The sequence below is a fragment of the Toxotes jaculatrix genome, chromosome 4 (assembly GCF_017976425.1).
Source record: "Toxotes jaculatrix isolate fToxJac2 chromosome 4, fToxJac2.pri, whole genome shotgun sequence".
Taxonomy (NCBI): Eukaryota; Metazoa; Chordata; class Actinopteri; family Toxotidae; genus Toxotes; species Toxotes jaculatrix.
Genome location: NC_054397.1, coordinates 10,469,039 through 10,725,939, shown reverse-complemented (window position 1 = coordinate 10,725,939; position 256,901 = coordinate 10,469,039). Strand labels below are relative to the sequence as shown.

Sequence of the window (256,901 nt, the reverse complement as noted above, 5' to 3'; positions counted from 1 at the left end):
CCCCCGCCCCCCCCCCCCCAAAAAAAAAAAACAGGCAGGGTTTAGTCCCCACAGTGCTTCGTGATTATGAAACCAGTGCAGTCATGTGATGTCTTCTCTCATCATCATCATGACAAGTTGGAAGTCTGACCTTCCGCCAGCACACAGTTTGCCATGCAGGGGATTGAAGACTGCAATACAGCAGCAGTGCACTTGAGGCTACACTAGGGGCGGAGTTTGACCTCTCAAGTCTCAAAACATCACTAATCCGCGTCGGACATTCTGGCACAGGCCATCACCAGCCTCGCTTGTACAAAGAAAAAAATTTTCGCCGAAATAACACTGTCCCGACCGGGGTTTGTGTGGCATCAGACACAGACTCGGACTGCCGCCTGTGTGCGTGTCGGAGGGATTGGGAACGCTGCACTATGACAGATAGTGCGTTACATGCGTGTGGACATATCTGCAGTCATTTGTAGCCAGTTTCATTTGCAGGATTCGCCGAGAAGTCGTGGGATTTGCGCGCTGACAGCTGGACCGCCCTGCGCCTTCATTGGAGGCGAGCAGTCCAAGTATCCGCTTCCCTTTAAAGGTGAGTCTGCAAAGCACTTGTTTTCTCAATGCGTGAATTCAAGTTGCGGCATATTTATGCCACTGTAGCTGACCGGGCGCCGTTCCCATATACAGTTCACCGTGAGGCTGGTGGTGGAGCACTGGCAGCATGCCTCCTGCTGTGGGAGCGCGCTCGTCGAAGCTTTTTGGGGCGTTTAAGGCAGGAAAACACAAGATGGTCATCAAATTCCGTTCAGTATAGGATTTATGTCCTCTCCGTGAACCCTACAGCAAAGATGGGTGCTTATGTCAGACCGTATAGGCCTATACAGGAATCACATGGTGTCGGAGAGGTCGGTGCAGAAACACATGTGGGTATTTAAACCAAATGTAGACTTTATATGCGAAATTTAAACATTCAAAAGGTTAGAATGTTTATTTAACGTCATTTTCTCATGAAAAATGGCTGAGATGAAATTAAACAGCTTTAATCATTAATGTATTGAACATATAAAATAAAAGGCACATTAACAAAAAAGCCTGTGACAATATGAAACATAGTATACGCCTGTGAAAGTCTGACATCCTGTTGAACAATTCCAATGTAGTGTCTTTCTCATCTAATCATATACAGTTTTTTCACCACCTGTGTACAAACATTACAAATGTAAACAAATTAGAACACATCAAGAGAAATGTGGCTGCTCTGTATTTTGATTTTTGTTGTTTGGGTTAAATGTTGTAGCTTAAACTTTTGATGCAGTGGAATTTCAAATAAGACAAGCTACTGTTTATGTTGATTCTTAGCCCGATAACTATTTATGAGAAAGGAACATTATCATATCCATACAAAATAAAGTGTGCCAGAGCAAGTTAAACTGCACACTATACTTGCAAATTTGAATTTTGGCAATACAGGACCATTTTAGGTTTTGATTAAAAACGGTATTGATAAAATGATGTCTAAAAATATAATAATTATGTTTGTATAATTGTATTAGATTTTATTTTAATGTTGATCTTTTCATTATTGTCATTCTACTTATATTCTACCTATTCTCCATATAAAAGCAGATCTAAAGGAATCTGAAGACCTATAAGTCTGAAGTTTTAAACGTTAAACAAGATTTGTCTGTTCTCTATAAGTAGGTGCAAAGTATCAAAAACAGTTAAACTGTTGTCACGTTCTTGCATCAGTTGGCGTGGTGGTCACACTGCAGATTGTGGAGGGTTGTGAAGGCTGCAGATCACGGAGGTGGTGCAGGACTCAAATCTCAGGTCTTATCTCTGTGGTTCTGACCAAAGATACGGGAATTGCAGTTTATAGCTTGAGAATGAACGTCATGTTGATTTTGCTTTTATCTGCTGAATTTAATTTAATGAAGAAAAGCTTTGCATTGATCTTGTGTTTGTACACATTTTTGTATGCCCCTCCCAGATTTTGTCCAGTTGCCATTCAATGTCCAGTAGCACATGGCTGAGGCTGCCCTGTGGCTGATCCTGACAATGCTTTCAACTAACCGCTCTGGAGGTGCGTGGGGATGAAATGGATGGAGCCCATGGCCAGACCAACGCACCAGCTCCCACCTCCCAGCATGTCCAGCTGCAGCAAGTCTCCCCCCAGCTCTGGAGAAGGTAGGTGACATGATTCATCTGTCATCTGACCAAATCAGTCATTTGGATTAGTGATGTAATGAAAACTGTGTCCAAGATGAACTGAATTTTAACCTGGGGCTGCTTATTATACCTCCATAGTGTCATGCAGTAATCATCATATTTTGAACCATCAGTGTAGCAGCTCTTTAAGAGGCACAAAGACACAGACAAGCACATTCTATATGAAATACTAAACAGAAGGTATTAAAATCTGAGATCTTTTTCCATCAGTTGCAGGCTCTAACTCTATGGCATGGGTGAAGATGTTCAAGAAACCCGGGGGAGGCTTGAAGAAATCCTACCAGCCTGGGAGCATGCTGTCTCTTGCGCTCACCAAAGGCCTGCTGAATGAGCCCGGACAGAATAGCTGCTTCCTAAACAGCGCTGTTCAGGTAAGAGCCATTTTCTACCTAAATTAAATTTTAAATACTTGAATTAAGTTAGAAAACTATCTCAATGCTCAAAAAAACAAAACAAAAACAAAATAAAACATTCTTAATTGAAAGTTTTCCGCACTCTTGTCTTGCAAACTTAGTTTGAAACACTGAACTGAAAAGCAGCATAAAGCAATTTTTGACCTCTAGAGGGCAGAAGTAGACTCCAAAACTGACTCAGCAAGTTTTAAAACTACCGCACATAAATAAACATCTCGTTCATTTGTTAAACATTTGAGGACATTATCCTAACGTCACTTAGTGAAAAACAGCGAAATGAGTAGAATCCTACTAATGTTCGCTTGTATTTCATTCATATTGTCAACTCCTGAATAAAATATGTCTCCAGCTTGTTAGCCAGCTTTTTTATTTACTATTTTCACTGGCAATGTGTAAGTGACTTGCATGAGCTAGTTTTGTATGTGTGGGTTAGTTAGAGATGCTGGGACAGAGCCACGTGGACCATCAAACCAAAAGAATGAGCAGAAAATGATTAAAAGCTGTGAAAAGCTGCAGAGTCCAGTGTTAATGTTCAGTTGGTTCAGTTACCTTGAAGGCATTTAATTCAGTGTTAATGTCAAAAATACTTCGAAGTGTCTCCATTGAGACTTTGAAACCCTTGAATAAAATATCTTGCTTTCAGCTGCTGTTGTTAATTCTTCACAGGTTCTTTGGCAGCTGGACATTTTCAGGAGAAGTTTGAGGCAGCTCTCAGGTCACTTTTGTCTGGGTGACGCCTGTATTTTCTGTGCTTTGAAGGTTCGTAGGTTCGGTTTTTGCATTCAAAGCAAAATCAGTCATTGTTTTTATTAGCATTGTTGATTATGTCAAATTTCCCTTTGATCATACGGATAATTAAAATGTCCAGTAATAATGTTTGTCAGGAATACCTTTAACTATTGTCACAAACTAACTAATCATTGATTTTTTTTTATTCAGAGTATATTCAGCCAGTTTCAGCAGAGTAGAGAGCGTGTGCTCCCCTCCGACAGCCTGCGTAACGCTCTAGCTGAAACTTTTAAGGATGAGCAACGCTTTCAGCTTGGTCTGATGGATGATGCTGCTGAGTGCTTTGTACGTTGACACTCAAAAGTAAAAAAACACCTTTCCACAGTAACTGTGTGTTAAATAATGTTATGCAGCTTCCTCCTCTGTGACACTGAAGATAAAAGGAAGCAGAGGCCACTGATAAAATGCCTTTGCTCTGTGTAAGATTTATCTACTGTATGTAAAGGTGCATTAGATTTCTGTCTGAATGGTGCCTAGGACATCCAAGAGTGCTTTATTTGTGCAGTTGTTTGTGTTGATGGAAAAAAGGTGGAGACCTCAGTGGTTAAGTTTGACTTCACATTACAAGCTATGAGTGCAGAATTTTAAAGCAATGGACTCCATTTTAATATCTACAACCACTCTAAAGCCGTATAAATTTTGTTAGTTGCTGCAGGATTAAACCATTAAGATGTGGCTATTTTAAGTTTCACGTTGTTTCACACACGTATGAGTGGGTATGACTTACTGGTTTACAGTTTGTGAGGAAAAAGAATTGTTAAGGTTTAGAGTGACATGATTTTTGTGTTTCTATCTGTGCTGTAGTTCTGTGTAGCATGTTTGCATGTATCCAATACTGACAGTGTATCTGCTCTTATTTCATATGTTAGGAGAACATTCTGGAGCGAATTCATTTACACATAGTTTCAGACACTGCAACTGATGCTTGTTCATCCAAATCCTGCATCACTCATCAGAAGTTTGCAATGATGCTTTATGAGCAGGTGAGTGATATTTTCAGAATTTGCCATTTTATTTGCCGAATGATATGGAAAACTGTACAGTATTATACTAAGATATCTATTAATGTGAAGTTCATGGAGACAATATGACGAATGACTCCTACAGCTGCTGTAACTAAATGTTAGAGTTAGTGTTAATGGTATTTTAATGCACAATGTCATTTACTAAAATGTAAACATAAAGTGTAATTTGTAAAATAACATTTCCTTTTCTTTTTCAGTTTGTGTGTCGCTGTTGCGGAGCATCTTCAGACCCGCACCCATTCACAGAATTTGTACATTATGTCTCAACCACTGCTTTATGGTGAGTGCATAATACTGAATCCTTATTTGATTGTAGTTTCAAGCTTTTGAGATCAGTTTCTTTTTCAGACTAAGAGCTGTAGTTTGAGTCTCTTAATATATGTGTATACTGGAGTGTTTTTACTGTTACTGTTTTGGCACATTCATAATCCTGAACCTGACCTTTAGAAGCTTAATGTATCTTTGTGGCACCTGATTGATAGAATAGCACCCAAACACTCATCACTGACATTTGTATTGTGTTGAAATGTCCTGTAACACATTCCACCATTGATCACTTGTGCGCCCTGAAATTTCCTCTATGCTGACAATGCCAAATAATTATATTTACACAATTTTAAGTTAAAAAATTAGTCTGTTTTTCTCTTTTGTGCAACATGTGCACAAAAAAAATATATGCTTGAGTTCTGCATGCAGCAAAAAGTAACTGTGCATTGATTAGTATCAAAGCTTATTAGGAATAAGTGAGTGTTAAAATATCTATATTTTAAACTGCAAAACAAATTAAACTGAATATTACAGATAATGTAAAATATTAAATGTATTGTATTGTATGTTTATATGTTTTCTGGTGATCATTTATGGATTCTAAAATAGCACCACAGGATTTTATATGTTCACTCAGTGCATGAACAAAGGTCATACACATAAAGGCTGTGGTGACCACTCTTGTTTTTATGCATTTGATGCACAGCCAACAGGTCGATCGTATGTTGGGGAAGAACGAGCGGCTCAGGTCAGACATGTTTGGAGAATTGCTGCAGGCAGCAAACAACACAGGTGACCTCCGCAGCTGCCCGGTATGTGATCTTTTGTTGTTGTTCATTTTAATGTGATGTTTTTCTTGACGAATTAACAAATCTTTTCAAAGTGGTGTCTCAGTACCTTTCCCTGTTCTGCTGTGTTGTCAAAACATCTGTCTGATTTCAACCATTAAATGCTGTTTCAATTCAGGCAGCTATTAATGAATAATTTAGCCGTTCAGCTACATGTAACATTTTGCACGTTACTGTAAAATGGACATAAAAATGATTCTTGCAACTATGCAGAGTACACTATGTGCTTTCTGCTGTGACACTGCACTTGAAGCGGCCGGAAGGAGACGGTGCCAGACTAGTGTTAGGATATAAATAGCAGTAAGGGCTTATCCACTGTTTTTCTCTCATCTGTATTTGCTGCCACTGTCTTCCTCTTCAGTGTGCATCAGTGTGGTGAAGCTGAATGCTCTGTTCCCAGAAATGTCTGGAAGAATGGAACTGCAGTACTGACTTAACAATGCTGATGTGCAGATAATACTGGATCTTTTCCATCTTTGCAATAGTCCTGATTAGTGTTTTTTGAAATGATGAGTCACATGAGTTTTATTTTAGTTTTTTTTATTATTATTTTTTTTTAGTTTTTGACATTGAGGGAAATTTGCTCATTTATTTCTTGCTCAGACTTGAAATAAAACATCAATTCACTTCTATCTCAGTGTCCAGTAGTGAGTTTGGATCCAGCGCATGCTTAGGCTACCTTTAGCACAAAAACTGGAAGCAGGGGAACAGCTAACTTCAGCCAAGCCGGAAGTAAAACAGCCGTGTTATTTACACACTGACATCTTATGTTTTATACGCTGCACAAATTTTTGTCTTGTGCCTGTTCGTCTGGTTTGACTTTATTCCAGCATCTTGTAAACATAATATTATTTAGTTAAGAAATTCACCAATTTTGACTTAATGACCTGGGCCAAGTTGTTGTTTGTCAAGAAACAAACACAGAAACAGAAAGGCTTAAAATAGCTGCAGTTTTGTACATAAAACTGACTTAGAATTGTTCTAACATTGCTTAGTGTTTCCTTCTACTTCCAGTCCTTGGGCTAAGAAACATGCAGGCTAAAGTCAGTGATCTACCTCCTCTGTGTCTTGAATGCACATTGAAATTGATACTGAAATGCTCATTTTGTTTTCCAAAATGTATATAAAGTACATTTTTAAAAACTGCTTTGAGAAAGTTATTAAATTGCAAAATATAATTATTGTTGTCATTTAAATCCATGATAAAGAACTATGCTTTTTGCAATATCATTATGGACCTCCATATGTTTTCCTTCATATTTTGCAGAGTGACTGTGGTCAGAGTATCAAGATCCGTCGTGTGCTCATGAACTGTCCAGAGATCGTGACGATAGGATTTGTATGGGATGCTGAGCAGTCTGATCTTACAGACGATGTCATTCGCTCACTCGGCCCACGTTTGAACCTGTGTGGGGTAAGGGCTGAACAGGCTGAGGGGCCTTAAGACCTCATGTGCTGCTTGTAAGCACCAGATGACAAAGAGGAATGTGTCATCTTCATCATCTGAAAGGACACTTTGCACAACAATTTACTTGTTATAGTGTTAAAAGATTGACCTAAAAACTGGACTTTCACAAAATTACACCAATCTCAGTTCTTTTTTCTCACTTTTGGTGATAATATACAGGAAATTAAGGTCAGCTTGGCGTTATCTTAAAAAAGTCTATCAAAACCACACACTTCAATTTCATTCTCATAGGATTTAGCATCTGGCAGAGAAAAATGTGCAGAGATCAAACTTCACTTTGCTCTCTTTCAGCTTTTCAACCGTGTCACTGATGAAAATGCCAAACGGAGCGAACTACATCTGGTGGGGATGATCTGTTTTTCGAGTAAACATTACTCAGCTTTTGCCTATCACACCAAATCTTCAAAATGGATGTTTTTTGATGATGCTACTGTAAAAGAGGTTAGGAGCTCTGCCATTAATCTGCTTTATCCCTGTTCAGAAGTCTGCTACCTGTTACTGTCGGTTACATGGTCTTATATCACACGTTTTGTTTTCCCAGATTGGATCCAAATGGAAAGATGTCGCCTCTAAATGCATCAGGGGTCATTTCCAGCCGCTTCTTTTATTTTACACTAATCCTGAGGGAAGTCCAGTATCAAATGAAGATGCACCAAGACAAACTACAATGTGTCCCCGGTACAAAGCCCAAGTAAATGGTGACGTGACAGGTAAGACAGTCCTCCTCTTATCAGCACATCTAACTCTAGAACTTCTCATGGACGTTCAGCATGTAAATGCAGCTGTTCTTTTTGTTACTAACTTTGAAAATGTACAGCAGATATTTTAGTTTTGTTTTTTTTTGTGTTAAGCAACAAGTAACCACAACAGCATAACTCAGCGTAAGTTAAAATGACTATAAACAAACTAGTGGGAGATTTAAACATCTTTTTTTTGTCTTTTGAAAAGTGGCAATGGTTAAAGTGTAATAATCTATTTAAAATCCATTCTGCCTCTAGTTCATTCATTATTTTCTTTCATCAGGATGCTGTGTCATTTGTTACTGCTCATTAAACACAGACCTTGTCATGGATCATCCTACTTTGACCACAGCCATACATGAATAAGTCTCTCACTTACATTTGTAGGAAGTTTTGGACTGTATGTATGTTAGCAGCCCGCTGTGTTTAAGGTAATAAATTAATTAATTTGGAATTTTAGTTGAATCAAGATATGCGTAATCCATCATAAGCTGGCACAGTCATGTAAAAAATCTCTATTATTTTTTTACATTATTTTTTCAAGTGCAGGTGTCAGAGTGGATTAACTTGTTTATCCCATGGCTATTGGTCTGAAATTAAAAGAGGCACATACACACAAAGTCTTATGCCCCTTTGGAATAGATATTACTTCAGTACTCCACCAAGCAGTAAACCTGCAGTCAGTTAAACAACTGAAAGCTGTTGCCTTCCAGATGTGCATATTCATTTAGAAAATAAATTAAATAGCTGAAGTTACCATGAGCAACAATTTCTAATAACAGATATTAGTTACTGACAGAAAACGATCATGCATGCTAAGGTTAACACACCACAACATAGTGGTACTAATAATAATTAACAGGAGCACGAAAAGGATTATAAAACTGATCAGTTTTAATTTGTCTAATAATTTATTTCCAAAAATCCATATCCGTTATAACATCTGAACAATTTTTCTGAGAGTATCATTCAGTGAAATTAAATGTGAAACAATGCCAGTACCTAGGACAATAATGATGTCGCTCTGCAAAATTACAGTTATGGTTTGCATTGGGATTGAAAGAGTGCTGTTAAACCACAGGCAGAAAGATTGTCCTGCCCTGTGTGCTGGCTTGAACTTGACATGAGGATGATGCCTCTGTTGCACGCAGATTACCACCCACGCCTCCCTCCCTAATCCCTGCTCCTGTGGCCAAGCTCACTCATGCTCCTGCTCAGCAGTTCTCACTCCTCCCCTAGACATTTCCGATGTTTTGCCTCCATTAATTTATCTGCTTGGTTTTTTGGCAATGGCGCCTTGCCCGTTTAGATGGATTGTTCTGCTTTAGTGTGTTGGCCAGACACTTTGACTAGCATGGGACGGGATTCATGTTTTTATGAAAATAAGTGTAAGTAACTGATTTTTTTGTGTGTGTGTTTCAGAGTCAAACATGGCTTAGAAACCTTATATGTATTCTGTGCATTATTTAGTATTACCTCATTTGTTACATTATTTTAAATTGATGTTTAAAGATGTACTGTTTATTTGACCTGCAGTACATAGTGGTAGGAGTTTTCATTTCCTACAATTTTAAATTATCCACTCTTACAACTACAAGTAACCAAGACATCTGCCCTGCAGTATTATACTATGCTTGCATTACTAAGCTTGAGAGTCTCTGTATACCTTCAGGCGGCATGATGAAGTGTGTATAAGTTAATTACGTGGCAGTTGTGTAAGGTGTACTCCATCTAAATCTAGTACCTTTTTCAGTGGAACTACTTAAATGCCAGCATTAGGCTACAGGAATAAATCTGGAAATCCACAATACTACAGCTTACTCACTGCCGTTACTCACTGCTGCTCTAACATCCAGCAGCCATGTGCATGCACACAGCTTCAAAGGGCATTTCCTTCACCAGTTTTCTATTTATTATTCTGTCTTGTTATTATTATTTTTTTTTATTGTAGATCTTCACAACAATATGAATCATTGTCTTGAAGTGCAGTACTGATTGCATAAAAACACAAAAATAAATACGGAGATAATGCTGCAGAAAATGGTCCAGCTAACACGCAGAAAGGAGGAGTTGAGATATGAAACTGAAAGACAGTGGCAGCTGTTAGGTAAATGTGCTGATTTGGAGGCAGATGTTTGCAGTTCACTGCAGCTCTGTTTCTCACTGTGACCTGCTTGCTACAGAGGGGCAGAGACTCACCACATGGTTTGCAAATGTGTAAGCGGTAGTGTATTTTAACATGCATGATGCACTGGCATCTGTTCTCTGGTGGAAAGAAGAAATTAAAATTTGTTATGTCTCTTGCCACATTTGCAGCAAAGATCCAAGGTGAAAGGGCCGCTTTGCCAAAACATCTATTATAGCTGGAATTTGTAATGAGTGAAAGAGGAAGAGTCAGAAGCAACTTGACTGATGAGCCTTGGTCAGAGAGTGGAAAATAAAATGTAGCTTTCTCAAGCTCGATACCCTCGGTGCACAACACACTGTAGATTTGTTTGAACCCAGAACAATCTGCAGGGTTGTCAAATTGCTAAAACAACCCTAACCCTAGTACACCTCATGTGGAGGACAGCACTGACTGTTTCTTCAAGTTCCAGGAGGTTTTATGCAGGTTAAGGGAGTTAAGGGCCAAATAACAATTGTTTACTATGTGGTTCACTAATATCAGAAGGTTTCAGAAATCTGCAAAAAAAATTGCAATTCTGAAAAGTGCAATCTTCTGCATCGAATGCAAGCACTCATCTGCTATTTCTTTTTTTTTCCCCTCAGTGAAACGTCCCCTTGGTAGTCCTAACAAATTCCAGGAACCTTTCATGGAGAATTTGCCGAGACCAGGTGAAACATCAAAAAAAGACAGAGGGCACAGGAGACCAGACCCGTCACAACATAAAGGTAGAACGTTGTGTCAGCATCATAGGTATAGGCGTAAAACTGATATTTCAGAGGCAAAAACAAAGACATATAGGGGCAATTGCTGTACATCAGAACATGTTTGAATTAGTAATTCTACAAATGATCTTTGTCCACTTTGTTTAGAGATGGCACATGCAAGATCTTCATCTCCTCCAGAGAATGGACTGAGACCTCCTGTGGACCAAAAATTAAAAAGCTCTCAACGCGCTGAGAAGTCATCAAACCATTCAGCCAGGGGATCTCAGGAGCCACATGGGCAGTCCTTGGGTACACAGGGTGGTGGGCATAGCCGGAGAATCAACATCTCTCCAAGTCACTATGATCAGGATAGCTGCCAGGAGCAATGGGAAAAAGGTGGAAGCCGCAATAAATCTAAGTCCACGTGGAGACCCATTCGGGAGGTGTTAAATGTGGACACAGTACTGAACGAACTGGAGCAGCGACGTCAACAGCAACATGACAGCCCACGGCGCAGTAAACCGTCATCCCAGGAAAGGGTTAATGCTGAACCAAGTCGAGACCGTGAGAAGGAATATGTACGAACCAGAGAAGATCGAAAGCAGAAGTGTTTAATGACAATTTATGAGGATGAGCAGAGGCATGAGACTGAGAGCCACAGCTCTGTAGAGTCAGAGAGCAGGGCCAACCAACAGAGGGGCAGCAGGCTTAAGGGTGGCCCCAAGACGCTGCTACGTAGTGACACCTGGACCATACAGAGGACAGAGTCTGGCTACGAGAGCAGTGATAGACTCAGCAGTGGCTCCACCAATCCTGATTCACCTGGGGTTGATGGCTTTGCTGTTAAAGACCAGAGATCAACACCAGAGGCACAGTTGCAGAGGTAAGAAAAAATTCTGTAATTGGTAAATCTGTACAAAGATGTTATATGTGTTAGCAGTATCAGACATGAGATTGAAAGGGTTTTCAACATATGACTTCGGCACATTGGCTTTTAAAGCAACAGTACAGCAAAAGACAGAAATCCGTACAAAATCCAAATGTTCAGTATTGTAATGTTTAATGTTTAGGATTTATGTTAAGCATAAGAAATCTCATTTTGGGATGTTAGAATCCCGTTAGCCTGGGCAGATAGTGAATATGGAAATGTCTTTGTTTCAGTCGTTCTGTCAGTGCTTTTCATGGATTTCTGTGCATTATTTGCCCTTTTTTGTTTGTTTGTGACTGTGCTGCCCGGTTTCGCAATACACTACTTGAAAAATTAGCTTGAAATCCTGCTAGGAATAATTTTGGTGTTTTATTTTCAGCCAGCTGCATCAAAAGGGAGGTGATGCAAAATCAAGTATAATGTCCTCACCTTCACACAACGGTAAGTTCCAATATATAAAGAGCTTTGTTAGGTTTTCCTTTGTATAGTTAAAATCTTAGCTGGTATTAAATGCAGCGAGTGGAACAACCACAACCAGTTACCTAGTTTTAACATGCAATAAGTAATATTCTTTAGTTTTTTGGTTTGTAATAAGTTTAGTAAATTTATTTTACATTATATTGTAGCCTGGCACTGTGTATGGCAAAATGTGACGTGAATAAAAATCTGTTACGAGTTCACATTAAGTCAACTAAAAAAAACCAAATCCGGTGGTTAAAAATAACAAAGATGGGCCATAAAAGAAGGAAGAGGATAGACTGAGACACCAACAGCAAAAATAAGATGAAAATTAAAACAGGATTTAGAGAATAAAAGAACATGTCATTGTTTACGCTCAGTTACATCTCACATCTAATCTGCACAACCTCCAGGAAAAGATTTACAGGGAAAAGAATTAAGTCTTCGTAGATCCAGTATGTCATTACAAGAAACACACAATGGGTTGAGTATTTATGCAGGACTCTCATGTCCTACACAATTGAGTCTAAGAAAAGTTACAACTTTTTGGATTATGTAAGTAGGTGCCTGCCACAAGAGAACAGTTTCCAAAAGAGGAGTTTTCCCTATTTTTCTTTGTTTTCTTCTTTCTGTATATTTATGTTAGTATGTGTGTTCTTTTAGTCTTTACAATTGATTTGATTGAACTGAATTGAAGATTGACAAAGGTCTGAGTTGATTTCTGAGCTCAGATGGCTTATTTAACCTCTTCACCCAGTCAGCTCTGCACAGGCATTAAACTGATAATAATCCCACAAATCTCATTCAGATAGCACAGCTGGACGTGGCTACTGGCATTGTCATAAATGTCTTTCCTTTTCATGCAGTACTTCGAGTCTGCTGCGCTTGATACTTTATCGAGGCTATGCGCATCCAGCGCCAGTGTTTCCAACCAACAGCTAAAGCTTTTATCCTTCCATGGACCTCTCCAGGGCAACAGCAAAGAAAAAAATAACACATCTATTTTTAAAGGGAAGGAATTCAGCACCACACTGCCTCTCGCTGCGCTGACTGGTTCATCCCAGCTGTAAGAAAGTCTAGTGAGATTAATACTGTGCTGCTGCCACCTTGTGTCCTAAGAGGGCAACAGCTTCTTAGTCAGATGTATAGGTCCCTTGTCTTTACCTAGTTTCTACCTTTAATTAATTATGTATGTGTGTATGTGTATGATGCCTAGTTCATAATTAGGGAAGAAGATTAGGGCAAAGTGACAAAAGTATTTGAGCTCAGATATTAATCTCAGAATTCAGAGAAAAACAAATCTGAATTATGAGATTAAAGTCGAAAATCTGCGATTCAGCAGAATTATGACTTTATTTTCAGAATTTTGAATTAAATCATGCAAACCTAAAAAAAACAAACAAATTAATCAGAAATTGAATCTGTTTTTTACTCTACTCCTCTTCCTCAGAGTTAGTTTTTTTTTTAGGGCAGATGCCTTTCCATTTGTTAATATTATATATTATTAATTGATTTTAGAAGATTTCTACCTTGTAATCAGTTGATTTTCTTGTAATCTATTGTCCTGTAGGGCACATTTTTTTTGCCCCATAGGGCAGAGCGAGTAAATTTAGTAGAGTAAATGTGCATTTACTCTACCAGTCAAACATTTTAGAACACCACAATTTTTCCAGTTTTTAATTAAGCAGTTCAGGCCCTAAATGCTACAAAGGTAGCCAGTAAACTGCCCCAGGTAGAAATGTACAGCTTTCCTGCAGCAAAGGAAACATAAACAAATTAATCCTTTGCAAACAGTTTCAAACAGTTCCTCCAGGTGCCCCTGGAAAAACTGAGGTGTTCTAAAACCTCTGATCAATCATTTATATTCTAATTTTTTATACTGTCACTTTTTCTCTCACTATGGTTTGATCACCTTTATTTCATATTTTATAGGTAAACATCAACCCAAACCTCAGGGAAAGAACCATGACCAAGTTTCACATTCACATCTAAAGTGCAGTCCAAGTTCAAGGTAGTGTGCTTTATTCTAAACTATAAACAAATTGTTCCAATATGTACAATTAAGAATATATAAAATACAGTATATTATATTCAGGTATTTCCATAATATTTGGATACTCACTTCCAGCATTCTCTGGTATAAACACTTGTCTTTTTTGTAGACGAAAATCAAAGTACACTTCTAGCACTTCCAGGAAAGCAGTGTCTTCAGAGAGGGACTCCACCGGTCCTGATAACAGGCAGAGTGATCCGCAGGAGCTGACAAACTGTAGAGAAAGTACAGCCCTGAGGCACATTACAAAAACCAGCAGCTCAGAATGGAACAGCTCTGATGATCTTGCTCTCTCGGAGCCCGAGGAAAGAGAAAGTAGTTACCGCTCCAGCAACAGCGAGGCCGTCTCTTCTGATTCCCAGTGTCCTCATATAACCCTGCCGTACCACCCTCCCTGCAATGTGACTGCAGAACCTCTTCAACTGAACAATCAGCGTCAGCTCAGCACGACAGGGTCGCCTCACCTTCGGCCCACCCAGCGGATTACTCCTCATCAGGGTGAAACAAGCCACGCCGTGTTTCGTCCGAGGATGCTTCAAGAACCTTTTCCATTGAGTCCTCATCTTTCATCCACATCCTACGTTAGTCCTCACAGGAAGCCTGACATGTCAGGCCTACGAACCTTCTCAGATGCAAGCTCCAAGTCGGGCTCTGACCCAGAGAGGAGTACGCCATCGTCATGTGAAAGTGAGGAAAGACTAACCGGATGCAGAGTGGAACAGGCAGTGCCTGCTCAAGAGGTTTCTCTGACAACATACTTCAATGTGGATAACTGTATGACAGAAACATATCGTCTCAAGTACCACAACCAGAGGCCTCTTGTCCTCTCTGCCACGGTGCCACGGACAGTGGTTGCGACTGAGCGCAGAGATACCAGCCACACACTCCCCACTGACACACACTCACAAGACGTGCCAAAAGCCAGACCTGAAACAAGTAAGCCTTCTTCAATATGTTTGTAAACCTGAATGTAGTGTAGGGCTGTCTAGGGTGATAAAATATTTACTGTGAGATGATATAAATTCAACCATCAGAGATTTTGCTATACTGTTTATATTGTAGCAGCTATTTCTTTAACGTGTCTGGTTATTTTAGGCCATCTGGAGCAATGGTGCACATCAATTAGCAGGATTAATGTTGATTTTGTTTTTCTTCTTTTTTTTTCTTTACAGGCCATAATAGCAATAAACCCACTGCAAAATGGAACCCAGTGACAGCCAAAGGACTAGATGAACGTGGTTTTTTATGAGTGTTACTTGGTAAGTTTTGTTTACAAAGATGGACATTGGTCAGTAGAGTACTAATTGGATGCCAAAGAGTTTAGAGAATGGAAAGATGTTCTGAAGCCCGACATCTCCAAATTGAGTGGAATTTATTTATGCAAGCTTGTCATAAGTAAAACCTATTTCTAAATGCTGTTACGTATTGTTTGAAAGATTATCAACTATAATATAGACTGTCTTCCATTGTCCTGCCGTGTTGCTGCAGGAGGATTTTGTTTTAACCAAAAAAATCTGGACTGTTTTCAGTTTGCACAGAGGGTTTTTGAGTCTTTGAATCACCTTATGTCAAGTTTAAGCTGTTTATTTATTTCTTTTTTTTTCACTGTACAGTAGCTCTGCACTGAAGTGCTACAGAATTGAAGATACACCAATCTACAGTACGTAAAGTCAGGCATGAGAGATTATGGTGAGCCACCATGAAAGTGGTTATACTGTGGTTTGTGCAGTTATTACACAAAGATCAAAGAAGGAAGCGTGATAATAAATCACTGCATGATGGCATTAAAAGGTATATTCAAGATACTTTATCAGAATACGATGTCATTCTACAAACAAAATAAAACCTACAGGCCAGTGGTTTCAATCTTTAGCAGTAGGTTTAAGTTAGTTCATGTAATCACATCAAAGGAGAGTGAATTAAGATTGGAAATGCTTTTTGTTTATGTCTGGGCAGCTTACTGACTTTATGCACATTGAGGGGTTTAGGTCACCAAGGAACAGACATTGCAACATTTACTTATATTCAGTTACTGATTTGTTTCAGCTGTTATCATTTATCAGTTCTTTTACAACATTTATGTGTTAATGAATGACTGAGTGCTGCCCCGTAACAGTCTCCTTGGCTGTAAAAAAAAAAAAAAAAATCTGTTGAGGTAATTCACTGTTCATTCATGATTTGTTCATTTTTGGGCAGAATTCATGATATCATTCATAACAATTGTGGAGATCTTTGAGAGAAACAGTTTCTCAGCTGCAGTGGCAAGACTGCATTCAGTTTCTGTCAGTTCCAAAGCCCTGACACACATTTGTTGACTGTGACGTTCTGTGTTTGGGGCAGCGCTCAGGTTATTCAGCAGGTCACTGTATACCGTCATGTAACCTTGTGTATTCTACCTACGATTGTGCTGGCTCTTGTAATCCTTTTTTGTAATCCACAGTGATGTCAAATTGTATTTTTTCAGTCTTCCTCTTAAAGTAGAAAGATTTAAATACATCTGTATTTGCAGATATTTTCATAAAGATGCCAATATAACTAATATGCCTATCTGATATTATTATTGACCATACAACACAACACACAAGTATTCTTGTTAATAAGATAAATGTTCTAAAACCTGCATGTGGCCTTTACAAAGTCTTACTAGCTCCGTGTACATCATAAGCATGAGCATGAAAATATTGGACTGTGAGTCCAACAAACATAAATTCTATGGGATTTTACTTAATTGTAATAAAATAAATTCATTAAATAGCATTTTGTAACTACAGTTGATTTGGAAACTTTTAAACACTGGATCTATTTTCTTGATCATACAAGAACACATACTTTTGTTTATGCATCCATCGTAAATATAAACGTATAACGCAAACGACACGCTGGAAAACAACAACTGTCCGAGACATACTATGCATTCACTGAAAAATACTTTAAAGTTACTTTCAAAGCAGATTTTGACGTTTTTAAAGCTTAGTATTCTTTATAGCAGACATTCCTGAGAAGAGAGAAGCCAGTGTTGCTCAGTTTTCAAATATTAATATCAATTTACTTTTTTGTTCACTAAATTGCCAAGTCTTTTTCTAAACATCCTGCCATTTTTACATGCACGTAATTTTTTCACTTGCTTTGTATTTTTGTTCCTCCTCAATAACCTTTGTCAACATATTGCTCAACTGTCGTCACTGCACATAGTGAGTCACTGCACTTGCTGTTTGTGTGTGTTGTGTTTGAGATGCCTGACGTCAGAGATTTACGTATGTCTGTGTAATCACACCTAAATTTATAATGTGAGCATATATTTGCATTTTTCACAGTTTATTTGTTCACACTTTAAATTCAAGAAAAAGAAGGCATAAAATGTAACTGAGCTATTGTGAAGTTTTTTTCATAATAGCTTCTAACCTTTCAATTATATGCAGTGACACATGCCTTTAAACAAGTTGATTGTGCTGTAGCAATTATAATTCTTTTTTTTTTTTTACTGTTATTTGAAGATATCTAATATATAAACTAGATAAAGAAGTCAAAATTGCTAAATTACTTACTGGATTAGATGAAGCTGATTTGAGTATATTAACCAGGTTATTTCATTGTTGTCTCACCTGCAAAGTGTTTTTGTGGTTTGTTATGTGACTAATGTTATATCATTTATCTGCAATATTTTTCCTGTTTTTATGTAAATGTAAAAAACAAACATGGTATTCTTTTGTTTTCACACAGAGTGCCTTGACATTTTCAGTGGAACATTTTGTTTCATTTCTTTTTTGGGTGTTTGTGTGAGTGAAATCACACTTACAGAATGAGGGAGATGAATGAAAGGGATGGAGGATGTCATGCAAAACTTTTGAATATGCAATGCTAATAGTGACATATCTGATGACACTCCTCTGTGTGCACCATTGTACTGTATTTGTGTGTGTGGGAGTGGTAAAGGCATGGATTTGTGCCAGGTCTAATCTTCCTAAAAGCCCTTTCAGACTTGGAAGCTACAACCCCAGTGGCAAGTGGCAACCTCCGTGGTTCGCGCTTCATCCAGCTGCAGTTGGCAAATTTGACATGTTCAAATGTCATCAGCAGAAAGTGGGACAATCGGTGCGTGTAAGTGGCAAGTGCATCCCACCTCCTTGGTGGCAAAGCTTGGTGCTTCTAAGTTTGAAGGAGCCTTAATGTATAAAAACTAGATTTCCAGTGTTTATCTTGGGTTATTGTATGTATATGCACATCTGTGCACTTGGAAAAGGAAGATGATTGGTTATCCTTTTGCATCCATGATCCATAGACTTCAGTTAAAGGTTTTATATTCTCTGAAGGCCCGTTTGGTTAAAGGTCTTTTTGTCCTGTGTCACATAACGTCACAGTTGGCATTGCATCAATCCATATCTTTTATCTTGTGCTAAATATACAGGGACAGAACCTAATTAATTTACACTGTATTGCATCAACACTCAAGAACAAAAGAAAGAACTATGCCACTGATTTTATCTGATAAGTGACCGGCTGATGTGGCCTGATGTGAAGGATCTGTATGCCTCACTGAATCCTGTTGTCATACCTCTGTGTGTGCTTAGGATTCGGCATGACATTACTGCTGAACTGAGTTGTCGGTGCTTCAGTGAATGACTTCATGACTTGCGTAAATACAGACCAATTTAAAGATACATGTAAAATCTGTCTACACTTTATATTTTTGTAGATAATATATATTTATTTTTATTCATTGTTGAATAAAGTTTAAATTATTGTATCAATCTAAAATGAGTCCTTTTAATGTGTCTTTAAATTTACCTAAACATCCACTGATTCTCAGCAAAACTGATTATTTTGACAAACAAAGCACAGAAAACAGGCAGTTACAGTATGGCTTTATTACTGCAAGTATCAAAAGCTGGTGCAATTCAAAACTATTTCATATACAGTATAGGCATCTCAAGTAGTGCACTTTTTACAGGTTATGTTGACATAAGTAGTTGATAATTCAACACAATACTGTATGTAATCCTGAGGTCGAACATCTATGGTCTAACCCCTCTTGAAAATCCTCTTTGCATCCACACCGTCATAGTTGTAGCTCTGTTGGAGAAAGATGAGGTTATATAATTTCATAGCTCTGTATTTGACTGATAATCAAGATGGTTTCACGACATTTGAGGTCCTTATCCGTAACCTATATTCTGTAAATCAGCAAAAGATGCCAAAATCAGCTGATTGGTGTATGAGTTACAAACAGAGTGACAACTGGAATATCGAATAAAGCAATAAAGAACAGCCTTTATCCCAGCTAAACCTAATCTATGCACTACACGACTTTCTAAATAAATTTAGATAAAAATGGGGGTTTTTGCTGCCCTAATTTGCATAGATTTAAATTCATCCTACCTGTATGAGTTCATCTCCTTGGATGATTCTGGTTGTTGTCAGTTGCTTTCCATTGTCCTTTCTGAGGAAAACACCCTTCATCATGTCTCCCTCAATGTTCCATGAGCCCTAGGCGATGAAACATGGAAATTAGTCATGACATGCATGCTAGGTGGAACGGCAGAGCATGCTGTTTGACAGTTTTATGGCTGTGACTGTTTGTGGTAGTGGGCTGAAATCAACTGGAGTTATTACACTAAAAGTCAAACTTTGATGTATGAACTGTTTGCAAATGAACTCTTTGCAAATGAACTCTTTGCTGCAGCTCAAAGGTTCAAAGTCTTGAGTGAGTGAAATAAGAAGTAAGAGAATCCTCCTACAAAGCAACAACAGTCTGATAACTGGAAACGGACTTGACCCATGAAACGGTCAGTTTCTTAGTAATTAAGAGTGTAATGATGGATAGAGGTGGCCCTCTAGATGCCAGTTTTGCTTACTGATAGTTCAGTTCCATCGGCAAGGCTGTACTCAAAGGTGACCCCCAGGGTGAAGTCTATTTCCAGGGTGCGGAAATTGCTGCTCTCCTTCACATGAAACTTGTCTCCACTCTGTTCGATGATTATCTTGAGGTTGTCGTGCGCAGCCAACTTCCTCTTCACCATGTTAATTCCTATCAACAGGCACAGAGAATATGTTCAATAGACTCTGGACAATCAGAGGAAGTTTGTCAGAATTTAATCACTTTTCATGCACATGCATTACAAAAGATAGTTCCTTGGTTTGTGTATTTGTCAAGGGTAAGTAGGTACAAAGGCCATGTCACAAACATGAACAGTAGGTCATCGTGCTATCAAGTGTTTTCATTTGAGACCTTAGCTCCAGTGTTTGGCTCAGGTTTCTATTTAAGTGTTAAGACTTGGGATACCATATTAATTTATATCCTAAATACCAAATATGATACCAAAATAACAAATTTAAACAGGCTTCTAAATTTGTAAAAATGAAAAAGAATGCATGATTATACATGATTGCTATTTGACATTCTGACATAGAAACAGCTATCTTTATAAAAATGGGTTTAACTGCACTTTATCAGTGCTCTATCAATTGCCTTATCAGGTCTTATGGTATTGTGGTCATCTTTTTACTCTAGGAATAGACACTAATGAAGCACACTGTAGTATTATCAGCAATGCATCAAATGACAGCTATTTAATAAACATCTTTAACAATCTAAAGCAGATTATCAGCATTGTTCAGTTATCAGTTTGACATCACTCACCCATTTGTTCCATGAATTTCTCATAGTTTTCATTGCGATCAATTTTCCAGGTGCCGTTGAAGGTCATGGTGGCTGTGAGGGTGAACTGGACGACTCTGCAGCAAAGAGTGTCTTACTCAGAGTCTGCCGCTCCTTTTAAACCTCACACCCTCTTATCTCACCATCTATCCGAATGCTGATGTGGCCGTTTAAAGCTCATGTTTTCTCAAGGCAACATCCCCAACTGCAGCTGATTGGGCAATGCCATGGTACTGAATAGGAAGAATTATGGCATATCCAACAAACCATGCCATATGATACTGTATATTTTGTGAATAACACATTGGTTGACATCCTGTTATACCTGTATCTCTGTTTACAAAGGGTGTTGGTTCTTGCTCATACACATTAACAGTATTCAGTGCAGAACTGCAGTATTTAAGCAGACAACATTTTATGTAATGATAAATATAATTTAAATATATTTTTATATGAAACTCAACATCTATTTTTCCCCTGTGCCTCAACCTGAGACAAACACAAAATAAACTAAACAGACCAGATGAAGCATATGTGAATACAATGTTTGCACAACTTCAGGTACGACTCCTTTCTAATGTAATCCCGCTAAACCTCTTGTCACTCAGCCAAGAATGCATCTGATGTAATTACTTTGTACAACTGCAACTCAACTGTTTAGTTGATAAAGTATCTCCATTGAAAATTAAACCTTTGACCTTAATCTGGCCATTGTTGATAAACGAGACCTTTGATATTTTAAGTTAATATTAAACAAATACTGACAGTCATCATTTGCCACAACTGAATTTGATATCATCTGTGGTATTTCTGGGCAAATCACAAACCTTATGTAATGTTTTTGTAGCGTGTCTCTTTGTAGGATGTTTTTGAGCGTGGGTGTTGGGTATATAACGTGTATTTGGGACAACAGAATGATGTAGACATTAATTTACTTATGCCAAACCAACAGAAGTGGCAAAAATGTCAAAAAAGTATTTATCTTAAGCTGAAAAAACAAAGCAAAAAGTAAAAGTACATGTTAAAAATCCTTGTCACGTCTGACAAAGGGATGAATAAAACATGCACATTATGTCAGTTCTCTCTTATCTTAACTTCTCATCTTATTATGTGGCATGAGAGACCTTTGCCTGACCTTTACTTCCACCTCAATCTGGCAGAATCTGCCTCTTATCACACAAAGACCTTTCTACTATGACTGCAGTGATTAAATTGAACAGGTGAGGTTAAGACATACTTGATGAAGCCCTGCTGAAGCTAATGTTTGACACAATTGTATCACACAAGGGTTGATCCTAGTTGTAGTATCAGCCGTAACACTACATGCAAAACAACAACATGGCATATTAAAGGAGTAACTAAAACTCTGTTTTAGTTCATGCTACATGTCTAAGAAAGCTGTCATACATACAAAAACATTATCTACCTCCTGTGGAGATCCTCAGTGACCATTAGCTCAAACTGTGGCTGAACTGAACACGAGTTACTCTGCCTTTAGCATAACTTCACAAGTTACCCCTTGTTTTAGGATTAAGATTTTACTGTCTTTTGAGGACTGATTTTAAGATTACCTCGAGTACTTTGAAGGCACTTTGTGGCCAAGCCTCCAGGTTATATTTCAGATTCATATCTACAGCCATAAAGGCCTTTTTTTTTTACTGCTATCATTCGAACTTATTTTGACATATGGTAGGAAATACATAGGTATAATTGAAAACGTTAATAATGTCTCAATTCCATTCAGGCCTCTCAGTAAATCACCAGCACCTTATCGCTGTACCTGAGTTGCAAAAAGCCTGTTGTGAAAAAGGCCTGTTCTAAATAAAGTTGTTCTAACTTGCCCATCCAGCCCACAAAGCACCTGGACTTTTAAATATGCTCTTTGAGCTCTGATTTGATCTCTACCAAGCCCTGAAACATCTTAGTGTTGAGCTCGTCCAATGCAGCTTTTTTCACCAGAAACTTTAGGGAGTTTTCCTCTTACCAACTGCAACTAAACCAACATTAGCACTCATTTTGATTCATGTCTGGCCATTTGATAAAGTCCACTCTGGTTGTCTCTGTAGAGAGATAATATCTCCCACCTTCCGTGTATGTATGTATGTATGTATGTATGTATGTATGTATTTAACCTTTTAGAGAAACTGACAATGAGCGACAAACGACAAATGGGCTACTTTTTCTTTAACTGGGCGGTTTCCACCTATGGAAAGTTCATCTGTGTTCCAGGGGTTTCCAAACTCTCAGGAGGGAGAGAAGAAGACACTGCGTAGGGTAAAGGGGGCAACAGGTGAACGCAGGTGTTCTGAAAACCCCCCGGAAGTTAGTTATTATGGTTTGGCCGCTTACCATCGTGCTCCACAGTTGCAGCACCGACAGGTAAGGTCGCCTAACTTCATGTTTTTAAAACTCCCGATTGCCGCGATTTGACTCATACCTCAGTCAAATTTGAACACAAACATATGATACACATATTTATATCATTCAATATCAATATCATTCGATCGATGTCCAGTGCAACTGTGTCCAGCAATTAAAGAAAAAAGACGCTCCTTGTAGCTCCAGAACTTGCCTGGGAATCATCACGTTTTTAAGTTTTCTTCAGTATCAAAGTAATTTGATGACAGTTGTCTGTGCATCTAATAGTCATTAACAAACGGGAACTACTAATAGTGAATTCGGCGTGCTTAATTTTCCAAAAATGTTAACAGATATAGACAAAAAAACCTGTGACTCCTGTGGTAGCCCACTGATTAATGAATCAGCCCCTCTAAGAGCGAGAAGCGTTTAGTGAGATTTTCAGACGTTATACATGAAACGCATGTAAAAACGCAAAAACGTTTATCCGTAAACTATGAAATGAAAGAGACTTAACAAAAGAGTTTGGGTGATGTGTTTCATATGATGTTTGATTTAATGTGTATTTGTGCTGAACACGCCCCCCGCCCAAAAATAGCGTTGAACTCAGTGGGTAAGAGTCATTAGGATCCACTTAATAACCAAACACTGTAAGAAACAAAACCTCATGCAAAAAAAGGTGCATGTACAGTGCTGTGCCAAAGTTTTAGACATTAACTTAAAGTAAAGTGAGGATGTTTTTAGAAATGATCTGTCTGTACTGGGTAAAGACAGACAGGGTCAATCATTGCAGGCCTAACAAGTGTAAAACATTTTGTGCTTTAACATAACTAATGCAATTTTGAAAACACTATGTGGCAGCTCTACTGTATATTTTGATTAAGCAATATTTTATACTTAAAAGAGTAAAATTCAACTTTAGCAATCATAACAACAGCAGGCGTCTCAGATATGCACAGTGACATGATCTAACTCATGGATGTTTTGTCCCAGGATTGTAATCCTCTGACTGGCCTCTAGAGGGAGCACTTAACAAAAGAATCTCGATTGTCAGTTATCTATACTCTGGATCTAGTAACGCTGATAGTCTTCACTGTATTACAGCACTGCCTTCATTGATAGGCATGACTATTACTTTTTTCTGTTCAACTGTAAAGTTTAGTCTTTATTAGAGCAGCAATGTACTGGTTGACAGCAAAGTTTGTACTGTACAAAGGAAAACATCAAGTAACCAACATTTCTCAAGACTATTTTTATTAGTTCACCTCCCAACAGAAACATTATTAAAATAATAACCACAGAAATGCACTCGTACAGTACAGGAGGCAACTGTTTGTTTCTTGCACAAGAAGCTGGATTTGTTGGAGAGGATTCCTTGCACAGGACTTCATGTGAGGTGTGATAGTAATAATGACTTTGAAAAAAAAATGTGGTGGACAAAGTACAGTATATACATATACGCATGTGAAATTAATCAAACACATAGAGCACAAAGTTTTACTTTAATTATAAATATGATGGAGGCACATACAGTAGTTTCATCCATAATAAAATGTACTATATCTTTTCTTTTCTAAAGGTGATCTATTCATTTCAACTAAAGCCTTCTAATGAAATAAAAGAATAAATACAAAGTAACATAATGTTAACAATAAATAAGCAGATCTTTAAGATCATCTCAACAACATAAAGTAGAATTGAAAATAGTACTCAATATTATTTTCATAGAAGTAGACAAAAAAGTGAATGTGTGATAAGTGGAAAGGTGCAATAAATATATTAAATAGTGTAGTGTATAGTGCACATTTTTATTTATAGAACTATTTTATGATTCAGTGATAGATTCATGATGATACAAATTTACTAATGGCTCTACACTATCATTTGTGACTTAAAAAAAAAACATGAAACACGTCTTTGAATTTCGACATATGAAATATAAGAATAGTGGCTTTTCTGCCAAACAACTAATGAACACTGTGGTGTAAATCCATATAAATACAACAATTCTAATATCTAATTTTTCTTTTAATAGTTTTGATGCCAGTGTAACATATTCAGTGTAGAATCTTGTATCACATCCAGTGAACAAAGATGGGTCCCTCCAATAGTGACAGCAATGTCATGGCACTAAGTTTTTTTTAAATTGTATTATCATTAAGCGTCTGTATAACACTTTTAAGTCAAATCTTTCACTTTAAATCAAGAATTTCTCATTGTCATTCCAAAAGTAAAAATGACAATAATTAAAAAAACTACTGTATTTCATTAACGTGAAATGAGTTATTTTGGCAAAGTCTATAGACTCTCAGGATATTTGGAGGGCTTCAGAACAAATACAGTAAAACACTAATATCTGACAAAATTAGCAACTAAAAACATTTAAGATAGATGTAATATGGTTCGCTTATCAAAACCTTCATACAACAACGTGAGTGTATTTTGTCCAAAAATATGTCAAACTTGAATGCGCCATATACTGTTTCACTAACCTTTTCATGAAACACGGCAATATTGTGTGTAAGCTAAAAAAATATAGTGACGTCATGACATATCAAGGTCAAGCAGAAAAGCAGGGGGAGTAATGAAACAGGTTCATATTCACTTTGAAAAAAACACTGTGTTTCATCATATTAAAAATATTTGCATGTCTGTGGATAAATTATCACTCTTTATACATCTGATCCATCTCATCCCTGCCTCAAAATTTCCCATGACCGTACCGAACTGAAGCTTTCATTAGATGACGCCCGGGATGTTTTAGTGTTGAACAGTTAAGCTTTAACTGCGGTGCACTCCGTGTCAGTGGGCTTCCTGGACAGAAACCACACCTTCATAGGCTCTTTCTTTCCTTTCATGGTGACGGGGCCCCGATACTCCAGATGAAACTGAGGGTCGGCGTTCTCAGCAGACTGCAAACACCTGGAATACAACGTCAGCACCATCGCAAATCACTCACGCTGTGGGGTCCTGGGTGATTTCTTATCTTACTGGCGCTAAATTTAAGATTTTATGACAACAAAGAACATTAAGTATAAATATCTTTCTGTTTCTGTTTCAAATCAATTCCAATATGGATTCTTCATATCCAATACTACCAATTCCCAACTACTACTACTTTTAATACTATTTAACCAACTCATAAAACTCTGTCAAACCCACCTAGTTTTTCAACAGTCCACACTTAACTTCCCATGAATGAAAAAATAAAAAATAAAAGGTGATAATATGCCACTGGTATGAAACAAGGAGCTACCTATACTCACCGATAAGTATATTCGGAGACATTTATTTTTCCCTTTTCACCAGTAGTTTCGGTACGACTTGTGAGGTTGACTGTATTTCCAAAAAGACAATATCTTGGCATTCTCTGGCCAATCACCCCCGTCACCACTTCTCCTGTGTGGATCCCAATAGTAATCTGGAAAGACAGGAGAGTAAAAAAGATGACTTTTCATACAATCCATTGTTATAGATCTGTATGTTGGTTATAATTTAACCAAAGCAAACAAATATTCCAAAGATGTCCCTGCTACTTGTCAAATACAGGCAAAATGAAGCTTAAATATTTATTTTAAGATTTCTGCATTAGTAAATGTATTGCTTACAGCAGCACATCTATTTATATAACTACAACTAAAAAAAATCACAGTTTGTAAACCATCCTAGCATTCAGACCTTTGCAAATGTTAAATCAAGGACTAGTTGAATCATTTGTGCACCACAGAGAGAGAAAGATAAAAAAAATAAATAAAAATACAAAGCTATCCAGCTGAATGCTACTCTTAGTCTGTTGGCACAAAATCTTAAAGCTATCAACTGAAAAGGTGCAACGTTTGGTGGGTGGATATACGGTTATCTTTGCCAGAAATCACTCCATGCACAAAATTAGATTTTTTTTAGGTTTTAGGTTTGCAATAAACCAGCAATTCCAAAAGTAGCCTTAGACAATCTACAGACTAATATTTACACTTGAACTTGTAGGCACTTCAGAGCTTATTGTCTTCAGAGCATGAACACGCCGTGAGTGTCTGGGACAAATGAGTATCTATTTTTAGCCACAGGATCGTGAGATGATTTGAGTCTGTTTCTGCTACTAAACCGGTCTCTTCAGCCAGTGCCATGTCCCAAAATAAACAGCCTTTTGTTAAGCAGACATGATTTTCCAAAGTTAGGTCTCAACAGTCATTGATACAATAACAATCTCTAACAGTCAGTTAAACAAAAGTCTGCTGTTTTTTCTCCAACTTTTCAGTGCTTATTACTTCACTGTGGAAATATGTCCAGATGCACAGGTACAATTAAAATCTAAAATCAATCCAGAAAAAAAAAACCCCAAGGCTAAAGACTTGATCATATTAGGCTGAAGAAATATTTATCAGCTCCAGAAGAGGTGTGACACTCAGCACTCCAATGTTTGGAATTTCAAAGCAATATTAGACATTAACAGTGCTACAAACAGCCCAAATTATCTTTGCCAAAAGAACAGATGCACTGCTTAAAAAAACAGCAAAATAATTAAATATGTGATAGAAAACAGTCTGAAAATGATGATAGTGTGCCAAACACAACCACACAGCATCACCAAAGAGAAACTATCCAACAAGGACATAAAAGCCACTTAAAGTACACAGAGGGATTATCCAAAAATACTGCTAATTAGCATTCATATACAGTGGGAAAAAAATTAAATGTGAGGTTTTTGAGAGGAAAATTATGTCAATCTATAATATTATGTGACGAGTTTATAAAATAAAAACTGCTAAAGCTTAAACTTGCTAATATCATTTGAGAAAAAAAAACATTTACTGTGGATTTATATTTAAAAAGATTCTCACACTTTTCTATCAGCATTTAAATTTATCCAGTGTATTTTTGCAGATTCCTGTTCTTCTCCAATTTTTCAAATTTCTTCCAATTTGCCAAATTCCCATGTGCTACCTCCATAATCAGCTTCACCGGGAGGAGGTAACGCACAGGAAGCTCAAACCAGAAGTGCTGCAGCATCGTCAGCGCCTTCATTAAAACCAAGACATAAACATACTTTGATTCGCTGAATTAATTTAATAAGGGGCAAAAGGTCTGTTTCTCCACTTCTCCAGTGTTTTCCTTGCAGCTACTCTCATTCTGAAAAGTGTCAAGTGTAAGATGGGCTCACCCTTACATTTAGTGGATATAACCAAAATATAAATGAAAAACTTTTATATACCATATATAAAACTACTCTGGGCTCAAGGTAGCTTAGCTGATGTAGCTGACCTACAAAATGGCATTATGTAGTATTTAACAGCCTGATTTAAGCTTTGTTCTACAAAATTTTAAAGCTTATATTGCCACAAAATACAGAAAACATTTTCTTAAGCCTGATATTCATATCTCACCTGTACTGGTTCATCATCCACTTTGACTTGTCCAGCAATTTCCATCATATCAAGCGCGAGGTGGCAGATTGACTTGGCGTGGTGCGTGCACGGCTCTGGCAGGCCGCTCACTGTCATGTATTTATCACCCACTGTTTCCACCTGCGTGAAGAAAAACATGTTGTCGTTCTTTACATGAATGATGTCATGTCAACATGTTTTATTTTTTCTTTACTTCAATTTCATGTAAAATAACCTGATCCCACTGTGCTACAAAGGGAGTCGTCTTGAATGCACTGTGCCACTAGAAATAAACTGAAACACCCTGAGATAAACACTTAAACACTTACATCAGCTTGAAGACATTCAGGGCCTCTTTGAGCCCTGCTAAAACCCGAGGACCACCAAGCCATTCAGCTTGTAGAGTAAATATTACTTCTTTTGGTGACCCAGTGCCTGAAGCCGATCCCATGGAAGTGCCGAGGTCTGTTTGACTTCTTAAAGTGCATTCTTGTCTGAAAGCCTGGAGTGTAAATCTGCTGCACGAGGCCTATAAAATGGTGCAGTCCCTCTGTAAAACTACACTGTGTTTATAAGTTGGTATTACTCTTCTTATGGTGAAAAACTCAAGTCAATTGATATAAATACTCTCTTACTGACTTGTATGTGTATAATTGCATAACATTATTCACAAGAGAGTCAGGGGGCTTCACTCGTGCATTTAAGCTGGAGAACCAGCCAAGAACATGGTAGTTAAAAGCACTCGATTTCTCAATTTCTGACAATAGAATTTGAGTCTTTTGTACGCTTTGATCATTATCACTCTGCTGAATAATTCCAGTCCCTTTTAGCCCTTTAGTGAAAGAAATTTACAAATATATGTGATGAACTGTCATGATACGATTCTTGCTTCCAACCTTGTATACATAAGGGTTCTTGCGAGAGTCTGTCAAGATGTCGAAACGTGTGTAAACATCATTGAGCAGGTTGACTATCTTGATGGCTCCCTCGGCTGAGGCGTGCTTGCTGCAGAAGGCATTAAATCCTACAATGCCACTAAAGAGGATGGTCACGTTGTCGTAGCGTTTTGCCGGGACAGGCCGCTTGTGTCGCAGTTCGTTGGCAACAGATGGCGGCAGAACGGAATAGAGCAATCTAAAAGGAAGAAGAGAAATGAACATTTTGAAAGCGAAAGCATAGTTATGGCGTACTCGAGCAGCAGAGTAATGGGCTGGGGCTGTCAGACTGAAGTCCATCCTTTGGATCAGCATTTTATTTGCTCACCCACCACCTTTTGGTCATTTCGCTAGGCAAGCTGCTCTCAGATGGGAGGGTGGTGTTTCTATGGTAACTGGTTAGATCATGGCTGCCTGTTAAAAGCAAAATACCTTCCATGATGCATCATAATTTGAGGACACATGATACATACCGATAGCAGTCACCACACAGAAATCTGTATGTGCATACAGAGTATCTTTACCCAGGAGACGAGACAATAATTATATATCTGTAACATCTTCAGCGATTCGAATGCAAGGACGTAAATAGTATTTTCTCTTATGATGTAAACCACAGCCAAAGCAGCATAAATGTATGTTTTCATGATCAGAAAACAACAGTGTGGTAAACTTCTGAAAACACAACTAACAGAACTAACAGTTCTTTTAAATATTTTAGAGGAGCCATGAATTCTAATCAATGTTTGGAGCCCGAGGCACTCTGAGGCCGGAGAATGGCGAGAATAATAATATAGGGATCCAACAGGAAAACGAAAGTCTTTTTCCATGAGAAGATAGGGCTGCTACAACAGTCTTAATAAAGACTATGCTCCACCTCCATGCTCCTCTCCAGCTGTCACCCACTGCTGTGCCAAATTACTATGACAAGCCCTTTTCGGAAAGCCAGAGTCAAAACTAACGGACTGTCTTCACCATAACAGGGGTTGAAGAGTAGCTTAGGCAAATATCAACTTGTGTATAACAATAGATTCTGACCCTAGGTGGTCCTACTGTCATGTACCCTTGACATAACTATGGGACTGAGACTTGTTAGTGTCTTGCTGCATCCTCAGTGTTCCTTGTCTATAGCTCATCCATAAAAGGGAATACTTGAGGAATCTTCTTTTATCTTCCTGAAAGACGGACTCATGAACTATCTTTGCCGTTTATTTTTCCAATGAGGGAAGATCAAACAAGAATAACACCAGTGAGTTTGAGGTTGATTCACAGCCTACAGATAATTACAGGGTTGTGGCGTGTAATTATATATAATTATGACTGTAATCCGCAATTTTTCTCAGTAATGTATTAGAAGATAAAGTTTGTAAACACTGATAAATTTGAGTCTGAATGAAAAAGCTGGGTTATTGCTTAGAGATTGGTTCCCAACCTGAGGGCCAGGATCCCTCCAAGAGAAATCTGAGCTTGAACTGTTCTCAGGTCATACAAATATGTAAATGTTTACGAGGGTTCGCAAGTTGAATTGTTTTTAAGGATCACAAGCCAAACACGGTGGGAAAGACTGGCTCAGAAGGCTCACTTTTGAAAATCCCTACACATCAGCAGTTCTGTGAACGCCATGATTCGAGTGGGTCAGAAGTTTATCTTAATGTTCATTTACATTTCTTACATTGCTGAGGTTGGGTCAAATAAATATCTGGCAGGTTTGAGGATCATTTCTTAAGCTATTTATATAATACAGTGATGTGTGTTTATAATAACTCTACAGTCATTTACTAAAAGCTGGAGCTACAGTGTGTTTATAGGCTAAATTAAAAACTAAAAAGAAGAAAAACCAATAAAAACAGTCTGACCTGTCGGTCTTTTTCTTCTCGTCCTCCAGGGCCCGGAGTGTGTGCTGCAGACGATCTGTCAAGATTTCCAGCTCCTGGGTCAGCTTGTACTCCTCACGAAACTGCTCACCCAGCAGCACCAGGTCACGCGTGGCGTCATGTAGTGGGATGTCGCTCAGGTATAGCCCCCTTCGTGTGAGATCATCCAGGTTCATTACGCTAACCAGAAAAATAGAGAACACGTAAACAAAAAAAACAGTGAAACACTTTTTCATTATGGGTAGTATTACAGTTGTTTTCACAGAGAAACTGCTGGAAGTGTCTGATTTGTGTCTGTGGTAGCAGGAAAACTTGCTTCTTGTTCTTGCTCATATCAAGAATGAGCATAAATTAGCAGAGCATAAAGTATGAACCGCCAGCTGTTAGATCACCATCTTCCTTTCTGGGTTTAGCCAACTGTCTCCAGATAAATGCTCCTCTTGTAGGGTGAGGTCAGACACTGTGTTGTAAGACTTGAGACTTCTCTGGCAAGGTGAATGAGCTTCACTGCTTCAGCCCCTGTTATTTTCTGTCAGGCAGAAACCTTTTGTGAAAACACTGATCTTGTCCTCTGCAGTGTTTTCGATCTGTGAGGACAAGATCTCTTGAACCCTGCTCTCTTGCATCCAGTATTTCACTAGAAATGTCTGATTGGTTATATTAGGGCCAGAAAGGCTAATGGAGGTCACAACAGAGGATCCAAGGTAATTACCAGCTCACAGGTTACTTTGTGGGGTTGTTTTCACTTGCCATGTACCTACACATATATTTGTTTATGAAAGCATAAAAGCTAAATATATTTTTAGCTTAACTGAATGCAATAAATAATCTCATTACCCTTACTGACATTATGAACACAGAAGCAAAAAAGAAAAAGGATTTTTGTTGACATTTTTCCTACAGTTGCAGTATTTTCTGTACATGAGCATAATATAATGAATGTTTTTAAACGCTGATATGCATAGCAGAAAGATATTGTTTCTATTTCCCTTAAAAGATAAGATGTTCTGTTGCACATGAGCACTGTAGTTTATTTTAAGTTAATCCCACATAAACCAGCCTGCTGCCGTAAATACTTGCTTGAACATTACAGCCTGTATCTGAATTTTCTCCTGTTCGGGTAAAATTTGCTCCAAAATGAAAACACAACTCCTCTCCAGTACACCATGCTTCATTCACCAAAGGTTTTGGACTACCTTGATTTTATCAGGGAGTTGTCTGAGGCCATTTCAGCTTTCCCTATATGCAAAACATTGATCACTGATTGCTGTGATCAATATGTCACCACAGATACTGTGTGTCTGTGCGTGAAATGAGTTACGGTTTTTCGTAATGTTAAGTGACGGAGATGATTAGACCGTGTGTTTAGAAAAGAGTGTGAATAATTAAATTTAAATAACATCTTTTTATCCAGTGATGGGTTAATATGAGAAAGTATATGTTAGTGAATATTGTGAAATGTTGAGTGTAATGTCAAACTCTGTATTTGTTGTTGCAAAACATTTTTCTTAAGGTTTTTGCCTAAATTAGGGGCAGTAATATTTTGTAAATAGTATTTTTGAAGAAAAGAATGATTGTAATGTTTTGTCTATGTGGGGTCTATGGTGACACATCAAAGCTTGCCCTGTGCCTCACTGTATATGCGTTCTCAAAATAAGAAAGTGTAGTGTTTGCTTAAATTTATTATTATCAATATAGTAGTAATGAGAGAACAATGAACAAACGGCAACAATTTTGAGGCATTTGAGCAAGTGTAGCACAGTGTAACAGCTTTTCAGATTTACTTATATTGTACTTATACTTGAACTCTTATCTTTGCCAGAAATTTTGAGTGTTCCCATTGAGTAGGTAAAAAAAGAACCCGTGTTTTGGTGTGTATATTCAGTCTGTGCTTCTGTCAGGACAGACTGCACTGTGGGTTTACCTGGGTGAGCAAAGAAAAAGGATGTTCTCCGCCTCTGGCAAGTAAATCATCTGTCCTTTCAATCTCAGACAGCTGATCTCCACCCCCGTCAGCTCATCCTCGTTCTCTACAGTCTCCACATTCAGCAGGCCCTCCTGTCAGGATTACATCACACTTATGAATATTTCATGATATGTTTTTTTTTCTGTAAATCTGGGCACCAGTTTAGCTCACTCTTTATTTTTACATCTATTTTTGTTTTAACTGCTATATACATCATTTACCATTAGTTCAGATTTTATGTGTAACTCTATTTTTTTTTTTTTTCTTAGCATGGCTTCTGTAGCATCCCAAGAGTGGTAGCGCTCTGAGACAAGTCTCCTCACAATGAGTACAATCTACATCTTCAAGGCACTGCAGCTGTTCTTAGTATTTACTGTCCCATGAGTACATGTAAGTACACAAATTCAACTGTTTTTCTATTCTTACTGTATAAGTTTCTATCTAATATCTCAGAGAAACCTGTGCCTCTGAAGAGTTGTGAAATTTGATCTGCCTGTCTACTCTGCACTTTCTGAGTTTCCTGGTTCAATATTTAGACCCTTGTGCTCTTTGCTGCAAACATAAGCATCAATATAAAATTCTACATATTAATTTCTTTGATTAATCATTCTCATGCTCAATAATCTCAATCTGCAAACAGTTTCATCTTCATTAACAGTGTTGATGAAACCCACAGAGTCAAAATATTATGCAGCTTCTAATAATATCAGTGAGCTCATCAATATTAATATATCAGACTATAAACACATTCTGTCTTGTACAATAAAACCATGTTTTGATCATTTAGACTTGGGCCTGTTTTGGTCCTTTTTTCCTCGTGACAAAACTATTCTGGTATAACAAAGGCAGTGATGTGATCAGCCAACAACACAGTGGTTAAAAACAATAGTTCATGTCATATGTACCTTGCTTCGCAGAACAAAGACAGTGTTGATGTGGGAAAGGATGCCATGAAAGCTGAAGTCAATGTGAGGGCGGACCAAAGAAAAAACTGAAGGGAGGATACAGGTTCCAGGCTGGAGCTGAGGAATAAAACAAAAATATGCATATTTCAGTCAAATGATATTAGAAATAATTGTAATATTTGTTATCTGTGTAATAAATTACTGCAACTTTCTGGGCAGCCAAAAAATGTAATCCACTACTCAGTCTGAGACGAATACAAGTCCTGACTTTATAAACTAATGTTTTCGTGTATGAACTCACGTTACGTGCTGCATGTGAAACAGACTTAAACTATAATTGGATGTCAGCATGCACCTGTGGCAGGACTCGATAAATGGCGTTCCCACACTGTGTGAGCATCAGGTCCTTGTCAAACATGAGGTGGAAAGGGAAGGCCTTGCAAAACGTATACGGACTGATGCGGGTCTCCTGCGTGCCGTTCTCCTCGAAGCCGTCCAGATCCTCGTAGAACGCCTCCTCCTCTGAATCCTTCTCCTCAATGAGGAACTTGATGTGGTCGCACTCCTCACTTTTAGGTTGGATCATCTGTATGAGATGAAGTTAAATAAATGTACAAATAATGACTTTATTGTTATAATGCGGATATTATTAAGTTAAAATTCATTTAAACTTGCCTATACTGTGGCACATGGTTGCAGCAATAAGATGTTTTTAATTAAATATTTCACCTTTGCAATATTAGTCTCATTAATATTTTCCATTCCATATTATTATTATTATTAATCTTAAGTCTATTATTCTAAAATTAGGACAGTATAAAATGACATTATTCTGTGGGTTTATGGGCATAAGGCATGCTGACGTCAAGCAGCTGTCTCTGCACCCTGTTGCCACAGCAACAGTGGCTAATATTTCCAGAAATTGGGTGTCACATTTGGAGCGTCTGCCATTTTCTGTTCTTTCATTACACACACAATTGCTGAAAAATATTATCCTGTCTGTACAATATGATTAGGTTTGGGAGAAAATGTCGCTGTCTTATGAAACAAAGAGAAAACTCCAAAGTACCGTAGATGTCTGAGGAGAATAACATACTGCAGTTATTGATATAGATTACAGACTATGATTTGTGGGCTGAACATTAACATTCAAATAAAAATACTAATGACAGTTTATGATATCTTGCTGTTGCAATTTGTGCCACTAGTTTGGACAAAATTAGATCATGTGATGCGATGTGGTCGAGTACATGAGCCAAGGTGGGGAAAAAAACCCCAAAACTAATTAACTGTCTAATAAACACGCAATTGATGGCCAATTTAAATTCAACAAGAGTTAAAGGTTAAAACAAAACCATGGAAGAAACTAGTCTCCGAAAGACTCCCGACATCTCCAAGCTAGAGACTATAACTTAGATCTAAAAATATCCTCTGACTCACAGACATTAGCCAAAAACTCACTGCTGAACTGCTGTTGTCACGGCGCAGCTCTGTTCCCGTTTCAGATATTTTGGAACTTTCTGTTGTTTAATCTCCACATTATAACCTCTTCAATTATATTCCGAGACACAAATTTACACATTCTGACACAAAGCATTACAGAGACTAAAAGGCTTCATTGAATGTTGTACCATAAATTAGAGAGGAACTGGGGGAAAAAAAAACCCTAAAGTCATCTTCATTCATCACTAGCAGTGGGGAGAGCCATTAGAGCTGTGAGTTCACTGTGCACATAAAGGGAACAAAAACAGCAAAGCAGACCTTCATCTCTATCTCTGTTCCGTGGATTTGTTGAGCGACAGTTTTAATGATGCCGATCACAATGTCTTGCAGGCCTTCTCTCTCTGAGTAGTAGTGAAGAATCAGATTGTTTCCCTTCTCGGCATCAGTGCAGCGAAATGAGGGAGCCCTCATACCGGGATAAATAGTACCCAGGTGGTCATGCAGGGCATCCAAATTCTGAAAATTCAGATTAAAGATAACATTCAATCAACATTCAATCCCAGCACACTGAATTAAAACCTGGCTGAGGTGTAGTAGGTTAGATGATGATACTGTAGAAAATACAGTAAACATAAGTTATTCAGGCTTGCGCTTCCATAACAATGGGGAACTTGTGAGAGGCAGATTAAAGAAAATGAATGTTCAAAATTGAAGCAGTGGAAGGTGAGACATCCTGACTTTTAGTTGCTAGTGTGGGTCAATCTCCAAAAACACTGGATCCTACAATTCCCACAATCCAAATTCGCCACAGTTCCAGTTTGTACCCCAGTCTGTAGCCCAAGCTGTGATGATCCTAATCACGTGACTGTAACATCATCCCAGGTTATTTTGTCAGGTTTGGCGAAGCTCATCTAGAGCCACAAAGACATCTCTGTAGCCCACTCCTCATCTGTACCTGAGGGTTCATGGCTACATTAGCACAACCCACCCAACTGTTATCACTTCACTTGCATTGTGGGTACTGTAAGCGCCAGGTTTAAACAAAGAGGTATAATGTATGGAATATAAAGGATGATATCTCTCTTTCTGATCTTCCAATTTTGATACTTTTTTCTAAATTGTCCGTTGTGCGTCCCACAGTGTTATAGGAATGCAATGATAAACCAGTAGAGTCCTCATGAATAGTATAATTTTATATATGATTATAGTCACTATTACCATCAGCTCTGCCACAGGCAAAGACGAGGGAGCCTACCTGCAGGAATTCACGAACATTTGATCCTAACACTCGCAGGATGGTGTCATATCCTGATTCTTGGCAAAATTCAAAAAACATCTTCCCAAACATCTGCAAGATGTCTCCTGCATCGATCTCTGAAATACAGAGCAGAGTTTCTTCATATCTCTGGGTGCATTTGCATCATGAAGCTCCATTTGTGACATATAACACATGTATAATATTTTTATTTGCAGTAATATTAAAAATGCAGTCACTTACTGAGAACTTTACTTGCAGCCGCAACTAGATCGTACGTTTTGGCATCGTCATATATGATTCTAACAAGGAACTGACCTTCAATATCAAGCTGAGCCTCCCTCCTGAAAACAGAGTGAAGCTGTTACTTATGAGCCACATCAAAGGTTACAGCAGAAGTAAACGGTCATTGTAGGCAACTTCTTGAGACAACCAATGGCTCTGCCTTTTAGGAATTGCTTTTCTGTTGTTGCTTAATTCGCAGAGGGACTTCTGTTTACAGGAACAAGTCAGTAACAACTGTTGAGTCTTATCTGTGGCCAGTCAGTGTGAGCCGTGCTGATTTATATTTACAGTAACATCCATATTGCTTTGAAGTGGTTGTGTGGTTTCAAAACTACACCGTGAAACAAGCACAGATAATCAGGTTTAGCTCTGTTGAAGATCTTTTGGTAAGCACCCCAAGCACAAGAGTGCATTTTGCTATTTATACATTTGACAATCCAAGTTTGTCAAAAATTTGTCAGAAATTTTAATGAGAGTCTGATTACTACTGTTTAACTGAGAAAACAGAAATGATTTACAGGCCTAACCAGCAAGCACCATTTTATCAGAATGTGTAACAGCTGGAAAAACATACCAAGCTTTGAAAGGTTTTAGAAAGAAAATAAGAGTTCATTTATAAATCATTCAGCTCATCAAGTCTGAAAACAGACCACACATGATAAATTTTGCATTAAATAACACAATAATGCATTAATAAAGAAGTTATATCTGGAGATGCTGCACAGCAGTATAGTTTTTTTTTTGTGGTGGCTGGAGAATGACCACTTTGAAAACATTTACGTAAGGCAGCTGCTGCTGTTTTTCTCCTCTTTCTTTTTTTAAGCAGGGCCAGGTCCAGGACAGTTAAGACTACAGATGAAAAATAAACTTAGATTGAGCCAAATATTTTAACATGCTGAAAAAAATGACATGTTAACATTACAATCAAGAATGGAATAACATTCATCCTATAAGTTGTAACTGACCAAAATCTTTTTTTAATTACAAAGAATAAAACACATTTTAAGTGGGATCTGCTCCATGAAGGTTTTTTTTTTTTAAACTATTTATTGGACTGTGGTGTGCAGCCTTCTCCCTCTAAATGATACATGGCATCGTTATCCTGGGAAAACCACAATGTCTCTAAACTTTTCACAAGCTAAGAAAAATAGTCCTGTTTTCGGCTTTATGTCACTGCATTTTTAGATAATAAAAAGGATTACATTTAGATAAAATTGTTCATTTAACTTAAGAAACAGAATAATTTTGTCAACCCACCACATTATCCTTCAGTGTATGAGTAAAATTAAAAATCACCAAACAAGGACATATGTGCTTTTCACTGGACAGCGGCGCTCATCTGCATTGGCTTGCACTAACATACAGCCTTACAATGGTAGAATGCAACTTTATACATTTACTCAAGTACTCAACTCTGAGGTACTTTACTTGAGTACTTCAGTACTTTTAATATTTTTTTTACTATTTTGTACTTCACTGGATTTCAGAAGGAAATGTTCTTTTTCATTCCACATTAATCTGACAACAGTCAAATTTTTAAAATAAAAAAACAATAGAAATTAGTTCGACCAGCAACAACATTAAAATGTTAGTTATACATTAATGCTTTGGTATCAGTAATCAAATGATATAATACTCACAGGGCCCATATTCAGCATAATGAGTGCTTTTACTTTGGATGTTTTTAAACTAATTTCCCTGATCATTTTTTGTTTGCTTTGTTTTTTAGCATTGCTACATTACATCACTGCCTTTAGTTAAATGAAGGATCTGAATAACTGGAGTGACTGAATGGGAGAGAATTGTAAAAAGGCATATATTTTATTTTAACCAACTTAACGTGAGTTTCAGTGTGAGCCTGCAGAAAATGAAGGTTAATCATTACAGTACAAGCAAACGTTTATCCCTGCTGGCAGCAGCACACTGACAAAGTGTGAGCTGAAGGTGAGCTAGCTGTACAGAAGGCCTGCCTTGTATCCTGTGTTGTGGTCTGGCTGGCCACAGTGCAACCTATGATACCGACCAACACGGCCGAATAGTAAACACATGATCCACAAACTCACTTGATGTCTTCCCACACTTCCGGGCCATAATTCCTTAAAACGAGGAGCTCCAAGGCGTGATTCACGAAACCATACTGTGAATTTATGGAAAACACGAGCAACGTTAATATTATTTTATGCACACGTACAGTTTTTTCTTAAACAATACATTAGTGCTGTTTTTTTCACACGTCATATCACATGATCAAACCACACTATATGCTTCAAATGAATCCGCATGTATAATTTAGTTCACCTGTAAATGTACAGCACACTAAACTGTAAATAAATTATTGTGTTAAGCGCTATATAGTGGTCTCCTAACAAGAAATGCCAAATGCATCGCGTCGCCACACAAACAGCCTATTTTACCAGCTTTGAAACATAAGACAAACTCCGTAATTACATACCATGATTGACGGCTGCTCTTCTTTTTCCTAATTTTTAAGCAAAAACCGTTGAATCAGACACAACCTTCATCGTTTAGTACAGATGCTGAGTGTTTCTGCGTCCATTTCCACCCCTTTTTTTCCTCATCCAGTGACTGCCAGCGAGTCTGGCCAATAGCAAATCAGAGACGGTCTTACGTAAGACATTCTTGACCAATGAGAACGAAGCCTCCTTTGTCCAACTACTGCTGGTGAAGCTAAAAACCTCTGCAGGCAGAGACATAGTTTCTGGTATTTCACAGCATGTGTTATTCTATGAACTTTAAAGCTCAAATTATCTGCGAACTGTGACGCTAAATGAGCATAAAATAGCTTCAGAGACGAACAGTCATTTCTCTAAAAAGTTACCGGCATGTCAAATAGGCTATTCTTTCAAAAATGTCATATCTTGCCATAATTTGGAAGACTTATTCTGGTCCTTTAGTCAAGTAACAGCAGCAATTCCACAATGTACAACAAACTTCCCCCCTTTCTTTTAAGCAAAAGTACAAAAGTATTATCAGCAAAATACTTACTCAAATACTACTTTAAGTAACATAGTACAAGTACTTGCCAGCAAATGTTAAAATATATAGGCCTATTTTATTATTATTGTTCTCAATATGGATTTAACTTCTAAATAGAAATGCAGTGTTGTACCAGGTCAAAAGGGGGCTAATTTTAACAACTGTATATGCTTGTTTAACCATTACCAATACATTGTAGCCCATTTATTAAAATTATAATTACACATATAAGTACATAACATAAAAATACTTCCACTATTGCAGAATAGTTTGTCAGTACCCTAATTCAACACTGCACATCTTTTATATTGTAGAATACTGTGTACATTGCAGAGCCAGTCACTTATCTCTGTTAATGTCAATATTTATTGCGGTTTGATTACATTACAATAATGGTTAAAGCACATCATTATGAGTGATAACAGAACATTCATTGTATTCTTGTTGTGTCATATTCCCTCTGTATGGGAAAGGAGTGCTATGAAACTCATGTAATAAATATAGTATAAACGTGTACAGTGAAAAAGTTACTTATATTTGGAAAATTGAATCTTGGAATGCTTCATGTCTAATAAATGGAAGTTTAAGTTACATATTATTACAAATATATACTGAGTCAGAACCACAAACGTCTGGAAGAAACTTATTGACATTTAAGTTCATATTGAACCATATCTAAAGAAAGAAAAAGCTGGTGAAAGTAACCAAAAATAACCTGTTTTACACTCTAACATCTGCAATCCTGCCTGTATAATTCCCATAAGGCACCTGAAGCTACTGTGCATCACTTCATTTGATCATAAATCTTTAAATAATGTTAATATTTGCTTCAGCTTTTCTGTGCTATTTGTCATACAATTCTGTTCACTGAAACATATAAAGTCAGGTCAGTTTTAATCTTGCTTTTTTCTGCCATCCCAAGGCCAAGGTGCTTTAGCGGGTACCAAAGCTGGACAGATGTGAATGGAACAGTCAGAAATTTACAGAAAACATCCTTGACAAGAGGAACCACTCTGTTTAACAACATCACATTGAGAATCAACATCCAGAATGTATTTCTGAGTCGTATCTACATTATGAAAGATGATATATTTAAATGATATAGATGTGCCATTCAAAGACAGCTACATGTTTTAAATACTGTATGCCATTTTTGGCCTCATTTTCTGTAAGTTTCATATATTTTATACGTCTTAAATGACATAAAATCTGTCTCAAAATCTGTCATTGACAGTCTGCAGTGTGAGCTTGGAAAACAATTTGGAGAGATGACTCATTCTGGAAGAAAAATTAAGGAAGTGAGTGTTTCTTTCCACTACAATTGTACAAACAGATAATTATATAGAGACAAGACACATGTTTGACAGCAAACTGACATCTCTGTAATTAAGCAGCTGCAAGAGTCTGACTGATGGACAATATCATCAATGTCTAAACAACCCAAAACAAAATATACATGGTGTTTGCACTGTATTATTCACTACATACGCTTATATTTCTTTATATCTAGCAATTCTGGGTTGTGCAGCAGCTTGACTTCATTTGAGAGTCAGTTTTGAAGGACGCCTCCAAAAAGTAACAAACACCAGGGATGTCTTCTGGGAAGTTGGCCGGAAGCTCCTGTCTGCTCCTGGGAACAAAGACAAACTCTGGCCGATCCTTCAGCAATCTGGGACAAAGAGCACGCAAATAAAACATGAATCTAAAAACAATGTGGCAAATTATTTGACACAAGAAGAAACACAGTGTTATTCTAAAAGTTACGTTTCCTGACTTGGAGCACTTTGAGCACTTTTTCTCTGCAACAACCACAAATTACACCAGTACAGTACTGGCTCATTAAAATCAATCAACTGTTTACATAAGGTAGTTTATACTTAGTTGTTTCTGAGCCTTTCCGTCAAATATTATGTTTTGAGAGAGTAGAAAAGAGTTATTACTAAGGAATAATAATATTTGCAGAGTTACTTCACCTGTGGGTTGTAGGGCTGATATTGATTTTTCTAGGTTGGCTGCAGGACTCAAACTTGTTTGCCAGTGTGACATTGTTCCCAAAAAGGCAGTAGCGTGGCATCTTCACCCCAACTACACCAGCCAGAACTGAACCAGTGTGGAGGCCAATGCGCATCTGTAACAAACATTCAACACTTGGTATCAGTATAGCTCCTAAGTAACCCTAATCCCTAATCCTAATCAATTTTTTTGTTTCACACAATAAAAACAATACTTTTAAAGGATAATGCTGATGTTATATATTTTTATTATTGTCCACAAATCCCATGAGAAATCCAAATTTGACTATAAACTGATTCTTCAAACAACATGAACAACACAAACACTGTCCTGCTGCTGTAAATACTCACCAGCACACCAAATCTGCAGCTGAAAATAGTTCATAGCAACACATACATAATTTACTCCTGTTTAAAGGCATCCTGTGGAGTTTTTGACCACTAGTGGAATTCTGTAGTAATGTTTTTTATGAGTGGGTCCCCATTTGTATTGGGTATGTGCATTGGGACACACATAAACATGCTCAAGTTTGCCGGCAGTGTAACACACATTCCGGCCTTCCGGATTTCATGCTACTATGCTCAGCAACAGTTGCTAGCAGTCAAGTGTGAACAAACGTAGGAATGTGCCAAAGAACAGAGTGAAGAAGACAGTAAACAATGCAAGATTTAAAATACTTTGAAAATTCAACTTTGCAAATGTTTGATGGGAAGACATTCCATCTCATTTGTTAGACCTCAAGGACACACAGTTGCGTTTGTCTAATACTGAATGTAAACAGTTTTCTTTGTTTTTAAGAAAACTCCACAGGGTGCCTTTAAGTATCATTAAATACTACAGAGCCAAGCTGTTTTATGAAATTATTCATCTATTATTAAAAATGAAAGTCTGGACTTGAGAATGGGAGCCTCTGACAGGGCAAATAGGTCAGACAGTATTAAAATATGGGCTAACACATTGGTTTTGGTCTTTTCATGGGATTTTTTTTTGTCAATAACAAAACAGAATATCATCAGCCTCATCCTTTAACATCTTAAACTTAAGTGTCCACAAGCTGAATTTCCCTGGTTTAAATGTAATTAAACAAAGGTGAGCACAACCACTCTTAACTATAGCAAACAAATTTCCCTCTAATTTGCCATTTTTATTATGGTATCTCAGATCCTTTCTGATAAAATGACACTGGGCAAGAAAACTCACATATCTAAATACTAATAAAGTATTCAAATGTGATAGCTCAAGGGATACGTTTAGCTAACATTCACTTGATCGTTTTTAAGAGTCTCTACAGATAAAAAAGACAATTTGAAAACCTGAAAAAAATGTTGAAATTAATCGATTAATATTTGAAATTTAGTAATACCATCGATCAAACGCATATCTACTTTAAAGGCAAAGGTCTGAGGATGTCTTACAACTTTAATAATAAATTATAAACTTTTTTTCAGTGCATTCAGTCTGTTAGAGAAGGCATCATGCCCTTTCAAATAGGAAACATAGCTTTTTTAATAAAAAAAAGCCTTCACATGAAAACTCTCTTGGGTTGGTGAAGTTGCATAATCATGTTGAATAAGAAGTATTACAGTATGCAGTATTTAAGCCTCACCTGTATTGGGTCTCCAGTTGGCGTCATGACTTCGTCTGAAAGCTCCATCATCTTTAAGGCCATGAGTGCAATCTGGACAGCGTGAGTCTCACTCTCCTTGTGTAAGCCACCAGCTACGCAGTACGCATCACCAATGGTCTCCACCTGAACACAGTGGATCGTTAAAATGATTTCTAACCTGGCAACTTCCACGGAATAAAGAAGCTGTTTGTGCCCCCTTCCAACCAAAGTCAAGGGCTGTCTTATGTGAATCTAAGCTCATATTGTGCTTATGTTAGTTTAACCTGAAAGTTAAAACTGTGCTAAATTTGTGAAGGGCCATGAAGACAATGAAACTTGAACGGAATGACAAATGTGAAGTGGATATTCATCAGAACTTTGATTAAGAATCTGACTTGCACTTCATCTTGCGGTACAACACAGAGGGCAAGAAATAAGGAGTAATAAAACCTAAACTGTAATAGTACTTGATCCTTGGCCATATTAAAAAGTCCAGAAGTGTTTTTTCTTCCTCTTCTTCGTCTTTGTACGTGTAAATCTGGACCACAGAGCACTCAGCAGCTATGTAGCAGAGACAAAGTGAAACTATTTTTAGGATCATACATGTGGAGTGGAAACAGGGTCCTGAAGGAACCTCTGACTTCCTAGCGTTTTACGAGATATTTGTCAAACATGCTGCTCTGTGTGTTATGCTTTCATGACACTTTGATTACATTATCCAACCTCCCTGGAGATTAACAGCCTCTGGCAGACACTAGGGTAGTTGGTTGAGTTACAGTCTGTCCTTTCAAATTTATAAAGCGAAATTGCTCGTTTGTTGATTAAATTTCAAATCTGTGAAGGCCTTTGATGATGATAATAATTTTACCTAACATACCTTACGCTAGCACATAACATGCTAAATTATTTTTTGTCAAAAAAAAAGTTCAGCTGTTTTTGACTCTGTCAGCCACTGTAGTTAATATGTTTTTACATTTACAACAATCTATTCAAAAGCAGATTTTATTTAGTGAGCTATAGACAGGGCCATAAATACAATTGAGGACACTGAGGTCATGTCCTCAGTAAGATTTCTAGGGATTTAGGAGGTTTAAGGACATGAAGAGGAGTGTACACATGCTAGTTCTGATATATTTAGGCCAAATATCTTAAAATGTGACTGTTTGTAGACAATGAAAAGACCTAAATAATTTAAAATAAAAGGGATTTAGTGTTATTTGTGTAGTGATGACAAACATTTTGGGAGATACAATGAACTATATAACTGAACCATTAAATAGATAAATAAATGCTGAAATATTGCAATTTTAAATACCCTGGCTGCAGGGTTCTTAAAGATCTTACGAAGAACTGGATATCAGTATATTTGTCAAAACTAAGCAGAAGATGTTTAAAAAATCAGAAGATTTTTAATCTGGTAAAATGCCAAGAAATACTGTGACTTCCTCTTAAATTGTTGTTTAAAAAATGCAGGAATATTAAACTCTTGCTTGTTGCTTTGTTAATTGACATTGGTTTGTTTACATTACACTCTAAGAGTCTAACTGACTAGTGTCTGCTCTCTCTCTCATGAAAGTATGTCCCTTTAATACTTTTACAAAAAGTATTAAAGGGAGCTTTACTGACTTCAGGGCAGTATGCTCTTAAAGTATGTTCCATTAACCTACCTTGTAAACATCAAGTTCTCCACACTGGTGGTCAAACCTGGTGTACAACTCATTGAGCATGGTGATGACTTGCATTGGGGTACAGAGGGAGCATACAGCCGTGAAGCCCACGATGTCAGAGAAGAGCATTGTAACCCTGTCAAACTTCTTGGCTTGGACTGTCTGTCCCTGCCACAGCTGCTGTGCCACAGTGCCGGGGAAGATGGAGAACAGGAGGTCTACTGTCTTCTTCTTTTCCTCCTCCAGTGCTTGGTGGGCCTGTTCCAAAGCTGCCTTGGCCTTCCCCAGACGCTTCTTTAAACCGTCCTGAGCTTTGGCCTGTTCGCCAACCAGAACTACATCACGCAGTGCGTTATGGATAGGGATGTCTGACAGATAGAGGCCACGACCAGTTAGCTCCTCCAGCTTGTCCACACACGGTGAGCCCAGGAACAAGATGGCATTGGACTCTGAAACGTAGATCATCTGACCTTTAAGGTCCATGAGCTGAAAGGAAAAATCATATGATGAGAAAAGGTCATTTGGTGGAATTTGCTGAAGCTAGTTTGAATTAATTTTGTCCTCGCCGCTCAATACTTTGTTTTTTGAAAGAGCACTGATTAGGATTAATATGTAGACAGCATCCTGTAGCAAGAGACCAATATTTTCTTAAAGTATAAATTTCCCATTTCTCTGTGTGGCATGTGTGCATTTTTAAATAAGCAACACATACATAAACTCCCTTAAGGAATTAAGAAATTTAAACATTAGAGAAAAGAAAAGCAAACTTGCCACTTGTGTGGTTTTTATGAAACTGCAGCTGTGTGCAGCTGTCTGTCAGCCACAAAAGTAAACAAAGCCGAAATGTTTATTTATGTTGCAGTGGAACACAAATTCAAAAAACACAAAAATCCCATCTAACTCAAGCACGTTTTATTTGTCATGGTGGCAGCACTAGCTCTAGGGATCGCAATGTCAGTCGGTAGGTCAAGTCCACAACTTTCAGTCCAGACTGAAATATCTCAACAACGATTTCAATGGATTACCATGACATTTTATCGAAATGTTTGTGGTCCCCATTGGATGACTCTTGGAGACTTTTGTGATTCTCTGACTTTTCATCTAGCACCAACATCAGGTTAACATTTGTGGTTCAGTGTGAAACATCTCAAGAACTGTTGGATGGGTTGCCATTAAAGTTGATACAGATATTTGTAGTTTTTGTGGGTGAACCCTTGACTTCATCTTGTGCCATCATCAGGTCAAAAAAGGCCTTCAAAACTATTCTTATCATCCACAGATGTCCAAAAAATAACTAAGATTATCAAAAGAATGTGAAAAAAATAACCCTTTTCAGCTTGTGTCAAAGGTGCCTACATATTGCGTTGCAGAGATGTCCACTGAAGTTATCATGCTAACCAGATAGCCCCAGCCCATCACAGCTCGTACTACCACTTAGGTAGGTAAGTCAAGAGGAGACAGTGAGTCAATGTAGCGTCCTTTCGCCCCTCAGTCCAACATGAGAGGATGAAGAAGTATTAACTGTGAGTGGGCTATACACCTAAGTTGCAGTCGTCCTCTCTCAGCAACATTCCTCTACGCTTTCCTCAGGCTCAACTATTGCTGCTGCTGCTGCTCTAGCTTCTTTCCGTCTCCCTTGCGTTTCTCGACCTCTCATGGCTCGTCCTCTACTCCTGCCACCATTACATCTTCCCTGTCTCTCTGACTGAGCAGACTGAGTGTGAAATCATTGTTGACAGTCTAACAATAACCAAAGAAAACAACCTACCAGTTACATAATCAGAGCATAAGGTAAACCTGTGTGGAAAACATTATTCATTATTGTATTGTATCATTCATTCATTTACCTATTTATTTCGCTCTGACTAACACCACGCTCTGGCCAATTAATACATTTACTCAAAAAAGCTCATTTCAAGCTAACAAAAATCAATTTAAGATCTGAGGCTGTGGCTGTAAACCCTTAGTCATCTGAACTGTTATAACAACAGTAGCTGTAGGGAAATACATAGCTAACATAATTAAAATTGAATGTGCCACCTTTGTTGACATTTCAGTCTGGCTGGTGCATAGTGGACTTGTCAACTGTGTAATACATCATCAACCCCAGATGTAGGGGACGGAGACACTGATTTTTACCTGGACTCTGTAGCCACTAAAGCTACAGGTAAAATTACCACCGGAGGACTAATTGTTATAGTAAGTGAAAGCATCTCTGACTGAATGTCATTAGTCATTACACCACTGTCATGTTTACTCACTGATACTTTTTTTCTTGTCATGGCGATCAATTGCTGAGCACCCTCACATAAATAGCACAAGCACGGCTGTGCCTTTGATGGATAAAATGGTTTGACATTTGCTTCTGATCTCTGCTGGGGGTATAATGTTGATCTCTGCCTCAGGCCAAGTATACCACTAATAAGCCCAATTGCTTATGTACAGCCTGTTTTTTCTCCATCTTACTTTAAAATTAAGACGATGATCAGAAGATCTTTTCTGCCTCGTTAGTCACCGACATCATTTCAAGTCATATCTCACTGAGATTTCGACATACCTTCCCCGTGTTATCTGTGGTGGAGACTCCATGTTTGATCCGAATAATAAATTGTGTGTTTAGCATGGTCAGAATACCTTGAAAGGTACATTTGATCTGGGGAGAGACAATAGAGAAGTGTTCTTGGAAAGTTGTAGACCGCCTCAGTCCATCCTTTCTGGTCAGTCTCTTCCTGAGCCCATGTCCTATTTGTACCAGAACCAAGTCCTGGTCCAGGATCAGATGGAAAGGGAAAATGGTGGAGAACAGGGAGGTAGGAAGAGTCCCAGCTGAGGTAGCCCGCAGTGGACTGGGGCTCAGATTTTTAGCATCCTTAACAACAACTGTGTACAGAAGACTGGGCTGCGGGCTGGACTGCAAGATGCTGTCTTTAGCACTGGGGGGGTCCATCAACACATCCACAGTGGTGTGATACAGCAGGCGGGCAGCAGCTTTGATGACTCCAGGGAAAAAGAGCTGAGTGGTCGGGCGGGGGTTGAAGAAATAGACAGTAAGCAGACCCGGATCCTTGTCTAAGCACAGCACCGAGGGTTCGTTTACACAATCCTCTCTGTCCGGGTTGGGCGGCGTGCTGCTCTGTTTCAACAAGACATTGAAGCTGTTGAGGAAGTCATGGAGAGCTCCCCCCACCACCCTCAAAATGTGTCCGTCCTCCTCATAACACATGTTGAAGAGCTCCTCGCCAAGAGAAACTTTCAAAGCTTCCATCGGGATTGCTGTCAGATACGTGAAGGGAAACAGGTGAAGACAGGAAGCCTACAATACCCCGAATTTTAAAATGAAAATTACATGTTTTGTACAATGAGTTTCAGATTTGACATTTACCTGTTTTGGTTGAGTAAATGTTTATCATCGCCACTAAATGCTCTGCTTCATCACTGCAACTCTGATTGCCTGTGCAGCAAATTGTTGGACTGAAGAGACAATAAATATCAAAGTCAGACACATAAACCAGTGCTCGGTGGACCATACCTTAACTGTTCAGTTGCTGGAAAACAGACCATAGCTGCAGCTACCTCTTATTTTCATGATCTATCCTATTTCACGAGTCAGATATTTTCTCAATTAATTGATTAAGAGTTTTGTTAGAAAAAAAAAGTATAAAATGCTTGTAGTTATTTCCTAGCTTAGGCTGACATCCTCAGATGTCTTGTTTTGTCTGGCCAGCTGTCCTAAAACAAAATTATGCAGTTTACTGTCACATGATTTTTTTTTAAAAAAATTGTCACATTTGAGAAGCTGCACCCAACAAAACTGTGGCATCTGCTTGCTGTTTGCTATAGTAATGTGTTTTCAGCAGATTGGTAAGGGATTTCTCTCTGTCTCCAGGTATCCATAGCAGCCTGAGTCTCCATCACGGATTACTGTTGTTATCATCATTAGTATCAGCTTAGTAGTGAGAGTAGAGAGGGTCAAATGAGGCTGTAACACCTTAGCATTATTATTGTTATTATAGGAATACATGCTGTGGTAGTAGTGGTATTATAGGCCTATAATTTACAGCAGCGGTGTTAGTAATTGTGGCAGTCTGGGTAGTTGTTATTTATGTCTTAGTGGTACCTGCATTAATAAAAGAAAAAAACAAAAACAAACACACGTTACCTTTCAGAGTCCCCGGTGTGATCTGATAGTCTCATCATTCGATGGAGGGCAGCATGCAGTCTTTGAAACTGTATGACAAAGTGTTCACCAAGTTAAAGGTCACCGTCTGTCAAGACTTAAAAGCAGCTTCAATTACAGAGGCACGATTAAAAATAAAGACAGCAGGACAACTATGTCTGTATCTCAAGTCAATAAACAGGCAGGTTGTGTGTGTTAAGCCAGAAATGCGACAAACCCAATTGCAGAGTCAAATTAATGTCATTTGGGGTATAATCTATGTAAAGCATGGTAGTTGCATGAACTGAATATTAATAAATGTATTTTCTTTTACTCACCTCGGGACATGCCAATTTGCGGATGCTCTCTCCAAGTGTATGCAGGTTAACTTTGGCTCTGCTGGTCTTCTGTCGAGGTAGATCCTCACCTATTTTTCCATGCACGTCCTTAGAAACAGGCAATAAATCCGCGGCGTCAGTTGAGCGCTCCTCAAAGTCTCCGAGCTCATTATTTTTGGCGCTGCTGGAGAATGGACACTCTCCGGATATCTTCAGTTCTTTCAGCTTCGCGCAGAACATCTTCCCCGCTGTAATCTCCTGGCTCTTCTCTCTTATCTAATTTCGGAGGGAGACAGACCTGGTCGAGCAGCTGCGGTCTCTGGGAGAAATTCCATCATCTGGTGTGCTCAACCAGGATACCTTTCCTCCTTTCCTCTCCGCTGATTCAAATGATCAGGCACCAAAGCCAGAGACCACATACAATATTCATTGAAAACTGCATGGGCAAATGATGGCAGGGAACTATCATTACCAAAAGCCAATGAGAAACTGGAGAAAAAAGAGCACCAGGCCAATCCATGCGCAAGTGGGGCTGGTGCAGCTGCAACAACCTATCAGCAATGAGAAATTATTTCCAGGCGACTCCTCGCATGCAATGGACTTTTTTTTTTTTATTTAGATCAGCCTTTGGACTGAGTCCCATTATATGAAACTGGTCCCCATAAACGAATACTCATATTTCTATTATAGTCACATAAGGACTTCAAGTGTACGTGCCTGTATTGCACAATGTGTGTTTGTAGTCCTCATGGTGTAGTTTATTTTACCACCGTATTCCCACAGAATACTAATGGTTAGTGTTTTCATTTCACATTAATTCATTTTTTTAATGTTACAAATATTTTAAACAACAATTTCTCTCTCTCTCTCTCTCTCTCTCTCTCTCTCTCTCACACACACACACACACACACACACACACAGGAGTGCGATGCTTGATCGGAGAAGTACTCCTTTAAATGAGTAATCGATTATCAGAATGGTGACCAATAATTTTTCTGTCTATTGACTACTCATTTTAACTCTTTCATTTTGAAAACTTGCTGCTAACATGTCCCAGGTCGTTTCCCTACAGTTGCCAGATGTTCTCCTTTGCATGGCCTGAGTATTTATGGACATATTTTATAGTATTTTATCAGCAATATGATATTGTTACTTATAGTTACGTCTCATAACTCTATGCTGCATGTGTTTAGTGTGTCATTACTACCATTAACTTTTAAACTACATCTGCTAATATTTTATTTAGATTAATGTTATGGTTGTTTAAAGTATATATTATATTCAGTTACTTCTTGCTGCTCTGCATGGCTAATGAGTATAAAATGTGGTTATACTGAACATTATGGCTCATTTGTGCTTTGCTTCTTCATATTGCTTTGCATGGTTACAAATACTGACTATTGGCTGTTTTATTATATTATTCCATCAGTGTTTTACTGCTTCCTGTTGCTTTTCAAAGCTTGTGCACCATCTTAAGAATGCTGATTTTGTTGCGATAATTGTCCTTTTAGCATTTTGCTCTCTGTGTGTATTTCTTCACGTCACTTCATTGGTTTTAGAACATCTTGCCAGTAAACTCCAGTTGAAAAATAGCTGGCCTCTAACCCAGTACCATTTACAGAAACATTGATTGATGTGCTTTATCCTTAATAACAATAAATAAATGTAATTCAATTCAATTTACTCCATGTTTTCCACACTTATGTGGTTGCAAACTGTGTGAGTTCAAGTGCAACGTGAAGTGAATCAGATTTGTTCAATTTAAGGCTGTTCAGGAAATGGTTCAGTGGTGATTAGACATATTGAGCGCTCATTTATAAAATTCATGTCAAAAATAGCTTTTATTGGCCATGATGAGGCTTCAGCTCTGCTTGTTTGCCTTGTTTGGTCTGAAAGAGCAATTTCATTGTCTAACATAATAAATCCATTTCAGAGCTTAAATAATGAACAGCTTTATCCCTTGGGAGTTGGAGTCATTTCTCGCAGGATAGCTCTGGACCAGCAGGCTGCTTTTGTTGGCTGTCTTTCAACAACAAGCATGCTGCTACCACATAAAAACAAAAAGTTCATAGGTTAGAGATTAAAGGGGGAATCTTGTCATTTGGCTCCAGGTGTGGCCTGGACCATCATTGTGTTATTCGTGAGGGTTTGGGTTGCTGAATTTATTCAAAATTTCATCACAGCATCATAAAAATATCTTTTAGAAACCATATATGTTCTGACCTGAGCAGAAACTTCTGAATATGAATTACAATTACAGAGCAAGGAGTAAGGACTGAAACTGCGTAGCATCACAAGATCATAAAGTATTTTAACCTGTTTTGATCTCAATGTCCCGAGCAGGAAATGAGGCGGCTGGTTTTATTGTATCCAAATGTAAGTTAAACAAATCTGCTCTGCCAGCTCACTGAGCTGATTTTTTTTTCTTAGCAATGATTAAAAGGGACGTGCTCTTTTTACAAGCATATTTACTTAAAACCCCATGTTGATGTAAACAAAAAAAAAGAGTCAGTTTTACTGACATAGAGTAAAGACCACAAATCACAAATTTGCCTCAAGGGGCTTTACAATTTGTACAGTATAAAATATCCTCTATACTTAGATCCTCAAATCGGATAAGGGAGATCTTGCAGGCCATCCTCAGGCCTTAGTGACCCACCTGCTACCACAGAGGTGACAGCTGTTGCTGGTGCCTCTCACCAGGACCCAGAGGAGATAGCACCAGCTGCACTGGCATGAACAAACCTCTTTCCCAGGATTATCTACAATATGGACTTCCTGGTCTGTGCCAAGGTAAGACAGAAAAGTGTTACAGCAGTAGCCTTGGCTTTGTGTTGTTTTGTGTCTTATCATTGTATTCTTTCAGAGGTGAAGACCAGAGGAGGAGGAGGAGGAGAAGATGCAAGAAAACCCAGCTGCTTCTCTGTTCTGTTGAGTCAGGTAGTGGTGTAAGGCATATTCAAATGTTTTACTAAAGTATAACTAGCACAACTACAATCTAAAAATGCTCTGTTGCAATTACCAATCATTTAAAGTAAAAACACTCATTATGTAGAATAATTGTACCTCCCAGTGTTATCATATATTAAATTACTGGATTATTATTAGTGATGCATTAGTTTGTAATCAGCATTTTGTTTTCCAGTAGCTTGAGCTGTGCAGAGATGTTGCAGAGTAGAAGCATGAAGTGAAGTACAAGGACAAGTACAAAGGTACAATTGTGCTTAAGCGCAGTACTTGAGTAAAATTACTTGGTATCAAGTACAAAGTTGAACTGTTTTTTTGTTTCTATTTGTCTCTCAGAAGTTGTCCCTGGGTGAACCCATTAGCAAAGGGGAATGACCGGGGATCAGGATCCAGAGCTCATGCCTCAGGAGGAGATCAGTGATGTGAAGCTGAGGTCATTTGATATCCAGAGGCAAAAGATGTAGCTGTTACATAGAGATATTTCCATGGGCCGCCCAGTTCCACTTTTTACAGTTAATTACCCCTCAACTTCCCTGCTGTTTGTGAAGAACATCTCATCTTAGTTTTTTTATTTTTGTTTTTTAATAAAAAGGAAAAAAATTATGAATTTAAACATCAAGGGCAGGCATGTCGTATAAAGTACAAGTAGCATTGTCATTATTGTTAAATCTCACTTTTTCTTTTTTTTTTTTCTGTCTCTCTTGTCCTTAGACACATAACACACACCCTCACACATACACACATACATTTGCTTGCATGCCCAGTACAATAAGAAAATCTAAATGTATCCTTTCAATTTTACTCCAGTGCCTCCTGCAAACAACTTAAGCGTATCTGTGGTTATTATTTTTCTCTTTTGTTGTTATTGTTGTTATCTTTCTTTCCCTGTCCTCTCTCATATGTGTCTTCTGGTTAACCACTTGTGTTGCACTATTTAAGTAGAATGGCTGTTGAATGATTGCTATATATCTCTAAAAAAGCTACTTTCAAGTTTGGAAAAATCTGACTGTAGACATTTTTGTTGAAGGGACAGTACAGCTGACATTATCTGATGGGCTCTGAAAGGTTTTTAGACACAACCTTTCATAACTTAACCTTTACCCATGCAGGGACAGACTAGGTTTTCACTTGATGTCAATGTAATGTTTAAGCTTACATTGCCTCTAGATTTACATGTACTACGTTCCTATTTTACATGCGAAAGACCTGCACACATACAGAAAGAGACCAACAGCAGCTCCCTTTATCAGTGTAGCCTCTGAGCACATGCATGACCCCAAGTGTTGACATCAATGTTAAGGTGAGCTAGACTGAAAGTAAAATAAAACAGCAATCTCATCTTTCCTCTTGGCATTACCTGAGAAAGTCAGGTAGGAAGGATAGGTTCACTACTTTTCAGTTTCTTAAAACAGTTACTGTCATTTGCCCATAAGAACATATTGAAACAGGATTTGCTTGATGTAATCAGTCCTGTTAAAGTGGCCATTAAACTCTTCCTTTCTAATGTGCTCCCAAAGTAAATAATGGGAGACAAAATCTACAGTCCTCTTTTTGTGCAAAAATGTATTCAGACATTTATCTGAGAGTTAGACAAATCAAGGGAATGTCTTACAAACCAGCAGTCTTTTTTAGAATAACATTCACTCTTTGTATTTCCCTGGACACTTTGACCTTTTGAGCTGCAATGGAGGGTTAGTAACAAAACAAGGGAGGTTTGTACTAAAAGGCTGAAACGTTTGAAGATACCCTCTTGATTTGTCTATCTCGGATGGCTGAAACCTCACATTACCTTCAGATAAACTTTGAAATAACATTTTTCACAGATGAAGGACTCTTCCATCACTCCCATTCAAAGTGCATTAAGAAAAAATCTTTTAATGGTCAGTTTGAACCAGAGGAATGATTACAGCAAGAAAAGCCTGTTTCAGTGTTCAAGATGCTTTTACTGAGTGTTGGTGACTATCAAAGTGTAAACAAAAATAGGTGAACCACCACAGCAAAATACATTCAATTTGTAGTAAGCGTTCCCAAATAACTGTCCACTTCCACTACCTGGCCATCACACTTGCTCAAATATTATTTGTATATATTCATACTACTCTCATCTGCATTGTTACATCCTGCCATCAATCACTGTGTCACAATCAAATGAATCCAAATGTAAATACTGCCTATGTCCACATGATGAATGTGCATTTCTAATGTGAGTTTCCATACTGTCTGCCATTTATTCAGTCCCTGCACACAAGCTTCCAAACATCCTAACACTCTGTTTATGATACACAGAGAGATAGCTAATCTCATCACAAATCAAGGCCGGCACACTAAGTCCACTTAACAACCATGACCTCAGACAGTTACAATGTATATGCACTCAGTTTAACAAGAGGAAACTTTTTCTTAGACAGACTGCAACATTCAAGCACATGAAGCTCTTGAATAGATACTTAAACTGAATCTTCTTTGGTAATGTTGCATTTAATAAGTAACAAAACTGTTCCACAGAACGAATTAGCACATCAGACGAACTCATGTTTCTCAAAATAAGCGTTATTTCCATTAATGTTTTTCAATGAGGCGGTGGGGGTTTTTGGCATGGGCGAACCGGACAGCCGCCCAGGGCAGCATCACATGGGGGCGGCACAACCATGTGAAAAGAAAATCATCTGCACCGCTAAGCGGTTTTCTATTATCTATCATATTATATCAGGGTGGTGGCTGGCTTTATGGGGAATGTGGGAACCATCCCCATCTCCCAGCATGCCCCAACAGCATATGCATGTAAAGACAGCACCCTGACTCAGGTAATTTCTTCTCAGGTGTAATTTCTTTTCCCACTAATCCTAACTAAAAATGTGGTGATTTTTTTCCAGGAGCAATGTTGGAACAAAACATCACTGGCATAAAACCGGCCTTATTTTCAACCTTGCTTCCCATTTGCTTATTTTAACTTTGCCAGAAAGACAAAGAATAGTTAGTAAGTTAATAAGCACATCAAGATGTAAAAGGTCTGTAATGTGAATCCTATTAGTAGTCATTTCATCTGCAGATGTTTGTCTTTCTTAGAGCAAAAACAGGTAAATACATACTGTTTTCATATGTATTTTGTATCCATTTTTATCAGCCTGCTGAGTGAAACGAGTTTTGGTGGTGATGTTTGCTAGAAGCGATGATTAGAAAGCATCCACTTCTTCATGCATAATAATTATATACAGTACAGTATTTCTAATCCTGAGTCCACTCATCCTCCCTGGCCTAGCATGCATGGCTGCCATGTAATAGCCTGAGGCAAACAGGCAATGCACCAAGAAACAGGTCTCACTATTTTGCTTTGTATTAATTGTGACTATTTGAACTTCTCTGAACTTATTTATCCTTGTAAAGAACCAAAAAAATAAATTAAAAAATCTAAATCTAAAAATAAATAGCTGAATAAAAAGATAAAAATACAAGAACATTGACGCATGTTTTCAAGTGTTGCATAAGGCGGGTGTCATGGGCACTGATGCTGGAATAATTAGATATAGTGTGCCTCACTAAAGCCGAACAATCTGAGTACTGTACAAACAGCACCACCTCAGCTGTTTAAATTTTTGATACTATACTGCCCACAGTAGGTTTTCTAATTGTTATTGTGCCCCAGATGTAGTCCTAACCTTTTCCCACTTTCAGGTATTTTATATTCTGGCATTTTCTTTCCATTTTCTATACCACTTAATCTGTCAGGGTCACGGGGAGCTGAAGCCTATCCCAGCTCACTATGGGCGAGAGGCGGGGTACACCCTGGACTGGTCGCCAGTCAGTCGCAGTGCTGACACACAAAGACAGACAACCACACACGCACACACTCGCACCTACCTGCAATTAACCTAATGTGCATGTTTTTTTGGGATTGTGGGAGGACCCTGGAGTACCCGGGGAAAACCCACATAGGCACAAGTCAGAACATGCAAACTTCGCACAATAGAGCCCAGACCGGGGTTCGAACCTGGAACAGTGCTAACCACTGCACCACCGCCCTTTTTTTTTCTTTCTTTCCTTGAGTTAAGAATCAAATCGCAGCAGCAATCTATCACAATGGTATATTTATATCTCAGTTAATATCAAAAGCCAGTTTGTTTTTATGTGCAATTTTGACAACTTTAAATGAAGCATTACTGTTGAATGACCAATTTGTCACACAGTTTCTAGTATTATGTGATACGTTTACAAATGCTTGTAATGTAGATTGTTTCTCAAGCAATTCCTTTTGAAATATGATCAATTTACTATGGTGTTTAATGACTTTTTAAAAAAACTGAAGCAAATAACCGTTCAGCAGAATCGTAAAAAATTAATAACTTACATGTTATTTTTGGATTTTGGATTTGGATTTTTATTTTTTTAATCCATAAGTTACATTATGCTGCTTCTGTGCTGCAACACACTGGGCACTGAGCACCTTTTGGACACTAATTTACCTTAATTCTGCAAATAAAACATAATACCAGTAAAGCCTTATTTTGCTGTCAGTAAAACTTTCTTGTGCAGGGGACTCAAGTAAGAGGACTTTCCACCTTTGCCTCATGCCCTTGGTGTAAAGCGGACCTGAAAACTGTAACGTTCAATATACTCATTGGGCTTTTGAAATCTAATTGTGAAAGCTTCACACAGTAATTACAGTTTTAGTCAGTAAGTAACGTTGAGAAACACTGCTGTAAATATTTTTGTAATCCAGCTAAAAGAATCGAAAAGAACGAGTTACCCTGAATGCAACATCAGTGGGTGGGGTCAGTGTGGTCCAATAGGATGCAGCAACCAGAGACACGTTGGACGTTTCCTACAACAGACATGTCAGCCTCCAGTTCATAGAGAGTGATTTTACTTGACAGAATTGAACTCCACGATGGTAAGTTTACTAATAAATTAGCTAGTTTAGATATTATAGCTTAATGTTGCTGTTAACTTGCTGTTAGTTGTTGAAAGTAAATACCTACCAGCTGCCTGCGGCTCCTCAGTTCTTCTTGCCAATAAGACCACAAAATAATGCAGGTAAATGTTATTAAGTCTGTCAGTTGGCTCTCTCTCAGGCTACTAACCTGTCTGTTGTTACTTTAGGTTTTTGTTAACTCACAACCCTCCAGCACGGGCACCATCCTTCGTGTCAGAGGGCCGCTGGAGCTCAAATGTCAGCTGGACAGCACAGACGGTACTGCATGTTTATAGACTTTTAACCACAATATACTGTATTCAAACGAGGGTTTCTCATGTTTTTATTTTAAGAGTTCTATTCCCATCTGCTATATTCTTGTCGGATGCTTTAACAAAGCAGTTACTGCACGGGAGGAACATTAACAGCGGTGAAAGGAGTATTCATATTCTTTATAAATGTTAAATAATCAATATTAAAATCTTAAAATACTCCAGTATAAGTGGAAGTCCTGCATGAAGAATTCTATTTGGGTGTAAGTACGGAAGTATAACCAGCAAAGTATACTTAAAGTATCACAGTAAAAGTATTTGTTTTGTCCCTGTGACTGATATCTGATTCTGTCTGACCGCTGTGACTGTCAAACGTCTCATTTCAAAACCCTGGCCCTTAATATGCTGCACGTTACTCAGGTTCATCCACATCGCATGCAGAAAACCATCATGGTTCATGGTTTTGTGCACAAGGACACTGTCATATTGAAACAAGAAACATGCCAATTCAAACTGTTAGAAGCACAAACTATTGTCCAGGTATCACTGTATGTTGTAACATTAACATTTCCCTTAGATTAACAAAGGTCTTGCCCAAACCATGAAAAACGGCCTCAAACCTCAAGTACACAAAAGTATGTGGACAGTGAGGTTTTGCCTTATATTTGATCACATCATCCTCTATTTAAATGGTGAAATGACTAATGTTCTCTGTTTCTCTCTCTTCTGTCAGTGTCGCTGATGCACAAGGTGATCTCAGGAACATTTGAGACTCTTCGCTCCCAGGTGAAATCTGAATCTTGTATTTTCACGGTCTGTGACAGTCCTGTTATTATTTGGCCAAACAAAGGTGTCAGTGCAATACCTGGAGAAATAACTCCAAACACACTGTGTGAAGAAATACATCAGTGGGTGCAGTAAGTCATTTATTCATTCATTCATTCTTTTATTTATTTATTTATTTATTTATTTTTGGCTAGCTGAATAGTAATTAATATTTTTAATTCTTTCAGGACAGATGAACAGGAAAGCTTTGGGAAGAAATCTGGAAAAAAGAAAAACAAAAAAAGTTCAACAGTGGTAAGTCTTTAATTTGGAGAAAGACAGAAACTGTAATTTTTCAATGTCTGTCCCAGTTTGGGATCACAGATGTGCCTGGAAAATACTTACTTTTTTTGTTTCTCATCATGTGCACCAAGTGGTATCCACTATCCAAAGCAATCTAGTAGTTTTCCACTCTGCAGCTACAACATAACTATATTTAACAATGCCGTATCATCTTTATGTTGTATGTTTACAACACCATTCTTGTACTTGTCATTTAGAGTGTCATAAACCTTCACCTGATGATGGAGCTGACAAAGCCAGGCCCTCTCTCAGCTCCCATCCTCAGCAGAACAGTCAAGAAATCTCATTTCCTCTCTACGGCTCTTCCCATAGACTGTGTCATCCATACCAGCTGCAACGAAACAATCAAAGAGTATGTCTTATCTTTAAAAAATCTAAATTTAAACTGCTGATCAAACTGTGAACTCTGCCTATTTTGTCATGTACTCACAACCAGACAAAGTATTCCTCCATGAAGCTGGTCTCTAACTATCAATCTGTGATTTTCGTTTTGGTGTTGCAGTGTCTGTGAGCGCCTGCTGGAGACGCTAACTCATCAGCTGCATGAGATGGAGAAAGTGACCTTGCAACATATGAAAGGGACATCACTTCTCGTCCCTGAGGTGTTCCACTTTCTTCTTCCGGAGCCTAAAGGACTAGTGACTGTAGTTTACCCAGCAGGAGTGCCTGACAGCCAACTAGAGACGCAACGTAAGGTAAAAAAATGAACTGCGAAACAACATGTAAATCTCTTGATATTAAATTTTGTTAGCATCTTTATCGCTCAAACAACATACATAAAAAAAAAGATGTTTGCTTGACACTTGACGTACATGGTTTCTTACATTTTTTTCCAATTAATTTTCGCAAAAAATCTCTGTCTGTAGGAATTGCATCAACAGTTTGAGCTATCAGAGGACAGGCCTTATTTTAGAAGAGTCAACGCGTACCACTTTCCCAATGAACCCTACAGAGATGGTTATCTCCGAAACCCTCATCTGGTCCTCACACATCCTACCCTGGATGATGGAAAGGTATGGCTAATGACCATATTAAAGTCTGTTGCACTCAGTCGCCTCTTTTGACAATAATTACTGAGATGTACTCAAGAAACGTGCAACCTTGATTTTGTCTGTCTGTTTTCAAGGTGTACTTGGTCCAGGGGATCTATAGCTATCACCACTACATGCAGGACCGTATGGATGACAATGGCTGGGGCTGTGCTTATCGCTCCCTGCAGACCATCTGCTCCTGGTTCCAGCAGCAAGGCTACGTAGAGCGGTCTGTGCCCACTCACAAAGACATCCAACAGGTAGTACTTCTGTCAATATGATAATAATAGAAAATGTGTCTGTATTTTTAATTTTCATATCAGTAATGTCCAAGATGCCTTCTTATATTTGAGTCACTGTTTTCCAGGCCTTAGTGAATGTTGGAGACAAGCAGGCATCCTTTGTAGGATCACGCCAGTGGATTGGGTCCATTGAAGTTCAGGCTGTTCTGAACCATCTGCTCGGGGTCACTTCCAAGATCATGTTTGTGAGGTGTGATTGCCTAATTACACCTTGTGTATGATAATGTTTATGTGGACGATTTGGATTTAACTGACTGCTAATCTGTGTACTTTTCAGTCAGGGGTCTGAGCTGCCATCCAAAGGCAGAGAACTGGCCAACCACTTCCTCACCGAAGGGACTCCTGTCATGATTGGTGAGCTGAGACTAATATTACAAGCATTTGGGTTTTAATTAAACATTATCAACTTGTACAAACTTTAAAATGTACATATATTCAACCATAGCAATACTGGCATATATATCTATATGTAAAACTGTAATCACACTTACAGTTTACAACATGTAAATGATATTAAATACATGATCTGTGATCCAGACGTATACCAAGCCACTCTGAAAATTCAAAACACAAATCTGAACCCTGCTATCGTTCCCAAACTGACCGAAAGTTTTTTTTTTTAAACACAGAGTAGACAACAACCTAATCTATCTAATCACCACAAGGCCCATTTAGTAGCTGTATTGGAGTTTGCGATCATATCACATCACCCCTTAAATGCAAATTCTATATTGCTGACTTAGCAAAAGAGGGGTTCAGCGTTTTCAAAATCCCATATCCGTTATGGCTAACAAAGGAGCATACAAACCTGAATCTCCAGTCAGGATTACAAGTTTATCACAAACTAGTCCTGCTTTGCAGGAGGGGGAGTTTTAGCTCACACTATTCTGGGTGTGGCATGGAGTGAAACCACGGGGCAGATCCGCTATCTCATCCTAGACCCACATTACACAGGAGCAGAGGACCTACAGGCCATCACAGACAAGGTAACTATAACGAACATCCACACTGGCTGCACTTCTCTCAGTAAAGTACAACTTTTCACATACAGTGTTGACAGTGGTGTATATTTTATCTTTCTCAGGGCTGGTGTGGCTGGAAAGGACCAGAGTTTTGGGATCAAACTGCGTATTATAATCTCTGTCTGCCTCAGAAGCCAAAGATCATCTGAGGCCTCACATCCTTTCAGATTTATTGTTTGGCATTGGTAAAGCAAATGAAAAACTTAGGAGTGACACTATAATCCCTTTGTTTTATAGGTGTCTATGTGTCCAGTTTTGCAAATTTAAGTAACTTCTGTAATGATGTTAAATTCTTGTAATATACCCTTTCGGTTTTGGTGAAGCCTTACGTAAATTTTTGTTTTTGTATCAAAAGTTTTATGTTACCGAACGAACCCATCACGACTGAAACAAAACATGGCCTTGATTCCCATCGCAAGTAAGCTCCCATATGCATCTGTTTGATGTGAACACCACCACCTTCTCAACTACATTATATGGCTGATTTTACAAATGATTAAATTGTACAGTGTATTTTATCATGCCCTCAATTATGTTCACAATTGTTCTTTTAAGTTTGTTCTAAGTTAGAGACTGGAGCTAAAACAATTAGTTGATTATTAGATTAGTCAGTTCAACACAAAATGAGCCTGCAAAAATAAGAAATCTATGCTTTGGGAAATTATAATGGACCTTTTTCACTGTTTTCTGACATTAAATAGACAATAAAATAATTCTTAATTGTAGCCCTAGTACAGAAAACCAAATAACACAGATCCTAAACACCCACTGGACATCTGTCAGTTGTTTTTTTTCTGAATACCCACATTTAAGTATTATTGCTTTGTATTGAGTTGTAAACTAAAAAATAATTTGGATATTTGCTAATGAATAAATTACAGTGAAGTTACAGTAATTCTCATTTTGCTCACCCATTGGATACATTTAAATGACCCTGGACGCTGGACTCCCTTGGTCCCACTCTTACTCACTCCCTCTAATTGACTTTTCACAACCAGTAAGTTGTCAGATTCAGATGGATATATTTCTTTTCCCACCAGCGAACATAAAGAAATTTTGAGAAATTAATTTTATGAAAAAAAAATCTTTCAATTTTATACTTTTGTCACTCTGAGATTTCTTATCCATGAGTTGATTATGTAAACATGGGACTGTTACAGAAATACCCCCATTCAATCCCCCTATCTACCCATCATGCATTGGAATGTAAATTCGATGACAGTGACCAGACACAAGTTTATACGATAGAGTCCCTCAAGTGCCATTGTCCTAGGACATCGGCATTTCACTAGTGGGTGTCACTTCTAGGTCTAACTATGTTATTAGGAGAAAACCCGTGACAAATTGTAATTTCAGGGGACGCTCCTCCAGATAATCCCTTTTCTTGTTAATGGAGATGCACTAGGGGGAGCAGTTACTTTGGCATAATAGATCCACAAGGAAAAACTAAATGACCTCCCCTCTGTTCCCCAACAGCTTCTGTCCCCTGATGTGTAAATAGTTCTATTGGTTCTTTTGACTGCAAGGACAAATCACTGCAGCCTGAAGTTTCTTTTAGTTTCTTTATAAAATAGCTACTTAGCAGATTGTGTTTATATGCTAACATGTCACTTGAGAGTCACTCAAAATATAAGTAAATGTATAAATACAATAAAGTAACAGAAGATGTACACATAAATTATTCACCAGATTAACTCATATTGTAATGTATGCAGGTCCTTTTGCTAGTCTGATATTCGATCAACCAAGAAACCATTTGGGGTTTTGTCTGTGTATTTTTTATTATTGATGATTCTTGGGAGATTTTATTCAGTTATTATGAAACAATTATAATTTAGCTAACACGTTACTCGCAATCTTTAAAATATCTAATAAATTAAATAATAATCTTTACATTTTTTTTATACGGTCCATGCTTGCAATGCTGCTGCAGAGCAACCGTTGGTTGGTACGCGAAGAAGAAGAAGAGGAGGAGCAACCGTTCCCAGGAAGTGACGTTGCGTAGTTACTAGGCACCATGTAACGCTCACCGCAGGCAGCTGTTGTTTCACGCTAACGAAAACTGTGTTTTTAATGCAGGTTTGCGGTTTGTTTATTCGTCTTCCCGGCGGAGTACATCTTGTCTAACGGAGTAAATTCAAGTGTAACGTGAAACACCGTTTGTCGCGCTTCCCTGCGTTCGGTAAGATATCGTTGACAATACAGCTAAAGCTAGCTAGCTTAAACGTATGGTTGGAGTTAGTTAGGCTAGCCAGCTATCAGTATGTAGTTTGTGTTGTAGGTTTTAAGCACGCTTTGTCCTCGTGGTGCTTTTAAAGGCTTAACTGTTATGTATTACGCTAAGAAAAAGTGTGTGTATTGGCCGCAATTCATCATTACCATGGCTGATTTGTCCAAATCAAGGGGGAAGTTGTAGGTTTCAGCAGTGAAGATCACTTCCGCGTTCAAAAAGCTGCAGTTCCTCGGCGGCCGCTGGGGGCTGGCTCCAGAAGTGAGCAATTCTCTTTTGACCCCCATGTTAAAATAGCCAACTTTACAGCCTAAAAAAAACATATTTACAGCCTGGTACATTTTTTGTTTTGGTCTCAATTGATAGTTTCCACCTCCGTGAACACTGTGGGGAGGGGGCGGGGGGGGGTGATTTTTTTGGTACCACAACCTTTTAGTGTTATTTAGGCTTAAAATTCTTACATAAATTAGGACGTGGTTAAGTTGTTAAAGCATCGGCTGGGCTAGGCGGCTACCTCCAGCGGTTGACAGGGGCTGCAGTGTCCATGTTTGTTTGCCAATGTTCGGATAGGTTTTTGTGATAATATGACTTGTTGTAGTGTAGACTGTACTAACCGACCGTCGAAGGAGTCTGTGTTGCAGTTTTTTCGGTAAGTAAATTCCTCACTGTTTTACCTGGATGTTTGCACTAATTAGCATGTATTAGCATATTTTGCCGGTGGCAAATGACTTTGAATTGAATTGCCGATTTATGGTCGCTGCTAATACAGATAGAGGACCGGAGCAGCTAATGTTAGGAACGCTGTTGCGGTGTGTTCCGTGCTCTCAGAGTCCGTTTATTGTGGGAATACTAGGCTACAATTTTATTTCGTCTCATTTTTCGGTTTAAAAAGTCCGAAATAGCATGGACAGAGCAGCTCCGTCAGTAAGCGGCTGCTGTGGCTTAATTGCGACCATAAATCGGCAATTAAGTCATAAGCCAGCAGCAAAATATGTCGGTACATGCTAATTAGTGCAAACATCCAGGTAAAATAGTGAGAAATTTACTTACCGAAAACTGCAACACAGACTCCTTAGACGGTCGGTTAGTACAGTCTACACTACAACAAGCCATACTGTCACAAAAACCTATCCGAACATTGGCAAACAAACACGGACACTGCAGTCCCTGTCAACCAGCTGATGCTTTAGCAAAGAGCTAACTGCCTGTGCCTGTCTATGGGCTGTCACTCAACGTAACCACGCCCTAATTTATTAAGCCTAAATAACACTAAAACGGTTGTGGTACAAAAAAAATTCACCCCTCCACAGTGTTCACGGAGGTGGAAACTATCAATAGAGACCAAAAACAAAAAATGTACCAGGCTGTAAATGTTTTTTTAGGCTGTAAAGTTGGCTATTTTAACATGGGGGTCAATGGAGAATTGCTCACTTCTGGAGCCAGCCCCCAGCGGCAGCCGAGGAACTGCAGCTTTTTGAACGCGGAAGTGATCCTCGCTACTGAAACCTACAACATCCCCCTTGGTTGCTCTGAGCTAAGTGGCCGGGTTCTCGGCCCGCTGACCCCGACTGACCCATAGAGTAACCGCCTTTTCGCCAAATATGGAAAGTACACTCCCACTAAAATCCAAGATGGCGCAGCTCAAATGCCCATGGTTTGGTCACAAATCCGACTCCCCGAAACCAATGGGTGATGTCATGGGAGTTACGTCCATGTTTTATACATTTATAGTTATATATTTGTATTGTTATAGCCATATACATTGTCTTGATATGCAACTGAACATGTTTTATTCATTTGTTGTAACTGTTATTTATATCTATTAGACATACCTTAAAGGTATGGCTCTGATAAAAATCATGGGCGGTGTGCTTTGTATTTTTACTCACCACTTTCAAATGCATTTAGAGTTTAATATTATGATGTGTATTCCCTACAGCTATTGGTTTTCATTTATGTCTTTATAGTTTGCAAATCTTTAAACATGCTCGAGATGAACAATAGGGCTGCAGCTAATGATTTTCATTATTGATTATTCATATTGTCATATGAAAATTGCAAAAATATCTTAGTATTTAAATGTATTGTTTTGTTCAGTCAATAGTCCAAACCCCAAAGACAAATGCTCATATTTAAGGAGCTGGACCAGCGAATTCTTGCCATTTCTGTTTGAAAAGTAAATCAAACAATCATCATATTGTCAAAACAAAGACCCACAAACCTAGTGGCACAACATAAGACAGAAAAACAAAACAAAAAAACCATAGCAAAACATACAACAACTTGAGTTTACTCCACCTATAACATGAACAAGTTCCTTCTCCTTATCCTTTAACCTTTAATTTATCTCAGCCTTACACTTCCCACAGGTACAGTGTGTTTGGGCAGACTGTCATGTTCAACCCCAGTGAACTAGAAGGCGAAGTGGATCATTCATTTTTCGATAGTGACTGCGATGATGGTGGCATCAGCAGAGATGGAGGCAAAAAGACTGAGAACCCACCAGAACATGAGAAACTTCATGCAAAAAAGACTGAAAAAACAAAAGATGGCTTGTTGCCAAGGACTAATAGGACAAAAAAACACCTGAAGCAAGTTAACAGCAACAGAGGCAGGACACCAAGGAAAGGGAACAGCTTTCAATCAAGGGAAGAAGAGAAGAGCAGTGCATCCGATGTATCCTCTGTTGCCTCTAGGTCAGATAAAATCATCAATAATAGCAGTGATAGTGAGGAAGATCATTTGCATTCTAAAAGGCCCAGTGGTACATTTATGGCTTTGTTGGCTGAGGCCACAGAGGTACGAGATAAGGGTGTGTACAGCCAGAGTCCTAACGAGACTGATGAAGAAGCATTATCGTCCAGTGCCAAACACTTAAGCTCGAAAAGTAGAAGTAAACAATCTCCTAAAAAACTGATACGAAATTGGCGCACCCGAAGTCCATCCCCCACTTCAACAGAGGCCAGTGTAGAAGCAGACTCTGAAAGCTCTTCTAGCAGTTGCGGAGGGAGAAGCAGTTTAGGTTCCCCCACCCTTCCCAAACCCAAGAAGTCTTCTTTATCCAATGGAGAGAAAAGGGCCAGAGTGGGCTCAGCAGGATCTCGAGATTTGCCTAACAGCCATACAGGAGAATCAGATGATACAGTGACAGATGTGAGCCCTCTCTCCTCTCCTGACATCAGCCCTCTGCAGTCGTTGGACCTGAACCATGCAGAGGCTGAAGAGGGAAGCCCTAAAGCACAGCAGCAGCAGGAGAGTGTGCCCTCGTGTGGCCTCAGCGATATACATCAAGATGAGGACTCAGATGAGGGCGTGGATGAGTGTAAGTAAAGCTGTGCCATGAGAATGGCATGTTTTCTATTCTTTTTGTTCAATTGATTCTCAGACTTTTTGGCTTGTGGCAGATTTCAGGTGTTCAGTATTTTAAGTGAAACAATACAAAAAAAATAGAAGTCAGAAAAAAGAAACCTGTTGAGGGGGGATAAGAGAACCCCAAGACTGGGAACCAGTGATCTATACTGTGACTGGTTGATCAGATTTGAGTTTAGTTGTTCATGTTATTTATTGTGCTATGCACATACAAGTGTCCAGCACACATTGACTTATAAGACACCAGAGATACAGTGGCAGTGTTTAAAGTTTTTAAGACATGAAAATAACATCTTACTTATAACACCATTACATTCCAAATAAAGAACTCTTCTTTCTGTAACAAACAACAAATAAAACATGCCACCTAAAATATGGCTCGTTTTTTATAATCACCCATCCAGAAGAACTTAAAAGATATAATGGACACTCTACTAAAAATATAGCGCTTAAATCGTGATCTAATCTGTAAACAAACAAACACTTGATTCACTCTTTAGACAGAAGACCATTAAAACATGGCATAAAACACAATAACTCTGCTTTTTAAGGCAGGTGAAGATGTTGCAACGGTTGTCCTTTTCACCAATCAGGCTCACTCAGTTCAGAGAGTCATCTTGGAGGTAAACTGGTCTTCCACTGTCCTGGAAGAAGAAACAGGAAGAACTACTCGTTCACCAATGACGAGGTCCGGCGCATCGATCGAGAGAACCAGCGACTTCTTCGGGAGCTGTCACGCCTTTCTCCAGGGCCCCGACCGGGAAGTAGAGTGGGCAAGAAAACCAAAATGGCCGTTAGCTCGCCTCTCATTCGCCTCTCTCACAGTGCACTCAACAGGCAGCGGGAACAGCAACGCATTGAGAGGGAGAACCTGGTGAGTTTGGTTGCTTGGGTTGATACTGGCCTCAAATCTGAATGTGACACAAATTGTATGCTTTTGAGAGTTTAGGTGGTCCATGGGGTCAAAGTAAACTTTTTAGATTGGGCTTTTGACCTGTTTCATGTATTTCTGTCTCACTCTAAACTGACCCATTTCATGCTCATCACTATGAAAAAGGAGGCTGCTCCTCACAAAATTTGTCTTTTTGCTGTTGCTGGATATTTTTCTTTTTCTCTGCTGTACTTAGGTCTCTCTTGCAAAAGTGATCAGGATCTCAATGAGATTACCTCATTAAAGAAAAGTTATAGTAGTAATATAATTAAACAATGGCGAAGTGCCCAAAAATGGTGGTGAGTTTTTATACGTTTTTATACGAGTTTTTATGTTGCTGTGTCTCTGGAGAATCCACTTTTTAACTGTCTGTTTTTCATTTCTCTAACACAGTGCTTTAATCTTTATTATTGCATCTTTACATATTCATATTTTTTTTAAATATCAACCACTGCAGCGATCCTCTGAAGAATCACCTTATCGCATTTATTTATTTACCACATTTTCAGAAAGAAGTCTCAGTGATGCATTTAGTTGATTTGATCCACTGGACTATGTTACTGCCTCAGCAATTTTGTCCAAAACGTGTCTGCATGTCAGTGTATCACCTGCTGAAGTAGTTTTTTGAAATGTCCCTGTAATTGGTTTTAATTAACTTTGAGAAACTGCAGTTCATATAACAAATACACATATTTTTGTATCTTTAGTCTGTGTTCATTACTTGATAATTTTGTGCCTTTATATTACTTTTTATTTTAATTGATACATACGTTTAAGGATACTAGCTAGATATCTACTAGTTGGTTGGGTCTACTTAGTGTCAGTCTGAGAGTGTCACCCCTGAAAGCAGACACGGATGGATTTGGACAGATGGCAGCAGGTGGCAGGCTAGCAGCAGTGCCACAGAGTGATATTAGAAGACAGTTCAGCCTCTGCAGCTTCAGCCTCTCTACACATATATTTGCTGTGCTTGACCACTTAGTGATAAAAACACAGGTTCAGACAAGCAGCAGTGTTTGAAATGATTCAGAAAATTACAATTGTATTAACCATTTTCAGACAGCAGGTTGTTACGAAGTGGAAACAGAAAACTTGTATTACTTTCTTTTACTGTCACTGATGTTTCTTATTATTACCAGTCAGGCCACTTTCATTAATCCTTATTGATAATGTCATCAGGGAATTTGTTCCAGTAATTTTCAGGACAGACTGTTCTCCCTCTTGATTCTATCTCTCTGTGTTGTCAGGGGTACTTTTTGGCCTTCTCTATTCTTAGAGTGAAGTAATTGAATCTGCTGTGTGATCAGTGTATCCACCCCACACATCACACGTGTAAGACACCTCATTTTTCCTGCACAAGTGGAACTAGTTATACTATGTATTTCAAGATTGGTCATTTGCACAATATGCTGAATTTTCTATCCAAGAAGTGATATTAGTGTAGAGGGAAGAGATTTTAAATAATTCACACACTGGAAAAGCAGTAGGTGAACAGTCTGTCTGCACTTAATGTAGAAATCAGCAGTGTCTTTTTGTGACCTTTGGAGAATTTGTCAACTTTAGTAGAACAAACTCTTGACTGTTAAGCTTTTCACTATTTGCATTGCTTCAAATTGAGCTTTTGCTTACTGGTAGATTTTTGCACAGCATGCATGTGGGAGTGTGACTGCATGTATGACATTCAGCCACTTGCCTACACCGTTTTAGCTTCATGCTGTTTGCTGTGAAGTACCAGATATTATTCTATTTTCATAATTGGGATATGTACAGTGGAGACTATTTTGTGCTTCATTTTTGAGTCGAATGCTAGTTTATTTTACAGATAATATAGTTACAGTTTACAGTTTCATAGTTTAACAGTTTTTAAATGTCATTATAAGTGTTGTATATTATGGAATAATGTGACACTGCAAACAGTAATTTACTCAATAAATCAAATGCAAGAAAAACTTCATCATTCACATAATCCTCCAGCTTGTGAGCCTTTCTGCCTGTTGAGTCTTTATGGCTTAAGTCAGGCACAACATACATGCAAAGCCACTGAAGACTTTTGTTATGAGCATATAAAGTACTGTGCAAAGGCTTCAGGCACTAACTAAAAGTACAGCAAGGGTGGTTTCAAAAATTTTGCCATGAATGATTTTTAGCTATCAGTGAACAAGGTGCAATAAACAGAAAAAACTAAATCAAATTAATATTTGGTGCGACAACCCTTTTGGCTTTAAAACAGTACCAGTTCTCCTTGATACACTTGCACAGTTTTTCAAGGTACTTGGCAGGTAGGTTGTTGCAAGCATCTTGGAGACCTTTCCACAGTTCCTCTGTGGATTTAGGCTGCCTCAGTATCCCAGACTGACTCCATGTTGTTGAGATCAGGGCTCCCTGGGGGCCATACCATCTGCCACAGGACTACTAGTTCTTCTTGTCTCTAAAGATAGTTATTTATGACTCTGGCTGTATGTTTGGGGTCACTGTCATGCTGTGTCCAAAACCTTTGCACGGTACGGTACATTGAAGCACTTATGTTCCAAATTAAAAGTATGATGGATAGCTTTACAAAGAAAGCTGCTGAACTAACCTCTTTTATATGCCTACATCTTTCCGAGCTCAATATGACTGATACCCTGAAAGTCTCAACTTAAACATGATGTCCCTCACAGTGTGTCAAAACTGACAGTTCCAGGATATTTGCTTAGGTAGTTTAACTCGTGATTTTCATAACTTACATTGTTTTTCTTTATTTTTTTGTAAAGCTGTTTTGAGTGGGGAAAATACGATTACATTACAACAGTACAAGAAAATATGTCCATTCTCAAAATGTGAGAAATCTGTGTGTTTCTTACAGGCTTTCCTGAAGAGACTGGAGTCTGTCAAGCCTACACCTGGCCTGATGCGCTCAGAGCAACTGGCAGACTACCAGCGCCAAGTTGGATACCTGGGAGGTCCTTCATACCCCATTTATGGGTCCACTTTGAAGAAAGAGAGGTCTACCAGCAGGATAAACTCAGGTAGGTGATTTATTTCTAGATCTGACAATTTTTATAATGTTAAAAAACACTTATGTGTTTTTTTAACAGTTTATATACCTTAAACAGAATGACAGCACTGTGATTGAATACCTACTCATACAAGATCTTCAGCCACACATTATGTGAGACAGTTTAAAGAACAAGCACGTGCCTTCTTCTCCATCTCTCTACCCATTCACATATTTCATATGTACAACTAAACCACGGGGGCCAGGACATGTGGATTATTACTTTAAGACAAACCCACTTGTGAGGGAGCTGCACAGCATAAAAGCACTTGTGCACCCAACCCTCGCTGAAAGTTTTGATTGCACAAGAGCAGGTTGTGTGTGCAGTCATTTTGTAGCAACCTGGTGGTATTTGAATGTGATGATTTAATCAGGGTAAACAAAGAAGATCAGCATGTAGCACTGTGCTGCACAGCGCTGCTCAAATTGGAAGCATATTTATCACACATATGACCTGCTGGCTTCAGATGACTGCAGGTTTAATTAACTGGAGAAAACTTTCAGGCAGCCTAAAGCATCTGTGGATGACTGATACCGGTAAGAAGCACCCACTGATTCATAGATCTTTAACGACTGCTTCACTGATGTTCCTTCTCTTATCACATTAAACCTTTTTATTGTTGATTAAAATAACTACACTGCCTGTAATTGTTCCATTACTGTGTAAAACTGTAAAATTAATGTCCTTGTTGGGTTCAAGAGTCAAACTTTTGCCAAGAGTAGAATCCAGGGTGCTAAATGACAATAAGATGCTTTACTAACTTGGATAAAACATGATGGTGCTTGTGTGTGTTTACTTGCTCTGTTCCTGTGTATTATGGCTGAAATGTTTCAATATTACATATAGAATGTAAAATAAAAAAACGTTTGTTATCTACTTTTAATATGTGATGGCAAGTCTGTAATCAGGAAATCTCTCTCCGTTGTCCACATCAGCAGGTTCCAGGTCAGCCATTTCCGCCCACCACAGCTCCAGAGCAGTTTCCACCAGACCAGTTTCACCTGACTCCAGCAGCACACCTGTACCCAGGGCAAAAAAACTGAGCGCAGCCCGACCAGCCTGGTGCTAAGGAAACTGCTGTTTTCAGACATCCAAACTACTAAGAAGTAAATTGCTGGTTCCCTTTTGGCACCCATTCATCACAAAAGGTACAAAGTTCAAAGGATCTTTTTTTCAGCATACCTTTAAATATCTTTATCAGCTAGTCAGTGAGTCTGTTTTCGACTTTTACATTACAAAGAAGACAGACTTTTTTGCTGCTTCTTGATGCTGAAATATAGCAAATGATACTCTGGGCTCACAGCTTTCGCAATGCACTTGAATAGTTCAACTGTTGCTTCTGAATACTGCAGTAAGTCTACAATTATCTTGCTCTACTTTTGTAGAAAATATTGCCTTCACTTCAACAGCCGTGCTGAAATTATAAAAATAACAAAATTCACTGTGTATTATTTCAGTAAGTGACATTTCAATTAAATATGCTATTTTTGTTTGCCTCCACCTCTCACATTTGTACAGTTTATGATTCCTAAAGACTTTTTTTGTTTTTAAACAATTAAAAAAGTTATTAGAAAGTTAATTTTTGTTCATATGTATATTTTGTTCCCTATAAAATACAGCCTCTAGTTTCACTAGTTAGCAGTGTGCCATTTACAACTTTAAATAGTGGAATAGTGGACAGTAAATTACAGTCTAAACTCTCTTCTAATAAAACACACTTGTGATCAGTTGTACCAATTGGACACATGCCACACACAAAAGAAGGATGATTCTTTAATAGTTTTTTGGTTAGGAGAGTAGTTGTACAATAAACTACTCAGTGCATTTCTGTGGTACTCAAAACCACAGAAATGCAAAACCAAAATTACTGTGGTACAATCATTTCTGCTACTTTGTGCGTGATATCTTCAGTTTAAGTGTCAAAGCAAAATTGGTATAACTGGTAAATAATCAAATGAACGATGGCTGAATTCCATTTAGCTTCTTCACTTTCAGGGTCCTGGTAATGTGCATGCTGGTTCACTGAGACACTTGAATAGAACTGAGCCATCATTAATGTTATCAGACAAGTCTGCACCTGTCACACATTGATATGTTGCCATGACAACAGAACGTGTATCAAAAAGACTGGACTATTAGACTAATAAATCTTTATTCTTAATAAAATAAGGTATGAGATGGGATACATGGGTCAGAGTGGTCACAACATAACAACACATGGGCCTCAGCAACTGCTTCACAAACTGACTCTAACATTGAGGAGTATATGGCGGGGGGGGACGTCATCCTTTGCAACATCACAACAACTCCACCGGCTTGACTTTGTCACACTGAAAGTTTGTTTGTACCTTTTGGCACGTTGTAGATGGGATATATACAGATTTCTGAGGAGGCATGTTAACCCAGGTCAAGTAAACCTTTCTTCCCCGGGCTGTTGCAGAAGAGCACATGCCCTTATTGTAATTCACCACTAGCTGTTATCACTCTATCACATGAATTAAGACTTAAACAAAGCGAAGGGTTTCCTTTGGGACAGGGAGATTAGAAAGTTTAGTATGTGAACTTCTTGATCTCGTCGTACAGCACCAACACGAAAGCACCACCCATGCCTCTGATCACGTTGGACCAGGCACCCTTGAAGAAGGCTTTTGATCCCTCGTCCTTAAGGATCTTCCTCCAGCAGTCGATTGTGCCCTTGTACATGATATCAGCTGTGGAAATAGAGACATAGATGATGCGTAATTCCCATGGACACATGCGTAAAATGCGCAATTGCGCCAAACCAATCAAGTTCATCACTAAAAGGACATGACTAACGCTCACCTCCTTTGCGTCCAGACTGCATCATCATACGACGTCTGACGGTGTCGAAGGGGTATGAGACAAGGCCAGCTGCAGCGGTGACAGTCTGGGCGATCATCCAGCTGACGACGATGTGCGTGTTCTTGGGATCCGGCAGCATGCCTGTGTGAAGGAGGAGGAGTTAAGTCACGCACTCGTCATGAGAAAATACATGTATACAATGTTTAAAACATGTCAAAGGTCAGGTCGAACAGATGTGCACACCTTTAGCTGTGTCGAAGCATCCGAAGTAGGCCGCTCTGTAGATGATAATACCCTGAACAGACACGTTGAATCCGAGGTAAAGGCCCTTGAGGCCATCGGTTTTGAAGATTTTGGCGATGCAGTTTCCAAGACCGGTGAACTCTCTCTCAGCTGGGCCCTTACCGATGTCGGCAGCGAGTCTTGTTCTGGCGAAGTCAAGAGGATAGACGAAGCAGAGCGAAGTCGCACCAGCGGCACCGCCAGATGCCAAGTTACCGGCGAAGTAACGCCAGAACTGTGTTTTTTGATCCACTCCACCGAGGAAGATCTTCTTGTACTTGTCTTTGAAGGCGAAGTTGAGGGCTTGGGTGGGGAAGTAACGGATCACATTGGCCAAGTTGCCTCTCCAGAAGGAAAGAAAGCCTTGCTCCTTTGGGATCCTAACCACACAGTCAATGATGCCCTTGTACTGTGTCTCTGCGGTGATCTGTTTGCTGGCATGCTGGACCTATGAGCAAAGACAGTAAAAGTTCGTGAGAAAAAGACTTTTATATATATATATATATATATATATATATATATATATATATATATATATATATATATATATATATATATATATATATATATATATATATTTATTGGGGGTTGGCATTATGTACTGTAGTTGTAGCACCAGCCGACAGGCGCTCCCCTGTCACTTGAGAATCGGCTGTGTATTGGATTACATTCTTCAAGTTAAATTTAGCAGTTCACTTTCACAAAATATTACTGCGGTCATCTGTTATAGTGGAGTAATAATTAACTTAATGGACGTATAGATAGCATCATAAACGATTATTATGGCTATTTTATTTGAACATGTTAAGGGACCCTTGCCATCAGCCCCATCATAGCACTAACATTGTGAAGTCCAGTGCGTAAAACCATCTCCACATTGACGCAGGACCTCTCACGTGCCCCTTGACATTATGCACCAAACCATATGAACCTACTTCGTGCACATTTAGACTTTTCTTGCATTAAAACGAATTCTAGTTTTACATTTTGGTCTTTGGTTTATCAGTAATCCAACATTTACGCACACTTTACGCACAAAACATTGAACATGCGGCCATGCTGCGGGCAACACTAGGATCAATTATTTTACCTGCAGCAACAGCTTGACTCTCTCAATAGGAGCGACAGCTGTTTTGGAGATGGCAGCGGCAATGCCACCAGCCAAAAAGTCCTTCATGAAACTAACCACCGCGTCCGACATGGTTGGATGTTTCTTGTGCAAATTTGAGACCCCTGACTGTTCCAAACCTCACCAAGGTCCTCAAGGAAACCCAACGCCCCTCCAAGTGGACGAGGCTCCTCCATCTGTCCTAATATATCAGCACCATTTATCGCGAGAATTTTGAGTGATGGATTTGCATTTTGTCAAACAGATAAACGAGGTTGAATAAATATCCGAGGTTGAAGGTCAAGACGTGCGCCATGTTCATGTCCAATGCCATATCCAAGCCGGGGACGTTTAAAGGACACAATCTCTGTAATTTGATTACTATTAAAACAAAGATTTATTTGTAATCTAATCTAATTCTTATCATAGATATTTTTTCATCTTAAATCCAGCTGATGATCAGCCTTCTCGTCCACAATTCACACATATACACTTGCAGAGACAACTGAGTTTCCAAAATACTTAAAATGAAATAAGGAATTAAGGAAGTGCAGCTAAAAAGGGGACTGAACTAAGGTTTTTCCATTTTTACAATCATCCTACAGAATATAGACCCTTTAAAATTTCACAGCGTGTGTGATATGACAAATACACCGAGGCTCACAGTGATTTCCCTTATCTCATTGTTTTCAGACATTAAAATGTTTTTAGGCTACTAAAGGCAATGAATTCAAAAGTAAAGCCCATTTTATTAAACTGCCCTGGGTTTTAGGGCAGTTTAATAGGTTGATTCTGGGTCAGAGGTCAGGTGGATGGGAAACTTTTTATTCAGAATAAAAGGAAAACAAGTAGAAAGCATTCATCTAAATCACCATCCACAACGTGCTCTTTTTTACTATTTTGTTACATTTTATTTTAGGCTGCCCTTTCCCTTTCAGCACATTGTCAGCTTTGCTGCACATTCAGTTTTGGCACCTGTTGGAAGCCTGTGTCAAGTCAGCAGAAGATTAGACAGCGTATGAACGGGAAGGATCCTTTTTTTCTTTCAAATTAAGCCTTCCACCTGAAAGTATGCCAAATTCTTATGGTCAATTTTGTTGTGAAATAGCGCACCGGAAATCTGATTCTGGCCGACTTGACGCGTGCGAAATCACAAGATCTGATATGAAAACGCAATATGATCCAAACTGGTAAACCGGCCAACTTGGCTTCGTTTTGTTCCACTGCAGAGACGTTGGACATAACGTACTACGGCCTCCCGTCCGCCAGTGTGGCTGGATTCCAAGACTGCTTCATTCATGTAATTACAAAACTTAGGTCCTTCAGTTGGCTATCAAAATGTTTACAATGGCAAGTACTTAAAAAAATGCATGTCTTTGTAAAGAAATTAGCCAATAACAATACGTGTCACTTAACTATAGCGGTTAAATATGCATTTTTTTAAAATGAAGAGGAAGTTTAACAATAGAAATCAGAAACTTCATAAATTAAACTAAAATGAAAATACAATCAAATAAGCGAAGCTGTCGTGGTTTTGAGCTTTCATCCTCTGGCTCTTCCCTTCAGGACTTTAACTACCTCCTTATGGCCACTTGGTGGAGCCCTTTGACTGTGTAGTTTTACAGGCAAACTTAAAAACTTGCAAGATCTTTCCTAACAGGTAAATATCAAACTACTAACTCTTTTCTAATAAAACTCAATTATTATATATATATAATATATTCAACAATTATAACATTAGTTATATCAATATTAATATAACTAATGTTATAACTGTTAATCATGATATACAAAAACTAGTATATGAAATCAGCAAATCAAAGTTACATTGTGTTCCCCTGATGTTGACGTCGACTGCAGTTGATGCTATTTTATTTCGATTTTTTTAAAGTTATTTTCACCCTTTAAGTACTTTCTGTAACTGGTTGCTAACAAGATAAGAACAACATTGAGACCTTTTCTCATAATCTGAATAAATGTGGACTGAATTTGGGCAGTTGTGTCTAGTATATGCTGTAGTTCTAGTTTGTAGATCTTCCCACCTCCATGCTGTTGTGTTGTGTTGTCTAGACTGGCCAGTGGGTGGCACTAGAGAGCTGGGTTACATTCAACAGCATCACTAACCGCCTCAAAGAGCAAATGTGGTACCCAGAGAAACAGGTGCTTTTTCCTCGTTTACTCGACACTCCTCACACAACAATGCAAATAATGCACCACTTTACTTGTTCACCACAGGGAAACACTCTTAAGTAGCCCCCAGCCCCCAGCCAGGTCAGAGGTCAGGCTCAGCTGCAGGGCTGCAACCTGAGCTGGTTAGGAATTCAGAGTTTGTTCATCTTATTCCCTTCAGGAAAGCAGGTGTTTTACTGACACGGGGTCTTGCACCTGTTTTTCGACAAGCAAAAGTCACCGTTTTTTGCAGTCTCACAGCCCATAGACTTATCCAGCTCTTGGCTAAGACGGCTTTCCCAATTCACATCTTTCTCCCCTAAAACATTTCCATTTTAAGTTGTCATAGGCCGCCTGATTTTTTTTTGTTTAGGTTTACAGTTATTCATTTTAAACTACTTCTTAAATTCTCTAGATTGTCCTCACAGTTTCTATGATTATAATTTTGTCAAATAACCAACCATTTTGTTGTTATTGGTGTTGGAGAGAGAGGGAGTTTTATATCTGCATATTTGGCTCTCATATTATTTCAAAGAAGAATTTATGTATTATGTTCATGTGTAATTATAATCTAAAAATATCTAAAACAATATGTATGGTCAGAGGAGACTTTGCAGAGTATGGTGGTCTACAAATCATCTGGATCAGAAAATTGGCTTTTCATTTTTATTTCCAGAAAAAGCCTTAATTCCGTTGTTTAGTGCTGTTGAAACTCTTTTTGTACTGTTATTTAAATTCGATCTAGATTTTCGAAAGTCGTTGCTCAGTAACCTTGGATCTTGGAGGTTGAGGGAGGGGTCATGGAGGGGGTGTGGGCTTGGATTTGCATTTTGAGTATGAAGAGCTGCAGGTGTCAGACAGTTAGACCCCCCCGCCACACACATAAACATGCACACACACATACACAAAGCCGTAACGCACTGCTCTTACACCAATACAGTCACTGATTTTATATGTTAAGACGCAACTGTGAAAAGCATCTTTTTCTTCCTCTGATCCCCTACTGTCTATCTCAGGCCAGTAGAGACTCGAAGATAATGGAGATTATGAATGTCAGACAGGGTTAAAACCACAGATATTAGGGTCAAAACTCACCAGCATGGGACCACTGGTTGCTTCTGACACTAAAACCTGCCACTTTGTTATGACTGAGAAAAATAAGACCCCCTTAGAAATGATAATAGAGTTGAAACACAGAAATTATGTTAACAATTTAGCTTTGCTTTGATGCAGGACAACTCTGCATTGTAGCATGTAATGCATACAAACTGCATCAAACCATACAATTATATATGTATAATACACTGTATATTGTACGTTTTGCTGCTGCATCACAGTAGCCTTTCTTCAAGGGCACATTTTTATGATGCCCACAATGTTCGGTTTTTGTTGTCACTCAAATAAATGTTTTTCCAGTCATGGTCACAAATATGTAGTTTCATGTATGTAGTTTTTTTTAAAGGCTCACTAAGCAAAAAACTGCTGGGCACTATAGCTTTTTGCAAACAGAAACAGAGCAAACAGAAGTCAATAGTGCACTAGTTGATAAATATCTATTTCCCGCTGTGAATTAATACACATTTGTTGCATGTCACCATGCCAGTGATCAGTGTAATGAAGTAACACATCACCCAGTGCATCAGTGTGGCTCAATGATAATAGTTAATGAAGCAGTCAAAAAAGAGCTCTATGGCACAGAGAAATAAACTAAATCTGGCTTTCGCTGTACAGACAACGTGATTTGTTGACAATAAGAAAAGTGTAGAATATCACTGGACTTATATTTGGAAAGTCATGTAGAATTTACAGGGTGTTTTAATATTGTACATACAAATAAACTCTGTACTATATCATGAGTTCCTGATATAAATGATAATACCAGCAGAATTATCCTAGAGGTTTTACACAGGGATCTGCCTAAAGAAAAGCTCAGCTACTTCCTAAGAGAAGATCATGTTGGCTGTTTATTCCCCCACAATGCTCGATCCCATGAAGTCACTCTTGTACAATCCTCTTGCCTCAAATCCAACAGGCTGGGATGCACACCGAGCAGACAGAGAGACTGAGCTCTACAGGACTCAGGGGGAAGGAGATTATTTAAGTGTTTCCCCTCTCTTCTCTTTGGTGCCATTATTGGCTGTTGGCCTGTTTTCATTAATGTTAAAGAGGCTGAGTGAGGACAATATGAGTCAAAGGCACATGTGTGCCTGTGTGGTTAAAAAAAAAAAAAAAAAGAAGAAAGAAAGACAGCATCATGCAGCTGACGTTTCTCACCCGCAGTCAGGGCAGTGCCCATGGCAGAGCAGCTAGAGTGGACAAACACACACTGCTGTGGAGAAGGAGGAGAAATCCCCATGACCAATCAGGAAGACCTGGAGACACACTGTCAGTGGGAGACGAAGGGATGGACATGGTGGGAGTGGGGGTGGAGGGTGAGAGACACTGGGCCGAGGGAGACAGGCAGACAGAAAAGAGGTTCATGAGAAACAGGGGTGGGGTGAAAATTAAAATTGGGAGTGAGGGAATATGTGAGCAGATTTGCGGCTGAGGAAAGAGAGATAGAGAAGACGAGTGTTAAAAGCAGGAAGTCTGAGGTTGGAGGGTGGGAATCACAAATGTGAACTCATTGTGTATTGCTATTTGGCTGTGACAATTGTTCATGTGTGGCTAGCATTCAATGTGAGATATGTGTATGAAAAGAGTATATATAGTAAAATAATATATACATTTGTTCAGACTTTTTATGGTTAAAATGTGTGGAGCGTCCAGGGTCCAAGAGTGTCGCACTGTTTATACTTCAGCTCTGAAAATGGGACTTAGCAACAGGCAGAAGCTTCAAAGGTTAAGTTCCCTAAATTGGATAAATTAGACAAAGTAAACTTTGCTTACACTTCATTTTCAGGGTTTAGGGAGGCTGTGGGATCAGAATACTTGAGGTTAGTCCAAATAGAAGAGAGAGACATTTTGTGTGTGTGTGTGTGTGTGTGTGTGTGTGTGTGCGCGTGTGTGCGTGTGTGCGTGTGTGTGTGTGTGAGAGAGAGAGAGAGAGAGAGAGAGAGAGAGAGAGAGAGAGAGAGAGAGAGAGAGAGAGATAAATGCAGCCATGGTGTTATCTCTTTAATTCTGGGCTTCCCTGTTAACCAATCAAATGAAATAGCCAGTTGAGGAGAAATTAATAGATAAGGAGTATTGAACCCCCCCAAAAAAGTTGTTCCATCATACATCTTTGTTTTGTCATTTTGTTCATTTCTTTTAGCTTGTATTCAGAAATCCCTGTAGTACACACTCCAATTTTTTAAAATACAGGTAGAATCCTTGAAATCATTGATCCCGTGTCAGTACATGCAAGATCAAGTATTAGGTTTGGTGTGTTATCAAAATATCATTCACTTCCACCAATTTATTATGTAAATCTTGTGTATCCTAAATATAAACACCATGGGCCCAAATGTAAATGCAGCCATGGGATTTTGCAGCAACCCCCAAAACATAACATGAAGCCAGAACAAAAACTCTCATTTCTTTGCGGTGACGTTTGAGTTTCTTTTACCTTGTTTCCTTTTCACCAAAGTGTAGACATTTTGAAATAGAAGCACTCGTCTCTCGCTCGCAATAAAAGAATTCCACTTGGACAAGAAAACCTAATCAATTCAGAGGAGTAATATACTTGTAGCACCCTCAAGATGATGGTTCCTCGCTCACAAGTGTGTGAACTTCATTCATCCATTCTTCAGTCTTCTCAGAAAGACAACAACCTCTTCAAACCTCAAGGCCATTTAAGACAGATTCTGAACCCTTGTAACGGCCCTTAAACCCAAATTAGTGTCGTCATTTTAGCTGTGGAATAATCTCATCTGGAATTAGAGTTTGTAATGAGGAGCTCTTTGTCACACAGTTTGTCAAGAGTTTAACCTGTAGTGGCTCTATTGTGCGGTAGTGCTGGTATGTATGGAAGTGTATTGGTTTTCTCATGGGCATTATGTTATAGAGAGGTTCTGCAAATTTTTCCTTGTGGAGAGAACTTCTTTTATGTTCATCTTGTATTCAGAGAGAAAACTTTCAAAGAAGGAGCAAAAAGGGGTGACTTTACCCATTTATAAACAGGAAGACTTCAGAAAATATAAATCCCTTGTTGCTGCATCTTCTTATCTTTACTGTGCACAAATTATTTTATGTCCACTTAACTGATTTTTGCATTGTTTATTTTAATTGTGTTCCTACAACTTCATGTAAAACACTTTATTACTTTGGTTTTGAGAAATCCTTGAAATATTAACTTTATTATTATTGACATTGACATAAATCATAAATTCTGTAATAGTTATAAAGAAATTTAAGAAGTTCCTTCTGAAAGTAACTTAAGCACCACCCTGTGTGCCCTAAATATAATTAAATAATTCATGGATGGTTCAGATAACTATTCCCCAAACCGAGTACATAAAAAGGTTTGCAATATTTACAGCCTCTATAATCAGTTACTAAAATAAACATATTATTGTGATTCTGTTTTTCAGATATTTGTACTACACCTGAGGTGAGTGAAAACTTTGGTGATGCGTTTCTGTTTGTTCCCATTGATGTATCATGTCAATGCAGAAACACCCTTTAAACATCACAAAAGTTCAGCCAAATCTAATGTCTTTATACTCTTCGTGTCATTGTTGAAGCATGGTTTAAGATTATCTGAAAACCTTAAAAGTAGATTAGTCTTAAAAGGCCTTAACACCTTTGATAAATCAATTTGTTTTGATTTGAGTTCCTGTGTCAGTGTGTGTGTGTGTGTGTGTGTGTGTGTGTGTGTGTATGTGTGTGTGTGTGCATGGGTGTGTGATGTGCTTGCGCGTTAGTGCTACTGACAATGCACCACTGACCCTTTGATTGGGGGATAAGTCGCTGCTTGTGCGTCCATCTTGATTTGATGGCCGGAGAGAGGGCTGATTGACCCCGTGACCTTTCTGTGTGGGGGCAACACTCCTCGGTGTCCGGAGCTCCTGTCGGCGGGTTAATGAGCGACGGCTGCTCGGGGCACACTGGTCCTTGGCTAAGTGACCTGGCCGGATGACCACCCTCTGCTCTGACCCTTATGCCTCTCTACGGCCATCAGTTAAAACACCCCCTCCATCTTCGCCACCACCTTCACCCAAAACCCGTCTTTCTCCCCTCTTGTCCGTCCTCCCCCTCCCAGAGTGAAGCCAGGACTCTTACTTAAGCTCAGGTTTGTACAGCTGCTTCTCAAGCTTTCACTGGTCAGTGACGGAAATGTTCAATATTCATTCGTAATGGCAGTTCAGGATGTAGCAATACTATTATTTGAATAAAAATGTGATATGACAGAATATATAAATATTGACAGAATATTAAGAGATATTTATGCATACAATAGAATCACTGGAAACAGACTTTTTAAAAAGCTAATGCTAGTCACTATTACTGTCTGTGCATTTGTAGTACAAGAAAGTAAGTATTGAATTTTGGTGTAAGCTTTAATGTTAACACTCTTTTTTTACAAGCAACATATAAACTCATAATTCATGAGTTATAGCACACTACAATGTAGTTGTAAGCAGATGTTATTGGGTGTTTATTGTCTATGTATTGATCAGCCATTAGAATTCATCTTATGAAGCACCTTAACGAACAGATGTAATGTATGAACAGTTAATGAATACTTGATCACACTGTGTAACATAGTTGTAATCATATGTGATGGTGTGTGATTGCCCATGAAGTTTTACTTTATATAGTAATATATGTGTAGAGAACTCATGCAGAGACCACTTTCCAAGAATGGAAAGTTATACCATAACAAGGAATATAAACACAGATACACAGAAACAAACAAAAGGTTGTTTGTAGGGTCATCAGGAAGTTCAGTTTGTCATTTACTAAGTTTTCTGCACCTTATACAAATTCAGATTTTGCTCTTTTACTTTTATGTTTAAACTTTTCTTGCTTGTGTGAATTTCTCCTACAAGGTCAGCAGATTTGGCCCGCGATGCAACAGTCTTGTCTCTCGGTGCACGTGAAAGCCTCGGGCCTCACCACAGCGGGCCAAAAGCACAGCTGAAAGCAGCCCATCCCAGTGTGGACGTTTGTTAAAGTGAACAGGGTAATGAATTTTAAACTGCTATAGTAACAGCTCTCAGACATGTGGTTTTAGTGTGTGAGCATGGGTGAGTGGGTGGGCGTGTGTGTGTGTGTGGTTGGGATTTGCAGTTGTGTCTGTGTCTATGTATCTGTATGAATGTAGGGGGATATGTGCATAAATGGGGGTGGGGGCTGGGAGTCAGCCTCTGTGTACGTGTGAGTGTATGTGCTGAGGATAAAGACCTAGCAAACCAGCCTGGCTTAGTTGACAGGTGACAAGGGTTGTTTTGAATGGGGATTTTGTAATACCAACAGTGAGGAAAAAGCCGGGGTACCAAGGGACTTCTGAAAAGAGAGAAAGAGGACTTTTCTTCTGGCAGTGAAGGAAGAGAGAAAAGGCCATGAAGGCTTCGAGGGACTTAGGGATCCCACTAATCAAACTGCTCCACCGTCTAGCGCACTCATTTTTATTCAAAACGTAGAAATGCTAAATCATTCCAATCGGATTGATCCCTGTGTCAGTGCCTGTGTGGTATTTTCATTCTCGTCTTTCCGCCGTGTCCTCAACTTTGACATATCAGTCAAGCAAGGACAGAGCTGTTACAAAGAGGACTGATCCAGAGGCAGCCTAATGGTTAAGAAGTGGCATTTTAAATGATGTTTGTAAATTTGCATAAATTAACTGGGCCCTCTTGAAACAAGCCGCGTCAAGGCGCTTCGTCTTTAGAACGTTTTCCCCCAAAATTTGACAGAAAAGAAGCCTGAAGTTTCAAACACAGACACAGTAAAGCAGTTTGACTTTGCCTTAATAGTGTGTGATATTTTGCCTGTATTGTTTGTCAAACAATAGGGCTGTTCATGTACACTGTGCATGATATTATTAAAAAGATTACAGATTGTGTGTGGGAGTGTGTAACGACACACAATGTAAATTCATTCATTATCCAACAAAACAAACACAACTAAGTCCTGCCAGGATTTTTGTTTTTCAATGAACACAAAATAATCCAAGAAAAGAAATAAATAAATGACGAAACTGTAGTTTAGTATATCACTCTGAGATACGGTTCATATATTTCAAATTCAAACCCTGCATTTTAAAGTGTTAAATTACAATTTATGCAAAACATGGTTGTCTGCCTGTCTGTGTGGTAACTGGTAGGCATAATATCTGAGCTACAAATCTCAGTGAGCGGCACTCACATGTTGTGATTTCTGCCACTTGTTTGCAAATAACTGTCTGACACATTTGCAAAGTTTGATTTTACTAATGTGAAAGTCTTCTTTTTCTTCAGCTCCGTCTCAGGTTCAGCCTGTGTGAGAAGGAGAACTCTGCCATCTTTGGGTCCATAGGTCAGTGTGCTAGTTATGAAGAGTCCTACGCAGCCTCTGAAAACAGTTGCATGTCTTGTGTGGCTCTGGAGGAGCTATGTTAACTGTGATAATGTGAGTCAGAGTCAGGAGTTGTCTTGGTCTCTATTAAAATCTGGGAGACAGGGAGGGTCTAAAAAAAACATGCTATTTGTTTGGGAAATGTACGACCCTGCATTTTTGTATCTTCACTAAAGATCCAAAAATGTATCTTTTTTTTTTTCACACTGTCTCCTGTAACACCCCAAACTTTATGAAGTGTAATATTAAATTGCTAAACTACTCCTTTAAGGACAGCCATTCATTTTCTAACCTGAAAGGTCTATTCAGGAGTTCCTCATTATGTTGTACCATATCTATCAGTTAGGCATATAGTTACCTTTTAACCCTGCCTAGTACTTTTTTTAATACTCAACAGACAACCCCATACTAACATTATACCTGATTAATTACTTAATAAATGAGTTAGCTCTATGATGGACAGGTGACGTAAGGTCAGGGTATGCTGAGATGTTTTCTACACCTCCTTTGTTGTTAATTGAAACAATTAGGTGAAGACAGCAGATTAATGAACAGCTTAATGAATGAACTGCATAGAAAATGTATAAAACACATATAGTACACTGAAGTTTGAAGTACCAACCGTAAGTACCAGAAACTAATGCATAATTACGCCGTGCATGATAGCAGCATCCCACACACCCCACTGCTGTATGTGTGAAAATGACATTACGGCAAAATTCACCATTCCCTCTAATTCCTTTCAAGTAGTTTTCCTCTTCCCCTGACCTTATTAAAACTCAGTATGTATGGTACCCTTTCCATTTACCATAAATTGGGCTTCTTATGTCATATGGGCTCTGCGTGAAAATATATGTATTATTTTTCTTTACCAGAAAATCATGCTACAGATAAAGGAATACATTATATGCAATCTTACTCTGCGATGTTCCTGTATTTCAAGTCTGTCTGTTTCTCCTTTTACAAACAAATTGTTACAAAACTGCAGTAACATAAATCTAGACAGTTAAAGACAACCCAGGGTCTCCAAGGACCCAAAAGACTTTTTAGGTTAAGCGAGTAGCTCCCTGAATGTTTGGATAATTATTGTATCATGAGATGCTACATATACTGTAATCTATTAATCTAGGAACATATTACATGTTGCTTTCAGAGGTAAATTGAATCCATGTACTTATTAATTTGATGCACATCATTGCTTTACACTTGTTATTATATTGCTTGCACTTTCAACATTACACACAATCATTACACTCTGGGCTCCCCTGAGTGTGGTCATCTCCGTAGCATCAGAGTGGATTAGTGGCAGGAGTGAACACAGAAATTGGTAATTGTATTTAAAAGAGACAAGTTTTTAGGGTTAAACACCCCTGCTGTGACCCAGCCTGTCCAACGGAGAGCATTTACCCAGGCAAACAGTGGCCTCTCCTCCACCCCCAACCCTCACCCCCCGCCCCCTCCACCACCTCCACCCCGCCACACCCACTATAGTGGCTCGTACCACCCCAGGAATAAAAAGAGGAGCACTGACTCAACTCTCATCCTCTCCACCACCGTCAGAGATTAAATCATGAAATCATTTAGTGTTTGTGTGGTCCTGCCTGACTATGAGGAGAAAGGATGGACTGGGTAGCGAGAGAGAGAGAGGAGCTCGAGTCAGTGTGTGGGAACCACATAGGGAGAAATCCCTGGCTGATCCTGGCCAAGGCACTTTGTTTTTCTTCCCTCCTCTCCCACCCCTTCCCTCCCTCTCTTTCTCTCTATCCATTTTTGGGTTTTCATTTTTATTCATAGGGTGATTGGGGTGGAGGGAAGGGTGTCAAAAAAGCAGGGGGCAGTTTGTGTGTGTGTGTGTGTGTGTGTGTTTGCAGCAGGAAGGGATTGTTAGTCGGCTGATGCCAGTGGATGTAGGTGCAGGCCTGCCAACAATAGCCACAGTGTTGTTTGGGTAGTTGCGTCCAGGACTCTTGGACATTCTTCCCATGTCAGTATAATCACTACTGGGAGGTAGCTCCATTACGGATTACCATATCATTAATAGTATCCATGACTTTTGTTCAAAGGCTACTTGTGTAATGTTGCCTTGTGGATGACGGCTAATCCGCTGAGCTGCAGCTGTAGGAAAGAAGAGGGGTAGATCCCACCATCAGTTTCTCTCTCTGCCTCACACACACATATAGACACACACACACACACATGCAAACACATATAGAGGCATCTCTCTGTCCAGGCCCACGGGGATCAGGCCACTGAAAGACAGATACAAACAACAGTCAAATACAAAGTTCCCCCCATAGAGAAAAAGAAACATCCATTCTACACTTCCCAACTGATCCCCTCCTTAAAGCCAAGGACCAACCCCCCCGCCTCCCCCCTTTCTCTCCCCTATCCCTGAGTTGGCTCTCGTCCTCCCATTAAAGCCCCTCGCTCTTTAGCGCAGCCCTCCTCTCAGATGGTGGGCCAGATTAGGAGGGGAACAATAACAGTTTTCAATGTAAAATGTGCATCTTGTTAGTCCTTTTTCTCTCCTCTCCTATCTTATGATGGGGAGAGAAAAGGAGAAGCGTAAGCGGCCATTCAGAAAGTTATCTGTGGGTGTCTTCTCCCCACAAACAGTCGCTTGTTCTGTGGCTGCTTCTAATCCTCCCATTTCTCTCTCTACCGCTGGATTTTAGAGGAGAATGCACAGTTGAAAATAAGACAGGAAACTTTTTTGTCTGGTTTTTCTCAGCCAGTGTTTCCATAGGCGTTGACTTCAGTAGATACGAAGTTTCAAATGGTTGTATCTTTATTCATTTTATTCCTCATCATCTCCTTCAACACATTACTTTTGCACTTGCACTCTCATAATTTGAGTTTGCTCTGACTTTGTGATGATTTTATATTAAAACATTGAAAAAAAGAAAAATTATTAATTCATAATAAAGTCCCTTTGAAACCCATTCCTTATTACATACATTTCTTTAAAAAGGCTTTACTTTATTAACTTCATGTCCACCAATAAGAGCAGGAGATATGAAATCAAGGATGTGTTATTATCATTTATACTCGAATACTTGAAATGCATTCAAAATGAATGGGGAAAAGACAGCAAGCAGAGGAGTGGCAGATGGGGTATGGTCTTTACAACAAGTACATTACAACAGTAATGTGCACTTACAGTATTCTGAATGGACAAATATAAAGTGAGGTTGAAGACTCACTTCATATAGATTAATGTCTGATATCAAACAAGGTCATATTTAATCTTTCTGTTCAGAGAATCCGCCTTGGGAAGCCTGAGAGTCACCCCCGATGTTGGCATGTTGGCAGGGAGAGCTGCCAACTCTGAATGATGCACTCTCAAGCCCTTATTTGTTTTCCTAATAGGCATTAATGTTGGGCATAAAAAAACACTCCTTTGTGTGTGTGTGTGTGTGTGTGTGTGTGTGTGTGTGTGTGTGTGTGTGTGTGTGTGTGCATATGTGTGTGTGTGCATATGTGTGTGTTCACCTCATATTGACAGAAGCTTTATATTCAAGTTTAATTTTGTAAAATTCCCTTACTTGAGGCAGTGAGATGCAGTCAAAAGCACTGCACAAAGCTAGTTTTTCTATCTGGTTTGTCAAAATGTTGCCCCAAACGTCAGGAATGAACCTTCATGCTCAAATATGAAAAACTTTACTTACGTTACCATCTTATCTTCACAGGCCTGCCAGCAAATATTTTTAGGAGATCTGTGGGAACAAAATGCACAGTAAGTATCTCTCTTACATTTGCGCCCTGTGCGCAGTTAAAATAAATTTTGCACATGAACAACACAAACAGTATAAAGTAACTTCTACAAATTATTTTCTGTCTGTTCATTTCCAGTCCAAATGGACATTCATAACAGCTGGGTCATTAGTGAAGTTTAATGAAGGTGTAAGGTTAAAAAGCTTGTTTAACTTGGTAAACTCCACCAAGACACTTTAACTCATTATTTATTGTGTATTTATTGTGTCCTTTATGCACCAACAAGTTGTTGTGAGGTCCACATACTGCATGCAGGGGTTAAAAAACTGTAGTGTGTGGATCAGGATCAGACTACAAAAATCTCCTTCTATCAAAGCTTAGAATCGTGAGTGCACCCTGGTGGCCTCGGAGTTTAAGACAATGTCCCCAGCTTGAGCCCAGCTGGAGACATTTGTTGCATGTTATCCTCCTTCTCTTTCTCTCTCTCATTTTCTGTCATCTCTCTGTTGCATGCTATCTTCATAACAACAAAAACGCACCTTAAAAAAACTTAAAAATCTGGATCATGGAAAATTTTGGAGCAATTAAGTGATTCTCACTTGTTTTTTCAAACCATGTTTATTTTTGCTGATTAGTGCCTTTAGCAAACACATATACACACCTTTAAACATGCACAAACCTGTAGGGAAATATGTTCTTGCCGTGTGCTGGAGCTGCAAATATATTTAAAATGTTACTAAAACCATCACTCTCTGTGCAAATATATCAAAGAGATTGTTTTCTGGCAGGTCAGTCTGTCTCACTGGATGAATGACATTTTTTATTTCAAACAGATTGCCTGATGGTGGTTTTTTGTTTCCATAGTCTGTGTTGTGTTGCTTCGTGTTCTTGGTGTCGGACATGGGTGCCCTGCTGTGAAGGTCACAGTGAGGTCAGTGAGGGTATGACCACTTCGCCCACCACCACGATGACCACAACCACACGACCGATCTGACTGTGGTAAACGTTGTAAAAACTAAAGGGAACATTCTATAAATTTTCAATATTGTTTTTTTGGTTTTGAATGTTTCTTTCATTCTCTCCTCTTAGTGTGTGAATGTCTTTCATTGGTTCTGCTTCATCGCCTTTTATACCAAAGCTGCCTCTCACCAAAAAGCTCTTTCAGTGAAAAATAAAAGCATTCACTCACGCTATCAACATTCACATGAGAAAATTTATTGGCTGGATCTCATTCAGTTTGACTGCATGCAGTCACTTGAGATGAAGTCTTCGACCCTCACTGGCTGCCAATCTCATTTCTGCTTTATTTCTTTCTCTGGATTGGTTACTCAGATCGTGACCTCAGAGGGCGACCTGTGGAGCCCCGGGGTCCCCCCTCGCTGGCCCCTACGCTGGCCCCCGGTCGCAGCTAAACACAGAGGAGCGGCCGTCATCTCGCCGGACAAAAGGCTGAACATACCATGCTCGCCCCTCATGAGTCCAGCCAAGCGCACAGGGAGCACATTAGGACCTCTGGGTTTTATTTACCCTTTCTTTTTGGCCCTGCAAAGAGTCGACCAGGGCATCAAGTTTGTCAGGTGCCTCAGCTGTGACTGCCTGACCACATCACACACACAGGCTTTTTAGATTCCCAAAAAGCTTCATGTTGCATTCTCCTGATTCACCTTGTCAGTTTTCATAGTCTCCACTCGCCACTGAAGCGTTAGGTTTGAGAAAGATTTCTGGCAGAACAAACCATCCCTGGTTAGAACTTAAAGGCTTTCTTAAAGAAACCTTCACACGTGAATGCAGCCTCACAAGCACGAGAGTGACTGAAGCTGAAAGGATGGCTCTCAGTCTTCATTGAATCCCAAGATGGAAATTCCAGTGCTGTTGGAGATCTTGAGCTCTACTTGTATAACAGAGGAGAAAGGGATGTGTTAACTGTGGAGCAGGAAAATAGAAAGTGAGAGCAGGTTACGACTCAGCAGGATAACTGAACTGAACTTTTTCAAATACTTCTAGTAAAAACTCGCAGAATTTTGCTAATTGAGTAGGGAAGGAGAAACAGTTTTTATGAACACGTTAAAAAATCGAATCATGTCCATTTTCTCTTAAATACTCATGTTGATAGATTTGGTTTTATCTTCTCAGGTTTTGCAGTGATAAAATCACTGCTACTTTTATTTAAGTAAAACTACCAACATCATAATGTCAAAATGCTCCATTACCAGCTTAGAAGTACTGTCAGTATAGAATTGTAATTATTATTTTAATTTTACACATAATGGGCACTTTTAGAGTGTTATTTTACGTATTATGTATTTAATTAATGGACATTTTTTTAGAACAATGGATCATTTATTAGTCAATATTAAGGGACTTGGAATTATTTTATTTATTTATTTTAGATTATCCATGAACATTACGAGATTGAAAACATCGTAGTATTATATATATACACACACATATATATACATATATATACATATATATATATACAGAATGTTTTGTATTCACAGGTATTTATATTTCTCGTATGATTCATATTATCTTTGAGTAAACACTTTTTAAAAGATCAATGTAAAAAAAAAATTATACTGTGGTGTAGTTTATCTATGATGATCTGTAAGTCACATGACTCACAATTAACAATCTGAGACACCACCCTGGCTTGTGCCACTTGTTTAGACACCCTCTCAAAGTTATAAATTAAAGAAATTAAGGAGTTTAGTTAAAATATAAAGCGTCAGAACCTTGACATTCCAACAAAAGCAAAATGCTGCAAGAAAAATTGAGAAATATTTCTGCTTTCAATTATTCTAAAGGAATGCAAATATCAGGCAAATATCTTTATTAGGGGGTTCTTTCATTTAACATATTCTTTCAAATATGAATAATTTATTGATGTAGTCAAACTTAATGCTATTAGTCTTTAACAAAAAGGCCTTAAAACATAAATTATGCCACTCTATGGGAGACGTCTTGTGAAATTACTCACATGGTGTTATATTTGCCTCCTCTTTTACTCATACTCCCTTTTAAAATGCTCACAGGAACTGGAATGTATGGCGCTCTTTGTCTAACCACCATGCAAAATTACCTGATTTATCTCGAGCACTTTCTGATGTCACACTGTCTGTGCTCGTGACAAAAGTGTCCCTTGTTGTGGCACACCAGATAACCAAACCCACCCTCGTGAAACTCACAGCACCCGATCTAAAACACGCTTTCTCAACCTTTTGTCCCCCAAAAAACAAAGAACTGCACTTTCTCTTGGCAAATGATGCCTTAATTGTGCAAGTTAACAAGCTTGCTCTTTTTTTCCCATGAATAACAAAGAGTTTGGTCCAATTTTGTTTCTTTTTGTTTGTTTTTTTTTCTTTAAGTCAGAGCTCTCTTCTATAGTGTGTTGTTACATGCTTGTTGGGCTGTTCCCATGCTTCTCTCTGCCTCCATATTTCTCAGATCATCTGTGGCGGCGGCTGAGCTGTACAAGAGAAAAACCAGCATAACAACAGGAAAAAACAAGGAGCAAGAAAAGTGAGGGCGTGACAGAAATGACGGTCCACAGTGGGATATTTTGTACAGTATTCATTATGTTTTCATTTATATCGGAGATGTCTTTGACCCTTCCCTGCTCTCTCTCCTTTAAAACACTGCCTCTTTTATCACTCTATTCATTTTTGGCTCAAATATCTCAGTTCTAAATGGAGGTAGTGTTGAATAGGACATCTCCATGGATTTGCATAATCTGATGGCATTGCTGGTGAGCACATAGAGGGTTGTGCCAAGTGCAAAAAGGTGAAGCCCTCATCCCTTAGCAGGGGGCAGAGACAACTATGGAGAGTTCTCCTACATACATTCAGCTTGACTTTTGTTTTTTTTTTGTTTTTTTTTTAGTTTGGATGAGCAAAATACCAACAGGCTGTCTGGAAAACTGCAATTAATGTTTATTTTCTGACTTACTCTTCAGAAACAGCTATCTTTCTCTATGAAAAATACCCACCATTAGATCAAATATTGCCACTTAAACCCCACGTCAGTTCAGTGATGTGCTCGCAGACAATCAAAAGGCATTGATATCTGTTTTTTTTTTCTGCTAACAGACTCCATTCATGTCTGTTCTCTTCTTACAGTGGCCGTCATTCTTCAGACATCGCTGGTGCCAAGGCAGTAGGATGGCTGCCTCTCTCTGATGGGAAACTGTTGCTCATTTGCTGGGTTGGCTGCCAAGTTTTGGCATTATGGCTGAAGGGAAGAGGGGGAGGAGGAGGAGAGAAGTGGGAGGGGGGAGGTGTACAGAAAGGGGGCCCTTTAAACCCTGTGAGATAGTGCTATCTGTTGTGGGAATGATCTTCATCCCTTTACCCGCTTTTCTTAGCACTCTCACTGTTTCTGTTTCTCTCACCCTCTTCTTCTTTCCCTCTGTCTCACCCCCGTCCTCCATCCCCCCCGCTCTCTGTCTCCGTCTTTTCATGCTGTAGATCAGACGACCATCCTGAGGTGAGCCGGCAGCGATCCGATGCCACTGGAGCACTTTGATTACCCACCAGACTGGCTGACTGTTGGATTTCTCACAGCTTGTGTACTTCTTTGGCTTCGCTCCCAAAGCATGGCTGTAACCCTCCTTCACACAGACACAAACACACACACAGACACAAACACACACACAGACACACACAACACTATGGTAAAGGAAAGAAGATTTGCTGTTGTACTCTCAGAAGCTTAGCTAACTGCCTAAGCCTGACTTTAGAGCTTGTACAGGTGCAAAGATCAAATCAGTACTTTTTGGTCCCTCTTTAGGCTACAGCAGTGGTTTCCAGTAGTTTTGACTTGTGACCCCTTAAAGGAATAATCCAACATTTTTTGAAATATTCTTGTTTGCTTTCTTGCAGAGAGCTAGATGAGAACATTGATTCCGTTGTCTCTTCTATCCATCAAATATTAAGGTACACAGCTTAGCTTAGCTTAGCTTAGCTCAGACATTGGAAACAGGGAGAACAGTAAGAATGACTCTATGCAAAGGTAACAAAATCCACCTATAATAATAAGGAAGGCTGCTGCGCTAGACTGAAGACAAATGAAATGTGATGTTAGAAAATACTTGATCTGCATGAGAAAAAATAGAAACGTTAAGAAATGTTTGAAGAACATGAGATTAAGAAGCTAAAATAACTTAAATAAAAAGAAGATTACTGCAGTGATGTGATGCCTGACTTATATCCTGGGAATCCTTGGGGTTTCTGACCTCCAGTTTGAGAACCAATAAGCTACAGTATGTGCATGTGTTCCTGTTAGTACATGTAGACACAGACTGTCCACATGTACTAGCAAACACACATATGCTCATGTACATGCTATATGTACAGAAACACACAGAACATATTGGAAACCACAGCAGACAGAAAAATGTTAAGTAATATTGCTAGTAATGTGGGCCAGTCTCATAAGGGCCAGTCGTTCTTTTCCCAACCTTTCCAAACAGTGACGGTAAAGAAGCAAAGTGTGTTTTACTGTTTAACTATTGATTTTTTTTCTGTCTTCAGAAGATGGGTATGTATAGATCTGACAAGTGTGAAAAGATTGTTCATGTGTGGGTGTGTTTGTGACCTAAACCAGGGCGACCAAAGGGACAGTGGGAGTTCATCGTCCATGATGAGTAACCAACCAGCTACCTGAACCACATGCCAGGGAGATCTGGGCGCACCTTTCAGGTATCTTTTCTGGCCTTTTAATCCCTCACCATTCATGGTAAGATCTCAGACACATTAAACTCAAACATTTTACATTCTACTAGGAAATCACAAACAAAACCTATTGTGGATATAGCGTGCTTTGTGCGATATAGTGTGAAAATAATATACTATAAGTGTTGTTTTGTAAATATAGCATTCTTTATGTGAATTTAGTTTGCTGTAAAAATAGAGCGATCTGTGGGGATAGGTAGTGGGAAAATATATGTGCACACAAAAAGGGGGCGGAAAACCTCGGAAATTAGTTTCATTGTTTCACATAATAGCCTAACACAAAAAATACAAATTAACAGATTTTTTTGTTGTTTTTTTTAAAATAAATGATTCTTTAAGCTGGTTTGTGGCTTAAAATACAGTTATTGTGCTTGTAGCAGCAAAGATAAAGTGTGTAAAAGAGTAAAACAAACAGAGGAACTGTTTATTGTTCAAAAAGATGTTCTTGCAAAAGGATGCTTAGATGGCTTTGGTCTATTGACACAATTGTAATACAGTTATATTAGACTTTTTTCCAGGGATGAAATCTTGACAAAGTCTTGAACTTATTCCCATCATTGTGCCTGTTTGGACAGGAGGAGGGAACTTTGTTTTCTCTATATAAATTTGCCTGATTTCATGCTCATCAAAGGATGAGATCTGAGTGCGACTGCGGTTTTCTTTATCGTTCCAGTGATGAATAATTTTTCAAAAGATCAGATTGTTAATGTTCAGCATGTGATATTAATGCGAAAGATAAACATTCTCCAACTAAAGCTTTACCACTGCGGCTCAGTTTACATGACAATAAATGGTGTGGAGTCCGGTTTTTTATCCCTGCTCAATTTATTATTATTCATGTGATGTGCTGTGGCTAAATCTTTTTCATATGGCTGCACGAGTTTTTTTTTCCTGTTTAGAGTCAGGACTTAAACCAATATTGAGGCTGTGGGGATCCAAGTGTTCCTTCAAAGCCTTTTCTCTTTTATCGTATTGTCTCTTTTCCATCTGCATGGCCACTGTTTCTCATTTCTTTCATTTGCCCTCTTGTTGCTTGTCCTTTTGGTGAGGGGCTGGTTAATGTGGGTTTATCCAGCCATCCAGGCGATTAATGTGGGCTTATCCATGCATCCTTCATCTACCCGTCCATCCAGAAACGATTCTTGCCTCCATCCTATCTGTCCGTACATGTAAGGACACATGTGAGGATACCCACAACACACCTTACTTTGTGTCTTTTAGTACCATGCCCAGGCACGGGAGCCTAAAATGACACAGGACAGAGATACGTGCAATGATTTCAGTTTTGCTTCTAAAGGAAAACTGGGAGAAAAAGGTGTTTTCTTGTACTCCCGTCAAAGAGAAACTTTGATTTCATGGTGTTGATTATTTTTCTTCGCAGTCACTCAAGGATGAAGCACAAGGACGCAGAGATTGTTCCCCTTTCAGATGCACCACAATGGGGCTCCTTGGTTTAGACAAAAAAAAAAGAAACAAGGAGTTTCCCACTTTCTCTTACTCTTTTTTTTTTTTTTTTTTACAATCCAACACTACACAACTTACTTAAAGAAAGACAGAAGGGGCCTGGAAGCAGTTTAATGCATTTTTTGAGATGCTGTGGTCACATATCGCAGACACAAGCTTGCCAAAAACAGTTCTCTTTTGATCAGAGTAATTCCTTATTCTGTGGGATGCAAAGAGCCTCTAACTGGTCCTAATGTGGCTTCTCCTTCACAAAGTGAGGAAAAAAGTTTCAAAGGCTTTAAGAGCACTTTTTTTTCTCACTGAGTTCTTATGGTTGGTGGCCATGCAATGTTGCTCTCTAGGTTCTCTGTTTGTTTGAAGAAAAATCTAACTTTACTTGTCAATAAATGGAAGCATTTAACCAGGGTGGTTCTCTCCTCCCTGCATAACATCCCTTCTTAATCCTAATGAATAGTTAACCTCATTTGCCTAAATATATGGAAATAGTAAAACCTGGCTAAAGTTCAGGACGGACAACTTTTATCCTCTTGTGAAACTTTCTTCTCTAACTCTTTGAGATCCTGTAAATTCAACTCTTTATTCAAAACATATCACGATTACTTTCCTTCAGTATCAAATGATGTAGATTCTATAGTGTGTGTGTGTGTGTGTGTGTGTGTGCGTGTGCGTGTGTGTGTGTGTGTGTATTTACTTATTTATTTAACCTCATCAGAAACAAAAGCGTCGCGTTTTTGAATGAAATTATCAGATTTTAAGGAAGGAGGAGTGTTGGATTAATCAATGATTTAGTTAAGTGCACGTTTGTTTAAGTGAAGAGAGGGTGTCCCGATGGGAATGGGACTAATGTCTGCGCCCTGGAACCCGCTGTGTCACCCATCAAACCCACAGATAAGTCCTTAAACAGGTCTGTAGACCACTCTGAGAAAAAGATATTTTTGAGCAAACAGTACACCACAAATACTACGCCTTTTTGGAAATTAATTCCAAACAGTCATAATTTATGGAGCACCTTTTGTCTCATTTATGTTACAAAAATATTTACATAAGCTCTTATATAGCTGGTAGCTTGTTTTCTGTGTGTTTCGACTCACCAGGAAAAAAACATAAATAATTCACTGAAGATTGAGTGTGAGCTGCCCTTTTTATATTTTTTTCCAAGCACTGTATTCTTACAGAGAAGTAACAGGATTTTAATTGCTTGAAATTTTGGCGATCTTTAAGCACTGCGACTGTTACTTAACCACCAAAAAAATGCGTAAATGATGACAAACAAGCTGAGTTTTAGTCAGAAATATTTATTCACAACATGTACACGGACCTATTTCCAACATTCACAAGTGTATAAATAGAACAAAACAAAGCAAAAGTATTTACATGGCGTGTTGCGCACTGTGCAAACTAAACGTGTTTGCGTGCGTGTGACCGATGAAATTGAAATAGTGGTGATCGAGTCCCTGCACCGGTGACAAGTATCCACCGTGCTGTTGTGTGTGCGCAGAGAGCGGCACCGTCGGGTACGAGATGCCCGGGCTGCGGGCCGAGCTGTGCCAGGAGAAGTGTCCCGGTGGACTCTGCTGATAGACTGAGTCAGATGGACTGTGGCTTTGGTGCTCCGGAGATGAGTGTAGCTGGCCTAGGTAGTCAGACGGTTCTGGCATCGAGCCGACAGAGCCGAACACAGGCTCGGTGACCACACGAGACTTGGACTGTAAGAAGGCGAGGATCCGTGCGTACTTGATGTCTTTGGTTTCAGCTCTGTCCTCTGTGGTCAGGTAGTGCACCAGGTTCTTCATACACTCGTGGTATCCGTAGTGAAAGTAGTTTGCAAACTCAGCAAGAAGTTCACCTGAAATTAATCAAAGTAAACGCCGATTACAATCCGGCCAAATGAAATGATAAACAAGTCTGACACAAAGTGTTTTTATGGGCTGATCCCGGTGCGTAAAAGTGGACTAAAAGTTAACTGACAAAAATCCCAAAACTAAAAGATGAGTTGAAGTGACACAACAATTACACAATAGTACTGATAACCTCTATTCATTTGCAACCAACATGTTGAAAATGAATTAGATTTTACAGACACATCATTTGTGACGGGATGCGTAAAGTAAAAGAGCTGCGTGGAAAATTTACTGACCTTTTTCTCTCCCACGGGGAAAATCCGCAGAGTGGAGCGCTCGTAGGTACTGAACCGTCATTTCTAAGATTTCAGCCTTTTCCAGTTTTCCAGAGTTCTGCCGACACATAAATCAATATCATAAAACGTCTTCACTCCAAATATTAACCATAACTAGAATCGCTAATAAACATACACTGATCTATCTATATTTATATTTTGTTAAATATCAATAATGTCTAATAAGTAAAAAATCACGTATAGATATATTACACATTTTACAATACCTGTTTTGCCAGTGCCATCGGTACTGTTTTTCCTAGCTCGTTGAGGCAGCGGTTAATGCGGTCCCGTCTTCGTTTCTCAATGACTTTGTGAGAGATGGGAGTTCTCTGTAAAAAGAGGGAGATATACAACATGAGTTCACGGAATCGCTGTAGTACACCTCATCTCTTTTACAGTTATTTTATCAACCCAAAACGTGCAAAAATGAAGTGAAATTACATATAGTGGATCACCGAAATAATCTGGAAACAGTTTACACGCTAACTTCTGGCGCCTTTTGCGCGCCGCGCGCTGTATTGCTCCAGAGCGCACAGCGTGCATCTGCGCTCTGGACAGACTGTCTAACTTTGAGGCTTTATTGGACATAGTTAACAAATCACTTAGCAAATACAACGCATTGTGAGTATTTGTAACTACATTACTGTCAGTAAATATTGCCTAAATGTCAGATGGGCTCTTGTACATCAACAGAGCGCCTAGTCCTGTAATGCGTGCCACAAGCTGGTGCACAGTAGATATCTATTCCATCAGCGTAAAAAAATCTCCAAATAGTAGTTCGGCAATAATTCTTGTAGATAATGAAGTACAAATTTCCAAATTGTAACTCGAAAGTGTTGAAAGAGTCATGTTGCCAAAATATCTCAGTCCTCAAAATGCAGAGCGCACAAGGAGCGCGTACCTTCCTGTCTTTCATCTTAGATGCCATCGACGAATTTCTGACAAACGTCTTAAAAATGAGTTCAGCTGGAATTGCAGAGATGTGTTGCTCTGGCAGGAGATGAAGCAGACTGAGGTTTGAGGGGAAAGCTGGCCCTTATAAAGGGATCATCCAAGGGACTCTGGCATTCATGGTGTAAATTATTCCGTGGGATTAGAGCCATGCTTTGGGTAAATGTGTGCATTTAGGATCAGTTAAAGAAATAGTAAAAATCTAAAGCCATGGGCTAGCAGGGGGGCAAACCTGCTTTGTTAATCCACGTGGCTGTTCAAAAGACACGTGATTACTTTTGGAATATTATTTGCATAGTAACAACCCAGGCGGGAAATAAGAACTGAGCGTTGGGATCGCCTGATCCGGCGGGGCGCACTGTGCGCACTGAAAACAAAGCCGGCGAAAAAAGAAACCCTCTTTCTTCCAACTCGCGTTTCTCACACGATCGCCTGTTTACAAATCCCAGCAAGCGATCTTAACTCTCATCCAAGCCCGGTCCGAGTTTTAAGGCCTGTCCAGTGTCATTAGAGTAATTAAGTAAGCCTTTAATAGGCTGTTCCGCCAAGTTCAGGGGAGATCTTTTGGAGACGGAGTCCCCCCGTTTGTTCTCGGCGTTTCTCACACGACTTGGTGACACGTCCATCTTTTATGAGAGATGGCAAGCTTTTTGTTTACATTCTTTATTTTGTTGGACTCCTCGGCAGGTGTGTGATTAGCCCTGGCACACGAGCGTCGTCTGCGTCAAGGCCAGCGTCTCCAGCAGCCTCTGGCACACGAGGGTTACCCACCACTGGAGACTCTTTGGAGAGGCTCAATTTGTATCCTATTATCCTATAAGAAAATGTCTATTCAGTCGAATGAATAGTTTCATTGGCCTAAATTTTAATAATGCTGTGAAAGAAAGGGAGAAATAAAGAAGAATGCAGCTGGTGTGAACGCGCATTATTCCCCGTCACCTGCAAGATGGGTAGCCTGGAGACCCCTATTCATTTGCCTAATTTCGGTCAACTTAACAAACTTTGGGAGAAATTATACTGCCATTGTTATGAAGGGTGAAGCTTTCTGATCGAATTAACAGCATGTTTTGATCCGGTAAATGTCATTAGAAAGAAAGAAACAATCGCGTTTAAAGGGGCCTGGGTAATGCGCCAAGTGGAGACGCCAAAGCGCAAACTGCACAAAGGGTGCTAGTAAATGCCACAGGGGACTTTTGTACCCTCACATTGCTCAAGTTTTTCCCCCCAAACAAAGGGCATTATTTTATACTTGAATACATTTCATACAACAATTGGCTGTTTTCTTCAAACATATTTTCACAGCAAGGTTAACAACAGGTTTATTGTGTGCGCTCCTTCTCACAGATTCAAACTGCTCTCATGCGCCAAAACAGTTTGCTCTGATTCTTTTTTTTTTTTTCCTCACTGAGAACGTTTTAATCTCGAAACTTTCGCCGTGCTTGGATATATTTGATCCTGTGAGCGATGTCGAAGAATAAAAAGCAGCGGAGATTGAGAAAGAAAAGCTCACAAGACATCTGAAGCGTTTGGAGAGTTTTTAGAGCACCATGGAGAGAAAAGCGCGAGCGAGCGGGACGGGGGCATAAAATCCAATTACTTGACTGTGCAGTTTTTAACACTTTTTTTTATGTGTTTGTCCTTTGAAATATGGAGGGACTTGTGTGCTGTTGCTTTTTTTAAGTAACTGAATTAAATACTGGAAGTTTTTGCTGACCGAATTTGTAGCGCCAAGTGTTGCGTCAGAACGAATCCACACGATGCGTCAGGATTTTTCATTATTACAGTTACAGTTACGCTACTTTGATGTGAAATGTGCGTTTCCGTGTTTGTTAAATGCTCCCATAGCTATCTGATTTATTGAATGAGCAGTTATTATATTTCTATTTATGGGTTCTTCTGTGGAAAATATTTGCCAAATCACTGCGCTTCGGCCTTTTTACCACAATATATTTTATACATTTTTGGCAACTTAAGTAACTTGGTGCCATTATCTCTGAGAAAAAAAATCTAACTTCTTCAGCTTTAAGAGCAGAATTATTTTAAAAATCTTTCAAATAAAAAGCTCATTTTAAATGTTGGAATTTGTCTGAATTAGCCAGAGTGGCTGTAATCTCTGCGCAAACATAGTCGTTGTAAGACAACGTCTCGATTGTATTTATCACAGTGGTTCCTCTAGACACTAATGTGCAATACAAGAGAATATGTAAGGGCATGGTGGGTCACTGTTGGGCACTTTGCCTGATGAGAAAAGGCTCTTACTGCGGGAAACAAACGAAATAGTTTTGGACAGAATAAAGAAACATCAACACCAAAAAACAAACAAACAAAAAAACACTCACTGTAGATATATTGTACTGATTCTATTGTAGATTAAACTAGAATGAAGGACTGTAGGACCACACGTATACTCGAGTTCATGTGAATACTGTAGGACTAAGGAGATGTTTTTCCTGCTGTCCACAGCGCCTGTTTGAACATAACCAAGACAAAAAAGCATTTTTACTTCCAATTCTGGCATTTTAACGCACTATTTAATCTCTGTTACAAATTGCTACATATTCATCTAAATCGTCTCTGTGTTATTAATGCATAATGTTACTTAGGCCCCCAGTTTAAAACAAAGTCCGTCTGCAACAAGATATAGCAGCAAACATTATGCTAAATCAATGTTTACTTTATTTTGAATACGAGCCTGTAATAAGAAAATGCGCACGTCAAAACGATTGGGATTCGTTAACTCATTTGTAGTAATGAAATGAAATCAATCAATCAGGCGGCAGCAGTGAGTTTCTTACCAACGTGAAACCACTGCTGCTGCACACAACAGACCGTTAGATTGCCCCTAAGAATGTGATATTAGTATGAATATAGTTCACTGTTTCTGTGAGGAATTACATAATATGTATGTTTATATTGCTACAGTTTGTTTTAACCTAATTTTGCACCGTTGGTTTGATACAGAAGCTTTTAGTTGTGCGTGGGGAAAACATGTTTTTTGTTATTGCACGCACAAAGTCACAAGCGTCACTCCCTAAATTAAGGTGGAAAAAGCTATATTCTTGTTAGAATATGTCAGTATGTTGACTGACTAATGTGTCTGCTCACTGAACTCGTGGGGTGCAATAGTATGCTGTTCGCTTTTTGATCTCCAGTGTTGTCAGTAGAACATCTGTACACCAGCCCGTTACAGGAAAACACAAACAAGCCTCCAGCCATGAAGCCTAATTAGTGACAGCAGCTCTGTGTGCAGCAGCAACAGCAGCAGCTCTCCACTGTGTTGTCAGGCGCTGCGCTCTGACCCGTGGTGACCTTTGAGGGTCCCCGACACAATCCTTTGGCTTGGTGCGCCACCCTCAGCCTGAACTGCAGCAGTTCACACGGTCCCCATTGAGCCCGCGGAAATGATCTAAGCTGAGTTCAGACTCCATGGTTCAGCAGCTACAGGCCCCTTTGAGAAACAAACAGCAGCCATTTAAGCAATGGGTTTTTTTTAACTGACTAAAGCGTGTAAACATGCAAACAAATGTTTTATGTTCATCTCGCGACAGACATCTTTTAGACATCTGAAAGATTTTTTTAATGTCACAGTTTTGCCACTGACCCGTCGTAAACTTATGTTTGACGGGGTTTTTACCTTTACCATCCCTTTTTGAAAAGAATTTAGATTCTTAAAAAACAAATTTGTAAATAAAGTTCTCAACCTAAAAGGCTCATTTCCCTTTTAGGCGCAAACTGCCCCTTCTTGTGGTACATTTTGGAAACTGCAGTGGCCTGCATGATCCCTGAGGGAGAGAGAGAGATGAGAAAACATATATATATATATATATATATATATATATATATATATATATATATATATATATATATATATATATATATATATATATAATATGAACAGACTTAAACAAATTGTTTCTCTCTAAGGACAGCATAGTGGAAAAAAATCTATAATTTCTACAACAGCAATATTAATGCAGATATTATGAAGCATGATCGTGAATTGACAGCCAAATATTGTGTCATAGACTGAAAATGATATAGTCACTGTAAATTCATGATTAAGTATCAGGAGCACTCTCAAGATTGTAATTTTTGAGAAGTTACAAAAATATGGGTCCTGTTTTGTATCACAGACACATTTTAGGACATTTTGTGAAAGTATAATTTTTGGGTTGTAGCCTGCATTTTGTAGGCCACAGTAAGTTTTGTCTACATTCATATGAGCTTCTGCTTGATGTAGACCTACAGATCGCTGATGTGTGGTATTTTACAGATTAGCTCCCTGCTTTGTGACATTAAACTTGAAATGTTTAGTTTCTCGTAAGAATTAAAAAAATGTTTTGAAGTCAGCTTTGCATGATGCTGTTGCAACTTTGGGTCAATGGTAATAACTCAGATCCTTTACTTAAGTAAAAGTAGTATTACTCCAGTGTTTCTCTGTGTGTTTTGTTTAATACTCTCAGTGTTTCTATACCTCTGTTCTGTGGTCAGTATAATGTAAATGTATCATATAAAGTGCATAAATATAAATAAGTAGTACCTCAAAAGAAGTTCATTATAATAGTACTTCAGTACTGTTACAGGTAATGTACAGTTACAGTACAGTTAATGTTCTTCATTATTCTACACCACTAGTTTGGTTTTAAGTAAAGATACAGGCAACTTTGACTATCATTAGACTCATCAAATTGTCCCCAGTGGTGGCTTTATCTACGTTTCTATTTTCCATTTATTCTAACTCTGTATGCTCACCAGTGGCTGTAAAGATGTAGGGCAGGAAATAGGGCACCTAAAGTCATGACCTCTCTGTGCTGCCCATTTTGTATTATTATTAATTCTCTAATAATTGAGGTTATCCTCCAGGCAATCTTCAGGCTCTCTTATTTTTTTGTTGCTGATGATTTGATGCTGGTCCTTCTTTTCTTAAAACAAGTGAAAGCATCCATTGTTTCCTAGTTCTCCTGAAATATGCAGTGGAAGTGGCATCGATGGTAATACTAAAAGTACATTTACTCAGGTTACATTTACTCAAGTGCTGCACTTGAGATCAACACTTGAGTAAATGTACTTCATTGCTTTCCACCACTGAGTGTGTGTAAAGTAACTTTCAGTTTGTCCGTACAGGATGTAGCCACTTGCGCCTGTTACATACAGTACAACGTATGCGATGTATGCACATCCGGCTTTGTCACGACAATTATCGACCAATGACAGCGGGTCTCTCAAACGTCAGGCAAAGCAACGCCGCCTCTGATTGGCTGAGATCTGCACCAGCTGAAAGGAATGTAGACCGCCGCTTCTGCTGTTGCTGCTGCCGCTGCTGTTGCTTCTTCAAGAATCTGGCTAAAGTCTCCGGATCTGTCTCCGCGCACAGGTCAGTGGAAACATTTGGCGCTTAAAAAAAAAGCCCCACACATCGAGCTGCAGATCAGTGTAGGCTGCTGCGTGTTTGCACAGGTTTGTTAGAGACAGGATGCTCAGAAACAGGCTGATTTTCGCGTTTTTTGTGTTGCCCTTAAAATAGACCTGAGCCAAGCCACGGTCTACATCACTTCTCCACAGCGTATCTTGATTTTACGCTTATCACATCATGTTCGCATCGACAGTATGTTCAGTCTCTGTCATGACTTTAATCATGGTTGTGTGTTCATCACTCTTTGTCCGTCGGTATCGCTGAGAAACCCGTGTGTCTATGTGAATAAGCTGTTCCCTGGAATAAAAACAGATATGCAGACGTAGCATCGGAGCTGATTAGACACCGCGTGTGAAACAATACTTTGTTTTGAAACTTTGTCTTTTGGTCTAATCTCCGCTTTACCTACTTTCTATCAAACTCCCCTGCACACTGACGCCATTGTTAGTTAATAAGATGCGATTATAACGAGCGGAAAAGAGGAACAGTGAAACCATTATCAAGCGCCTGTCGTGGCATCCCCGCCATATCAATTATAGCTGTGTGTGTGTGTGTGTGTGACTTGCCAACCCTAAAGCAGTTTTCCTTAGCGCACATCCACGAGGAAGTCAGAGTTGCTGGTGGGTTTTCATGTTTTGTTTTTGTTGTTGTTGTTTTTTAACCCGGTCCACACATTAATTCCCATGCAATATGAAAATCTAACAGCAAAATCTTGAAACTTGTTTGAGTTGCATTTAATATAACTTCTGGATTAATTTCTTACATTGTCCTTGTGAGCTGTGGTAGTCTGATAATAGTATTGGCAGATGTTGTTTATTTTTGTTTTTACATGGGCACATAACCAGAGGTGCAGCCAGAAAACTCGTGCCCTGTGGGTATGCCTTTCCAGTTGGCCCCTTTCACGTCTTCATGCGTCAGTTCTTGCACCTGTGCAAATGACTGAATAACAACTAAACGCATTTATCTTTAGCGGTGATCAGTAAAGACCTTTTACCTTAAAAAATCAGGTGATACTTTTACCATGCGGTTTTCTTAGAGAGAGAGAGTTTTACAGAACAGCATGGTTGTTTAGGTCCTTGTTGTGTCCTAAAGGAGGTTTAAAAAAAAAAAAAGGACATCAGTCTCTACACTTAGCAAGGATTACTGTATTCCATAACAAACAGCTCGCTGTAATGTTTTACAGTGCTAGCAGCTGATGTGCATTGCAAGAACTCAAATGTGTTTCTGCTAAATGATTTTCAGACCACACAGACATAAGTTAAGCGGAGTTAGCTTGCAGACACACGGGTATGGTCCTTTAAACTTTGCTGCAAACATTAGAGAAACGGCCGTTACTCAGATCAAAGTTTGGACTATTTTTGTTGTTTCCACTCAGAACAGAGGCAGACAGTAGAAACTCTCAAACTGGAAGTGGCTGACAGATGGTGGTCTGAAACTTCTATGATGAAAACGTCTGGGAGTCCCGTACTTCTCTATAATGTGTGGGGGTGGAATTCAGGGGTGTGCTTGACACTGAAGGCATTTTATGATAAACTTCCTTGAACAGGAAGCTGTGGAATGTAGCTTGAGTGTTGTGTTTGTCATTTTCCTCCCTTTTAAGCAACATTTTTTAAAAACTAGGTAATGCTCTTTTGGCCATGTGTGGGGAAGTCACATGAGCAGTTACACGACAGAAATGGGATGACAGCAAAGCGACCGTGCAGGCCCAGTCATGTGTTTGTGCCTTTGAGTACAGGAGTAGCTTTCATTGGAGCAAACAGAGGGACACTTTGTGGTCATGTGATTTGGGAGCAGATCGCCACCCTGTCGTCCCTCTGCTTTGGTCAACTGAGAATACCATACCATCAACCTGTCTGTCTGTTTTGGGTTTGATAGCAGGCAGACAAACGAGAAGGGTGATATTTACACAACAATCATGAGCGGCTCTGATGTGGGGCTTTAAAAGCAGGAATTTCAGCTCAGGATTCAGAAAATCCGTCCCAGCCAACTCGATGTTACTGTCTAAACTGAATTTAAAAGAATCATGTGAAAGTAGCAAACTGCAGATCTGGCTCAACAAACCAGCCTCAAATGATCATACTTTTTGGTTAAAAAGGCTGTTGAGGTCTAGAGTACAGCCGTGGAAAGGTGGCCTCATATCTTGAACCAGATTCGGTGTTTGAACTTGGTCAGTTGACAGTGTAGCCCAATGCCTTTTCATTTTTTGATGGTTTCCTGGGATAATACCAGTGCTTAGGAAACCACCTTTTAATCTAGCAGTGGTGTTTAAAAACTATATATTGTGTGACATGAGTGACAAGTTCGCTGTGCGGACTGTTGCTTGAACAAAATAAACAATAATGAATGATTTTTTTTTTAACTATTTACTGACGATTTATAGACTAAAAGTTTAAATGACTGATCAATAAATTGTTAGATTCATCAATAATGAATGTAATTTTGCCTAATCTTTACCTTACAGACGTTAGAAGATGATTTAGAATGGTAATCCTCTCTCACAAGAAAGTGAATATTTATATTTCCCCAGACGTCAAACCTTATTCCCTTAATAAAAGTGGAAAAATAGTAAGTGAGATGGTGTGCTCGAGTTTTCCACTTCTATTTAAAGTATAATGTGGCTTAAAATCACTGTGTGACTTCAGTGTCATTTGCTCCCCCATATTTTACTGAGAATTTCAAAATTACAACTATGTTTTGTTTGACCTGCAGTATAGAGGTCATGTGCCCCGATGCTGTGTTGGAAGCAGTTGACGGGTGCGTGACCTTTGTTCCACTTCACAAATCCCATCCTCCACCCTCACTCGCCCCTTACATTTCTCCACTGTGTGACCATGTGACCGACAGTGTGCGATTTCACCGGGAAGGGGGGTGGGGGGTGTCAGGACCTGCAGTCTTCAGCGTGGTTGTCTTGTGCAAGGTCAGCCTCTGCGTCCTAAAGCCAGGTTTAAATGTGACCAGAGGAGGATGGACTCGAGTCAGGCAGAGGGTTGAAAGACTGAAGCCACATGAGCTTCAGCAGCCATCCAGCAGCCGTGCAGTAACAAACAACCTCTCCACTCCCTTCACTTGTTGCTGCACAGCAGCCCATGTCTCTTCCTGTTCACCTTTTCACAGCTTGCCTTTAGACTGCTTCTCATCCACCATCCTAATGAAGAAAAGTTACCTTGAAGCATCCTCTCACTATACCCCTGTGAACCTATATGTAATAGTTTTACAAAGGAACATATTGACTCATCCTCCTATTTAGATTTCTTCCCTTGGGGCATCCTGTACTATTTGTAAAACTGCTGAATTATCAATGAGGTTCGGGCAGCTGGATCCAATAAGTCAATAACACATGAATTTCACATGTCAACATTTTACATTTTTAGAACTGAATCAATAGCGAACCTCCGTATGTGCTTCAGTTTGTCTGCAAATCAGGAAGTTTTAGATGTGTTGGAAGAATTTAAAAGTTTAGACTGCACTGGCATTGCATGTAACAACTTAACTGTTTCCCCCCCTCCCCCCCTCTCATGAAGACGTTAGATGCTAGCACTGTCTGATCATGTTTGGTTTCAGCTTGACAAAAAAAAAAAAATTACTTCCTCACTTCTTCTGTAGTGATCTATATGAAGCAGAAAATCTGTAACAGTTTTCTACACCTCGAGCAGACGTTATCTTATTGACTAGATAGCTACGGTTGATAAAATCTGCCAGGCGGTTGTCATTTAATTTGGCAGAATCAGTGGTTTCTGACTGGAGTTGAGAACTTTCTTTTGTGCATCTCTGATTGAAATCAAGAACCAACTGTTTCAAAAATTGCCAAGAATTTTTAAGTGGCAAATTAGTTGTTATCGTAAACTGCATCAGTGAGGACAAACTTTCCCTTTATTACAAAAAATCGTACACAAAACAGATGCATTTTTGTTCCGAAACAACACACATTTTTTGTTTTAAAGTAATTTTGTGTGTTGTTAAATACTTTGAAAACACTGTAGCCTACACACTAAAAAATTGAGGGACAGGAATGGACCTAAAAAGGTACAAATGCTTTGTCGCTCCAGCTGTACCCTACAAGAGTACAGCATTGTACCCTTGACAACAGGTAGCTTTTTGTACCTTCTTGTCTGTACCTATAAAAGAACATTTCTGTACCTATGGAGACAAAAATGTACCTTCATGCCCTAGTCCAAAACTGTACCAATTCAAAAGGTACAAATGGGTACCTAATGGGGTACCGCTGGAGCAACATGCCAATTGGTACCTTCATGACTCACAAACATGCCTGTAAATTTAGACAAAAATCTTTATTGATCAAAATTTAACAATTTACATTAACAATAAAAATAATTGTGCACATTTTCAATTTTCAGTGTATTTGATGAATGTATTGTTACGTTTCCTAAATGCCAGCACAATACAAAAAAACATCACATGAAGCCTAACTGCATGCATCAGGAAGCAATTTACTACATTACTGAAACAAAAAATTCATTTCATAACATGCTACAATACAAAGAAAGTAGTTTTCTTAGGCTTACACACAAAATGTTGGATGCAAAAACTAGTAGAGAACTTCAACAAAACAGGATATTTTGTGTGAAGATAACATTAAAACCCAACTTGTAGATGTGTTTTCAAATCCTTAAGAGCTTAAACTAAAAACTGAAGGCATCAGGCCCAATGAGCCGTTCATTTATCAGTCTTAAAGGCAAAACACTCAAGCAGTTCAAAACACATCCACCTATCCTGACGCTTATTACTGACTTGTTCTCATATTTAGTTGTGTCCCTTTTTACATGTACCATTAATGGCCATATCTAAGCATCAGCATGTCAATTAGCATTTTGGACATATTTGTATTTGACTTCAGTAATATTTGAATACAAAGCACTCAATTTATACACAGTGTCTCAAACCAACATGATTAATTTCTGAATGGGTTGCCATACAGTAACGACAAATTCGACCTGAATGGAAACACATGCGAAAGCCGGCAATCATGTGAGCTGACAGATTGTCACCTGAGAACGTTGCTAAAGCAGCATAAACTCTGTGTTCTGTTCCACAAACACTTACAATGAAGCCCTCTGTTGAAAGCTGTTTTAGGTCATCAATCAGTGGTTTTAATATGACATCCATACCAAATTGTTTTCACATGTGAATAGCGAACTAGCAAAGCTAAGTGAATGTGCTTAAGCTGAGATCGATACTTCCCAGCCAAATTTCCAACAGTGTAGTAAAATGCACACAGTTTATACTTAGTTCTCTTGGAACCTAAAGGGTTAACGATTTCAAATTCATCTTCATATAAATGAAGCCTTAAAGCATTTGGATGCTCTTTGAAAAATAAATGCTCCTTAAAATAAAGGGCATCTCTATAGTCTGTCAGAATATCTTCATCTTGGACTTTGTCATTTTCAGATAGTATTTGATCCCAGACATCTTCATGAGAACAGTATTTCTTTAAAACCTCAGAGATGGGAACATAGGAATAGGTTCCTATTTTGTTACCAGAAGAGTCTTTCAGTGCATAGTGTACAGGTTCTGTATAGTCCATTTTGGCCTTGCAGTGTTCTTTAATCATGTGTGGGGAACGAACCACTTCACAAACTTTATCAAAGAAATCAGGCGAGTGTAAAACCTGCTGAAGTTCAGGGCACTTTGAAATATCAAAACCACTCTTTTCAAGATGATGAGAGATAAACAAATCATAGTTTTCTTTGAAAAAGCAAAAGAGAAATTTGACATCATCTGTAATCTCTTGTTGAACTGACAAATGTAAAAGATTTTTCTCTCTGCATTTAAGAATGAATCCAAACAGATTATCTCTGAAGTCCCCCAGTAGTTTATCTAAATTTGGTTCAACTGTTTGTGGATCAGAAGCACACAGATCAGTCTCAGAATCTTGTTCATCCAGGTACAATGGCTGTTGCCCTACTGTGGACTCATCACTCGGACCATCATTGTTAGACTCAGAAGACCGGAAGACACAGCATCTGTGCTTCCTGTACACATGTTTTCTAAAAGAATGGAACTGGGAAAAAGCTGACTGGCAATCACCTACACCACAGGTGATGCTAAAATTTGGTTCATGTGCATGAACAAGGCCAACATGCTGAATTAACTTCACTAGAGTAAATGTCCTTCGAGTGCACTTTGGGCACTGGTGCAGTTGAGGCATTATGATCTAGCACAAAAGGTTAATCATTCTCAGTACAGTTATTGGCAGGGGCTTGTCTCCATTTTCCACAATACTGACAATGCGTCGCTGAAGAAAAGTCAGAGTGTTTTTCAAGTGTGTTGGGTATGCGATGTTGAAAACAAAATACATACTGAAAGCTGTTGCGAAGGCTTCATCAAGGTGTACGCACTGACACACTTCGACTCCATCAACTTTCACCACACATGATCCTGTACCAGTAATTGCCATTTTCCAGTCACGATCCTTCACTTGAATGGTTGGATAGGGTGTAGCAGGGTCTCCCTACATAAAAAACACAGATGAGAAAACCTCTTATAACAGAACAACAAAACTAGTTGCTTTGTGAAGAACTAACAAGAATTACAAGATTTAAGTATATTTCTGTGTAATCCTTAATTGTCGTAAACTTTTGGGCCTACCTCTCCTAAAGTGATGTAGTGTTCAGTCTTTTCTCGGAAGACGGACGGCAACAGGATGAGCCCAGCCCTCAGGTCTATTCCTTGAATGAACAGAAATATTTATGATCATTTTATCGCAATGTCCAACATATCTGCAGTACATATAGTTTCACATTTATTAGCATTACCTGGTAGATCTTCAGCCAGGGAATCCTGTCTTGCATCAGTGTACTGCTTTGCCAGTGAAGATCTTCCCTGTGCAATCTTAAGCACATTTGGCAAAACACTGGCAAAGCCCTCCTTGAAGCGATGATAGAAGCCATTTGTTGAAGGGTGAATTCTGTCAACTTCATCAAAAAACTGAAGAACACACATGAGAACATTGTTACTTAAATTAAACTATTGCTGAAAGCAAACATACGACAACTCTATTTTTAAAATATAGTTTTAAAAAATTCTCATCTCCAATAATGTTAAAATCAAGTGATTGATAACACTTCCCAGTAAATCATTCAGGTGTTTTAAGATTAACTCTATTTATTCAGATACAGAAATCTTTGACTGTACTTACTCCAGGCGGTGTCCTTAAAAAAGGGTATTTGTTGATTACATCCTCCACTGGCATTCCTTCCACAATTTCACGTCGTCTCCGACAGAATGTCCGTGCCATGCGATCTTTGACTGTGGACATGTCTGGATGCATCTTCCGATACTCACTTTGTAGCACGCTCACATGGGCCTCAACAGTTGTTGAATCTTCACCAGCATAAATTTCCTTTGGCTTAAGGGTAGAGAAAGATAATGCTCAGATAGTGTGAGAGACAGAAAAATGCTGTTAGCCTACACACTCATTGCATCCAAGGTGTTCTGACTAAAAGTATCCACTGAAACAACAATGTGAAACTAAATGTACAGCCATTGGAAGACAATGTAATACAGATATTACAGACATTTAAATCTTTTTGTATTCCACTCTCCCTTGAAGATAAATTATGTATATGGAAATGTACTTACAAATGTCAGATTAGCTGGCTTACGACACACACTTGCTGATGCATTGGTAGCTTTAAACTGATTTTTGTGGCCAAACTTCTCCTTCAGCTTTCTGACTTCACTGTCACTAACAAGTGGTGCACGTTCTGCTTTAAATTTTCGCTTTAGAGACATGTGCCAAGTGTGCTGGTAAAAAGTAAACATTTTTTTTATTAGGCATATTCAGGAAATGTGTAAAAGTCTAAGTAACCGTATCTATGCATATATTGAGTTTATGTGTGATAATATATTAAATAATACACAAAAAGAGGAAAAAATGCAACTTACATAGCCATTCCCCTCCATATCTCTCAGGAAAGGGTATTTAAGGATCAAAGCCTTGGCAACTTGAATGTACTCTGCATTGGTTGGATACCTAGGCACAAAGGCAGAACAAACTCTAAACATACTTCTGCATTTTGATTAAAGACAATTTCACAATCTATGCAGACCACAAACTGCACAGATGCAATATAGAGATGGTGAAGAACAATTACTTACAGGGTGTGTTCTGCCATCATTTCGTACAACACTCTGATAATTTTGTTGCGTAGTTTTGGAACTTTGTGACATGGTTCTTTAGCATCCAGTTTAATTTGGACATCTTTTGGAAAGGTTGGAATGACAGTCACAAGAGGTATTTTCTTGCGAGTTGCTTCTCCACTGCAATGCAATAAGATTACATTAGTGTGACCGCAACTTGAATGTCACCATATCTTTATACTATTTTTTTTAAACCAGAACCATAAAAATATTACAAAAATTATATAAATTTTAAATACGAAAATTTCCTTAAAAAACACAGCAGCAGCAATAGCTAACTCATCCAGGCAGTAGTGAGATTGAACCACGACGGCCTGTTAAGCCTAAAGGGATATACACTTACCTTGGATCAATGGAAGGCAGAGGCTGGGGCTGTGCTGTAGACTGACAGTAGACTTCCACCGGTACTGGTTCTAGTGTAACAACGACCTCACCTTCCTTGTACTGTCGCACAAACTGTTGAAATTTAAGTTGCTTTTTGAACGAACCATCGAAGAGGTATCCAACCATGGCTTCTGTCAGGCCACAATCCACCGTCTCTCCATCCACATCGTTGTCTAAGATACGACACACATGCACACGAACGCACAGAGAGAGACAGACAGACAGACACACACACAGAGCTTCGATCACATTGTGCATGCGAAAAACGTATGCAAGACACAGGATAAGAAACGCTATATCCAACCGTAAATGGCAGAAGTCCGCCTAATTTGATGAATGCTTGTTTGATAAACTTAACCTAATATCCGTAACAAATTACAAACACAGTACGTTGAAGTTACTGTAAGAGAACACGGTAAAAAACATAAATCACTTACATGGTCAGCCGTTTGATCAACTTGAGCCCCGTAAAGACTGGACACTAAATCGAAATCTGAACAAGACAAATACCTAGCTCCGCTCTAGTTCAAGTGAAGTTTCTAGGGTGATGTCGCAACCAACCGTTAGGAAAACGGGTTGTGCTAATGACGTCTACAGGGGCTTAATGGGCGCGTCAGTACACCGCGAAGAGAGCCCCTCATTAGAAAAACTACTGAACATTGAAACTATGAAAATGACCGTGATATTTCACTAAAACACTAATACTCAAAAACTGCTGACAAGCGGCTGCCTATCCACCAAAAGAATATGAGAGGCTAGGTGGCATTAGCGAACCATTTTAAATTAATGTACTCCTAGCTATAGGCCAGTCAGAGTTTGCTAGCTAGCAAAAATGTCATGAACAGAAATAATAGGTTTGGTTACTTACCCCTAAATCTTCTCGCTTCTTCTTCGTTAATTTGAATTCCAGCTTCAGTTATTTTTTTTATTAGTTCATCAGTAGTGAGGCTCGACAAAACTGGAAAACTATCCGCCATGTTCTATTTTCAAGGCCCTTTTCAGTCTGGGCAAAAGGCGGGACTACTGACCCCTACTGGTACCTTTGTTTATTAAAAGTACAATTATGTACCATTTCCTGTCAGCTTTGACTTTGTACCTCTAAAATTAAATAAAGGTCCACAATAATCACCTTAAGGACAATTTCTGTACTTTGCAGGGAACTTTAATGGCAGAAGTACCTTTTAGGTACAGAAATGATACCCCCATTTCTCTGTGTGTAGCTCATCAAGGAATGTTGAAATTGACTTAATATGATTTTATTAACTTCATGACGAAGGTATCATTCATCCATTATCTGCAGCACTCCTGTGCAGGCTACCTACAGATTTGCAGTTCTTTGTTCTTTGTTTTTTGTGTTTTTTGATCACAAAAAACAAAGAAAAGCAGCAAATCGTTACTGACCATTCACTTAGTGCTTCCCTCCTGTCAAGGTTTTTGTTCTCGTACAACAACAGCAGGAAAGATTCTTCTTCTTGAGATTCTTAGTTACATGGAGAACAAGTAATGATAAAGCCACATAAGTAGCACGGTCCTTGTATTTCATTGTAGAGCTAGTTCGTCCTAGAGGTGTGATAACAAAAAAAAAAAAAAAACATTAGACTGTTATGTTACTCTAACATGATGTACTTCTTGGCTGTGGAAGAAACCAGTATTTGGCTTTTCTTGATAGATGACTTTAACAATTACTCAATAATCAAAATACTTCCCACAAAGTTGGGTTCAAAGTTCAGTTCAAAATCAGCTCATTGATTAATCTGCAAATTTTTTCAGCTGTGCAATTTTTTCATATATAAAACATTACGTGGATTCATGTAGCAGCTGAGAGAAAGCTACTTCTGAGATTTGAAAGCGTCCGTCTTGTCAAGATGGGATTACATTTTGTGTTTTTGAAGGCTCTATGTGCTAATCCTCTGGTGGTAAGGCTGTAATAATGAGCTTAAATCATCTGACTTGACGCTCAACACCCTAACTGATTATCAGCTCAGTGTCACACTGCTTTTGGTTGTCAGAGGAAGAGGAACATGAATATTTCAGAGAAATTCAAGTATGACTGACCAAACGTGTGTTTTGTGTAACTTCCTGGCTGTGGTCTGGGGTGATTCTTTTTCAAAACTACTATGTGTTGGCTGCTCTAGAGCTGCAGCCTGCTGCCAACTAATCTAGATGTTCTGCTATGTGTCAAATGAACCAGCTGCCCTCTCTACCTCTTTTTTCCAGTGTCTTGTGTGTGCTGGGGTGTGGGGTGACTGGAGAGCTGGCTCTGCTATTGGCTTGTAACTCTCCGAGGCCAAGTATGGAGAGTGGAGGTGGTGGAGGGGTTGTTGGACTACCTTTTGCCTCAAACAACTCTCAGCTGAGCCTGACACCAATGGCATGCGCCTGCTGCTGGCCATCTGACTGACAGACCCACACACATAGTAAAGCTGCAACTAACACATATTTCCATTTTCAATGACTGATTGTTAAAATGGGAGAGAGAAAAAAACATCACAGCAGATGCCAAAAACAAAAGTTTTAGGGGCAAAAAAAAAGTCTTAAAATGCCCAAATCTAGAAAACAGTCAACTAAACACCTAATAATACATAATACAGAAACAAATACATTCCAACATTTCTAAAGCCAATGTGTAATTTGATAAATGACAATGATTAAGTAAAAAGTTTCACTGTTTACATTTATGTTGCTTAACGACCATAAGATGATATAAATTTGTCAACCATCAGAGGTTTTGCCATGCAGTTAATATCATGGTATCTGTTTGTCCACTGTGAGCAATGTTACACACTGATGAGGAACACGGCTACTGTAAGTTAATATTGGGTTTTTGCATCGACGTGATAAAGTACCTCGATTTGTCTGGTTTTTAATTTACTGCATTATCCAGACACTGACATTACTGTTTGTTTTGGTTGCACCAGCTGATTACATATACTTTGATATGATGACATAAAATGACGTGACATAAGATTACATATACCATGGTGAGATTTAGAATAGGATTTAATCCATACCACTATGTTTCAACATTTTCACACACGTTTCTGTTTCACACCACAGAGACCCTCGTGTATTTGTCTTTCTGCATTCACAGCTGGTTACACTTAGTTCATTCTCAGGCTTGCTACCTTTTCACTCTGTTGTACCTGAGAACTTAAATAGGTAAATCCATATATAATATGTGTCCGGATATTTCCCACATTTTCACTTGCTTCCTCAGTTGAATAAGTTGGGAACATAAGTCGTTGATTGTCTCAGCTTTAGTCAATTAACTGGAAATTATAACCTATTATCCATCTGAGACTCCGAGGAATCTGCACATATATGTTCTGCTTTTGTGTGTATCACACATGTTCACATCCTCTGGGATATCAGTATAAAACAGGGGGATTTGTAAACATATCTATCATGTAGAATACACAGAGGTTCTTGTAATTACTGTTTAATTCTTTATTTGAATAGCTTCAAAAGTTTGAATGCCCAGCAACACAAGAATTGCACAAACTGTGTCCAGATAATGTATGATAAGGTGTCCGTCATTCACTCTTGAATAAACATAACTGAAAAATGCATGAAGCACTCAGATCAGCAAACATTTCCTTCTGAACTGATCTTTCTGAATTGCATTTCCAGTATCATCATTTTTTAAACTACACACACACACACACACACACGCACACAAATTTGAACAGATATCTGATTGTAGCCAACTTCTGTATTTGTTGTGTTTTCCTTAGGACAAAGTGCTCGTAACAGGAGATTTGTTGTAAAAGAAAAAAAAGAAATCACATCAGCCTGCTACTTGAATTGCACTCTGAGTGGCTGGTGGTGTCACATGCGTCTGTGTTTCTGTTTGAAAGGGGCGTGTTTCTGCTATTCATAGTTGCGAGAAGCTCTGAGATCTATTAGAGGTCAGTGTGAGTCCGTCTAATAGCAAGTGTTGCAGCACAGGGGCCTTTCAGATAAACTACACCTCTCCACCTTTGGACACAATCTCTGCCTTTTCCTCATATAAACACTGTTGGACTGTGAGTATAGATATTTAAATCATCTTAGTTCTGCATTAATTTTGTTAACAAATTTAACTGCTTTTAAGACTGCTGGAGAGGACTTACTAGTTTTCTGATCATCATTGTCTTTTGTGAGGTTTATTGTGGAGTTTTTGATTGTTTATATATATCTCTATAATTTTTTTTATTCCGTAGAGGACAAATGGAACCAAAACAACCTTGATTAATCCTGCTGGTGTTTTTCTTTTGGATGTCTGAATATAAAAACTAAGCGGATTTACAATGATCCCCATTTGAGCACAATTTATAGTGTTAAAGTTGTAATAATAAGCCTATGAAATATAAATGGCTTTTTGGCAGCTTTTCTACAATACTTTGTCCCAGTTGGCACCAGTCCCATATGTCATGGGGTCGATGTTGATAATAGAAGTAGGTGAGAAGTCAATTGTTACCTCTGTTGTGATTGTTCACTTGTTCATTTACCTACAGCGCTGTTACCTTCCAATCTAGAGGTCAAATGAGTTGAACATGATATACAGAAAGCCGCCCAGTCTGATAACAAATGAGAGTCGAAAAGAGAAAAAGAGGCATTCAATGTGTTATTAATTAATGTATTTCCCCATTTGGATGTAATAATTTAAAAATAGATACATTAGTCCATGAGTTTTATGTCCTGTCACAGACTCATGTAATTTGCATTTTGCAGAGAGAGTTGGTTTAATTCTGGCCATCATTTGACTATTGTATAATTTTAGTAGAACTGAGGCCTATATCCAGAACTTTGAAGACTCTGACGTTTCAGCCCAGTGAGCTCATCTCGTTAACATCCAGACCAGAAAGCTTCAGTTCCCTTCAGACACAAGTATTGTGGAGTGTAGTGTACATGGCCGTGTCCTTATATCTCCTCGGAGGCTTGTGATGTGAAAATGGAGTCATATTTCCTTCCTGTGTCTTTGTTTCCAAGTGTACAGCTGTTGATTAGGATAGCACACCTATCTTTTGTATACAACATTTGTGGAAGAGTTGAACAATGGCAAACATATACGTGCAGCAGCAGCGTATTTCTCAATGGTTTGAATTTACGTTAGAGATGTGCTTTTGTGTTTTGGAAAAAGTCTGCATCTGTTGGTTTTATGGATTTTAAACTTTAAGCTTATTCAAAATCTTTTAAAATAGAGGGAACGATCAGTAAAAATATTCTTTTCTAATTCAAGAACCTAATTTTTTTTTGCTGTTTGTTTAAACAAAACATTTCTAGGATTTAATTTTATGCTTTATACTATTCACATAATGACATAATTTGTGATATCTGGGAGCCGGATCTTGAAGTTGCACAGGCCAAATAAACCAATACAGTGAATATGAAGTGGTGGATCATCACTGGATCACAGGACTGAAAACTGCTGCTGTATCACCCTGCCCTGAATGATTCACTGTGGGTCTGTCCGTGAAGCTTTATTTTGGTTTTATACTATGTTCCGTGTTGTTATGTCACTGCCCCATTACTAACTCTTTGCTTACTGTCAGTTGCTTGACAGTCACAGGAAGAAATGAAAGATAAGAAATAAGACAATAAACCAATTTAACTTTTGTTCACTCTGAGGCACATGGTCCAAATTTGGGGACAGTATTCATTGCTGGGGCAGCTGTTGATTGTTGAACTTTTTTTTTTTTTTTTTTTTTTGCTGGCTTGAAACAGTTCAAACTGGGGTGTCCCGAAATTTTGACATTTCAAGAAATCTGTTCTTTTGTCCAACCTAAGTTCAAAATAAGTTCATGTAAAAAAAAAACAAAAACAAAAACTTGTCTGTAACTCTGAATGGGACCAGCATGCTTTGTCTTCAGTATAAGTAGGATCTCATGTTGACATGTAATGGTCTGAAAAAAGAGGCCCATTGATAAAATGATAAAATACTTCATCCTGCTGGATGACCACATGCTTAAGGAACTCTATAGGAACACCATTAACTAGAAACACCACCTTACATGAACGACAGTTTCTTCTGAAATTATTGGAAACATTTAGAAAACACAAACTGCATTTTTTTTCTGGTTACATTAAATTAAAAAAGTCTGGATTATTTAAATAAAATTGTTATTTTCTGGTAAACATATCCCTGAACTTAGTTGGAACAGAGACAAACATGCAGAAGAAGTTGTTTAGAACTAAGACTGAAAGTTTCCAAATTTAATGTTCCCCTCTCTGGTTCCCTGCAGGGTCAGTGAAGAACAGCCATGCAGGCTCAGGAAGTCCTGAGACAGCTGCGCATTCCCGAGCTGGATGACGTTCGGCAGTACGTGCGCGGCTTGCCCACCAACGCGCTCATGGGTATGGGTGCTTTCGCTGCCATCACCACCTACTGGTTGGCCACCCGGCCAAAAGCCCTCAAACCACCATGTGACCTCGGCCTGCAGTCAGTGGAAATACCAGTAGGTGATCTCTCTTCTTTTATACTCTTTTGTGATATCAAATGTCCTAAATACAACACAGGAAAGCAAGATCTCTGTCCATACACTGTCTTGTACTGCTGTGTGTTAGAGGAATAACTGAAGCATGAACTTTATTACAGCTGATATTGGTGCAGTTATTCAAATTACATGCTTTGATGTCCTCATTCCTTGAAGGAGCTAAAACGTTTATCTTAGAGGTAAATCGGGCTTTGCTGGTAAAGTCAGCTTCATCAATATTTGTTTTTTTTTTTCCATTAGTATTGTACCACTTTCTAAAAAGCCTGACTTATTCACAGCAGACCCAGCAGAGCAGTGTAGGTCCAGGGTAGCTATGATGTGTAGAGGCATCTAGGCCTACAACTAATAACTATTTTCATTATTGATTAATCTTCTGATTATTTTTTTCCCATTAATCCTTTGTTCTATAAAATGTAAAGAGATAGAGAAAAAAAAGGCCAATCACAACTCTGCAGAATCCAAGGTGACGTTTGGTTTGACCAAAATCCATAGGTATTCATATTATTCATATTCTAACCCTAACCCTATTCATAATATTATTAAACAACATTTTCACTTGTGTCATACAACTGATGAGACAGAACTTACAGTACCTGTGTTGGGAACTAAATGTATCACATAAAGATGAACGAAATGACTAACATAGGCCTCTCTCATTGTTTTTTCTTGTAGGGTGGAGATCGTATAAGAAGATCGGTACTGAACGATAATAACGAATGCATGACGCACTACTACAACGATTCACGCACAATGTACGAGAATTTCCAGCGAGGGCTCAGAGTTTCGAGTGAGTGCTGCGCTTATATCCGTTAAAGATGGGAGTTCCTGAAGATATAAGATCACTGTTTTCCCTGTGAATGTAGATAAATGTGAGCTTTCTTCACTGTCACAGATAACGGACCTTGTCTTGGATCCAGAAAACCGAACCAGCCGTACGAGTGGCAGTCTTATAGAGAGGTGAGACGCAGACTGCGGACATGTACACCTACGATCGTCCTCTTTCACAATACCCACTACACTTTGTGGTTTGTTTTGCGCAGGTGGCCGACAGAGCAGAGTACATCGGTTCTGCTCTCCTTCACAGAGGACACTCTCATACAGGAGACAAGTACATTGGTATTTTCTCACAGAACAGGCCAGAGGTAAAAAAAAAAAAATACATACCGGTACTTGACCTTTTATTTTTCTTTTGGGCGGAAAGTAAAAATTGTTTTTGATACATCTCGCTGGCATTGACTCTTACTGTAGTCACATCAGTATTTGATGATAGCCACCTTTTGGTAGATGTTCATATAGTCCTGAAATTTAAATTTATCACTTACAAAGTTATTGCTGGATCATTTAGTAGATTTTGTTAGTAATATTTGTATGTTTTTTTTTTGTCTCTCTCAGTGGACCATTTCAGAACTGGCCTGTTACACATACTCCATGGTGGCAGTCCCGCTGTACGACACACTCGGCACAGAGGCCATCGCCTACATTCTCGACAAAGGTACACTGAAGGGCACCTTCACACATCATTAACCACACGCCACCTGCGGGGCTATCACAGATCTGTAGCCTTAGATCAAGGACACTGATGCAAACTAAGGGGTTCATTTGGTGGCATCTGTTTTTCAGCTGTCATCTCAACAGTGATCTGCGATGTTCCCGAAAAGGCTCGGATGATTCTGGACTGTGTCAGTGGGAAAGGGCGAACAGTGAAGACGATTGTGCTCATGGAGGCGTTTGACAGCGACCTGGTGACCCGCGGACAAGAGTGTGGCATTGAGATCCTGAGTTTGAAGGACTTTGAGGTGAAAACAGCGGCCTAATCTTCACATCTTATTTATGTCAGATACTCAAAAAAAAGCTTGATTATCTGTTCTGTGCTGTATTACAACTTGTATCTGAGCATACTTGCAACTGGCTGAGCCTCTTGTTGTTGTTGTATGAGTCACTCTGTCATTCACGCATGTTCTGGTTAGAACCAAATTGAAATTAGGCCCTAGGGTGCTGTGTGTTTGATTGTTATCAGTACTTCCTGCAGACACGATATAACTCACTGTATGTTTTGTATATTTTCCAGGCCTTGGGTAAAGCCAACCTCCAGAAACCAGTGGTGAGTAGGAACAGTACACTTTATTTGACCTGTCAATTGCAATAAAAAAAAAACAAAAAACGTTATATTTATTTAAGCGAGAATCAGCTTTTACCTACTGCATTTGTAACCACCAGGAGACTGTATGAGAGGAAAAATGGGTTTTGCGCCTCTCAGAAATTTAACATCATGTTCACTTCTAGCGCAGTAGCAGTTTGTGTCCATTAGTGTAGATATGTTCTCTGATTACAGCCCCCTAAACCAGAGGACCTCGCACTTATCTGCTTTACGTCTGGAACCACAGGTAAGTGCACACCTTGTTGCAATATTTTAGATTATTTTATTTTTTTATTTACCTTGTGTATAATCATAATCTTTAATGGCTTTTCAGGAAACCCAAAAGGTGCAATGCTTACTCATGGAAATGTAATCTCCAACACAGCAGCTTTCATTAGAGTAACACAGGTAAACAAACACAGTACTTACCCTCAAGATCCAATAAATTACATTTTCGAATAATGCGTAACTGATTCCAGTCCTCTTTTTACAAGGTGGAAGCTTCTGTTTCTCTTCCCTCATAAATGTTCCTTTACATTTTTTCATTTTTTCATTAATGCAAGGGTGTAGTTTCCATTGGCGGCGCACACACACCCACACTTTTCAAGCTGTCCCCCTGCCTGACAGTTTGATTCACTCAACAAAAGCTCTTTAAACAGTGTTGCTATAATTCAGATGAGAGACGAGTTGATTAAAATTTTCATAGACATCTGAGTCACCTTCAGTTATTACTGCATGCTCACAGTAATAAGCTTTACAAGAGTCAGAGTAATTTATAGACTTTTTTTTTTTTCCCCCACCAAACCTTGCCTCTCAGGCAACATATAAGCCCCTATTTTGGTGGAGGCTGTTGGGGCCATATACAACCTGCAGGCAAGACTCAGGGCTGAAAGACTACTAAACTACTTCCACCTCTTCCGCATGTTTTTGTAATAAAAAAAAAAACATCAATGGACAGTGTTTGTTCTAGTTAAGATGCAAATAATAATATATTAATAATGCCACTACCATTTTTACAGTAAACAAAAAAATACAATTTCATCATCATCATCATCATCATCACCATCATCATCATTATTATTATTACTATCAATACATCCAACCAAATTTTTTTTTTTTTTTTTTTGACCTTTGACCAAATTGTTCCTGCCCAACTTCTGAAACCAAATCTACACCCTTGCATTCATAAGGTCTGGATCAATTAAAATATGGGCCTTGCTTAACCTCTAAAATCTTGTCTGACTCAGATTGACCCCCGCTGACCCCTTTATATTTTCCTGTCCTCTGTCCCCCTCTTCATCCCCCTTGTGTATGGTGCCGTCCAGGGCTCACTGAGGCCCAGTGCTAAAGATGTGCTCATCTCCTTCCTCCCATTGGCCCATATGTTTGAGAGGGTGGTGGAGGTACAGTACGCCATGCTTTGACGTGCATGTGTTTTGTTTTGTGTGTCTTCCGCAGGTACACTGCATGCTGAACCTCCACGACATTCATGTATCCTATCTCCCCTTAGCTCACATGTTTGAGAGGGTTGTACAGGTATGTGTGGACTTGTTTATTTATTTTTTGCATAATGAAATCAAAAGTGGAGATTAAAGAATCGTAGAACTGTTTTGAAACAAGCAGCATAAGGCTCAAGGCTTTTGGATCTTTGGTCCCTTAAATTGTGTTTTGAAAGCAGCTGTAAGTGTAAGTGTGAAAGCAATAAGTAGATTTTATTTATAACTTGGAGAAATTAAATGTCTGGGCTTTGGGAATATTGATGAAATGTGACTGTTATCAGCCCCAGTGTCAAAACATTTTGAACAATACCCAACATAGTGTGGCTTGTGTGGACGTGTGAAGCTGTGTGTGGTACTATGACAGGAAAAATGCAGCACACTCACGGGTCAACTTTGTGTGCTTTTCTGTTTTGATGAATTGGTTTTTCATGAATGTCCGAGGAGCCTTTGACTTTCAAGATTAGAGCTTCTGAGTGAGAAAAAGTCAGCAGTTGGTTTAAATAACTAACAGTGGAAGTGTAGTGTTTAAGTGCAACAACAACGCCCCCTTGTGGCTGAAACAGGAAGAATAAGCAGCTCTTTCTTCATTAGGGTGTCATCCTCATCCACGGAGCCAGAATCGGCTACTTCCAAGGGGACATTCGACTTTTGATGGATGATTTGAAAACGCTGCAACCAACGGTGTTCCCTGTAGTCCCACGTCTCCTCAACCGCATGTTTGATAAGGTCAGACAAAGTATCACTTCTGCAATTTATCCAATGCTGCACATGAAAATTCAGAGCCAGCTGATCCACTACTTTTTTGTCACGTTTTCAAAAACATTCTTCTCTGTGACTGACTATAACTGAAGTTATAAACTACTCGCTCACTTTTCTAGTCCTATTTCTCTGCTCTACTATTTTGTTCAATTTTTAATATGAAACGTCAATTCCCAGTGGCGGGGCTCTTAAAAATGAACTTTTCTCACTTCTCTAAAGGTATTTGGTCAGGCCAATACTCCGCTGAAGAGATGGCTGCTCGATTTTGCTTTCAGGAGGAAGGAGGCCGAGCTGAAAAATGGCGTGGTCAGAACGGACAGCATGTGGGACAAACTCATCTTCAAAAAAGTACAGGTAAATGTGACACGTTCTATAAAAGCATCTTGTGTTTTTGTTCAAGTCTACAACATTACACAGCACAGCATGTTTAGCTTTGAATGAGGTTTGGTTCTGTTAGGAGGCACATAGGCTGATAAACATTTTAAGCATATTATATATTATAGACTAGAGTTGGGCGGTATCCAAATTTTCATACCGTCAAACCTCCTCCACATTTTACCCCCGTATACCCTAACACCATAACCTGGGTTTCCGTTAAAATCTGCTGGTATTTTATAACCCCGCCGGTCAAAATGTCAGGCGAAAATATTCCCTACAAATACAATTTGAATTTAGAATCAAAGACATTACAAGTGAGGACAAGTCGGCTGCAGCTAGAGCCCCGCTCATAGATGCCACAAGTGCGCAAGAAGACGCCATCGCTTCTCCGTGATTGTGGAGCCTTGAACCTCTCAACAGCGAATTTCTCATTAGAGATTTCAGCGAAATCTACCCTGAGTGGGCTAAACTGACCAAGATAGCTTGAGAGGTTTCTCTCTGCAGAACCGCATCAAAACAGCGCCTATGGGATAATGCGCATTGCAAGTTGCGGAGAGACACTGCACACTTTTGATTTTAATTCAGCTGCTGTAGCCTACAATTCACTGCAGCAAAAATGCATAAAAAAAAGCCTGAAACATGTCAAGGGATCTTTTTCAGTTTGTTAATATAGTTTTTATTGCATATATAGGCTATTTGAAAACGCATATAGCGAACGGACCTTTTTATTTCAACTTGGCAGCAAGCCGCGTTATTAAAATGGTATGAGTCGGTCCAGATGGGTTTTTTGTTTGCAAATTGTTTTATATGAGAATACTTTCTTTATATTCATGTTAAAAGAGCGCAGCTTTGTGCAATATTTAAGTTACGCATGGGAGTCAATTGACGGCACTTATTTGATACAGCCTATACTTTTCAATAAATAGATTCTAAATTGACATGCTTTGATATCATTCTTATATATCCTGCATGTCATTTATCATTTTAAGCTCAATAAATTCAGATAATACAAACATTAAATAAAAACATTTGTCCCGTAAATTGAAAACCTGCCGGTCACGTTGTCCGGTGCCAAGTTTTCTAGTGGAAACCCTGAATTAAAAATTATGAACATAAGGCTCAGACAGCGTCACCAAACCGTTGGCTTGTGCCTACACCATCCAGAAACTGAATACCAGTATTAGTGTTTCAGTCTTCTGAAACACTAATACTTTTCCGCCCCATAAACTTTATCAAACGTCTCCAGAAGAAAAACATTTTATACTACTGAAGTAAAACTGAAAATTCAACCACAGAAAGCATATTATAAGTGCATTGCATTTTTTTTTACTGACGGTATTGAAACTGATATCGTTGCTATTTTTAAGACCCCACGTATCCTACCTTATCACCGCCCAACCCTATTCTAGACTTTATATTTGTACATTTTCTTTAATAGTATTGTTTTGTTTTTCTTTTCTAAGGTTAGATAAACACATTCTCAATCCGATATGATGACTAAATGACGGCCAGTGTTTCAGTTTGACATTTCAGTCTTGCTGTTTTGTTACTTTGCAGGCGAGTCTGGGCGGTCGTGTGAGACTTATGATTACAGGAGCAGCACCTGTGTCCCCGACCATCCTGACGTTCCTGCGAGCTGCTCTGGGTTGTCAGGTGAGCCACGTCGACCTGCCCATCTTACCAACTGTTAGGCAAACTTTTGTTTCCATGAATGTCACCCATAAGTTTTTTTTTTTTTTCTACAGTTTTATGAAGGCTACGGTCAAACTGAATGTACAGCTGGGTGCACCATGTCAATGCCTGGAGACTGGACAGCAGGTAAAAACTGTTACCGTTGTCTACCTTGTTGTATTATAGCCTGTGTGTAAAATTTAAAAAAATATTTTCCGTATTTCTTTTAACTGTGTAGGTGAACTGTAACTATTCTGTGTCCTCAGGTCACGTCGGGCCTCCTCTGCCCTGCAACATTGTCAAACTGGTGGATGTGGCAGAAATGAATTACCTGGCAGCCAATGGAGAAGGAGAGGTGAGGAGTTTTTCTCCAAAATCATTCAACAACACACAGTGGATGCCAAAAAAAATATTTATTTTTTTTTAGACTTTATACAACAACAAAGTTTTACTATTAGGACAATGCAGGTGTTATTTCAGTGTGTTGAAATTAACATAAACAACAACAGAACTTTGTTCATTCCAACGGTTAAAAGCATATAAAGGAGCCGCAGTGTTTGTATTTGGGTGACGTAATCCTTCATTACCCTGAACATGGCCAGCGTATTTTATTCTGAAACAACAGGTTGACAGATTTAGAGCTATCCATTAAACAACATTCTTCTCACGTTGTCTAACAGCAACTGAAAACCTCTTACCTACAACTTGGTATGTGAAGCCGACACAAGTAACGGAAATGGGACAGAAGCATGCAAATGTTTTGCATTAAACTCTCTTACAATAATGCAGGGAAAACAAAAAAAAGGCAGGGTAAATCATGATAACCAATAATAATAAAATGAGAAAATAAAAATAAAAGATAAAACCACTCTTCTTTTTTTTTTTAACTGGTTATCTCTGTCGTTCTAGGTGTGCGTCAAAGGACCAAATGTATTCCAGGGATACCTGAAAGACCCCGAGAAAACAGCCGAGGCAATCGACAAGGACGGTTGGCTGCACACAGGAGACATTGGGAAATGGCTTCCTGTAAGCGAAACATTCTGAAAGGCAATGTTGACCTAAAAATCTGAGTCGAGCGGCACAGAATCAGGTGTCACTTTCATTTCAAGTCACGTTTCTCTTCTGGTTTATGGCAGAACGGCACTCTGAAGATCATTGACAGAAAGAAGCACATTTTCAAGCTCGCACAAGGAGAATACATCGCGCCCGAGAAAATAGAAACCGTCTATAATCGCAGTGATCCTGTGGCCCAGATATTTGTCCATGGTGACAGCTTACAGGTAAGTAATTAATTAACCTTGCTTTAACTTGTTTTGAAGAAACTAAACCACTGTTTTGTTTTGTTTTGTTTTGTTTTTGTTTTTTTGTTCTACACTAATACTTGTTTGATAGTTGACTGTCACGTTACCTGTGTTGTATTTTTAAAGGCCTGCCTGGTGGGGATAGTGGTGACCGATCCAGACTTTTTACCTATATGGGCCAAGAAGAAAGGGTTTGAAGGATCCTACTCTGAACTGTGCAAGAGCAAGGTCAGACTTATTACCGTCAGCAGTCCAAACAAACAGCAACCTCTCTACGGATGCCTAATATGTTTCTGACTGTCTTTAGGAGGTGAAGAACGCCATTCTGGAGGACATCCTGAGGTTGGGCAAAGAAGCAGGACTTAAGTCTTTTGAACAGGTGACTGCTGCCATGTTTGACTTGATCAAAATACCACCAAGTTCTGCTTTTTTCATTCCTGATTTTGGTCTGGGAACAGCAGTGTCTTTAAAAGCACCTATGTATTTGATACAATAATTCTTTATTTCTCATCTTCAAATTACAGAAATGATCAGTTGATCAAGCAGTCTGTCCAAATAAACTGCCAACTTATTTGATGATTAATTAGTTGTTAAAGGTATTTTCTAGCAGACATGTCATAGTTACATCTTATTAATTTGATAACAAACTGGAAATCATTGGGTTCTTGAGAGCTAGTTCGCCACTTTGTAAAGAATTCACTGATGATGAAAAAATAATCATTAGTTGCAGCACTATTTTAATATATGCATTTTCACTTTTTGTTTTTCATCCTTCTTTCGGTCTGTTTTTCCTCTGCAGGTGAGAGATATTGCGTTACACACTGAGATGTTTTCTGTCCAGAACGGCCTCCTTACACCCACCCTGAAGGCCAAGAGGGCTGAGCTTCGGAGCTGCTTCAGAGAGCAGATTGATGAACTTTATGCCAAAATTAAGATGTAAACTGGGATCAAGGAGTAATGTAGGGAGGTGACAATCATTTGGAGCACACAGCCATAACCAAATAGTCCAGTGATGGGGAGTTCCCTTGATTTTTCTGTCAGTGACAATTTTTGCAGAGGACTGCTTTTAAACAAACTGGATAATGAATCTCACTTTGATGTTCAGTTAGTGACTTTACGACTGAATTTTCCCCGGTATCACTGGCTAATTAGTTCGAATTATCCCAGAACATGTCACTGTGTTACTGGTTTAATTTATAAAAGAGTAAAGGTTGAAAAAGACAAAGCGGAAATGTGACTTTCTCATGCCTTAACTACCAAGTCTGAGTACTCCATGGTCAGAAAAGTCCAACCTCTGCAAACATTTCAGTCAGGTTTAATTCTTGGGAGTCTGAAAAAATAAAATCCTATAAATATACTTTTACAACGGTGACAAATATTGACTATTTATATACCAGACTATTTAATGTTTTGGTTATCTATTTAAGCTGATATTTAATGTAATCATTAAACCTGTAAATAGTGTATTTGCTGAAAATTTGTAAGCAGAGTATTATGCCTGACACTCCGTATTGTTAATTCCCTGCATTCCCATGTTTCTCAGTGCTTCAGGCTAAAGGACTGATTAACCTGTTCTAGTGCACAATTTAGCTAATAGCCTACTGGGAATCATGCTGCTTGATGGATCTTTTTTGCTTATTTTTTTGGTTGTTTTTGTTTTCTTTTAACACTGCATGGAAAATACTGAATGTTATAATACTGTACATGCAGTTCCTTTTCTCAGATGTCCTTTCAAATTTCAGTGCCACGAGCTGCAGGATAAAAGGTGCATTCTATAAACTGTACGATACACAAAGTATTGAGGGGAAAGATTAGGTAACACTGGTATCATGTTTCATTTAACAAAGCCAGTTTTTCAAAATTAATTACAGGTCCTTGTCAGCATTTCACCTTAACTTTTTACTGATGGTCCGCGAAACCATCAGTCTTGTGGGAAACAGAACAGCATTTCAGTTATTTAACAAAAAGCATTGTTGTGAACTCGGATGTTTTTGCTGAATTGTGATCATTATTATGCACATCTAATCGTGTCAGTGACTCCTTGACAGTTCAAGCCATATTGTTATTGTTTTTGTTAGAGACTCCTGTGATACGAAAAGGGCAACAGTGCAGTTATGTGCTGGAGTTACAAGTACAGTATCTATATTTGTCAACTGTACCAAATAAATACTTTCTTCCAAAACTGTAGCGTATAGTTTGTTTTTTTTATAATGCAAAATATATTTTTGATAGATCCCTAAAAGTGCAATGTTTTGGTAGCTAGAAACCTATATTTGTTATTATTGTCAATAAAGTGCATTATTATATATAAATGTTGGTATTTACCCCAATTTGTCATCTAAAAACAGTGTATAAACATTTAATAAATGCTTTATAACTCACTGTAATTTAGTTCTAAGTGGCTACAAGGACATTTTAAGTGTTTACGAATGTGCACTAATGTGCAGTATTTGTCAACAAAACTTCTCCTATGAAGACACATTTTATATTTTTACAACTGTGTTTTACTATATTGTTTGTTATCTATCTGTTAATACAGCAGCCTTCACTTATGGGTGCCTACAGGACGAGTAACAGTGGTTGAGAAATACATAAACATTTATATCTGCTTAAAAATACATAGTGCTAAAAACCTGCTGCTTATAAACGCTTAAAAGGAGGAAAAGCATATTTGATTATGTACAGCCAGTGCAAGATAATATTACCTTCTACTGCGAATCAAACTCTGACACACAACTGAGCAGAAGCTGATCAGAGATCTCCCCACTGGTTTGTTCGAAGTCATCCAGGCTCTGTAAATAGTCCTGATCATCGTCCTGTCCGTCTTCCCAGACACCAACAGATTCTTCTTTTGGAGACACTGTGCTCTGTGGGGCCTGGTTTGGGGCCTGGTTTGGTGCCTGGCTGGGTTCAATGTTGCCAGCATCGTCCATTAAGTAAGCCTGGTCCTCCTCATCCTGTCAGAGCACACAAGACACGATGACAAGTTGCTGCTACATATTGTGAAAAACACCATGTCTTCAGCAGGCACGATTTTCTGGCAAAATTTAGCTTAGTAACTCATGATGCAAGTTAAAGTAATGCAAACAAACCAGTGTCATGATGTAGCTGACGCAGATCTCCTGTGGCAGTGGGTAGCCTGTAACAGGAGGAAAGTTCATCTCATACAGGTTGAATTACTGCAATTATGCAATTCATGACCTCAAAGACAGCTCATGTCCCTTTGAGTTATTTCAAATAGAAAAAGTCTATAGCAGCTAGGGATGGGGCCGATCCGATCCAGTATTGGTATGGGGTTCCGATACCAACATAATTCAGGCAACGGAAATTTCCGTTCCAACCTGCGAAGATTTCCGATCCATGAACCATGTCTGTACTTTAATGTTGTCTGCTGAAATTACTCCACAAGTGATTCCCTGTCACCTCCTCAATGCCAAAAGTCATACTTTAGTATGGCCTCAAAATGTGATAAAAATGGTCATAATATAGTAACGCTTCAAAATCGGCCAAAAAAAGTTATACTTTAATACGGCCTAAAAATATGCCAAAAAACATCATAGTATAGTAAGGCGTTTTTTTTCGGCCAAAAAAAGTCAAAAATTTTTTGACCTCAAAATGTCATAAAAAACGTCATAGTATAGTAAGGCGTTTTTTTCGGCCAAAAAAAGTCAAAAAATTTTTTTGACCTCAAAATGTCATAAAAAACGTCATAGTATAGTAAGGCGTCAAAATCGGCCAAAAAAAGTCAAAATTTTTTTGGACCTCAAAATGTCATAAAATGTCATAAAAAACATCATAGTATAGTAAGGCGTCAAAATCGGCCAAAAAAAGTCACAATTTTTTTTTACCTCAAAATGTCATAAAAAACGTCATAGTATAGTAAGGCGTCAAAATCGGCTAAAAAAAGTAAATAATTTTTTTGACCTCAAAATGTCATAAAAAACGTCATAGTATAGTAAGGCGTCAAAATCGGCCAAAAAAAGTCAAAATTTTTTTTGACCTCAAAATGTCATAAAAAACGTCATAGTATAGTAAGGCGTCAAAATCGGCCAAAAAAAGTCAAAATTTTTTTGACCTCAAAATGTCACAAAAAACGTCATAGTATAGTAGGGCGTCAAAATTGGCCAAAATTTTTTTGGACCTCAAAATGTCATAAAATGTCATAAAAAACATCATAGTATAGTAAGGCGTCAAAATCGGCTAAAAAAAAAGTCAACATTTTTTTTGACCTCAAAATGTCATAAAAAACGTCATAGTATAGTAAGGCGTTTTTTTCGGCCAAAAAAAGTCAAAAATTTTTTTGACCTCAAAATGTCATAAAAAACGTCATAGTATAGTAAGGCGTCAAAATCGGCTAAAAAAAGTCAAAAAAATTTTTGACCTCAAAATGTCATAAAAAACGTCATAGTATAGTAAGGCGTTTTTTTCGGCCAAAAAAAATCAAAATTTTTTTTCACCTCAAAATGTCATAAAAAACGTCATAGTATAGTAAGGCGTCAAAATTGGCTAAAAAAAAGTAAATAATTTTTTTGGACCTCAAAATGTCATAAAATGTCATAAAAAACGTCATAGTATAGTAAGGCGTCAAAATCGGCCAAAAAAAGTCAAAAATTTTTTTGACCTCAAAATGTCATAAAAAACGTCATAGTATAGTAAGGCGTTTTTTTTCGGCCAAAAAAAAGTCAAAAATTTTTTTGACCTCAAAATGTCATAAAAAATGTCATAGTATAGTAAGGCGTCAAAATCGGCCAAAAAATGTCAAACATTTTTTTGACCTCAAAATGTCATAAAAAACGTCATAGTATAGTAAGGCGTTTTTTTCGGCCAAAAAAAGTCAAAAATTTTTGACCTCAAAATGTCATAAAAAACGTCATAGTATAGTAAGGCGTTTTTTTCGGCCAAAAAAGTCAAAAAATTTTTTGACCTCAAAATGTCATAAAAAACGTCATAGTATAGTAAGGCGTCAAAATCGGCTAAAAAAAAGTCAAAATTTTTTTTGACCTCAAAATGTCATAAAAAACGTCATAGTATAGTAAGGCGTCAAAATCGGCCAAAAAAAGTCAAAATTTTTTTGACCTCAAAATGTCATAAAAAACGTCATATTATAGTAAGGCGTCAAAATTGGCTAAAAAAAAGTAAATAATTTTTATTGACCTCAAAATGTCATAAAAACCGTCATAGTATAGTAAGGCGTTTTTTTCGGCCAAAAAAAGTCAAAAATTTTTTTGACCTCAAAATGTCATAAAAAACGTCATAGTATAGTAAGGCGTCAAAATCGGCCAAAAAAAGTCAAAAATTTTTTTGACCTCAAAATGTCATAAAAAACGTCATAGTATAGTAAGGCGTTTTTTTCGGCCAAAAAAAGTCAAAATTTTTTTTGACCTCAAAATGTCATAAAAAACGTCATAGTATAGTAAGGCGTTTTTTTCGGCCAAAAAAAGTCAAAATTTTTTTGACCTCAAAATGTCATAAAAAACGTCATAGTATAGTAAGGCGTCAAAATTGGCTAAAAAAAAGTAAATAATTTTTTTTGACCTCAAAATGTCATAAAAAACGTCATAGTATAGTAAGGCGTTTTTTTCGGCCAAAAAAAGTAAAAAATTTTTTGACCTCAAAATGTCATAAAAAACGTCATAGTATAGTAAGGCGTCAAAATCGGCTAAAAAAAAGTCAAAATTTTTTTGACCTCAAAATGTCATAAAAAACGTCATAGTATAGTAAGGCGTCAAAATTGGCTAAAAAAAAGTAAATAATTTTTTTTGACCTCAAAATGTCATAAAAAACGTCATAGTATAGTAAGGCGTTTTTTTCGGCCAAAAAAAGTAAAAAATTTTTTGACCTCAAAATGTCATAAAAAACGTCATAGTATAGTAAGGCGTCAAAATCGGCTAAAAAAAAGTCAAAATTTTTTTTGACCTCAAAATGTCATAAAAAACGTCATAGTATAGTAAGGTGTCAAAATCGGCCAAAAAAAGTCATAAAAATTTTTGACCTCAAAATGTCATAAAAAACGTCATAGTATAGTAAGGTGTCAAAATCGGCCAAAAAAAGTCAAAAATTTTTTTGACCTCAAAATGTCATAAAAAACGTCATAGTATAGTAAGGCGTCAAAATCGGCCAAAAAAAGTCAAAAAATTTTTTGACCTCAAAATGTCATAAAAACGTCATAGTATAGTAAGGCGTTTTTTTCAGCCAAAAAAAGTCAAAAATTTTTTTGACCTCAAAATGTCATAAAAAACGTCATAGTATAGTAAGGCGTTTTTTTCGGCCAAAAAAAGTCCAAATTTTTTTTGACCTCAAAATGTCATAAAAAACGTCAAAGTATAGTAAGGCGTGAAAATCGGCCAAAAAAAGTCAAAAAATTTTTTGACCTCAAAATGTCATAAAAAACGTCATAGTATAGTAAGGCGTTTTTTTCGGCCAAAAAAAGTCAAAAATTTTTTTGACCTCAAAATGTCATAAAAAACGTCATAGTATAGTAAGGCGTCAAAATCGGCCAAAAAAAGTCAAAAAATTTTTTGACCTCAAAATGTCATAAAAAACGTCATAGTATAGTAAGGCGTCAAAATCGGCCAAAAAAAGTCAAAAAATTTTTTGACCTCAAAATGTCATAAAAAACGTCATAGTATAGTAAGGCGTCAAAATCGGCCAAAAAAAGTCAAAATTTTTTTGACCTCAAAATGTCATAAAAAACGTCATATTATAGTAAGGCGTCAAAATTGGCTAAAAAAAAGTAAATAATTTTTATTGACCTCAAAATGTCATAAAAACCGTCATAGTATAGTAAGGCGTTTTTTTCGGCCAAAAAAAGTCAAAAATTTTTTTGACCTCAAAATGTCATAAAAAACGTCATAGTATAGTAAGGCGTCAAAATCGGCCAAAAAAAGTCAAAAATTTTTTTGACCTCAAAATGTCATAAAAAACGTCATAGTATAGTAAGGCGTTTTTTTCGGCCAAAAAAAGTCAAAATTTTTTTTGACCTCAAAATGTCATAAAAAACGTCATAGTATAGTAAGGCGTTTTTTTCGGCCAAAAAAAGTCAAAATTTTTTTGACCTCAAAATGTCATAAAAAACGTCATAGTATAGTAAGGCGTCAAAATCGGCTAAAAAAAAGTAAATAATTTTTTTTGACCTCAAAATGTCATAAAAAACGTCATAGTATAGTAAGGCGTTTTTTTCGGCCAAAAAAAGTCAAAAATTTTTTTGACCTCAAAATGTCATAAAAAACGTCATAGTATAGTAAGGTGTAAAAATCGGCCAAAAAAAGTCATAAAAATTTTTGACCTCAAAATGTCATAAAAAACGTCATAGTATAGTAAGGCGTCAAAATCGGCCAAAAAAAGTCAAAATTTTTTTGACCTCAAAATGTCATAAAAAACGTCATATTATAGTAAGGCGTCAAAATTGGCTAAAAAAAAGTAAATAATTTTTATTGACCTCAAAATGTCATAAAAACCGTCATAGTATAGTAAGGCGTTTTTTTCGGCCAAAAAAAGTCAAAAATTTTTTTGACCTCAAAATGTCATAAAAAACGTCATAGTATAGTAAGGCGTCAAAATTGGCTAAAAAAAAGTAAATAATTTTTTTTGACCTCAAAATGTCATAAAAAACGTCATAGTATAGTAAGGCGTTTTTTTCGGCCAAAAAAAGTCAAAAATTTTTTTGACCTCAAAATGTCATAAAAAACGTCATAGTATAGTAAGGTGTAAAAATCGGCCAAAAAAAGTCATAAAAATTTTTGACCTCAAAATGTCATAAAAAACCTCATAGTATAGTAAGGCGTCAAAATCGGCCAAAAAAAGTCAAAATTTTTTTGACCTCAAAATGTCATAAAAAACGTCATATTATAGTAAGGCGTCAAAATTGGCTAAAAAAAAGTAAATAATTTTTATTGACCTCAAAATGTCATAAAAACCGTCATAGTATAGTAAGGCGTTTTTTTCGGCCAAAAAAAGTAAAAAATTTTTTTGACCTCAAAATGTCATAAAAAACGTCATAGTATAGTAAGGCGTCAAAATCGGCCAAAAAAAGTCAAAAATTTTTTTGACCTCAAAATGTCATAAAAAACGTCATAGTATAGTAAGGCGTTTTTTTCGGCCAAAAAAAGTCAAAAATTTTTTTGACCTCAAAATGTCATAAAAAACGTCATAGTATAGTAAGGTGTCAAAATCGGCCAAAAAAAGTCAAAAATTTTTTTGACCTCAAAATGTCATAAAAAACGTCATAGTATAGTAAGGCGTGAAAATCGGCCAAAAAATGTCAAAAAATTTTTTGACCTCAAAATGTCATAAAAACGTCATAGTATAGTAAGGCGTTTTTTTCGGCCAAAAAAAGTCAAAATTTTTTTTGACCTCAAAATGTCATAAAAAACGTCATAGTATAGTAAGGCGTCAAAATCGGCCAAAAAATGTCAAAAATTTTTTTGACCTCAAAATGTCATAAAAAACGTCATAGTATAGTAAGGCCTTTTTTTCGGCCAAAAAAAGTCAAAAATTTTTTTGACCTCAAAATGTCATAAAAAACGTCATAGTATAGTAAGGCGTTTTTTTCGGCCAAAAAAAGTCATAAAAATTTTTGACCTCAAAATGTCATAAAAAACGTCATAGTATAGTAAGGCGTCAAAATCGGCCAACAAAAGTCAAAAATTTTTTTGACCTCAAAATGTCATAAAAAACGTCATAGTATAGTAAGGCGTTTTTTTCGGCCAAAAAAAATCAAAAATTTTTTTGACCTCAAAATGTCATAAAAAACGTCATAGTATAGTAAGGCGTCAAAATCGGCCAAAAAAAGTCAAAATTTTTTTGAACCTCAAAATGTCATAAAAAACGTCATAGTATAGTAAGGCGTCAAAATCGGCTAAAAAAAAGTCACAATTTTTTTTTACCTCAAAATGTCATAAAAAACGTCATAGTATAGTAAGGTGTCAAAATCGGCCAAAAAAAGTCATAAAATTTTTTGACCTCAAAATGTCATAAAAAACGTCATAGTATAGTAAGGTGTCAAAATCGGCCAAAAAAAGTCAAAAATTTTTTTGACCTCAAAATGTCATAAAAAACGTCATAGTATAGTAAGGCGTGAAAATCGGCCAAAAAATGTCAAAAAATTTTTTGACCTCAAAATGTCATAAAAACGTCATAGTATAGTAAGGCGTTTTTTTCGGCCAAAAAAAGTCAAAATTTTTTTTGACCTCAAAATGTCATAAAAAACGTCATAGTATAGTAAGGCGTCAAAATCGGCCAAAAAATGTCAAAAATTTTTTTGACCTCAAAATGTCATAAAAAACGTCATAGTATAGTAAGGCCTTTTTTTCGGCCAAAAAAAGTCAAAAATTTTTTTGACCTCAAAATGTCATAAAAAACGTCATAGTATAGTAAGGCGTTTTTTTCGGCCAAAAAAAGTCATAAAAATTTTTGACCTCAAAATGTCATAAAAAACGTCATAGTATAGTAAGGCGTTTTTTTGGGCCAAAAAAGTCAAAAAATTTTTTGACCTCAAAATGTCATAAAAAACGTCATAGTATAGTAAGGCGTCAAAATCGGCCAACAAAAGTCAAAAATTTTTTTGACCTCAAAATGTCATAAAAAACGTCATAGTATAGTAAGGCGTTTTTTTCGGCCAAAAAAAATCAAAAATTTTTTTGACCTCAAAATGTCATAAAAAACGTCATAGTATAGTAAGGCGTCAAAATCGGCCAAAAAAAGTCAAAATTTTTTTGAACCTCAAAATGTCATAAAAAACGTCATAGTATAGTAAGGCGTTTTTTTCGGCCAAAAAAAATCAAAATTTTTTTTGACCTCAAAATGTCTTATAAAATGTCATAGTATAGTAAGGCGTCAAAATCGGCCAAAAAAAGTCACAATTTTTTTGGACCTCAAAATGTCATAAAAAACGTCATAGTATAGTAAGGCGTCAAAATCGGCCAAAAAAAGTCAAAAAATTTTTTGACCTCAAAATGTCATAAAAAACCTCATAGTATAGTAAGGCGTCAAAATCGGCCAAAAAAAGTCAAAATTTTTTTGGACCTCAAAATGTCATAAAAAACGTCATAGTATAGTAAGGCGTTTTTTTCGGCCAAAAAAAGTCAAAATTTTTTTGGACCTCAAAATGTCATAAAAAACGTCATAGTATAGTAAGGCGTCAAAATCGGCCAAAAAAAGTCAAAAAATTTTTTGACCTCAAAATGTCATAAAAAACGTCATAGTATAGTAAGGCGTCAAAATCGGCCAAAAAAAGTCATAAAAATTTTTGACCTCAAAATGTCATAAAAAACGTCATAGTATAGTAAGGCGTTTTTTTCGGCCAAAAAAAGTCACAAATTTTTATGACCTCAAAATGTCATAAAAAACGTCATAGTATAGTAAGGCGTCAAAATCGGCCAAAAAAAGTCAAAATTTTTTTGACCTCAAAATGTCATAAAAAACGTCATAGTATAGTAAGGCGTCAAAATCGGCCAAAAAAAGTCAAAAATTTTTTTGACCTCAAAATGTCATAAAAAACGTCATAGTATAGTAAGGCGTCAAAATCGGCCAAAAAAAGTCATAAAAATTTTTGACCTCAAAATGTCATAAAAAACGTCATAGTATAGTAAGGCCTCAAAATCGGCTAAAAAAAAGTCAAAATTTTTTTTGACCTCAAAATGTCATAAAAAACGTCATAGTATAGTAAGGCGTCAAAATCGGCCAAAAAAAGTCAAAAATTTTTTGACCTCAAAATGTCATAAAAAACATAGTATAGTAAGGCGTCAAAATCGGCCAAAAAAAGTCATAAAAATTTTTGACCTCAAAATGTCATAAAAAACATCATAGTATAGTAAGGCGTCAAAATCGGCTAAAAAAAACTAAATAATTTTTATTGACCTCAAAATGTCATAAAAACCGTCATAGTATAGTAAGGCGTTTTTTTCGGCCAAAAAAAGTAAAAAATTTTTTTGACCTCAAAATGTCATAAAAAACGTCATAGTATAGTAAGGCGTTTTTTTCGGCCAAAAAAAGTCAAAAAATTTTTTGACCTCAAAATGTCATAAAAAACGTCATAGTATAGTAAGGCGTCAAAATCGGCCAAAAAAAGTCAAAAAATTTTTTGACCTCAAAATGTCATAAAAAACGTCATAGTATAGTAAGGCGTTTTTTTCGGCCAAAAAAAGTCAAAAATTTTTTTGACCTCAAAATGTCATAAAAAACGTCATTGTATAGTAAGGCGTCAAAATTGGCTAAAAAAAAGTAAATAATTTTTTTTGACCTCAAAATGTCATAAAAACCGTCATAGTATAGTAAGGAGTTTTTTTCGGCCAAAAAAAGTCAAAAATTTTTTTGACCTCAAAATGTCATAAAAAACGTCATAGTATAGTAAGGCGTTTTTTTCGGCCAAAAAAAATCAAAATTTTTTTTGACCTCAAAATGTCATAAAAAACGTCATCGTATAGTAAGGCGTCAAAATCGGCCAAAAAAAAGTCAAAATTTTTTTGGACCTCAAAATGTCATAAAAAACGTCATAGTATAGTAAGGCGTTTTTTTCGGCCAAAAAAAGTCAAAAAATTTTTTGACCTCAAAATGTCATAAAAAACGTCATAGTATAGTAAGGCGTCAAAATCGGCCAAAAAAAGTCAAAAAATTTTTTGACCTCAAAATGTCATAAAAAACGTCAAAGTATAGTAAGGCGTTTTTTTCGGCCAAAAAAAGTCAAAAATTGTTTTGACCTCAAAATGTCATAAAAAACGTCATAGTATAGTAAGGCGTTTTTTTCGGCCAAAAAAAGTCATAAAAATTTTTGACCTCAAAATGTCATAAAAAACGTCATAGTATAGTAAGGCGTTTTTTTCGGCCAAAAAAGTCAAAAATTTTTTTGACCTCAAAATGTCATAAAAAACGTCATAGTATAGTAAGGCGTCAAAATCGGCTAAAAAAAAGTCACAATTTTTTTTTACCTCAAAATGTCATAAAAAACGTCATAGTATAGTAAGGTGTCAAAATCGGCCAAAAAAAGTCATAAAATTTTTTGACCTCAAAATGTCATAAAAAACGTCATAGTATAGTAAGGTGTCAAAATCGGCCAAAAAAAGTCAAAAATTTTTTTGACCTCAAAATGTCATAAAAAATGTCATAGTATAGTAAGGCGTCAAAATCGGCCAAAAAAAGTCAAAAAATTTTTTGACCTCAAAATGTCATAAAAAACGTCATAGTATAGTAAGGCGTTTTTTTCAGCCAAAAAAAGTCAAAAATTTTTTTGACCTCAAAATGTCATAAAAAACGTCATAGTATAGTAAGGCGTCAAAATCGGCCAAAAAAAGTCAAAATTTTTTTTGACCTCAAAATGTCATAAAAAACGTCATAGTATAGTAAGGCGTGAAAATCGGCCAAAAAATGTCAAAAAGATTTTTTGACCTCAAAATGTCATAAAAACGTCATAGTATAGTAAGGCGTTTTTTCGGCCAAAAAAAGTCAAAATTTTTTTTGACCTCAAAATGTCATAAAAAATGTCATAGTATAGTAAGGCGTCAAAATCGGCTAAAAAAAAGTCAAAATTTTTTTTGACCTCAAAATGTCATAAAAAACGTCATAGTATAGTAAGGTGTCAAAATCGGCCAAAAAAAGTCATAAAAATTTTTGACCTCAAAATGTCATAAAAAACGTCATAGTATAGTAAGGTGTCAAAATCGGCCAAAAAAAGTCAAAAAATTTTTTGACCTCAAAATGTCATAAAAAACGTCATAGTATAGTAAGGCGTCAAAATCGGCCAAAAAAAGTCAAAAAATGTTTTGACCTCAAAATGTCATAAAAACGTCATAGTATAGTAAGGCGTTTTTTTCAGCCAAAAAAAGTCAAAAAATTTTTTGACCTCAAAATGTCATAAAAAACGTCATAGTATAGTAAGGCGTTTTTTTCGGCCAAAAAAAGTCAAAATTTTTTTTGACCTCAAAATGTCATAAAAAACGTCAAAGTATAGTAAGGTGTCAAAATCGGCCAAAAAAAGTCAAAAATTTTTTTGACCTCAAAATGTCATAAAAAACGTCATAGTATAGTAAGGCGTTTTTTTCGGCCAAAAAAAGTCAAAATTTTTTTTGACCTCAAAATGTCATAAAAAACGTCATAGTATAGTAAGGCGTCAAAATCGGCCAAAAAAAGTCAAAAAATTTTTTGACCTCAAAATGTCATAAAAAACGTCATAGTATAGTAAGGCGTCAAAATCGGCCAAAAAAAGTCAAAATTTTTTTTGACCTCAAAATGTCATAAAAAACGTCATAGTATAGTAAGGCGTCAAAATCGGCCAACAAAAGTCAAAAATTTTTTTGACCTCAAAATGTCAAAAAACGTCATAGTATAGTAAGGCGTTTTTTTCGGCCAAAAAAAATCAAAAATTTTTTTGACCTCAAAATGTCATAAAAAACGTCATAGTATAGTAAGGCGTCAAAATCGGCCAAAAAAAGTCAAAATTTTTTTGGACCTCAAAATGTCATAAAAAACGTCATAGTATAGTAAGGCGTTTTTTTCGGCCAAAAAAAATCAAAATTTTTTTTGACCTCAAAATGTCTTATAAAATGTCATAGTATAGTAAGGCCTCAAAATCGGCCAAAAAAAGTCAAAATTTTTTTGGACCTCAAAATGTCATAAAAAACGTCATAGTATAGTAAGGCGTCAAAATCGGCCAAAAAAAGTCAAAAATTTTTTTGACCTCAAAATGTCATAAAAAACCTCATAGTATAGTAAGGCGTCAAAATCGGCCAAAAAAAGTCAAAATTTTTTTGGACCTCAAAATGTCATAAAAAACGTCATAGTATAGTAAGGCGTTTTTTTCGGCCAAAAAAAGTCACAAATTTTTATGACCTCAAAATGTCATTAAAAAACGTCATAGTATAGTAAGGCGTCAAAATCGGCCAAAAAAAGTCAAAAATTTTTTTGACCTCAAAATGTCATAAAAAACGTCATAGTATAGTAAGGCGTCAAAATCGGCCAAAAAAAGTCATAAAAATTTTTGACCTCAAAATGTCATAAAAAACGTCATAGTATAGTAAGGCCTCAAAATCGGCTAAAAAAAAGTCAAAATTTTTTTTGACCTCAAAATGTCATAAAAAACGTCATAGTATAGTAAGGCGTCAAAATCGGCCAAAAAAAGTCAAAAAATTTTTGACCTCAAAATGTCATAAAAAACATCATAGTATAGTAAGGCGTCAAAATCGGCCAAAAAAAGTCATAAAAATTTTTGACCTCAAAATGTCATAAAAATCGTCATAGTATAGTAAGGCGTCAAAATCGGCCAAAAAAAGTCAAAAATTTTTTTGACCTCAAAATGTCATAAAAAACGTCATAGTATAGTAAGGCGTCAAAATCGGCTAAAAAAAGTCAAAAAATTTTTTGACCTCAAAATGTCATAAAAAACGTCATAGTATAGTAAGGCGTTTTTTTCGGCCAAAAAAAGTCATAAAAATTTTTGACCTCAAAATGTCATAAAAAACGTCATAGTATAGTAAGGCGTTTTTTTCGGCCAAAAAAGTCAAAAAATTTTTTGACCTCAAAATGTCATAAAAAACGTCATAGTATAGTAAGGCGTCAAAATCGGCTAAAAAAAAGTCAAAATTTTTTTTGACCTCAAAATGTCATAAAAAACGTCATAGTATAGTAAGGTGTCAAAATCGGCCAAAAAAAGTCATAAAAATTTTTGACCTCAAAATGTCATAAAAAACGTCATAGTATAGTAAGGTGTCAAAATCGGCCAAAAAAAGTCAAAAATTTTTTTGACCTCAAAATGTCATAAAAAACGTCATAGTATAGTAAGGCGTCAAAATCGGCCAAAAAAAGTCAAAAAATTTTTTGACCTCAAAATGTCATAAAAACGTCATAATATAGTAAGGCGTTTTTTTCAGCCAAAAAAAGTCAAACATTTTTTTGACCTCAAAATGTCATAAAAAACGTCATAGTATAGTAAGGCGTTTTTTTCGGCCAAAAAAAGTCAACATTTTTTTTGACCTCAAAATGTCATAAAAAACGTCATAGTATAGTAAGGCGTGAAAATCGGCCAAAAAAAGTCAAAAATTTTTTTGACCTCAAAATGTCATAAAAAACGTCATAGTATAGTAAGGCGTTTTTTTCGGCCAAAAAAAGTCAAAATTTTTTTTGACCTCAAAATGTCATAAAAAACGTCATAGTATAGTAAGGCGTTTTTTTCGGCCAAAAAAAGTCAAAAATTTTTTTGACCTCAAAATGTCATAAAAAACGTCATAGTATAGTAAGGCGTCAAAATCGGCCAAAAAAAGTCAAAAATTTTTTTGACCTCAAAATGTCATAAAAAACGTCATAGTATAGTAAGGCGTCAAAATCGGCCAAAAAAAGTCAAAAATTTTTTGACCTCAAAATGTCATAAAAAACGTCATAGTATAGTAAGGCGTTTTTTTCGGCCAAAAAAAATCAAAAATTTTTTTGACCTCAAAATGTCATAAAAAACGTCATAGTATAGTAAGGCGTCAAAATCGGCCAAAAAAAGTCAAAAATTTTTTTGACCTCAAAATGTCATAAAAAACGTCATAGTATAGTAAGGCGTTTTTTTCGGCCAAAAAAAGTCAAAATTTTTTTTGACCTCAAAATGTCATAAAAAACGTCATAGTATAGTAAGGCGTTTTTTTCGGCCAAAAAAAGTCAAAATTTTTTTGACCTCAAAATGTCATAAAAAACGTCATAGTATAGTAAGGCGTCAAAATTGGCTAAAAAAAAGTAAATAATTTTTTTTGACCTCAAAATGTCATAAAAAACGTCATAGTATAGTAAGGCGTTTTTTTCGGCCAAAAAAAGTCAAAAATTTTTTGACCTCAAAATGTCATAAAAAACGTCATAGTATAGTAAGGCGTCAAAATCGGCTAAAAAAAAGTCAAAATTTTTTTGACCTCAAAATGTCATAAAAAACGTCATAGTATAGTAAGGCGTCAAAATTGGCTAAAAAAAAGTAAATAATTTTTTTTGACCTCAAAATGTCATAAAAAACGTCATAGTATAGTAAGGCGTTTTTTTCGGCCAAAAAAAGTAAAAAATTTTTTGACCTCAAAATGTCTTAAAAAACGTCATAGTATAGTAAGGTGTCAAAATCGGCCAAAAAAAGTCATAAAAATTTTTGACCTCAAAATGTCATAAAAAACGTCATAGTATAGTAAGGTGTCAAAATCGGCCAAAAAAAGTCAAACATTTTTTTGACCTCAAAATGTCATAAAAAACGTCATAGTATAGTAAGGCGTCAAAATCGGCCAAAAAAAGTCAAAAAATTTTTTGACCTCAAAATGTCATAAAAACGTCATAGTATAGTAAGGCGTTTTTTTCAGCCAAAAAAAGTCAAAAATTTTTTTGACCTCAAAATGTCATAAAAAACGTCATAGTATAGTAAGGCGTTTTTTTCGGCCAAAAAAAGTCAAAAATTTTTTTGACCTCAAAATGTCATAAAAAACGTCAAAGTATAGTAAGGCGTGAAAATCGGCCAAAAAAAGTCAAAAAATTTTTTGACCTCAAAATGTCATAAAAAACGTCATAGTATAGTAAGGCGTTTTTTTCGGCCAAAAAAAGTCAAAATTTTTTTTGACCTCAAAATGTCATAAAAAACGTCATAGTATAGTAAGGCGTCAAAATCGGCCAAAAAAAGTCAAAAAATTTTTTGACCTCAAAATGTCATAAAAAACGTCATAGTATAGTAAGGCGTCAAAATCGGCCAAAAAAAGTCAAAAAATTTTTTGACCTCAAAATGTCATAAAAAACGTCATAGTATAGTAAGGCGTCAAAATCGGCCAACAAAAGTCAAAAATTTTTTTGACCTCAAAATGTCATAAAAAACGTCATAGTATAGTAAGGCGTTTTTTTCGGCCAAAAAAAATCAAAAATTTTTTTGACCTCAAAATGTCATAAAAAACGTCATAGTATAGTAAGGCGTCAAAATCGGCCAAAAAAAGTCAAAATTTTTTTGAACCTCAAAATGTCATAAAAAACGTCATAGTATAGTAAGGCGTTTTTTTCGGCCAAAAAAAATCAAAATTTTTTTTGACCTCAAAATGTCTTATAAAATGTCATAGTATAGTAAGGCGTCAAAATCGGCCAAAAAAAGTCACAATTTTTTTGGACCTCAAAATGTCATAAAAAACGTCATAGTATAGTAAGGCGTCAAAATCGGCCAAAAAAAGTCAAAAATTTTTTTGACCTCAAAATGTCATAAAATGTCATAAAAAAACGTCAAAGTATAGTAAGGCGTCAAAATCGGCTAAAAAAAGTCATAAAAATTTTTGACCTCAAAATGTCATAAAAAACGTCATAGTATAGTAAGGCGTTTTTTTCGGCCAAAAAAAGTCAAAATTTTTTTTGACCTCAAAATGTCATAAAATGTCATAAAAAACATCATAGTATAGTAAGGCGTTTTTTTCGGCCAAAAAAAGTCAAAAATTTTTTTGACCTCAAAATGTCATAAAAAACGTCATAGTATAGTAAGGCGTTTTTTTCGGCCAAAAAAAGTCAAAATTTTTTTTGACCTCAAAATGTCATAAAAAACGTCATAGTATAGTAAGGCGTCAAAATCGGCCAAAAAAAGTCAAAATTTTTTTGGACCTCAAAATGTCATAAAATGTCATAAAAAACGTCAAAGTATAGTAAGGCGTCAAAACCGGCTAAAAAAAGTCAAAATTTTTTTAACCTCAAAATGTCATAAAAAACGTCATAGTATAGTAAGGCGTCAAAATCGGCTAAAAAAAGTCATAAAAGTTTTTGACCTCAAAATGTCATAAAAAACGTCATAGTATAGTAAGGCGTTTTTTTCGGCCAAAAAAAGTCAAAAATTTTTTTGACCTCAAAATGTCATAAAATGTCATAAAAATCATCATAGTATAGTAAGGCGTTTTTTTCGGCCAAAAAAAGTCAAAAAATTTTTTGACCTCAAAATGTCATAAAATGTCATAAAAAACATCATAGTATAGTAAGGCGTTTTTTTCGGCCAAAAAAAGTCAAAAATTTTTTTGACCTCAAAATGTCATAAAAAACGTCATAGTATAGTAAGGCGTCAAAATCGGCTAAAAAGAGTCAAAAAATTTTTTGACCTCAAAATGTCATAAAAAACGTCATAGTATAGTAAGGCGTTTTTATCGGCCAAAAAAAGTCAAAAATTTTTTTGACCTCAAAATGTCATAAAAAAACGTCATAGTATAGTAAGGCGTCAAAATCGGCCAAAAAAAGTCAAAAAATGTTTTGACCTCAAAATGTCATAAAATGTCATAAAAAAACGTCAAAGTATAGTAAGGCGTCAAAATCAGCTAAAAAAAGTCATAAAAATTTTTGACCTCAAAATGTCATAAAAAACGTCATAGTATAGTAAGGCGTTTTTTTCGGCCAAAAAAAGTCATAAAAATTTTTTTTACCTCAAAATGTCATAAAATGTCATGAAAAACATCATAGTATAGTAAGGCGTTTTTTTCGGCCAAAAGAAGTCAAAAATTTTTTTGACCTCAAAATGTCATAAAAAACGTCATAGTATAGTAAGGCGTTTTTTTCGGCCAAAAAAAGTCAAAATTTTTTTTGACCTCAAAATGTCATAAAAAACGTCATAGTATAGTAAGGCGTCAAAATCGGCCAAAAAAAGTCAAAATTTTTTTTGACCTCAAAATGTCATAAAAAACGTCATAGTATAGTAAGGCGTCAAAATCGGCCAAAAAAAGTCAAAATTTTTTTTGACCTCAAAATGTCATAAAAAACGTCATACTATAGTAAGGCGTTTTTTTCGGCCAAAAAAAGTCAAAAACTTTTTTGACCTCAAAATGTCATATAAAACGTCATAGTATAGTAAGTAAGGCGTCAAAATCGGCCAAAAAAAGTCAAAAATTTTTTGACCTCAAAATGTCATATAAAACGTCATAGTATAGTAAGGCGTTTTTTTCGGCCAAAAAAAGTCAAAAAATTTTTTTGACCTCAAAATGTCATAAAATGTCATAAAAAACATCATAGTATAGTAAGGCGTTTTTTTCGGCCAAAAAAAGTCAAAAAAAAAGTCAAATAATTTTTTTGACCTCAAAATGTCATAAAAAACGTCATAGTATAGTAAGGCGTCAAAATCGGCTAAAAAAAGTCAAAAATTTTTTTGGACCTCAAAATGTCATAAAAAACGTCATAGTATAGTAAGGCGTTTTTTTCGGCCAAAAAAAGTCAAAATTTTTTTGGACCTCAAAATGTCATAAAAAACGTCATAGTATAGTAAGGCGTCAAAATCGGCCAAAAAAAGTCAAAATTTTTTTGGACCTCAAAATGTCATAAAAAACGTCATAGTATAGTAAGGCGTCAAAATCAGCCAAAAAAAGTCATAAAAATTTTTGACCTCAAAATGTCATAAAAAACGTCATAGTATAGTAAGGCGTCAAAATCGGCTAAAAAAAAGTCATAAAAATTTTTTTGACCTCAAAATGTCATAAAAAACGTCATAGTATAGTAAGGCGTCAAAATCGGCTAAAAAAAAGTCATAAAAATTTTTGACCTCAAAATGTCATATAAAACGTCATAGTATAGTAAGGCGTCAAAATCGGCCAAAAAAAGTCCAAATTTTTTTTGACCTCAAAATGTCATAAAAAACGTCATAGTATAGTAAGGCGTCAAAATCGGCTAAAAAAAGTCAAATTTTTTTTTGACCTCAAAATGTCATATAAAACGTCGTAGTATAGTAAGGCGTCAAAATCGGCCAAAAAAAGTCCAAATTTTTTTTGACCTCAAAATGTCATAAAAAACGTCATAGTATAGTAAGGCGTCAAAATCGGCCAAAAAAAGTCAAACATTTTTTTTACCTCAAAATGTCATAAAAAACGTCATAGTATAGTAAGGCGTCAAAATCGACTAAAAAAAGTCAAATTTTTTTTTGACCTCAAAATGTCATAAAAAACGTCATAGTATAGTAAGGCGTCAAAATCGGCTAAAAAAAGTCAAATTTTTTTTTGACCTCAAAATGTCATATAAAACGTCATAGTATAGTAAGGCGTCAAAATCGGCCAAAAAAAGTCCAAATTTTTTTTGACCTCAAAATGTCATAAAAAACGTCATAGTATAGTAAGGCGTCAAAATCGGCCAAAAAAAGTCAAACATTTTTTTGACCTCAAAATGTCATAAAAAACGTCATAGTATAGTAAGGCGTCAAAATCGGCTAAAAAAAAAGTCATAAAAATGTTTTACCTCAAAATGTCATAAAAAACGTCATAGTATAGTAAGGCGTTTTTTTCGGCCAAAAAAAGTCAAAATTTTTTTTGACCTCAAAATGTCATAAAAAACGTCATAGTATAGTAAGGCTTTTTTTTCGGCCAAAAAAAGTCAAAATTTTTTTTGACCTCAAAATGTCATAAAAAACGTCATAGTATAGTAAGGCTTTTTTTTTTTTAGGCCAAAAAAAGTCAACATTTTTTTTTACCTCAAAATGTCATAAAATGTCATAAAAAACATCATAGTATAGTAAGGCGTCAAAATCGGCCAAAAAAAGTCAAAAAATTTTTTGACCTCAAAATGTCATAAAAAACGTCAAAGTATAGTAAGGCGTCAAAATCGACTAAAAAAAGTCAATTTTTTTTTTGACCTCAAAATGTCATAAAAAACGTCATAGTATAGTAAGGCGTCAAAATCGGCCAAAGAAAGTCAAAAAAATTTTTACCTCAAAATGTCATAAAAAATGATATACGGCCGTAAGGCGTCAAAATCGGCCAAAAAAAAGTCAAAATTTTTTTTGACCTCAAAATGTCATAAAAAACGTCATAGTATAGTAAGGCATCAAAATCAGCCAAAAAAAGTAATCTTTTAAAACGGCCTCAAAATGTCGTAAAAATGGTCCTAGTATAGTAAGGCGTCAAAATCTGCCAAAAAAAATCACTTTTTTTTTAGCCTCAAAATGTCATAAAAATGGTCATAGTATAGTAAGTGTATTGTATAGTATAGTATTACTTTTTAACACTCCTGATCATCAATTTTTGATATACCTCATCAATTTTTTTCAATAGCCTCTAGGTCATTTGACATAATGTTTCAAAAGCAGTACAGGATCGCACTGTCACGTTCAATAACCCACATTTTATTTTGAAAACCCGGTGTCGGTCCACGCTGTAGCATCCTAGCGCTGACTTTCTCAACAGCATCCGTCTATTTACCGGAAAGTCTGTAGCACTGGAGCATTTGAAATGTCGGAGCGGCTGGCTTGACTTCGCAAAAAGGAGAGACGGCTGGCTTGACCGCGGTAAGAGCCAGTATACTTAATTTGTGCTGATCAGATCAAGTAGCCCTTTTTATTTCTATTTTATTTGGAGAGGGGTGGTCTAAAAGAAGGTTATAAATATTGACTGTCAACAGGATTTCCTGTTTTTCTGACTTTCATTTCTGACCTTATACTAACCTCAAGTTGCCTTTTGGGACATACATGCATACATTCGTACTTATCATACTTGCCTGTGGAGAAGATTTATTACAGCATCATGTAAAATTAACAATAATGATAATAATAATATTAAAGCAAACAGTGCTCTGGTATCGGAATAGTGTCGGTATCAGCAGATATCCAAATTCAGGTATCGGGATCGGATTGGAAGTGAAAAAATGTGGATCGGTGCATCCCTAATAGCAGCTCTTTATGGTCATAACATACTTGAAGATCTGAAGTTCCTGCAGTCAGGATCGTGACACTTCTGGTACCAGACTTCCTCTTTGAGATCCACAACAATCCTGCAGGAGGAGGAGGTCAAATGAGACGGGTGGAGCACGATCAAAAAACAGTTTACAGGACATGAAACGCACTGTACGTACATAATGTTGTTGCTTTTATGGAACTTTTGCACATTTTCACACCAGCGGTATCTGGCAATGTCGTAGACAAGAAGTTGTTCTGAGACAAAGTAGCTCCATCGCCTGATGCCTGTTGAAGGAAACATGAAGAGACATGACAGATATTGTGAATGCCGTTAAAACATACACAAAGATAGATGTTTTCTAATTCAGAAAATAATCAGTGCTTTAATCGATAATGAAAATGATGATTAGTTGTAGCCCTGGGTCCCATGTTTTGAAAATGGCACATCTTTTGCAAAAGCACATCCTGTATCAGTCCAAACACTTACCTCCTTGTATTCCTTCCTTTCTAACCACCGTTAGCACAAAGTTGTCCACTTCTTGATGAGGGGACGTCAAGCTGCCAGAAAGTGAGCCTGCAAAAAGATGGGTGAGAAAAAGTTACAAAAATTAAACTATTTATGTTTAAAGACATCAAGATAAAATATTGATTATATTAATATATAGATTATATAATACTTTATGTGTATATGCACAGCATAGAGGAAAAAGCCTCAGTGATACCTGGATCTGTGTCAGATCCCGGCTGGTGATGAGGTCTGCAGGTCTTGGATTCCTTTGTTTCCGGGACGTCCCATGAAAGAATACTCTGACCTGTGAAACTGATGAGACACAAAAATAAGCTCTAATGTTTTAACGGTAATATTTACATCAGACAGAAAAGTCAGTGAGAGTGCCCACTGTACCTCACGTTACAGACCAAGGACGCCAAGAATATGCTTTCATCCACAGAAATCCCCTTCTCAGGTTTGGCAATAAACTGGTTGTTGTCTGCCACAGTGAATGGAGCATTCCTCCCCACTTTTGATGACTTGTAAAGACGAAAATTTCTGTTCTTGGTGTAGACACCTACATTGTAGCCGCAATTAAAATGCATATGTACATACATACAAGGTTTACAAAGAACGATGGGTAAAATGGGTGATGAATAAACAAGGTAAGTATTTAACCCTAGTAAGTGCATGTGTCTCATGTCAGAGTTAAAAAAAAGGGCAAACTAAAACGTGTTTTTTCTTACCAAGATCAACAAGGAGACAGTCTTGTCCATCCTTGTTTTTCACCTTGAGGAAGCCGAGGTCAGTCTCCTCCTGCTTAGGCCTCTTGGTCTGTGGGCTTTCACCTGCTTTTGTTGCCCTCCCCTCAGGAACAGCAACATGTGTCCTGCTGTCAATATTTCATTGAGATACAAGTTAAACATAGTGATGATAGCACAGAAATTAAAACATGTTTGCACAGCCCAGAAAAACAAACCATGTTTCACTGTTTTCTGCCACAGCTTCAAGGAAACTTCCACTGTTGCTCAGGATTGGTTGAAGTACTGCATGGATAAACCTACCTAAAAAAGAAAAAAAAAATCAAACAGAATATATAAATAAGCTACATGTTAAAAAAATGAGATGTCTTAGTTGTCTCCATACAGTATTAAACATACCAACATGTATGTTGTCTTTGAAAGCTGCCTTTTGAAGATTGAAGATGAGATGTTGACTGAACTTCTCCTCTGTGCTAGAGTCGAGATTGAGGACATTTTTTGCAGAGCATTCAATCCCATAAACTTCCATCAGTTTGTCACAGACATACTGTCAACAAACAAAAGATAGACAGGTAAATATTAGAGATAGACCAATTTTGACGCATATCGGCCTGAGCAGGAGGAAGTGTATAAAAGCAAAACCCTGACAGAGGGTGGACCTAGTGGGCTCTGCAATTTATGAGAGCAAGAGAAGCACCACAATCTGCTGCTGCTCAACTGGGACTACTAATGATTTGATGTGAGAGAGACATTTCTGTGCAAATTTAATTTAACTTTGTTTTATTTACTTTATAAAACTTCAGGAAGCTACTTATTTATTGAACTTTTCAGTTAACTTTATAAGAGATGTTGCTGACCTTGGGAACTCCCTGCACTTTTTGTTAGAATTTTAAAACAAAGATGTCTATTGTCTAAAATAAAAAAAAAACGTGTTGCAAATCTGAAAAGCTGTTTAATAAACATGCTTAAAGGCATTTAAACGAAGTTAAGTGTTTGAGTTTGTATTATTCAACATTTTGACGCTAATATTTGTACTTTTACTGCAAATGAATATTGGCTCCAAATATTGGTTATCAGCCTCCTTGACTACTAATAATCGGTATCGGCCCTGAAAAAATCGGCCTATCTCTAGTAAATATACCCTATGTCCTGCATCTTTAAGGTAAGAAAGTACCAAATTAAACCACTCATGAATCTATCCAGATGTTTCACTCATATATATGACAGATTCTAGTCTCCAGAAGTTGTTTTAGGCCTTCACTTTCTTTCCTATTCGCTCATTTAAGCGAAGAAAAAAAATACTGTACATACTGCAAGAAAATGACATTCCCGCCCATTAAAATGTGACTAGAAAACTTAATTAATACCATATATTTAGACAAAACTTTTATGCTTTGAAAAAAAAAACATATATATAAATTGTGAATGAAGACATAAAAATGTACTTTGCCTTTATAAGAGAAGACACCATAGTTTTCCCATCAGCTCCCTTGTTTGAGGGCTTGTGGAACTCCAAGTCAAAGTAAAGTTTACAAACAGCACCCTCTGGAATCACCTCATAGCAGTGCATCAGGGACTTAGTGAAAGTCCTGAAAAAAAAAAAAAACGTGGAGACAAATGGTCATTAATGCACTTTATAGATTTTTTTTCCTACAATATATGAAAGAAGATGCACCTCATTCTGCAGTGCAGAACTAATATTTACCTGTAATAATGCCACAGCTCACTGTAACTGGTAACCAGGAAGATCCTTTGACCGAGAGTTGTCTCTTCTTTTTCAAGAGCAAAAACGTGTACAGCCTAAAGATAACAAGGTACAAATGTAAGACTATGATCATACACCAAGGACGAAAAATCTGAGATAATCCAGCATTAGAAAAGTCTTGTCTTACCTCTTTGCAGCCCTGAGCAAAGCTGATAGCCAGACTTTGACGAGGGAAGAGCTTCCAGACGGAGGAAGGCTGGCACGGCCACAGTCGAGGTTTGTAGCGTGTGGCCAGAGGATGGTGCTGGAATGACTGAGCAAGCTGCTCAACCTTCTTCAGTCGTTCTCCCCACTTACTCATCTTCAAGTGATTCTTTAACCACTTATAAGGGAACCTTTACTGCACGTACAGGGCAACTTGTTCATCATTTGTCCACCTCCAGAGTGAGTTACAGTGCTCTGGAGCTGGAGGGAATTCAGAAGGTTGTTCAAGGACACTTCAGCAGAACAGATGTTTGAACCCTGGTGCTCCTCTCATTCTTCATCCTGAAAAAAAACCTTTATTATACAGAGAGCTGTATCTGTTATTTAGTCGGCCCTAACTGATCTTAGAGTCAGCATAACACTCCACAAACTGCATAATGAATACTTTCACTCCTGATACATAAGTACATTTCTCTGCTCATTCTCCCATACTTTTATGTCAAAGTAAGATTTTGTATGTAGAACTTTTATATATAACGGAGTATATCTGTATTGCAATTCTACTGTTTTTGCTTAGTGCTAGAAGAAGTTAAAGTATCAGTAACTTACTGCTGATTTGAAGTGAAAAGAAGCAAAAAGAAGTAAAAAATTATTCTTCTATTCTTCAAATATTAATGCACAGTTACTTTTTATGTCATGAACTTTATTAGATATTTTTAGGCTAAGTTGTATAAGATCTAGACGCATACTTTCAAGGTTAGATTTAAGGTGAGATTTATTTTCTGATGACTCTTCCATGTAGATCATATTTGTGCATCAGCTCTGCACAGTGGAGGGGTGCACAACCACTCCTGTGTCTGCTAAACCTGACTGCAGGTTCTCTCCAGTCATACAGGGGTTTCGCTTTTCAGCTTTCTTCCCAGCAGCTGTGCAGTTTTATTTCAAACTTGTCTCAGTGTTCCAGATTTTGTCTTGACTTCGAGTTCCCCTTAACTGCCATTTACTTAGTGACATTTCAGACGTTTCATTTCAGTGGAAATGTCAAGCTGCCATCTTTCTAATTGCATTCCCTGCTTTTTTTTAGGGCATTCATTAGCTTCATTTTCAGGTACTTAGTCAGTTACTCATAGCAACTCATGGCTGTTGAATGTCACCACAAGGTTTGAAGAGTCAGAAAATGTAACAGCTCTGCATCTGTCATTAGCAGAAAATTCATAATGGTAGCTATTGACCTGCCTTACATGTTCTAATGAGACATTTGAGACCTGTGTGTTTCAGAAGTAGAGCGACGCCCAAACTTTAACACTTTATTTCTGTTTTTAGCTTCGTGAAAGAAGAAGTAACGGTGCATTAGTATTTAAAGAAAGGCTTGTTTTGTCCACAGGATTTGCATTTACTTGTTCTCACGTAAAAAAAAAAAAAAAAAAAAGCAAAGCAAGTACATTTTCCTGACTGCATACTGTTATTTGAGTGACACTGTCAGTGCATGACTTTTACAGCGTGCTACTTAAATTCTGCTCCGTGGACTAACAGTGCCGGAGTGTCAGAGTGAACATGAACTTTAACGTGGTGTCATGTGGAGTAAACTGACCATAACTCACCACTGGCTGAGTTTCAGTGATAAAACTGTCCAGTAAGTTTCGTTACCGCTACGTTTATACAAAACAGTAGAAACAGAAACATAAACACACAAGTTTCGACCACTGCGTCCACTTTCCTTTTAGGCGCGTGTGGAACCGGAAACAGCGCTATTTCCGGTCACAAAACGGAGCCGCATCATACAACAGTGCTAGTTTAGACGGTCCCGTTTTTTTTTTATTCCAGTCTGTACTGTTTATTACACATAACAAACGTGTAACAAAAAAAAAAACAACAACAACAAAACAAAACAAAAAAGGCTGTTTACTGTGTCAGCATCGACCACACAAGATCAAAACTTCCGGATATAATTTTCAAAATAAAAGCCCACTCACAATGAATCAAATAATGAGTAGCAACAGCCATTTTTTTCTTTTTTGAAAAAGAGACACAGTTTCCGTTCTTAAATGAAAACAATGAAGTCACAGCTTGGAGGTATGAACTGGCAGGAACAGTTCATACCTCCAAGCTTTGTTTGGAGACTTCATTGTTTTCTCTTTTTCAAAAAAGAAAAAAATTCCTTGCACCCCTACATGGAAACTAAATTAAGTACTTTGCATTTGGTGGCAGTTTCACTATGATGTTCTCTGCTGACACTGAAATGAAATACCTCTTCCTCTTATCTGTCTTGTAGTTTAATTTTAATGTGGCATGGAAAATGTCATGTCACAGTAGTGTCGTAAAGTGGGTGGGGTCGCTAGTTCCAGAACTGCTCATACTGTTTTCCTGAGATCCACAGAAGTGCTCTGACTGAGACCTGCCATTTGACAATAAAAGCACACACACAAATGCACAAATGAAATTATTATCACAACACATGTCGTGTTTGATTTTGTTTGTTTCACTTATTTTTATTTAGTCATTTTAAATCTTCCGCATTGTAGTGCCACCTTGTTAGGGCCTCCGATGCCAAGTTCACACGGGAACTTGTGGATAAATGTTACATTACACCCCATTTTTTTCTAATCCAACTCAATATTAATTATAATTAACCACAGAAAATTCAAAAAAATATTCCAGTTTCCATACACCTGCCGGATCCAGAGAGGTCCAGCACCAGTCCTCATGTTCCTTCCGCTCTGACTGAACAGCTAGGAATAAAAATAAAATGCAGACATTGAGTTAGGGCTCTAGGAATTTGCTCTTCAGCAGCCTCACTGTACCAGTAAGGAAGGAAGGAAGGAAGGAAGAGATGGTCTGGAGGGGGGAACATGGCCTTAGAACAGGACGTAGATTGTCACAAGCCCCATCTCTAGGGAACACCAAAGAAAACACCATTCAAATAGTCATCAGCATGCTTCTCACAATCAAAGCAAACAATATTCGCTGTTGGGTTGTGCCTTACAACAGCTTTTGCTCGGTTTTTAATCATAAAAACACTGTAACTTATTGTTGGAAAGCCCACGTCAGTGTAATACAAGTTTACTTCTGTTTGCTTCACGTTGATGGTAATTTACTCACTCCCACTTCGGTGAACTCACGGGAGCTGTCATTTACAGATTGACCTTGAACGCACATCGGCTGCCGTTGGTGTAGTTTAGAGAAGTTTAGTTCACTCTGCGCGTCTGTGCGGCTGATAAGAATTTGTTGGTGTATATCTGTCCTACAAACCTACACTATTTTTGTTATTGCTGTGCCTGAATGCTCACAGGTGGGTCTGATGGAATTTGAAATATAAAAATTAGATGTTATCGTGATTATTTGGTAGCATACGTGCTTGTAATTTCTCTAGTTTATAAACCTTGTGGGAGGCTGTAATGTTGGCTGTGAACTGGTCGCTAACACATTTGATTAGCAATTCCAGTCCTTATCTGCATATGTGTATGTGCTTAATTGCATATTGATGGTTTACCTGTTTGTATGATTGCTACAGACCACAGAAAAATAAATCAACAAAACTAGGAAAGTCCGTTTTTATGTTCTTAAGCTGGGACACACATCAGTGTATATCGGTTCACCCAGCTCTAACCACTAAAGCGGCCTCTTCTCAGCCAGATAAATCAGTCTGAGAATCATTGAAAAAGAGGAAGGATCAGTGCGGTGAATAGACCAAAAAGATGAGAATTTTCTCTTTAAGTGGATCAAGGCAATCTACTTAGTTTTATTGAACACAGCACACAAATATGAAAGATTACAAAATACGAAATTTTGCATGATGAATGTAACTGGAAAGAAAATAAAAGACTATTAATTTCAGCTTAAGGGAGACAGGTCTTTGTAAAAAAAAAAAAGGGGGACAAAAAAAGTCTCCCTTTCATAATCTAAATACATTTTCATAGTCATAGCAACTACAAACATCTGAAACATATCAGGAAAAAGCTTACTACAGTAACTCAGTAGCTGTGGGTTAAGAAACAATTCATACTGGATGAGTTTTCCTTCCTCAGGAAGGAAAGTGCAGCGACTTGGTGATAAAAAGCTTTTTTCCCCCTCCCAGAGAAGTGTTCTGCAGAGAGTGATCACACCACTGCAGTTTGATGTTCATAGACTTGATTGGGGGTTTTTCTGTTTTTGTTTTTTTGGCGCTGTAAGTAGCAGAAATTGATTCTCTTTGCTTAACGTATGTGCTTTTACAACATCTGCTGTTTATTTTAGTGTTTAAAGTTTTTATCTAGTGTGGGAGGAGGGCGGTTTGCCATATGGCTTGGACAGAAAACTGATAAAAGACAATTAAAGGCTTGTCTAAATAAAGTGTGTGAGCAACAAACCAGACCCTCCCATTCTTGGATTGTGTACTGTGCCTCAGACTTTTTTAATACAAGTTTGGTCTTGCAGTGCTTTTCTCAGTGCTTTTCTCTGATTTCTGTTACAGAGACTTGTGTAGACAGACAAAAGACAAGAAGAAGACCTTTAAAATGTGGGACAGAAGAAAAGTGCTTCTTGCTGCGATCATTTTCACAGCTCTCTACTACAGTGTAAGTAGGATTTCTCTTACAAACAACCATTCAAAACTTTTTGTGTTAGAAAGATAAAACATTATCTTCTTGAAAATAAAATTTAATTTCTGTCTTCAATTAAAGGTGCCTGCAGGGAGCTCAAAAGTCCTGGACATGGCCCCAGACGCTGTAGATGACCTGTACAGTAACTGCCGTGAAGAGGCCATGAAGAAGTTTATAGAGTCAGGCCTCTTAAAACAAGAGCTAAAACACAGCTCTTCATTCGAGAAAGCATGGAATGAAAGTACCCGGTGTTCAAAGTTGATCCCAGGAGGACGACAAGAACATACTACTGCACTTTTGGCATATGATAATGTGGATAGAGAGTTTATAGTGACCTTGAACAATGAAGTGGAGACAGTGGGTGCAAATGTTAGCACCTATGAAAACGACTTCCATTTCAAGTCTCTTCACTTCCTGCTTATGGATTACATGATGCTGCAGAAGCCAAATAATTGCAAGACTGTGTATATTGTCCCAGAGGAAGATAACTTCAACGTACAAAAAGGGTCAAAAGTGAGGCTTGGAAGGTTCAGCAAAGCAGAGGCAGACTTTGCCAAGCTAAAGTACTTCAACGATTTGGATGGTTTATTCGTTTTAAACATCACTTCTTGCTTCTTTGCCAAACTGGGGGACAACATTTGCAAGAACGACGAGAAAAATATACTCTTATCTCCAGCTGAGGTGTTCACTGTGGAGACTGTAAAAGAAATAAATACTGATGATTCGTCGTACACTGAGATTGTTTTGAAACATTCAGATCTAAAGAGTTTCCACAACTGCTACATCTTTTCACGGTAAGACACATTTTCTTGATAAATATGTTACTCAATCCCATGATTATTAACAAAAACTAAGCTATGAATCGTGAGGTTGCACTATATGAGATTTTTTCTATCAAAACTGTGTTTTTTCTTTGGAAATTATAGCTATCACCAATAAATGAGGAATTGTTTGGCGTCAAATATTTGTACCAAACACAAAGACCATATAGTTTTACCTTACTGTGTGCGAATTGGAACTGTTCTTCACCCAAAATAGTTGCTTTAATGTCCAAGCCCGTGTAATGAAGTGTATATATATATAGTTAATCTGTAAATGTGTGTGTGTGTGTGTATATATATATATATATATATATATATAGATATAGATATAGATATAGATAGATATAGATATAGATATAGATAGATAGATAGATAGATAGATAGATAGATAGATAGATATAGATATAGATATATAGATATAGATATATAGATATATACACACACACACACACACACACACACACATATATATATATATATATATTTTTAATCCCTTGAAAACCTGGTCTTAAATCTTTGGTATGCCTCCTTTCTACCTTAAATATTAACAACTAAATTAAAAAAAAAACTTGAGCTAGCCAGCTTCTCATAGATTGCAGAATGTAATATATGTTTTCAGGGGCACTTAAGTTATTTTGATTTTACAATATATTCATCTCTCTTTGTTTGTCTCTCCAGGTCTCCAGCTGATGTCTCCACCCAGTGGCTTGTTTTGATGCTTGTGGCTTTATCTCTTTTACATGCTAACAATTAGCATCTAAGACATGCTCAGACAGCTGAGAGCCATTGAAATGCAAAACACTGCTTTGTGCTTACAACAGTACAATGGAAAAAATAAAAATCTGTAATATTTGCCAGTTAAGGTGCCACAAGCTTTAGTAGTTGGCTGAAAAAAATATAGTCATACAACTGTCATATAATTGTTTTTTACTTACTACCGTGTGTTTTGAATTGAAATCCTGTTCCCCTCTCTTGCTTCCTATTTTTTTTAAATACGTATGTAGGACTAATCTTCGAGCATCTTTGTGACTGTGTCTCTGAGAAAGATGGCAGACAATGTAACCCAAAAAGCTGCTCCTTTCGAGCTCCAGCTTTTAAATGATAAAATGTTGTTGATTGATGTTTTACAGAATGACACTTGTAAGCATTCTCTAATCCAACACCAATATCAAATAACCTCAGACAAAAATGTAACAAAAGTGTTATTCACAGAGACAATATTAGCTTTTATAGTATTTTCATATCATATTGCAACAATAAAACACCAATTCAGTGTAATATATACAATTATATACAAGTTGTGTCTGTGTGTTTGTGTATATCTTAATATTGTAACACATGTACGTACAATTATCATGTACCAAAAAAAAACCTAGATACAGTACATACAATAAAGCATGACTTGTAAGAGTCCCAAAAAGGTGCATTTTAAAATGGCACATGCTTCCTCCAACTAACAAAAACATGAGCAAGCACTTGTGAATTCATTATCAGTGTTACTACCGTAGATTTAAAGGCATTGATGTTGCTAGAGCAGCATTGCTACAGTTATTGTTGATGAAATCCACTTAGTAATGGTTTGATGGCATTAAATATAAAGTATGTCTACACTGAGTACAGCATTTAATCATATACATGTACTACTATGTTATATAATAGCACATGCAAGGGTCACATTTAACAAATGTGATTACAAAATGTCGAAAGCAGCTTAAAGAATATGGTGTGTGATGCTGACACAGGATCTTAATTTCTTGTGGTAATATCTAAAACAAAATCATAGAGATATGTAACAACTGAATGAGCTTTTATCAACAAAACAGAAATGCCATTTATAAATTGTTGTTTGAGTGTTAGCTTTGTTGCAGAGAAGTCTATAAGACTGTGTTGAATTGTGGACTGTTGCTTTGACACAAAATAAACATGTAAAATACATAAATCTAAAATAATCGTTCAGATATTTAAAATATTTTAGCTCAAACCATCAACCATGTTTTACCAAAGCATCAATAGTTTTTTAATGATTGTTGATGATTGATCAAAATGAATCAAACCCGAGAAAGTACATAACATTAGCATGTATGCAAGATCCCATTAAGAAAATTAGGTATATTTAGCAATACTGAAATGTTGAACATGTTCCTGCAATACCAATGTTAAAAATCCACATATGTATTAATCTCTCACTGACTGGTTACAATAATCTTTTTTGGATTTTGCAAAATTGTCACACATCATTTTGTCTATTTACACAAATAAATGCATTATAATATACAAAATAACAAGACTGCAAACTAATGAACAGCAGCATTTCATAATTTAAAAAAAACCCTCCAAAATAAACTTTTCAAATCAAAGAAAGGCATTAATGTATTTTATATTGTTATATAAGATATTTAGTTATACATAACAATACATAACAAATACACAAAATTACTTGTCAAAACTAATTAAGATTCAATTGTGTTTTATCAGTTTTGATAAAGTGACATTTCACCACACCCGTACAAGCTAATTAATATTACCTAGCTTTATAAGGAAACGAAATCACTCCCCTCAGCCTCTATCAGCTCATAATATTGTCTTAAATAGAGAGTGCCCATGTGAGACAACTAACTGCCTTTATTATTGGGCTCAGAGTTGAGTCTTGACCTGTTTCCACGGGAACAAGTGCTCTTGTCTTTGCTAAGGATGCTGGTGTCGACCCGAGAGAGGGTGCACATGCTGCTCTGGTGACCCGGTCGAAGTCTTGTATTTTGGAGCTCTAGCTCATCATAGCTCGAGACCCGGACAAAGGGACACCAGCGGAAAACCCGCTTGAAACCAGCCCGGAACCTGCACCCAGATCAAGCCCTGACGTGTAATTATGCTGCGCTGAACACATACAGTACTTTTATTTATGTTTGTGGGTTGTGGCGTATTTGTACTCACCTGCTGTTGAGGCAGCAGTATATGATGGGGTTGTACATGGTGGAGCTCATTGCCAGCCACAGCACTGACAGGTAAACCTGCTGGATGTACTTCCACTTGCTCAGACGCTTGTTGAGACCCGTCACAATGAAGTAGACATGATAGGGCAGCCAGCAGAGGGCAAAGGTCACCACTACGATGATCATCATCTTCACCACCTGCAAGAGAAAAGAGACAAATGCAAGTTATTTTTCTCACTGTTAGTTATTGCATAAAATAAGACAATGAGACCGAGAGAGTTAAGTGCCAAGATAACCCAGCAACTTCGTCTCTGTCTTGCTTTTTTTTTTCTTTGCTACAGAGGCCAACTCAATACCCATAAAATGGAGCACATGCACACTGATTACAAGCACTGAAATGTCTGCATGCACCAAATACCTGGGTCTTTAGCCGGAAAATGCTCCTCTATGTTCATGTTCTATGTTCATGTTAGAGCTTGTTAAGCAGCAGTCATTCCCAAGCTGTTGCACTGATCGAATATGTATTTATTATTTTATATTAAAACTGCGGCAGCATCTGACAAAATTAACACAAATCCAGGTTAAAGCTCTGTTTACCCCGTCCACACTGACACACCAAGCCCATGGACATTTCAAGATTTACACGCTCCGGAGGCTGTTTTTCAAATTCTCCGTGCACATTGTCTCTGAAGAAGCGAGTTTGTTGTCTGTTTCCCTTCATTCTGATAACAATGACATCGCCATTTGACGAGTCCCAGAATGGCTACCATATGAAGAGAGAGGGAAAGGTCAGTGATGACGCACCAGACCCAGCAGGTTCCAGGTAGGACAGATGAGAGAGTGCAGCAGAACTCATCAGTGTGTTACAGCACAATGCAGAGCGGTGGGGGGTTAAAAGGAGCAGGAGACTATTATACCATCAGCGGAAGCTCATGTGCGAGACTGTGATGAGAATGACTTGCTCTTATCTCCTGTCCAGATGGAATCTTGTTATCATCAGCCTTTGAATCGAGCCTGACATTGTCTTGAAGCTTTGTTTCCCTGCATTTATAAACCTCTTTTATCTTCCTCGGCTCAATTTTGCCAGCAATCTGAGCCTCTGATGATTTTTTTTCTATGAAGAGCCTCTATAAGATTGTAAATGGCAAACCTGCACCTGTCGCTGCCTCTGTTTCTGTGTTCAAAGTGTGTGTGTGTGTGTGTTTGTGCTAATCTAAGTTTGGTGGGGGAAATCTCAAGTTAGTTTTATTTTGAAGTTTACATTTCTGCTTATTTCATCACCCTCAGTTTCTGGAATAAATTAGAGTATAATTAAGATGAAACTGAGGTGTGTAACTTGGTCAATGACAAAAAAAAGCTGCTTGTCCACATATTAAGAAATTGCTTTCACAGTTTGTTTTTGTTTTTTTTAAACGTCCATAACATCCTTTGTCACGAAATACTTTCACTGCCTAACCCTTGTGCCATTTCTGAATAATCTGACATCTTAACGTGTAGTATTTGCGATATGTATCGATAATTTGTATTCTTCGGCGTTAATCCTAGAGCTGTCTCAATAGATGCTCGTCATGACAGCTGTGGTGACCTTAATCCCTGTTTAACCCAACCCTCACACTAACTGCTGCAAAGCGCACACTGCATAGTCTGGCTGATGATGCCAAACTACAGCGAAACGAGTGGCTCTGGATGCTTTGCTCTTCTTCTAGGGTGCGGCTGAACAACATGTTGTGTCTTCAAAAGCATGATAACATGATGTATGCTTGTGCTGAAACGATCGCTCTGAATGTGGTTTTCAGACTGTAAAGTGTGAATTTCCTTCACGGTACTGAACTAATGTGCTTTTCAGCTCTGCACGACAAAGTTTTACTGATGTAAACTGTTAAGTCGACCACACTGTTTGATCACATTAGTTTCAGTTGCCTGTGCAATGAGCTTCGCTTCCTCCCCAAACAGCAGAGGTCTTTCTCAACATATGGAGCCTTATTACTGCTGTGGGCTGGTGTCCCTGCTGCTGGGAGAGTGAAGAGTTACGATGTTAAGGTTTTGTCAATATTCTTGTCACCATTTGTTTCTTGTCTTAATTTTCTACAGATGGAGAAAGCTTGAAAACTTTGTCAAAACCTTATGTACATGTGTACACAATCCAAAAACACAAACTGAATTAATAGAGAAAGTGTAAATACATTAAATAAATGTGGTGTTTACCTTCCGTTTGGCTCTGAGTTGTCCATGATAGTTATCGGATGAGTCTCCAGGGATCTCCCCTCCCCACAGCGTTACCCCCACGATGGTGTAAGTGATACCCATCACAACTAAAGGCAGCACGTAGACCAGAACTGTCACTATGATGTGATACCTGCACAAGTGAGGAAACAAATCACCTGTATATTATAATACAATGATCAGCAGGATGACAAGAGGATGAACACTGACATAGGTGTTAGTGGAGTTAAGGATAGACACAATCTTTATAATCCAGCTTTGCCTTGGTAATGATGATAATGCCTGTCATGAGTTACACAAAAGAGGTTGCCGGTGTGACTCTGTTCTCACATAAAGGGGTCGTCGGCCATGCGGGGCCAGGCCACGTAGCAGAGGGTCCTGCGGGGCAGAGCTCGAGTTGTGGAGAAGTAGCAGAGAGGGAAGGCCAGAACCACAGCCAGACTCCAGATACAGACGATCACTCCCGTAGTGGCCTTTGCTGACAGACGAGGCTTCAGAGGGTGGATGATGGCCATGTACCTACAGGGTACAGAGGTCACAACACTGTCATGGGTTGTGAACTAATGCAAACGAAATTGCAGACATTACAAAAATAGCAGCTTCTGCTTGTTGTGCTTAGTGTAGCCCTGTAACATGAGACACGGCCAGTATTACAGCTGGCATTCTGCAGATTAGGTCAAATTAATATCTAGTAAGTGTCATAATCATTACATCCTCAGTGCTCAGGCATGTTAGGCATGAGTGCTAGTACGCACAGGACTTCTCATTGCAGTTGTGGTTTAGTAACACTGATGACTGCCAGGATTTTAAAAGGATGCATTTGGTTCCTGTTTTCCATTTCTGCAAATGAATTCTTGGCCATGTTCATAGTAAAAACAGAGAATTAACAGAAAACGAGAATAGAAACTGTTTTCAGTTTGAAATAACTGAGGTCATTACATTGTCCTTATATGTGCAAATAAGCCTCTATAAACTCCATAAAATCCTCTATAAAAACCTTGCATTTTCATTCATAGCCCTGCAACAATCTACAAATGAAACATGGCCTAAATCATCAAATATGTAATTTAAACAAGCCAAATATACTATCCCAAATTTCTGAATTCATCAACCAAATAACTGTGAAATGTCACTTGTATTTGAATTCGTATGAACTGGAGACAAACAGGACCTTGTATGGAAAACGAACACTGAAATTTTGAACGCATTGAAGTGAAAACAGTCTTTCTGGAAAACAAAAAAAACAAAAAACGCTTCCATGCCTGCTGTATGATATGAACTTCCCTCCTCAGCCATACCTGTCGATAGCTATCGCGGTCATGGAGTAGATGCTGGCGAACACCGCAGTGACAGGGAAGAAGTTGTGGAACCTGCAGTACACTTCTCCAAAGTACCACTCTCCGTGAGCCGCGTAGATGAAGTTGATAAGCGTGTTGAAAGCGGCCATCGAGACATCAGAGAAAGCCAAGTTCAGTAGGAAATAATTGGTCACGGTCCTCATTCGCTTGTGGGCCAGAATAATCCAAATCACAATCAAGTTCCCGAAAACGGCCACCGCGAGCACGGTGCTGTAAGCGACCGACCACAGCGCGATGCGCCACGCCGGCTGAACGAACTGGTTGGTCAGATTTCTGGTTGAATTGGACCCATAGCGTTCAGAGGCCATTCCTCAAGCGTCGTCAGTCGGAGCTGTTTCGGTCCGCTGCTGGAAGGCTACATAAATCACTTTGGCACGTCTGATGGGCAGCATAGGCGCAAGAGTGTTAACGTGTAACCAGAGAGACACAGCGACTGGTCCTGATGCAGCCACTCCCTGTTATCACTCACAGAGATGCAGCGGAGAATAAATGCATCTCACATCATTCATCAGGTTTTCTTTTTTTTCTGATCAGATAAAATTTACCAAAAGCTGCCAAAAGATTATATGAGCTGTTATAAAACCAAATCAAGCTACTCCATTATGTTCTTACAGTATGAGATATAATTTATGATTTTAAGCAGGTTTGGCTGACAAATTTGAGTACTTTAATTAGATGGCATCCATTTGGCAGACACGTTTGTCCAAAGCAGCTTACAATAAGTGCATTCAACCTCCTCCCGCAACCTGAGATCCTAACCTGATCAACAGGTGTGCATCAAGGTATTCTGTATTTGCTACTGTCAGCGTCTCTTCCTCTTCTAATAATGAATTTGGATTGAAAACTCTGGTAAATGTCAGAGCTTTTTTCATTTCAAAGAGATGAAAATGTCATGTCCTGCATTAGGGCTGTCAGAAGCCTCGGATCAGTCGGAGTGTGATACAGTTAATCCTTAATAGCCCTGACATGAAAAGCAAAGCCCATAGCTTCAGGATTTTATGTAGGTTTGTCTGCGTTATGTAACCATAAGCTCAGTAAAACAGATCAAATGAGGCCATTAAGCGCTGGACATAAAGAAAAGTCTTTTGCTCACTATTTCTAAATGTTTTTCCGTGTAAAGTTTAGGACAAAATCCCTACTCTGACATTCAGTTTTCAATAAAATGTCCAGAATTAGTTTCCTCTCTGTGAGGGCTGAACTCACTCATGAGGAGAGGTCAGGACTGTGCCAACACAGACTGATGAGCCAGGCTTCTGATTGTGGAGCACATTCCCATATCACTCCAACTCTGCATGAATAAAAAACTATATTTTAGTCACTTCATGATGATGGGCTGTATTTTTATTAGACTCAGTGAGACTAAATGTGACCACCTGCAGACAAACAAAATAAATACATTTTCCCTCAGAATTATATTTTGCAGCCTGGAAAAGCTTTTGAAACGCCATTTTGACATTAAAAAACCCCCCAAACAAACAGCAATTTACACCTGAACTAAAGTAAATATCAAGTATGTGAAGTAATTAAACATGCAGAGACCATCTTTTTCATTTTTAAAAGTGCATCAGGGTGACTTTCGATCTAAGGATTAGTAAAATTCTAGCTATGGCCCTGCTTACAATATGACTTATAATAAGTTTTAGGGAGAAAAAAAAAACATTTGAAAGTACAAAAATATCTTCATCACACCCGCGCAGATCCCAGATCAGATTCCAGTAGTGTTATAATCCGGACTGAAACCAGTGAAGGCATCTGCCTCAGAGAAAATACCCAATTAGAGTCTTTTGCTCCTGCTGGGTCCTACTGCCAATTAGCCTAAAGTGCACCTGCTGCGCTTGTTTTTGTGAGCCGCATTGTACAATGTGTCATTTTACTTCCACACTCTTATTGTCAGGGTCTGGTCTGTTTAATTCAGTATCCCCAACGGTAAAATTCATAGACTGTGGACATGGAAGTAGACGTGAAGATTCTGAGTTTATGGGTCATTGTCTTTACAGCACACACAACATTTACAAGCTGTGCACACTGGGACTAAGACCACAAGAAGGTCAAAAAGTCTGTTTCCTCTCAGCAAGACCTCATTACCCAGAGGCCACCTCTTTTGGGCCACTCCCTACCTCAAATGTCACTGTTTAAACCGTTTCTAAACACGCCCTGTCCTCCATGCTAAAAAGGTCACAAGCCAGTGAGTAACAGATGACAAAATCACTGGCTACATCCAAAATTATTCTCCTCTATTTTATCTGAATAATTCAGGTATCATTTAATAACAATGGGGGGCAACAGCAGGGGTGATGAGTGTGTGTCTTTGTCTGGTGTCTGATCTGTGTGTAATAGGATCAAGTTTGATCTGTGTAAAGCAAATAAGTGTGAAACTGTGACTAACAAGCGGGGTTTGATAAAGTAGTATACCAAATCAACACAATCCTGTGGAGAAAAGTAAACTTGTAAAGATGTTTCAAATCATTTTATATCCTTAATAAGGTTGTTAACTGTGTTTGAACATAGATCGATGACATTTTCATCTGCGTGTCCCTGAAAGGACACACTAGATATGACTGTTTTGATTCTATCCACTTTTTTTTTGCCATCTGCATTACATTTGTTCACTGGAAACGTCAATGTGTCTAAACTACAAACAAAGCTCTCCAGGGCTTCCATACTGCTTAATTGTGGTGGTTTGTCTCTTCCTCTGTCAGCTCATCAGCAGCACAAGTTTCACACTGGCACAGTTTTATTGTTGCATGGGAATAATGTTTTCCCCCAATGAGATGCCACACAGACTGGCATGCAATCCCTTATTGCCAGCTGGGATGTAAAGTTGATGGCAAATCCCAAAACGTCCACAGGCAAAAGTGCAGTGATGTCTCATCATGCTACATAATAACACTAACAAACACTAACATTTTACTATATATATATATATATATACATATATAAACTAGCTCCACCTCAAGTAGCTACGACAGTAAAATGCTGCTTGATGCATCAAACTTAACAATCTAATAATGTAATTTAACAATATTTCAGTCACAGAACAAATAGTTCCACTTTTGATAAATACAACTTTCAATGCAGGACTTTTACTTGTAATGGTTTATTTTTGCATTGTTGTGTTAGTAGTTTTACTTAAGTAAAGTACATTTGTATACCAGCCATGGCGCAGCAAGAGTGTCGCTTTGGACTTTGGACTGGCCTGAGATCGGTCCAAAGTCAATCCCTCGATCAAGCACAAAAAAATGGCTACGGTGGTGGTGAAGGAGACTCGCCTCCCCTGCCTCTGCGACCACCTGTGGTGCCCCTGAGTAAAGCACCGATACAATTTTTAGTACACGACCGGGGCATTGTCCTGTCTAAAATGTGTCTTCTGGTTTACGTACTATTCCTCAGAAGGAGTTGTAGATTAATTATCCTAAAAGAGATCAGGACACAGTGATATGCAAAGGAAGTGTTATATTCCTTCTCTGCACTACAAATAAATAATTAGTCAACATGTTTTGAACTGTAACTATTATTGTAACTGTGTAAGAAAATAGCTTAAGATGCACAATCGAAGGTCAAATATCAACAGGCCAAGGTCAACAGAGAGCGAGAGGCTACGAGCTGAACCGTCCCCTCTGTCAAATCTTTTCAGTTCACGTCGAGGTAAAATCAATTAAAATGAATTGAGCTGAACCCGAGAGAAGGATGATAGACTGAGAAATACAGTGAGCGAGTGAGAGGAAGCAGCTTATGATCAAGTGACTAATCCGATGGGATTACATGTCTAAATGGAGCTTAGGACTCTGCTTGAAGGAGAAAGAGAGAGAGAGAGAGAGAGAGAGAGAGAGAGAGAAATGGAAGAGGTCGGAGGGCTTATGTGGAAGGGAAAGACACGAAAGATGTGAGGTAATTAACATTTTAGCATTTACCAAATTAGTGACTCCCAACTCAGGGTTCAGGTCCCCTGCAGTGGGTCACAAGGTGCGTGTGAGGGACAGAAAGTCATGCTACATGATATTATATTATATTATATTAAATTAAGGTTGGGAACCAACAGCACTGGGTCATGAGATTAGGAGAAAATATACTGACGCTTGTCAACTACGTTGTGGAACTACAAGACAGATCACCAAGAAAGAAGACAGATGATTTAGCCAGGTCTCCTTTGCAACTGGACTTGTTATAATAAAGGTTATGTGTATATACAGCATATTTGAATCTGATATCAGTTGTAAACACTAAACTTTTAGTTTTAGTGTTCCAGTAAAATAAGTGTTCATTTCTATCATGGCTCTTGGTTAGCATCGGTGAAGCAACTTAACATAGCACATGGTCTTGTTGTTGTTGTTGTTGTTGCACCCCAGCCCAGAGAGCACTGAGAGCGGCTCCTGCTGGTTTCGTAGAAAATAACAGAGTGAGTTTCTGTTACATGTGGAACCGCATGAAATTTGATCTGAAGAAACAAGAAAGAGGAGGGCCACAGGAAAGAGAAAGAAACACAAGGAAGTAGGAGGGCCAGCTGAAAAATCCAAACAGTCTGCATCTGCATGTGGTCTGTTTTGTTCCTGACTTTGCACCCCGTCATGCCTGTGCATGTGAAAGTTTTATGACTGGAAAGTAGCTTATGGAGACTGGCAAGATTGCTTTGCTTGCAGGTTGTGAAATACTGCATTACTGTCCTGATTCGACTTCCTCCCCCTGAGTTCAAAGGTTGCTGAAGTTCTGTGAGTGTCGCAAAGGGCTGAGTTTTTACAGAAAGGTAAGACATGCAGCCTTCGGCATTGTGTCTTGCACATAGGTCGTGCACATGTTGTTGGTGGAACTGACTGGCATGATAATGTTTTTCTAACTGTGCTGATCATGTAACTCGAACAGTGCAGCACAGCAGCACTTTTGCTCTTGCGCAAGACATTAGCAGGGCATGTACTGGATGCAGATGGTCAGCATTCGTGAAAAATACTTCACAATAATTTTTGTTTTCTCATCTGTGATTGAGCAATCAACTTTGACACTGTGTCCAAGCCACATTTTCTAATAGGCCCATCAATGTGTTTAGATTTTAATATTACGTCTAATATTATTTTTTTATCCTTTACAATTTCTGAATGTTTATGACACTGCACTGCAATAATCTGGGACAGAGAAGAGACAAAGTCACTGATAAACCTTTACAGGTTGTGAGCTGACAAAATAACTTAGTTAACCTTTTGAACTTTGAAGTGGTCTTGCCTGAAACACAAACAAAGAAGCTGTACTAACTGATAGTAGCTAAATTCATTGGCCAAATCCAGCAAAAGAAAGAAAGATAAATGTGTATAAATGTAAATTACCATTTCGTCCTTAATTATAGCATACAGTACTATGGTACCCAGTTCGGTCCAAACACTGTCCACAACATTGTGTCTATAATAAACATATTAATATATGTTTGATCGGAATGGAAGGTTTAATGTGGTCATTGACTATACTTTTGAATTTAAACTCAGGCATTAGTAACATCAAATGTGTTTTCCATTTACTGTTTCACTTCAAACTCAATTCAAATTCAAGAACTAAACTGAAGCTCGTTATAAAATCACAACTGAATCATAAATTGAAAGCAACAACGCAATTTGCAACTAATAAATAATCACAAAAATGATTTAAAAACATTACTGAGAAACGTGTCTTGGCACTGGCATGAGTGTTCTGCTAATAAAAACTGTTGGAGGACAGTAATTCTCTTGCAAGCAGCTGCTTGTTCTCATTTTATTACCTTGGAGATGATTCCGGTTACACATTGCCATTCAGCTCTGGAAGTGGTCCTAATGAGTCACAGACCACTTGCAGAGGAATAAGTTAAAAAAAACCAAAACATTATTATGCAGCAGCTTTTAAAGGAGTCTTTGGGGTTTTCCTTGTTTCTCAGTGGTGTATACTCACCCACAAATTAGTCTGCAAGGACTGAACAGGAACAAATTATTTGGCCCTGTCAGTGATTATTTTGTGAATTACACACCTGTGAGAAACAATTACGGTTTATGACTTCCACTGGCAAACAAACAACAAAAGTAAGGACAGTTGCTATCTCTGTCTTTTCTTGAGCTGCATTGCCTAGAACTCCAGCCGATAACTTAGTTATTGAACTGTCCTTCACTGAGTGGACAACTAAACTGAAAAGCTGCCCCTAAATTTATTTAGAGATTAACAAATCTGCCGGGATCTACTTTAATGTGTCTGAGACTGAGTGGGTCACTTATTAATTTAAATGACTCACTGACTGTCATCCAGCACGACTTTTGCACTTTTCACCCCAGTTTCTGAGCAAATGCTGAACCTGAGCCCAACATCAAGTCACAGGTTACTCTCATCTGTTTGGTTTACACGTAACATGTTTACATTTTAAACAGGTTTTGGTCGACTTCATGAATTTTCAGCTTTACTTTTAAACTCGCCGGCTTGCTTGTCTCCTTGTTGTGTTTCATGAGAAAGAAAATATTACAAATTTCTTTTTTCCTGCTGACAGATGGAGCGTGTCTCTTTCCTGCCACTGACCCGTGTAGCCATTTGTGGCGGCACCCATGGAAATGAGCTGTCAGGGGTGTATTTGGTGAGAGAAATGCAGAAGCAGAAGGTGGAAAGGGCCGGATCTGTCTCTATAACCACTGTCCTATCCAACCCACGTGCTGTGGACGCTTGCAAAAGATACACAGACACAGATCTCAACCGCTGTTTCACAAACGCCTTGCTGAGGTAAGTTGAAAAAGTGGTACAAAACTTTTTGAGAGTTCAGGTCAATACCTCTGCCTCTAAAGTTAAACTTGAAAACTTGTAGAGAGGAAAATGCATGTATGAGAAACTCTTTATAGTTTCTTCTGGTTTCCAGTGCCCCCATAACAGATTCAACAGCCTATGAGCTGAGGCGAGCCCAGGAGCTGAACGCTCAGCTTGGGCCCAAAGGAAGTGAAGAGGCCGTGGATCTGCTCTGCGATCTCCACAACACCACTGCCAACATGGGCCTGTGCCTCATCTTTTACTCCTTAGACTCGATCACCCTGCACATTTACAAATACATACAGGTACAAGCTTCATGGAATCAAGACAAATATTTTCAGGTATTTCAGTTCACTTCATAGCATGCAGCTTCTTCTAGCTATGATGCCGCCAAAGATTTAATGAATGTAGAACATAGAGTGCTAGAACGGTAGGTTTCATGAAGTGACTCTGAACTTCACTCTATTTCACACTAAAGCTGTATATGCATTACGTGTAACTATAGGGCTATATTAAAGTCTATTTGGTTTTCAGAGCAAGATAACCTCTGTGCCTGTGAGAGCAATCCAGCTGGATATACCCATTTCTGAGGCTTACTCCTTAGAGTCAGTGGGTAAACATGGCTTTGGTAAGTATGTGTACATTAGAGTGTCTGTCTGCGTACACATAAGGATTTTTTTTTTCTGAATTAGTGAATGGATTAAATCTTTACATTTTTGGAATTTGTTTATCTTGTTCTCTGCAGCAATTGAGGTCGGTCCTCAACCCAACGGTGTGCTCAGAGCTGATATCTTTAACATGGTGAAAGATCTGGTGGATCTCACAATCGAATGGCTTCAACAATTCAATTCTGGTAAGAAACAACCACTGATGTCGCACACAAAAGCAAATTTTCTCAGTTAAGTTTGGGAAAAGACGTGTAGTGGCTGAGTTTTTGCTTTCCTGCTTATGGAACAGTCTCAGTCAGTTCAGCAAACTCTATTTTTATCCTTTATTTTTTTGTAACTGTGCATTACTCCATGGTTTTGAAAAGTGCCACATAGATAACGTTCTGACTGTTGACTCACTTAACTCTAATGGTATCTGGTCACGGAGATAACTTGGCTATGACAAAGGCCTTTCCAGGACAAATCAAAGAGGCAGATATGTCAAAATTTGGCTGAATTAAATCACAATTATCTCCACGGATTGTGTTTGCCACAAGTGACAACTGTTAAAATGCCTTCTTGAAATTCGGGTGAACCTTTTAAATGACCTCAGTAATATACTACTATTATACTACTATTTCTTACTCGCACTGTCCTTTGCCAACAGGAATTACTTTTGAAGGAGGTGAAGTGGAAGCATACAGTTTGATTAAGAGTGTCGACTACCCAAGAGACCCTACGACCAATGAGATTACTGCTGCCGTACACCCCGAGCTACAGGTATGAGACTTCTTGTGAAAGATGCAAATTGATACCACTCTCATGTCAGTACGACAAATATGAAGCCATAGGCCACAGCTGGAGTCCTGGCATTTTGTTGTCCCCTTGAGGTCCTCAGGGTTCAGAAAAGTCCAGAATATTACCTCCTGTAAAACTACAAATTGTTGTTTTTACTTCTGTTTTACTTCTGCAAGGAACCTGATTTGGGAAACACTTAACGCCATATTTGCATGCAAAAGCTGCCCTGGTGCACAATGACTCAACCATTCTCGCTGTCTGCCTTCCTCCAGGATAATGACTTCAAGCTTCTCCGAAAAGGCGACCCCATTTTCTTGTCTTTTTCTGGGGAGACGGTGAAGTACGAGGGAGAAGAACTCCACCCTTTCTTTGTCAATGAATGTGCCTACTATGAGAAGAAGATTGCTTTTCATTTAGCCCGAAAGATCACTCTGTCCTTTCCATCTGTAAGTGTTAAGAAGGACTGAGAGTAGAGAGACAGAACAAGACCAATACATTCTGTAGGGATTTTAAATTAGAATCTAATATAATATGCGCACTACTCGCATAATGTTTTCAATCATCTCCAATGATTCATGCACTAATACACAAACATGATTACCTCCTTGTAGTTCAATGCAGTGAAGCAGCTGTGCAACAGTTCTACCTCTGTGAAGCTCGAGTATAACACCAGAGTTATATATGACTGAATGATATTGCACAGGTGCTGGAGTTTCAACACTCCACCCCCTGTATAATGACTGGTACGAATTATTGTAAGGAAGCTAATCTTTTTTTGCACTGTGACAATAATGCACAACACTACGCTTGAATAAACTGAAACATGGATCATTTAAAACAACTGGTGTCTTTTGACTTGACTTGGATCTTTGTAAGGTCATAAGGTTTTACAGAAACTGAATTCTAACTGACCTGAACAGTTACCAACAGAAATGTGGTCATCGGTCGAAGGACATAACTGTTCAGACACTCTTAAGGCAGAGTAGAGAGGGAAAAAGAGTACATTTATTTAGGGGCGCATGTAAGGAAGTGATGAATACAGATGGATTAAACCTGGAAATGGTTTGTCGACACAACACACTGTAAAACGTTATTTCCTTCCATGATGAACAGATCAACACATGCGAGAAAAATTACTGCAATGATAAATACATAAATATAATGAATGCAATGCTGTACTATAATGAGGTCACACAAATAGGTATCATTAAGGCTGTTACTTAGAAAAAGTATTGTATGTTTGCATTCAGCGTAATGTGTAATGTGATTATACTACTTTTCTGGTGTCAGTGTGGTCCTGAGCTTTTCAGGGTTTTGATTATAAACCAGTTACCAACACCAACTACAAGTCAGGAAAGTTATTATTTAATTCTGAGGGTAACATGATTCTACAAAATTTCACGATAAGCCATCCAATAGCTGTTGAGACATTTCAGTCTGGACCAAAGCGAGGGACTGGCCAACACACAATGCCGCACTCCTAGCATGTCTTAAAACTTTAGAACTTATTTTTATAAAAAGGAAATAAAGGATGATCAAAAGCAACTACAGTCGTCAGCAAATGTCCAATTTATTAATACAGAAACAAATGCAGTGTGCTTCAGAAGACATAAAAACATTTACAAAAGCCAGAGTGTTTCCACACCAGACGTGTAACAAAACATTGTGATACAAAAACATCACAACTTGTGTTCTGTTGCTGGTGCAATGACTAACTTTGGAATTTGACTGACACACACACACACACAGAAAAAAAATAGTAAATTCATTCACTTTCCAGATAGATGAGTATCAAGATGTAGATTCAGGAGTATCTTAAATTGCAAATAAAGACTTTGCAAATTTAAATGATATTCAAAGTCTCTTTGACTCTGGTGATGTTTGGTTCAACTGGTGCAAAAATGTATAGTATAGTTTGGGGTTCAAACATCAGAAGAGAGCTCGAGGTTTTGCTTGAGTGGCATCAAATCAATTCAGGCTTTATAACATTCAAATTAACGGCATTAATAAATATTAGATCTATAAACGAGGTCGACAATGGAAGATGAGTGGTTACATTTTTAGTAAGTGACATTTAGTGACATTTAGTCAACACATACCACAGACAGAAATCAACAATTACCACAGATGATGGAAATGTCATCTTAAAAGGCATGCACAGCAAAGGCTCGATATTTAAGATTATGCAAAAACAAAAGAACAAAAAGTAAAAAATATAATCTTGCGTAATATTTTCCATGCACTATTGGAGAAAGATATCCTGACTTAGATAACTGCAGGTGTGCTATTTGTGACCGTTGCACGTTGATTTAAGGGCAATGTGGTGAGCAGCTTTAGAAGAAATGGCAACTGAAAAGAAGGCAATTAATAACTGCACGACAACACAGTTAACACCGGAACTAACAATTGATCAATAACATCTGGATGTTAAAATACATTAAGAACATGCTTTGGGTAAGATATATTTTAGAGATGCAGAAAAACTAAATAAAAAAAATAAAACAAAACAAAACAAAGGATAACAGAACTCAAAGATATTAAAGTCCTATTTATGAGCACTTATGATGATTAGCTGCAGTCTGGTTTAGTTTATTCCTGCCTTTGGGTCTGTGACACCATGTATTAGTTTATTCTAACTAAAATATTGTTACAGAGGAGGAGGTACAGTCTGCTCCTAAGACAAAAGATATGTAATGAAGTCCTCAGACCAGTAGGCTGTTTTAAGGTACTGTACACTGTTGTTAGAGTAGTCTCTCTCCTTTATGCCACCCTGTAAGCAGTCATGCGGGTGTAGTTCTTGCGGTGACTCCTGGCCGCCCACAGGAACAAAGCAGCTGCCATCATCTGCAAGGGGAAGGAGATGAGGGCGAGGTAGAGAGACCAGCCAAGCGAGCCCTCCACCCCTTCTGGGGGTGTGGAGTACTGGTGGAGCAAGTCCACCCCGGCCAAGAAACAGCAGACGCTGCCCAGAGAGCACAGACCTGATAAGGAGAAGGAAAAAATGCATGAATTTATATGTTGTGTCAGTTAGGTCTAAATAGTAGACAGCCCACAGTTTTAAAAAGGCTAAACTGCACCTGGATGTTGACTCCAAGAAAACTCTAACTGCACTGAGCTCGCTGACAAAAGCAAATCTATCTTTAAAGATACAAAACTGATCTAATATTTACTACACACAGAGTTTCACACACCATATCACAGCAGAGCCACTCAACCTTGTCTGAAGACGTCTATAACTAACTAATAAAAACAAAGTTTTTATAAGTGAGGCAAAGTAAACCTTTGAGTAAAAACTCACCTCACATTGCAGAAGCGCATCTGAATCACTGCTGGTGAAACAGCAGACTAGCGTTAGTCCGAAGTTAGAAAATCACCAGCGGGGCACGTGTTGAGGCCGGGGTCAAAATGAGCCCTCAAAATGAACTAGCTCATACGACGCGTCGTCCGACCACGCTGGAAAGCAAAATTGCTGCAAACAGCCACGTTTGAAGGCTGGGTGAAAAGCCAGCCATCATAGAGAGGGCTGAGTAATGATTTTAATCTCCCCAGAAAGGCATTTCAATTGTTGCAATACAGAAGAGTCTCAGAAACTGACGCTGTCCCCAATTTTGACGTCAGAAAGGTGTAGGGGAGGGAGTTTCAGATACTGACACCTTCTGGGACAAAAGGTACCGACAGTGACCAATATACACACAAACACCAGCTACAGTTCTTTTCTATGTAAACCCACTCACTCGTAGTATTTTGACTCGCATCATCATGGACGACGCACAAGGATTCGCCACTGTCCCATTTGTTTTGTCACTGGCACGTCACCTCTCCAAAAAAGCAGAGGTTTTAATCACATTTTCTCCCCCAGTCGGCACATGTAACATTTGAAGCTTCAGGCTTCAAACTGCTGTACGACATGGTCACGTGTTGGAGTTCACCTAGTAGGGCACGATGGCTCTTGTCACGACTGACGTTTGCATAAATCTCTGCACTTTGCCTAAAGTTGTGTTGTCTCGTTAATGCAACTGCTGAAATGGTGGCAAGCACCAGGCCCAAACTCAAATGTCCCTTCAAACCACAGACAGTTACCAATGTCTGTGGTTTGAATGACGGTTTATAATATCCAGCACTTCTCTCACCTGCAAGAAGATGGAGCACCCCCACAACCAAAGTGGGGGTGAAGCTGCGACACAAGCAGGCACAGACCCCAACAAGGCCGCTGAGGAACACCAAGGCCAGAGACACCAAGGGCAGGAGAAACTGGCATCTCCAAAGATCTGCACAGACGGACAATAATAAGAGGATGAAGTATTAAAACCCAAGTATGTGCATTTTGAGATAAACATGCAATTGCTGAAGTAAATTTAACATGTTTGCTTCAAGAAAAAAAAAAATGCTGAGTTAACCTTCAAGCCTGATGCAACTAGGTGAAAACTGAGACACAAACTAAAACACAATCTCAACAGGGTAGACTTACATGTTCTCAGCAGATCTTCTTCACTGTTTTGGTTTCCAGAGTATTTATACTTTGGAATAAACTGCTGAGGAAGGGTGAAGCTCACACACTGGGTCTCCATCTTGGGATCTAAAGACAGAGAGCACAAATACGAACGGAGTTGCCTTAGTCATTTACTAATCTATAAGATGTGATGCTTGGTTGGACAGTATGATGATATACTGTACACAATGAGACAGAGACAGAAATCAGAAATTTTGCTGTATCATTCATACAGCAGCAGCCATCCTAATTTTTTCTTGCAAAGAGCAGGAGTGATTTGTGACAATATTGGAATTGTAAGTAGGGATGCGCTGACTCAACCCTCTCGACCACAACTCCAATTCCCATTTCCAAATTTTGGGTTTTTTGTGAATAAAGAAAAATGAGTTAATACCCAACACATAGTAATAACTAACATAAAATAAAGCACCAGGAATACTGTGGCACCAGAGTGTTTAGTCGGCTGTATTTAATGCGCATCAGTCACATCAGGGCGGCACCCAAGTCACTTCTACTGTCAGCCTATGCAGTGCATCTCTACTTACAGCATTTTCTGTGTTAATGCCATTAAGTCCCTTGATATTACGGGTATATAATTTAGTGTATCAGCCAGAAACATCTGATTTATCTATAATCATCTTGTAAACTGAATTACAGTAACAATACATAAACATCACAACATATATCAGTATAGAAACTTCCAAGTTTATAAAGAAAGGACTGCTGAAAGGGTCAGTGTGATTGATGATGGAGTAAATATTTATTCTCAGCTTATTCTAAACATTACCTGGCTCTTTAAACCAGTGTGACTGGCTGGGCACCAGGATGCACCTCCACCACAGTCCCAGAGTGCCGTTCAGCCGGAACATAGTGTCACTGTAGCTCTTCTCATCAAACTCTCCATTGATGAACTCCTCTCTGAGCTCGGTGGCGTTGCTGCCCTCGTGTTTAACTGGCGGGCTGTTGTACTGGTACCACTGCTGAGTCCCCACAGCCACAGACAGGTACACTGTGGCCAGCAGGCTAAGCACCGAGCCGATGACCAGCGCTGTGGCATAGCGATTGTCTACCATCGTCTGGAGGAAAACAGCTCGTTTGAGCTTGTCTTTACAAGAGGAAACGGCTCGATGATATAAAATGCAAATTCAGATTGGCTTTCACTCCTGCTGTGTGAAGCAGCCTGGATCGTATGGTTAGAAATTAAACTTCCACTTGGTGTTTTGGCCCCACGGCATGTCTCTTAACTATGGCCAATCGGTAGGATAGTGTCACAGTATCCTAGCGCTGTACTTTATTTAATCATTTTAATTCTGTGCTGCATTTTGAGCCGTGTCCCACACACAGAGGCGTCCACTACCTGCCGAGAAAGACACACAGGTTTATGTTTAGCTCATTTATAAATCAAATGTCGTACATCCAGTTTAGCCGTCTTCTTAACTTTGATGTTAAGTTACAAATGACAGAACTAAGGAGCTCTGAGTTACTTAGTAATGTTTTATCTAATTCAAACCGCTAATAATAACAAAGGCATCTTCCTGTAACGAAGTTAGCATCTTACTTGCTAACTGACTCTAATCATAGTTAGCTACAGCTGGCTACATAATTATCGAGACATTTATCTGAGAGCTAAACTTTCAATATTTGATTCAATGTGTTTATCTTACCTCATCGTTGAAAAAAAACGCCCAAACGTTAGCATGAATAGTTGAATTTCCAGCAGGCCTCCGCCCTCTTCTTTGCTGTTTTCTCTTCTTCTTCTTCGTCTTGGGTTTCATCGGCGGTTGGCATCATTAGGCCCATTACCGCCACCTTCTGGTACGGAGTGTAGACCATGGGACCGCTACATGTCTGAATCCCGAGTTCCAGCTTTGCTATGTAGCTATTTATCCATCAATTAGAGCTAGAAGGATAAATCAGCCCTGGAGGATATCAGTCGATGTTGGCTCACCACAGATGATGCTGGCATATATGGCAGCTGATAAATCAAACATAAGAACAGAAACGCAAAAAGCTGTGTTTGAGGTAGTTTCAAAACAAACTCAAAATAGAAACCTCAGGAGTTAGTTTTTCCTACTGTAAAATGTCCCACTACATGGACTCTTCATCAAAATATTTATGTTGTAAATAAATAACAAAAATACAAAATGCATATTTTGTATATGTTGGCTGATATCAGCTTTTTTAAAACTCAGGTATCAGTATTGGTTTTGGCTTCAAAAATCATATACCGGTCAGGCTATGTTTAGTATTTTCTCACAGTTTAAGTTACAATAACTTATTCTGTTTCTATGTCTCTAACTGTTGAATTGGCTTTAATGTTAAAATTATATGCAAACGTTCCCATTATGTGTATTACCACACGTTTGTTTACAGTAGAGTGAATGTTAAATGTATTGCTGCCATCTACTGGTGATCAAAACACTTGATTCATGTTTGGTCAAAGCAAAAAGAAAAAGAAAGAAAAAATAAGGAAAGCTCACACAGGTCTAAAGGAAGGATGATAAAGTTGATTAGCTCACATAAAGGACAATAAATGAAATGTTTGTCTTCCAGTAAAAAATACTACTAGAGACAAAAAAGAGGCATTACTGTACACACACCACCAATATATTTAAGAAAATAGCAAATTGTTTTACAAAGAAAGTGGATCATTAATGCATTACAAAATACTTTTTGATTTTTATTCTTTGCAAGAATTAAGTCACACAGGTTGTCATTTAAAAATGAATATAAGTTTCATCCCAGTAGTCCCACAGTGCATCTAAGTTTTGTATGATAATACATGAGAGTATTTCCCTGATATGTTTTTCACATAAAAATAAAAAGTTCTCTGCGTTGGCTGTGTTTAATTGGCAATAATCCCTTTTGTGAGGAGGAAAAGAATCAGTGAGGTAGAGACAACCAGAGTTGATGTGACAGTAAAATATGGCGTTTGGTTAAAAACAAATTTCTTCACCTTTTCTAGAGACACAATCATTCAATCACTGATGTCAAATATTCATAATTTCTTTCACATATAAGAGCTTTTTAAAAAAATCAAACATCTGTCCAGGTCAGATGACACACGACAATTTGGGACTGTTAATCAGTGAGTAGTGCAAATTGATTCAATTTGTGCAGCAATGAGTTCCCCTATCATCACAACAAATCCTCTTTAGCAAACAGTCCCCAGTGCTGATCGTAGTGAGAGAGGACTGTTGCATTCAGGATGGGGGTGTTAGTAAACTCTACAGTGCACGGCCCCGAGCTGCAGGGAGCCCCTTCCAGTTCCAGGACAGTCACGTTGTTGGGTGCAGCTGTGCTGAGGATGTTGGCAGGAACAAAGAGCGTCACCTGCGGGCCTCGAGTTGGCCAGTAACGCCCCAGATTGAAGCCATTAATCCAGACCTGGCCCTGAAAAAACACAAATTAGACAGACTAATTGGCTGATTTTCATGTACTTTAAGAACACGTCTTTTGGTTTTTTAAATGACCAAAACCACAATTCTAACTAAATGTTTTGTATGGTTTACATGCCTTCTTCCATTTGGGAAGTTGGATGTAGGTGTCCTGAGGGAGGTCTGGGATGCCATCAGGGATGATGAAGCTCCCCCCGTAAAAGGCTGGAAGGGAGAGAGCAGCAGGCTGAGGGGGGTCTGTTGGTGTGGGTTCTTTTTTCCAGAGGAGGCCCTTGCTGACTGCTTCATCAACACTGAGACTATACATGGTCCAGCCAGTGAGCGTGTCTGTCCCCAAAGTCAGATTGGACACCAAACCCTGTGATAATAAGACACAGTAGAGCTTGTCATTAAGTATTAAGGAGTTTCATGTCACGGAAAAAAAGAAATTAAAGAATGAAAATATCCTTGGGTTGTATCTTAATCTAGTTTTACTGATTTTAAAAAATATAAACACAAATAATAATAGCTTTGCGATACTTAAGCATACACCAATATTTCAACACACAGACATTGACTTTGAAGCAGCTGAATAAAACAAAGAAACCTTGAAGTCGTTGATGTCTTTTCCATAGTTGATTCGGCCCATGTTCTCCACCAGTATGTCCACCTGACTGCCAGCCTTCCCAGTCACATTTACGGTTATGGCTTTGTTCCTTTCAAGAATCCCCACAGCCACCTTGAGCAGAAACCAGCATTTATGTAGACAGACCTCAAATTTATTTATTTATTTATTTTTATAATATATTTCTCTACAAAGCACTTTGTGTATCAAGGTTCAGTGTTGTCTAAGCACAATTAACAATATAAGAACTTTGCGTATATAATATCTGATAAAGAAACAATCACATGTGCAAAGGCAGACTCACCCCATCCACGGACACATACGCTCTATCATGAACTCCATTCAGAGCAGATGACAGTGGAGTTGGTTTGGTGCAGTTAACTGGCAGAGAAGTCCTATAGAGCACATAACCAAAAGCCTAAAGGACAGATGGGAAAAAAATGTGAACAAATTAACAACTAAATTAATAAAGCTCAATGGCTATTACTGGGACAAACAAAAAGCAACAATATTTTTTTTACTACATAAAACATATTTAAAGACATTAAATGATACCTGGTTGAGTTCAATGAAAGTCTGAGGATACATGCTTTTGACTGGGCCGGAGAAAGACAGTTTTTCTAAGGCATCTGATATCGTCTGGAGCTGCGGTGGGAGAGGGTCGCTTTTTAACACTTATTCTTGATGTTTTAAATCATGAGACAAAAAGTTCATAGAAGTTCATAAGAGAAACACAGTGTCCGCTGAGCACTTACCTTTTTCATCCCAACAGCCCCATACGCATACTTCGGAGTTGTTGGTGGTATTGGTCCCGCTGGTATCTTACGGTACTGTTGCGAGAAGACACATTAGTTCTCCTAGATGACATATGCTGCATCCAAGCTCAAAAATATGATTTAATAAGATTAAATGTTTTATACTCCTTGGCTTTGCACGTTACTTACACTCCTTAAGGTTACTCTTAATGGCAAAAAGAAAAGACTGCAAAAGTGGAGGTCTATACTGACGCACATACCATTTTGATCACCTCTCGAATGGCAAAGTACTTGTCTGTGAGGTCTCCTGCTTCTGTGAGAGGGGCATCGTAGTCATAGCTCGTGGGCTGCGGGCCATATGGTGAATTGGCACCTGAGGGTAATAAGAGGCAATCAGAAGGTGTGTCACTTTTTTTGGCAAGGATAGGAGAACACGAGTGGCTCAGCTGTGAGTCACTAAGAATAAAACCAGTCTGTCCTGTCCAAACATGCTCACCGTTCCAGTATCCGAAGTTTGTTCCTCCTATGAACATGTACCTGTGAGGAGAGACAGTTTAATAACTGACGGCTGAGCATTTACAGAAGATTACACACTAAAGCACTGTAAAACGATACACTGATAAATCACTAAAACAACACATAACATATGGGAGGGGAGATGGTGGGGCACACCTCCAGTACGGTACCACATAACATTATATTTACTTGATCAAGGGTCTTCCTGACCTGTAGGTGGAACCAAGTTCCACAATAATTCCAGCTACAGACCCAAAAAAATAGAAGAATAAAGAAAAGATTATACTACTGAGGTCAGGATGTCAGTGTGCTGCTCATGTCTCATTTAACTAAAAAGTGGTAAGGAATAAAATGCCCAACCACCTACAACCATGTACCAGCAGCGATCAGGGAAGCTTGGGTTCATGTTTTTGGCATGGATATAGTATATCTCTAGTAAGTAATGCAGAAAATGTAATGCAGTCTTGTGGTGAATCAGCATATCTTTTGTGTAATTGTCTTCATCTGTCTGCACAAGTGTGTCTAAACCTCTCCCAGAAATCTGCTCACAGACTCACAGGTTGACGTTTGCGCCAATGGCCAGGATCTCGTTCAGGGACTTGGCCACTAAGGCAGGAGACACAACGGAGTGAGGTGATCCCCAGTGGTCTAGCCAGCCGGTGTAAAATTCTGAGTTCACCTGAGATAAAAGACGCAACCCCATAAGCATCTGAGAGAAAATACTGTGTGTTGCTAAAAAGGAAGAGATTAAGAAATGTACAAAGGGAAATACTTGCCAAAGGTCCACGAGGTTCAGCGTGTCTCTGTGCCTCAAAGGCAGCGGTTACATTTGAACCTGGTGGAACAAACAAGCAAAAAATAAACACACATTTGTGGAACTTCCTTATGACTTCTGACTAATATAAAATGTGAAAATGAGTCAATGTAGAGAAAACAAAATAAGCACACAACAATAAGATGACCATTTAAATCACAAAAAAACTGTATGTGCACTATTTCCTATAAACTGCAGAATACCAACTACATATGAAAAGAGACACGAAGATACCGATAAGAAGAGGACAGACACTTACCAGGCCCAAAGTCAACAGTGGCATAGAGATCTTGTATCGAGCCACATTTAAGATAGCCGAGCCCAGCCCCATCTGTGGTGAAGAGCACCACCTCCTCGCCCAGGTGGGACCGGAACAGCTTGGTCAGGTGACGCAGGTAGTTGTAGTCACAAGCGAAGTAGCTGCCATATTCATTCTCCACCTACAAAACAAGGACACATCAGGTCTTATTTTCGATATTGAATGAAGCGCTGCAATGATACATAATGAACAACAACAACAAACACAAACTCGCTCACCTGTACTGTAATGACAGGACCACCGTTCTGATACAGATAAGGCTTTATCATAGGCAGCAACTTCCCCATCCACTTATCTACTGCAGCGATGTAATCTGAAAAACACAAATTATAGCATTTGCTATATTGCAGCATGCCGTCCACTCATCAGTCGACCTTCTGAGCTTTGATTCTCACCTGGATCTGAAGACCGCAGCACTATGTTTTTCTTGTTGAGAAGCCAGGCAGGCAGCCCACCCTGTTTGAGAGAATTACACAAACAAAGACAACATTTTTTTTGTGTGATTTAAACAGTTTAATGCATAAAAACAAAACACACCACAGAGAGTCTAAATGAGTGATTGCTGGACTGAAAATATACAGTATCTCTAAGTATTAAACACATGTAAACCTGTGGCTATTAGTTTGGGGTCAGTGGACAAAATTGACTGAGACAAATTCATTTTTTTCCCTTAAAGTTACACAATGGTATGAAAACAATTAGAAAATGAAGCCCCTGCTGAGGAAGTGATATGTTTGGTATCTTCAACTTAGCTCTTGTCACATAGTATAATGTAGAACTGATACCCAGTATTTCCTATTTGGCTTTGAATGCCCTGAAACACCAAGCATGTACATTTTCTGACAGCCTTACTCACCATGTCCCACTCTGCACAGATGTATGGTCCTGGCCGAAGGATGACCAGTAAACCAATGTCTTGGGCCAGCTGAAGGAAATATTCCAAATCCCTGTCTCCACTAAAACTGTACTGACCTGGAAAAGCCTCATGGTAGTTCCAGGGAACGTATCTTTAAAATGAGCAAAGTGTCAGTATTTTTCAATCAAACACTCAAAGTTTTTAGTTTTTAGTTTTTTTTTTTGTAGGCTGTATCTTGTGGCTCGATTATAATCATTCTCTGCTTGCTGTTATATTTCATTTAAAAAATACAACGTTCTTCCATTAACATAAAATATATGAATTTCTGTTTATTTAATCCAGTATACCTGATTACAAAGATAATATAAACTCATGTCCCAGTGAATCTTCTTCTAGCAGACACATGATATAACATATGATGGCTTTGCTGACCTTTGCTAACCTACATTTTAAACCTCTTCTCTTTCTCAGTGTTTGTATTGAAGCCAGTTGCAACATGACACAGAACCAACATCAGCCTGTGACTGAGACAACAAAGTCAGAGCGAAAGCCTTCAGGGAGCGAGACATGAGGCAAACCTACGTCTGGATGGCATTCAGTCCCGCCATGTACATCTTGAGCAGTCGATCTTTCCAGTAGACTCTGGGGATCCTGCTGTAATGGATGCTTCCTGATATGTAACGAAACTCTTCCCCATCTTTCCGAAAGCAGTCACCCTGGTAATCCACGCTGAAGGAACGAGATGCATTGAGCTGCAGATAAACACAACAGAGTTTGACTCAGAGCTGCATTTATAAGCACTGCAGCGATCCCCACTCGTAGAAAGCTAAATCCAGTTATATTACGTTCCAGTCTGTGATCAAAGTTTCATGTTTTATGGCACAGGGCTGACACCTCAGCTGATTTTGGCATGTGTCACTCACAAGTGTCAGCCTTGATTGTGAACAATGTGTCTATATGAGTTACTGTACCTACAATACCAATCAACATATTTTAAAATACTGTCCCGTTGAACGTGTTTTTCAAGGTCTAATCAGTGCCGTGGACCAGATAATGCAGGTATTAACACATATACTGAAAAGTTTGACTTACAGACTAAAAATAACCCTGGGTTTGTTTTATTCAACTGACAGTATCTGATCATATAAGGGGCAAATATGATTTACTCCTATTTCTACAAACATTACTGTTATTATACCTTTAGCACCATCAGAAAGCATTAATAACACAGTCTGGGATTGATTCCAGACTATGAATTGTGATGAAGGGGCTTTTTAAAACCTTTGCATAAAGCTTTTGTTTTTAATCTTACCTGCGGCTGTGAGGCTGCAGCTCCCACAATGCTGAGAACTGAACTGAAAATAAAACCTGTAAACACTCAGAAGTACTCACTGATTGTCCACACAGCAGCAGCAACAGCAGGAGTGTGTTTCCAACTCTGAGCAGAGACATGACGGGTCTTCACCGCGGCCTGCTGTCCCCCCTGTCAAGTGCAAAATGAAACTGATGCAGCTTTACATGCAGCATGTACTTGGACACTATCAGCTATAGTACTTACTTCCCGGAGTGTACACTGTGGTGTTGCCAATGAGAGGGGCATCATGAGTTGCGGAAGTGAAGTCATGTGATGCCATCAAATTGTTGTGTGGTGTAAAAAACGCGTGTCGATCAGTAGGTGGCAGTGTTGTGCATTTTATACAGATGCTCCTTGCAAAGGGACCCGCTCATGTGGGGTTTCGGGGAAATCTAATAACCGATGAGCCCACTATAACAAAATTAAAACACATTTAAAAAAATGAAAATTAAATGGTTCAGTCGATGGCAGTAGCAGGAAAGATGGAGGAGACAGAATACAGCATGTTCTGCAGCTCCTTGTGGCCTATTTGAAGAGGGGGACAGATTGAGCAAATTCAAGGGGACCCTTGGAATTACTTCAAATGAAGACAAGAAATCAAAGTACAGATTTAGTGAGCATACTGGGATGGAAGGAGAGCATTCCATCTTCAATTCAGATTCACAGCTCCCACTCCACACCTGCAGGGGGCGGTACTGCGCCCCCCACATTGTTTACCATCCGTCAGTGAAACGGAAACACCGCTACGTACACATCGCAGGCGGTGGTCACACGTGGATACATAAGTTTATCAGAGTAATGTTGTGTTGCCAAGTTAATTAGGAAACATGTCGAGGAGGCAGAAAGCTATGACAGAAGAAAAGACCGCTTCTGAAGCGGGACACGCGGAGAAGGAGGAGGAGGTCCAGGATCCGCCGCCGCCGGAGACCAGACGGACCCGCAGCGGCCGCAGAGTGCGCACTCCGGCCGCACTGCTAGACTCTGAAGCCCCGGTTAGGACTCCCAGCCGGAGAACCAGGAGGTCTGTGCTCCAGGAGCTGCCCGTGGTGGAGGAGAAGAACACGGAGCAGAAACCAGAGAGCCTGGCCGAGGAGGAGTCCAGCGTGTCCGCCGAACCGGAGCCGTGTACCGTGTCTGAGCCAGCAGGCCAGGCCGAAGTTACCGGCAGTGAAGACGGTCATCTGTCCGAACCCGCACCGACAGAAACGGCCCCCACGAGTTCAGAGACCGTCCCAGAGAAGAAGCCTCGTCTCGCTCCAAGTGCGATCCAAAATCCGGTCATTCCGCTGGGAAAACCGAAATCTGGAAGAGTGTGGAAGGACCGTAACAAGCAGAGGTGAAGAAAAAGATGGAACCAGTCCAAGAACCAAATATATATTTTTTAAAATATATTTATGAGTTTTCTTTCATGTGAATTAACGTTTCTGCCTTAGAAGCCTGATATTGAAAGCTGTTGTGTATTCAAAGTTGGCTACCATATAAAAATCTCTCAGTTTAATGAAATGTTACCTGACATTTAATCATAAATTATTATTATAGTTATGCTAAGGTCTTGTATGACAGTGTGTTGTTGCAACATGTAGAGTTTGAAGTAAGAAACTCAGGTATCAGTGAAATCCAGCTCTCTATAGGCTACTTGGATGTGAAATCTCTTGTATTATTTAATAATTTATTTTTTTTTGTTTTTGGCCTCCAGGTTCTCTGCGTTGGTAAGAGATAAGCCGTTGTGCTCCTCTTGGGAAAAGAAGATGGAGGCCAAGCGAGAGAAGGAGCTGGTGAAACAGTTTGCTTTGCAGCTCAAAGAGGAAAAAGCCAAACAGAAAGAGGTAAACTAAGGCTGCGTGATGCAGGCCTTTTCGTCCATGGTAATATTTAAGCTCTTGCACCCTTTGATTTATTCTGTTTCTTTTTCTGCCTTAATAGGAAAAGAGGAAAAGGAGAGAAGACAACTTGAAACGGCGCGCTGAGAATGAACGCAAAGCAGAGATTGTGCAAGTGGTACGTCGACTTTTGTTCGGTCAAATGGCTAAACACTGTAGGATACCTTCACCTACCTACGCCTAACTGATGCACACTATTTCTGAATATTTACCTACCATCTACAGAATATAAAGACATAAACATCATCATACAGGGTGCATATTGCACCATATTTGCAAAATAGTATCAGGCTCCCCTGGACTGGTAACATAGGTCCATGACTGGAATCCACTCACTGATACTTACATTGAGTATATTATACTGACTATATTCTATATATATATATATATATATATATATATATATATATATATATATATGTATGTTTGTCACATGGCTCTAAAAATTTGTATTTTTTTTTCAATCAGTACAATACAAATAGACATAATAAGGATTAAAAGCAGTGGATGACATAAGCATAAATAGATACAAGCTCACACAATCTGTCTGTTTGTAATTTGGCCAACTGTTTATTTTCTCTTCTCTCATTTCTGATCCCAGATCCGGAATACAGCAAAGATCAAGAGGATGAAGAAGAAACAACTCAGGAAAATAGAGAAGAGAGACACACTGGCTCTACTGCAGAAGTCACAGAAGCAGAACGTAAAAGCCAAAGGGCAGAAAACCAACAAGGCCGACAAAGATTTAACATAGAGACTGAGATAATAAAAATATATCTGTTCAGTAATTTGCCTAAATGTCTTATATTTCAATGTCTGAAATACAACAAACATGATCAGACTCGTTTCTCTGAGAGGACTAATTCAGACTTTAACCCTAGAAAGTTTTTCTAAATATAGAAGTAGTATTAAAAATAATAAAAGTAAATAAGTGCAACATTCTGCACAAAAGCTTTTATTTCTTGTCAGGTGAGCACTAAGGCCATCACCTATGAACATTTAAGATTCTGATTTTTTTGTTATTAATTTCCCTGGTGCCCTGTTATGTTATCTTAAAAGAGCCCCTCGGTCAGTAAAACATCACATATGTCCAACTCTGTTTCACCTACACAATTTTATATTAAATAAACTTTGAATTTCTACCTTTCATCAAACTGTCACAGTAAATGTCTAGTCTAGGTGCTCTGGGTGTAGTGTCACTTAAATACACTTGATAAATGGCAGAGATCCTGTTGATCGGGCCACAGTTTGTTGTTGTTAAATTTAAATTACCTGGGGTCATCAAAAAAAAAACACACACACACACACAAGCTATGATTAAGGAAAGATTACAACAAGGAAAATCAGTTTCAGTGGTCATGAGCGCACCTCACTAATGTTTTAAGGCAGACTTGTGGTTCTTGAACATTTTATTTAAGTGTGTTGCTGGTATGGTATTCGAGAATTTTTAAACAGCTACATCCTTAATTGGTCTGGTATGACCAGTAGCTTCCTTACAGTGGCTTATGTTTGCTGGACGCTAGCAAACTTTAGATAGGTGTTGCTGTGTCCTGACTTTTATTTATTTTTATTTAATATTTAGTTTGGAGTGCAGTGTGAAAGGCTGATCAGTAGAGTAGTTACTGAAGATGCTCAAAAGTTATTTTATTACATATAAGACTGACCGAGTTTATCACATTAACATATGAATCAAACTGAATAATAAGTTCTTTTGTTGTTTAAGGTTTGGTAAGCGTTTTATTCTGACCAACAACATACTGGTATTGGTCATGACACAGAACTTTATAATGCAACATCTACGTAAATGAATGCATCATGAGACATGGTTTCAGTCTTAATGTATGTTCACCCAAAATAGCAGAGTAAATTTGGAGAGCAGGCTGCACACAAAGGCTGCTTTTTCTCCAGCTTTATTCTCATTCCATGGCCTTTACATGGCACATTCATTGTTGAAGCGCTGCCTAAACAGCCTTTCCACAAATAATTCAAAATTGTCATTTACACACTGCTGTCTTTGTGTCACACAGCAAGACAACTCCTTGAGCTCGTGACCAACCTGTTTGCTTTGTAAATCCTCTAAGTTGTAGCAGAATAATCTGACATGCTTTAAAATGCATGGAAAAACAAAGCAATTTGTTACACTGACTGATGCGCGTGAGTCTCTTTCACATCATTTTTCTTGTCTGTCTGTCACCATATAAAGGCTGTGACAAACTCAGAGGCTGAGTTAACTCTGAACGTGAACTAATTTAAGACTGAGACAAGAAAGCAGCGTTAACATCACAGCTTAAGACAGCTACAGAAATAAACTCGAGAAGTTTTGTAAGTACAGTCTTTTTCTTTTAGCGTGTTGAGTACTGAGTAGAAGATGGCCTAACTGATTTAATTGCACTATTCAGATTTTTTTTTTTTAGTCTTTTCATTTCATTTGTTGTTTAAGAAGTACTTTTTAGAAATCTTTGATAGACTGAGTTAATCTTTAACTTGTTTGCTTGCTATTAAGTGGGAGAAAGTTTTCTGTGATTAAGTAAGAAAACGTTTTCATTTTTCTTTTAGGTGTGATAGAGTTTAAAATGCTTCTGATAATTCTGATACAACTTCTGATCATTGGTGAGTAAAACGTTCTTGTTTCAGAGGGTTGCAATGTTTGGAGAAGGGATACAGTCCTCTCTAATATTAATGTTTTATTTATTGATTAGTAACATCAGGAAATGCCCAGGCAAACACAACTGTAGCACCTACAGCAAGAACCGGGGCAGCCACAACTGCTGGTGCCAATGCAACCGCTGGTGCTACAGCAACTGCTGGTGCCAATGCAACCGCTGCTGCGGCGACAACCGCTGCTGCCATTACGACCGCTGCTGCAACCATGACTACACGGATAACGACAAACTCGACAAACACTAACACCACTGCCACCAACATTGCCGCTGCTACACACGCTGGGATCATGCACATGAGCAGTTTGGCTTTCTGTCACCTCAGTGTTGTTCTCTTCAAGTTCTTCTTTACGGTGTGACTTGGCTGTACTGTTTTTATCTGTTTTTACAGAATACAGTTATTGTTACTCACATATTATATAATTTATGTATAAACATATAACCTAATAATCATATTACAAGGCACTTCTGTTGATAGGTTTAAATAATCTAGATGACACAAAGTGTTAAAATGTTCTAATAAAAGGCTGGTAGAACTCAAAGCAATTAGTTTTGTGCGTTTTTCTTGTCACTTCTTTTTAAGTTATTTAGGAATTATTCACTCATGACTGCTGATTTTCAAGCCTCCTCCTGCCCAGTCAACAAGGCTTTTTAAAAAAAAAATTTTTTACCTTAAAATTTTTTTTAAATTACCATTTTCACATACTTTAATCAAGCTGTACACATACCAGTGTTTCCAATTTTGGTGATGGTATTTCAGTAAAGTTTTGAAATGTCGTCTCAAACTCCTCAACTGCCTCAAGTTAGTTTTCCTTGAAATAACACTGAAAGTACTTTATCTGACTGAGTTATACTCTGTTTACTCACAGGTGCATCCTAGCTAAGCTATTATAAAATGACATTTTCCACAATTTGTTTCCATCTAGTCTCTGTTTTTTTTCTTTTTCTTTTTTTTTTAATCAGGCAGTGAGAAAAGGTTCTGATTAATGACCTTAAATGCATCCTGGGTGCGTCACCATTCATCAAAATGACTCGTTGAGACTCAGACTGTTTGCCAAAGTGACCTCACCCGCATTAAAAGAATGGCTTAAGACGATCATTTTTCATGCTTTCTACTGTTAATCAGAATGAAATGTGGATATATTATGAAACACATTCTTAGTTTGAGAGATACAAAATGAAGTCATGAGTCACTTATTCATTTCCTAGGTACATGCAAGTACTTTCTCAAACACAGACACAAAAGAGATTAACCTTCTTTCTAGGGGCCCAGATACCAATCACTACTCTCGTGCTGTAGTCCTTTGTAGCCCGATGTGCTGTGTGTTAATTAGTTTGTGGTAATTTAATTAAACACACATTTATTTATAATGTAAGGCATTAGCGCAGTATAACTCAGTGGGGTGAATTATGGGAAGAATGCAAGACAGGACCACAAGTTAAGCTAACAATGAAAGACCCGCTTTAAAGCAGATGCTTCACTGTTTCTTGTACTTTCATATATGGTTTACATGGAGTTCCTGTTGACTGATATGCATAAGCTTTGACCCCAAACATAACCACTGAACTCTCTAGGACAAACTACTAGCCAAGTGAATAGCAATTAACCCCTCAGAGGAGCTGACTGACTTGATTAACACACAGTCAATTAAACTGGTTATATAGAGGCAAAACAAAAACATAACAAAAACATAGGGCACAATAATACAACATAAACATTTATTCTTCAGTCCAGTGGTCACTGGTGTCGCATGGTCAGTCTCAGGATAAAGGTGCAAATGAGTGTGAAAACACCTGCAAAGATACAGTATGTCATACTGTATATCAGTGAGCCTCACATAACAGTGAGTGAACGTCGTAAAGAAACGTTAACCAGGGTTAATCAGGGTTTCTGCAGGGTTTACCAAAACCATAGATTGTATAAAAAAACAAAACACATAAAAATGAATATAGTATAATTAACATGCATAATAAATTAACTTTAACAACAACCTCTCACCTGAAGAAACTAGAAGAAGAAACTGAATTTGATACTTTTTCAAATCCAGACCTGCAGAGTAACACATCTTTGTAGCAGGTCCTCCTCTCTGCTACATGCTAACATCACATTAGCCATTGCCCCAGCTTCTGCCTCTCATGTTACTTACTTGTCGCAGGTGTCCTTTAAAAACACTTACCGTTGTTCTGAAGGTCCTGCCCAGAATCCTCAAAGACTCTTTTAAGCATCTGGATGAAAAAAAAATTGTTCGGCGAATGACATAAAAAAAACATTTAACCTCTTTCGTTCGGTGGCGTTACCGAATCAAAACAAAGACGTCAGCAGTCGAGTTGTATTCTGGGAAATATAGGCAGCAAGGTGCTCTCTAAAATACTTAATTATGCTGCTGCCACTGCCTCACAGTTACACACAACTTATTCTGTATCCCAGCACTAATTTAGGATCCCCGATGAGGAATATTCAGTTTTTAAATATTCAAAGAAGCATTGCTGTAAAAGAAAAAATAAAGACTTTAGAACTTATTATATGGTTTCTGGCTGATGGTTGATAGTTTGGGTTCATGTTGGTGTGCCAAGGAGCAGTATTGGAACTACCACTCTTCAACTTCAAGTTGTCACCACCAGATGTCTCCAGTGTGTCAATATTTTCAGGACTGCCTCAAAATTGTTTTCAATATGGAGCATGACCCACCATTTACCCACAAGATGGTGGTATTACACAAACGATCTCTCTGGTCACGTTTACAACATCCAAGGTTAGGTAGGTTAGCAGTTAGAGAATATTTTAAAGATACTATTTTAAATAAAGCATTGTACTCATTAATCTTGTAATGAGATGAGACTGTAAGTGAATCCGAACCAGCACTTCATATTCAGACCCCTTCACATTTTGCAATGTTGTGTTATAAAATTAATTTAAAATGGTTTAAATTAATTTTTTTAATTTAACACACATTAACCCATAATGGCAGTAGTAAAAGAATTAAAAATATTATAAGTATTATTCTATATTTTTTAAAATGTCTAAATTTCTTAAAAATCAAAAAACTGATATGTCTTATTGTATCCATCTTTCTCATCTGTATTTTGTAAAGTGCCGGACTTGGGGTCAGAATATTTTCTGAATCCACTGTGTTTCACTAGTAAAAGTGAAATACATTGAATGGTCTTGTAAGCATTAAATATTTTCTTTGGATCATGATTGAGGTATCTTTTTTTTTTTTTTTTTTTTTTTGATAAAAGACATTTTGAACATGTATGAAAGGAAAAACACTTCAGTATTTCCAAAACTTGGAAATTTTATTTACAGTTCAAGTCAGTCACATGCAACATTTTCTTAAATTGAATAAACATGAAATTAGCAAAAACAAGAAAAGAAAAATGCATATTATTTTCTCCAAAAAGCAATATACAAAAATAGAGTTTACAAATACTGTACAGCAATTGTCTCCAAAAATATTCTGCTGCAGAATTCTTAGTTTTACAAACAATGTCTGTGAGAGTCCACAAACATAATCAGTGTTAACAATAAAGGGGGTGTGAGGGCAGAGGGTATACTTGGGTAGTCTGGTAAAGGTGGGAGGGTTCGTTTGGGCAAAGTGGGGGAAGTTATTTGTGAGTTGGAAGGGCACTACGAGAGCTACAGAGGAAGAAACAACACACTGTAGAAACAAGAAGAAAGTTCACGTTAGGGAGGCAGTGATAGAGAATCCTAAATGGGCTAGTTGCTAAAACCAACCGTGGACATATAATGAAACCCCTCATCTATAAGGGGAAGTGTACCAATTTCCTATTTTTTTATTTTTAATAAAACAGTTTTGTCATCAAACACTGTGCCCTGAAGGGACAGTCATATAAATGACTTTGTGATGCCATCATCAGACGCTTCCTTTTCTGAGTAGCAGTAAATTTTTGATGTGAAGCGGTGTTCCTGAATGACTGCGCTATTTCATCTCATTGTGTCCTGTCTATTTATAATGGAGTTAATTCAGAAGCAGTGCTGACGTCAATGGTGATTTCACTTGTGGGAAGCCATTTATTACTGTATTCATGACTGGCTCAGTTTCCTTTTTTTTTTTTTTGGCCATAATCTGACAGAGACACTGCCCTTTTTTCTCTTCTTTTCTTTTCAAAATGCAGGGCCTTCTTTCTTGTTGGCTCGGACTTGGATTCATAACACTTCATTTTGGGTTGGCACTTTGTTTTCAGTGGGATCAGGACGGCACACAGAAGGGAAACGGGGACGTACAAGTGGAAAGGCTTAGAGTGTTTACAATCAAACACAACAGTTAAGATGGCCAAATGGCAGAAAGTGTTCAGCTGCCATTTAGTTTATACGAAGGAGCATTTTTTGTGCACCTCATGTATAAATACACTACTACTGACACTACTGTCTACATACATCTAACAATGGTGATATCAGTGGCAACTTGACTATGCAAAATAGCATGCTTTCACATTATATCTCCTCATTTTCTTTTCTTTCTCTTATGAATCTTACATTCAAAAACAAAACCATTAGCAGGAACAAAGCTTTAAGACTTGTCTTTTTAGCACTGAGCTACAAAATGTGTCATCTTTTGGGGACAGTGCCAGAGTTATAGTTTAATCAGTGACGCCTTGGGGGAAAATGTATGACCACTAATGTTGGGTAAGTTCTATGAAAAAGTCAAGCCTATTCATAACCAAAGACTAAGAAGCGAGGAGGTACCAGGTACCGCTCATCGCACAGCATACTGAAGAAGGCCCTCATATGTATATTTTGTTCAACATATAACCACAACCCTTTCAGTGTCAGGCCAGATGATGTACTTCAATCACAAAGTAAATCATCAATACCACTGTAAAGTGAAGAGGTTGTGATATTGCCAATTAACACAGCCCTGGTCTATTTTTCTTTTTGTAATTCAGGCAGTTTTTGTTCAAATAAGGCTACTTTTTGATTTTTAGTTTGAAGTGTTAGTAGTTTTCTCATCAATGACCTCTTTCTGACATGTAAAAACCGACTGCAATGACGCACACGGGTCAGAGAAATCCGGCTTTCGCTCTCATCTTAATGTTGACACTTTGCTGAATGCTCTGACCCCAACACAAAGGTCATCACTGTCGGGTGAGGGCAGACATTCAACAGAGAAAACTGACTACACTCAAACCACAGAGGTGAGCGAAACAATGCTTTTCTCTCACAGAAGGTGAAATGCATTGTCACTTGTCAAACCGCCCATGTGCTGGGAACCTGTGCAACTCTGTCCATGACAGTGTTTGATGATAGAGAATAAAATATAATTGGAAAAAGAGCGTTGTTAAAGGCACAATCAGTAATTCCCTTACTGTTCCAATTTGAACTACTGTATCTTCACAAATTTTTTGTTTTTGGTGTCTTTCTCCACTTTCCAGAACTCCAATAGTCTGTTTAGTTGTTTATTTTTCATCATGAACAACAGCCTGATAGTAGGTTCCATTTTTTTTTAGTTCTTTTCTTTTGATGTAGGTGGGACTACTCTTTTATTTACATTTGGATCACGGATTGCGCCTTTAAAGATACTGTATGATTGTCATTGGACAATACATATCACAGGTAAAAGAAATTCTAAAGCTTATCTTAGGTCCATCACTGTGAAGCACAGCTTTTTTTTTTTCTAGCCCCCTTTCACATCAGCACGTTTCCCCACAACACATTTACCAAATGCAGCTAAAAAGAGATGAGGACAAAAAAAACATACACAAAAGCAGGGCTCAGAGTTACTGTATGTGTGGCACAACACAAAAAGCACCCTGTACCGTACAGAAAGAGAGAGAGAGGCGAAAGCACCAGAATACTGCAGCCAAAAAGCTGAACTACCCTGTATGTGTGTGTGTATGAATGAAAACGCTGCTTCATTACAACCTGCTGACCACTGACTCTCTGGCAGCCCAGGCAGGGGGGAAGCTTGTGCCCCTCCCTCTGTGCATGTATGTGTGTTTTTACAAAGTAGTCTGTATCTTAACCAAAGGATATGCTGATAACATGCTGAGGGCAGTACTTGTGAGGCAGGTGTCAATCCGCTAACTCATTCACTCAATGCAGCTGTACCAAGAAATGACAATAAATAAAAAAAAATTATAATAAATAGAAATTCTCTACTGGGGTAGAAGCAAAGATAACTGCAACTGTGTGTGCACCACATTTTAAGTCGGAGTTCATTCTGATCTCTTCCTAAAATGAACTGTCAATTATTTTCTAGCAGGATATGTGATGCTAGTTCAATACAGATTCAAAATAACAGTTTGACTTTTGTTGCTTTGTTTTGTGAAGTGTCTCAAACCATTGCAACATTCACACAGCTCAGCTTCGATAAAATAAAACGATGCAGCAGCAGAGCAAGATAAAACTGGAACATTTATGTTATTTTACAGATTCTTGTTTAATATTGCCTCATTACTGGTGTTTGTTCTGTAAAGCAGTTTTATAGACAAAGCACCAGGTTATACACACTAATACTGCTTAGATAATCACACGAGTTGAAGTAGGTACTTTCAAATTTAGATTTTTCTGTTGGAGAGGTACTGAATTGTCCCCCCCCCCACCACCAAACAAAAGGATCATGAGTAATGCCTGGGGTGACTGCATATTGACTGCGTTTGCCTAACAGCACTCATATGTAGGGGGAATTTCCCCATAAATTCATTAAATGAAAATATAATTTGTTCACTGTATCACCTTTCTGTTTTGACAGAATAATGAAAAAAAAAGGCTAGTAACACCAGTAACATGGTTATGAATGACAAACAGGTGATGAGGGAACAAATTCTACAGGCTTCATATAAAGTGTGTTAGTGTTCATGTTTGTGTGTAAAATTCTGGGTTTCAACACATTCAAACCTTTCACATTTAGTCAGACATAAAGTCTCGAGGTTGCTTTGAGGTTATTCTCTCATGTGTATGTGTGCAATTTGAACAGAAACCGTTGTCCAAATTTCCTGACATCTACCGACATAAGTATCGCTGTCCCTTTAAGATATATATGTTTTTTTGTTTAAAAATCAAAGTTTACTAATTCAAAATGAAAACCCATGTGATTTTGCACTGTGCACAGAAATAATAGTTAATGATGAAATATAAAACATGACCTTGCTACTACGATCACAAGCAATTAAGGTTTGACTTTTTGTAAAGTGCTTGTTAGGAAAAAAAAAACAATTTATATTTTTTAGTGTAATGTAGTTCTTGGCTTTTGTGTTTTTTTTTTTCATCCTGGTCTTTAGCTGGTGTCCCCAGAAAAGTGCTTTGGTTGTGAAAACATTATCGACCACATCACGGCCGAGAAGGAAACTTCTTCTACATCAACTCTTCTTCATTGTCCGCGAAAAGAAAAACATGAAAACAGTTGATCACCAGTCAGAACTGATATCAGGAAATCCTTTTGTGAATCAATGCAAAGATAAGAGAGGTGACGATGGCTGCTGATTCACTGAGTATCTGCGCAGTAACTCCAGTTTCTCCAGCCTATCTGCAGACTCATACCAAAGTGTACCTGTACAGTTGAGAGTATGAGTGATGGGATGTGTGTTTGTGTGTCTGTAGTGTACTGTTTGAGAGGGTTTGAGTCTGCTACACCAGGTTCTCGATGCCAGGCAGAGGCTGCTGTATTGGCACAGCGGCATCTGTGCTGCCAGCCTGCTGGGCGAGCTGCAAGACAGGCATGTTGCACAGCGGGCACACTTTCCTCACCTCCAACCACTTAATGAGGCACCTGGGAGAAAGAGGGTGCAACAGGGACAGTTAAGGTATGGAAGGCAGAGATAAGCAGAGGGAATAGAAAATGTAAAGTGGGTTTAGCTTGAGCCTCAAAGGTTATTCAAAGTGACTATTCTAGCTTTTATACACAGTAAGGGTATATAGGCTAGTGGGTTGTGATGCTAGTACTAGTATCATTTGATACTTTTGGACGAATTAATAAACGTATTGTATTGGCACATATAGAGATGTGACAAATTAAAGGAAAAACCTTGCTTGAGGCTTACTCACACACTTTATGTTCGTTTTTTCTTTTCATTTACCACATCAGTGCAATATTTACAAAATCTAAAAAAGGTTCTAGGAATCTTTTACAAGGTTCTAGTGGCTACAGATGAGGTTTTCCTGTTAATTTAAGATGTTTTAGTGGTTGACTGAAAGGTTCTTGAGGTTAGTCTTGGGTTGTTTAGAAGTCTTAAGCAGTCATTAAATTGGTACATACGATTGTAGGTCTCACTAGTTATTAGGAAGGTTGTAGTGGTCCTTTAGGAGGTCATGGAGGTCCTAGTGCTCAGTTAGCAGGTTCTAGAGGTCATCTAGTAGTGTCTAGGAGTCATGTGGACGTTCTAAAGGCCTTTGAGAAGGTTCTACTGATCAATGACAAGGTTCTAGCCCCTTAGCAGGTTCAGGGGGATGTTATGTGGTGGTAGTAGCTATTTTGGCAATATTTATTCGGTAGTGGTCTGCTTGGAATGTCTCTTTTTTCTGTCAAGCAACGTGGCTTTACTTGTGCGCGCGCGTGCACACGCACGCACGCACTCACGCACGCACGCACGCACGCACGCACGCACGCACGCACGCACACACACAAACACTAAAAGGAGTGTTTATACTGTGGATTCAGTGAGTGGTGACCACTCTTGCTGCAACTGGGGGGAAAAAAATTAGGCCAAGGGAGGTGTCATGCTGATATAAACAACTCAGTTCAAATGGTGAGGGCACAGGAGGAGGTGTGGGATAAAGTTGGCTCAAGTAGTCTATTATGTCCTGTGTAGTTTCACACTTGATACACATTTTAATTTTATGTACAAAAATTTATAATTATGAACATTTTGTAATTGTTGCCTTATACACTAACACACACTTCATAAATGCAATGACTTGAGAATAACTTGTACATTTTAGTCACTGAATTTTTTGTCTTTGTCTTAACAATTTTCTTTTTTTCACATCGCCTAAATGTGGGTTATGATGCCTGTGAGCTGTATGGATCACAGGCATGTAAGGATACATGAAAATGTACTATTTTGTTAAGGAAATCTGTACTGATCCATGTGTACTTGACTGTGTGTGTTCATGAAAGTCAACACTTTATACTTACTTCCTATGAAAGGCATGTTTGCATGGACAAATCCCCAGCTCATCTTTCTGTTTGAACTCCTCCAAGCACACTGCACATATCTGAAATGGAGAAATGGAGTTAGATATTGTATTGAGGAAGGAAATGCAATGACTTTGAACATGTTGGTTTTTCTCTGGTGTTTGGTTCTTTAAGTCTTAACTTCAGATTAGTGTTGGTGGATTGGAAGCAAACTATCCAAACAGAAAAGGTCAAGTGGACACAGAAAAACAAACAACTGGCCAACATCTGCAAAAAATCTGAACCAAACAACATAGCAGTGACTGGCCACCTCTGTTCCGTTACATAACTCTGACTTAACTCACAATGGGGACTTCAGTTAGTGCTCAGAGGCTTTTAATGGCAATGTTTTTTCTTTCCTTTAAACAGAAAAACTGGTACAAGTGTTCGAAAGACTGAAAGATTTGAAAGAAAGAACCATAACCCCAAACCACATCACAATGGACATCCAAGCCAAACTAAGACAACTGGTACATGTTCAAGCATGACACTAACAGGTTACAACCTGGCAGCTGCCACATTAGCTAACTGTTTTGGCTATGTGGGACATGTTTTTCATGAAATACCAAGGTAAAATATGTAAAGAAAACCAAAATCACTCCTAGTTAGAAATACCTGTGATGTATCCAAAGGAAGGTAACCAGCTGGCATCCCCATCTAATGGCAAATTCACCACAACTGTTTCCTTTCAGTGCAGTCTAATTGGCCAGTCACAATCCAGAGCCACTGACTTTAGTCAGGGGCTTGTGAACAAGCCCTCTTTACATCTCAACACCAATATATGAATGCCTGAGGACCACACGTCACACCAAATACTACAAGAATAAGTACATGTTAGATGATAAATGAGGTACAAAAATAACTCAAGTTATTGAAAAATTAGGTTCCATACACTAAAAGGAACATTTCATTCTCAACCAGGTGCTCATTTCGCTAAGAGAACTGATTTGGTTCAAAGGTTCATTAATCCATTCACTCTAAAACTCTGTAGTTTCAAGTCTCTTGGATTTTGGTTGCAAAAAGAATTAAAATGGGGCCGTTTTAGTAAAAATCCATACTGTCTTTACCAAAACCTGACAGCGTTGACGTTAACAGAACCTATATGACGAATGTTCCATGAAATGCATCACTGCCAACTCTTACTGAAGGGTGAGTCAGTATAGCAAGATGATAATTTGTCAGATCTGACAACGGACAGAGAACCTGACAACTGCTAAATGAGGAAGTGATGATGGAAGGGATAGTCTAAGTATCGGTGTTACCGGTGTTAGTCAAAACTGATTCCCTTTAACCTGAATTAACTTGGGGCTGTTAGGAACAAATGTTGACATCGGGAAGTAAATGAGGGACATATGGGTGTCACAGATGTTGTATTCCTGTTGTCGGTGCGTCTTGCTTAGTAATGCCTTGTATTGGCTATGTTTGTGACAAGTTCTCATCCTTGTCACTCCACTGGTGACTCCTTGGTTGGAGCCTCGGTGCCTCTTGCACCAAGAGTTGGGGTGGGGTGGGGGTGATGTGGTGAAACTTGGATGACAAGTGTGTGAAACCAGTTACTGGCTAATGAAAAGAAGTGGATGGATGACTCCACCACATTTAGCGTAAGTTGTACATAGCTGACTACACTTTCTCAAGAGCAGAATTAGTAAAAAACATGTACAGCATGCTGTAGGTTGCATAAGAAACTAGACATTTCAATTTGTGAGAAAACAGACAAAAATCTTTTCAAAAATGAATAAAGTCCCTACAGCATTCCCATCACTAAACTTTATCCAACCAGGGGGTAACACTTTCATGAAAGAGGGTTTTAATTTGGCAAACTGTTTTTTTGGCTGCCTAACCCTGCAACTATTACTTCTTTAGTCACACAGATTTTCTTTTACTCACTGGGAGTGGATGGACAAGCAAGGATGAAAAGAACAGCATGCAGGCTCTGAGCTTTCTATCCTGAGGATTTCTGGATGCAGAACAATTCTCTGTTAAGATGTCTGCTTCGCTCTCTTTATTGGTGAATAGATCAGTGTCTTTGTTCTTTTCAGTGCCTTGTCTGTGGTGTCACACTCACAGTTGAGATCTGGCACTCTTCGCCAACTTTTGACAGAAACTCTTTTTTCCTGATTAAGTCAATTAATCGTGTAAGCTTTAGTAAAAGACTCCATGCAAAAAACATGGACTTAATTTTGTGGAAAACACTACCAGATCATGGATTTGATCAAAGATAAAATATTAACCTTTCCTGTCAAGACTACCATGTCTCAAGATTTATGGTTCTGCCAAAGACAAATAAATATATTGTGTATGTCAAGCAAAAAATATGTGGTAAAAAATTGGTTACTCAGCAAATGTTGGGCAGAAATAAGTTACAAATAAATACAGTTTAAAAAAAAAAAAGCTTCATCTAAATGAGCTAAGCAACAGAGCAAGATTAAAGTAAAAGAAAAGAAGAATCAAGGCTCAGAATAATCCTCAAAGGCAATTTGTGGCCAGAATAGGCGCTAGTTAAATTAAGTGGGTATGTATTCAGACCAACAGGTCCTCTCTCTGGATCTCTAGTGACGAGGACACGTTGCCTGGCATCTTGGCACTTCTATATCAGTCCCACCTCCTTTCTTATTACTTTTATGTTGCGTAAAGAACAATTACCCAGTAAATTCACATCCAGTACTTCTCATTTTTGCCATCTAGAGATCTGTATCTGTTTGCTTCTATTTTTGTCCTTCCACAAATTTAAAATAGCAAGTTTCATAAATGTAGCATTTATTTAACATTTATGAAGCTCAGGCCTGCAAGTCAGATAAAACTCCTGAAACTTTGGAAAGGCACACACATGAATCACACACGTTACTTTCTTGAAAATAAATATTTAAAAGTATACTAGTAAGGATGAATGGTGTATTGGTGTCTTCCTTGATTTTTACACCATGAAAACCATGCAATAAACTCTTCACAAAACACCAGTCTAAAAATCAATATTTAAAGTAGCCACTTTTGTCAATATACAGAGATATGAGTGGAAAACTTCACTTCCTTGGGTCAACACTGACCCAATTACATTATCAAAATGAAAACAAAAGAAAAGCTTACTCTGGACTTTATGATGCCAAAATACTTTTCAAAAGGTCAAAAGTGTGAAATTATTACCTCTAGCCCATATGGTTAAAAAATAAAACAGGATCAATTACTCCCTGTGAAACCTAACCTATAGGACAGCTTTCTCTCAGATGGTGCAACCTAATGTACAGTGTCTTCACAAAGTATTCAGACCCCTTCCCTTTTTTCCACATTTTATTGTGTTGTAGATTTAATTGTAATTAAATTTAATTGCGATTTTTGCCCATCATTATTCTCTGAACTTGATGATCTAAGGCAAATCCCACCAATAGACTGTGCCTTTTAAGCTCTCCTTGATCCTCAAAATTATAGCAGTTAGTCCCAGTAGCTGATTACATAATGAGCTGCCGCCTTAGTAAAACAGACCCTAATTACACTGAATGCAAGTGCAAACTGAATAAAAGGAACACCATGTTTGTCCTGCTAATTTTATACATAAATGTTGCCCACAGAACATCACAATCAGTCGAGCACTACTATCATCCTATAAACAAAAGCAGTTTTTGGTTGTTAGAGGGCTGGGGCCGGGGTCTTTGAGTATCCCTTACACGTAGCGACTCTTTACACACATGTACATTGGTATGTAATGGCAACGTTATGATTTTCTTCACAAAAACAGGAACATACAGCAGCTACTGTAAACTTTGATGCTATATCGTATGACATGAATTCCTCACACCAGTATTCTTTACAGGCATCGTATGGGGGAGTTAAAAGAGGATAGGGGTCAAACTCATACTAAAGAAAGAGCACTCATCTAGGATAACTGGTCAGGTTATACATCATACAAACCTGAATATGGCCTGAAGTGGTAAACTGATCCCATATTATCACCTATTCTACATATTCTATTAAAATGCTGGGACTGAATCTGTACAGCTCAGTCTATATTCATGTGTCCAGTGTGATCCTTTAGTGTGGGAGTCTTCAAAACTGGGTCATCTACCCACGCTGTGTGCGTGTGTGTGTGTGTGTATTATTGTTCTTAAACAAACACAGCTTGGTTATTCTGTCATGGACTTCACTCACATGACACCTTCCGATGCTTTCTCTCAGTTTCAAATAACATAAACAATAAAAGCCTGAAGCCTGATGGGACACTGGGAAATTCCAGCTCTGTTGACAATAAACTGTTTAGCCCCATGCCAAAGCACACACGAAGATGCTATTGTTAACATTTCATTTGCATTGCAGTGCTAAAGGGATGGTGCCCTTGGCTGGGGACTACCATTTCTCCACTGCAAAGCCAGTGCTGTAGCTTTACACGCTGTTCGCTGCTTGTAATTTTCCAACCAGGCTGAGCTGACACACAGCATTATGTAATAACAGTAGAGAAGACACCCATGACCTAAACAACAAGATGCTAGTTTTCACATGACAGTGTGTCAAGACAGATGTTCTCAATGTGAAATGACAGTGTGTGTATGTCATCACTGTTGCAAAACAAGGCAAAACCCATGAGACACTCATACACTGAGGCACACACATTTTCAAAAACCCAGAAGTGTACAGAACTGCGCAGACAGCCTAAATATTACCATGCATTTTGAGACCATCAGACATGGCGCATGTATTTCCAACACTGATGCAACACTAGTTTGTACCATTTGGAACCTTTTATTGTTAGTCCAAAATTGGGTGATATAACAGTACAGTGAGTGTAATATTAGGTAATATTACAGAATATTCTGTCTACTGGATGATCCTTGTGTTAGAGGGAACTATTTTTGGTAGTAATGTGTCGTCACCTGATAATAACTGAACAAAGAAGATGAGTGCTTACCTCATGCAAATTTAGCTCTTTGACTTTTTCCTTCTGAATGACCTAAGAGGGATAATAAGAGATAAGGGAAGATTAGTCACTGGTTGACAATAACCCAGTACTTCGGTCACAGAAAGCAGTTGCTCTGGAAATGCAGTAAAAGACTTAACACCTAAAAATGAGAGTGTGATAAAATCAACCAGTCAGGCTGAATAAAGGACACAGAGATACAGTTTACCATGCTGGTTTCCAGCAAATGCATGAACACAAATATGTATGTGTGTGTTTGTGTGTGTCTACTATATGAGCTTGACAGTCTTGCATAACCCACAGAGAACTTGGAACCACAGAGAAGTTAATGTTCTTAGCTGGCAGGTAGTAATTCACGTGAGGAAACAAATAACAGTTAGTGATCACTGTAGCCCCTCCTATACCAGTTTGTGCGTGTGTATGTGTTTAACTTTGACATATCTAGATGGTTTTCATGCTGGTATGACATAACTGAAGGACACAAGAGTACTGTTTATGCCCTCCATCACTCTCTCTTACTAGCTTTGCAAGCTATACCCTGCTGAATCCCTCAGGCAAAACTAACTGTGAACCAGATTTTTCCGATGAGCCACTTGCTTCCCTTCAGCTCAAGTGCAATTCAGAATTTTTGGTGTTACACTTGTGCTTGCCAAACACCTGTAAATACTCTGAAATGTCCTAAATCCATTGAGCAGCATAATCCTCAAAATACCTGCAGCAGCCAGAAGACTCTGCAAATGAATTCATGCACCAGATGACAGCACATTTAGGGACCAGAGGGGATCTCGATGACTTTCTCCATGCACATACATATGTAAGTACTCTCGCAATTAATTTCTGCTAGATAATGGGCCATGTATGATTTCAAATTTCCAAATTGCAGTGTTTGTGTGAGTTTTTATGTGTGTGTGTGCGTAACTGGAGTGCTTACTTGTTTGTATGCATATAGCTCTTTGTGCGCCTGGTGCCGTAACCTGGGGAAACGTAAAGACAAAACATCTTTTTGATTAGAAAGTGACCTTGTCCAGCTGACTACATAACAGACAATCTATCCATACATCCTGGAAAAAGAGAGAGAAATGACAAACATGGATGTCATGTCCTTATAAATACCTCCGTTTTGACACCAGTCTATTCTAGCACATCATTGTGGTACCAAATGAGTGTTAGAATTTAAAAGCAATTCTCAGGCCACAAAGAATATCTTTTATCTTCATCTTTAAAAAATAATACATCTAAGGTAATCTGACAAAGAGACAGCTAAACAAAGAGAGCCAAATTACATATCGTTCTTAAAACACTTTAAGACTTGGTGTCTTGCCAAAACAAACACTGAATCTAAACTAAAATATTAACTCACAATATCACCCAGAATACACTGGATCAGACATGAAAAAAACATTACTGTAGGTTATTAAGGCACTCTAAAAAGGCTTGCAAAAATCCCAAATTAGAAGGAGAGAACTGACAGACACAATCAAAGTTTATGGTTTACATCAAACTCTTGGTGTAACTCTTCATAACAACTTCTCTTGTGAATGAGCAAAAACAAAAAAAATCTCAGTGAAAAAAGAGAGAACAGGAGGAGAACTGGATCAGAAGAGAGTCTAGGTTCTGAGAATGAGAATAAAATATGTAGAAAAAGGGAAGAAAACAAGAACAAGAGAGAGAGAGAGAGAAGAAATTCATAGGTTTGTAAGATTTACCTCCATTACAAGTAACCTTAACCTCTCGCAGCAGAGTGAGAGGGATCTGTAAAACAAGCAGCACAGTCTAGGAGAGAAACTGACATTTTGAAAGAGGTCAGCAGGTAAAGGTGCAGAGACTCCCAAGGGTAGGTAAGGGGACATGGTCAAGGGTGAGGGGGTCACGGGTGACTGGTAGGGGTTGCTAAATAGCCCCTGGCCCATTGTCAAAGTGGGTAAGGAGAACAGCCAGCTGAAAAGTGAAAAACAGGTGTCCAAATTGACCTTCCTATCAAAACTATGATTGTCATGATTTGACTGCACTCAACATGCAACTTCACATGTAATATATGTGTGTGAGCAACCATTACAGTCAAGAATCGCCAAATGGTTTGGTTTACCTTTTGGTATATCACTGCACTGACGATTCATGAACACTAAATGTTGTAGACTGATATAGGTTTTGTTTCTAAAATTGCTCGGCTGTTCTTTACAATGCACATTTATAAATGTTTAGATTATTTTCATGACCAACGAAAGCCTTCTGCTCCTTACAGTGAGAGGCACTCCGTGCTCAAGAAAGACTCATCAATCGTTCTCCCTGCCGCACTGCATATTTCACATATGTGTGTGTGTGGACTGAGGACTCACTGATAGGTGCAGTTGAGTAGTTCTGTGAGAGTCTGCCTTCTGTCAAACCATGTATGCATGTTTGTCTTTGTTGAAATAATGACCTGTCACATGTTACCTCTAACATGTTTCTTCTTTTTCCTTGGTACCTTCAATCACCCACCAGTGAAAAAAAAAGCAGTGATGTTTACTGGTTGAAAACTGTAGGACTTCTCCTTTCAGGTGACATTTAGGGTTTAATCTGAAAAATTTTAAATGTAATGTACATTTGAGACTAATATAATATGCAGGAGCGGTTGAATTAAACTGTATATTCATCATGATTCATTGATGGTATATATGATTAAAGTCAGCTTGGGCCAGTTCCTTTGGGAGACTGCATCTTTAGATGCCTTTTATGGAGCAAAATCGCTCTTCTTTTGCCTTTAGTAAACTGGCAATCTTGACTTTTAAAGTGCTGAATCATGGTACTGCATCAAAGTCATCAAATGTCTCTTTGTAGTTAGAAGGAATTGTAGGAACACAGTAGTAGTTAACCTACTTACCATATGCCCTGCAAGATAGGATATGACATGGTGGCGAGGGGTGAATTTTGTTGGAAACTGCTGCTTCTCACTGTCTTAGATAAAAGATGCTGGACATTATTTCTGTTCAGTTTGTCGCTGCCAGGAGAAAACCCCCTGCAGCAACAGCAGCTAGGACAATTTAATTAGACCAGTGGGGTTAAAAAGAGGGGCAGGGGAATGACTAGTAACCACTTCTACTTTTCTCATAGGGGAAAATTTGATTGGATTACAGTCAAGGCTTAATGCATAAAAAGGGAGTTCTAAAGATACGAATATAAATGGTTACCAACAAGAGATTTAAACATCTAAAAGCAAATTGAATGAATATCCAAAAGTAAATTTACTTAATGTAAGAATGTGATCAGGATATTAAGGAGATTAAGTGGTGCTTAGAAAAAAGAGGGACATAACTAGCTTCTTTGACGCCAAGTGCCATGATCATAATAATGTAGACAAGCAGCTTTGGATCGCAGCATAATATTACTGTTTTTCCTATCAATTCAGATTATCAAGTCACCAATTATTGTATCGTAGCTAACATCTCCACAAACTGTGCTGTTGAAACCTTTCGCCCTTTTGTGAAATAACTATTAGCAAGATATATACAAAAAACACACATTTTTAAAAAGGAAAAAAAGACAGACATTTAACTCAACTAAAAGCAATATTGACAAGTGCCATACAATATGTTGGATAGAAAATAGATGATTATTGGATATTTCATTCAACTATTTCACACAGATTTCAAGAACATAACACATTCAGGGTTTAGATATTTCTAGATGCAAAGTTCTCATTAGTACTAAGCCATTACATTAAGAAACATCACTACTTGTTAATGAATTTTGTTTATGCATAAATATGGATAGAGCTACCTGGTGAAAAAGTACATGAGGACACTTCTAAATGAATAATTCATGAGCCAAAGTGACCTGAAATGTACAAGGATGTGTTATGAGGACTGTTGCATAATGGCAGCCAGTGAGAAATAACATTCAGTTCTCATTATAATTTTCAAGTCTCACATAAGTAGTGGTACTAACCGTCTGCGAGTCAAAAGAGGTACACTGTGTTCAAGGCTATTATGGTCTTCTAAGACAGACTGTACAAAATCTTTTCTGAACAAAGCTATGTGAATTATAAACTCATATGTAAATGTGTACAGGAACAGGGTAAGTATGGTTAGAATTTGCTTTCTAATTTGAATGTGTAAATAAATTTGCAGGACAAACGAATCTGCAATGCACACAGCATTCAATTCTGTCATTTCTAAATTTCTTGAACTATACAATAACAAATTAGCCTCATGTCAAGATAAGACACAAAAGAAAGCCCATTTGGTTGGCAAAATAAAGGCATGCAGATGCAGCTACCAGGAGTCTTTCAAAGGTAGTAATCTACTGCCAGCAGCATTAGCACTGCAGTCAGTCGGTACTGCGCATGCTGTACTAAGCAGAGTGGTTAAGACTATGCTGACCAACAAGGAACGTGCAGCGCAAGACCCTTGTTTTTATGCTGTAATGTCAATACGGCGTTATTTAGTTGCATGCGGTAATTACTTTACGGCCGCACAAACAAATAATTTTTTGGTTGCATTCAGTTGCAGTTCGTTATAATGAGATTTGTTGCTCCCAGTAAATTGACAGTGTTGACTAGTCTGAGAAATTCCTGTATGACACCTTTTGCCACAAATTCACACAACAAAGCAACATCATACACAGTGAAAATTCTGAGTTAAGCCAAATCCAAAGGAAAAGGGTGCATGGGTGTTACCTTATCAAGTAGCAGCAGAAGAGGAGGCTGAGGATGAAGACAAAGATGGCTGTCCCAAACACCACAATGTAGATATTAAGGGGAAGGTTCTGGAACCCTATATTTGGCATCCTGAAACTGTAGTGCGGGAAATCGGAGCTCATGGATATTCTGGATGGAGAGAGACAAATGACATTCAGCACACTAGTATTTCCACACACTTCAACATATTCTGGGGAGAGAAAAAAAAACGTTTCATGAAACAGCAATAACTGACACAAATGAAAACTGTAGTAACTTAGTTCCTCTGTCAAATTAGTTTTACTTTCAGTATTACAGGAGCATATTTCAGGGTTTGGTTTCATTTTTGGTTCAGTTTTACTTCAAGAGAGCCTAAAAAAGACCAATTTCAGGAAAAGCTACACCATGCACAGTTAGCCCACTGTGGGTGGGTGGGTTGGTTGTGTGTGTGTGTGTGTGTGTTCCTGCTGAATAACTAATGCATAAAAGCCAAGGCACACCAAAAGGATCCATTGGTCAAGAGCTCTTACTCAATATATCAAGGGGACATGACTAGACATGTCTACGCCTACTCCGGGAGAAGAGGGGGAGGGGAGGACAGGAATAACTTGTGCTGCTTTTGGAACCCTGTCTTGTGCCCCTCCCCTTTTCAAACACCAAGAGCTTCATTCCTCCACAGGAAGGTTTTGTAGGTTTTGCCGTGGCCATTAACAGTCCTCTCCTGCTTATGATTACACCATGTGTGTATCACTGTGACCCAAAACCTTGCTCTTGGTTATATAAGGGAGGTGTCTCACTATGGGGAACAGGAAGGACACCCTGTTAACGTTATCCTCAGAAGCCTCTATATAACATTACTTAAGCCAGTATTGGCAGTCATGATGGGTGCCTCAATGCGGAACTGTTCTTGGTAAGACACCTGGCTAATGATATCAGAGACCAGGGGTGACAGGATAAGAAACTTGAAGTTCTCTTTCCAACATATGTTTCTGTGTCTCACTATGACTTCAGTATTATGAGATAGTTATATAAGTTTATTTTATATATATATATACATTTTAATATCCTAAATACAAAGCTCTCACTATACAGAACATATTCAGTCACTGGTATGCAAGAGAAGAAAAAAAGATGAGGTTAATTGCCCCCAAAATTGTGTTGTCCTGTGCAAATTCAGCACACTGTGCATGCACTGAAAGCAAATATCACTGGCATGATTTGCTGATACAGGGGCCAAACTAAACAGTCAATAGTCAGCATCATTACGTCCATGAAGTTCAAATGGTGGCTGGAATCCTTTTGGAGTCCACAGCATAAGATAAATCTTTTGATTGGACAAAAAGCTTATACAAAGCTCCCATGACGGGAGAGAACTGCAAGAATGAAATACCTTTTTTAAATACCTTTTTAAAGAACACTTTTAATATTCACAGGGCCTGTAGAGTATAAACAGTGGCAATGAAATGACAGGGAAACCTAACTGTGATCAAATTAAATGGGCCCCAACCATGAGCTGATGCACTCTAGACATGAAATCTCGGGCCAGGGCAACTAGGTCCAGTTGCATTTGTGGCTGGGAAACGATTCATAATTTTTACATCACAATAGCTACTTAAGCTGTTGCAATTTCCACACAGCATTTTAGCCGTTGATTTCGTCAGCTAATTATTCAATTTAATTTGATGTAGATAAATCATACAATTACATATGTCCTTCTTTGCCTAATTTCAAGGCTCCATGCCAAACTCAAGCCCTGCTTCTCTCTCCATCTTTCCCTCCAAACACAGCCCACACAACCTCCCCCTGCTTATCTGAACACACAAACATGCTGTGGAGCTGCTTGCCTTTTACGCAACCTAACAAGCACCTCTGGAGATACATGAAACCAGCATACTGGCATTCCAGTCTCCGCAGTGGCTAATTAATTGATCCCAAACAAGTCATAGGGTGACAAAATAAGAGTAAACACTGAATAGTTTCAGCTCCAACTGAATGAAAAAATATCTTATTGCTATCCAACTACTTGTTGACATACCACTACATTTACTTTAAAGCTGACTTTTCTCTAGCTAGCATAAAAAAAAACACGACCACACCATTATACCTTGTTTTTTTTCAGGCAAAAACACACACATACAACATACACATACCCGAGGGGCGCCTTCATGCTGAAGAGCAGAAAGGTCTGTATAGATCTATAACACAGGCCTTTGAAAAGTGACATGACTTGTCCTTGAGAGCCTGGTCAGTTGGTTGCCTCCTGTTGACTTGTTCGGATTATAGCCCTTCTTTGCCCCTATCATAACGGCTCCATGCCAAACTTGAGCCCCTCTCCACACTCTCACTCCTTTTGGTGTCTCTCTCTCAACAGAGCCACAACAACCTCCCCCTGCTTATCTGCACACACTAACATGCAGCGGAGCAAATGCTTCCCACACACATAAACACCTCTGGAGACATATGAGACAAACACTGACAATCCATCTTACATAGTAGATAATTAGTAAGAGCAGAAGCCTTTAAAGATTTGGCAGAAAGAACAGTCCGTTCTATGACTGAATAATAAGCGATAATTCAGTTTCAAAATCTTACAAAATACTGTTGAATGGAGTTCCAACAAAATGAAAAAACTACTTCTCCTTTTGAACTTTTTGCCAATACCTGATTATTTCCATAATCACCAAAGCTTTCAGCTGCAGCTCCTGTAGCCACCAAGGTTAGCAAATGCTAATTCCTTGGTGTGTAAAAACAGGTTTACGTTGATAGTTTTATTGATAGTGAAGTTTTATTGATAGTGAAGACAGCGTCAAGGAATGTGAAGAAAAGCTCAGTAATCATCTCCTTTTCAGTCACACCAGACTAAAAAGGAAAATTAATCTAGCAAAGCCATTTCCACAGAAATCCTTCTTGCAATGAAAGAATGTGTAGACAAATACTGGCATTCATTATGCATGAAAATGGTTTACATTTCAAACTCAAGACAAGGCTAGCCTGGTTCCAGACATCTGTACTGCCGCCCACATCTCCCAATTGTTCAGGGTTTCAAATAGGTCTGCTGCTGTGCTGACTGATAACTGTTTCCCCAAATCAGAAAAACCATTGACAGTCAGTTTTCTGGAGATGGGATTAAAAACAGAGATATTAGCGTTCATAATAATAGTAATACGTGTGTGAATGTGATCTATACATTTGTACATTATCTCCAAGTTAACTTTGATGTTGTAACAACTTTTAAATCTGCACTAGCTGTTGTGAAATTTCTTAAATTAACTGCTCCTAGCCACCACTATGGCCTGAAAATCTATGACACATCCATCAAATGTAGCAGTGGTGCTGACAAACAAAGGGTTGCTCAACTATAACTCAGTTTCTACTCCCAGATGGCTCCAGTATGACCGTCATACTGCTAAAGCATAAAGCCTCCTATACAGTAGGAGCAGCTGTAGGATAGACGTGGGTCATCAGCTGCTAAGACTTTAGGTTTAGGATGTGGTAGTATGTCATTGTTGTATGTTGGTCATTGCAAATATAGGTTAAACTAAAGGACAGATTTTAAAAGTCTTCTGTGCTACGCTGTGAAACTGTCCCCTGTGCAACACCCCTACAGTATCAAGATTCGCCGACCCAGGGGATCTTGGGTATATCAAGCGATCTAGAAATCCAACTCCTTTGCTGTAAACAACCCATATACCACAAAAACGTTTTTGGGATGTCATATCGTCAAACACAGAGATCTGTTACAATATGCCCGCATGAACTGCCTCTGCAAACCCTGAAAAACCCTGAATGACTTAGAGGGGAAACACAACAAATGCAAATGCATCAATACAAGACACAAGGGACCACTGAACTGTTTGATGAGTATGTAAATAATGTGAATTCTATGCTATGGCCATTGCAGTCACCAGGTCTCAAACTAACTGAACACCAGTGGGTGTTGGACTGAGGTGTCAGACAGAACTCTCCACCATCATCTTTAAAACAAGAAATGAGGAAATACCTCTTGAAAGAATGGTATTAGTCTTTCAAGCAGAGTTTACCATACTATGATAAATACTATGATAAACATATCTCACAGTCAGATTTTTAAAAGAAAAGTGCAAACACCATTGCTGTAAAAATGCAAATAAATTTTGACTGCATTTTACTCACACAGAAGATAATCCAGTCAATGTGATGGTTTGGCAACAAACAGTGTCTTCTGGTTGGAAAGGGCAGATGTGACTTGCATCTGTTCTCCTCATCCCACTGTTTTTTGTTGTTTTTTTTTTGCCACCATCTGCCTCTCTCGCTCAGACATTTTCACATGGCCTCAACGAATTACATAATCAGCAACAAGACCATGCACAGCACATCACATTAATGGTAAATGAGTGAGTGGGCAAATCACTCTTCACATTCATTGTGCACTGTTTCCTGTGGCTTGATGGAAAAGAAATTATTTGTGACAGATTTGGTGGAAGACTACTTCAAATGAGAAATTTTGCTTGTACTGACAGAAAATATAAATATATCCACCACTAGGAAACAATATACACAATATAACTAAATATAACTAAAATATAACTAAAATTCTCTCATATATTTGTACATTCTACACCTTTGTATTATAGTCTAACATACAAGTTAGATTCGGTTTAGGTCAAGGGGAATTTCAGGTAATGGTATGCTTTTCATTTCCAATGAAACCTCCACAGAATAAAACCATTTTATGAGCTGCTGTACCCCATGTATTGGAACGCTTAGCTTCCTCTGAGGATAGCATCACTTCCTAAGTAAGTGAAACAAAGGCAACACCCCTGTATTGGTGTACTTTTACATCTGTTGGCTGTTAATAGTTTCATTATTCGTATGTTTGAGTATTTATCAACCCAGACAACAATCACAAACCCTTTAGAAAGACCTTTTCCAGAGAGTCATCACTTATTTGTGTAACAGAATGGTTTCAATTTGACCTATGCTAAGTCAAACAAGTCTAAAGACTTCCATAAAATAGTTCAAAAATACATTCACATCCCAGTTCAGTCTGATATGTGATACCAGAAAGTGAAAGCATGTTTGTAAGACTAGACTTTGACAAACACCTTGATAATTTTAGATTTGCAACACTTAGTTGACTAATCGGTTAGTCTTTCAATTGATCATTTGTCAATCTTTAAGGAAAAACGCAAGAAAATTTGATGGTTTCAGCCTTTTCTGCTGATCCATATATATTGCAATTTCTTCATTTTCTTTTTCTTCATCAATTTACTGATTGAGAAAATAACCTGCAGATTAGTTAGTAATGAAAATAACCATTAGTTTTCCAGGGTAGTTTTATATATGACTGTCCTTTCCAAACAAAACCTCTGACCTTTCACGTAACATGGACTAAACCATGTGTTCTGTGAGCCATTTCCCCACTACTGGTTAACTAGTGACAGTTTAGTCAGGCTAGAAGAAAATTAAACAAAATCATTACACAAGTATTCAAATAACACAAATGCAGCAAGCTTGTTGTTTTCAACTGGCAAATCATTCTTAAACATCTGGCCAAAGAACCCTCCCTTCATCCTCACTCAGCCTTTACATAACTAATTCACTGTACAGAGTGATGGCTATAGAGCTTCATCAAACATAACGAACATGTTGCTCTTCCACCCATCAGTCACCCCAGAACTACACTGTACGCATAATCAATATTGGCTGAACCATTATTAGACACATTACATGGACAAATGATGACCTCTGAATATTTTGCTCTTGTGAAAAAATATGCTTTGGGAAGCTGCTGAGTGACACTGCCATTAGTTTTTTATCTAAGGAAAAAGTAGTCAAATGTTTTTCCAAAACAGGTTAATTAAATGCACCCTTGTCCATCCTTATTTTCCAAAAAGGCCTCTCCATAGTTAATACTGTATGTATCTTTAAAGATTTTATTTTATTTTTTTTATAATTCCAAGTTTTATAATCTTTTTAAATATCAAATTCCTCTTAAAACAACCCCATAACATTAGCTCTGTTTAGGATTTTCTTGTGATCAACCCACAACATCACATTCACAAGACGCTGTTCGAATGAGAAGTGGAAATTTCCACTAGCAGCCACGGCTGGCCAAGAGATTTGCACATCTGAAACTTAATATGCCAAAGGGCAGCAACAAACACCAGGGCCTCAGAGGCAGAGCAAGAGACTCTTCAAAATGTGCTGGCTGTGGTAAGTGAACTGCCCACATTCATATGATACTGAACTAACACACCAAATTCTCAGCAATTTGAGTGGGGGAGGTTGTGGAGCAATGGTCACTCACATATCTGACCCATCCATCTAAACATAATTGTTACAAGTTCTTATGTTTTATGACAAGAGAGGCAAGTTAAATCCTCCTTTAGCCAGAGAGGAGGTAAAACAGATCAGTCACAAAGCTTACAAAATGCAGACCTAGGATACAGTTGTCAGTGAGGGGTGTAGAGAGGTTTGAAAAACTCCTTTCTCTGTTTAAACCGTGAGACACTGCACAGAGGTGGATTATGTGTTCCTTCCTGAGAAAAATGAAGATGATGATAGTGATGATCATGCACCCATTTACTTATGAAAGTAGCTTTAAGTGTTTCCACCTAAAGCCGTGAAATGTGCATTACAAAAAGCTTGTTTTTCCAAAGTTGGGCCAAGTTCTACAGTAAGTAGGTCACTGTAACAATAACTCCAGTTATGGAGATGTGGGAGGCACAGGACTTGAGTAGAGCTGACAAGGTCAACCTAATGTTGGCTGCTGATAGAATTCCAATTACTGGATTTACATCTAATGTAACTCCACGTACTGTCCAAAGCATACATAAAAAACCTTGACATATAATAAATGGTGCATGTTATCATGATTTTACAATGGAATGTATTCATTTCATTTGAAAGGCTCTTTTCCAATGCAATGTTCAGTGTTGCGCTGTTTGTTTATACTGAAGACAATGGTCTTTTTTAATAAGTGTGAAGTGTTACATTTGGGATAGCAGTGACTGATCATTCCTGACATGCAATCTGACTTTCCTGCAAGCATCAAAGGCACAAGTTATCAAGATGAGGTTTACAAAAAGTCACACTGTCGTGGAATACAGTCCGTGACTAACCCTGCACTGTAAATATAGTTAACAGAAAAGCAAATTATAGTTTTAGACTAACTTTTAACTATCTAAGCTACTACCACTAGCTGACACTCAAGACAGTTTCTAGCTACTTCATAAAAGGTTGTATTATTCATTCATACAATTAAATAAAATAAGTGAAAGTTTCTGAGGAATCGATAATTCCTTTATAATATATCAGAACATGTTATGTAAACTTTGAAAACGAAGCTATTTTTCACCTGCAGGACAAGACAAGGATTTGTGTAATGAATTAATTAACTAAACATATTTTCTCTCTGATGTGATTCATTAAAAACAACCATCTATGTTTTTGTAGCAAGTAATTAATCCCCTGTAGAATGGTGTCTGACCTGGAGATGTTAACAGCAATAAGAAAATATAAACTGCCAACAGCTCACCAAAATATACCAAAATTAAAAACAGAGTGGCATAAAATTAAGAATATAAAGTAATTAACTATAAATAAGACAAATGAAACAGTAACAACCTCTTAACAGCCACTGACTGTCACAAGAGGAGAGGTTCAAACATCAACTAAACTCACCTAAGTGGGACCAAAAAGAAAAAGTCTGTTGCAAACTTTTTTGTATTTGCTCTATCTCCCTCCCCTAGAAGCCCATAATTCCTCAGTGGACTCTGACAGTAACACAAGCTGACACAAACAAGAGGAACTGACACACACAGCTGTCTCATAGCACTCTTGTCTCCTGTATCCAATGGCACACTTTTCTGGAAGGTTTTTTTTTTTTTTTTTTTTTTTACTTTCAGTGCTCCATGCCACCTCCTTAACTGTTACCATCTGACTGCCAAGCCTTCTTATCAACTCAATTTTCTATTCTCTCTATTTGTGTGGCATGTGTGTTGACTTTTGTCTAAGTTTGCCTAGTACCAACACACACACACACACACACACCCATTTAAATCAAGAGTTACGAGTCATTTCATTTTAAAATACATTTTTCCCAACACTATTGCTGAGCATGATGATAATCAGATTGCAACAAGCCTCATCCTATACACAGATAACTACTTTTGAGAAACGGGACTCTTGGTCTACAAAGTACAGGGTCACAGTCACTAAAAATAAAACCTGTAGTCATGTGAGGGTGAGTAAGTCAAGCTGAAACATGAAAACAACCTGAACCCAATACAAGTCGTATCAGTTCTTAGAGTTATCTGCTATTGACCTGTATGAAATAAACTTATAGTCTAACCTAGACTAAATGAAACATACAAAGGTGTCATGTTTACACACTTACTAAATCAAATATTCCATCATCTAACAGACACTAACTATACACAATCACAGTGACTCTATTTTCAGCTTAAGAAATGCTTTACTTTAATGAATATATGTGGGAAATTAGTGTTTGAGACAGTCAAGTGCCTTGTGCTTCAGGCCAAGAGCAACAACATAATGCTTTGTGGGTGAAATGTAAGAGTAATAGAAGTACAATGTCAAAAGTTAGACACTAACTGCTCCACTAGATAACATGGAAGGGGATCAACATTCACTGCATATGTACATGATTCTTTGCTTTTAACACGAGCAAAACTCCTCCTCCTGACAAAACAAAAATTGCAATACTCTCCAATGGATCTGCTGTGTTCCCTGATGTTGGAATATCAATACATACAGGACCATTCAGCTCTTTCCCTGAACAATCCGCTTGCATTGCTGTGCCACTGTCCACATCTCAATCGGGTGTCAAATTGCGTAGGTAAAACCAAATCATCCATATTTTCATTACATCAAAATAACACACACACACACAACAGACTTTACTTTTATGCTGTTGTGGGTTTGATTTGATTATATTTGTAATGTTTGCATTAAGAATGCAACTGAAGCCAAATGTCTGATTTACAATTAAAAATCTTTTATCTATTTTTGTTTTAATTAAATGTGAAGATTCATTTACCTATTAAAACTTCCTTAGTCTTTATCTGTTTCTTAAGGATTAAGGATGTTACCTAATATGTAGTATGTCAAACCATATTACAAGTTACTAACAAAACGAGAGGTACCGTTGCAAAAAGACTTTACAGGTGATTGTTTGTGGAGGCTTATTATCATGGAAATCAACCTGGGCTACAGCATCTTATTTACCTTCTGTTGCACTGATTACATGTTTAGCAATGGTTAACCTCTGGCCAACTAATTAACAACACAAACGGTGTTTTAGTTCATTGCGGTTTTACAACTAATCCAACAACTTACATTTAGAAACCAATAACGGGGCCAAAAGGCAACATTGTGTTAAACAGAACACAATCCCCTTAGGTTCTTTCCCACTCTTACTAAATCTGCATAATGTACTTATATGAGAGCACTGCATTTACTGAAGGAGTCTCAAGGAGTCGGAAGGAGCACACTTGGATCACCCACGTCTCAAGTGCTGCGACAGTCAAGCTTGCCTTTTCCAGGCTGAGAAATGTGTATTTGGAACATGTTGGACTGGCTCTACATGTTGAAGAAGACCCTCAAATCTCTTATGTAATGTGGTATTTCACTATTTAACCTTTACCCTCAATGTGAGAGATGAGTGCCCCCAAGTAAGTTCCCTGCACCTCATGAGTGTTCGGTAATGCACATTTCCTGTCAGGTGGAAAATTACACAACTGGTATTAACAGACAGGCAGTATGAAATTACATTCCCTAAACTGTCATTGACTAGTAGGCTTTATAAGTGGGTGTTCACAAGCTGTTCACAAGATTATTTTAGAATAAGTAATCCCTTCACTCACAGGAGTGTGTTTTTGCATTTGGTAACATTAGGTGTCAAGAAACACAGCTGAAGCCCAGAGTATCTCATAATATCTAAAGACCCCTTCCAGAAGCCTACCAAATACCAGAACAACCATTTGCAATGCTCTGTTAGAAGAACAGTGAAGTCAAAGGAACATTACTTTTACAAGAAACATCCTGGACTGCCTGCTTTGACAAGTTTTTACTGACTGGAGAGGCCAGTATACTCCATCTGAAATGCTTGTCGATGATTAGGTAGCTTCAGAAACTCCCTCCCCTGACACCTTTCCAACGTGGATTGGGGGGGATGTGCTGACCATTCATGTAACTTTACGAAACTGACGCGTTCGACATTCGCACCCACTTCAGGCTGCGATTGGTCATCTGTGCACAGGTGAGAATATATGCTGGGTTTGAATTTCTCTTTCTTTGTTGTGTACTACCAGAAGAAACCGTATGAAAATCTGCATCACTTGGCCAGTTTTGGGCTAGCTTTTCACTCCATTAGTTATTTCAGTTATTTTAGTTAGTTGTACTAACTGTGTTTATCACTGACGTCGAGATGAATTTCCATCGAAGACATTGTACTAGTTAAGCCCAACTGAGTATTTAATAATCATTCATGCTGCTGGGAAAAAAAGTATAGGGCGGCTTTCAGCCATGTAAAGTTTACATCTGTAGTCTCTGTGTGCTTCCAGGACAGTCTTACTGTACATTGTAACTTCTGTTTTGTGAAGTGCTACATAAATAAAGTGCTTGTTTGCTTGCAGAGCTCAGGAAATTCACCAGGACTAACAGTTCATTTTTCCTCCATTTTGGACTGGAGGTGCAGTGTACAGGGTTTTCGGTGGTATCAGTCTCAGAGGTTTGTGCACAGACAAATTTCAACTTTTTGTGCTGTGCAGTCCCCTGTCCACCACAAACTGTACAGGGCTCCATTCAGTCATATAACCTCCTTTCAACACAAGTCAAGCCAATTTTATTCATACAGCCCAAAATCACAAATGTATACAACACGCAAAACCCTCTATCCTCAGACCACTGACAACAGAGGGTTCAAATATAAACTGTTCAATACTGTAACTTCATATATTCATTCTATGGATACTAGAAAGACTGAAGTGATTTGGGGTCACTGCACATTGTCTCGGATTACTTGACAGCTGCTTCCACAGTAAGAAGTCAAGTTCTGGCACCCTCAGTACCACATGGTTCATAATTAGTACTACTTTCATATTATGGCGGATTTTATTACAGAACACAGGCAGTTCACTAACTATACTAATCGATTTCTCTCTCCATTCTGTACAACTAGTCGTGTACAGGGCCACAAATTGTATTGTTCTCAGAGGTCAAGGCACAAAAACAACTAATTTGAACTTTTGCCACATGCACGTACGCAGGACTCTAGCTAGTAACCATTCCCTGAATGCCTGATAACTTCTTGATGACACTACCAATCAATCTGTGTTCCACTGTGGACAAGCGGTACTGTCATGTGTACAGAGCAGTCGTTCGTATCGCTCTCAGAGGTCAATGCACAGAAAGTTCAACAAATTTGAACTTTTGGTGCAGTTCAGTCCACTACATACTTCAGTGCAAGACTCCAGCCAATCAATAAGCTCCTTTCTACACTATCAAAAGTCAGAGAGCATAAACTTGCCTTAGACGGCTTTACAATTTGTTCAACACACACTCTCGATCTTTACACACCTGATTGGGCAGAAGAAGCCTAAAAAAATGTTGTTAAATAGTGTGATTTAATGTATTCTGTCCACAGACGTTAAGATATTAAGATTAATTATTTAGGGGAGGACATTGTACAGTGTCTCCACTTAACAGACGCTTCCACAGCAAGCACCTAATGTACAACAAAATATTACCATGATTTCTGCCATCATCAGATCTGCACGGTCGATAACAATACTACCTGCATCCCAAAGACCATAAGCACTAATTTTCCACTCCCTATACTGATGGATGCTCATAAAAAGTGGATGAATGCATACACATCCAACCTTAACGATCTCATACCTTCACTGCTGCCAACTATGCCCACTAAGGATTAGCGTGTTATAGCTCAGGCGTGTTGCAGCCCACACAATGCTGTCAGTGTTGACGGAAACACAGAGAAAGCCCTACTGTTTCCCCACCATGCGTTTTCACAAGGGTCATCACTGTTTGACTAATTGTGAGGCCAGGGGAGGTTTAAACCACAGTGGCTGCACTTTCCGTGCATGTCATACCAAACACTAAGAACACTGATATGACGTTAATGAGCCAGTAATTAGCGCTGTGAGGGATAACTTGAATAATTTCATATAACGTTATCTGCATAAAGGCAAGCTGACATCTTTATGTGGTGGCAGCCCAATTCTTGGTGTGGCAATTTTCCCGTTACAGAACGGGAGATAACTGGGCGTAGGCTCGGTAGCTAGCAACGTTGACGGCTAACCTTAGCAACGAATGACATAGCGTTACTTAACGTCAATGCTGAGCCGTCTACGGACCAAATTAACTTAGGAAAAATAAATAACGTTAAATGCCACGAAGTCAACATAGAAATATTCACACATTACTCTGAAAGTCTTTCACGATACACAGCGACTCACGGTCTCAAATAGTTGATAAAACACACGTTTGATTGCTCGTTAACTAGAAATATGACAGCATCAGTGTATGTTGCCAAGTTCGGGACATCAGTTAAAAGAAGCTAACGGCTAAAAAAAAAAAAAAAAAAGGACAGAATGACCATCCACTCACCGGCGATTCCCTCAGCCCCGGTAGTAGCTACGTTCTCCTGGAGTCTCTTTCTTCACACACTCGGGGTGCTAGAAGGCTTCAGAAAGCGACAAGTCGACCCAAACTGAAAGCGGAGACTGTGCTGACGATATTTTAAAAAAAAACGCCTTATCTTAACGTAACCAAACCTCTGCTGCAGGGCGACCTCATCACACAGCCCTGTACTGTCGACGATGGTGGCGGCTACGGTCAACGAGAATCTCGCTGGAAAACGGCGATTAATTAGTGATAGATAACAAGGGTGGATGAATGTGTGTCGTTGGCAGGGAGGCAAGGGGATCCCAAGAGTGGCTTTCTTGTTGTGATTTCCTCCCACCTCCTGAAAAAAAAAACACCCTGTCGTTGTCAGTGGGAATCGTGGCTGGCAAAATCTACACGGTTCGAACGTAAACGACTGCAAGCCCGCGACCACCAGTAGCTAGATCCCACCTCCTTCCAGTCAGCTCAGCACACACAGGCCGAGGCGTGTAATGCCGCCGGAGATTTCAGGACAGCGTGTACGATGGGAGTGATGCTAGCCCGGGAGGGAGGGAAAGAGAGGGGGTGGGTTGCTGCTGCTGCTGCTGCACATGGTCACGTAGCCGATTGCAAGCGACCTTTGAAAATAATGGTTCAGTTTAGAACCGTTTCAGATTCGAATCAACACAGGTTCCGTGTGCCATGGGATAAAGTTGCAGAGAACCAAATAAAAGCACCAAACTATCTATTTTAAATTTCAGTTTCTACAGAAAATAAATTGTTTAGAATTAAAAAAAAAAAAAAAAAAAAAAAAATAGACATAGCTTCAGTTGGTATAGTGCCAAAAAGTGACTCAATGAAGCAGTGAAAAGGACCATTAGTTGATTTCTTTTAACAGCCTGTTTAAGTTATTTAGCTACATTACTCATTGTACGTAAATGAATGTAAATGTAAATATATATATTTATAATTATATATAATTTCTATATGTTAGCTGTTTAGTTTAAATAGGCATGGCCCAGAATATATAATAATATGTATATTTTGCTTTGATAAATACCAGGCAAGGGAGTTTGATGGTTGAGAGGGTTTCAATAAGGAAAATGCCTTATATTTCAAGCATTACTGCTAAGAACCATCCTAGTTTAAAACTCTAAATTATATAATTACAATATTATATATTATTACAAGCACCAAACGCAGAAAGGATAATGGTTAATTTCTTTACCACCTAAGGAACCACATTTGGTTCTGAATTAAACCTTTATTTTTAAGGGTTGTTGTTGAAATAGCAGCAAGCAGTGTTTATTCATGTCTGCCTACTGTAGTGTACTGAATGCTATTGGTCTTTCTCAGTGATGATGATGGTGATGATGATGGTGATTCTTGCCTTTTACAGTAAGGGTTGAGAAAGGGAGTCATCCATATCTTTCCAAATTGCCTCACTGAATATGTTTGGACGTCACAAATGTATTTAGAGCTATTTTTCGAAGCTATTTGGTCAATTACTGTACAATGAAAGCAGTGTTGTTTTGTTCTGCTACATGTCGTATGTGGTGACATGGAACACAATAAGGCTGTACTACGAAAATAAACACTATATGGCCAAATTTAAAATAATCTGAACTGAGTTTCAGAGACTATTTGGAAGGCAATTCAGACTACAGTTTGGGATTTTCTTTACTGCAAAGGGACTTACACAGACAGCTAGAAGCTGGACTTTCCAACTTCTAGTTGGACTTTCCAAATTCTAGCTCTAGATTTCCTTTGCCGCAAAGGGACTTAGGCAGACAGCTAGAAGTTGGACTTTCCAACTTTTAACTCTGGCTTCTAGCCTCTATTTTATTTTACCTAAATACTTATCTGTACATAGGTTTTACTATTCTATTTTTTTTTTTTTTATCTTTTATTCTTTTTTTTTTAACTTAATGGCTCCTTTCATTTGGTGAGGGAGAAACAGTATTTTGATTTGACTGTATGTCCTGCACATATAGTGAATTGTCAATAAAAGTCTTGCAGCCTATTTCCTATGAATATTTAGAAAAGGTCTGACGTTAACTTCAGCTAAAAAATCACAATCGGCTCTCAGTACTCACATCTCTGGGGTGTACTGCAATGCAACAAGGCCTATATCAAGCAATATTTAAAATAATCTTTACTTTTTGTTGTCTTAGAAATCCAAAATACCATATTTGCAGCCGGATTAGTTTTGGTTACTGAGCTCAAATTAGATTGAGAACAAAAATAAAAAATTATGTCAACTTTGGAAGAATACGCATGTAGACTCATATATGTGCTGACTGAGTATGACTTATCAGCTCACATTTAACAAGATTATCACTAATGGGCAGCAAGCTGAGAGCACTCGGCTGGACTCACACATCACTCTCTAGATGTAATTTTAGTGCAATTATGCGCTGGTAAGCTTTAAAGAAAACCCACACGTTTTATCAATAATTCTTAAAAACTTTAAACATGAAAGGCCCATAATTGCTCTGAATTATAGTCCAAATTCTGTATAAGGTGTCACATCCAGCTCTTGAGTCAGGTCCTGTTTGTCTGTTTGTTCCTTGATACCAGTTTAGTTAGTTTCCTGTTTTTGTCATAAGGAACCCCTGTTATCTGAAGTGGCCATTCATGGGGAGTCCTCTTGTCAGCGTGCATATATCTCATTAAGATCATGAATTTCTTTAACCTGATAATGAATTTGATTGAATTTGATGTGGGTGGTGACATGGAAGTTTGGAGACACTGCAGAATTTTCTACACTTTGTTCCTGATATTTCACTTCTCTTTTACACCCTCACAGTATTGCTCACATGTCAAAGTCAAGGGTTTCCACGCATTACTAAAAGCGTAGCACTAACATTTAAATATGACCTTTTCTGTGGTAACATTTATTCAGCCAGCCTCGTAAAACATATGGTGTTAAAAAGACTACTGGTATTTAATATTTCTAATATCAGTCAAACATTTTCTCATGGTACCTGACAGTTAAAGGTGTGGGAGGCTGGTGTGACACATTTGTTTAAACTCCCTGCCAATTCCCGACACACACACATTTCAGCACTTCCTCCTAAGAAATATGAATACCGTATCCAGGAAGCCACACTTTGGCCACCCAGCCCGGCACTTCATTTCCTTTGAAACTAGTGGAGGAGCACGATCATTCCCCGATGCACATCACTATAAGCGCATGTCAATGAGGTGCAAATGACAGGGGTGCATTGTGAGATGGGCGCAGACTGGGAGTGCTATGTGACACTCCTGAATGGGTTGCCGGGGGTTGGCCGGGGGGGAAGGATGGCAGCATCCACAAAGGCCCATTGAAGGATTTCAAACTAGGTACAAGACTGGCACTGGTCCTCCTTCCCTTCCATGGGACGGCAGGAGGAGGCTGCTGCTTGGTACTGACTGAATGGAGGGATTATTTCAGAAGAATTGGAGAAAGGAGGTTTATTATCACCATGTTACACTTCCTCCAGTCTGTTGATGGCCATTATATGCACTTCTGCATATACACTACTGTCCTGTGTTACTCTTACCACTGCATCTTGCTCATACAGTCTAGAATAGGCTGTTGTTTTGTCATTAAATGTCATTAAATGGCGCAAAATATGCAAACATGGTTTGTTCTTTGATAAGGCTACAAGTTATAACTGTTCATTCTCAGGAACATTTTGTAATTTAATTCACTGACAAAAAAATAATGGTCAGAAGATGCAAAACTGATGACAACGTTTATATCCACACCAACATTTTCTATTATCTTGCACTGCTAAAAGGACGACTGCTTAATCAGAACAACTAATGATAGCTGACAACAACGTTTTCCCTCACTGGGATTGAACATACTGTATACAGCTCCATATGAAAAGTCTTGTTTTTCACAATATTTTGAAGAATAATAGTAGATTTTCAAAAGATTTGTGCTATCCCTTGTTTCAGTCCAAAAGAGAGAATGTTACAACTCCCAGAAAGCTGCAAAACCCGACTGGCTGTAAAGCCACAAGGATTTTTAATGATTTTATGAGAACCACTGTTATCCCCAATTCTGCCAGAATTACAATTAACACAAGCTAATGTATGTATATAGTGATAAAGATTATTAGTGGTGGAACAGGCACAGGTGAAACATGCAAAACACAGAAGACTGAGGAAAAGGAAATGAATTTTAAATGATGTTTTAAATGACCATTATTATTGTTAGTAAATTGACAGACTATACACAAAAGGTAACTTAGACTATGACAAAACTACACTCACTGTCAAAAGCAGGACTGAGATCGGTGTATTGCTCAGGAGCACTTAATGTAAAAGCACTATTACATAAACAGGCATAGTGCAGTTACAGTAAAACAAATCAATAGATCACATTATGCGCCATACAACTATTAGATATACATTACCTTAGACATACATTACCTCAAACCAAACAGAAACCCTGACATATTGTGTTGCAGGTTAGTTTGCTGCTTCTTACCACCATCATTTTCAGTGTTTCTGTTTTAATACACTATTGCAAGAACCAGAGGTTTTGACGGGACAAAACATGAAGTCTCAAAACTGTTCGCCTACTTTTATTTTCTTGAGGTTAAATGTATGATGCATTTGTACAGACACGCTTACACTGATGTGTATTTGCTGCCCTCTGGTGGTGAAAACAGTACATCATATGTTTAGATAATTTTGCTTTAAATTCCAGCAGGTCAATGCACGACAATGAAAAGATGAGGCATAAAAACACACTCACATTATAGCCAAAAAATTGTGAAAGTTTATTTTAGACCGACAAGAGGCCTAATTAACTATTTCTAGCTCCCATAATCAGGAGACATAAAGCGAGTGGTGAGAAGTGCTTTCTTTGTTTTTAAAAACAACTCATAAGTTTTTTTTGTTTGTTTGTTTGTTTGTTTTTTAAAAAAGCTTTATATAAAAGGTTTCTATAGAAGTGCATTTTTAGAAAAACACTGGTTGATTTATGGGGATCATGCTTTGTGGGCAAAGATTAACTGTATTAGCAGAGCTGACCTGTAGAGGCCAGAGTGGTGCTTTTTTAGTCTACTGTGGAGACTGGAAAATGAGACCCACTCCACAGCATTTAATATATTGATGTCAGATGTCATGATTATGTTACAGGTACTCGACTAGTGTACAGGACTCTCCAAAATAGCATTCAGACAGATTCAGCTCAGTATACTTGCAAGAGGTCTTACTGGGACAAAGAAACTGGATCTCATTTTCCCAGTTCTCCGGTCACCGCACTGGCCGGCTGAGGGATAAAGAGTTTATTTTCAAATATCACTGCTTGTACTTATAAAAGCACCAAATATTTTGGGTCCCCTGTCTTCTCTTGTGTCCTGAAGTTCATATACACTTTTATAGGCACATAAATAAAAGTTTAAAATTTCCCTCATGTAAATGCTGCTTTCTGCAACTTTATGGCTGTTTGACACTTAAATTATGTGTTCATTTTACTGGGAATGCAGCAATTTAATAATTTGTAGGTTTGACTCCTGCTCTCTAAGAAGCTTTTGTCTTGTCATGTTACTTTGTACCACCGAGTTGTCTGTGTGGCAATAGCAGAGCATTGTTTGAGTTCAGGACTGATGTCGTGTTTGCATCAGCTAATGGGGGAATCAGCTGTTTAATTCATGTTTTACCATCAGTGGCTCATTGATATGATGCTGTCGCCCATTTGTTTGGCTTTAAGATACGCAGTATTAAGAAGTAAATCCTGTTAAGCCGACAGCAATTTCCGGTAATCTGACTTGACACTAAATGTTGTGTTCCAGTCTAATACTGTTTATTCTTTTTCCTTGTAGTTCATAGACCAACGTTAGAGGTAGAGGAAAACTAATAGACGAGACTCTGTTTGCACCGGGAGGTCAGCAAATACATAAAACAAACTCAAAACTATCACACAAATAAATGCAGCTGACATACCGTGTTGCCTCCCTCGTCTGGAGCTAAACTCCAGTTGCAGCCTGCTCTCTGCGTTCATCTTCATCACTTGCCTCTCTCCCGGTTCTGCAACGTTTACTCCGGTTTTTCTTCCCGTTTCCGTTCGTCACATGCATAGCCTACTACGTTTTTTTTTTTTTTTTCAAAATAAAGTTCCTTGTTCATCGGAAACGAAAAAAAAGAACAATATGACAAATACATTACAAATGCACGCTTTACACATTTGACCCACCACATGTGCTTTGGGATCATTTGCACTACATGAGAAGAGGGAACCATGGTAGAATCAGAGCAGTGAGTTAGTTGAGCTTTCACAGGCACAATGCTGAATATAATAAATTCTCATACTGCCTATGACTGCTTTGAATGTATTTACTTATTTTGTATGAGCTTTTTGAGATTTACAATATCACTGATTCTTATCATTTTAAAAACATTGTTGAGATTATTAACTAACTTTAACACAGAGGCCAGTAAGAGTCAATAGTCTTTCCTCTACAAATCAGCTCCTGCTGTAGTTACACATCAGCCACATACAAGATTTTGTTCAGTGCTTTCAAGCCTGCCAGCTCAGACTGAAAGCTAGAAGAACGCCTCACATGTGAGAGAGTCAGCATCTCCTGCAGTCTGTGTGACATTTAGAATCAGCAAGGTCGCTGGGCTGCAGTGTATGTTTTGTAACAGGAGAGGTCGACGGTCACATAACTCCCCCAGGCTCTCCCACCGAGACACACATTAGCAGAGTTGCCTGTGACGAGGCAGCGTATCCAGTGACAAACACAGGCAAGATGGAAACAAGACTGTTTGCTGAGTTGACACAGTGCAAAACATGGAGGATTGCTGCAAGCAATGCACAACTGTAACTACAATTTGATGAGAAAAAAAAATCAACACTTTGCAAACAACTGCAGATTTATTGTGGAAGCAGCACTGCTGTTTTCTTTGCTTCATGTCATGGTGTTTTTTTGTTTTCCTGTTTTCCATTTTATGAAAGAGAGTGTATTAAAATGCGTGATTCCGTGGTTTCCATAAATTAAAGTATTAAACACCTCAGACATAAAGGTGCACTAATCTACATTCTATATTATCTGTTGGTGAAATGAATAATGAAAACAGTGACACATAGTGATGAACCAGCAGACAGTCATCATTCAACGTAGCAGTTCCCCTCAGCGCTCATAGCTTTGGTTTTACTGCCCACAAGTTTCCATTTCACAACTGTAATCAACCTTATTTCCAGCAGCAGCAGGCAGCTGTTTTCAGTGGAAAGCTGTGATAAACCTGCTCTTCCAGTCAGAGTTTCGTAAGCAGGATTAATAATGGGGACATCATTTTCCCACATAGCACAGTGGAGCATTAGCCCCTTAGAGCCACACTGTATTTCTTCGCAGGACTTCTCAAATCAAAAATAACACCAAAAGGAAACTGAATATTTGACCTAGATTAATCAATCAGTTAATCAGTATATCAGTGTTCTGAGTCGTCTCCTCCTCGGGTAAAAAATAAGTTTAGACCATAGAGTGACTGCATTAGGGCGTTGGTCTCTCATCCTTTTCCTGGACTTCTAAAATAACCTCCACATGCGCACAGGTCAGGTCAGAGGGTTATCCTCACTGTAGGACCACCGGATGAGACCCAGCAAAGGTCCTGAACACTAATGTGATTATCATACGTCTTTTTTTTTTGTTCTTCAGGCCAAAGACGAGGCAGGATGTGATATTTCTTATCACACCCCTCCCACTTCATGTCTATCTTTGTTCCTACCTTCTACAAGCTCAACATTGATCTTACCGCTCCTTTTTACTTTGTGGTCTCTTTCTGTAGTCCTAACTCATCATACTTTCCTGACTCAGTTGAGAAACTCAAGAACAAGTGGATGTGATTGAAATGTGGAATACAGGGGGTGTTTGTGGCCATAGATACAAGAGAATGAAGACAAATCAAAAAATTTTAAAGTTCAATTTCTTTGAGTTTCTCCACGCTTTACGCTTTGGTTTTTGTATGGATTAGACAGGCAAGATGTAACATGTTAATTAAGGAGTTTTAGAGACACTGATAGGACAATTTTGTTACCTTTGGACAAAGCGAGGCTGTCTGTTTCCCATAGTTTCCAGTGTTTGTGTCAAGCTAAGCTAACTGACTGCTGCGAACTCTCAACAAGAAAGTGAACAAGCACCTTCCTTTAAATCTTGCTTCAATTCCCTTTTACAGATTTGTTTTTTTTTTTTTTTGGATTATATCAAACTCTTTTTTTTTTGTATGTGGAATGCACTTTTTAGGCAATGCCATGAGAGTTATACATATTGTGGTGGATATACTCTGAAGATAATCTGCATATATGAAAATAAGTTAATTTAGAGAGAGAAAGTTTGAGACTCTGCTCTCTCCATATGCACATGATCAGACAGAATCAACAACTTTTTTAATTCTTTTACATTTTCAATATCTTAAAGAACAGCATTTTAATAATTTCTACGACGGTAGTTATATGAAATATGGTGAGTGCACATGGAAAAGACAAAAGTTAAAAACATCATACTCCCAGCTTTGAGCAAAAAATAAAATTTTGTTGACTGGGATTAAAACCATAAGGGTTGAACTTTAAATGTCACTTCTTTCATTAGCATTCTTTTCTGTCTTGTTTGCAAGTTTGTTTCCTCAAACAATCAAACCAGACAGTGTTGGTTAAAAAAAAACTGCACAAGGAAGACTGCAGTCTACAAGGAAGACTGCAGTCTGTTGTTCTGCTGATTCAGAAGGAGAACTGGAAATGGACCAAGGAATTGAACATGCTGAGTAAAACAAGCATCCAGACAAAAAGATGCAAGATTTACTCTAAAAAGGTGACAAAGTTTAACAGTGGTTATTGATTAGATTTGTTTTTATTTCTGGAAGTACTTGCATTACATAAAAAGAAGCGCAAAAATGAAAGATCAAAAAGTTATGAGTGTTTAAAGTTGAACCAACCTTAAAAAAAAGAAAAAGAAAAACAACATTAATACATTTGTTTTGACAGCTTTGGCCCAAAGAAAATCAGATGATGATAAATCAAAATTAAACAAGGGTCACATAATACAAAAGAAGGAGGTGAAGACTTACTCTATGTTTTACATTTCTGTGTATGCACATTGTTAGCACCTCTCAGCCTTACTAAAGCCAGATAAGCTGGTTTGTCCTTTGGGCTGTTTTGTGAGAAAGGCAGCTTACTAGTTAACATGTGTTTGAGAGAGACTTGAGAGTAGAGTGAGGAGGGCATCAGTTTCAGTGAGGAGGGGAGGATTTGGCCAAAACACTTTGTGACAGGGCTCCTTGTTACACTATAACAACAGAAAACTCAGACCTCTGGCCAAGACCTGTTGCGCAACCGGTGGTGTGATATTGTACACAAAAGGGAGTGAAATAGAGTAAGGGGCAACAGAGATGAAAGGATAAGAGGGGAGAATGCTATCTGGAGATGACACCAAAATGTCTCCAATGTTACAAAAGTGTTTGCTTGCTCTGATTAACACTTTTTAACACATTTAAATTCTCAAGGACACCCCACCTCCACAGATACCGCATGTCCAGGTTGGTGATTCTTTACAAATGACTCACTCAGATGCAGTTACCACCAATCATCACAGTCCCTTTAATGACTGTGATGTGAAAATATATAGTGAAAAATATATTTTTAAAAAAAGTCTTACTATTTACATTTAACATTGTAATGGCTTTGTTGTAATGAATTAACAGCAAGAAAGACACAAGTTTGTGTGGTTTCTCTTCACATTCCAAACACATGCAGGTTCATTAGAATGGAGACTCTAATTTAGAATAATTATCATTTTGAATACCTGTTAGCCAAGGCTGTACCACTGAGGTCCCAATCTTTGGGCACCAAGTTCATATTTAAGACTCCCTATACAATGTTATTATTTTAAATCAGCCAGAAACATCAAAAAGTCAGCTGGAGAAAGCACCTTCAACCAATTCATGGTGCTAATGTTAGCCTTCTTGCTAAAGCTCATAAAAGCAGCAGTAACTAAGGAGGGTGGATTTAGTGAACAGCAGCTGGACCTGGACACATGACCTCAATATTTCTAAAATCCTTTGATCTATTTAATGGAGACAGACTTATGTTTTGACAACATGAAATTTAACTTGCTCCAGACAATATGCATTCCTCTCACAGAAGTAAGAATGCTTATTGCTAAGAATGTCCTGCACTGAACTCTGCAGCTGACTCCCTGAGGCTCAGTAGTGGATGTACTTTCCCACTCATGTACGACCTTGAAGTCTGACTAAAGCAAGTTACACTATCACAATAAACCTTCCATTAATGGCTGCACACTTACTGGGCCTTTGCACCTTCCTCACTGCTTCATGGTGGGGTTGGAGGTAATGAGTCACTCTGTAGTATTCATGCAGGTTGCTTGTTGCTGGGGAATGGCTCAGGATCATGAAAGGCAGTTGTAGCCAGCTGACTGACTCCCCTCTTCACTCAGTTCCTGTGCATGCTCCAGCTAACCCATCAATGAAAAGCCACTTTCTTCCCCCCCTCTGGTGCGTGGCTGTGGAGGAGAGCGAAAGGGAGGTGGGAAAACGATAGACAATACAGTAAACCAATGCAGCCCAGTCTCACAATGTGAGGTCTCTGTGCCCTGGTAGACCAACAGACAGAGAGGCCTTTCTCATGATCCAACTGCTTCACCAATCCCACGCCAGCATTCCTCTGAACTTTAATTATGCAGCAAACACATGCATATTCACGTGCTAATCACGTCACCTCGGCTAGGACACCCTGTAAAGTAATTAAGATAGCAAAAGAATCATGTGATCCAAGGGGACCAATACATAGAGAGGACATGGCTGGCTTGTGATTGCATAATCCTGTCAATAAAAGACTGGCTGATTGTTTAATCTGTGTTGATGTATCTTGTAGGAACCCACAGGATGTCCTGCTGTGCCATTACAATTTTAGCTTCAGTGAGCACAGTATGGCTCCATCCCATGTCAAAACAAAATCCAATTAATACAAATATTTTGCTTTTACATGGTGAGTGTCTGGATATATTATTTACACTGTGTGTAAGTGTGTGGTTGTTTTTGGTTAATTTAATCAAATTTGGCACTATTTATTCCTTCGTATCTTCTCCTCACTAGTTTGTTTTGTTTCTCTTTATCTACATTTTTATCATACCTTTTATTGTATTCATTCAAAATGAAATTATTATTCATGCTTATGTTTTTTATGTTGCTAAGGTAAAATTGCCATAGTTTGTGTTGCTTTGCCTTAAAAAGCTACTTCAGAATAACAGTTTCTGTACAAGTGTCCAGGCAAGAAGGGGCACTTAGTACACTATGATATATTAATTATATAATTAATTATATATTAATATAACCATATACAGTAAGTGCTAATGCTTTATGTACATTGGGTATGCTTCCATTGACTTGTGCATTTATTAATCTAGGCTGAACTTGTTGTGTGTTGGTGGTCAGAAACATGGCAGCAGGAGACAGTAAAAGGTTATCTCAGTTTCAGACTTTAGAGGACAAGGATATATAGGTTGTATCCTGGAGGCAGTACCTACCTGGCCTATGTCAATCTCACAGAAATACCAGTAAAAAAGATTAGTTCATTTATCCTGGGCCAGCACTAAGTGGATGAAATGTTTTGGATGAAGTGTTTTGTGGGTGATATCTACTGGAATGCGTAGGTTGCATAATGACAACTGGGTGAGAACTGTTGGAACACGCAAATTTCAGTGTGGGATATAAAGATGATATGCAGTCACCCCATGAGACCACTCCATTTTCGATTACAGTGCTGAAAAGAGGTTCTCAATCGCTGTCAAACCGCAAGCCAGAGCAGCCTGTGTTTGGACATGTCCTGTCATAACTGTGCACCTAGTGTGACGTCGGAGTGAGACATTCAAAGAAAAGTGATAACTGCATTCTTTCCTGAATGCGCACGAAACTCAGCCATCAGTCTGTGTTAGTACACAGAGTACCTGATCATTTTTATCTTTTTTTCCAAACAACAGTTAACTGAAAGTTGCTTGGGAAGCAGAATAGTTCACACAGGAAAGACTTTAGGGAACCAAGTCATTTCATCTCAAGCATGACGATCAAGCTGACCGAAAGTATCCCCACCATTTAAACACCAGTAGCCATGCAACAGTTGGAGAGCTACAGTTTCCAAAATGCTTCTCCAACAACAAAACAAATCTAAACTGCAATATCAGAATGTCACTGCCAAGAAGAGGAAGAAAAACTTTGTTCACAGCTTCATCGAACTTTGAACGCATGCTTAATCAGGATGGTGGAAAAGTCACTTGTGATGATGTTTAATCTCTTTCAAAGTTGGTGACAAACAAAATCAATGATCCACTGATCAAAAAGAATTACTGTTCTGTCCTTGAGCAGCCTGTGGTCCTTTCTAAAGAAGAAAAAGAATTCATTTTCCAGCAGTTAAATAGGAGAGTTATATAAAATTAAACAGACGTTAAATAGGTTATGTATTCAAGCTAAGCAAAGCCGTTTGCTACTGTATCTTGCAGTGCTTGCCTCTAATGACTGACACCTGCTTGCCAACTGACACATTTTTATAATCGTGTTAATTCTAATTAATCCTAATCGGGTCAAACACAAAGACCTTACATTTTTGACTTTCTTATATTGAATTTAATTGAATTAAGATGCCTCCATTGGTTCAAGAGTTTTTGTCATTTGGTTGGAAGGTATAAATCAGACCAAAGAGTGGAGAGGACTTTGTACTGCTTTGACATGGCACCAGTAGATTTCATAATCCATGTGAGAACTGAGAAACTAAATCATTTCAGACTGGTTAAAATGTGTCAGGGCTGTAAAAGATCGCAGAGATTGCAATCATCCCAATTTTTGTCAGCCACCATAATCTGCAAAAAGGTTTTTGATTATTTTAATTTGTCTCTTTATATTTATTCATTTAACTTTTCAGTTAGATTTTGTGATACTTTTATCTCCCTGTATGATCACTTAAATAATATCTCAGGAAATTCTCCAAACAGACAGGAATATAATCCTAATCTATTTAATTTAATTTTTGTCTTAAATTTTTGTCTTAAACTATGTGATGTAGTTTCCAGTGCTTAACTTTCCATGAGAGCAATAACAATAGGATTTCTTCAAACAAACTGATAGTAAATTAGTCATAAAGTACGCATGACACAGTTAGTAGTTTCTATATTATAACTCCTGTTGTTGTGATTCACTTTAGTTTAATAGTTTGTGTAATGATCTTCAGTTTTCTTTAGCAGATTGTGTCATTTTCTGCTGATTATTCAAATGATTGTCTGACAAACTTCCTTGCTAACAAAGCACAGACAATGCGCAGAACAGGAAGGGAGGCAACCTGCAAGATGAACTTCAGCGATTATTGGACCCAACTCAGACAAACGCTGATGACATCCGAGAGGTGCACCACACCACTGAATCATCCACATGACTTCCTGTTGATTTATGGGTTTGGACCTGTAGACAAAACAGCAAGGGGTGGCCTTTTGGAGAAGTTAAAGGGTCAACCCACCAAAAACAAACAGCGCCTGCCTCCTGAGGGATTTCCTGCTCAACAACATGAAACAAATCCACCACTGGCAGAATCATCAATTTAAAATAGTGTCATTGAAAAGACACCATAAACATTTTTTTCACCAACCACCATCTAAACAATTCTGATAATTGTGTTTTTTGATGTGCTTTTTATTTTAATTATGATTTTTGGCTTTGTTCAGTTGCAGGACAGAGTTGAGGTATATTTTTTTTCTTGTTAATTATTTCATTAAGGATGCGTTTTAGGGTGTACATGTTGTGCATTTGCCTTTTAAATTATGCTTGACATCACTGACTTCAGAAAATTAAAAGCCATTTGCTTACTTCCTGAATTAATTCTGTTTATACTGGGTGCTGGATGCTGAATGTTGGAAATGGACACAAATGTCCCTCTATTTGTTGTTTGTGTTTTTTGAGTGTCCCACAAAGTCAGCCTTTTTTTTTTGGACTATAACAGCATCATAGACAATTAAAATCACAAGCATTACACTGGTCTGCCCCTCACAGGGCAGTGTGTAACCACCTGTGCAGTGGCAGGTGGATGGTAACTATTTACTCATGAAATTCTGTACCATTTTTAAGTACTTGAGTACCTGTACTTTTATAATTTTATAATAGAAAGTAATTTCTATTTATACTTGGACTCCAGAGCAGTTCAGAGGAAAATATTGCACTTTTTAATCCACTGCATTTATTTTATGACTACAGCTACTACTTGCTTTGACGATTTTACATCCAAAACACATGACCGGCTTATAAAACATGATGTCTTGTCAGAGATTAAACTACCCAACAGCATATAAAGCAGCTAAAATTAGATCAACTTCAACCGGTTGCAACACTGAAATGTTGCTTACACATTTATACTGTATCAGTATCTGTAAAATTTATACAACAATGCAATATAACACTATGAATTATCACCGGGCTGAAGAGCAGTGTTTCACTGTCTTCTCTTGTTCAAAGTTTCAAGTTTGTTTTACCTTTGTGTGGTCAGGTCTGTGTGCTTTGTCACACCTGTAACCACACCTTACAGTGATGTCACAGTGCCCTGGAGAGTACACCTGTACATCCCTGCAAATGTTAAACCATTTATTCCTCTATGCCAAATAAGATAAACAATGCTATTTACTTGTTATATAACATAGAGAGAGAGAGAGAGAGAGAGAGAGAGAGAGAGAGAGAGAGAGAGAGAGAGAGAGAGAGAGAGGGAGGTAGAGCCAGTCCTCATGTCTACAGGATAATCAAAATGTTCTACACAAACATTTGTGGAAGTGTAATTTTCTGGTAGAGTGGGGACACTACTACTGGTAAAGTGAAACAATGACTTTAGCATTAATATGTATCATGCATATGAGTAAACAATGCCAAATATTTATTCAGATATCTCCATTTTATCCACATTGTGACCAAACATTGAATCGGTGGTTAAATTGAAATGGGTAGTTAACTGTTATTTGACTGAATTAAAAGCTTGAATACTGTTGTTTGATTGAAAACAAATGATTGGAAAATAAATTCAGAACTTGTTCAGTTAGTCAGAGGGTCTAGTCTTAATTATAAAACTGTCTGTTTGGACAGGAGTGTATTCTTACAGCTCTGGGTATTGCCTTTCATCCATGGCTACATTATTCTTTCCCCTCACCTTTACTCTGCTTTACTATGGTTTATTATTATGATCATTTATTTTAATACTGTGCGGCAGTGGACCCGCGACCAGGGCCCGGCCCCAGATAAGGGGCAGATGATGACATGACATTTATTTTGTTGTATGTCCTCTCACCATATTACAGTCTGCTTGCCATGTTCTCTAAGCTAATGAATACAGAATGTTAATTTCTTGTACTTGTACATGTTTAGATATTTACTCAGTTCCTTATCAAAAACAAACCATTAAGTTTTTAGCGTTTTGACTCATTGCTGTGAGTACTGTCCCACCCATGGTGAAATCTTTTTCTTAATTTAATTTTATTTATTTTTAGTATCATTATTTTTTAAAACAGAATCAGTGTATACATTTTTAAAAAGTAGAATTTAGATTGTTGTTTAATGATTTAAACAATTCAATTGTTTATCTAACTAAACATGTCAATAGATATATTAGTATTAGTATTATCATTGTTAGTATTATTGTTGTCGTTGATATATTAAAATGTTTTTTCTTTAATGTACGCACAGTGTGTGTGTGTGTGTGTGTGTGTGTGTGTGTGTGTGTGTGTGTGTGTGTGTGTGTGTGTGTGTGTGTGTTTCGCAGCAGCAGTCTTACTCACTTACTCAGCGGAGGGCTGGTCTTTGTCGTCACCGCCGCTCATATATAATTAATGAGGAGGCGGCGGCCACGGAAAAACTGGCTGCTTCTGGTTTCCAGGCATAAATACAAAGCGGAGCCGGTCTGAGGGGAAAAACGGCACAAAGGAAAGCGGGGCACTCTGAGGTTTTAAAGCTGAAGACCAAGAGTCAGGTAAACCAGCTGCTCTGCTGAGAGCACAGCTAACGGACTCATTATTTAGAACAGCGGGACGGGGCTGGCGGGCGCAGAGATTTAAATGTTTACCAAAAGAACGGGCTCTATCAGGATGTCGCTGAAAATACAGTGAGAGCAGTTTATTTACTGTAGTTGTCAGCGGCCGTACACACGTTGCGCTGAATGTCACCCAGTTGTTTGTGTTGATAGAGACAGGAAAACGCTGCACAAAAACAACCTGTGTAACCAAACCGCCGGCAGAGCCGATCTGTGAAATGTGAGTTACACTGATGTGCTGTAGGTCTCTGTGTGTGTGTGTTTAACGGGACCGACTGCTCTGCCTGGAACAAGGTGGATTTATTTATTATCATTACTACTATAACTATTCGCTTTATTTGTCAGCTTTACAATGTGTTTAGGGTTTGCTGTATTCTGACCTCGTTTTGTCTTTGACAGACAATTAGTCAGAGTAACTCAGTGAAGTTTGCTTTGTTTCCAACTGCTGCCGCTTTGGCATCGCAGCTTATACGTGGCAGTAAAGGCTCTTACTGTACAGCTGAGTTTTCCAGCATATAGGCTGACATGGAGTAGATCAAACGGTTTGATTCTCATTGTCTTACTTTTTTTTTTATCTACTGTCTTCAGTCTGATTTTTTCCGATCTATTAAAACAAAACAGTTTTTAATCCGCATTACATTATTGATATTTTGGTACCACTTTTTAAGCCAGCCTTTACTAAGGGCTTAATTAGTAGCAAATATAATCATCTACTAATGCTTATAGATAAATTAACATAATAAAAGCTTAAGAAAGGTCAGGTTAGGTCAAGAAAAAAATATCCTTCAGCTGGCATTCAGCCATTTTATTTCACTGCCATATAGTCCGCATTTATAGGTTTTAATGAGGCCATTAACAAAAGGTTTTTAATCCATCAGATCTGCAGGTATAAATGTTAACAAACTGTTAATAAATGGATTTTGGTTCGAGTAAGTGGTCGAACTGTCCAACCAGCCAAAGATATTCCTCCGCACTCTGGCAGCTGAAAAGCCCAAATACTTTGAATAAAGCCATTACTTTCAACTTCTAACCCCTTAATAGATGGTGATGTATAAGATTTTTATATTTCAGGGCTTATCCCTCAGTGTGATTCGCCCTCGCAGGCTAGATCTTTCTTTATTAGAGAAAAATACTGAAAATTTAACATTGTATTTTAATTTCTTCTATTTTAATTATTAATTTCTTTGTTTATTTTGTATATGATTTTTTTTTATTGGTGTTTGTCATCGTTCTGTACATCTGGTTGTATCATATTGAGCCTCATCTCTGATTCTGCGCTTCTGTAACTTGTGTGTATATTTGGCAATACTACAATAGTCTCTCAGGACACTGCTCTCCTCTTTATATGTATCAGGGGAGCATCCCGTGTGGTGCACGGTAGCACAGTGGTGGCGTGTGTGTTTGTGTGTGTATTGCCTCCACTCCATCATCCCAGCTTGGGAAAAATCAGAGCTTGGAGAGAAAATCCCCAGCCTACACTCCATTTTTCTTTAAATATAGAAATGTAGAAATGTTTGTCATCATGTAAATACTTACAAGGTCCTGATAATGTAAATGCAGATGTGTGTATGGACACAGCTGGAAAGAGCTGTGTCCACAATTGCAGGAGAGAAGGAGAGAGCAAAGCAGTAAAGCTGAGAGAGAGAGACACACAGTCATTAAAGATATTCCCCTGCTCTTGAAAAGGCCACCGGCAGACACACTGTAGTGTAGATTGCCATTTCTAGGTCAGTGGTAGCCCCCCCCTACTGCCTCCTCCTCACTCCACCCCACCCTGAGCTGACTATCTACCCAAGCCCAGCCCACACATTAATCTGCGGTGGTGCTGTAGAACGTGGAGTGGTGGCATGTGGTGAGTGTATTAACCAGCTGCGGAATTACAAACAACCAGGGAGGGAGGCGCAATCTGTCAGAGAGGCTAGTGTGTGAAGTGATCAAACACTGTCTATGAATTAGATCTGCCATTCATTTAAAATCAATTTTGCTTATCAGATTAACTATCACCAGGCGCTCTTAGTGAACACTGAATCTTTACAGCTATGATGTGGAGTTTCCCCCAAAAGGGGATGAAAAGATGCTCCAGATGTCCTGTTTCCTGCATTACAGTAAAGTGGCATAATCCTCTGACCACATTAGACTTTGCTAACGAACAGAGAGTGCGTGAACCTGCTTCATCATCCTGTTGCAGGAAGCTGAGTAGGAATTTGTGGCAGAACTTAGAAGGTGCACATAGAGGGGAAATAGGAGGAGGTCAAAACTCCAACAGCACTTGCAGTACAAAGACCATGTTACAAACACATTACAGTGTGTTTTATGATGAGCCTGACAAAGGCCACAAGCTGAGATGCACTGGTCTCATAAAGTGGTTCTCTCTACACGTGTTGCTGGAGTTTTGACCTGTTTTGGTTGGGTAAATCGCTTCTGACAACACCAAAATATCATCACATTATCAATATGAGGCATTTATCCAGTTATGTTCCCAAAATACAAGCGCCACATCGCAGAGATGGGACTGAATGAAAGGAGTCAAATTATGAGCAAGAATCTCAAGCTTACAGATGTTAGATATACAAAACAGATACAGATTTTTGGACGTGCAGGATGCCGGCCTTTTATTGTCCAGGACATTTATGTGCCACTGATTATCTGTTACTAATAGATGTACAACCTGCTGCCAGTACAAACATTAATATTAGAATAAATGCACATACATGCACACAAACAAACAGATATACACTAGGTACCTCAAATTGTGTGCTCACAGTACAGGTCATCAGTTTGCCACAAAGCAGTGTCCTCCTGTGACCCTCATCTCTAACAGCTGCAGAATAGAAAAGAGCAGCAGTCATAGTACTGAAAATTCTGAAAACACTCATCTGCCATCTATTCTTCAAACAACTGTACAGGACACAAACATGTTAGCCTCAATTCAAGAGGACCGACTCAATAAGCAAAGGACACAGCAATCACAGAATGGCCTTTTTATCTGAGGTTTGTTTGTATGACATTATAAACGGTCCTAATTTTTTTTTTTTTTAACAAATTTTCAATAATCACTTTAGGTGATTCTGCTATTAATGTTTTATCATTCCAAAAATAAATACATTGGACCAGCTTCACCCAACATCACCCTTTACTTTTCTTTGAAACCCAATAATGAATCTATTCAGGGTGATGTTGCTGCATCAGTATTTCACCCTCAGATTCTGGGAATCCAGCTGATGAGTCGTTAAAAGTGTGTTTTGTTTGTGCAGCGGTGATTTAATGCAAAGTAGTTGTTTCACAGTGACAAAAAGCAGAACTTGAAGTGAAAGTTGGCTTTTTCTGGTACATACAAAAACGTAATTCAGTGTAAATCTGTGGCCTAAGCAGCAGTGTGTGGGAAGTACAACTGCAGACTGGAGTCTGATTAGAGTGAGTCAAACACATGTCTCCTGGGATTGTGGAGTATTCGTAGATTACTCTATTGTTACATATAATTTTTTTACCACAGTGATATGTAGGCTTTATATATTTTTTTTAAATCTACTAATAAGCTGTTTATCCTTAGAACGATCAGATGGAAAATAACCAGACAGGAATGTCTGTTTTAGTCAGATTCACTGATTTGGATACTTGAAACCAAGAAACTGCCTCATATTGACGCAAGGATCATATAAAATACAAGTTCAAGCACATAGGTAATTAAGTGTTATTTAGTTGAGTTGAGTAAAGTGAAATGAAATAACGGTAAAAATACAATTCAAACTGTATGGTAAAATCTCAGACAACAGATTTAGGTTGTTTCCTGTTATATATTTTCATATTGCCACTTCAAATAAAAAACATCTTTTCTGTAAATACATACAGGGTCTTACCCACATTCAGGACAAGGGTCATGACATCAGGTCAGATTTATGGATGATCACATGTTGACTGGTCCAGATCAGCAGCTTTAACCCACATCGGAGGTCAGCGGCGACTCTGGTAGAATTTGAAAGAAGAAGTTACAGAGATTTACAGAAAAGCCTGTGCACTATGTCCTCTTTATATTTTTGACATCAATCTTCACTCTGGCTTCACCTTATGTTACCCACACGTATCTTTTCTTGCAGCGCTGGCCTGTGGTTCCCTTTCTGGCTGTCTTAGTCAGCTCTTGTTAATCAGGTGACTTATTTGACTGGGTTGTCATGGTTGTCATTTGCTTGCAACACAGTTTTTCAGATGTCAAAGTTGAAGTTCAAGGTTAAAAACAAGTGAATATGACCACTATTCTGAATCACAGTAATCCCTACTTTCACTGGGTGTACTTGGGTGGCTCACATATATATTTAGTTTGATATTTAGGTGCACTGAATTCTTTCTGCTGTGTGATCTCAACTTGAAGGAAACCCAGTGTGTATTTTCTACACTGTACCATATGTACTGCTCTGTGTCTAGCGTTGCTGTGGCAACAAAGCGGGGAGTATGTATATTTATGTATTTGTGCATATGCGTGTAACAGCAGGATATCGCTCTGACCTCAAAAGAGTTGATTTTTGTTTGTGCATGTCAAGACAGGGAAACAGATTCATCTCACATTCAAAGCCACCAGTTCACAGTTCTAACAGTATGCGTCTTCCGTGGAAATTTGAAAACACAATGTTGCTTCTTTGTACATTTCTCTCTTGGGTTAACAGGAACGTCTTCTGAGTAGACTCCCACTGTGTTATTCTTACACACAGCTGTCCATACATTTAGACCAAGAGGCCTTGTGTACTAGAGTAACAAGGTCGCCTGTGTATTCCTCACTCTTAATGTTTCTGTCCCTGAGCAATTTCAGTATAATTAGAGGGACTGCAAGAAATCTTTGTGTGTGTGTGTGTGTGTGTGTGTGTGTATAGTCTGTTTGCTGACAGAAATAACAGGGTTGTGTTAGAACTTCTAATTTGGCCTCATGCTCAATAGACAGTGTCGTACAACAGGATACGCTGTTGGTAGATGGAACAATGTAAACGTGTCTGGGAAAAATTAAATTAATAACAGCAATAAACGCGTCTGTCAATATGGGTCGTATTAGAAGGAATACCAATAAGCAGCATTATCAGCTATAAAAGAGGTCTAAGTACAGTCAGTACGTAATAAACAATATGAGGCAACCAAGCTCCAAATAGGCCAAAGTATGTGTGTCACCAATCTGCAGCTGATTAGTTTTGAATGGTCAGTTCACCCAAATTTTACCTCAGTTTCATCTAACGGTATCTAGCCATAACAACAGTTTTGATCCCCATCTGCTCCCGATACAATGAGTTGAGTGGAATTTCATTTGTGGTGCACACAATATTGAAAAATTATTTACCTGTAAAAGGTCAACAGGAAAACCTCTTTTCCAAAATGGTGTCCCCATTTCTCTGGATAATCCTGTCACGGCTCAGGGATTTTCCTTGTGTCCTCTAATAGGGGCGGGCACCCCAATTTCCTGGTAATATATTGCCCCCGTTTATTTATCAGCACATAAAAGCAGGCAGGGACAAGCAATAGGTGAAGTCAGAGAGCTGGATGGGGGTCAGCTACAGGCAAAAGGAACAGGCAAAAGGCAAAATCCAAAAACAGACAGGTGAAACAAAATCAGCAACACTGGAAAACTACAGCCTAGAAATCACAACGGACAGTCTAGCAGAGAAATGGGTGAAAATGGGAAGGTATATATATTAAGAGCTGATTAGGGAATTAGGAACAGGTGAGTGGGTGGGCGGGAAAGAGTCAAGTGGCTGAAAGTCAGGAAGGGCTGGGGTTACTGCAGGGCAGGAGGGAGTGGCAGAGTCTGAAATGACAAGAGAGTTAGTAACATTGCAAGAACAGGCAGAGAATACATGAATGCGTGTAAGAACTGTGACAAATCCACAGACATTGCCACAGCAGTTTTCGTAAGAATTATTTTTTTTATCAACAAAGCATGTTTACGGCATGTTTTATGAATTATCTAGAGTGACAGGGACACTGTTTTTTAATGATATGTACTCAAGTGATTTGTACAGTTACTATTTCTAAGGTATATTGTTTTTAAAGGTATGTTTCTAGGACATATAAACTAAAATAATTTATCTTTGTTTCATTCAGGATTATCTTCTGCGATATGATTTGAATGTGCCATTTTTAAATTTGGTCTTTGTCTTTAATTTGTTCGCAGACGCCATTGAAGAGGAGCTTGGACGGCATGCAAAGTTGTGAAATTTCGTCAGATAGCACTGATGATCCTCTTAGTAGCGGCCTACGTACTCATCGGCAGCCTCGAATAGTAGTGATTGGCGCTGGCTTGGCCGGCCTTGCTGCAACTAAGGTCCTACTGAAAAACGGCTTCACGGATGTCACTGTTCTAGAGGCATCAGACCACATCGGCGGGCGAGTTCACAGTGTTCAGGACGGTGAGAGGAAATGGCCCTGTTTAGCTGATGCTACCTTAAACTTTGAGTTCAAATTATCTGCTTTAACTGTGTTAACTGTGTGTCTAACACAATGACTAAAAGTACAACATAATCACACACTAACTGTGTCAGTTGCAGTTTCACATTTTGCAGAACTTACAGGTATTCAAGCTAAATCATATTGTGCTATACTACATTCCCAATGGACCTAGTGTACTGAAATTTCTCTTTCTTTTGCATTTTTATCTTTATAAACATACAGTAATTTCACGGGTTTCCCCTATTTGCAACCTTTATGCAAAATTTAGCTAACCATCAGCTGTCTGTAGCCTGTTTTTTTTTTATGGACAGGTATGAGAGTGGCTTTGATCTTCTCATCTGACTCTTGACATGAACTTTTCTAAATTTAACTATTGCTCAAGGGTTCTTATTTATCCTTCTGAAGCCAACAAGCACACTGTTCAATAGCTGTTTCACTCACAGAATAACTGACTGCTTTTGTGTTTTGCTGGCAGAAAGATACATTTTTCAATATTTTTTGTTCAGCTAAATCCATACAAAGCACTATTTCACTGCTGAGGCATGAACAAAGAGTCTTCTGATAAAAACTGGAGTTACAAATTTAAGAGCCGTGTTACAGAAATAGTATTATCTAATATGTAGTCAGCTTCTTTCATATCACTAAGTACTGTATGTCTGCTTTTTTCCCTGATGTGACATTAACTTTGATTGGTAAGCACTTTGTATTTACTTGGAAAACTGCTCAATCAGGCACCCATTCATTCACACAATCAGCTTTGTTTCCCTAAATAACCTAAATTACTACACTTATCAGATGTACATCCAGTTCCAAGAGAAATTACAGTGCTTTTTACTTGATCTGCTCGAGTGATGCTAGTACATTTTGACAAGAAAGTCAACTGAAGTGCAAGTGTTGCACCAGAGATATGTGTCTCGCCTTAGATGTCCATAATGACAAACAAGTAGGAAACAGCATCAGCTGCTCTGATACTGTAGGCATGTAAAAGAGGTCATGTATAAGCACACTCAAGCAGTACTGTTAAATGTAAACCTGTGTGTCAAGCACATGGATAATGCGTCTGTTATGTAATTGCTTGTTTATGTGCTTAGATGTTTTGTAATCAAAGAAGCATTTAACCATTTCTGTCATTGGCCCATTTTTATTATATAAGTGAGTGTAAAGAAAAAAATACATTGTGTTTTGCCATCATCCTCGTGAAAATTATATAATGAATGGTATTCCAGTGGGCTTAAGTGACTACAGCATGTTAATTGAGTTGACCTTCTTCTGGAGCTGCCTAATTATCTAAAAATCACCTTTCTCTTGTCTTTGCACCTTAGTAAAGCCAATCCTTTATCCACATAGATGAGTTCAAAGCAATCCATTTTTGTCTCAAACTCTGTCTGATCTCTATTTCTTTTTTTTTTTGCAGGAAAAGCAACTTTGGAGCTTGGAGCCACCTGGATCCATGGTGCCAACGGGAACCCAGTGTACCACCTGGCAGAGGACAACGGGCTGCTGGAGCACACCACAGATGGGGAGAGGAGCGTGGGACGCATCAGCCTGTACACCAAGAATGGTGTGGCTCACTACCAGACCAACGCAGGGAAGAGGATCCCCAAGGACCTGGTGGAGGAGTTCAGTGACCTGTACAATGAGGTGAGGGGACACATAAGCACACAGACATGCATAGGTACACACATGAATTCACACAAGATACCCAATGTTCAGCCTGCGTAACATATGTACTGGAAATTATGTCACATACTGTAACCACATTATATAAAGCCAGTTTCTCCACCAAACCTCTGTTTATATTTGTGAGAGGGCTATTAAACGTACCTTCAACCTTGAAGTGGTCCAGTGAAAAGACCACCAAAGCGTGCTGATTTTACCAAGGAATGGCTATTTTTGTTAGCCTTGTTCTCCGCTCTCTGCTCTGTAGCAGCCACTGTTATCGTTTAAGTGGGTCACATCTGGAAAAGCAATTATAGAAGGACGGTATAGAACACACAGGAAGCATTTTGTTTTTGCCAAACCACTGTGTGTTTTCTGTGTGTACCTTGTGACTTCCAGGTCCAAACCAACCCACCTTCACTGTGTCCTTGTGATAAATCGTCTTAATGGTATTTCACACCCAAAATCTTGGCACCTTCAGAGGCATAGTGGCAGTTTCAGCATCCTAAAGACTGGAGGTATTCATGCCTCTGTTGCATGTAGTTGCCGTGAGCAGCCATTCCGGTTCTCTTCATGCTTTTTTTCTTTTCAGTTTGCTACTTGGGGTTATAGAAATAAAGTTGACTTGACTTGGATGAAGTCCAAGTTGCCAATTCCAGGATGTCATCCAGCCCTGACAGACAAACTGTAGAGTGATGAGAAACATGCTACTCTCTCATTTCCCTTTCACCTTGATGATCTTCATGGTCGGCATCGTATGAAGATGACTCATCCTGCTCAGGGCTGTACTCAGAATTTTCTATAACCTGACCATAAATGCTTTCCTATACTTTCTCCCCACTTCAGTGTTAGCCTCAGTATATCAGGCATATTAATCAAATTTGTGATTTATTGTAGTCTTAATTGTGCAGCACAAGTCAAGGATAGTTTATCGAGTTGAAGCCCAACTTTATTAACTTAAAGTAAACACAGTCTGGAATTCTACCGTTAATGTTTTGACTTGATACATCACTGGTGTTTTTCTTGACCTGGTAGTTTCTAGGAAACAGTGTTTTATCGCCTCTGATGACAAGTTTATGTAAACAGTACTCAGTATTCATTTTGCCTCTTGGCAGTGTGGCAGCATCTTGTCTCTGTCTCTTCCTATGTTCTTCTTTATTGCAAGGTGCTGCTCCTGTTGTGGCAGGTAGCTTTTATTTTTAATGTGCTGTGCCTCCCGAGGTGTTTCTCCATCATGCTAAAAGGAGAGTTTACCATTTGTCGCAATCAAGAGCTGGCCCGATCTGCTCCGAACTGAACTGAACTGGTTTCTTTCTTCCTTCCTCAATCCTCTTCCTCCCAATTAACCTCTATCTCTCAACTCTCACCCTGCTTTAGGTGTACGAGCTGACTCAGGAGTTCTTCCAGAATGGGAAGCCAGTTTGCGCTGAGAGCCAGAACAGCGTTGGCGTCTTTACGCGAGACGTGGTGCGCAAGAGGATCATGTTGGATCCTGATGATTCTGAGAGCACCAAGAAGCTCAAACTGTCCATGCTTCAACAATACCTCAAGGTGTGTGTGTGTGTGTGTGTTTTTGATCCAGACTTTGTCTCACTGGAATTTTGTACCAATAGCTGTTAAATATATTCATGTTATCTGCGTCCTGCTCCATACACTCCCACCCACACACACAGAAATGCACAGGACACAGTGCGATTTTAAATGCAGCAGAGAGGAGACAGTAGCTCAGGTAATGAGACTGAAGCAGTAGCATAATTTTGCTATTTAATAGCACACCACCTGTATATGTCCTCTAAATAAAACATATGGGTTTCCAACATGTTTAAACCTGTTTAATCATGCTGGTTTGTTCAGACCTGTGGCTGTAGAGATGAGCTGTTGATACAGTTCAGTACCTACACCAAAGCATGGATTTAATGGGTGTAGAGAGGTGATTTAAAATACACTGGGTGTGTCTGCAGAATGTTGCCTTTGAGTGCAACAGCAAAGATATGACTTGTGTCCCAGCAGGTAATTTGGCTAGAAGTACTAAGAAGAAATGTAGCTGATCAGAATCTCTGTTGTTCTGTTCTCTTGTTTCAGGTGGAGAGTTGCGAAAGCAGCTCTCCCAGTATGGATGAGGTGTCTCTGAGTGAGTTTGGTGAGTGGACAGAGATCCCTGGTGCACATTATGTCATTCCTGAGGGTTTCATGAAGATCATTGAGCTCCTGGCCCAGGACATCCCCTCCCGCACCATCTGCCTTAGCAAACCGGTCCGCTGCATCCACTGGAACTACTCCGCCCAGCATCAGGAGGTGATCGCCAAGAGCAATGACACCAACCGGGACAACAACCACAATGAAAACAACCACAGCTGCCAGCCTGACCAGGACCCTCTTATCCTGGGTCACCCCATTTACGTGGAGTGCGAAGATGAGGAGTGGATCACGGCTGACCACGTGATCGTGACAGCTTCTCTCGGCGTGCTTAAGCAGAACCATGAAGCCATGTTCTCCCCCTCTCTGCCTGAGGATAAGGTGCTCGCCATCGAGAAGCTGGGCATCAGCACCACCGATAAGATATTCTTAGAGTTTGAAGAGCCCTTCTGGAGCCCCGAGTGCAACAGCATCCAGTTTGTGTGGGAGGATGAGGCTCAGCTCGAACAGCTGGTCTACCCCGAGGAGCTGTGGTACAAGAAGATCTGCAGCTTTGACGTCCTCTACCCACCCGAGCGCTACGGCTACATGCTGAGCGGCTGGATCTGTGGGCAGGAGGCACTGTACATGGAGCGCTGTGATGACGAAACAGTGGCTGAGACCTGCACTGAGCTGCTGAGGCGCTTTACGGGTTAGGACACGCACACACAGAAAACAGATCTGTACTGTATATTGTGTTTCGCCATCATATGTCCTGTCTACACCATAAGAGCTTTTTTTGTTTTCTAGGTTGATATATACACAAGATTTAATTTATTCTAGATACTTTATCTCTCTGTTTTATTTTATCATTATCTATCCAAAGAAGCTCTCTAAAGGACAAAATATTCTTAACAAAAAAGATTACATTCTTTGTAATCCTGAATTACATTATGTAGACAGAAAACAGACAAGATCAACTTCGATCTTCCAACTCAATTCTAGTAAAGCTTTCAGTAAGAATCAATAATCTGAGGCTAACACAACAGCCTTAGTAGACTCTGAGACTGAGCCTGTCAGCTCAGTGACTCATACGAACTATGAATCGGGTTGGGTCATTGTGTTTCATATAAAGGAAATGGCGTAAGCTTCAGCTGTGACGTAAGTGGGGGTTTTTTTTTCATGAAAGAAGGTTGACAGATAATACAGCAGAATGACTCAGGTGTCTGTTTATGTGTTCAGTGTGCAGCAGCTAACTGTTCTGGTGTCACCAACACAATAGCAACATTGAGCGAAAGGAGTGATCATGCGTTAGATAAGGTGAAGGGGATGTTTTCTTTAACGGACATTTGATCACATTTCCTTTGTAAACTGTAGCTGTTTCAAGGTGATTGCAACATAAAATGTACAAGTTCATATCACATGGCTATAGGCTGACTCATGGGTTTCATTTGGCAGTAGATTAGGAATGTGCAGTGAGGAAAGCCTGAGATTTATACTTGGTAAAGTGATTGCCTCAGAAATAGGTCACAGTGCAAGTACAGAAACAGTGACTGTCACTGATGAGGTCAGTGGACTTCCTATAGATGTAGACTGTAAATTACACAGAGAGACCACACACACAGACACACACACACACACACACACACACACACATTTCTCATTTAGGTCAATGGGGTTTAATCCCCTCAGCTGTTGCTTAATTACATATAGACTCACTGGTGCCTCTCTGCTCATAGAAGGTCACAAGCTGATTAGTGCTGGCAGATGGGAAGTCCCAGTTAAAGACCTCAACTCATAGCCGCCACATTCTTAATTTGAACTGGTCTGATTTTATATTACGTACTGGATTCTTTAGACACCAGACTGTCCTTGATTGTCTTTAAGCTTTTCCCTCTGCTATCTGTACCGACTCCCTCTCTCTCTCTGTCCTCTGCTTGCCCATCCACAGGGAACCCTGACATTCCAAAGCCCCGGCGTGTCCTGCGCTCCTCGTGGGGCAGTAACCCTTACATCCGAGGCTCCTACTCCTTCACCAGGGTGGGCTCTAGTGGTGGGGACTGCGAGAGGCTGGCCATGCCACTGCCTTACGCCAACAGCACCAAGGCTCCGGTGAGACAACCACTCCACAGCACATGGGGTGGACATAACAATAAAAAATACAGTTCAGTAGCCCTGAAAAAACTAAACTTGTGAGGTTTATAATGTTAGACTGTGTCAGAAAGGTGCCTGAATCACCTTCATAGTAATTCTTGCTAAAGTGAGTAGTGCTGTTCTTTTGTATGGCATTATTTTCTTTCATATTCCTTAGTACAATGCACTTCATGTAATATTTCAAATTAAGATGAAAAGATTTTCTCTTCTTTTGGGGTATCTGGAGCCTGTTCTGGTCAAATACAAATTATTATTAAAACTGAAATCAGTTGCCAAAAATATTGTGTAACGCTATATTTTACCAGTCTCTAATTTACTAATATTTCTGGAAAGAACTATGCAATTTTTAAAAATTTTTTAAATTTCCATTTTTCCTACAATTACTATCAAATGACATATAAATATTGTATGTATTTTACAAAAATTCTAATATAATAATTATATTTTGAAATAATTATATTTTGGATGATACTACGTCTGCAATAGTATTTTCACTGACTGTACATTTGGTTGTTTACAATCCCTGCACACGCTCTGAGAGCATCTGGCCAACGCGGTGGTGTCATCACTACCATGTCATATCCCAGCACATGCAGAGCAAATACAGCTGGTGTCAGGGGGGTTATGAATGCTGACTCCTGGCTAGCAGTCTAGACCATGAAATCCGATGCGTTCTGGGTGAAGGGGTTGGGGGGTTGTGGGTGGAGGGTCTGTTTGTTCACTTGACACTGCTGAAGGAACAGCATGACCCCTCCGCTGACGTCCTTCAACCCTGTCAAACTGAAATCTTAAGCCCTCAGGAAAGTTACTGTAGCCTCCTACATGTAGAGCGCTAACAAGGGAATCAGTGATGGAAATAGAAAATAATGCCGCACAAGAGGCCAAAAATATGTCAAGCTGACATTGATGGATCTTGCTTTGAATCAGATTTTCTTCTCTAAAAGCTTTTCTCCTTTTCCCTCTGCTCATTTCTCTTTTCTTCCCCTCCTCCATCCTCAGCCTCTGCAGGTCCTGTTCGCTGGAGAGGCCACCCACAGAAAATACTATTCCACTACCCATGGTGCTTTGCTGTCAGGACAGAGAGAAGCCACTCGCCTGATAGAGATGTACCAGGACTTGCACAGAGCTAAAACCACAAAGCCTAATATGTAAAATAAACCACCTCTGACTAGTGAAAAAAAAAAAAAACAATATAAAACTGTTGAGTTTTAATCTTTTTATCTTGATGATTAAGTTATACTTTAAAGCATAGCGTGGGCATTATTACATTGATAACAAATGAATATTGTTTCTATTGTACTGTAGATTCAAATCATGTAAGTTTTATTTGAGATGTACTGTTCAAAAGTTGCCAATGGTGCTGTCATTTCTTGTCTTTATCATTCTGTCATTATTTTGTTTTTTAAATCAGTAATTTAATGTTTATAATAACAGCATCTGTAATTTAACTTGTTTTTGTAAGTGCCTTCTGTACGTAACGTTATGTTATTTTAAAAATAATGGAAATACTAAATAAAAATTGAGAAGGTTTTAACAAAATAAAAGCTCTATCATCATCAGACAAGCGCGGCTCAGTGTTGTTAATTCTGTGAATTATTAAACACAGTCACTAGATATCTCCTCCTCATCCAATTCTGTCCACGTGAATATTTTCCAGGAAAGAAGGAAGCACAACCACAGATGAGAGCTGTTTCCATACTATCACCATTTTGGTATCCTTTTAAATCTGTGAGAGAAAGACAGAAAGTGAGTGCACATGGAAAGAAAAGGCTCCAAAGCTGCAATGCCCTGCCAAAGTGACAGATGGTGTTAGAACAGACCTCAACCCAGTCCTCACTTCTGTTGGACAACAGTGTTAATCCTCTTCATCAGTGACAAACACAATCAGATGATGAGAAGAACTGGGAAAGTTTTAATTAGCAACAGAAAAACAGGGAAGTCGGTGCAAAATGCTGCACTTCCTCCCTACTACATACAACATGTTTTTGATATTTTCGCAATAGTTTCCTCATGTTAGGTGGGATGAAGAGGAAATCAAGAACTCTGGTTTCTTTTGTAGTTTCCAAGCCGAGATAAGGATCTGGATTAAGACTAATCCAGACAAAGGAATATCCCTGATTCCATTTATTTCTTCACCTGGGGCTGAGGTGAGTGCGGATAATGTGGATTCTGGCAGCATTTTTGAATGCATTTTAGAAAACTCAGCCTAATGTTGTGCCAAATGTTGATGGAGTGTATGAAGCACTGTAAAGTGGCCCATATCCTTCCTGAATCCTGGCTTCCGACACTGAACTCTTTCTACATATGCAAGGCACTGACAGCAACAATCTCATTGGTATCTACATTTAATTTGAGATTATCTGACACATGTCCAAAACTCTCCTCTCCCACAGCAGACAGTACCACTTATCTGCAGTGCAGCTCTTTTGTGTTTTTCACTGGCTGAGGGGTCTTAAGGTAACCGGGATAGAATTGGAAAAAAAAAACAAAAAACAAAAAAAACTTTCGTGTGAGCACAAAATTAATCAATAATGATAATAATAATAATAATACTTCTCAATATATTCCCTCTGGATCATCCTTTTTTTGTGTGACTTCCAGGGAGACTAACAACTGCTTACTGGGAGCTAATGGAGATCAAAATTTTAAATAAAAAACGTAGTTGAACAAAAGTAGAACTTAGCATAAAATTGAAAAGCTGAAGAAAAGTAAAAGTAAATGTACTTAACTTACTTATCACCACTGTGGACCCTTACTTGGTCAAAAAATATCCCAAAAACCTTTGTTGTATTTTTTTTTTTTGACCACAGTCACAGAGTGATCATTCCCACTTATTTTTAGTCCTTTGCTGACATGTTTAATGTCACTTACTTGTCATTAAAAGAAGCATTAATCTGAGAATTAAGAATTTGCACATTATGTGCACTTATGGGAAACAGCTGAAGTGCAGTCTAATGACCAAACGATTCCAAGCCAAACTAGTGCCAAGGACACAGAACTGATACGTCTTCTAGATGTCAACTTGTTGCCAGATATAGAGATCAAGGAGCATCAGATGGTAACTTGGTGGATGAGAAGGAACAGAAAGACCAAAGTTTGAATGTGAGGGAGACATGCATCCAAAAATTTAACATGCCAATAGTTAGAGATCATGCCAACAAAGTTTATTTTTCTCATCTTACTCAAAAAAAATCTTCAGATAAATAGAAAACCTGGCCATAAAAACAACTGGTGTCATTTTGTGTTAAATCAAAACGTACGGAAAATAAAAGCCCTGCACACTCATAGTCCACACAAACACACACACACACACTAATGCCTAACCTTAACCCCTTACCCGAACCCTAACCAAAACCCAATTCTAACCTAAACCCTAAAACCAAGACTTAACCTGAGGGGACCTCTATCTTTGTCCCCACAGTGACACAAGTCCCCATGGGTAACTGTGCAGTCAGGTTTAAGTCCCCACCAGGAAATACAAGCACACACACTCACAGGTGATTTCACTTTTTGCCTGATTAAATTTCCACTCAGGATTGAGTGGGCCTGAGCAGACTATGGCTGAAATCTGTCTTTCTCCTGTTGGTTAAGTTGCACCTGTGAAGGTATGGTCACATTAGCCATCAGTTAAACAAAGCGAGTCCTGCATCCAGGACGGGGAAAATATCAGCTGTTGTGCCCAAAATCTGTTCTACACACTGATTTCCAAGCAGGTTTTAAGTTCAAAAGGAGAGAAGTGACTAAATAAAGTCCACTTAAACCAAATAATATGCATCCTGAACAGGGTTGACTGAATAGATCATATAAAGCAAGGATTTTACTTCAATATCTTACTTCAAAAGATTATTTATACTAAAATATATTTGCACTGTACATATGACCTTGTTGACTGAGGATCTTCATAGGCAAACTTTATTAAAAGAAACAGATGATACTAAAAATACATGTTTCACTAAAGTTATTGAAAAAAAATTATTAAAGCCTTCCTCTTTAATAATTTTTTAAATAACCGAATGTGATTCTGTCGCTCTCCAGAGCCTTGTTGTAGCAAAACTTTAGTAACCACTCATCTCAGGGGAGCCCGCCAACAGCTACATCCAATCAGAGCTCATGTTGCATTTCATGGCAGATTAGCAAAAAATTGGCCACAGCACAGCTAAACAGAGTTTCACCCTGAGCTCCGATTAAAGACACAAACACAGCTGGGCCTCATTAAGACCAGGACAAAGTTAACAGTCACTGACTGTATTTCTCACCGTCTGCACTTTAGTAAATGTTTTGTGGACACTTGAGAAAAACACAGCATTGATATATTCTGTTTACTCTTTGCCTCCACTAACTTTAAAAAAACAACAACAAACAAAACAAAAAAAAACCCAAACATCTGGGTCTTAAGCTGCCAGATATTTGTGATGAAACTGCTACTGAAAATGGGGTTGTACAGTAAATCTGTGAGCCATAAAATGGAAACAATAAACTAAAAGAAAGGGCCTGAAAATCTGTAGAGAGCTGTTTTTTTTTTTTTTTATCACAATGAGCAAGCCTCTTCAAGTTACACCTTGATTCGACTCCTAAAAACACTGATTAGCAGAACTAAAGCACATTCAGTTGTTTCATTGAGAAAGTTTCGAAATAAGCTGAGCTTGGGGCAATTGTTGTGCATTGTGAGTCTGTGTATGAGGCTCTAAAGCTGAAGCCTTGTTTTCTGTGGGCAGTGTACTCACCCTCCTCCTTCATTCAGACAGTTGGAAAGCAGAGAGGGAAACACGGGGACAAAGTTCTGGCAGGAGTCCCGGTCCAGCAGGAGAACACGTGAGGCTGCAGAGGCAGAGGACTTAACCATTCAGCTACAGCCGTCACCAGAAGGTAAAGTCATCTGTTTCTCTGTTCTGGTGAAACAGATTGCTCGTTACAGTGAGACATTTTGTAACTTATAAACCTTTTATGATGAACTAGTCATTTAAAAATTCTTTGTATACACATGTTAGTGATTGATTAGTTAGGATTTAAACAACAGGAACTACTAATTATTATTATTTTATTTTTTTTTGAAATATTAGAAATAACTACCAAACCATTTGGGAATAACTTATTACAGGCTGCATTCAGTATTTGATGTTTTTTTTTTTTTTTTTTTTAGCTATTTGCACATCATTGTGTTGTTTTACGGTGATCTTAAAACGTACTAAGAGCAGTGAAAAAAATGACCTTTAAAAAAATTCAACAATGACATGTCTTTCATGAAAAGACTGTTCCCTTTTACTCTGGATAAATCACAAACTGAACAGTTTTCGCTACTAGTTTCTACTTAAAAGATAATTAGCTTAAAAAATAATTTGACCTTGTAAATGGCAAGCTGGGCTCTTGTTGAATCAGATTTAAAAGAAAAAGTACTTGAAAATATGAGCAAATACAATTTAAAGCAATTTTATTGATGACAACAAATGAGTGAAAATGAGTAGTAAAACATTTCCATCTATTGCAGTCATCGTAGAAGGCTGATCATCTTTTGGGAAAGTTTTTTTTTTTCAGCAACAAAATCCATTTTGTCATTGTAGCAACAAGGATGAAGTTCATGGATCAATTGGCATATTTGTTGATGGTAGTCAAAACTGAAAAATTACAAAGACAAACTGCACACTTAATTGCCCAGATAAGTGTTGAGGTAATGTGTAAAATACTATTCAGATGAATGGGCATGAGTACAATCATTCATACATAAAATATGTACAGAGAGGTACAGGAACACTCAGACACTGTCTTTCAAATTGCACAGTATGATGAACTTGTGTCATTGCAACAAAGGAGGATTAAATCTTGATTTAAAAAATTAAATAATGAAATATACATGTGAATGAGGAAGCACCTTGGTTAAAAGGTGATGCTTCAGACTCTGAATCAATAAAATAAATTAGAAATTAGTCAGGTTGACATTTGGAGAGACAAGGAATGGAGAAGTAAGCCAAAAAAAATTTGTGGAGGGCTTGGCACCTCTAATCTGCAGTTTCAGAGCGCACAGGCTCAGTAACATCTTCAGCAGGTCCATTTTCACAAGAGAACAAATGTACTGTAGGTATGAGCATGAAATGTACAGCATAATGCAAAAACAAAACAAGGAGAGTCACAAAGTCAAAGGTGAGAATAAGGTCATATTGGTTATGAACCTAAAAAGCACTTGCATGTATTTGAATCAAGTTCAATCTTTGTAACTTTCCAACCAATGAGACATGAAGGACGATATAAGAGAAAAGAGGCTAACTGTACGTCTGTCCACTTATAGAAGTTCATCTATTATCGCTGTGTTTCCAAAATCTTCCTCCCATGAAACCGAACGTTTAAGTGAACAGTTTGTTTTTCGTACTACACCAGAAGACGCCACCAGGCATCCCGCTGACAGAAACCAGTTTTGTTTTCCGACTAAACCGATGACCAACGGGACCGATAAAAGCCTTCAGGAAAAAAAGTGCATCATATTTTGTCAAATACTGAGAAATAGCTGAACATTAAAAACAACACTCTTATAATAAACATCTGAAATATTTTTTTTTTCTCACTAGTGCAACAACAGACTGGATCAAATAAAGAGAAACATTATTAACCTGCAGGCAATCAAAGCTCTTTAAACATCTAATAATTGTCTTGCCACAGTAGCAGAACAGTTAAGAAGGCAACTTAATGATTGATGCTTGAACACAAACATGCCAACATTATACACATCGCTCTTTTTTTATAGAAATAAATAGCTGAGTTATCATCTTTATCCTCTTCTTAAATAATTTCCATCTCTATATGACTCTGATGCACATTTAATATAAAGTATCTAATACACAACTGCAATTTCAACACTACTGTTATACATAATATAGTTCTCTATGTTTATCTTTCATTCAACTTTGGAGAGAAAATGCTTACAGAACGAAGACCTGTAAACTTCAACTTTTTCCACTCATATTTATGACCTTAATATTATATAACATCAAATGTTGGTCCTTTTTTTTCTTGTTTTTAAGGTTTTTTTTTTTTTTTTATAAACAGTATGTACAGAGTAGCTGATAGCGAAGGCAGGATTGTCTAAAACTCAAAATCAACAAGTGCTTTTTGTGTTTTCTCTACTGTGTCAGCAAAGTTTTTACACCTTTCCCACAACCCTTTTCCTTTTCAATCAAACCGAGCAGATAATCCAGTGCAGTGCAGGATAATAATATGCAGTACTGGAAGAACATGAAGAAATGGACATCCACAACTGTTCTCACATATTGACCTCAAACATCAGCACAACAATATGCAGCTACACAAGTCCTTATAAACACTATTGACTATGAAGCAGAGACCAAAAACAGTAGGTAACAGCTCTCCTCATCAGTGAGGTTTTGAATTTTAAAGAGCCCGCATGACAATGCCCCTGCTCAGAATTCCTGGACACTGTTACCTTCGCTGTGTTGCACGCTTCACCCATGAATGTTAAGATCTGTTGTACAGCCAAATGAGGTGCGCAACGTCAGAT

At 38.3% G+C, this 256,901-nt stretch overlaps 20 protein-coding genes and 1 long non-coding RNA gene across 34 annotated transcripts; 10 read left to right on the top strand and 11 right to left on the bottom strand.

The window, feature by feature from the left end:
* Positions 1 to 290: 290 nt before the first annotated feature.
* On the top strand, positions 291 to 18,741 carry usp53b (ubiquitin specific peptidase 53b). The gene is made up of 17 exons (XM_041036597.1): positions 291 to 571; positions 1,970 to 2,166; positions 2,419 to 2,579; positions 3,288 to 3,380; positions 3,561 to 3,695; positions 4,280 to 4,393; positions 4,633 to 4,715; positions 5,409 to 5,514; positions 6,818 to 6,964; positions 7,310 to 7,459; positions 7,560 to 7,728; positions 10,528 to 10,650; positions 10,795 to 11,512; positions 11,937 to 11,998; positions 13,949 to 14,027; positions 14,179 to 15,005; positions 15,242 to 18,741. Exons 2-17 carry the CDS (start codon positions 2,073 to 2,075, stop codon positions 15,316 to 15,318), a joined length of 3,138 nt encoding a protein of 1,045 aa, XP_040892531.1. The 5' UTR covers positions 291 to 571; positions 1,970 to 2,072; the 3' UTR covers positions 15,319 to 18,741.
* A 173-nt stretch (positions 18,742 to 18,914) lies between these two features.
* Positions 18,915 to 20,901, bottom strand: fabp2 (fatty acid binding protein 2, intestinal). Its single transcript, XM_041036371.1, has 4 exons — positions 20,707 to 20,901; positions 19,922 to 20,094; positions 19,446 to 19,553; positions 18,915 to 19,139 (listed from the first exon to the last, which is right to left on the bottom strand). Exons 1-4 carry the CDS (start codon positions 20,771 to 20,773, stop codon positions 19,089 to 19,091), a joined length of 399 nt encoding a protein of 132 aa, XP_040892305.1. The 5' UTR covers positions 20,774 to 20,901; the 3' UTR covers positions 18,915 to 19,088.
* Positions 20,902 to 22,976: 2,075 nt separating this feature from the next.
* Positions 22,977 to 33,619, top strand: LOC121181159. Its single transcript, XR_005893992.1, has 3 exons — positions 22,977 to 23,103; positions 31,284 to 31,412; positions 33,508 to 33,619. It is a non-coding gene; the product is annotated as an uncharacterized LOC121181159 (long non-coding RNA).
* gucy1b1 (guanylate cyclase 1 soluble subunit beta 1) lies at positions 24,329 to 39,694 on the bottom strand. The gene is made up of 13 exons (XM_041036983.1): positions 39,579 to 39,694; positions 39,190 to 39,263; positions 37,085 to 37,185; positions 36,842 to 36,960; positions 35,905 to 36,102; positions 34,499 to 34,729; positions 34,144 to 34,260; positions 33,197 to 33,330; positions 31,255 to 31,452; positions 29,360 to 29,597; positions 28,464 to 28,604; positions 26,349 to 26,503; positions 24,329 to 26,004 (listed from the first exon to the last, which is right to left on the bottom strand). Exons 1-13 carry the CDS (start codon positions 39,579 to 39,581, stop codon positions 25,857 to 25,859), a joined length of 1,857 nt encoding a protein of 618 aa, XP_040892917.1. The 5' UTR covers positions 39,582 to 39,694; the 3' UTR covers positions 24,329 to 25,856.
* Positions 39,695 to 40,479: 785 nt separating this feature from the next.
* On the bottom strand, positions 40,480 to 50,291 carry gucy1a1 (guanylate cyclase 1 soluble subunit alpha 1). The gene is made up of 8 exons (XM_041036982.1): positions 49,904 to 50,291; positions 49,569 to 49,636; positions 48,792 to 48,880; positions 47,967 to 48,682; positions 45,410 to 45,895; positions 43,743 to 43,886; positions 42,097 to 42,251; positions 40,480 to 41,792 (listed from the first exon to the last, which is right to left on the bottom strand). Exons 1-8 carry the CDS (start codon positions 50,141 to 50,143, stop codon positions 41,630 to 41,632), a joined length of 2,061 nt encoding a protein of 686 aa, XP_040892916.1. The 5' UTR covers positions 50,144 to 50,291; the 3' UTR covers positions 40,480 to 41,629.
* A 7,389-nt stretch (positions 50,292 to 57,680) lies between these two features.
* ufsp2 (ufm1-specific peptidase 2) lies at positions 57,681 to 62,667 on the top strand. Its single transcript, XM_041035273.1, has 12 exons — positions 57,681 to 57,759; positions 57,969 to 58,059; positions 58,786 to 58,969; positions 59,066 to 59,132; positions 59,378 to 59,532; positions 59,683 to 59,875; positions 60,047 to 60,193; positions 60,307 to 60,471; positions 60,579 to 60,703; positions 60,791 to 60,867; positions 61,375 to 61,499; positions 61,598 to 62,667. Exons 1-12 carry the CDS (start codon positions 57,757 to 57,759, stop codon positions 61,682 to 61,684), a joined length of 1,419 nt encoding a protein of 472 aa, XP_040891207.1. The 5' UTR covers positions 57,681 to 57,756; the 3' UTR covers positions 61,685 to 62,667.
* Positions 62,668 to 63,545: 878 nt separating this feature from the next.
* cfap97 (cilia and flagella associated protein 97) lies at positions 63,546 to 72,676 on the top strand. 2 transcript variants are annotated; one of them, XM_041037285.1, is made up of 5 exons: positions 63,546 to 63,717; positions 66,135 to 67,087; positions 67,728 to 68,008; positions 70,911 to 71,073; positions 72,042 to 72,676. In XM_041037285.1, exons 2-5 carry the CDS (start codon positions 66,160 to 66,162, stop codon positions 72,170 to 72,172), a joined length of 1,503 nt encoding a protein of 500 aa, XP_040893219.1. In that variant the 5' UTR covers positions 63,546 to 63,717; positions 66,135 to 66,159; the 3' UTR covers positions 72,173 to 72,676. The 2 variants fall into 2 exon arrangements, with proteins under 2 accessions (XP_040893219.1, XP_040893218.1); XM_041037284.1 differs by having other exon boundaries at positions 72,039 to 72,676.
* Positions 72,677 to 73,238: 562 nt separating this feature from the next.
* Positions 73,239 to 75,487, bottom strand: slc25a4 (solute carrier family 25 member 4). Its single transcript, XM_041036702.1, has 4 exons — positions 75,299 to 75,487; positions 74,170 to 74,656; positions 73,927 to 74,067; positions 73,239 to 73,814 (listed from the first exon to the last, which is right to left on the bottom strand). Exons 1-4 carry the CDS (start codon positions 75,407 to 75,409, stop codon positions 73,654 to 73,656), a joined length of 900 nt encoding a protein of 299 aa, XP_040892636.1. The 5' UTR covers positions 75,410 to 75,487; the 3' UTR covers positions 73,239 to 73,653.
* A 21,757-nt stretch (positions 75,488 to 97,244) lies between these two features.
* Positions 97,245 to 99,125, bottom strand: helt (helt bHLH transcription factor). Its single transcript, XM_041036798.1, has 4 exons — positions 98,955 to 99,125; positions 98,278 to 98,382; positions 98,012 to 98,108; positions 97,245 to 97,720 (listed from the first exon to the last, which is right to left on the bottom strand). The coding sequence occupies exons 1-4, from the start codon at positions 98,979 to 98,981 to the stop codon at positions 97,245 to 97,247; spliced, it is 705 nt and encodes a 234-aa protein (XP_040892732.1). The 5' UTR covers positions 98,982 to 99,125.
* Positions 99,126 to 104,284: 5,159 nt separating this feature from the next.
* Positions 104,285 to 129,351, top strand: acsl1a (acyl-CoA synthetase long chain family member 1a). Of its 3 annotated transcripts, none has more exons than XM_041035471.1 (21): positions 104,285 to 104,378; positions 119,186 to 119,398; positions 120,110 to 120,224; positions 120,330 to 120,394; positions 120,478 to 120,579; positions 120,830 to 120,929; positions 121,058 to 121,233; positions 121,506 to 121,538; positions 121,770 to 121,821; positions 121,909 to 121,982; positions 123,033 to 123,110; positions 123,665 to 123,799; positions 124,052 to 124,186; positions 125,768 to 125,863; positions 125,956 to 126,028; positions 126,148 to 126,236; positions 126,791 to 126,907; positions 127,018 to 127,161; positions 127,309 to 127,410; positions 127,490 to 127,561; positions 127,982 to 129,350. In XM_041035471.1, exons 2-21 carry the CDS (start codon positions 119,204 to 119,206, stop codon positions 128,120 to 128,122), a joined length of 2,094 nt encoding a protein of 697 aa, XP_040891405.1. In that variant the 5' UTR covers positions 104,285 to 104,378; positions 119,186 to 119,203; the 3' UTR covers positions 128,123 to 129,350. The 3 variants fall into 3 exon arrangements, with proteins under 3 accessions (XP_040891405.1, XP_040891404.1, XP_040891403.1); XM_041035470.1 differs by lacking the exons at positions 104,285 to 104,378; positions 123,033 to 123,110 and adding exons at positions 116,861 to 116,986; positions 122,900 to 122,977 and having other exon boundaries at positions 127,982 to 129,351; XM_041035469.1 differs by lacking the exon at positions 104,285 to 104,378 and adding an exon at positions 116,861 to 116,986 and having other exon boundaries at positions 127,982 to 129,349.
* LOC121180247 lies at positions 109,827 to 114,062 on the bottom strand. Of its 3 annotated transcripts, none has more exons than XM_041035475.1 (9): positions 113,830 to 114,062; positions 112,921 to 113,134; positions 112,536 to 112,697; positions 112,323 to 112,410; positions 112,017 to 112,181; positions 111,574 to 111,783; positions 111,191 to 111,362; positions 111,024 to 111,103; positions 109,827 to 110,886 (listed from the first exon to the last, which is right to left on the bottom strand). In XM_041035475.1, the coding sequence occupies exons 1-9, from the start codon at positions 113,936 to 113,938 to the stop codon at positions 110,590 to 110,592; spliced, it is 1,497 nt and encodes a 498-aa protein (XP_040891409.1). In that variant the 5' UTR covers positions 113,939 to 114,062; the 3' UTR covers positions 109,827 to 110,589. The 3 variants fall into 3 exon arrangements, with proteins under 3 accessions (XP_040891409.1, XP_040891410.1, XP_040891411.1); XM_041035476.1 differs by lacking the exon at positions 113,830 to 114,062 and adding an exon at positions 113,399 to 113,696; XM_041035477.1 differs by lacking the exon at positions 112,017 to 112,181 and having other exon boundaries at positions 113,830 to 114,057.
* primpol (primase and polymerase (DNA-directed)) lies at positions 127,213 to 153,652 on the bottom strand. Of its 3 annotated transcripts, none has more exons than XM_041035472.1 (14): positions 153,536 to 153,652; positions 151,918 to 152,276; positions 151,731 to 151,825; positions 151,476 to 151,614; positions 150,425 to 150,572; positions 150,244 to 150,328; positions 150,011 to 150,156; positions 149,679 to 149,841; positions 149,497 to 149,594; positions 149,262 to 149,348; positions 148,951 to 149,059; positions 148,793 to 148,869; positions 130,275 to 130,321; positions 127,213 to 130,139 (listed from the first exon to the last, which is right to left on the bottom strand). In XM_041035472.1, the coding sequence occupies exons 2-14, from the start codon at positions 152,089 to 152,091 to the stop codon at positions 129,891 to 129,893; spliced, it is 1,617 nt and encodes a 538-aa protein (XP_040891406.1). In that variant the 5' UTR covers positions 152,092 to 152,276; positions 153,536 to 153,652; the 3' UTR covers positions 127,213 to 129,890. The 3 variants fall into 3 exon arrangements, with proteins under 3 accessions (XP_040891406.1, XP_040891408.1, XP_040891407.1); XM_041035474.1 differs by having other exon boundaries at positions 150,011 to 150,153; XM_041035473.1 differs by having other exon boundaries at positions 153,526 to 153,651.
* A 1,446-nt stretch (positions 153,653 to 155,098) lies between these two features.
* si:ch211-145b13.6 (T-cell ecto-ADP-ribosyltransferase 1) lies at positions 155,099 to 158,616 on the top strand. 2 transcript variants are annotated; one of them, XM_041037067.1, is made up of 4 exons: positions 155,099 to 155,223; positions 156,385 to 156,487; positions 156,593 to 157,305; positions 158,011 to 158,616. In XM_041037067.1, the coding sequence occupies exons 2-4, from the start codon at positions 156,428 to 156,430 to the stop codon at positions 158,084 to 158,086; spliced, it is 849 nt and encodes a 282-aa protein (XP_040893001.1). In that variant the 5' UTR covers positions 155,099 to 155,223; positions 156,385 to 156,427; the 3' UTR covers positions 158,087 to 158,616. The 2 variants fall into 2 exon arrangements, with proteins under 2 accessions (XP_040893001.1, XP_040893000.1); XM_041037066.1 differs by lacking the exon at positions 155,099 to 155,223 and adding an exon at positions 155,959 to 156,099.
* An 82-nt stretch (positions 158,617 to 158,698) lies between these two features.
* tacr3l (tachykinin receptor 3-like) lies at positions 158,699 to 164,151 on the bottom strand. The gene is made up of 5 exons (XM_041037065.1): positions 163,784 to 164,151; positions 162,816 to 163,004; positions 162,468 to 162,618; positions 160,264 to 160,460; positions 158,699 to 160,167 (listed from the first exon to the last, which is right to left on the bottom strand). The coding sequence occupies exons 1-5, from the start codon at positions 164,149 to 164,151 to the stop codon at positions 159,945 to 159,947; spliced, it is 1,128 nt and encodes a 375-aa protein (XP_040892999.1). The 3' UTR covers positions 158,699 to 159,944.
* A 4,113-nt stretch (positions 164,152 to 168,264) lies between these two features.
* Positions 168,265 to 172,861, top strand: LOC121180693 (N-acyl-aromatic-L-amino acid amidohydrolase (carboxylate-forming) B-like). The gene is made up of 7 exons (XM_041036310.1): positions 168,265 to 168,584; positions 170,331 to 170,557; positions 170,691 to 170,883; positions 171,113 to 171,206; positions 171,324 to 171,431; positions 171,893 to 172,005; positions 172,296 to 172,861. Exons 2-7 carry the CDS (start codon positions 170,331 to 170,333, stop codon positions 172,488 to 172,490), a joined length of 930 nt encoding a protein of 309 aa, XP_040892244.1. The 5' UTR covers positions 168,265 to 168,584; the 3' UTR covers positions 172,491 to 172,861.
* Positions 172,862 to 173,577: 716 nt separating this feature from the next.
* cldnd1b (claudin domain containing 1b) lies at positions 173,578 to 178,288 on the bottom strand. 2 transcript variants are annotated; one of them, XR_005893958.1, is made up of 6 exons: positions 178,177 to 178,288; positions 177,300 to 177,869; positions 176,492 to 176,599; positions 176,154 to 176,291; positions 174,698 to 175,004; positions 173,578 to 174,655 (listed from the first exon to the last, which is right to left on the bottom strand). XR_005893958.1 is itself a non-coding variant. In XM_041036311.1 (5 exons), exons 2-5 carry the CDS (start codon positions 177,583 to 177,585, stop codon positions 174,784 to 174,786), a joined length of 753 nt encoding a protein of 250 aa, XP_040892245.1. In that variant the 5' UTR covers positions 177,586 to 177,869; positions 178,177 to 178,288; the 3' UTR covers positions 173,578 to 174,783. The 2 variants fall into 2 exon arrangements, 1 of the variants encoding a protein (XP_040892245.1); XM_041036311.1 differs by having other exon boundaries at positions 173,578 to 175,004.
* Positions 178,289 to 179,167: 879 nt separating this feature from the next.
* Positions 179,168 to 191,864, bottom strand: glb1 (galactosidase, beta 1). Of its 2 annotated transcripts, none has more exons than XM_041036076.1 (17): positions 191,846 to 191,864; positions 185,167 to 185,257; positions 184,357 to 184,526; positions 183,775 to 183,925; positions 183,314 to 183,374; positions 183,137 to 183,231; positions 182,859 to 183,039; positions 182,562 to 182,620; positions 182,343 to 182,464; positions 181,766 to 181,806; positions 181,530 to 181,642; positions 181,270 to 181,344; positions 181,070 to 181,159; positions 180,819 to 180,932; positions 180,497 to 180,628; positions 180,029 to 180,268; positions 179,168 to 179,905 (listed from the first exon to the last, which is right to left on the bottom strand). In XM_041036076.1, exons 2-17 carry the CDS (start codon positions 185,224 to 185,226, stop codon positions 179,651 to 179,653), a joined length of 1,959 nt encoding a protein of 652 aa, XP_040892010.1. In that variant the 5' UTR covers positions 185,227 to 185,257; positions 191,846 to 191,864; the 3' UTR covers positions 179,168 to 179,650. The 2 variants fall into 2 exon arrangements, with proteins under 2 accessions (XP_040892010.1, XP_040892009.1); XM_041036075.1 differs by lacking the exon at positions 191,846 to 191,864 and adding an exon at positions 185,333 to 185,432.
* Positions 185,861 to 188,176, top strand: ccdc86 (coiled-coil domain containing 86). The gene is made up of 4 exons (XM_041036077.1): positions 185,861 to 186,464; positions 186,825 to 186,954; positions 187,052 to 187,126; positions 187,610 to 188,176. Exons 1-4 carry the CDS (start codon positions 185,956 to 185,958, stop codon positions 187,760 to 187,762), a joined length of 867 nt encoding a protein of 288 aa, XP_040892011.1. The 5' UTR covers positions 185,861 to 185,955; the 3' UTR covers positions 187,763 to 188,176.
* Positions 189,480 to 190,107, top strand: LOC121180564 (eukaryotic translation initiation factor 3 subunit D-like). Its single transcript, XM_041036079.1, has 2 exons — positions 189,480 to 189,618; positions 189,708 to 190,107. The coding sequence occupies exons 1-2, from the start codon at positions 189,582 to 189,584 to the stop codon at positions 190,025 to 190,027; spliced, it is 357 nt and encodes a 118-aa protein (XP_040892013.1). The 5' UTR covers positions 189,480 to 189,581; the 3' UTR covers positions 190,028 to 190,107.
* Positions 191,865 to 193,466: 1,602 nt separating the features above from the next.
* On the bottom strand, positions 193,467 to 227,046 carry rnf24 (ring finger protein 24). Of its 3 annotated transcripts, none has more exons than XM_041036708.1 (6): positions 226,936 to 227,046; positions 208,360 to 208,509; positions 204,637 to 204,679; positions 203,697 to 203,738; positions 198,764 to 198,843; positions 193,467 to 197,398 (listed from the first exon to the last, which is right to left on the bottom strand). In XM_041036708.1, the coding sequence occupies exons 2-6, from the start codon at positions 208,500 to 208,502 to the stop codon at positions 197,257 to 197,259; spliced, it is 450 nt and encodes a 149-aa protein (XP_040892642.1). In that variant the 5' UTR covers positions 208,503 to 208,509; positions 226,936 to 227,046; the 3' UTR covers positions 193,467 to 197,256. The 3 variants fall into 3 exon arrangements, with proteins under 3 accessions (XP_040892642.1, XP_040892641.1, XP_040892640.1); XM_041036707.1 differs by lacking the exon at positions 226,936 to 227,046 and adding an exon at positions 220,993 to 221,511; XM_041036706.1 differs by lacking the exon at positions 226,936 to 227,046 and adding an exon at positions 210,510 to 210,704.
* A 9,829-nt stretch (positions 227,047 to 236,875) lies between these two features.
* On the top strand, positions 236,876 to 250,643 carry smox (spermine oxidase). Of its 2 annotated transcripts, none has more exons than XM_041036705.1 (7): positions 236,876 to 236,986; positions 243,195 to 243,429; positions 244,884 to 245,110; positions 246,506 to 246,679; positions 247,211 to 247,955; positions 249,195 to 249,355; positions 250,397 to 250,643. In XM_041036705.1, the coding sequence occupies exons 2-7, from the start codon at positions 243,222 to 243,224 to the stop codon at positions 250,547 to 250,549; spliced, it is 1,668 nt and encodes a 555-aa protein (XP_040892639.1). In that variant the 5' UTR covers positions 236,876 to 236,986; positions 243,195 to 243,221; the 3' UTR covers positions 250,550 to 250,643. The 2 variants fall into 2 exon arrangements, with proteins under 2 accessions (XP_040892639.1, XP_040892638.1); XM_041036704.1 differs by lacking the exon at positions 236,876 to 236,986 and adding an exon at positions 237,077 to 237,266.
* Positions 250,644 to 256,901: the final 6,258 nt, after the last annotated feature.

What these genes read in the sequence shown, in the direction of transcription:
- usp53b (XM_041036597.1), top strand. Translation starts at nt 2,073, where the DNA reads ATGAAATGGATGGAGCCCATGGCCAGACCAACGCACCAGCTCCCACCT. An exon ending in GTCTCAACCACTGCTTTATG is followed by an intron (nt 4,716 to 5,408) that starts GTGAGTGCATAA and finishes TTTGATGCACAG; the next exon opens with CCAACAGGTCGATCGTATGT. An exon ending in CCAGAGGCACAGTTGCAGAG is followed by an intron (nt 11,513 to 11,936) that starts GTAAGAAAAAAT and finishes TTTTATTTTCAG; the next exon opens with CCAGCTGCATCAAAAGGGAG.
- fabp2 (XM_041036371.1), bottom strand. Translation starts at nt 20,773, where the DNA reads ATGACCTTCAACGGCACCTGGAAAATTGATCGCAATGAAAACTATGAG. An exon ending in CCGATGGAACTGAACTATCA is followed by an intron (nt 19,554 to 19,921) that starts GTAAGCAAAACT and finishes TTCATCGCCTAG; the next exon opens with GGCTCATGGAACATTGAGGG. An exon ending in AAGGAGATGAACTCATACAG is followed by an intron (nt 19,140 to 19,445) that starts GTAGGATGAATT and finishes TTTCTCCAACAG; the next exon opens with AGCTACAACTATGACGGTGT.
- gucy1b1 (XM_041036983.1), bottom strand. An exon ending in GGCTGCAAGTAAAGTTCTCA is followed by an intron (nt 36,961 to 37,084) that starts GTAAGTGACTGC and finishes TCTGTATTTCAG; the next exon opens with AGATCGATGCAGGAGACATC. An exon ending in AGAACCCTTATGTATACAAG is followed by an intron (nt 28,605 to 29,359) that starts GTTGGAAGCAAG and finishes TTCTTCACGCAG; the next exon opens with GTGGAAACAGTGGGTGATAA.
- gucy1a1 (XM_041036982.1), bottom strand. Translation starts at nt 50,143, where the DNA reads ATGTTCTGCGCGAAGCTGAAAGAACTGAAGATATCCGGAGAGTGTCCA. An exon ending in CATTTACTCAACCAAAACAG is followed by an intron (nt 48,683 to 48,791) that starts GTAAATGTCAAA and finishes CGTATCTGACAG; the next exon opens with CAATCCCGATGGAAGCTTTG. An exon ending in CCACAGATAACACGGGGAAG is followed by an intron (nt 45,896 to 47,966) that starts GTATGTCGAAAT and finishes TTTTCCTTTCAG; the next exon opens with CTCATGGACCTTAAAGGTCA.
- ufsp2 (XM_041035273.1), top strand. An exon ending in TGCAACGAAACAATCAAAGA is followed by an intron (nt 59,533 to 59,682) that starts GTATGTCTTATC and finishes TTGGTGTTGCAG; the next exon opens with TGTCTGTGAGCGCCTGCTGG. An exon ending in CTACCCTGGATGATGGAAAG is followed by an intron (nt 60,194 to 60,306) that starts GTATGGCTAATG and finishes TCTGTTTTCAAG; the next exon opens with GTGTACTTGGTCCAGGGGAT.
- cfap97 (XM_041037284.1), top strand. Translation starts at nt 66,160, where the DNA reads ATGTTCAACCCCAGTGAACTAGAAGGCGAAGTGGATCATTCATTTTTC. An exon ending in AGATGAGGGCGTGGATGAGT is followed by an intron (nt 67,088 to 67,727) that starts GTAAGTAAAGCT and finishes TTCACCAATCAG; the next exon opens with GCTCACTCAGTTCAGAGAGT. An exon ending in GCATTGAGAGGGAGAACCTG is followed by an intron (nt 68,009 to 70,910) that starts GTGAGTTTGGTT and finishes TGTTTCTTACAG; the next exon opens with GCTTTCCTGAAGAGACTGGA.
- slc25a4 (XM_041036702.1), bottom strand. Translation starts at nt 75,409, where the DNA reads ATGTCGGACGCGGTGGTTAGTTTCATGAAGGACTTTTTGGCTGGTGGC. An exon ending in GAGTCAAGCTGTTGCTGCAG is followed by an intron (nt 74,657 to 75,298) that starts GTAAAATAATTG and finishes CTTTGCTCATAG; the next exon opens with GTCCAGCATGCCAGCAAACA. An exon ending in ATGCTTCGACACAGCTAAAG is followed by an intron (nt 74,068 to 74,169) that starts GTGTGCACATCT and finishes TCCTTCACACAG; the next exon opens with GCATGCTGCCGGATCCCAAG.
- helt (XM_041036798.1), bottom strand. Translation starts at nt 98,981, where the DNA reads ATGGCATCTAAGATGAAAGACAGGAAG. An exon ending in CGATGGCACTGGCAAAACAG is followed by an intron (nt 98,109 to 98,277) that starts GTATTGTAAAAT and finishes ATGTGTCGGCAG; the next exon opens with AACTCTGGAAAACTGGAAAA. An exon ending in TCCCCGTGGGAGAGAAAAAG is followed by an intron (nt 97,721 to 98,011) that starts GTCAGTAAATTT and finishes GATTAATTTCAG; the next exon opens with GTGAACTTCTTGCTGAGTTT.
- LOC121180247 (XM_041035475.1), bottom strand. Translation starts at nt 113,938, where the DNA reads ATGGCGGATAGTTTTCCAGTTTTGTCGAGCCTCACTACTGATGAACTA. An exon ending in AGAAGCGAGAAGATTTAGGG is followed by an intron (nt 113,135 to 113,829) that starts GTAAGTAACCAA and finishes GTCGTATCTTAG; the next exon opens with ACAACGATGTGGATGGAGAG. An exon ending in CCTGGCTGAAGATCTACCAG is followed by an intron (nt 111,104 to 111,190) that starts GTAATGCTAATA and finishes TGTTCATTCAAG; the next exon opens with GAATAGACCTGAGGGCTGGG.
- acsl1a (XM_041035470.1), top strand. Translation starts at nt 119,204, where the DNA reads ATGCAGGCTCAGGAAGTCCTGAGACAGCTGCGCATTCCCGAGCTGGAT. An exon ending in TCATCTTCAAAAAAGTACAG is followed by an intron (nt 124,187 to 125,767) that starts GTAAATGTGACA and finishes GTTACTTTGCAG; the next exon opens with GCGAGTCTGGGCGGTCGTGT. An exon ending in GCCTGGAGACTGGACAGCAG is followed by an intron (nt 126,029 to 126,147) that starts GTAAAAACTGTT and finishes CTGTGTCCTCAG; the next exon opens with GTCACGTCGGGCCTCCTCTG.
- primpol (XM_041035472.1), bottom strand. Translation starts at nt 152,091, where the DNA reads ATGAGTAAGTGGGGAGAACGACTGAAGAAGGTTGAGCAGCTTGCTCAG. An exon ending in TGGTGTCTTCTCTTATAAAG is followed by an intron (nt 150,573 to 151,475) that starts GCAAAGTACATT and finishes GTTTGTTGACAG; the next exon opens with TATGTCTGTGACAAACTGAT. An exon ending in CTGTCTCCTTGTTGATCTTG is followed by an intron (nt 149,842 to 150,010) that starts GTAAGAAAAAAC and finishes GCTACAATGTAG; the next exon opens with GTGTCTACACCAAGAACAGA.
- si:ch211-145b13.6 (XM_041037066.1), top strand. Translation starts at nt 156,050, where the DNA reads ATGTTCATAGACTTGATTGGGGGTTTTTCTGTTTTTGTTTTTTTGGCG. An exon ending in GTTTTTGTTTTTTTGGCGCT is followed by an intron (nt 156,100 to 156,384) that starts GTAAGTAGCAGA and finishes TTTCTGTTACAG; the next exon opens with AGACTTGTGTAGACAGACAA. An exon ending in TCACAGCTCTCTACTACAGT is followed by an intron (nt 156,488 to 156,592) that starts GTAAGTAGGATT and finishes CTTCAATTAAAG; the next exon opens with GTGCCTGCAGGGAGCTCAAA.
- tacr3l (XM_041037065.1), bottom strand. Translation starts at nt 164,151, where the DNA reads ATGGCCTCTGAACGCTATGGGTCCAATTCAACCAGAAATCTGACCAAC. An exon ending in ACCGCGATAGCTATCGACAG is followed by an intron (nt 163,005 to 163,783) that starts GTATGGCTGAGG and finishes TGTACCCTGTAG; the next exon opens with GTACATGGCCATCATCCACC. An exon ending in ATGGCCGACGACCCCTTTAT is followed by an intron (nt 162,619 to 162,815) that starts GTGAGAACAGAG and finishes TCACTTGTGCAG; the next exon opens with GTATCACATCATAGTGACAG.
- LOC121180693 (XM_041036310.1), top strand. Translation starts at nt 170,331, where the DNA reads ATGGAGCGTGTCTCTTTCCTGCCACTGACCCGTGTAGCCATTTGTGGC. An exon ending in AGTGGGTAAACATGGCTTTG is followed by an intron (nt 171,207 to 171,323) that starts GTAAGTATGTGT and finishes TGTTCTCTGCAG; the next exon opens with CAATTGAGGTCGGTCCTCAA. An exon ending in GCTTCAACAATTCAATTCTG is followed by an intron (nt 171,432 to 171,892) that starts GTAAGAAACAAC and finishes CTTTGCCAACAG; the next exon opens with GAATTACTTTTGAAGGAGGT.
- cldnd1b (XM_041036311.1), bottom strand. Translation starts at nt 177,585, where the DNA reads ATGGTAGACAATCGCTATGCCACAGCGCTGGTCATCGGCTCGGTGCTT. An exon ending in AGAAGATCTGCTGAGAACAT is followed by an intron (nt 176,292 to 176,491) that starts GTAAGTCTACCC and finishes CCGTCTGTGCAG; the next exon opens with ATCTTTGGAGATGCCAGTTT. An exon ending in GGTGCTCCATCTTCTTGCAG is followed by an intron (nt 175,005 to 176,153) that starts GTGAGAGAAGTG and finishes TCTCCTTATCAG; the next exon opens with GTCTGTGCTCTCTGGGCAGC.
- glb1 (XM_041036076.1), bottom strand. Translation starts at nt 185,226, where the DNA reads ATGTCTCTGCTCAGAGTTGGAAACACACTCCTGCTGTTGCTGCTGCTG. An exon ending in GCTGCGGTCTTCAGATCCAG is followed by an intron (nt 183,232 to 183,313) that starts GTGAGAATCAAA and finishes TGTGTTTTTCAG; the next exon opens with ATTACATCGCTGCAGTAGAT. An exon ending in GGGCTGTTGGGATGAAAAAG is followed by an intron (nt 181,160 to 181,269) that starts GTAAGTGCTCAG and finishes CTCCCACCGCAG; the next exon opens with CTCCAGACGATATCAGATGC.
- ccdc86 (XM_041036077.1), top strand. Translation starts at nt 185,956, where the DNA reads ATGTCGAGGAGGCAGAAAGCTATGACAGAAGAAAAGACCGCTTCTGAA. An exon ending in AAGGACCGTAACAAGCAGAG is followed by an intron (nt 186,465 to 186,824) that starts GTGAAGAAAAAG and finishes TTTGGCCTCCAG; the next exon opens with GTTCTCTGCGTTGGTAAGAG. An exon ending in AAGCAGAGATTGTGCAAGTG is followed by an intron (nt 187,127 to 187,609) that starts GTACGTCGACTT and finishes TTCTGATCCCAG; the next exon opens with ATCCGGAATACAGCAAAGAT.
- LOC121180564 (XM_041036079.1), top strand. Translation starts at nt 189,582, where the DNA reads ATGCTTCTGATAATTCTGATACAACTTCTGATCATTG. An exon ending in GATACAACTTCTGATCATTG is followed by an intron (nt 189,619 to 189,707) that starts GTGAGTAAAACG and finishes TTTATTGATTAG; the next exon opens with TAACATCAGGAAATGCCCAG.
- rnf24 (XM_041036706.1), bottom strand. Translation starts at nt 210,583, where the DNA reads ATGTCACTTTTCAAAGGCCTGTGTTATAGATCTATACAGACCTTTCTG. An exon ending in TTCTGCTGCTACTTGATAAG is followed by an intron (nt 204,680 to 208,359) that starts GTAACACCCATG and finishes ACGTTTCCCCAG; the next exon opens with GTTACGGCACCAGGCGCACA. An exon ending in AGCTATATGCATACAAACAA is followed by an intron (nt 203,739 to 204,636) that starts GTAAGCACTCCA and finishes TATCCCTCTTAG; the next exon opens with GTCATTCAGAAGGAAAAAGT.
- smox (XM_041036705.1), top strand. Translation starts at nt 243,222, where the DNA reads ATGCAAAGTTGTGAAATTTCGTCAGATAGCACTGATGATCCTCTTAGT. An exon ending in TCAGTGACCTGTACAATGAG is followed by an intron (nt 245,111 to 246,505) that starts GTGAGGGGACAC and finishes ACCCTGCTTTAG; the next exon opens with GTGTACGAGCTGACTCAGGA. An exon ending in TGCTTCAACAATACCTCAAG is followed by an intron (nt 246,680 to 247,210) that starts GTGTGTGTGTGT and finishes CTCTTGTTTCAG; the next exon opens with GTGGAGAGTTGCGAAAGCAG.